Raw genomic sequence first — 278867 nt, 5'->3', positions numbered from 1 at the left:
TTTTTTTAAGCACAGTGGAGCAAATCTTGAAAATGGGATACTTAAGATGCTATACATTATTGGAAATAATAATGAGTAATCCCCAGTTCCCCACTCCCAATCCAATTAGATGCTCAAAATAATTTCCATTTATTCTTCAATGAATGCTGTCACGATTTGTCCCCTGTGTCACTGAGGCAGAGTCCTGAGCTACAGCACCGAGTGTCTGAACAGCCCGTGTCACCATGTTTCTGCTTTGTGTAAATGCTTCTAATATTGGTCCAGGCCTGGACTCCTTATTGGGACCCAGCAGTGCAGGTGATGCCTTGTATTTGTGGGGCTGGCTTTTTTATTTCTTCCCTGTGGAAAATGAGAACCACTTCTCAAAATGTTCTACTGTGTATTGTTGCTATGGGAGAAGAACAATCCCAGGGAAATGGCTTTGTGAAGGGACAGGAATTTGCCACAGTTCAGCAAACATTTCAGTTGAATAAACACTGATTGTGTGTGTTCTTGGGCATGCAAACCCACACTACAGAGCTTTTTATTTGTTATTTATTTTTAAAATTTTATTTTATTTATTTTTTTATATTCCTTTTTTTTTTTTTTGGCTGTGTTGGGTCTTCGTTGCTGTGCGCAGGCTTTTCTCTAGTTGCGATGAGCGGGGGCTACTCTTCGTTGCGGTGCGCGGGCTTCTCATTGTGGTGGCTTCTCTTGTTCTAGGCACGCAGGCTTCAGTAGTTGCAGCACGCGGGCTCAGTAGTTGCAGCACGTGGGCTCAGTAGTTGTGGCTTGTGGGCTCAGTAGTTGTGGCTTGTGGGCTCTAGAGCACAGGATCAGTAGTTGTGGCACATGGGTGTAGTTGCTCCTCGGCATGTGGGATCTTCGCGGACCAGGGCTCGAACCCGTGTCCCCTGCATTGGCAGGCGGATTCTTAACCATTGTGCCACCAGGCAAGTCCTACAGAGCTTTTTAGTAAAATATGGTTCCTACTCTAAGGGAGATGAAATTCTGGAGATGAAAGTATCTACTTATACATAATATCAGAGAGTATATGTTAACTGCTGTAATGGAAGTGACAAGTGTTTTGATTGTGCCCAGGACTTAATTTATAGAGGTGACTGAGTGATGACAGAGGAGTTCAATGCCATTGAAAGTTTTATTATGTGCAGTTTCCAAGAGGCCCATGCAGGGCCATATGGGGAAGCACTAAGGTTGGTCAGGAGGCAGAAGGTGTGAGGGGAGAGCATTGCCCAGAGCCTTTATTGTGGTTTCCACAGGAAGGAATGGGTGAGGCAAGGTAAGAGGTTGGGTTGACTAGTTTGAATAATTTCAACAGGGCTCTGGGCCATAGGAGTGGTCCCTAGTTTCTGGTACCTGGCCCTAGGGTGATTTAGGGTAGTGAGAGTATTGGTTTGGTGTATGAGAGTCCATAAAGGAGGTGGTTAGGGATACTGGTTTGGATTGGTTGGTTTGCATATGAAAGGTGTGCTTGAAGGCAGGTGGTTTTCTATCTCTAGGAATTAGCAAACCCTGAGAGGGGCAGTTCCATCCTGGTCTGCAAGGTCCCAAGATGTCAAAGCATCATAAAATAAAACAGAAAATTAAAACAAAACAAAACAAAACATGAGTAATACAACAACCAAGGCTAGTGTGCATAGGGTGGGACAAAGAAGCCACAGTTGTGGGGATCATGATGGTTTCTGGGTTACCCCATATGATGCTTTCTACTTCTCAGCTCTGCAAACACATTTCCAGCTGTTACAAGTGGCCATAGATAGGTTTTACTAACAGGATATGAACAAGTGTTATTCGATTCGAACCTGAGATTAATCCAAAACAGCATGGGTGCTCCTGAGGGAAATTGTGGAAAATAGTTGCCTGTAGAAAACGACTTGCCTTCATTCTGCGGGGGTACATCTTTGCTACAATCCTAGTCTATTTCTCAGGCTGGGTCATTTTTATTACAGTGTCTTCAGGGCTGCATTCATGGAAGCAGTGTCTTCAGGGGATGCCAAGTTTTAATAAAGTGACTTTCCAAGGACAGATTGAGGGTATAGTGGAGTTTGCTGATCATAGATTGGGATTTCCAGAGGATTTTGAGAGGAGGAGGATTAGACTGGATTCAAGTAGAGCTTCCCAACTTTTTCCATGTCATAGCCCACTTAAAAAATGAGCATATCTGTATGGCAAGTTAGAGTAAACAGATAAGACTGTTTCTTCTCATCACTCTAGTGGCAGTCTAGGGATTTCAACCATTTTAGGCCCTGCCAAGTTGCCTTGGGGAAGGAGGGGTGGATATTCAGAGCCACATGAGGTGCAACGGATGGCTATGATATTCTGGACCCGGATGATGTCTGAGGCAAGCAGGATGGGGATTAACCCCAATAATCTCTGAGAAAAAAAACAAGCAGTCAGTTAAAGCTGTGAGGTACTCAGCTTGACATCAACTGCTCCATTCTGCACCCATGACCTATGTGACCGTAGGTGAATTATTTCACATTTGTGAGTCTGCTTCTTCATCTGTAAATGAGAAAATGATACCCATCTTAAATGGTGGTTGTGAAGATTAACCAAAACAATCTCCATAAACTACTTAGCACGTTGCCTGGCACATAATAAATGGTAGTTGTTACCAGTTTATTCGGAAAGCTACATTTTCCTGGTAATTTAACAAATTGATACTACGTTTTAGTCTCCATCTTGGTGAAGACCCTATCACCTAAATCCTGCTTCTTTAAAAAAAATTTATTTATTTTATTTATTTATTTTTGGCTGTGTTGGGTCTTCATTGCTGCACGCGGGCTTTCTCTAGTTGCGGCGAGTGGGGGCTACCCCTTGTTGCAGTGTGCGGGCTTCTCATTTTGGTGGCCTCTCTTTGTCGTGGAGCACGGTCTTGTGGCTCGCAGGCTGTAGAGTGCAGGCTCAGTAGTTGTGGTGCATGGGCTTAGTTGCTCTGCGGCATGTGGGATCTTCCCAGACCAGGGCTCGAACCCGTGTCCCCTGCATTGGCAGGCGGATTCTTAACCACTGCACCACCAGGGAAGCCCCCTAAATCCTGCTTTTTTAGAACCAGTTTTAGATCCCACAATTCCTAGAACCAGTTTCAGTTAATAGTCTGTGCATCTGATTATGGATCAGAGTTATGTAGTCTAGTTTAATGTATCTAAGGAAATCTAGAGTGGCCTAAAATGATCGATGAAGTTCCACCATCTCTACTGAAGGATTGCCAAGAAATCTGTATAGATATTGAACTGGCATAGTAGTTTAAGTCACATGAAATCAACAGGATTTACTTAGGACCTACTACATTATGTGCCAGTGTCTTAGTCCATTTGGGCTGCTATAACAAAATACCATAGATTGAGTAGATTAAATAACAAACATTTATTTCTCATAGTTCTGGAGGCTGGAACGTCCAAGATTGAAGTGCTGGCAGCTCTGGTGTCTGGTGGGGACCTTCTTCCTGGTTCATAGATAGCCATCACCCTCCGTCCTCACATGGCAGAGAGGGTGAGGGAGCTCTCTTAGGGTCTCTTTTATAAGGGCACTAATCCTATTAATGAGGGTACCACCCTCATCACCTATTCACCTCCCAAAGGGCCCACCTCTTAATACCATCACAGTGGGGTTTAGGATTTCAGCATCTTAATTTTGGGAGGACACAAGCAGTCTGTTTCAGCCAGGCATTGTACTATACTCCCTCACCTACAGTACTTTAATGACTCCCCATCGCTTGCAGGACAAAGTTAAAATGTCCCACTGTGGTGTAAGAGGCCCATTATAGTCTGACTCTTTCCCTCTCCACTTCCTTCTTCTAATATTTTCCCAAGTGCCTTGTGCTCCACCCATATTGAAAGGACTTCAGCGCTGTGGTTTGTTCCCCGACTGGGGCATCTTTTCACACCTCTTTACCTTTACCTTTAATGCCCTTCCACCATATTACCTTGTCCATTTGACATACTTCTTGAAGTTTCACCTCAAATATCAGCCACAGTATTACTTAACTATACAGAAAAAAGTTGATAAAGCAGGACTGAGAGTGCTGTCCTTTGAAAGTCCTGCTTTCAAGGTTGGCCTTTGGCTAGCATCTGGGAATTTGGATTTCAGGAGGGTTCCTAACTACCCTAATATATAGGAGTGGATCACTGAGCCTAAACTGTGCTAGCAATATGGTTTATGCTAAACACCTGCTTCCCTTCTGGGAGTCTGAAATTTTGGTACATGGTAGGCAGAGAGTGCCTACACGACTAACCCCTGATAAAAACCCTGGATTCCTAGGCTCTGGCAAGTTTCCCTGGTAGACAACACTTCACAAGTGGTATTATAGTCATGCTGGAGGAATTAATTATATCCTGTGTGACTCCACTGGGAAGGGACTCTTGGATGTTTGTGCCTGGTTTCCTTTGGACTTTGCCCCATGCCCCCTTTCCCTTTGCTGATTTTTATTTGTATCTTTTGGCTATAATATATCATAGCTGTGAGTGCAATTATACTCTGAGGCCTGTGAGGCCTTCTAGTGAATCACTGAACCTGGGGACCCCTGACACACCTACTAGATGAAATTCTCCTTAACTTCTCCTCTCTTCTAGGAAGAAGTAAACAACTCATTTCTCCATGCTCCTATCACCCTTTCTACTGCTTTTTCCTTATTTAAAAAATATTTTAAGTTCATATTTAATACATATAAAACATTACATATAAATTATAAAGAATGAAAATATAATGAACACTCATGAAGTCATCATCCAGTCTGAGTTAGAACATTATCTATCACCCCATCTCTTCCTAACCATTATTTTGAATTTTGTATTTATAATTTCCTTGCTTTAAAAAAATTATAGGGACTTCCCTGGTGGTCCAGTGAGTAAGACTCCATGCTCCCAATACAGGGGGCCTGGGTTTGATCCCTGGTCGGGGAACTAGATCCCACCTGCATGCCGCAACGAAGAGTCTGCGTGCCGCAAAGAAGATCCCGCTTGCTGCAACTAAGACCCGGTGCAGCCAAAAATAAATAAATAAATAAATAAATAATTAAAAAAATTACGTATATGCCTAAACAACATATTGTTTAATTTTGTTTGTGTTTGAGCTTCATAAGCATGGTATCATACTGTTTGTATTTTTTTCTGTGATTTTCCTTTTTCATTCAACACTAAGTTTCTAAGATCTATGTTGTTGTAAGCAACTATGATTCATTCATTTTCACTGTGGGTTGATATTTTACTGTGTGGTTATACCACAATTGCCTTATCTTTTCTACTATTGATGGACATTTGAGATGTTTCCAGTTTTTACTATAGTGAGCAGAGCTACTATTAACATTCTTATAATTATCTCCTGGGGCACTTGGGTAGGAGCTTCTTAGGGTTCACACCTAGGAGTTGAATTGTCAGGTGGTAGGGTATGTGAATGTTATACTTTATAAGCTAATGCCAAATTGTTTTCTAAAGTGGTTGTATCAATTTATATTCTCATCAGCAAACTGTAAGAGTTTCCATTGATTTTCATTCTCTCCAGCACTTGGTACTGTCCGACTTCTTTAGCTTTTGCCAACCTAGTTGGTGTAAATGGTATTAGAAGTATGTTACACCTTCTCATTCTATCCTTCATTTTGCCCTACTTTTTTAATTCATTAAACATTTATTAAGCATCCTCCATGAAGTAGATATTTCTTAGGTACTAGGGAATTTAGTGTCTTTTTTTCTTTATATGCTTTTTTTTTTGTCCACATCACGCGGCTTGTGGGGATCTTAGTTCTCTGACCAGGGATTGAACCCAGGCCCCCTGCATTGGGAGCTCCGAGTGTTCCCACTGGACCACCAGGGAAGTCTCCTCTCTTGATTTCTTGTTAATTTCTTATTTAATTTATTGTGATCAGAGAACATACTGTATAAGACTTCAGTCTTTTGAAGACTGTTGAGATTTGTTTTACGGCCCAGCATGTGGTCGATTTGGTGAACATTTCATTTGTATTTGAAAAGAATGCGTATTTTGCAGTTGATGGGTATAGTGTTGTATAAATATTCAATTATGTCAATGTAATTGATACTGTATTCACATCTTCTATATCCTTACTGAGTTTTGACTAGTTCTATCAATTTCTGAGGGGCGTGTGTGTGTGTTCAAGTCTCTAACAATGATTGTGGATTTGTCTGCTTTTCTTTTTTTATATAAATTTATTTATTTTATTTATTTATATTTGGCTGTGCTGGGTCTTCGCAGCTGCGTGGTCTTTCTCTAGTTGCGGCGTGCGGGGGCCACTCCTTGCTGCGGTGCATGGTCTTATTGCAGTGGCCTCTCCCGTTGCAGAGCATGTGCTCTAGGCACACGAGCTTCAGTAGTTGTGGCACGTGGGCTCAGTAGTTGTGGCGCACGGGCTTAGCCGCTCCGCGGCATGTGGGATCCTCCCGGACCAGGGCTCGAACCCTTGTCCCCTGCATTGGCAAACGGACTCCCAACCACTGCGCCACCAGGGAAGCCCTACTTTTCTTTTTGGTTCTGTTATTTTTTGCTTCTTATATATTTTTTTAAAATTAATTATTTCTTATTTTTGGCTGCGTTGGGTCTTAGTTGTGGCGGGTGGGCTCCAGGGTGTGTGGGCTCTGTAGTTGTGGCAGGCGGGCTCCAGAGTGCATGGGCTCTGTGGTTTATGGCACATGGGCTCTCTAGTTGAGGTGCGTGGGCTTAGTTGCCCCGTGGCATGTGGGATCTTAGTTCCCTGACCAGGGATGGAACCCGCGTCCCCTGCATTGGAAGGCGGATTCTTTACCACTGGACCACCAGGGAAGTCCCTTGCTTCTTATATTTAATTTCTAAATATACTAATAGGAAAGTCATATTTTTCAGCTAGACAAACACTTTTATCAGTGTGTAATGCCTCTCCTTATCTCTAGTAATACTTCTTATGTTAAAGTCTGTTTTGTCTGATATTAATTTAGCTAAGCCAGCTCTCTTTTGTTTGTATTTGTACGGCACCTATTTTTTCATCCTGTTCTTTTGTGTTCTTTTAACCTTGATGACCTTATATTTATTTATTTATTTATCTATTTATTTATTTATTATTATTTTTTTTTCTTTTTTTTTTTAACATCTTTATTGGAGTATAATTGCTTTACAATGGTGTGTTAGTTTCTGCTTTATAACAAAGTGAATCAGTTATACATATACATATGTTCCCATATCTCTTCCCTCTTGCATCTCCCTCCCTCCCACCCTCCCTATCCCACACCTCTAGGTGGTCACAAAGCACAGAGCTGATCTCCCTGTGATGACCTTATATTTAAAGTGTGTCACTTGTAAATAGCATATAGTTGGATTTTTAAAATCCTGTCTGACAATCTTTGTTTTTTATTTAGTGTTTTAGTTCATTTTGATTTAATTTAATTACTGATACAGTGTGTTTATTTCTACCATTTTGCTATTTATTTTGTTTGTGCTTTCTGTTCTTTGTTCCTTCATTCCATTTTTTTGCCTTCTTTTGTATTGAACAATGATTTTTTATCATTCTAATTTTTATTCTTTTTTATTATTATTTATTTAGATATTTGATTATTATTTGATAACTCTTTTAGTGGTTACTCTAGGGATTATAATATGCATTCTTAACTCATTACAATCTACTCTAAATTAGTATTTTTCACACTTCCTGAACAATGCTAGAAACTTAAAATAGTTTAACTCTAACACTTTGTGCTTTCTGTGCTATTGTTGCTGTATGTTTTATTTCAGTGTATATTTTAAATTCCTCAAGACATTATTTTCTTTGTTGTTTTAAACTGTCAATATTTATTTCCAATATTCATTTGTATTTACCTACGTAGTCACCCTTTCAGGTGTTCTTCATTCTATTTTGCAGTTCCATGTCTCCCTCTGGCTTATTTTCCTTCAGACTAAAGAATTTCATTTAGTATTTCTTATAGTGCAGGTCGCTCATGATGAATTCTTTCAGCTTTTTAACATTTTTAAACAATTTAACTTGAACTATAGGTGATTTACAATATTATATTATTTTTAGGTGAACAGCATGGTGATTCAGTATTTTTATAGATTATACTCCACTTAAAGTTATTACAACATAATGGCTATAATTCCCTGTGCTGTACAATATATCCTTGTTGCTTATCTATTTTATACATAATAGTTTGTATTTCTTAATCCCATATCCCTACCTTGCCCCGCCTCACTTCCCTCTGTCCACTGGTATCCACTAATTTGTTTTCTGTATCTGTGAGTCTGTTTCTGTTTTGCTATATACATTTATTTGTTTTATTTTTTAGATTCCACATATAAGTGATGACATACAGTGTTTGTCTTTCTCTGTCTGACTTATTTCCCTAAACATAATACTCTCTAGGTGTATCCATGTTGTTGCAAATGGGAATTCTCTCAACTTTTATTGTCAGAAAATGTCCTCTTTTGCCTTTATTAATTATTTTTCATTCTGGTAAAGTATACAGACCATAAAGTTTACTATTTTAATCATTTTTAAGTGTACGGCTCAGTGGCATTAAGCACATTCATGTTGTGTACAACCATCACCACTATCCATCTCCAGAACTTTTTCATTATCCCAAACTGAAACTCTGTACCCATTTACCTCTCCATTATCCCCTACTCTCAGCCCTCGGTAATCACTATTCTACTTTCTGTCTTTATGAATTTGAGTATTCTAGGTATTTCATATAGGTAGAATCATACAATATCTGTTCTTCTGTGTTTGGCTTATTGCACTTAGCATAATTTTTTTTCGTTCTGTTTTTTTATTTTGGCTGCGTCAGGTCCTAGTTGTAGCACGCGGGATCTTCGTTGCGGTATGAGGGTTCTTTCCTTGCTGCGCGCGGGCTTCTCTCTTGTTGTGGCGTGAGGGCTTCAGAGCACACGGGCTCAGCAGTTGTGGTGCACAGGCTTAGTTGCCCCACAGCATGTGGGATCTTAGTTCCCGCCAGGGATCGAACCCATGTCCCCTGCATTTGAAGGCAGATTCTTAACCACTGGACCACCAGGGAAGTCCCGGCATGATGTTTTTAAGGTTCATTTATGTTGTGTCATGTATCACAATTTCCTTCCTTCTTAAGGCTGAATAATATTCCATTGTATGTATGTACCACATTTTGTTTATCCATCCGTTCATTCATCAATGGACACTGGGTTGCTTCTACCTTTTGGCTATTGTGAATAATGCTGCTGTGAACGTTGGTGTTCAAATATCTGTTTGAATCCATGCTTTCAATTCTCTTAAGTATATACCTAGAAGTGGAATTGCTGGATCATATAGAAATTCTATGTTTATCTTTTTGAAGAATGGCCATACTGTTTTCTACAGCAGGTATACCATTTTATATTCCCACAAGCAATACAAAGATGTGGAGACATTGGAACCCGTGTCCCCTGCATTGGCAGGCGGATTCTTAACCACTGTGCCACCAGGGAAGTCCCTTTTCCATCAATTTAAAGTGCTGTTTTTCATTCTGAAGCATTCCACTTCTGTTTTCCATTGTTCTGTTGAAATGTTAGTCATGAATCTTATTCTTGTTCCTTTGATCATAATATATCTTTTATATATGGCTGCTTTTAAGATTTTCTGTTTATCATTGCTTTTAGCAGTTTGGTATGATATGTCCTTGTATTTTATTATATTTATTTATTTTGTTGTATTTATCCTGATTGGGGTTCAGAGAACTCCTTGAATCTATGGTTTGATATCTTTTGTAGTATAGGAAAATTTTTGAAAAATATGTGAGTTCTTAAAGAAAATATTTAAATAAATCCAGTATTTCTTTAAATTTTATTTTTGTTCTATTGTCTCCTCTCCTCCTAGGACTCCTATTACTCATATATATTTGAACTTTTCACCATGTCCTGTAAGTCTCTTACATGCTAAGTATATTCCATAGTATTTTTCTCCTGTGCTTCTGTCTGGATATTTTCTACTGTCATTTCTTCTAGTTCAATAATCCTCTGTCCTACTATGTTTAATCTACATTAAGTCCACCTGTGGTATTTTTAGTTTTGGATATAGCGATTTTTAGTTTTAGAATTTCCAGTTTCTATTTTTAGACTCCTGATATCTGATGAAATTTCTCAACTTTTCTTCTATTTTCTTTCTTTTTATAACTGAGATATTGTTGACATACAGGCTGTACAAGTTTAAGGTGTATAGCATAATGATTTGACTTAAATATATCATGAAATAATTACCACAATAAGTCTAGTAAACATCCATCATCTCATATAGATAAAAATTTAAGATAAAGAAAACAATTTTTTTCCTTGTGTTGAGAACCCTTAGGATATACTCTTAACAACTTTCATTTGTAACATATAGTAGTGTTATATTTATCATATTGCACATTACATCCGTAGTACTTACTTATGTTATAACTGGAAGTTTGTACCTTTTGACTGCCTTCATCCAGTTCCTCCTCCCTGCATCCTCCACCTCTGGTAACCACAAAGCCAATCTCTTTTTCTCTGAGATTTAGAAAAAAAATTATTTTATTGAAGTATAGTTGATTTACAATGTTGTGTTAATTTCTACTGTACAGCAAAGTGATTCAGTTATACATATATATACATTCTTTTTCATGTTCTTTTCCATTATGTTTTATCACAGGATATTGAATACAGTTCCCTGTGCTATACAGTAGGACCTTGTTGTTTATCCATTCTCTATATAATAGTTTGCATCTGCTAATCCCATACTCCCAATCCGTCCCTCCCCACCTCCCCCTTGGCAACCACAAGTCTGTTCTTTATGTCTGTGAGTCTGTTTCTGTCTTGAAGATAAGTTCATTTGTGTCATATTTTAGATTCCACATATAGGTGATATCATATGGTATTTATCTTTCTCTTTCTGACTTACTTCACTTAGTATGATAATCTCTAGGTCTGTCTATCCATGTTGCTGCAAATGGCACTATTTCATTCATTTTTTATGGCTGATTAGTATTCCATTGTATATATGTACCATATCTTCTTTATCCATTCATCTATTGATGGACACTTAACTTGTTTCCATGTCTTGGCTATCATAAATAGTATATTTACGATAGCCAACACATGGCTATCGTAAGACATAGCCAATAGTATAATTGACCTATAGCACTATATTAGTTCCCAGTATATAACATAGTGATTTGATATTTGGTATATATTTCAGAATGATCACCATGATAAGTCTAGTTACCATCTGTCACCATTTCTTCTATTCTCTTGAACATTTTAATAATAGTTATTTTAAAGTCCCTTTCAGACAGTTCTCAATATCTGACTCACTTGGTGTTTGTTTGTTTTTGGTTGTACCGCTCGGCTTGCAGGATCTTAGTTCCCCGACCAGGGATTGAACCTGGGTCCTCGGCAGTGAAAGCATGGAGTCCTAGCCACTGGACTGCCTGGGAATTCCCTATCTGACTCACTTGTTGAATAGAAATGTATTTCTAGTGTTTGTTTTATTCTTTTTTTTTTAGCATGTCTCATAAGTTTTCATTGTACGGGACATTGTGGGGGAAAAAAATGTGAGATGTTTTTGTTTATATTATATTACTCCCAAGAGGGTTTAGGTTTTTTCCTGGCAAGAAGATAAGATATTGGCATGTTACCTTGATGCTGTGGATTCTTGGTTTTACTGTGTATTAGGACTGGTCTTCTTCAGTTTTGCCCTTTCTCCTAGGAAAATGCTGTTTAAAATATGGATTGGTAGGGACTTCCCTGGCAGTCCAGTGGTTAAGACTCCATGCTTCCAATGAAAAGGGCGTGGGTTTGATCCCTGGTTGGGGAACTAGGATCCCATATGCCGTGTGGCCAAAAAAAAAAAAAAACGATTGGTAATCTCTTTATTTTCTGCTCAATCCTTCAGTGAATCTAAACTGTTCTAAAAAACAGTCTATCTAAAAATATGGTTTGTGAGGGAGTTCCCTGGTGGTCTAGTGGTTAGGATTCTGCACTTTCACTGCTGTGGCCCGGGTTCAATCCCTGGTCAGGGAACTGAGATCCCACAAGCCAACGTGGTGCATGGGCCAAAAAAAAAAAAAAAAAAATCAATATATATGGTTTGTGGTCTGGTGATGGTCCATGAGCTCTTCTTAACAATCTATACTAAGGTAGTAAGTACAGAAATTGAGGGGAAGCATCTAGAAGTTTTTTTAGCAAATTTGCTGTTGCCACAGTATCCAGTGGCACAATCAGTGGGTTGTCAGGATATAGTCCATTTCACATGTTGTTGGACTTTTGTGGTGAAGTACATGTGGTACAAGCTGCATACTAGTCATGCACACTAAGACCAAGCTGTAAGGGTTGGAAATTAACAAACAAAACAAATCTTGTCCTCTGTCACAGATAGTTTGAGATGCATTGGTGGCTTTTTTGTGGTGATGTGTAGCTTTTATCTCTATTGGCTCTGTTTTCCTTTAACTGTAAGTTATATCTAAACAGCGTATTTAAGTTAAACATGCTGGCTAGACTACATCTTAGGAAATGTTGTATAATTCATGTTGAATCACATCTGAAAAATGTAATAACATAATATCTGGTTATTTCACCAATAGTGAAGCTAAGATTGACCACTGGATTATGGTGGTAGCAGTTTGATCTCTCCATTATGTACTTTTTTCCTCCCTTGTGATAAGAAAGTATCTTTGTGGTGTTTTTTGGCATTCAATGCTTATACAATTCTCTAGCAACCAACCATTCACATAATGGTTTAAACATCAGTTGATAAGCCTTGCCGAGTCAATAATTTAATTAGGATTTGTAAAGTTATATTTTATTCCTTCTGTGCTTTATTAGCTGGCATACTACTGTGTGGTAGAGCTTTCCTTCATGAACTGGGACTATTAAGTTACCCTGAAATGTATTTCCTACTGTGAAAGGGGTATAAATGCTTAACTCTTTACTTTTAATTACTAATTTTTAAAGTAAGAACTTCTTTAAACATCTACTTTGGGCAGAAATGGGTTTTTTTCTGTTTTTTGAAAAGTATTGTTAGGGAATAATTGATTATTTTCATTGATTCAAGGTGTTTTAATCGTTAGTTAACAGAATCCTTGATTTAATCCCCTCCCGCTTCTGATACAATCCGAAATGTGTAGGAAAGTTGTAAGCATGGTACAAAGAACTTTTCTTGAACCATTGAGAGGAGTTGCTGATCTGATGTCTCATCCTTCTCAAAACCTTGGTGGTATTTCATACAAACAAGGATATTCTCCCAAATAACCAAAATACAACCATCAGAATCAGGAAATTAGCTATTTGAATTTTGCCAAATGTCCTCATAATGTCCTTTGTAGCAAAAGGATCCAGTTTAGAATCATGTGTTGCTTTTAGTTGTCATATGTTTCATTTCTTTCCCTCTGAAACAGTTCCTTAGACTTTCATTATGTTTCATCACCCTGACACTTTTGAAGATTACAGGCCAGTTATTTTATGGAATGTTCTTCAGTTTTAGTTTGGTATTTTCTCAGATTATGCATCTCTGGTAGAAATATTAGAAAAGTGACGCTGTGTTATCATTGTATCCTTTCACATAGTATAAAACCTTGATATATCTTATTACTGATGATGCAAAATTAGTCTTGTAATTTATAATCAATAAGTGTATTGCTTGTAATCAATAAGTATATTGTGGGAAATTACTTCGAAGCCATGTATAAATATCCTGTTCTTCATCAAACTTTCCATTTATTCATTTATATGCAAATGGGCTCATGGTTTCCTATTTTATTCAGTGAGTTATAATCAGTTACTATTATTTATTTTGATGCTCAGATTTTCCCAGATTTGGCCAGTAGGAGTCCCTTTGAGCTGGCTCCTTTGTCCTTTTCACAGTTTCCTCATTATTTTTTGCTTTTTGGCATAACAAGATGCTTCAGGTTCATCTCATACCCTACCTGTTCCAGCCATATAATGGAATGCAGTCAGCCATTTCTCCAAAGAATCTTAGATCATTTTCGTGGAGAATGGTATTTAGTAGCCACAGACTGGGCACTGGGTGTGCTCATTGTCATTGGGGTGTTGGTGCTCCCTGGCCTTCTCAGTAAACAGAGCTAGGGCACTAATACATCCCATGTTGTATCACCTTTTCTTACCCTGCTGAGACTCTGTATCCCCAAATGGGCTGCCCCTCTTTGGGGGAAACTTCCTCACTCCAGTCAGGCTCTGACATCTCAAGCTGGGCTGGCCCCCTGTGTGGACAAACTGCTCATACTGGTCAGGCTCTGATACTTTGCTCTAGGCTGCTGTTCTGCCAGGATGTTCTTTTTACCCCATTATGGATTCTACTCTCCTCACCTGGCGACTCTCTCACATGGACGCTCTCCTTACCCCTTCAAAGGCTCCATCATTACATTCTTGGTTAGTGTAGCTCTTCCCATCCCAGGTACAAATGCCTATCTTGTTTTGTACCAACTAATTGCTTTAGAACTGAATTGTTCAGGAAAGGAGGGGAAAGATGGTGGATGGAATGGAAGAGGGTGAAGGGAAAAGCTATTATTCTTTTTGAGCCTCAAACATTCATAAATCTGGCCTCTGATTGATCATCATTCCAACAGTTTTTTTTTTCTTTTGCTCCAGATTCATCTTGTGCTTTTCCATGTACCAGACTTTGATTCAGACAATTTTTTAAGGAGCCCTGTGTTGTTTGTTTGTTTGTTCAGTTTTAGTGGGGAATGATATTAGACACCACAATCTGGATGATAGAAAACCTTTTGTTAATGTGGAGACATTGCTTCTAGTCCATTTTGGTGGATAGAATTTAAAGATACACATTAAAAATAATTAGTTCATATTGGTATTATCCATTCAATTTTAACATTAGGGTATTTTTATTTGGTTTCCTTATTTATTATTTTTAAAAATTTATTTATTTATTTATTTTTGGCTGCATTGGGTCTTTGTTGCTGTGTGCGGGCTTTCTCTCATTGCGGCAAGTGGGAGCTACTCTTCGTTGCGGTGTGCAGGCTTCTCATTGTGGTGGCTTCTCTTGTTGCGGAGCACAGGCTCTAGGCGTGCGGGCTTGGTGGTTGTGGCTCATGGGCTCTAGAGTGCAGGCTCAGTAGTTGTGGCACACAGGCTTAGTTCCTCCACAGCATGTGGGATCTTCCTGGACCAGGGCTCAAACCCATGTACCCTGCATTGGCAGGCGGATTCTTAACCACTCCGCCACCAGGGAAGTCCCTGATTTTTAAATTATATATATTACATATAATTTAAATAGTATATTTCTCTCATTGAAAATGTTGATTCCTAATATCATTAACATAATTATTTCTTTGTTTTAACCTACAATATAAAGACAGTCAAAAATGATAAATCTGAAATTACTACAAACAATAAAACTGCTGAGGGGAGTTTAAAATTTCTTTGTAGATCTTTTTGTTCTTGGATTGTGTCCCACTTAGGATGTGCAGTCAAAATACTGTGCTGTAAAGTCTTTGAAGTAATCCTTTCTTTATGTGGTTACCAATTTAAAACTCAGTTTATTTTATTAAATTTTATTTATTTTCAATTTAAGAAATTTTTAAAAATTAGGCTTTTTCCCCCAGGGGATGGAATTTTAAAAAATTGAGATATAGTTGATATACAATATTATATAAGTTACAGGTGTACAACATAGTGATTCACAATTTTTAAAGGTTATACTCCATTTATAGTTATTATAAAATATTGGCTATATTCCCTGTGTTGTACAATATATCCTTGTAGCTTATTTATTTATTTATTTCCCATTATGGTTTATTACAGGATATTGAATATAGTTCCCTGTGCTATACAGGAGGACCTTGTTGTTTATCTGTTTTATTTTTTAAAATTTTATTTATTTATTTAAGTAAATTAAATTAATTAATTAATTAATTTATTGGCTGAGTTGGGTCTTCGTTGCTGCGCGCAGGCTTTCTCTAGTTGCGGCGAGCGGGGGCTACTCTTCGTTGCAGCGCGCGGGCTTCTCATTGCTGTGGCTTCTCTTGTTGCAGAGCACAGGCTCTAGGCGCACAGGCTTCAGTAGTTATGGCATGCGGACTTCAGTAGTTGTGGCTCGCAAGCTCTAGAGCACAGGCTCAGTAGTTGTGGTACACGGGCTTAGTTGCTCCGTGGCATGTGGGATCTTCCCAGACCAGGGCTCGAACCCGAGTCCCCTACATTGGCAGGCAGATTCTTAACCACTGCACCACCAGGGCAGCCCCTGTTTATCTATTTTACACGTAGTAGTTTGTGTCTGTTAATCCCAAACTCCTAAAAAACCTAAGTTTTTCTTTGACTAGGTGAAGCGTATAAATAATGCAAAGGTCGAAACTGCCTTTTGTCCATTCCTGCCTCCTTCCAACCCCTTTGTCCTTATTCTTTAAATGTACTTTTGTTTATTTATCCTTTCATCATTTTTTGCAAATACAAGCAAACATATATATTCTAACTCTCTCCTACTTTTTCTTATATATAAAATGTAGCAAACTATGTATATCTGATCTTTTAAAAAAGCTTTACTGAGGCATAATTTACATACCATAACATTTACCATTTAAAGTATACACTTCAATGATTATTAGTATATTCACAGAATTGTGCAACCATCACTGCAGTATAATTTTAGAATATTTCTATCACCCCAAAAAGAAACCTTGCATACTTCTATGTCGCTCCCACTCCACTCCCAGCTCTAGGCAACCATGGATCTATTCTGTGTCTCTCTTGACTTGCATTTGGCCTTTTCTACTTAGCAGTATATCCTGGGAGGCCCCTATATATGTCTGTTTTAAAAAAATGTATACCTGTTTTATTCATTTAAGTAAATTTTTATCAAATTATGACATACATACAGAAAAGTGCACAAATCATAAATGTATGACGATTAATTTTCACAGAGTGAACACTCTTGTGTAACCAGAACCCAGATCCAGAAACAGAACATTACCAGCACGAAAGAAGCCCTTCTTGTGTCACCTTCTCATACTTCCCTCACCACCCTAGGGTAATGACCATCCTGATATCTAACGCCATAGATTAATTTTGCCTGTTTTGAACTTTATATAAATGGAATCATACAGTATGTTTGTATGTGTATGTCTGCTCTCTCTTTCCCAATATTATATTTGTGAGAATAATCAGTATTATTGCATACAGTTGTAGTTTGTTCATTCTCATTACTATATAGTATTCTGTTGTATAATATTCCACAAATAAATTACCCATTATACCACAAATGGATATTTGATTTGTTTCCAGTTTTTGGTTATTATGTATACTGCTCCTATGAATATTCTTGTATGTGTCTTTTGGTGAACTTTTGTGCTCATTCGCCTAGGAGTGGAATCACTGGGTCATATGGTATGCATATGTTCAACTTCAGTAGAAACTGCCAAATAGTCTCCCAAAGTAGTTCTTCCAATTTACAGTCTTAGCAGCAATTGTTCTACATCCCGATCAACACTTGATATTGTCTGTCTTTTTCATTTTAGTCATGATGGTGGGTATGTAATAAAATTACCTGTGGTGGAGTATTTGCATACATAGTGACTAATGCAGCTGACTACCCTTTCATAGGTTTATTTGCCATTTGGTATCCTGTTTTGTGAAGCACATGTTTAACTCTTTTGTCCATTTTTCTATTGGATTATCTGCCTTTTTCTTTCTCCCAAGGAGAAGGACACTGTGAACAAATACTTTGTGGGCGAATATATATATATATATTTTCACAGTAAAATATCTTTTCCCAGTCTGCTGCTTGACTTTTCACTGTCCTATTACGTATTTTGATGAATAGAAGTTTTTGTCTTCCAGCTTTGTTGAGATATAACTGACATGCAGCACTGTATTAGTTTAAGGTATGCAGCATAATGGTTTGACTTACATGCATCATGAAATGATTAGCACAGTAAGTTTTGTGAACATCTGTCATCTCATATAGATACAAAATTAAAGAAATAAAAAAAATTTTTTTTCCCTTGTATTGAGAACTCTTAGATTTTACTCTCTTAACAACTTTGACATATAACATCCAGCAGTGTTAATTCTATTTATCATGTTGTACATCACATCCCTACTACTTATTTGTCTTATAATTGGAAGTTTGTACCTTTTGACTGCCTTCATCCAGTTCCCCCTCTCCCAGCCCCCGCCTCTGGTAACCACAAATCTGATCTCTTTTTCTATAAGTTTGTTTGTTTGTTTTTGAAGTATAATTGACCTACAAATAAAAGTTCTTAATTTTAATATAGTCCATTTTTCTATTTTTTTATGGCTCTCGCTTTGTGTCCTATTTAAGAAATATTTGCTTACTCTGAAGTTTTGAAAATATTATCCTATGTTTTCTTCTAAAAATGTATTATTTTACCTTTCACAGATTAAAAACCACTTGGAATTGATTTTTGGGTATGGTGTGAGGTAGGAAGGAAGATTCACTTTTTTTCCCATGTGGATATTAATCTGATCCTGCACCATTTATTGAAAAGACTGTTCTTTCTCCACTGCATTGAGGTATCAACTTTGTCATATATCAGATGTCCATAGATGTGTGGGTATGTTTCCAGATTCTCTGTTCTGTACCAATATTCTGCTTGTCTACCTTTGTGCCGAAACCACACTGTCTTTTTTTTTTTTTTTTTTGGTCATGCCGCAAGGCTTGCGGGGATCTTAGTTTCCCAACCAGGGATTGAACTTGGGCCCTAGCAGTGAAAGCACTGAGTCCTAACCACTGGACTGCCAGGGAATTCCCCACACTGTCTTAATTATTATAGCTTTATAATACATCCTAATGTCTGGTAGCATATTTCCTAAAGCTTTGTTTTTCTTCTTCAAGATTGCCTTAGCAATTATATTCACCATATAAAATTGGAATCAGCTTGACAGTAATCTTATGCAAGGACTTGTGTATTGTTCATATTTTATTCTTACCACTTGACATAGTGCCTGACGGTGTATGCTCAATAGAAATTTGTTGAGTAAATGAATGAAGGAATTAGAATGTAATCAATGAAATACAAGCACTAGGAAGGCAGGGAATTTTGATTCTTGATCCTTGATATGTCCAAAGCATCTGGCCCATAGTAGACACTCAATATAATTAATTGGGTAAATGATGATGAGTAAGCACTGATCTTTGGCTCTAGGTTCCTGATTATCTTTCAGCTTAAAGCTTAAATATATTTCCTCAGGGAAACCTTCCCTAATAGCTTCTGACAAAGTTTTCTGCTTATATTCCATAGTTTCCCATAATTTGCCTTCATAGCATTTAACAGGCTTGTAATTTTTTTTTGTACTATTTTTTATTCCCTACTAGGCTGTCAGGGCCTGGGTCTGTCTTGTTTACTGTAACCTTAGTACCTTGTATTAGGGCACATAGTTGGCCTTCAATTATTATTGACTGACCGATGGAAGAAGCAACCAAATGTCTTAGAATGGAGAATCAGGGAGGTTCTGTAAGAGGAGGAAATGTTGATTCTGAGCTTTGGAGGATGATTAAGAATTCTTTATATGGAGGAGAGAAAGTTAATTTTAGATAATGGGAAAACTATGTGTAACAGATGGTAAGGCGTCAGTATGTGTGACACTGTGGAACGGCAGCTGGAGCCTAGTGTAGGGAGTGATAGGAGCTAAACCTGGAAAGTTATGCTGGGCAAACTTTGAGAGAGCTGTGCTTATTCTGTGGGCAATGATGAATTATTAAAGGTTTTTATGCAGAAAAATGATAGGATCGGATTAGTGTTTTGAACATAACGCTGGTGATAGTACATAAGCTATTGCAGTATTCCAAGTATGACAGGAGAGGGACCTGAACCAAGGCAGAGGCAAAGGAGGGAGTGGATCTAAGTGTCTTTCTAAAGTCAAGATTCTATGACCCATAGAATGTGCCCAGGGTGGTGGCCCAGGAGGCTTACAGTTTGAGGGAATAGGTAGATAGTATGTAAAGCCATTAACAGAGATAAGGAATATATTAGGAATATATTACAGGTTTAGTGGTGAAGACAATGAATTTTTGGTTTTTTCCCAACTTTTTTTTATTGTGGGAAAATACACAGAACATAAAATTTCCTATCTTAACCATTAAAAAAAAATATTTTCATTTATTTATTTTGGCCATGCCATGAGGCTTGTGGGATCTTAGTTCCCAACCAGGGATTGAACCTGGGCCCTTGGCAGTGAACATGGAGTCCTAACCACTGGACCGCCAGAGAATTCCCCTGTCTTTTTAAGTGTCCAGTTCAGTGGTATTGAGAACATTCATACTGTGTAATCATTATCACCATCATTTCTAGATCTTTTTTCATCTTGTAAAATTGAAACCCATTAAACAATAACCTCCCATTTTCCCCTCCCCCTAGCCCCTGGCAATCACCATTATACTTTCTGTGTTTATGATTTTGACTACTTTAAGTACCTCATATAAGTGGAATCATATAGTATTTGTCTTTTTGTACTTGGCTTATTTAACTCAGCATAATGTCCTCAAGGTTTATCCGTGTTGTGGCATATGTCAGGATTCCCTTCCTTTTTAAGGGTGAATAATATTCCATTGTATGTATACACTACATTTTACTTATCCATTCATCTGTCAATGGACACTTGGGTTGCTTTCATGTTTTAGCTATTGTAAATAATGCTGCCTATGAACATGGGTTTACAAATATCACTTTGAGACCTTGCTTTCAATTCTTTTGGGTATATACCTAGAAGTGGAATTGCTGGATCATATGGTAATACTATTTTTAATTTTTTAAGGAATCTTGATACTATTTTCCACAGTGGTTATACCATTTTACATTCCCATCAACAGTACACCAGGGCTCCAATATATCCACATCCTCACCAACACTTATCACTTGTCTTTTTGATAAGAGCCATTTTAACAGATGTGAGGTGATCTCTCATTGTGGGTTTGATTTACATTTCCCTGATGATTAGTGATATTGAGCACCTTTTCAAGTACTTGCTGGCCATATGTCTTCTTTGGAAAAATGTTTTTTCAGATATTCTGACCATTTTTTAAATTGGATTGTTTGCTTTTTTCCTACTGAGTTGTGTGAGTTCTTTATATATTTTGGATATCATGAGTCCCTGCGTTCAATTCTTTGGGTTATACACCAAGGAGTGGAATTGCTAGATTGTATGGTAATTCTGTGTTTGTCTTTTTGAGGGACTACCAAGCTGTTTTCCACAGCGGCTATACCATTTTACATTCCCACTAGCAATGTAGTAGGGCTCCAATTTCTCCACATATCCTGGATAACATTTGTTGTTTTCCATTTTTTTTTTTATAACAACCATCCTAATGGATGTGAAGTGGTATTTCACTGTGGTTTTGATTTGACTAGTAATGTTGAGCATGTTTCCATGTGCATATTAGGCATTTGTATATCATCTTTGGTGAAATGTCTATTCAAGACTTTCGTCTATTTTTGGATTGGGTTGTTTGTGTGTGTTGTTGTCGTTGAGATGTAAGAGCTTAAAATATATATGTATTCTGGACATTAATCCCTTATCAGATTGCAAAATTTTTTCCCCATTCTGTGGGTTGTTTTTTTACTCTTGATGGTGTCCTTTCATGCACAAAAGTTTTTAATTTTGATGAAGTCAGTTTATTTTTTGTTGCCTGTGCTTTCGATGTCATATTCAAGGTATCCTTGCCAAATCTAGGATCATGAAGATTCCCCCCTGTGTTGTCTTCCAAGAGTTTTATAGTTTTAGCTCTTAAGTTTGGATCTTTGATCAGTTTTGAGTTAATTTTTGTATATTGTGTGAAGTAAGTGTCCAACACCAGTTGTCCCTACACCATTTATTGAAAATACTGTTCTTTTCCCAGTGATCTTCTTTGGACCATCCAATTTTGGTCCCAAGGCTGGGTTGAAATAAATTGCAACTAAGCCCACATGCCACAACTACTGAGCTCGCCTGCCTCAATGAGAGAGCCCGCGTGCCGCAAACTACAGAGCCCACGTGCTCTGCAGCCTGTGCGCCACAACTAGAGAGAGAAAACCCGCATGCCACAACTAGAGAAGCCCAAGCACTGCAACGAAAAGACCGTGTGCCATAACAAAGATCCCTTGTGCCACAACTAAGACCTGATGCAGCCAAAAAAATAAGGAAAATAAATAAATACAATAAATAAATATTAAAAAAAATTACCAGAATCAGAAATAAAAGAAGGACATTACTATTGACCTTACAGAAATAAAAAAGGATCATAAAAGAATTCTATGGGGCTTCCCTGGTGGCGCAGTGGTTGAGAATCTGCCTGCCAATGCAGGGGACACGGGTTCAAGCCCTGGTCTGGGAAGATCCCACATGCCGCGGAGCAACTAGGCCCGTGAGCCACAACTACTGAGCCTGCGCGTCTGGAGCCTGTGCTCCGCAACAAGAGAGGCCGCGATGGTGAGAGGCCCGCGCACCACGATGAAGAGTGGCCCCCACTTGCCACAACTAGAGAAAGCCCTTGCACAGAAACGAAGACCCAACACAGCCAAAAATAAAAAATATTAAAAAATAAATAAATAAATAAATAAAAGAATTCTATGAACAACTGTAGGCCAAAATTTTGATAAATTAGATGAAATGGACAAATTCCTAGAAAGACACAAACTATCAAAACTGGCTCCAGAAGAAATACACAATCTGAGTTTATCTACAGTAAGTGAAGAGATTGAAATAGTAATCAAAAAACTTCCCAGAGAGAAAAGCCCAGTCCCAGATGGCTTCATCACTGAATTCTACCAAACATTTAAAGAATTCATAACAATTCTTCAAAAATTATTCTAAAAAACAGAACAAAAAAAGGGAGGGGGGGAATTCCCTGGCGATCCAGTGGTTAGGGTTCTGCGCTTCCACTGAAGGGGGCATGGGTTCAATCCCTGGTCAGGGAACTAAGATCCCGTGTGCTGCGTGGCACGGCCAAAAAATTTAAAAAATAAATAAAATAATTTTTTAAATTAAAAAAATTAAAAATGGAAAACGAGAGACTATTTTCCAAGTCATTTCATGGGGCCAATATAACGCTTATGCCAAAAACAAAGACATCATAAGAAAAGGAAACTACAAACCAATATCTCTTATGTATATGATTGCAATAATCCTCAACAAAATACTAGCAAACAAAATACAGCATTTTATAAAAAGATTTGTTCACCATTACCAACTGGGATTTATTATGTTAATGCAAGGTTGGTTTCATATCTGAAAACCAATTAATATAATACATCACATCAATAATATAATACACCACATCTGTTTCATGATAAAAAAAAAAACAACTCAACAAACTTGGAATATAAAGGAATTAACTCAACCTCATGAAGGACATTTATGAAAAGTCCACAGCTAACATCGTACTTAATAGTAAAAAACTAGATGCTTTCCCACTAAGATTTGGAACAAGACAAGAATGTTCACTCTTGCTACCTCTATTCAAAATTACATTGGAGGTTCTAGCCAAGACAATTAGAAAGAAATAAAAGGGACTTCCCTGGTAGTGCAGTGGTTAAGAATCTGCCTGCCAATGCAGGGGACACGGGTTCGAGCCTTGGTCCAGGAAGATCCCACATGCTGCAGAGTAGCTAAGCCAGTGCACCACAACTACTGAGCCTGTGTTCTACAGCCCGCGAGCCACAACTACTGAGCCCGCATGCCACAACTACTGAAGCCCGCGCGCCTAGAGCCTGTGCTCTGCAACAAGAGAAGCCACCTCACTGAGAAGCCCGCACACTGCAATGAAGAGTAGACCCCGCTTGCCGCAACTAGAGAAAGCCCATGCGCAGCAGTGAAGACCCAACGCAGCCAAAAATAAATAAATAAATTTATTTTAAAAAATGAAAAAGAAAAGAAAGAAAAGCTATCCAGATTGGAAAGGAAGAAGTAAAATGATCTCCATTTGCAGATGCAATGAACTTGAATATAGAAATTCCTAAGGGATCCACTAAAAATATATTAGAACTAATAAATAAGTTCAGCAAAGTTGTAAAAGTTCGGTAAACAAAAATAAACTATACTTCTGTACATTTGCAATGAACAATCTGAAAATGAAATTAAGAAAACAATTCCATTTACAATAGCATCATAAGGAATAAGATACTTAGGCATAACTTTAACAAAAGACATGTAGAACTTATACTCTGAAAACTGTAAAATGTTGTTGAAAGAAATTAAAGAAGATCTAAATAATTAGAAAAACATCCCATGTTCATGATCAGAAGACTTAACACTTAATATGGCAATACTCCTAAATTGATCTACAGATTCGACACCATCTCTATCAGAATCCCAGTGGACTTCTTTGTAGAAATTGACAAGCTAATGCTAAAATTCATATAGAGAACCAAAAATAGCCAAAACAACACACCTTCCTATTTCAAACTTATTACACAGCAATGATAATCAAGACAGTGTGGTACTGGGAAAAGAACAGACACACAGATCAATGGAATAGAATTGAGAAGCCAAAATTAAACCATGTATCTATGATCAATTTTTTTAAATAAATTTATTTACTTATTTATCTACTTTTGGCAGCGTTGGGTCTTTGTTGCTGCACGTGGGCTTTAGTTGCGGCAAGCAGGGGCTACTCTTCGTTGTGGTGTGCAGGCTTCTTATTGCGGTGGCTTCTTTTGTTACGAAGCACGGGCTCTAGGCACATGGGCTTCAGTAGCTGTGGCACGCAGGTTCAGTAGTTGTGGCGCACAGGCTTAGTTGCTCCGTGGCATGTGGGATCTTCCCGGACCAGGGCTTGAACCCGTGTCCCCTGCATTGGCAGGTGGATTCTTAACCACAGTGCCACCAAGGAAGCCCCATAGAATTCTTTTATGATCTTTTTTTATTTCTGTAAGGTCAATAGTAATGTCCTTCTTTTATTTCTGATTCTGGTAATTTTTTAAAAATATTTATTTATTGTATTTATTTATTTTCCTTATTTTTTTGGCTGCATCAGGTCTTAGTTGTGGCACAAGGGATCTTTGTTATGGCGCACGGTCTTTTCGTTGCAGTGCTTGGGCTTCTCTAGTTGTGGCATGCGGGTTTTCTCTCTCTAGTTGTGGCGCGCGGGCTGCAGAGCATGTGGGCTCTGTAGTTTGCAGCATGCGGGCTCTCTCATTGAGGCAGGTGAGCTCAGTAGTTGTGGCATGTGGGCTTAGTTGCCTCGCGGCATGTGGGATCTTAGTTCCCCGACCAGGGATCAAACCCAAGTCCCCAGCATTGGAAGGCGGATTCTTTACCACTGGACCACCAGGGAAGTCCCATGATTCTGGTAATTTAAGAATTTTTAAAAATCTTGATTAGTATTGCTAAATGTTTGTCAACTGTGTAGATCTTTTCAAAGAACAAGCATTTGGTTTTACTGCTTTTCTCTGTTGTTTTTATATCCTCTATTTTATTAATTTCTGCTGTATTCTTTATTATTTTCTTCTTTCTGCTTGCTCTAGGTTTACTGTACCCATCTTCTTCCAGTGTGTTGAGGTGGAAGTTTAGATTATTGATTTGTGATCTCTCTCCTTTCTTAATAGCACCATTAGAGCTGTAAGTTTCCCTCTAAGTACTGCTTTAGTTGCATATCATAAGTTTTGGTATTTTGTGTCTTGATTTTCATTCATCTCAAATTATTTCCTGATTCCCCTTTTGATTTCTTCTTTGACCCATTATTGTTTGGGAGTGCATTGCTTAATTTCTATGTATTTGTGAATTTCCCAAAGTTTTTCCTGCAGTTGATTTCTAATTTCTTTCCATTGTAGTGGAGAACATATTTTGAATTATTTCTAACCTTTTAAATTTATTGAGGTTTTTTTTTATGGCCTAGTATAAGATCTATCCTGGTGACTGTCCCTTGTTCCCTTGAGAAGGGCGTGTATTCCGTTGTTGTTGGGTGGAGTGTTTTATAGTTGTTTGTAAGGTCTAGTTGCCTTATAGTGTTGTTCAAGTCTTATTTTACGTCATCATATGAGTGTTGTTTTATCTGTTGTTGAAAGTGGGGTATTGGATTCTCCAAATTTGATTGTTTAGTTGTGTATTTCTCCTTTCATTTCTGTCAGGTTTTTTGCTTTATGTATTTTAGTGGTCTGTTATTAGATGCATTTATGTTTGTAACTGTTATCTTCTGATGTATTGATATTTTTATCATGATTAAATATCCCTCTGTGTCTCTAGTAACCTCTTTTTGTTTTAAAGTCTATTTTGTATGATATTATTATAGCCATTCCAGCTTTCTTGTAGTTGCTGTTTATATATGTCTTTTTACATCCTTTACTTTCAGTTTTTTTGTATGTTTGAATATAAAGTGTGTCTCCTAGAGTCAGCATATAGTTGAATAATGTTTTTTTATCCAGTCTGACAATCTCTGACTTTTGATTGGATTTTTTAGCCCATTCATATATAATATTATTGATTGTCATGTATTTTTTGTTCCTTTATTCTTCCTTTATTGCTTTTTTTGTTTTTAAGTATTTTCTAATGTAGCATTTTAATTTCTTTACTGATTTGCCACTATATTAAAAATTTTTTTTTCAATGATTGCTCTAGGGATTGCCATATACATCTTATCAGAATCAGCTTCACATTCTGATACTAGCTTATTCTAGTGATAATAAGCGTTATTATCTAGAAGCGTTATTCCTGTATAGCTCTATTCCCCTTTTCTCCTTTTTGTGGTGTTATTGTTATACATATTACACAATCAGTGTTGTAAACCCAACAATACATTGTTACTTTACCATATATAGTCATTTCCTTATCTCAATACAGCTTTCCTCCCACCCATTTTTTTGTGCTCTTATTAGCAAATATATAACATGTATATTACATTTCTATATGTTATAGTACCAACAGTACATTATATCATATTATACTATACAATATTTTTATATCAGTTAAGAAAAAGAAAGGAGAAAAAAGAGACATTTACAGGCATATCTTGGCAATATCTCAGGTTTGGTTCCAGACTACCGCAATAAAAGCAAATATTGCAATAATACAAGTCATACAAATTTTTTGGTTTCCCAGTGCATATAGAAGTTATGTTTACACTATACTGTAGTCTGTTAAGTGTGCAATAGCATATGTCTAAAAAAACAATGTATGTACCTTAATTAAAAAACACTGTTGCTAAAAAATGCTAATCATCATTTGAACCTTCGCACGCCATAGTCTTTTTGCTGGTGGAGGGTGTTGCCTCCATGTTGATGGCTGCTAACTGATCAGGGTGGTGGTTGCTGAAGGTAGTGGTGCCTGTGGCAATTGCTTAAAATAAGACAGCAATGAAGTTTGCTGCATCAATTGACTCTTCTTTTCACTTAAACACTTAGAGGCCATTGTAGGGTTATTAAATGGCCTATTTCAATATTGTTGTCTCTCAGGGAATAGGGAGGCTGGAAGAGAGGGAGAGAGACAGGGAAATCGCTGGTAGGTGGAGCAGTCAGAGCATACCCAGCATTTATTGATTAAGTTCACCGTCTTATATGGGTGTGGTTTGTGGCACTCCAAAACAATTACAATAGCAACATCAAAGATCACTGATCACAGATCACTATAACAAACATAATAATAATGAAAAAGTTTAAGATATTGTGAAAATTACCAAATGTGATACAGAAACACAAAGTGAGCAAATGCTATTGGAAAAATGGCACCAATAAACTTTCTCAACACAGGGTTGCCACAAACCTTCAATTTGTAAAAAATGCAGTATCTGTGAAGTGCAGTAAAGCAAAGAGCAATAAAATGAGGTATGCCTGTACACTGTCAAATAATTACATAATTGCCTTTACCAATTCTTTTTTCATGTAGTCTCACATTCCCATCTGGAGTCACTTACCTTCGGCCCGAACAACTTCCTTTAATATTTCCTGTAAGGTGGGTCTGCTAGCAACAGTTCTCTGTTTTGTTTATTTGTTTGTTTGTATTTTTTATCTGGGAAAGTCTTTATTTCACCTTCTTTGTTGGAAGATAGCTTTGCTGGGTATAAGATTTCTGGTTGACAGGTTTTTTTCTTTGTGTGCTTTGAATATGTTATCCCAGTGCCTTCTGGCTTCCATTGATTCTGCTGAGAAGTTGCCTGTTAATCTTATCAGGATTCCCATGTATGTAAAGCATCATTTTTTCTTGCTTTTTTCAAAAATTTTCTCTTTGACTTGCAGCATTTCTATTATGAAGTGTCTGTGGATCTTTTTGTGTTTATCTTACTTGGATTTGTTGTGCTTCCTGGTTGTATAGGTTATTATTTTTAAATAAATTTGGGATGTTTTCAGCCATTAATTTCTTCAAATACTTATTCCTTTCTTTTCTCTCCCTCCTCCCCTTCTGGTACTCTAATTATATGTTTGTTAGTGTGCTTAATGGTGTCCCACATTTCTCTCAGGTTCTGTTTATTTTTCTTCATTCTTTTTTTCTCCTTTTTCATTTTGAATAGTTTCTATTGCTCTATCTTCAAATTTGCTTATTCTTTCTTCTCATGATTCATATCTACTGTTGTGTCCCTCTAGGGAATTTTTAATTTCAGTTATTATATTTTTCAGCTCCAGAATTTCCAGCTGGTTCTTGTTTTATAATTTCTATCTCTTTTTTGCTATTCTCTATTTGATGGGACAGTGTCATCATATCTTCTTTTATTCTTTAATCGTTATCTTCTTTGGTTCTGTGAATATGTACATAATGGCTTCTTTAAAGTTTTTTTTTTTTATATATATCTGACATCTGGTTGTGCTCATAGTTTCTGTTGCCAGTTTTTATTGGTTGTATGGATCATACTCTCCTGTTTCTTTGCATGCCTTGTAATTTTTTTGTTGGAAACTGGATGTTTTAGATTATTTCTTATAGCAACTATTATGGTTAATTTTATGTGTCAACTTGACTGGGCCATGGAATGTTCAGATGTTCATCATACATTATTCTGAATGTTTCTGTGAGGGTGTTTTTATTTGAGATTAACATTTATTATTGGTAGACTGAGTAAAGCAGATTGCTCTTCCTAACATGATTTGACCTCATCCAGTCAGTTGAAGGCCTGAGTAGAACAAAAAGGCTGACTCTTCGTGAGCAAGAGGGAATTCTTCATATATGACTGTCATCAAACAGGGACATTGGCTTTTCTCCTGCGTTCAAACTCAAACCAAAACATTGGCTCTTCATGGATCTCAAGTCTGCTGGTCTTTGGATGAGAACTACACCATTGACTCTCCTGGTTCTCAGCCCTTTGGGCTCGACTTGGAACTAAGCCGTCAGCTCTCCTAGGTCTCCAGCTTGCTGACTCACCCTTGAGATCTTAGGACTTGTCTGCTTTCATAATTGTGTGAGCCAATTCCTTAAAATAAATGAATCTATCTATCTATCTATCTATTAGCTATCTATCTATCTATCCATCCATCTATCACCTATCTACACCTTATTGTAGATAGAAACTGAAGATAGAAACAATGGCAAGCTTCTCTCTGAGTGAACCCCCACTTTAGGATCTGAGGACTTGGTGTTGAGGGAGAACAGCAGCCTGAGGACCTCTTGGCTTACCTATACTGATGTGGAGTTACATGTCTGATCACTGCGGTGTGGGTGATCCAGGGCCTTAGTATTCTCAGTGTGATGTACCCAAAGTTAGAGCCTCAATTCCATGAGCAGGAGCTGGGTGAAAGAAGGGAGCCTCAACTTCTCAACTCTGTTTGCCTGGGACTTAGCCTCGGCAACAGGGGCAGAACGAGAAACACGGATGTCCTGTTTCTCATTGTAAGACAGCCCTTCAACTGGGAGCTGTGTTTTTGGCTGTAGCAGTCTGGAGGGGAATCTGTATCTCACTGAGCTGGGAGGGTGGGGAGAGGGAGTGGTCATGGTTCTAATACCATAGACTCTCACTTTTCTTACCTAATTTTTTTTTTTTCCACACCACGCAGCATTCAGGGATCTTAGTTCTCTGACTAGGGAATTGAACCTGTGCCCCCTGCAGTGGAAGTACGGAGTCTTAATCACTGGACCGCCAGGGAGGCCCCCTTTCTTACCTTATTTTTGTAGAATTTTTTGGAGTAGGTATTTCTTTCTTTATTCTTTGCCCTTTGGATTCTTTCCAGAGGCTTGAAATGGTTGCTTTTAAAATAATTTTCACCAGTTTTGCTGGGGGTGCAGGTCAGTGGAGCTCTTCACACTGTCTTGCTATGAGTTGATCCTCTAAGTAGGTGAATTTTATGAAGTTGTTAATTACATCTCAATGAAGTTGTTTTAAAAAAGAATGTGAAAACGTGACACAATGTTCTGTCAGAATTGAGGGATTGTAGTCACTGGCTTCTGGCCATGGTCACCCCTCCCGATTCTCCTTTACATGGGTTTCATTATATAATAAAAGTCATATTTTTTAAAAAAAGATTCCCCCACAAAAGATTTCAACTTCAAATCATCTACTAGTTATAAGTAGATGTTCCTTTGATACCTACATACAAATTTTCTAATAGCTGTCAGCACTGTGTATGGGTTTCTTGGGATTCCATTATGTTTAGCCTAACCTTACTTGACAGGGTATTTGCCTCATTTCTACAAGGTCCTATTGTTGCTATTTCTGGTGGTAATGTAATAATCTGTTATTGTATTGCTCTACCATGGCCCGTTTCAAGTTAGCCTTTCTCCCATGGGTGAGCATTTGTATTGTTTCTAGTTTTTAGCTGTAACATACTGTTTGACTATAATCATCTTTGTTCAAATCTGTTCTTCTCTCTTTTGAATCATCTCCTTGAGATGCATTTCCCAATGTGGTTGAGAGTATGATCATTTTTATGACTCTTGACAGTTATTGCCAAATTTCTCTCTGGAAAGATTATACTTGTTTATAGTGCATTCTCAGTGCAGAAATATACTTTTTTCCTCACAGTTCTGTTAGCATTGAGTTTTGTCTGTTTTATTTGTTTTTGCTAATTTAGCAAATGTGCTGTGGGACTTTTATTTTGTATTTGTTTAATTATTAGTGATGCTGTACTTTTTTTCCTAGCGCTTCTTTATTGTTAACATTTTTCTTATGGTTAACTCTGTGTGTTTGACAGTCCCAACATTGTTTATAACTGTGTGACTTTGGCAAGTCACTAGTCACCTTTCTTCCTTGTGATTCAGTTTCTCAAACAGTAAATTGGAAAAGTTGAGTAGATCAGTAGTAGAACTCTTTTTCAAACATGAACCTATATAGATTTCTAATGTTTGAAAGGGATAAAAGTGGTAACTTATTAATAACAGTTATTTTATAAGTTTAAAATTGTAACAGTTATTTATAAAGTCAATTAATTAGAATAATGAGGTAGTCTAGATAAAGGCAAAATTTTGAACTTGGGTATTATAGGTGGCAAATGAAGTCTTTTAATCAGAGTAATTATTTAGTATACTCCCATTCTTTTTTTTTTTGGCTGCATTGGGTCTTCGTTGATGTGCACAGGCTTTCTCTAGCTGCGGCGAGCTGGGACTACTCTTCGTTGCGGTGCGCGGGCGTCTTATTATGGTGGCTTCTCGTTGCGGAGCACGGGCTCTAGGTGTGCGGGCTTCAGTAGTTGCAGCACGCAGGCTCGGTAGTTGCAGCACTCGGACCCTAGAATGCACGGGCTTCAGTAGTTGTGGCACGCGGGCTCAGTAGTTGTGGCTTGTGGGCTCTAGAGTGCAAGCTCAGTAGTTGTGGTGCATGGGCTTAGTTGTGCCGTGGCATGTGGGATCTTCCTGGACCAGAGATCAAACCCTTGTCCCCTGCATTGGCTGATGGATTCTTAACCACTGGTGCCACCAGGGAAGTCCTACTCCCATTCTTTTAACTTCAGAGTTATAGAAAAGTTGATTGAATAGTACAAAGAATTTCCATATACTCTTCATCCAGATTTCCCAGATGTTAGCAGTTTACTATTTTACTTCTATCCTTTTCTCTACATTTGCTTTAGAACCATTTGAGATCAAGTTGCAGAAATGATGCCAGTTTACTCTACATCAGTGTAAAAACAAGGACATTTTCGTACATAATCACAGTACAGTTCTCATTAAAAATTACATTGACACAACAGTATTATCTAATCTATAAACCTTATTAAGATGTCACTAATTGTCCCAATAATTTCTTTTATAGCAAAAGAAAATTCCAGATCATAAGTTCCATTCAGTTGTCATGTCTCTTTAGTTTCCTTTAGTCTGGAAGAATACCTCAGCTTTTGTCTTTCATGCCATTGATATATTTGAAGAGTACAGACCAGTTATTTTGTAGAATGTCCCTCGGTTTCGGTTTATCTCTGTTTCTCCATGATTAGTTTCAAGTTTATGCATTTTTGGCAGTGTTACCATAGGCATCATATCAGGTTTACATGATGTTGATGTGTCTTACTACTAGTGATAGTATCTCTGATCACTCAGTTAAGGTGCTGCCCATCAGTTTTCTTCATTGTAAAGTTAGTTTTCCCTTTGTAATTAATAAATATCTTGTGAGGAAATTCTTTGAGAGTATATAAATATCCTGTTAGTCAACCTTGCAGCCACTAGTTCTAGCATTTATTGATGGCACTTGCCTTAATTATTACTCTGATGGTTGCCAAATGGTGCTTTTCTAATTTCATCATTCCTTCTACATTTAATAGTTACCATTCTGGGACTTCCCTGGTGGTCCAGTGGCTAAGACTCTGCACTCCTAATGCAGGGGGCCTGGGTTCAATCTCTGGTCAAGGAACTAGATCCCACATGCCGCAACTAAGAGTTCCCATGCCACAACTAAAGATCCCAGGCCGCAATGAAGACCTGGCGCAGCTAAATAAATAAATAAGTAAATACTTAAAAAAAAATAGTTACCATTCTACTTAATGGAAAAGCTGTTCCTTCTTATTTATTTATTTATAAATATAGACTCAAGAATTATTATTTTATTCAATGAGTTATAATCCATGGCTATCATTATTTATTTTGATGTTTATGTTGTCCCATATTTGACCCTTAAATTTGGCTTCTATGTATGTTTGAGATGTCCTCATCCTTCTTTGAATACTTCTTTACTTTCTTGCAGAATAAGATGATCTAGGGGGACTTCCCTGGTGGCGCGGTGGTTAAGAATCCGCCTGCCAATGCAGGGTTCACGGATTCGAGCCCTGGTCCGGGAATATCCCACATGCCACAGAGCAACTAAGCCTGTGTGCCACAACTACTGAGCCTGTGCTCTAGAGCCTGTGAGCCACATCTACTGAAGCCTGCGTGCCTAGAGCCCATGCTCCGCAACAAGAGAAGCCACCACAATGAGAAGCCCGCGCACCGCAATGAAGAGTAGCCCCCAGTCACTGCAGCTAGAAAAAGACCTTGTGCAGCAATGAAGGCCCAACGCAGCCAAAAAAAAAAATGATGATCCAGGTTCATCTTGTACTTTTCCTGGAGTCAGCCTTTTTTCTGAGGAGCCCTACTTCTACATAGTAGGAAATAGTTTTTTATTTTTGTTTTTATTTATTTATTTTTTGAAATTTTTATTGGAGTATAGTTGATTTACAACGTTGTGTTAGTTTCAGGTGTACAGCAAAGTGAATCAATTGTACATATACATATATCCACTCTTTTTTAGATTCTTTCCCGTATAGTCCATTACAGAGTATTGAGTAGAGTTCCCTGTGCTATACAGTAGGTCCTTATTAGTTATCTATTTTATATGTAGTAGTGTGTATATGTCAATCCCAGTCTCCCAATTTATCCCTCCCCCCCTTACCCCTGGCGACCATAAGTTTGTTACATCTGTAACCCTATTTCTGTTTTGTAAATAAGTTCGTTTGTACCCTTTTTTAGATTCCACATCTAAGTGATAGCATATGATATTTGTCTTTCTCTGTCTGACTTATTTCCTTCAGTATGACAATCTCTAGGTCGATCCATGTTGCTGCAAATGGCATTATTTTGTTCTTTTTTTATGGCTGAGTAATATTGAATTGTATAATATGTACCACATCTTCTTTTTTTTTTTTTAATCTTTTTTTACTCTTTTAATAAACTTTATTTTTTTAGAGCAGTTTTGGGTTCAAAGCAAAATTGAGCAAAAAGTTCTGAGAATTCCCAAATACCCCCATCCCCACAGATGCACAACCTTGCCAATGTTGACTTCCGACACCACAGTGATCTATTTGTTGCAACTGATGAAGCTAGATTGACACATCAGTATTACCCAAAGTCCATAGTTTACATTAGGGTTTACTCTTGGTATTGTACATTGACTGGGTTTTGACAAATGTATAATGACATGTATCCACCATTGTAGTTTCATACAGAATAATTTCATTGTCTTAAAAATCCTCTGTGCTCCAACTATTCATCTCACCCTTCATTCTAACTAGACTCAATTAATCATTTTACTGTCTCCGTAGTTTTGCCTTTTCCAGAATATCATATTTGGAATCACACAGTATGTAACCTTTTCAGACTGGCTTCTTCCACTTAGCTAGATATGTTTATGTTTCCTCCATGTTTTTTTTCCATGGCTTGGTAATTTATATCTTTTTAACACTGAATAATATTTCATTCTCTGGATGAACCACCATTTGTTTATCCACTCACCTACTGAAGGACATCTTGGTTGCTTCCAAGTTTTGGCAATTATGAATAAAGTTGCTATAAATACCCATATGCAGGTTTTTGGGTGGACTTAAGTTTTTAGCTCCTTTGGGTAAATACCAAGGAGCACAATTGCAGGGTTGTATAGTAAGAGTATGTTTAGTTTTATAAGAAACTGCCAAACTGTCTTTTAAAGTGGCTGTATCATTTTGTATTTCCATCAGCAATAAATGAGAGTTCCTGTTTCTCCACATTCTGCCAGTATTTAGTGTTGTCAGTGTTTTGGACTTTGGCCACACTAATAGATATGCAGTCGTATCTCATTTGTTTGTTTGTTTGTTTTTTGGTTTGGGTTTTTTTTTTAAATTGGAGTATAGTTGATTTACAAAGCTGTGTTAGTTTCAGGTATACAGCAAAGTGAATCAGCCATACATATACATGTATTAATAGCCAGGACATGGAAGCAACCCAAATGTCCATCAGCAGAGGAATGTGGTACATATATACAATGGAACACCACTCAGCCACAAAAAAGAACAAAATAATGCCATCTGCAGCAACATGGATGGACCCAGAGACCGTCACACTGAGCGAAGCAAGCCAGACACAGAAAGAATAACATCATATATCACTTATATGTAGAATCTAAATTAAGGGTACAAATGAACTTATTTACAAAACAGAGGCAGAGTCACAGATGTAGAAAACAAACCCATGGTCACCAGGGGATGGGGGGGCAAGGATAAACTGGGAGATTGGGACTGACATATACACACTACTATATATAAAATAGATAACTAATAAGAACCTGCCTTATAGCACAGGGAACTCTACTCAACACAGAGTCCTGTGTAAGAAGGGTGATTAGATGCTGGGAGACAAAAATTAATGTATCTATTACATTCATGAGCAAAAACAAGAACTTATTCAACATCATGTTAAACTATATTGTACCACTGCCTATGTAGTGCCTTTTCTCAAGTCTTTAAAGAAACTGAGTTAGCCATCTGGATTATTCCCTTTTGGGCAACATTTGCACAGGTAATCTGACTCAGGAACAATAAGACACAAACCCTGAGGTTTGAGGTTATATTTTCATTCAAAGAAACCGACTTTGAATGTCGGTTTAATATACATTGCTATTCTTTATCTGATGGCTTAAGAACAATTAACTGGCTGGAGGAGACAAAGAGAAGAAAGGATGAAGCCCCATGCTTCCTAAAGGTTATCAGCATGAAGCAGAGAAGGGCCCTGGTTTATGCTGAGTGTCAGAAACATTTGTCTCTGAAGCTGAAATGATCTCACTGACAGATACAAAATCTGATCATGGGGAGTTTGTAGAAGAACTTGAACAGCAAGGAAAATCAAAAGCAGTGAAAATCAAGCCAACAAAAGCCCAAAACCCTTTCAGAGCTGGTCATCACTTAAGAGTTATTCACAAAAGCTCTTTTGTCCTCTTAGAAGAACGAACCAACTCCATATTAAAAGATGTGGTTACAATCTCACTGGCAGCCATCAAGTCTGGAACTTTGCAAACAGCAGTCACCATGGAGATGTTTCAGGTGCTCTCACATGAGCCTGAATCATTTCAGTCCATTTTCCAAATGGATCTAAATTTTATCTTGCTGGGTAAATTGCCTTCTGTCTCACCTCTGTGTCTCTCCCTCTCCTTCACCCATACTTTCTGCCACAATATTTTTTTTTTTTTCACACACACACACACACACACACACTGTATTTTATTTTTACAAGAGATAAATAGACTGACACCAAGCATTTGTACCACATCTTCTTTATCCATTCCTCTGTTGATGGACATTTAGGTTGCTTCCATGTCCCGGCTATTGTAAATAGTGCTGCAGTGAACATTGGCGTGCATGTATTTTTTTTTTAATTAAAAAAAAAAATAATTTATTTATTTTTGGCTGCGTTGGGTCTTCGTTGCTGCGTGTGGGCTTTCGCTAGTTGTTGAGAGCGGGGGGCTACTCTTTGTTGCGGTGTGCGGGCATCTCATTGTGGTGGCTTCTCGTTGCGGAGCACGGGCTCTAGCTGCACGGGCTCCAGTAGTTGTGGCACGCGGGCTCAGTAGTTGTGGCGCAGGGGCTTAGTTGCTTCGCATCATGTGGGATCTTCCCAGACCAGGGCTTGAACCCGTGTCCCCTGCATTGGCAGGCAGATTCTTAACCACTGTGCCACCAGGGAAGCCCCTCACCCAAGATTTTAAAACCTAGCCATCCAATTCTATTGTTATGGAAATGTTCTCCAGCTATAAACCCAACTCTTCCATCCACGTCCGTCCTGCTATCTGCTTCTCCCGTGTGGATCCTTCTTCCTTCAGGTAGTGAGTTAGGGTTTGAGCACAAATAGGTAGCTGGAATTCTGGCTTAGGAGGGACCATTACAAAGTGCTGGGGTGCTTTAATGCCAATTCTTCATCCTCCCAGTTTGAGTTCACACTTTCCTTCTGTTGCTAAGGAGAGGGTTAGGCAAGAGACATTAGAATTTTCTTCAGTAGGAAAATGAACAATTCTGACTCTGTACATTACCGTGCTGCTGAGCCTTGGGTCTCTGGTAGAAAGCCATTTTCCATCAGGAACTTGGCTAAAATTCCTTATGGGATGGACAAAGGGGTTGCTATGGTCCATGATGGACTTAGCTTGGGGTAAATAAATCCAGCACTCTGTCAACTGAGTGGAGGAAGCAAGAGTTTGTGCAATGCGAGCCAGGGAGTTGTCTGTCCATCCTGTGGATAAGGGAAATAGGCATAGAAAAGCTAAGACAATTAGTAGCTTCATAGACGTACCAGTCAGGGTCATATTTAAATCACCCAGCATGGGCAGAGAAGTTCAGTGAATTCTGAAAGCAAGGGTGAGAGCAAAGAAGACAATAGTTATCAAAATCTACCAGAGCATATCAATTATTCTGTAAGTGGATTGGAGTGCTGGAAGGGAAAAGGAAGATAGTGGCTATGGGTACTTAGCCTAGGGTCTAAGAAATCTTTCTGTCCTTTTTGAATAAGAGCTTCAGGTCTTGGAGTGGCTCACTCATCCACCTGGAATTTTCAGGCTGTCCTGGGTCCTCTGGATCCTGTGGAGACTCTGAGGAAGGGGTGGATCCACAGGGATAGCTGGAATGTGGGTCTTCAGGTTCCTGTAACATATCGGTGGAGACAGGTTTAATCCTGGACAGATGAACCCAGCTGGTGACGCCCTGGAGTTTAACTGCCGTAGGAGTGCTCAGCAGGCCTTGGTAAGGACCCTTCCATTTCGGGAGTAGCTGGTCACCAGGGGACTCATTTTTCCAGGTCTTTAAAAGTACCCAGTCTCCAGGGTTTACAACATGGCGATTGGGACTGTCATCTGGAGAGGGCTGTACTCTGTTGCCATGCTCTTGTATAGCCTCTGGACCTGGCCTAGGTTTATAATGTATCTAAGATGAGCCTGGGTTTCTGGGTCAGTTAGCATGTCCACAGTAAGGAATGGCCTTCCATATGTCATTTCGAAAGGGTTTAACTTAGTGGTTGCTTTAGGGGCTGCTCTGACCCTTAAGAGGGCTATTGGCAACAGGCAATACCACGACTCTGACGTTTCCTGACTGAGTTTGCCCAAGGTTTTCTTTAGAGTATGATTAGCCTGTTCTACTTTTCCTGAGGACTGAGGTCCCCCAGATGAATGGAGGTAGTATTTAATTCCTGAAGCTTGTGAAAGCTGTTGTGTGACCTTTGCTACAAACGAAGGTCCATTGTCACTCTGAAGATGACGGGGCAACCCAAATCTAGGAATAATTTCCTTTAGGAGTGCCTCAGCTACTTCAGTTGCCTTCTCTGTTCTGGTAGGGAAGGCCTCTATCCATCCAGTAAAAGTATCTATAAAGACTAGTAAGTATTTGAAGCCCTGGAAAGAGAGCATCTGAGTGAACTCTATTTGCCAGTCCTCTCCTGGGTAAGTCCCACGTCGCTGGACTGGGCTAACGAGAGGGGGAGGCTTGAGGTTGCTTCCTGGATTATGAGTGGCACAAACAGCACAGGCTTGAGTAACTCTTTTAACTGTCTCCAGGAGCCCTTTTCCTGTAAAAAGTCGGAAAACAATTGTAGACATCGCGGGCTTCCCTGGTGGTGCAGTGGTTAAGAATCTGCCAGCCAATGCAGGGGACACGGGTTCATGCCCTGGTCCGGGAAGATCCCACGTGCCGCGGAGCAACTAAGCCCGTATGCCACAACTACTGAGCCTGCACTCTAGACCCCGTGAGCCACAATTACTGAAGCCTGTGCGCCTAGAGCCCGTGCTCCGCAACAAGAGAAGCAATCACAATGAGAAGCCTGTGCACCACAACAAAGAGTAGTCCCCACTCACCGCAACTAAAGAAAGCCCGTGCGCAGCAATGAAGACCCAACGCAGCCCAAAATAAATAAATAAATAAATAAATTTATTAAAAAAAAAAATTGTAGACATTGCATCTTTCCCCAGATGGAGAGAATCATATAGCCCTTTAATAATTTTCCATTGGTCAGAGAGAGGTATGAGCAATTTCTGATCTATGTGCCACCAGCCATCTGTTCCCTTAGTTCCCCCTCTGTCTCGTGCCCAGTTCTCTTCGGAAGTCGAGTACCTGGGTATAACGTTAGAAGGGGTAAGGGATGGGATTAATGCCATTTCTGTTATGGGCATCAGGGCTGCTTTCTTTGCTTCCCTATCTGCCCTGTTGTTTCCTTGGGAAATTTGAGGAGTTCCCTTTTGGTGCCCATGGCAGTGAATGACTGCTACCTGTTGCGGTTTTTTGAACTGCTACCATGAGATGTAAAATCTCAGCCCCATATTTTATAGGGGAGTTTCTTGCATTTAGAAGTCCTCTCTCTTTCCATATAGCTGTGTGGGCATGCAAAACAAGGAAGGCAACCTTGAGATCGAGTACAGTAAACGATTTGGCGTCCTCAGGGATTTGGGTTAATAGGTTATAAGGATGGCCATGAGGGGATGTATAGGGACCACTGTGTCGTTTACTGCTCTAAGGTCTTCTACATCCTATATTCCCCATTTGGCTTAACAACTGGCAGAACAGGAGCACTGCACGGAGACTGGCAGGACACCAAGAGACCATGCCTTAAGAATTTATCTATGAGGGGTTGTAAACCCTTATTCGCTTCCAGCTTTATGGTAGATTGTCTTTTGTTAGGATAGGCAATTTCTGGCCTAAGGCTAATTCTTACAGGTTGGGCATTATGGCCCTTCCAGGGATTCCTTTGTCCCATGCTGAAGGGTCCACTGCCTGTAGAATATGGCTGGGAATAGGACCTTGCTCTTCTGGCTGGTCCGTCTTAGAGTTAAGATAACGGGCGGCTCGGGGCCTCCTAATCGGAGTATGGCCCCAAGGGAGCTCAGAAGGTCTCTCCCCAGTAGTGGGGTTGGACACGCAGGTACAACTAAAAGGCATGTGAAATTAACAGCTGCCCAAATCGGCAAGTGAGAGGCCCAGTAAAGTAATGGGTGCGAGGCTTTCCGTCGACAACCAGTCACGGTACAGCTTTTGGAGGAAGGAGGTCCAGTGTGAGAAATTAAGACAGAGTAAGTGGCTCCCATATCAATTAAAAAATTGATTTTCTTACCTGCCACATCAAGGACTACCCGGGGCTCCCTGACAGAGATAGATATCTTGTTGGGGGGAGGTGCCAGAATCCCCGGGCTGCCTCAGTCGTCCAGCATGGCAATCTCAGGAGTGGGCCTTCCTCTTCGGGACTGAGGGCAGTCCCTCTTCCAATGACCTGTTTGTTTACACACTGGGCACGGCCCGGGGGGCTCTTTCTGGCAATCTCAGGCCCAGTGGCCAGTTGACTTGCATTTGTAGCACTCCCTCTTGTTGGTCTTACCCCCAGACCGATAGTTCGATTTTTCTTGGCCCCCTTGGGTTATCCTGAGGTCGCAAGCCATGGCTGACAGCAACAGCTATCAGTTTTGCATGAGCCCTGACCTGTCTTTTCTCATGTTGGGTTCTCTCTTCTTCCCCAGCTTGATCTCATTTATTAAGTACCCCAAAGGCCACATCTAGGAGTTGGGGCATGGGGGCTTGTGGGCCAAATTGTAACTTCTGGAGTTTCTGTCTAATATTAGGTGCGGACTGGCTGATGAAGTGTTGTCCCAGAAGGGACTGACATTCGGAAGTGGAGGAATCTATGTTGGTATACTTTTTTAAAAAAATTTATTTTATTTATTTATTTATTTATTTGGCTGTGTTGAGTCTTCGCTGCTGCACGTGAGCTTTCTCTAGCTGCAGCGAGCGGGGGCTACTCTTCGTTGCGGTGCACAGGCTTCTCATTGGGATGACCTCTCTTGTTGTGGAGCACTGGCTCTAGGTGCGTGGGTTTCAGTAGTTGTGGCATGTGGGCTCAGTAGTTGTGGCTCACGGGCTCTAGAGCACAGGCTCAGTAGTTGTAGAGCACGGGCTTAGTTGCTCCGCAGCATGTGGGATCCTCCCGGGCCAGGGCTCGAACCCGTGTCCCCTGCATTGGCCACTGTGCCACCAGGGAAGTCCCCAAATTTCCAATTCTTAAGGATACACTCCAGAGGTGTCTCTTCTGGCTTGGAGGGGGATCCTCCCATGCTGAGTAACCTGCAACCGAGAACACGAGAGTACTCCTAGAATGGAATCCGGTGTCCCAGAAACATTTACCAGGAGGCTTTAACCTGAAGGGGTTCAGGGCGTCCCCCAAATTCCCTTCGAACCTGATGGGGTTTCAAGCGACCTCTACTCTCCCATCAATTTTTGACCAGACGTCTCTGGCCTTCCTTTGTACCTTGTGCAAGGCATCTCCCCCAGCACGGCCAGAGAAGGGCTTTTGAATCAGTGCAGACCGGTTGCCAGGGCTTTCCTTAAGAGGGATCCCTTGTCTACAGAGCTTATGTCCTATGATAAGTCTTCCAACGCTGGGCTGTATTCCTCGCGACTGAGCATCTACAAAGTTTGTAATTCGGGCTTCTGGGTAGCGGCCAGCCCGATAGGCTGTCTGTAGCAGTGTGTAGGCTGTCAAGGCCTGGAGTGATGGGGCTGATAGATGCAAAGACAAACCCTTGGAAAAACTGGAGTTGGGCGCTGTGGAACATGGCATGGGTTTCAAGGCTCGAGGGCCGGGAGGTATAGAAATTCTCATAGTAAATCTCTGGGCATTGAGTGAGGTGAGAGACTAGACAACAGAAGAATCCAAAATCCTTTGCCCTATCTGTCTGGCAGCTAAGATAGAATTGGGAATTGTCTGACAATTTTGTCTGACACAGGCAGCACTGGGTTTGGCAGGGGCGGGGATGCAGTTTAGGAATAATATCCAGGAAATCCTTCTCTAAAAGGGCGCGGAGATACGAAGTGAGAAAGAGACCTTGTTGTGCGAGTAAGGTGGGAAGGAAAGGCGTAGTGGAGGGTTCCTTACGGGACAGAGAGAGGGAGAACAAGAGAGAGAGAGACCCCTGGGGCTCCTGCACGGTCGGAAATCATGTTTCCAGCACGTCCCAAAGGACAGTGTCACCTGTCACCCAAGCGTTATTTGAATCTGCATGGCCTGGGAAATTCCCCTGCCACCCCCTATGTTGTTGCGGGGAGCCATGAGGCTGTGAGCGGACAGAGCAAGAGTGAGTCAGGGGCCTCAAGCCATAGCTGGGCGAAGCCCGCGGTTTACCTCGACTTCCCGAATTCATGGGTTTCGGCACCAAATATGATCACGGGTGGCCTTGGCCAGCAGTGGCTTGAAGCAGAATTTCAGTTCCCGGCCAGTGATTGAGGTCGGGTCCCGGCAGTGAGAGCACCGGATTCTAGCCACTAGACCGGTGGTCAGTGACAAAGCCCTGGCCGTACGGCTTTGCAGAGAAAGAATCCCCACAAAGACGGAAAGTAGTGAAACAAGTAAAGTATTTATTAAGAGAAAAAAAGAGTACAGTATGTGTGGATAGACACATGGACGGGCTCAGAGAGAGAGTCGCACCCTCATGGCAGCTTGAATCACTTTTATGGGGCATTTCTTCCATGTTTCCTTTGACCAATCATTTTGATTTGCCTGGTTCAGAGTCCATATTTGGTGTATCTCAGGATTTTCCCATGTGTGCATGCACATCTCTTAGCCAAGATGGATTCTACTGAAGAGGCCTATGTGTAGTGAGCATTAGTTGCCATCACTTAGCATCACTCCCCTTTTGACCTCCAAGGAGCCTTTCTGTGCACGTATAGTTGGGGAGGTCTCCTGACTTCAAGAATGAGGAATATAGGGACTTCCCTGGTGGCACAGTGGTTTGGAGTCTGCCTGCCAATGCAGGAGACATGGGTTTGATCCCTGTTCCGGGAAGATCCCACATGCCGCGGAGCAACTAAGCCCGTGTGCCACAACTACTGAGCCTGTGTGCCACAACTACTGGAGCCCACGTGCCTAGAGCCTGTGCTCCGCAACAAGAGAAGCCACTGCAACGAGAAGCCCCCGCACCGCAACGAAGAGTAGCCCCCGCTCGCCGCAACTAGAGAAAGCCTGCGCGCAGCAACAAAGACCCAATGCAGCCAAAACTAACTAACTAAATAAATTTATTAAAAAAAAAAAAGAATGAGGAATATGTGCTCTCTTATTGTCTATCCCAGGAGGGCCTAGCCTCCTCTCTCAATTTTTCTGTTATTTCCGTCTCGGAGTATCGGTCCACAAGGAACGAACTCAAACCGTTTGCCCTGGGGGCCCATGTGTCTCCTGCCTCAAACTGGGGTTAGAGGAAGCAGAGGAAGAATTGACTGAGCTGGATTTTGGCGGATCAATTAGAGGTAGATGAGTTGAGGGAATAGGAAAAGGGCATTCCAGAATAAAATGTTACAAAAAAAGTACTAAGAATAATGTACCTATAGTTCAGCTACCCAACTGTTAACATTTTGTTTAGTTTTCTTCTTTTTTTAAAAGAAATCATGACAGACCTGTCAGAAGTGCTCTTTATTCCTCCTTTCCATTTATCCTGGCTTCCACCCCTCCCCACTCTCCTGCCGTCATATTATCACAGCGTGTATTCATATATTCATCTAGTTCATTTTCTATACTTTACACACATATATTTTCCATAATCAGTATGTACTGTCATTCTATGTATTTTAAAATTTACATAAATCATTTCACATGTACACGTAACAGAGCCACAAGGCTAAAACTAACGAATGATTTCTAAAACTGTTTTTCCCATTCTCTCCCTCCTTTGCTGGGAGCTAAAACTTAAATTCTTTGTTACTGTGCATTCTTTGTTACTGATTAACATGGGCGGGCATTCTTGCTGTTTTTGCTTGTTCCTCTGATCTTAACCCCAGCCCCAAGACTTTGCTTTAAATACACCAGCTTTCTCCCCAGAAGGCAGGTCATAGTTTTCAAGGTGCTAGTCTGCTACCCTCCTCATTTGCTGGCAAATCAATACATTTCTCTTTCCTTAATCCTCAAAACCTTGTCCTCATTATTCTCATTTGGCGAGGGGACAAGGACGGAATTTTCGGTAACATGTTCGTTGGCACGTTGCTATTTCAACAACTCTTGCGAGCTGTCAAATGTTGATACGTATAGGACTCATTTATTAGTTTTATCTGTTGTAATATTTTATTGTAGGAACATACCACATTTTATTCATTCATGTCTTATTGTACATTTCCTTTGTTTTCATTTTTCACAGGGAAGTGGGCTTGAACATGAACATTTCTTCTGCACACCTGTATACATGAAATTGCTGGGTCATAAAATGCACATTTTAAATTTCACCAAAAGTGGCTATTCTAATTTTATGCTTCCACCTGGCATCTCTAAGAGTTTCCGTTTCCCAGATTTCCTTCTTCCCCTGAAATGGTCAGACTTTAACATTTACCATCCGGAGATAGTTTTCAAGTGGTCTTATCAGATAATTTCAGTCTAACTTTATTTATTTATATAAATTTATTTATTTAGTTTTGTCAGCATTGGGTCTTCTTTGCTGTGCACAGGCTTTCTCTAGCTGCGGCGAGCCGGGACCACTCTTCATTGGGGTGCACGGGCTCTAGGCGCCCGCGGCCTTCAGTAGTTGTGGCACACAGGCTCAGTAGTTGTGGCTTGCGGGCTCTAGAACACAGGCTCAGTAGTTGTGGCACATGGGCTTAGTTTCTCTGCGACATGTGGCATCTTCCCGGACCAGGGCTTGAACCCGTGTGCCCTGCGTTGGCAGGCGGATTCTTAACCACTGCGCCACCAGGGAAGTCCTCAATCTAACTTTAGACACATGCAAAGACAGGGCCAGAGGAGGCTTGATGTGGCAGAGAAGCCTTTGAAGGTTTCACTGTAGGGTTTCGGGGACCCTGTTACTACTCTTTGGTTTCCCTCAAAGCACTAGCAAATGATAAAGCAAACGAACAAAGTGCGAGACCACCGGGAGGTGCCCAGTCTGCCCTTGGAGATGGAATCCACCTCGCGCTGATGGCGCCCCCCACCTCACACGGTTGGTATGTCCTGGCGGCAGTCTCCCCCCGCAGTGCGGGTTGGTTCCGTCCCCGGACGCCCGCGCATGCGCCTGCCCCGAGAGCTCGTCTCCCCGCGGTACCTCAACCTCGCGCGCGCTCGCCCGCCGCTAGTTCCCAACGTACTGCGGACGCTCGCGACCTGCGGCACCCGAGAGGAGGGGCTCAGCGAAGCGGCGGGGACCGGTCGGTGAGTACTTGCCGCTTCGGTACACCTCCCGCCCGCCTGCTTCCCACCTGCTTCTCACCCTCAGGAGGGCCGCGGCCCGCTCCTCTCCCGGATGGGCGCCTCTGACTTGGGGTTAGGGCCCTCTCGACGGTGAGGCGGGTCTCTCCGGACGCCGAGGTGGGCGCCTCCTGAAGGGACGGTCCTTTGGGACGGCGGGATAGGCCCCTTGGAAAACCGGGGATGGCCCCTCAGGGTACTGGGCGCCTCCCGACGCCGGGTGGGCCCTTGGTGACCCCGGATGGGCTTCCGCCCTCGGGTGCCCGGACCGCGCCCCTCCCACAGAGGGTGCGGCCTTCATTCTCCCCGGGGTCCCCCGGCGAAGGGCTCTGGTTCTCGCCAGCCCCTCGAAGGCGTCTTCCTCACGCTGAGCACCCCGCGAGCGGCCTCCGTCCGTGCCGCCTCTTTCCGCGGGGTCCCACAGCCGGGACTTCTCGTGGAGTCAGGGCGACTGGGCCCCTCCGCCCCTTTCTCCTCACGCTCCCTCCCTCCTGCAGGCTACTGTTTTGTTGGTGAGTGATCTAGTTTTTTTGCCCAGATATAAAGATGTTCCTTGGGAATCCTTACCATCATTTACCACTTTCCTCTCCAACAGAACTAGTATGTTTCCGCGCTGTACGGTGATAGTGTTTCAGGCCTTTTACATGTACACATTTGTTGAATCTTCACGACAATCTTGTGAGATAGGTACTCTTATCCTCCTCACTTTACATATTAGATAACTGAGGATCGAAGACACACATGGCGTAAGTCGTTGAGCTGGTTTTGAATCCAGCCAGACTGACTCCAATGTTCTTGTTCTTGTTCTTGTATTTAGTCACTGAGAATGATAACACCCAGGAAAAAGTGAAAGTTTATGCTACTGTCTTTATTTTTTCCTGTCAGAGGCAGTGCCTTTTCGTTGAATCCAAAAATGTGTCTCTTTGGAATCAGACACATCGCGCTTCAATTCCCAACTTGCCCATTTACGAACTTAAGAAATTACCAGCTGTTTGATTTTGAATGTTTCCTAAGGTGTAAAATCGTGATAAAAATAACGTAAAATAATGATGCCTACCACATAGTGTTATTGGGAGGAGTAATCTCTATAATGCATGTGAGGTACCTAAAATAGTGTCCAAGGACTCAGTAAATAACTGTAATTATTTCTCAGTGTGTTTGGATTCTGTTTTTACACACTTGTCCTAAACTGAGGCTGAGTATAAACTGGAATATAGAGCATCAGGTGTGTGTGTGTGTAGGTGTCCGTTTACCTTTTTTTAAATTGGAGAAACAGTCAAGCTGATCAGTTGATGAAGAGCTTGGTACCAAGTTTCTTGAATGGCGACTTATTTAGGCGTAAGAGTCAGTCATTCATAGAGGACTGTTAAGGTCGCTGTGCCCCCAAGCTTTCAGAGCAATTTTGACAGGTTTGGTAGGGAGAATGTCAAGATTTTAAATTATCTTGTCAGTGATTGTTCTTCAGATAGATCAAGATGGTGGAAGTGCTGAACAAAAAAGAAAAATAGTATCTTCCAAATTGGAGATTTTCAAGGACACTACCAACCTGTGATGTAACAAGTCTCATTTTTGGGTCACCTTTCCTGCTTGTGCATTCTTTAGAGACATTTTGTTTCTAACTGTCGTGATTAAGAAGAGACTGTTGGCATCTAGACACTGTTCCTTCTTTGCAGACACAGTGGTAATTCATTCTGTAGCCTCTGTTCAAGTAATTGAACATAAGCCATTATTTTAGTGATTTTTTTTTTTTTTTTTCATTTTGAAGGGTAGCAACTTAAATAGCAGTTGAACTATATGTTAGGTTGTTCGTTTAAATTGGCTGAGCAGTGACCTTTTTACTCTTAGAATTTCTGTGGAAATAGTGTGGCTAAATCTCATGAAGCACTGGAATTTTGAAATCTGTGGGGTGCCTCTACTTAACACTTCTTACTGATCCCTTATCTGCTGTGATTCTTTGAAAACCCATTTTGAGCCTGAAGGTGGTTCTGTGCTAGGGAGAAGAGTTTTTACTTATTTAAATATCTTTAAGGAATTACATGTATTTGGTGGTGTAGCTACCACTGGTTTAAATAACTAAATGTACAGGAAACACTTAAAAAGATGAAAACTATTCCTTACAAGATGTTTTCCTAGGACACTATGATTCCTCCAGGCTTCCCCCATACTTATCCCTACCTATTCATGATATTCTCTTAGATTCAAGGATCACCTTAAGTCTTATTATTCTCCATATAGCTTCCTACAGCCTATAATAATTTTAGCCTTCTGTGCCTTTATATAGCATTTAATAATTTAAATGTATATTTTATTGAATTATATTTAATAATTTAAATATATAAATTATATGCTATAATTTAAATATAAGCATAAAGTATAATTCATCTAATATTTATGTGTGCATACCTTACATTAGGCAGCAGTTCTAGTTGGAAGAAATCCAAAGATTAAGTCATGGAGTATTGGAGTCAGTATTGGAGTCGAGAGACAGATGTGCAAGTGCCTGCTTTGTGGCTTTGGGCAAGTTACTTTTCTGAACCTATGTTTCCTCATAATAATTATATATACTTCTTAGGTTTTTATGAGGATTAATTAAAATATTCATTCACTCACAAATATTTATTATTAAAAAAAGCCCTTCTTAAAAAAGTATTGTTGACATACAATGAAGTGAACTAACCTTAATTGTATAGCTCAGTACATACATCCATGTAACTGCCACCCAAATAAAGATATGGAACATTTCCAGCACCTCACTCAGAAGGGTCGCCTGTGCCCCTTCCCAGTCAGTACCCTCCAGAGATAACTAGTGTTTTGACTCGGTCACAGTAGGTTAATTTTTTTTAAACAGCTTTATTGAGATATAATTCATATACCATACAATTTACCCACTTAAATGTACAATTCAATGGCTTTTCGTATTTTCACAGAGTTGTGTAACCATCACAACAATGAATTTTAGAACATTTCTTCACCCCAAAGAGGAACTCTGTACCCCTAAGCCATCAGTACCAATCCCCCTGAGCCCTAAGCAATCACTGATCTACTCTCTGTCTATATAGATTTACCGATATGGATATTTCATGTAAATGGAGTCATACAGTATGTGGTCCTTCTGGCTTCTTTTTACTTAGCATGATGTTTTCAAGCTTTATGTATGCTGTTACATGTATCAGGCTTCATTCCTTTTTATTGCTGGATAATTTTCCGTTGTATGGATGTGACATTATTCCTTCATCTGTTGATGGACATTTGGGTTGTTTCCATTGTGGGGCTCTCATGAGTAATGCTGCTTTGTGAACATTTATGTACAAGATTTTGTGTGGACATAAATTTTAATTTCTTTTGGCTATTACCTAGGAGTGGAATTGCTGAGTCGTATGGTAACTCTAATTTTAACATTTTGAGGAACTGCTAGACTGTTTTCCAAAGAGGCTTCACTATTTTACATATCCACCAGAAGTGTATGAGGGTTCAATTTCTCCACATCCTTGCCTACATTTGTTATTGTATGTCTTTTTTAATTTTATTTTAAAATTTTTTATAAGTTTAAAAAAATGTTTTATTTATTTATTTTATTTTATTTTATTTTTATTTATTTTTGGCTGCGTTGGGTCTTCATTGCTGCGTGCGGGCTTTCTCTAGTTGCGGCGAGCAGGGGCTACTCTTCGTTGCGGTGCATGGGCTTCTCATTGCGGTGGCTTCTCTTGTTGCGGAGCATGGGGTCTAGTCGTGCGGGCTTCAGTAGTTGTGGCTCTTGGGCTCTAGAGCGCAGGCTCAGTAGTTGTGGTGCACGGGCTTAGTTGCTCCGTGGCATGTGGGATCTTCCCGGACCAGGGCTCAAACCCATGTCCCCTGCATTGGCAGGCGGATTCTTAACCACTGCGCCACCAGGGAAGCCTTATTGTATGTCTTTTTGATCATACACCCATTCTGGTGGGTGTAACGTGGTATCACATCGTGGTTTTGATTTGCATTTCCTTGATGGCTATTCGTATTGAGCATCTTTTCACGCATTTGCTTGCCATCTGTAAATAATCTTTGGAGAAATGTGTACTTCGATTCTTTGGCTAATTTTTTTTTTTTTTGATTGTGGAAATCGTCCACGTTTTATTCAGTATGAGAGAAAAAGCAACAGGAAAGAGATTACATTCATTGTGATTTTCAGCATCCTAGAAACACCATTATTTATGTAGAGCAGAGTTAAAGTTGTAAGCAGATAATGTGGCAATGGATTTCACCTTATTCTGGCACAACCTAATTTTGGCTGCCTTACCAGGTGAATCCAGTAAACAGAGACCCTCTTTTTAAACCAGTTTTAGGGGACGTGCTACCATTCTTACTACTGTTAGCCTCTTCTCATCAGGTCACCCTTTATTCCTGTAGCCCTATCTACTCACTAGTGTTTCAGTTTTCTGCTCTCTGAAGGTTCCAAAAGAGTCTGTCTATTGATTTCATCACCCAAAACCGAGGTATATGGATGAGTCAGTGTGTGTGTGTATGTGTGCATGTTCATGAAAGAGACAGAGATAGAGCAAAGACATAGCAGAGGGAGAGAGAAAGAGAGAGAGGGAAAGTTATAAAAATAATCCCTTTTACTTTTCCCCTTTTCCGGTTTTGTTTTTCAAGTATGGGACTATGTTTTTTTTTTTTTTTTTTTTAATTAATTAATTTTTTTTGGCTGCGTTGGGTCTTCATTGCTGCATGCGGGCTTTCTCTAGTTGTGGCAAGCGGGGGCTACTCTTCATTGTGGTGTGCGGGCTTCTCATTGCGGTGGCTTCTCGTTGCAGAGCATGGGCTCTAGGCGCGCGGGCTTCAGTAGTTGCAGCCCATGGGCTCAGTAGTTGTGGCACGTGGGCCCTAGAGCACGTGGGCTTCAGTAGTTGCCGTGCGTGGGCTCAGTAGTTGTAGCTCGCGGGCTCTAGAGCGCAGGCTCAGTAGTTACGGCGCACGGGCTTAGTTGCTGTGTGGCATGTGGGATCTTCCTGGACCAGGGATCGAACCCATGTTCCCTGCATTGGCAGGTGGTTTCTTAACCACTGCGCCACCAAGGGAGTCCCCGGGACTATGGTTTTGGATCAGCATAGTCTCTCTGGTTTTTTTCAACCAAAATATTTTCTAATAAAACTCCTCCAAATTTTGCATATTTGGCATGGGATCATTTCTCTAGTCGTTAGTGATGATTTGAAAATTTCTGTTTTTTTTAAAATTAATTTTTATTGAAGTATAGTTACTTTACCATGTTGTGTTAGTTTCTGCTGTACAGCAAAGTGAATCAGCTATACGTATACATATAGCCCCTCTTTTTTGGATTTCCTTCCCATTTAGGTCACCACAGAGCACTGAGTAGAGTTCCCTGTGCTGTACGGTAGGTTCTCATTAGTTATCTATTTTATACATAGTAGTGTATGTATGTCAGTCCCGGTCTCCCAATTCATCCCACTCCCTCCTTCCCCCCCTGGTATCCATACATCCATTCTCTACATCTGTGTCTCTATTTCAGCTTTGCAGATAAGTTCATCTGTATCATTTTTCTGGATTCCACATATAAGCGATATTATACGATATTTTTCTCTTTCTGATTTACTTCACTCTGTATGACAGTCTCTGGGTCCATCCACGTCTCTGCAGATTGCACAATTTCATTCCTTTTTATGGCTAATATTCTGCTGTATATATGTACCACATCTTCTTTATCCATTTTTCTGTCGATGGACATTTAGGTTTGCTCCATGTCCTGACTATTGTAAATAGTGCTGCAGTGAACATTGGGGTGCATGTATCTTTTTGAATTATGGTTTTCTCCAGGTATATGCCCAGGAGTGGGATTGCTGGGTCATATGGCAGTTCTGTTTTTAGTTTTTTAAGGAACCTCCATGCTGTTCTCCATAGTGTCTGTATCAATTTACATTCCCACCAACAGTGCAAGAGGGTTTCCTTTTCTCCACACCCTCTCCAGTATTTATTGTTTGTATATTTTTTTGATGATGGCCCTTCTGACCGGTGTGAGGTGATACCTCATTGTAGTTTTGATTTGCATTTCTCTAATAATCAGTGATGTTGGGCATCTTTTCATGTGTTTATTGGCCACCTGTATGTCTTCTTTGGAGAAATGTCTATTTAGGTCTTCCGTCCATGTTTTGATTGGGTTGTTTGTATTTTTGATATTGAGCTGCATGTGCTCTTTTTATATTTTGGAGATTAATCCCTTGTCAATTGCTTTGTTGGCAAATATTTTCTCTCATTCTGAGGGTTGGCTTTTCATTTTGTTATAGTTTCCTTTTATGTGCAAAAGCTTTTAAGTTTAATTAGGTCCCATTGTTTATTTTTGTTTTTATTTTCATTAGTCTAGGAGGTGGGTCTTTTAAAAAAGATCTTGCTGTGATTTATGTCAGAGATTGTTCTGCCTGTGTTTTCCTCTAAGAGCTTTATAGTGTCCAGCCTTACATTTAGGTCTTTAATCCATTTTGAGTTTTATTTTTGTGTATGGTGTTAAGGAGTGTTCTAATTTCATTCTTTTACATGTAGCTGTCCAGTTTTCCCAGCACCACTCTGGCTAATTTTTATTGCGTTATTTGTCTTTTTATTTTTGAGTTATAAAAGTTTAAAAAATATGTTCTAAGTACAAGTCCCTTATCACATATGTGATTTGTAAGAATTGTCTCCAGTTCTGGGGGCTGTCCCTTTGCTTTCTTGATAGTGTCTTGAAGCACAAAAGTTCTTAATTTTTGATGTCCAGTTTATCTAGTTTTTCTTTTGTTGCTTGTGCTTTTGATGTCATATCTAAGAAACCATTATCTAATTCAAGCTCATAAAAATTTATGCATATGTTTTCTTCTATGAGTTTTATAGTTCTAGCTCCTACAGTTAAGTCTTTGATCTATTTTGAGTTAATTTTTGTATAGTGTGAGGTAGGGGTCAAGTTTCATTCTTTTGCATCTGGCTGTACAGTTTTCCCAGCACCATGTGTTGGAAAGACGATTCTTTGCCTATTGAATGGTCTTGGCACTGTTGTTGAAAATCAGTTGACTGTAAACGTGACTATATACTTCTGGACTCTCAATTCTGTCCCATTGATCTATATGTTCATTCTTATGCCAGTGCCACACTATCTTGATTACTGTAGCTGTATAGTAGATTTTGAAATCAGGAAGTGTTAGTCCTCCAACTTTTTTTTTTCCAAGATAGTTTTGATTATTTTGGGACCCTTGGATTTCCATGTGAATTTTAGGATCAGCTTGTCAATTTTCACCAAAAAATCAACCAGGATTTTATTAGGGATTGCTTTGAATCTGTATGTCAATTTGAGGAGTATTGCCATTTTAATATTGTCTTTCGGTCCTTGAACATGGAATGTCTGTCCATTCATTTACTTATTAAAATATTTATTTATTTGGCTGTGCTGGGTCTTAGTTGCGGAATGTGGGATATTTAGTTGCAGCGTGCGAACTCTTAATTGTGGCATGTGGGATCTAGTTCCCTAAACCCGGGCCCCCTGCATTGGGAGTGCGGAGTCTTAGGCACTGGACCATGAAGGAAGTCCCTCTTTCCATTTATTTAGATCATCTTTATTTTCTCTCAAAAATGTTTTGTAGTTTTTAGAGTATAAGTTTTGCATGTCTTTTGTTTAAGTTATGTCTAAGTATTTTATTCCTTGTGATGCTTTCATAAATGGAATTTTAAAAAAATTTTATTTTCAGATTGTTCAGATGAATGTATAGAAATACAATTTATTTTTGCTTATTGATCTTGTATTCTGTAACCTTGCTGAACTTTATTAGTTTGATAGTTTTTTAGTGGATTCCTTAGAATTTTCTACTTAAAAGATCATTGCATCTTAAGATATAGTTTTACATCTTTCTTTCTAATCTGGTTGCCTTGTCTTTTTCTTGCCTAGTTGCCCTGACTAGAACCTCCAGCACAATGTTGAATAGAAGTGCTGAGAGTGGACATCCTTGTCTTGTACCTGATCTAAGGGGAGAACTTCCATTCTTTTACCATCAAGTCTAATATTAACTGTGGATTTTTTCTGTAGATACCTTTTATCAGGTTGAGGAAGTTCCCATCTATTCCTAGTTTATTGAGTGTTTTTATTATGAAATGGTGTTGAATTTTGTCAAATGCTCTTTCTGTGTATAAATTATGTGGTGTTTGTCCTTTAATCTGTTGATATGGTATAATTAATTGATTTTCAGATCTTAAACCAACCTTGCATTCTTTTGATGCATCTTACTTGGTCATGGAGTATGATCCTTGTTATACTGGTTTTGGTTTGCTAGTATTTTGTTGAGGATTTTTACATCTATATTCATATGAGATATTGGTTTCTTTTTTTTTTTTCAGTTGTCCATGTCTGGTTTTGGTATCAGGGTAGTACTGGTCACATAGAATGAACTGGAAAGTATTCCCCCTCTTCTATTTTTTTTGAAGAGTTTGTGAAAGATTGATAATTCTTCAAATGTTTAGTAGAATTTCACAGCAAATTAGAAATGGTAGGACTAGAGATGAGCTGAAAGGTGTAGGTGCAGTTGTACATCCTGTAGTCATTTGAATTGAGTTTGTAATTGAAAGCCCAAGAGTGAATGCCACTGCAAAGTGACAGAGTAGAGACAGAAAGAGATGAGTACAGAATACTGGTAAATACTTTTATTTAGGTGAGAGGAATGGAAAGAAGAGGCAGAAAAGGAAAGGTCAGAACTAGGAGGAAAACTCATTTGAGCAGTGTCACAAACACTAAGTTACAGTATCATAAAGAAGGGGTTCGCCAAAATCGCTAGTGGAATGAAAGCTGAGGAGAGGCATGTCGATTTGGTGGCGAGGAGATCTTTCATGATCTTAAAGGGAAAGCAGATTCAGAATATTATAGCATATGAAAGAGAGAAGAGGGTGATAAGTGAAGGCAGTGGATATGGAATATGCTCTTTAGAATTAATGTCAAAACTTCAAATTATTTCCAGAGTTTACAAGTTTGCTAAAGAAAAACAAAAGTAATATTTGCACATGGTTCAAAATCCAAACAGTAGAGAAAATCTCTTTCCCTATTCTGTCCTTCAAATTCCCTCTCACATTCTTGGCAGTTTCTTGTATATTCTACCAGATGAATTTTAAAGCAGAAAGCTGTGTGTGTGTGTTTTACTTTATACAAATAATATCATTCCAAACATGCGGTTCTGAATCTTGTTTTTTAAATTAATAATTGGTTTGGAAATTATTCTGTGTCAATGTATAGAGACCTGAATAAAAAATTTGATGATAAAGCAGAGTAGAGGTAATTTTATTGTTACTAAGATTGGTTATTTTTAGGCTTACGAAGTCTTGATAATGCTTGTAGCAAGGGAATAGAGTGGATCTTGAAAGAACTTAAATATTGATATAAGAATGTTTGGGAGGAGCTTATTGGGAAAGAGTTGAAGGCAGAAGTGCCTTAGAAAGGATCAGTGAAAAAGTAGTTGGCTTGATATTTGAGTTTCTCCAGGAATCTTATCTTTTAAAAATTAATTAATATTAAAATTTGAATTTATTTATTTTTTTCATTGAGGTGTGATTGATTTACAAAATTATATTACTTTCAGGTGTACAAAACAGTGATACAAAATTTTTGTAGATTATACTCCATTTACAGTTATTACAAACTATTGGCTGTATTCCCTGTGCTGTACAATATGTTCTTGTAACTTATTTATTTTCTAAATAGTAGTTTGTACCTCTTAATCCCCTACCCCTGTCTTGCCCCTCCCTCTTCCCTCTCCCCACTGGTAACCACTAGTTTGTTCACTGTCTGTGAGTCTGTTTCTTTTTTGTTATATTCACTAGTTTTATTTTTTAGATTCCACATATAAGTGATAACATGCAGTATTTGTCTTTCTCTGTCTGACTTACTTAACTTAGTATAATATTTTCCCAGGTCCATTCATGTTGTTGCAAATGTTAAAATTTCTTTTTTTTTTTTTATGGCTGAATAGTGTTCTATTGTATATGTATGCCACATCTTCTTTATACATTAGTCTGTCAGTGAACCTTTTAGGTTGCTTCCATATCTTGGCTATTGTAAATAATGCCGCTGTGAGCGTTGCAGTGCATGTATCTTTTTGAATTAGTGTTTTCGTTTTCTTCAGATATACATGCAGGAGTGGGATTGCTGGATCATATGGCGGTTCTATTTTTAGTTTTCTGAGAAACCTCCATACTGTTTTCCACAGTGGCTGCACCAATTTACAGCCTCATCAACAGTGTACGAGGGTTCCCTTTTCTCCACTTTCTTGCCAACATTTGTTATTTGTGGTCTTTTTGATGATAGCCATTCTGTCAGGTATGAGGTCAGGAATCTTACCATGATAGCTGGGAGCAAGAAGTACACAGCAAGTGTATTTTCCCAGGGTTAGGGGTTTTTAGAGATTCCCCTCGAAATGGCTGACTGTGGGACCCAGGAGAGGTAGCAAGTTATGAGAGACAAAATTGTGGTTTCTTCTTTAGTGTTGAGTACAATGCTGACTATCATTTGGTTTCCTTAATATAAATCCTGCTTCTTTTTCTTAAGGTGGAAAAGTATTTAGAAAAATTACTAAACCTTAAGCTACTTGAACAAATTACCTAAGAAAGACTTTTTAAATTCAGTTTTTTAGTTAACAGAAAATTTTTCCTAAAAATTACTTTTGGACTAGAGTCATGGTTGAAGGTTGTAAACTGAATTATTTCTATTTTTGATGGCCTGATAAAAATTTATCAATGCCATTTCTTTTTTTTTCTTTTACACAAAAGATATCATGCTTTATTTACTGTTCTGTTTCTTTTTTTCATTTATTGATATGTGTCTTGGAGATTTTTCAATGAGGGTATGTAAATATAAGCCTTTGCTTTAAAAAAAATTGTGATAAAATATACATAACAAAATTTACCATTTTAACCATTTTAAGTGTACAGTTCATTGGTATTAAGTACATTCACATTCTTGTGCAACCATTACCACCATCCATCTCCAGAACATTCTTCATCTTCCCAAAGTGAAATGCTGTACCATTAAACAATAACTCCCCCCATCTCTCTCTCTCCCAAGCCCCTGGCAACTCCATCTACTTAATTATTCTTGCCAGGACTTTAATGTTGAATAAAAGTGGTAAGAGTTGGCATCCTTGTCTTGGTCCTGATCTTAGAAGAAAAGCTTTCACGTTTTCACTGTTGAGTATGATGTTGGCTGTGGACTTGTCATATATGTTCTTTATTATGGTGAGATATGTTTCCTCATTACCTACTTTGTTGAGAGTTTTTATCATAAATGGATGTTGAATTTTGTCACATGCATTTTCTGCATCTTTCGAGATGATCATATGATTTTTATCCTTCATTTTGCTAATGTGGTTTATCACGTTGACTTGCAGATGTTGAATCATCCTTGCATGCCTGGACTAAACCCTATTTCATCATGGTGTATGATCCTTTCAGTGTATTGAATTCAGTTTGCTAATATTTGGTTGAAGATTTTTGCATCTATATTCATCAGGGATATAGGCCTGTAATTTTCTTTTCTTGTGGGATCCTTGTCTGGTTTTGTTATCAGGGTGATGCTGGCCTTGTAAAATGAGTTTGGAAGTGTTCTCTCCTCTTCTGTTTTTTGGAAGATGTTGAGAAGGATTGGTGTTGAGTTCCTCTTTAAATGTTTGGTAGGATTCACCAGTGAAGCCATCTATCTGGCCCTGGACTTTTGTTTGTTGGGAGGTTTTTGATTAGTGATTGAATTGCCTTACTAGTAATTGGTCTGTTCAGATTTTGTATATTTTTTTAATAAATACTTTTTCCTTTTCTTTTTTTAAATATTTTTAAATTTTATTTACTGTTTATTCTGGCTGTGCCGGGTCTTAGTTGTGGCACTTGGGATCTTCACTGCAGCGTGTTTAGCTTTGGCCTGCAGGATCTTTAACTGCGGCATGCAGGATCTTGGTTGTGGCATGTGAACTCTTAGTTGTGGCAGGCATGTGGGATCTAGTTCCCTGACCAGGGATCAAACCCAGGCCCCCTGCATTGGGAGCATGGAGTCTTACCCACTGGACCACCAGGGAAGTCCCTAGATTTTGTATTTCTTAATGATTCAATCTGGTATGTTGTATGTTTCTAGGAATTTATCCATTTCTTTGATGATGTCCAAGTTGTTGGCATATAGTTAGTTGTTCATAGCAGTCTTTTATGATCCTTTGTATTTCTGTGGTATCAGTTGTAATGTCTCCTCTATCATTTCTGATTTTATTTGAGCCCTCTCATTTTCTTAGTCTAGCTAAAAGTTTGTCAGTTTTGTTTATCTTTTAAAGAACCAGCTCTTACTTCCACTGATTTTTTTCCGTTGTGTTTTTAGTCCTTGCTTCATTTATTTCTGCTGTGAACTTTGTCTCTTATTACAGTCTTTGTCTTATAAAGTCTATTTTGTCTGCTATAACCATAGCTGCCCCAGCTTTCTTTTGGTTTCCATTTGCATGGAATATCTTTTTCTCCATACCTTCACTTTCAGTCTGTGGGTGTCCTTACATCTGAAGTGAATCTCTTGTAGGCAGTATATAGATGGGTCTTTTTTTTTTTTTTTTTTTTTAATCCATTCAACCACTCTCAGTCTTTTGATTGGATAAGTTAGTCCATTTACATTTAAAGTAATTATTGATAGCTGTGTACTTATGGCCATTTTGTTAGTTGTTTTCTGGCTGTTTTATAATTCCTCCGTTCCTTTCTTCTCTTGCTCTTTTCTTTTGTGATTTGATGATTTGCTATAGTGGTATGCTTAGATTCCCTTCTCTTTATTTTTTGTGTGTCTTCTATAGATTTTTGCTTTGTGGTTATCATGAGGCTTACATAAAATAACTTAGGGGAGTCTGTTTTAAGTTGATAACAACTTAAGTTTGAACACTTTATAAAGCTTTATATTTTTCCTCCTCCCCACAACATTTTATGTTTTGAGGTCACAATTTACATCTTTTAATCTTGTGCATCTTTTAACAAATTACTGTTTTTAAAAAAATTTATTTATTTATATTTTGGCTGTGTTGGGTCTTTGTCACTGTGTGTGGGCTTTCTCTAGTTGCAGCGAGCGGGGGCTACTCTTCCTTGCGGTTCACTGGCTTTTCATTGTGGTGGCTTCTCTTGTTGTGGAGCACAGGCTCTAGGTGCGTGGGCTTCATTAATTGTGGCACGTGGGCTCAGTAGTTGCAGCTCGCAGGCTCAGTAGTTGTGGTGCACGGGCTTAGTTGCTCCGCGGCCTGTGGGATCTTCCTGGACCAGGGCTCGAACCCGTGTCCCCTGCATTGGCAGGGAGATTCTTAACCACTGTGCCACCAGAGAAGTCCAGCCTACTTAATTTTTTTGGCTCTCAGTAGTTTAGGGTATGCCAAGACCTGTCAGTATCCCAAAGGGGAAGAATTCAGTCCCTAAGTTAAAGGCTGATTGGAAGCCAGACGCTTAGGCAGCGGCTTTTAAAGTATGCAGATAGATGCAGTCCTGTGGGACTCTGAGCATAAGCCTCGTTGGCCACCAGAGTCTGGCAATCTAGAGGTGTCCCCTGGTGGCAGCTGCAAAAATCAGGGCATCATATGAGGGTATAAACTCTATTCTGGGAGATACTGGCAAGCTGGAGCAAGGCAGAGGAAGAGTGCAAAGATGTCACCCGCCAGCCTTTGTCTTTGAGTAATATTTCAGCAGGCACTTAGATGTGTGTTAAGTTAGATCCCTGCCCTTCAGGCCAGTGCTTTATGATAAGCAAGTAAGCGTCTTTCACAGAAAGTCGTTTTGCAGTTGGCTGCTTCTTTGCTAAGTCCTTGGTGGTTAAGTCTGTGTGTGTGAGCCCTTTGAGAACTGTTTCTCATGAAACCTTGTGGGTTTCATGAATGCAAGCCCTGTTGGCTTTCAAAGCTAGATGTATTGGGGGTTGTCTCTCAGGTGCAAGTCTTAAAAGTTGGGCTGCCAGATGTGGGGTTTAAACCCTTCACTCCTCAGGGAGAAGATTGGGGTTTTGCGTTCCTTCCTGATTGTGGGTCGCTACACTGGGTGTGGGATTTATGGCGAGATTGTGTCCCGGCCTCTCCTGCCCACTTTGAAGTAAGTTTTCTCTTGTTTGCCTGATGTGTAGGAGTTGCTCAGCTATATATATATATATATATATATATATATATATATATATATTTTTTTTCCCCGAAGTAAATTGTTCTGTATGTAGCTGTAGATGTGGTGTGTCTATGGGAGGAGGTGAGTTTAGGATCCTGCTACATCACCGTCTTGAACTGGAATCCCAAAGTATCCCTTAATAACACAACCATGATACTGACATTGATATAACCCACTGATTGTTTAGATTTCCCCCATTTTACTTGTACTCATTTATGTGTTTCTGTGTGTTTGTATTAATTTTTACAATTTTATCACCTGTGTAGGTTCATGTATTGACCACCGTAGTCGAGAAACAGAACAGTTCCAGCACCACAGGATCCCTTTTCTAACCAAACCCACCTCCTTCCTGTATTTTCCCTCTCCTGTTCCTAACCCTTGGCAACCACTACCCTGTTTTCATTTCTAAAATTTTGTCATTTCAAAAATGTTTTATAAATGGAATAATACACATTTGGGGTTGGGCTTTTTTTGCTCAACACAATTCCCTTGAGAGTCAACCAAGTTGTTGCATATATCAGTAGTTCATTCCTTTTCATTGCTGATTATGTTTCATAGTATATATGTACCACAGTTTGTTTAGCCACTCACCTATTGAAGGACTTTGGACTGATTCCTGGGTTTGGTTATTACAAATAAAGCTGCTATGAACATTTGTGTACAAGGTTTTTTGTAAACATAAGTTTTTGTTTCTCTGGGATAAACACCCAGGGGTACAATTATTGGGTTATGTGATAGTTGAATGTTCAGTTTTAAAAGAAACTGCAGAACTCTTTGCAGAGCTGTTGTACCATTTTACATTCTCACCAGCATTGTAAAGGTAAAAGATTCAGTGTGTAGATTCGATTGGATGGGGGCAAGAGTAAAAGTAAGGGACCCAGGTAAGAGGCTGTTAAAATTGTGCATATGCGATTTGTTGGTAGCTTAGACTAGGGTGGTAGTGGAAATGGACAGAAGTGGATAGGTTAAAGAGAAATATAGGAGGTGAAATCAATAGGACATGAGGATGAATTGGATATGAAAATGAGGGAAAGGGAATCAAAGATGATGTCTTAGTTCTGTATAGGATGGAACATGAGTACTAGCTTTCAAGTTTACCCGAGCTTTTACTTTCCTCAAGGACTCTCAAATTTCTTCTCTGTGTGCACACCATCCTGCTTCCAGGGTTATGTAGGAAGCTTGGGTCTGCTGTGATCTCTGTGTGCATGTACACAGCCTTCCATTAATCTGGGATATTTGGAGAGTTTATGAATCCTCTTATGGCTGTCTCACTTCTTGGAATTTCCTGATAAAACTTTGACTCGTTCTTTGGTTTGTTGCTTGCCTCATATAGGACCCAGCCACAGGCTATTGACCAGTAAGAATGACTAAAAATGTTCCAACCTAGTGAGTTCCTTCCAACTGTGAGAGTGAAATTGTTGATAAGCATGTCCTGCCCTTCCTGGGTGCATAGATCTAGGGGAGGAGGGTATATGGGAGAAGCTCTTGGTATGAATTGCAGAGACTCATGGTATTCTTACCCAAAGTTAAACAGTTTTCGTGAATAAATATTTTTAATTTTGTTGTATGCTTTTGGTCAGTTTCCAAGCTGAAATAGTTGTTTTTGACTATTTTGTCAGCTTTTTAAGTTTATTCTTGAGAAAAGATTTATTAATCTCTTCATTTGTCATGACAAGTAATTGGAAGTCCATGGTTGAATTTTAGTCAAGGTATCCACCTGTGTAACCACCACCATAATCAAGATACAGAACACTTATCTCAGGAGGTACCCTTGTGCTTGTTGTCAGTCATTTCTCTCTCTCCCCCAGTCTGCCCTGAGGCAATTACTTGTTTGTTTTCTTTTCACTATTGATTATATTAGTCTTTTCTAGAATTTCATATACAGGCATACCTCAGATCTTGTGGTTCCTCACGCTGGTCAGAATGACTGTCAAAAAGTCTACAAATAACAAATGCTGGAGAGAGTGTGGAGAAAAGGGAACCCTTTTACACTGTTGGTGGGAATGTAAATTGATGCAGCCACTATGGAAAACAGTATGGAGGTTCCTTAAAAAAGTAAAAGTAGAGATATATGATCCAGTAATCCTACTCCTAGGCATATATCCAGAAAAGATGAAAACTCTAATTTGACCTGCTATATAAAACAAAAAACAAAAAACAAAACCTCTAAATTGAGAAGATACAGACACCCCAATGTCATAACAGCACTATTTACAATAGCCAAGACATGGAAACAACCTAGAAGCCCATCAATAGATGATTGGTTTAAGAAGATGTGTGTGTGTGTGTGTGTGTGTGTGTGTGTGTGTGTGTGTAAAATGGAATATTACTCAGCCATGAAAATGAATGAAATAATGCCATTTGCAGCAACATGGATGGCCCTAGAGATTATCATACTAAATGAAGTCAGACAGAAAGACAAGTATATTAATACTTATATGTGGAATCTAAAAAATAATACAAATGCATCTGTATATAAAACAGAAACAGGCTTACAGACATAGAAAACAAACTTACGGTTACCAATGGGGGAAGGGAAGGGTGGGGAGGGATAAATTAGGAGTAGGGGATTAAAAGATACAAACTACTATACATAAAATGGATAAGCAGCAAGGATTTACTGTATAACACAGGGAACAACAATATTTGGTATCTTATAATAACCTGTAAGGGAAAGTAATCTGAAGAAAAAAACTGAATCACCTTGCTGTACACCTGGAACCAACACACTATTGTAAATCATCTATATACTACAGTAAAAAATTTATCTATTAGCTTAATATTTTCTTCTTTTCTGTGTGATTTCTTATATTTCTTCAAGACTTAAGTCATTTAAAAATATGCATTAAGAATAGAAATTTGTTTGTGTTTAGCTTCCATTCTTATGATAGGGAATGATTTTGTGAATGACTCTGGATTGGAAGTGTTCGGGTGTACATTTTATTACCATCCTCCCTTAATACTAGGATTGTACAGACTTTTTTTGATAATAAGATGTAACATTTCCCTTAGGAGTAATTGCATGATTAAACAATTTGAGAAGTTTGTAACACAGTTAAGGTTGTTCTTTTTATTTATTTTTTTTAAAATTGCTTTGCCTTAAAAAAAATAATAATTAATTTGGTTGCGTTGGGTCTTAGTTGCGGCAGGCGGGCTCCTTAGCTGTGGCATGCGAACTCTTAGTTGCAGCATGCATGTGGGACCTAGTTCCCTGACCAGGGATCAAACCCGGGCCCGCTGCATTGGGAGCATGGAGTCATATCCACTACGTCACCAGGGAAGTCCCTAAGGTGGTTCTTTTTTTTTTAAAAAATAAATTTATTTATTTATTTATTTATTTATTGGCTGTGTTGGGTCTTCGTTGCTGTGCACAGGCTTTCTCTAGTTGTGGCGAGTGGGGGCAACTCTTTGTTGTGGTGCGTGGGCTTCTCATTGCAGTGGCTTCTCTTGTTGCGGAGCATGGGCTCTAGGCCCGCAGGCTTCAGTAGTTGTGGCACTCAGGCTCAGTAGTTGTGGCACACGGGCTTAGTTGCTCTGTGGCATGTGGGTCTTCCCGGACCAGGGCTCGAACCCGTGTCCCCTGCGTTGGCAGGTGGATTCTTAACCACTGCGCCACCAGGGAAGTCCTAAGGTTGTTCTTTTTAAATCAGTGACTATTTAAGTCATTGAGTCTCTGCTTTGGTTATAATGTAAAATCATCTGGGGAGGTTTTTTTTTTAATTTAGGTAGAATTCATAGAACATAAAATCCAACATTTTAGTCATTTTCAAGTGTAAATTTAATAGCTTTTCGCACATTCAAAATGTTGTGCAGCTATCATCACTTTCTAATTTTAAACATTTTCATCACCCCAAAAAGAAACCCTATAGTCATTAAGTAGTCACTCTATATTTCTCTCTCCTCCAACTTCTAGCAGTCTTAATCTGCTTTCTGTCTCTGTAGATTTGTCTATTCAGGATGTTTCATATAGACAGAATCATACAATATGTGGGCTTTTGTGTCTGGCTGCTTTCATTTAACATAATGTTTTCAAGGTTTACCCATGTTGTAGCATGTATCAGTACTTTATTCCTTTTTAAGGCTGACCAATATTCCATTTTATGGATGTCCCACATTTTGTGTATCCTTTCCTCATTTGGGTTATTTACAGTTTTTGGCTATTACGATTAAGGCTGTTATGAACATTTAAGTACAAGTTTTTTTTTGAATACTTTTTAATTTTCTTGGGTGTTTACCTGGGAGTAGAATTGCTAAGTGTATTTTAACTTTTTGAGGAATTGCCAAGCTATTTTCCACAGCAGCTGTAGAATTTTATATTCTCACAGTGGATGAAAGTTTTAATTTCTCTGCATCCTTGGGACTTCCCTGGTGGTGCAGTGGTTAAGAATATGCCTGCCAACGCAGGGGACACGGGTTCGAGCCCTGGTCCGGGAAGATCCCACATGCTGCGGAGCAACTAAGCCCATGTGCCACAACTACTGAGCCTGTGCTCTAGAGCCTGTGAGCCACAGCTCCCGAGCCCGTGTGCCACAACTACTGAAGCCCACATGCCTAGAGCCGGTGCTCCGCAACAAGAGAAGCCGCCACAATGAGAAGCGTGTGCACCGCAATGAAGAGTAGCCCCTGCTTGCTGCAACTAGAGAAAGCCCTCATGCAGCAACAAAGACCCAATGCAGCCAATAAATAAATAAATAAATAAATTTATAAAAATTTCTCCACATCCTTGACAACATTTGCTGTTTTCTTAAAATAAAAAAAAACCACAACTTTGAGATATGATTCACTTATCATATAATCCACCCACTTAAACTATACAATTGAAATTAAAAAACAGAACTGCCGTATGATCCAGCAATTTCACTTCCGAGTATTTCCCCGAAGAAAACAAAAACACTAATTTGAAAAGATATATGCACACCAGTGTTAATTGAAGCATTAGTTACAGTAACCAAAATATGGAAGCAACCTAAATGTCCATTGATAGGTTAGTGGATAAAGAAGAAGTCGTACACACACACACACACACACACACACACACACACAGTGAAATATTACTGAGCCATAAAAAAATGAAATGTTGCCATTTGGAATAGCATAGATAGATCTAGAGGGTATTATGCTAAGTGAAATAAGTCTGACAGAAAAAGACAAGTACAGATGTGTGATCTCATTTATATGTGGAATCTAAAAAACAAAACAGACTCATAGATACAGAGAATAAACTGGTGGTTGCCAAAGGGGAGGGGGATTGGAGATGGGGCAAAATGGATGAAAGGGATTGAGGTACAAATCTCTAGTTATAAAATAAATAAGCCATGAGGATGTAATAGCATAAGGAATATGGTCAGTAATATTTTAATAGTTTTGTATGGGGGCAGATGAGTTACTAGACTTACTATGGTGGTCATTTCATAATGTATGCAAATGTCAAATCACTATCTAATATACCTGAAAATAACATAATATTGTACATCAATTATATTTTCAATTAAAAAATATACAGTTGAAAAGTATAGAATTTTAAAACATTTTATCACCTCAAAAAAGAAATCTCTCTGCCCCTTAGTGGTTACTCTTCAACTCTTCCAATCCCCCCGTCCTTGACAACCAGTAATCTACTTTCTATGTTTATAGATTTGCTCTTCTGGATGTTTCATATAAGTGAAATCATATAATATGTGGGATTTTGTGACTGCCTTCTTTGACTAAACGTGTTTTCAAGGTTTATTCATGTTGTAGCCTGTATCAATACTTCATTCCTTCTTTTTTTCCCCCACAGTGACTGCACCATTTTACATTCCCATCAACAATATACTAGGATTCCAATTTCTCCGTATCCTCGTCAGCACTTGTTATTTTCCATTATTTTTTTTATAGCGATCATTAGTGGGCTTTGCATTTGCCTGATGACTAATTATGTTGACCACCTTTTCATGTGCTTACTGGTCATTTATATATCTTCTTTGGAGAAATGTGTGTTCATATTCTTTGCCCATTTTATAGTCGGTTTATTTGCCCTTTTACTGTTGAGTTGCAAGAGTTCTTTATATATTCTGTATACAGTTCCTTTATTACATAGATGTTTTGCAAATATTTTCCCCATTCTTTATTATTTTTTTAAACTTTTCTTAATATTATGGTTTGGAGCACAAAGGTTTTTTTTTTAAAAATTAATTAATTAATTTATTTTTGGCTGTGTTGGGTCTTCGTTTCTGTGTGAGGGCTTTCTCTAGTTGCGGCAAGTGGGGGCTGCTCTTCATTGCGGTGCGTGTGCTTCACTGCGATGGCATCTCTTTTGCAGAGCATGGGCTCTAGGCATGCAGACTTCAGTAGTTGTTGCACGTGCACTCAGTAGTTGTGGATCACGGGCTCTAGAGTGCAGGCTCAGTAGTTGTGGCGCATGGGCTTAGTTGCTGTGTGGCATGTGGGATCTTCCCGGACCAGGGCTTGAACCCATGTCCCGTGCATTGGCAGGTGGATTCTTAACCACTGCGCCACCAGGGAAGTCCCATTGTTGCTTATGCTTTTGATGTCAAATTTAACAAACTATTGCCTGTCCAAGATGACAAAGCTTTATGCATATGTTTTGCTTAAGAATTTTATAGGTTTTGCTCTTTCATTCAGGTCTTTGATCCATTTATTTCATGCAGTTCTTTATTATGTGAGGTAGAGGTCCAGTTTCATTCTTTTGCATTTGGATATCTGGTTGTCCCCGTACCATTTGTTGAAGAGACTTATACTTTGTCCATTGAATTATCTTGGTACTTTTGTCGAAAGCAATTGATAGCAAACGTGTGGGTGTTTTCTTGACTCTCACATAATGAATAGTTCTTCTATTCCATTTATCTTTATTTCTATTCTTGTGCCAGTGCCACATGGTCTTGATGATGTAGCTTTGTAGTAAGTTTTGAAATTGAGATGTGTGAGTCCTTTAGCTTTGTTCCTTTTTTTCAAGATTGTTTTGGCTATTCTGGGACCTCTGTTTTTCCATGTGGATTTTAAGATCAACTTGTCTTTGTCTACAGAAAAGCCAATAGGAGTTGTATTAGGGATTATGTTGTACCTGTAGAGCAATTTGGGGAATATTGCTGTCTTAACAATGTCAAGTCTTCCAATTCATGAACATGAGATGTCTTTGCATTTACTTAGAACTTTTATATCTTTCAACAATATCTTAAAGTTTTCAGTTGCAGGTCTTGCACTTTTGTTAAATTTTGTTAAGAATTTTATTATTATTATTTAAGAATTTTATTATTCTTGATGGTATTAAAAATGGAATTTAAAATTTTCATTTTTGGATTATTTATTGCTAGTAGATAGCAGTATAATTGATTTTTGTATATTTACCTTGTATCCAGCAATCTTGCTGAACTTGTTCATTAGTTATAACAGTTTTTTAGTGGATTTCTTAGTTCTTTTTTTTAAAATACAAGATCATGCCATCTACAAAAGGCAGTAGTTTTACTTCTTCCTTTCCTATTTAGATGTCTTTTATTTCTTCTTCTTGCTTAATTGACCTGTCTAGAGCCTCCAGTATAATGTTCAATAGAAATGATGAAAGCAGACATTCTTGTCTTGTTCCTGTCCTAAGAGGAAAGCATTTAGTCTTTCACCTTTAAGTATGATATTAGCAGTGGGTATTTTGAAGATGTCCTTTATTGGGTTGAGGCATTGGTATTAAAAAAAAAAACTTTTAAATAAATAATAGTATACAGTCAAGAGAACCAATTATTTAAGTTAATGTTTAAAGAACTAGGATAAATTATTGCATTTTTCCTATTGAAATATCGCTGAAGAGATGAGATTTATATATTTATATATATATTTTTTCCTTTATAGAAAAAATACAAATCTTTTTTTTTTTTTTTTTAATTATTAGCACCTTTAATTATTATTTATTTATTTATTTGGCTGTGTTGGGTCTTCGTTTCTGTGCGAGGGCTTCCTCCAGCCGCGGCAAGCGGGGGCCACTCTTCATCGCGGTGCGCGGGCCTCCCACCATCGCGGCCTCTCCCGTTGCGGAGCACAGGCTCCAGACGCGCAGGCTCAGTAGCTGTGGCCCACGGGCCTAGTTGCTCCGCGGCATGTGGGATCCCCCCAGACCAGGGCTCGAACCCGTGTCCCCTGCATCGGCAGGCAGACTCCCAACCACTGCGCCACCAGGGAAGCCCCGAAAAAATACAAATCTTAATGAGTAGTAGAAGAGTTCAGAAATCCAGTTTTACTTCTGTTAGATGCATATCTTTTTTTTTACATGACCAAATTACAAATAGCATCTAAAAAACTTATACTTTAAGTAAATTATTTTTTCTTGTATTTCAGACAAAAAGATGCCACGGAGAAGGAAAAAAGTTAAAGAAGTCTCTGAAGCTCAGAACCTGGAGAAGAAAGATATAGAAACTACCAGTTCTGTCAATGTGAAGAAGAAGCGTAGACTTGAGGATGCATTCATTGTGATATCTGATAGTGATGGAGAGGTCAGTATTATGAAGAGTAGAGCTCCAGGTCTCAAACTAGGCCTCCTTATCTATGACTAGTTTGTTTTGTGAGACTATACCTTAATGACACCATGCAGTTTTTTGTTTTTTTTTTTAATTTTAAAAAAATTTTTAAATTTTTTTTAAGGTTTTTTTTTTTTTTTGATGTGGACCATTTTAAAGTCTTTATTGGATTTGTTACAATATTGCTTCTGTTTTATGTTTTGGTTTCTTGGCTGTGAGGCATGTGGGATCTTAGCTCCCCGACCAGGGATCAAGCCCACACCCCCTGCATTGGAAAGCGAAGTTTTAACCACTGGACCGCCAGGGAAGTCCTGACCATGCAGTTTTTACTTAGCTTCATTTTGATTTGTAAATGGAATTAAGAATTACTTAAAAGAAAGAAATCATACTGTTTGGCTGAGGATGGATCATAGTTCCTCAGTTTTATATTAACTGAAGGTGATATTTTAAAACTATTTGAATAAATTAGATGTGAATCCTAATTTTCATATGTCTGGAAAATGAGAGAAAGACAATGGAAATGCCTTTTAAGTCTCTAGATGTACTCTGTCCAATGTGGTAGCAACTAGTCACCTGTAGCTATTTAAATTTAAATTAATTAAAATTAAATACAAGGAAAAATCAGTTCCTCTCTTGCACTAGTCACCTCTAGTACCTGCTGTGTTAGCGCAGGTATACAACATTTCCTTCATTGTAGAAAGCATTGTGGACAGTGCTGTAATAGATCTTAACATCTTTCCTTTGTTCCCTAATTCCATTTGTTAATTGGAGATTTGTACCTGTCTATAGGTCACATCCAGTAAGGCAGTGAAGTAAGACACAGTTTTTTCCTCTAAGTTTACCTCTCGCTCTTCTTTATCTTCTATCTCATTTGATGGTAGAACCACTCATTTACCTCAAGTTATAAAGCTCAGAATTATCCCTAACTCTTTCCTCTATCTCATGTTTTATACCTAATCATTCACCACAACCTTTAGCTTTTTTAATATGATTTTTCTTTTTTTTTTTATATTTAATTTATTTTTATTTTTGGCTGCATCGGGTCTTTGTTGTGGCATGCGGGATCTTCGTTGTGGCGCTCAGGCTTCTCTCTAGTTGTGGTGTGAGGGTTTTCTCTCTCTGATTGTGGCGCGTGGGCTCCAGAGCGTGTTGGTCTTTGTAGTTGTGGCTCTCGGGCTCCAGAGCACATGGGCTCTGTAGTTTGAGGCACACGGTTCTCTAGTTGAGGTGTGCAGGCTCAGTAGTTGCCCTGTGGCATGTGGGGTCTTAGTTCCCGGACCAGGGATTGAACCCGCATCCCCTGCATTGGGAGGCAGATTCTTTACCACTGGACCAGCAGGGAAGTCCCACATCCTTTAGCGTTTAACCTCTTAAATGACACTCAAATCTGTCCTTCCTGTTCCATTTTTCATTTCTTTTCTTGATCATTTGTTATTTGAGTTATAGCAGACTCTTAACTTGCTTCTCTGCCTTCAGTTTTTTCTCTCTAAATTTCACTTAGCTTACTCCAGCTTTCTTCTAAGAATTTAAATTTTAGATCTTTGTACTTACTTGCTTAGAAATCCTTGACTCCATAATCCCTACAAAATCAGTTTAGAATTTTAATGTGGTATACTCTATCAGAACCTTTACAGTCTGAATAGTCTCATTTATATTCTTATCAGCAGTGTGTTAATTTCCTTGTTCCCTGCAAAGACTATTATGACATTTTTTATTTTTCCCAACTTGATAATCAGAAGTATGTTTTTAATAATAAGCAAGATGGAACATTTTTTCATATTTCTGTTGGATATTTGTTTTTTTGGGGGGGAACTTTCTTGTAGTCTGATTTTTAATTAGGATTTTGTCTAAATAGTTCTTTTTTAAAATATAAAAGTATAAAGACGAGAACAATCCATTGATTCTACTATTTGGATAACTAAACTTAATATTGACAAGAATAAAATAGTTATACACATACAGATATATTAAAAAGTTATATACATACCTGTTAAAAAATCAAAACAGAATAAAAACAGTTCAAAAGTGTTTGAAAATAAAACAGTATAGGAAGGTGTAAAATGAGGCTGTACACCTGAGTCAGTGTACATTTAATGAAAGGTAACAGTTTCTTCTGTATTTTTCCAGAAAAAAAAATCTTTATATAGAATACCATCAATAAAAACTTTTACAGGAAAGGAATCATGTGACACATAATGTTTTGCTTTTTCACTTAATATTACTTGTAGATCTTTCTATAACAGCACATACAGATTTATCTCATTAAATTTTTAAAAATTGTCAAATATATTGTATGTACAGGAGAGTGCATAATATGTAAATGCATAGTCTAAAAAAAAGAATCTGAACACCTATATTCACCATATTTGAAGCCCTCTTGACTTAGTGTGGACCCTCCCCAAATGCATCTCTTTCCACACATACAGAGGTAACTACTATATTTATCTTTCCATTCTTTTCTTTACATTGCTACCACATTTACATGTATCTCTAAACAGTGTACATATATATTGAAAAACTTGAGTCTCAGTGGTTAGGCACTTCTACCAATGTTTTTCAGCAATCTATCCTTTCTCCAAAGATTTGAAATTTCACCTTTATTGTAAAAAATCTTGTCTGTAAATAGGTTAGTTTTTGGGTTTTCTATTTTGTTCCATTGATCTATAACATATTTTTGAAATAAATATTCAGTTGATTATCTTATGTTTTTTAGGTAGGCACTTATCTGCTAATAATGATAATTTTTCTCTTTTCCTTTCTAGTGTTTACAATTAACTTTTTTGCTTGTTTTATTGCATTGACTATAGACTCCACAATAATGTTGATTGATATCAGTGATAGAGTACATCTTTATCTTGATCTTGAATTTAATTGTGGAAGTATTCTGATGTTTTGCTATTCGTTTCATATTTCTGTTCTTTATTACGTTTCAGAAATATTCTTTAACTGCTTATTTACTATTAGTATTTTTAGAAATGTATGTTTAATCAAATGTTTAATCAAATTTCATTATTTAGCAAGATGATGATACAGTTTTTCTCCTATTATCAGTTAATATTATATATTAATACATTTTTAAATTTTGGAACATCTTCGCATTTCTGGAGTAAATCTTACTTGGTCATGATGTATTACATTAACATAATATTGAATTTTCTTTCTTGGTATGTCATTTATGAGTTTGCATCTGTATTCCTAGTGGCGTTTGTTTTATGTAATTGTCTTTTTTTGGTATTCTTTTCATCAGATTTTAGGATTAGGTTTATGGTATAAAATAGAGGAAGCTTTTCATTATTTTAATGTTCTACCAGTTTAAATAGTAAAGGAATTTTCTGTTCTTTAAGGTTTACTAGGATTTGTTCATAAAACTGGTCTACCAACTAATTTTTAATATTACTTTATGTTCTTTTAGTATCTTGGTATTTTTGTGCATTTTTAAAAAAGACTTTGTCTTACAATGCAAAAAAGTAGTTGGTAGAGTCATTCTTTTGGCCTGTGAGTTTAAAATTAGATGAATTACTTGATATTTCTTCTGCTCTTTGCACTGCTGACAGCACTAACTTTAATTTATTCTTCATCTTAGTTGTCAGTTTCTTTGGGGGGGGGTCCTTGCAGATCTTCCAAGACGGGTCAGTTGGCCATCTCTTGTGCTTTCATAGAACCTATATTTCTGTAGTATTGATTGTCACACTGTTTTGAAACTGCCTCTGTGTTTTTCTGCCTTTAACACTAGACCATGATTTCCTAGAGGTTAGGAATTTTGTATCTTAAATACCTAACAATAGTGCTTGGCTTATATTAGTAGACATTATCAAAAAATACCTGTATTAAGTTTTACTTGTTGGTGCTGCTGTTTTATTTATTTCAGTATTTCTTCAAGAAAACGTTCTAGTTCTCTGGTGCAAAAGAAGCCAGGAAATGTCTTACTTTTTTTCTTCCTTCCTTCCTTCCTTCCTTCCTTCCTCCCTCCCTCCCTCCCTCCCTTCCTTTCTTTTTTAAATTGAAGTATAATTGATTTACAATGTTGTGTTAATTACTGCCGTACAGAAAAGTGATTCAGTTTTTTATATATGTATGTATATATACATTCTTTTTAAAAAATATTCTTTTCCATTGTGGTTTATCATAGGATACCAGATATTGTTCTCTGTGCTATACAGTAGGAGCTTGTTGTTTATCCACTCTATATATAAAAGTTTACATCTGCTAACCCCAACCTCCCACTCCATCCCTCCCCCAACCCCCTCCCCCTTTGGCAACCACCAGTCTGTTCTCTATGTCCGTGATTTTGTTTCTGTTTCATAGATAGGTTCGTGTTGTATTTTAGATTCCATATGTAAGTGATATCATATGGTATTTGTCTTTCTCTTTCTGACTTACTTCACTCAGTATGATAATCTTTAGTTGCATCCACGTTGCTGCAAATGGCATTATTTCGTTCTTTTTTATGGCTGAGTAGTATTCCATTGTATATATGTATCACATCTCCTTTCTCCACTCATCTGTTGATGGACATTTAGGTTGTTTCCATGTCTTGGCTATTGTGAATAGGGCTGCTATGAACATAGGGGTGCGTGTATCTTTTTTTTAATAAATTTATTTATTTTATTTTTGTCTGCGTTGGGTCTTCGTTGCTTCACATGGGCTTTCTGTAGTTGCGGCGAGCGGGGGCTACTCTTCGTTGTGGTGTGCAGGCCTCTCATTGCGGTGGCTTCTCTTGTGGAGCACAGACTCTAGGTGCGTGGGCTTTAGTAGTTGTGGCACGTGGGCTCAGTAGTTGTGGCTCGCGGGCTCTAGAGCACAGGCTCAGTAGTTGTGGTGTATGGGCTTAGTTGCTCCGTGGCATGTGGGATCTTCCGGCCCAGGGATCGAACCCATGTCCCCTGCATTGGCAGGCGGATCCTTAACCACTGTGCCACCAGGGAAGTCCTCACAGGAATTTTGAGAGAAATTAAATGAGGTGATGTATTTAAAGTACCTGACACATAATAAGTCTGCAGTACATAGTAACTGTTTATTAAAAGCTTCTATTTTATGATATAAGCGGTAGACATATTGTAAGAAACACATTTATGTAAGAGAGTACAAAAAGCGTGCTATATCATGAAATCACTTCTTTGATACCAGTTGGATCATCTGCCTCACTGCCTGAAGAAAGATGCACATAAGGGTCAGTAACCAGTTGGATTCTGTTGGTCCCAAAACGATCCATGGGGCCAGTTAATGAATTGGATCTACAGTTGATCCTTGAACAACACAGGTTTGAACTGCATAAGTCCACTTATACATGGATTTTTTTCAATAGTAAATATTACTGTATTACAAGATCTGTGGTTGGTTGAACCTGCAGATGCAGAAACGCAGTTACGGAGGATTTGCAGATATGGAGGAACCGTGTATATAAAGGGTGCCACCTGTAAGTTATACACAGATTTTTGACTCTGCGGAGGGTCGGTACCCATAACCCCCTTCGTTGTTCAGGGTCCAACTGTATTTATTCTTGTCTTCTTCAGTCTTCAATTCCCCATTTTCAAGATTCTCAGTTGTAAATTTGAAGTATTTCAGTTGGATAAGTTTTAGCTTTCCTGGAAATGGAAAGATAAATTCCTGTCTGCCATTTTTTCTCCATCTTTTAGAGAATAGTTTTTTGAATCTCGTAGCATTTGTTTTGTTGTTAGTATCTGTTCAACCCTTTATGAAAGAGAGCTTAGGCATCACTATGTGCTCTAAAAGTAAAACCATCTGAGAGTTTTAATCAGGAATGGGTATTGGATTTTGTCAAATTTTTTTTTTTTAACATCTTTATTGGAGTATAATTGCTTTATAATGGTGTGTTAGTTTCTGCTTTATAACAGAGTGAATCAGCTATACATATACGTATATCCCCTCCCTCTTGCGTCTCCCTCCCACCCTCCCTATCCCACCCCTCTAGGTGGTCACAAAGCACCAAGCTGATCTCCCTGTGCTATGCGGCTGCTTCCCACTAGCTATCTATTTTACATTTGGTACTGTATATATGTCCATGGCACTCTCTCACTTCGTCCCAGCTTACCCTTCCCCCTCTCCGTGTCCTCAAGTCCATTCTCTATGTCTGCGTCTTTATTCCTGTCCTGCCCCTAGGTTCTTCAGAACCATTTTTTTATATTCCATATATATGTGTTAGCATACAGTATTTGTTTTTCAAATGTTTTTTCTTAGTGTATGACATGAAGTTATAATTTTTCTTTTTCAGTCTGGCAGAGTGGTGAATTACATTGATCTTTGAATATTAAATCAATCCAGCATTCTTGGGATAAACTTCCCTTGCTCCTGATGTTGGATTTGATTTGCTAAAATTTCATTTAGGATTTTTACACGTATCTTCATGAGGGTTATTGGTTTGTAGTTTTCTTATAATGTCTTTATCTGGTTTTGATGTCAGGGTAATTTTGGCTTTATAGAATGAGTTAGGAAATGTATCCTCTTCAGTTTTTTAGAAGAGTTTATATTATTTCTAACTTAAGTGTTTGATAGAATTTGCCAGTAAAATCATCTGGGCTTGAAGTTTTGTTTGTGGAAAGGATTTTAACTGCAATTTCAACTTCATTAATACATATAATGCTATTAAAGTTATCTCTTTTCTTGAGTAAGCTTTGATTGTATCTTTCAAGGAATTTGTCCATTTCAACTACATTGTTGAATTTCTTGTTATAAATAGTTGTTTATAATATTTCGTTGTTATACCTTTTGAAATCTGTAGAATGTATGGTGATAACACCTCTCTTATTCCTGATACAGCTCTTTCTTCTTCATCTTGATTGGCCTGGTTTATCACTTTTGCCTTCACTGATTTTCTGTTTAATTTTTCTGTTTTCAGTTTAATTGATTTCTACTTTGATCTTTATTTCCTTTCTTCTGCTTATTTTATTTTTAATTTTTATTATTTATTTATAAAAATATTTGTTTATTTTGGCTGTACCGGGTCTTAGTTGCAGCATGCGGGATCTTTAGTTGCAGCATGCGGGATCTTTAGTTGCGGCATGCGGACTCTTAGTTGCAGCATGCATGCGGGATCTAGTTCCCCGACCAGGGATCAAACCCGGGCCCCCTGCATTGGGAGCGCAGAGTCTTACCCACTGGACCACCAGGGAAGTCCCTCTTCTGCTTAGTTTAGTTTTCTCTTTTGATTCTACTTTCTAAAGTGGAAGCTAAGGTCAAGCTAAGCAAGAGACCTTCTTTTCTAATATAGGTGTTTAATGCTATAATTTTTGCTTAAGAACTACTAAAGCATCCCACAAATTCTTTACATGTTGTGTTTTCATTTTCATTTAATTCAAAATACTTTCTAATTTCCCTTTGATTTCTTCTTGATCCATGGGTTATTTAGAGGTGCAACATTTAGTTTTTAAATACTTGGAAATTTTTCTAGGTTTTTCTGTTAGTTATTTCTGATTTAATTACATTGGTCATATATACTTTGTACATTTGAATCCTTTTTAAATTGATTGAAACTTGTTTTATGACCTAGAATATCATTTATCTTGGTAAATATTCTGTGTGTACTTGAGAAGAATGTGTATTTTGGGTGATGTTTTCTATAAATGTCAATCTGGTCAAGTTGGTTGATAATGTTGTCAAATTTACTATATCCTTATTGTTTTTCTGCAAATATTCTACAAATATTTTGAGGGAAGTATTATAGCCTTTGACTATAATTGTGGATTTGCCTATTTCTCTTTCCAGTTCTGTCAATTTTTGTTTCATGTATTTTGAAGTTTTGTTATTAGGTGTGTGAACATTTAGGATTTTTCTCTCTTCTTGATTGAGCCCGTTATTGTTATGAAATAACCTTTTTTTTTTTTTTTTTTTTTATTCATTTTATTTGTGGCTGTGTTGGGTCTTCGTTTCTGTGCGAGGGCTTTCTCTAGTTGCGGCAAGCGGGGGCCACTCTTCATCGCCGTGCGCGGGCCTCTCACTACCGTGGCCTCTCTTGTTGCGGAGCACAGGCTCCAGACGCGCAGGCTCAGTAGTTGTGGCTCACGGACCCAGTTGCTCCGCGGCATGTGGGATCCTCCCAGACCAGGGCTCGAACCCGCGCCCCCCACGTCGGCAGGCAGACTCTCAACCACTGCGCCACCAGGGAAGCCCCAACAACCTTTTTTTAATCACTGGTGATAATCTTTGCTCTGATATTTACTTCTTATGACAGTAATATAGCTACTCCAGTTTTCTTTTCTTTTCTTTCTTTCTTTCTTTCTTTTTTTTTTTTTGGCTGTGCTGTGCGACTTGAGAGATTTTGCTTCCCCGATCAGGGATTGAATCCGTGTCCTCAGCAGTGGAAGCGTGGAGTCCTAACCACTGGACTGCTGGGGAGTTCCCTTCTTTTTATTGATAGGGTATTTTTTTTTTTTTTTTTGGCCGTGCCGTGCGGCATGCGGGATCTTAGTTCCCTGACCAGGGATTGAACCCATGCCCCCTGCAGTCGAAGCACAGAGTCTTAACCACTGGACTGCCAGGGAAGTCCCCATAGGAAAATTCTTTAATAAAAACAAGTTTACATGTTAACATTTGTGGCTTAGCTGGAATAAATCTGTCCAAATTAAAATTTTATTAAGGACCAAACATAGAATGACTGGTTTTTGTATAAAGTAATGGAATTCCCTCAAAACAATGGGTCTACTTCCATTTTAAGACCTCTGAAAAGCAAAATATCTAGTTATTAAAATAATTAAAACTTTTCACCTGTAGGTGAAAATAGTTGTTATCCATGAGGTTAAAGCATACAATGCATGTCACATGCAAATACCCTTTTTCTGGAACTTACAAACTGTGGGCCTAAAATTAAGCCATTTCCCCACATTTATTTAGTTTCAAAACATGAGAAGTATCTTTTAACTATAGAAAATTACCAAATGACCTAATGTTCAAAATAATATTTTAGAAATGCTATCTTGTGTTAACACTGGTTCATCTTGATGTGTAGTCCATATATGTTAATATTACAGACTATTAAATACTAGTCACTCTTTTACTTTTTCTGCTGCCTAGAAGAAATAAATATTTCCATTCTTTGCAATTCTGTCACATATATAATATAGGACTGAGAATAAAATTCCCTTCTAATATAGCCATGTTTTCAACTAGCTTAGTTTCTTTATATGGTATTTACCTAGATTTACTGTACAGGCATCATGGATTGATTTTTTCCAGTTTAAAAAATACTACTTCAGTGACTTCCTTAATGAGTGTTCCTTAAAAAAAAAAAAACCTTCAAAACTTGAGACATTTCTCAAAAATAAACTTTTATCGTTTAGTTTTGAATTTCGTCCATTAGTGCTTATATAGGATCTTAGATGGTTGACTTCAAGAAGGTTAATAACCCTAAAGCCAGATTCATTCCTATAGTCCATTCTGCCCACTGCATGAAAGTCATATGATTTTACAGAACTCCCCAAATTGAAATTGTCTTCAGAAATAAGACTTTTGTATTTTGTAGGATTGTCACTTCAACTTTAGTTGGTTATCTGGTTGTGATACAAAAAGGTATACAAACTACACGTTGTTACAGAGAAGCAGTATAATGTAACACAATGTAGGAGGTTAAGATGAACTTTTGATAAAAGGTAGAGAATCATTACTTCTATAGAAGCAACATTTTATCTGTCAAAATTCTTCAATTTCTGTAAAACCTATAATTTGTGAAAAGACAGTCTCTAAATCCAAGATTCTTAAAAACTATGCACAGGGACTTCCCTGGTGGCGCAGTGGTTAAGACTCCATGCTCCCAATTCAGGGGGCCCGGGTTTGATCCCTGGTCAGGGAACTAGATCCCACATGCATGCCGCAACTAAGAGTTCGCATGCCACAACTAAGGAGTGGCGAGCCGCAACTAAGGAGCCCGCCGGCTGCAATTAAGGAGCACATGTGCTGCAACTAAGGAGCCGGTGAGCCGCAACCAAGACCCAGTGCAACCAAATAAATAAAATAAATATTAAAAAAAAAACTATGCACAAAAACCATAGTATTTGGGAAAAATGTTTATATAAGTAGTTTTAAAAATGTAACTTCTGCTACTTTTGCTACTATGAATTACACATTAACTAATTGAAAATATGCCACAATGGTAATTCTGGAAAAACAATTTATCATTTTCTAAATGGATTTTCCCCACATTTACTGTGTGACGTAGCTGTTAATACTGCACAAGTACAATTAACAATAATGTTTAATTACTTGTAATGTTTAAGCAAAGTCAAGGGATTTTTCTCCCTTAAAATAAGTTTTAAACATCAAAACCTATGCCTATAAAATTTAAAACTTTCAACAGTCCCAACATTTTGAATGAAAACAATTATAAACCATTATAAACTTCTCAAATGTTCCTTATATTATAGGTGTGTCAACCTCGTTATCTAGTGTAGAATCCTTCAAAGGTTTCTCTGTCTCTTCACTGGGTGACTTTTTCTAAGTGCAGCTCATGCGTGTGTTTCCTTTGTTGTTATTTCCATTATGCTGTGGCCATCAAGCTTTCTTTTGACTTCTTTTACCGTAGTATTTCTGTTTTCATCCTCTTATTTTGAATCTTTTCGTATCTTTTTTTTTTTTTAAACATCTTTATTGAAGTATAATTGCTTTACAATGGTGTGTTAGCTTCTGCTTTATAACAAAGTGAAACAGTTATACATATACATATGTTCCCATATCTCTTCCCTCTTGCATCTCCCTCCCTCCCACCCTCCCTATCCCACCCCTCTAGGTGGTCACAAAGCACCGAGCTGATCTCCCTGTGCTATGCGGCTGCTTCCCACTAGCTATCTATTTTACATTTGGTAGTGTATATATGTCCATGACACTCTCTAACCCTGTCACATCTCACCCCTCCCCCTCCCCATATCCTCAAGTCCATTCTCTAGTAGGTCTGTGTCTTTATTCCCATCTTGCCACTAGGTTCTTCATGACCTTTTTTTTTTTTTTCCTTAGATTCCATATATATGTGTTAGCATACTGTATTTCTTTTTCTCTTTCTGACTTACTTCACTCTGTATGACAGGCTCTAACTCCATCCACCTCATTACAAATACCTCCATTTCATTTCTTTTTATGGCTGAGTAATATTCCATTGTATATATGTGCCACATCTTCTTTATCCATTCATCCGATGATGGACACCTAGGTTGCTTCCATGTCCTGGCTATTGTAAACAGAGCTGCAATGAATATTTTGGTACATGACTCTTTCTGAATTATGGTTTTCTCAGGGTATATGCCCAGTAGTGGGATTGCTGGGTCGTATGGTAGTTCTATTTTTAGTTTTTTAAGGAACCTCCATACTGTTCTCCATAGTGGCTGTATCAATTTACATTCCCACCAACAGTGCAAGAGTGTTCCCTTTTCTCCACACCCTCTCCAGCATTTATTGTTTCTAGATTTTTTTTTTTTTAAACATCTTTATTGAAGTATAATTGCTTTACAATGGTGTGCTAGCTTCTGCTTAACAACAAAGTGAATCAGTTACACATATACATATGTTGCCATATCTCTTCCCTCTTGCATCTCCCTCCCTCCCACCCTCCCTATCCCACCCCTCTAGGTGGTCACAAAGCACCGAGCTGATCTCTCTGTGCTATGCGGCTGCTTCCCACTAGTTATCTATTTTACATTTGGTAGTGTATATATGTCCATGACACTCTCTCACCCTGTCACATCTCACCCCTCCCCCTCCCCATATCCTCAAGTCCATTCTCTAGTAGGTCTGTGTCTTTATTCCCATCTTGCCACTAGGTTCTTCATGACCTCTTTTTTTTTTTTTTTTTTTTTCCCTTAGATTCCATATATATGTGTTAGCATACTGTATTTGTTTTTCTCTTTCTGACTTACTTCACTCTGTATGACAGACTCTAACTCCATCCACCTCATTACAAATACCTCCATTTCATTTCTTTTTATGGCTGAGTAATATTCCATTGTATATATGTGCCACATCTTCTTTATCCATTCATCCGATGATGGACACCTAGGTTGCTTCCATGTCCTGGCTATTGTAAACAGAGCTGCAATGAATATTTTGGTACATGACTCTTTCTGAATTATGGTTTTCTCAGGGTATATGCCCAGTAGTGGGATTGCTGGGTCATATGGTAGTTCTATTTTTAGTTTTTTAAGGAACCTCCATACTGTTCTCCATAGTGGCTGTATCAATTTACATTCCCACCAACAGTGCAAGAGTGTTCCCTTTTCTCCACACCCTCTCCAGCATTTATTGTTTCTAGATTTTTTGATGATGGCCATTCTGACCGGTGTGAGATGATACCTCATTGTAGTTTTGATTTGCATTTCTCTAATGATTAATGATGTTGAGCATTCTTTCATGTGTCTGTTGGCAATCTGTATCTCTTCTTTGGAGAAATGTCTATTTAGGTCTTCTGCCCATTTTTGGATTGGGTTGTTTGTTTTTTTGTTATTGAGCTGCATGAGCTGCTTGTAAATCTTGGAGATTAATCCTTTGTCAGTTGCTTCATTTGCAAATATTTTCTACCATTCTGAGGGTTGTCTTTTGGTCTTGTTTATGGTTTCCTTTGCTGTGCAAAAGCTTTTAAGTTTCATTAGGTCCCATTTGTTTATTTGTGTTTTTATTTCCATTTCTCTAGGACCTGGGTCAAAAAGGATCTTGCTGTGATTTATGTCATAGAGTGTTCTGCCTATGTTTTCCTCTAAGAGTTTGATAGTGTCTGGCCTTACACTTAGGTCTTTAATCCATTTTGAGTTTATTTTTGTGTATGGTGTCAGGGAGTGTTCTAATTTCATACTTTTACATGTACCTGTCCAATTTTCCCAGCACCACTTATTGAAGAGGCTGTCTTTTCTCCACTGTATATGCTTGCCTCCTTTATCAAAGATAAGGTGACCATATGTGCGTGGGCTTATCTCTGGGCTTTCTATCCTGTTCCATTGATCTATATTTCTGTTTTGGTGCCAGTACCAAACTGTCTTGATTACTGTAGCTTTGTAATATAGTCTGAAGTCAGGGAGCCTGATTCCTCCAGCTCCATTTTTCGTTCTCAAGATTGCTTTGGCTATTCAGGGTCTTTTGTGTTTCCATACAAATTGTGAAATTTTTTGTTCTAGTTCTGTGAAAAATGCCAGTGGTAGTTTGATAGGGATTGCATTGAATCTGTAGATTGCTTTGGGTAGCAGAGTCATTTTCACAATGTTGATTCTTCCAATCCAAGAACATGGTATATCTCTCCATCTATTTGTATCATCTTTAATTTCTTTCATCAGTGTCCTATAATTTTCTGCATACAGGTCTTTTGTCTCCTTAGGTAGGTTTATTCCTAGATATTTTATTCTTTTTGTTGCAATGGTAAACGGGAGTGTTTTCTTAATTTCACTTTCAGATTTTTCATCATTAGTATACGGGAATGCAAGAGATTTCTGTGCATTAATTTTGTATCCTGCTACTTTACCAAATTCATTGATTAGCTCTAGTAGTTTTCTGGTAGCATCTTTAGGATTCTCTATGTATAGTATCATGTCATCTGCAAACAGTGACAGCTTTACTTCTTCTTTTCCGATTTGGATTCCTTTTATTTCTTTTTCGTCTCTGATTGCTGTGGCTAACACTTCCAAAACTATGTTGAATAATCGTGGTGAGAGTGGGCAACCTTGTCTTGTTCCTGATCTTAGTGGAAATGGTTTCAGTTTTTCACCATTGAGGACAATGTTGGCTGTGGGTTTGTCATATACGGCCTTTATTATGTTGAGGAAAGTTCCCTCTATGCCTACTTTCTGCAGGACTTTTATCATAAATGGGTGTTGAATTTTGTCGAAAGCTTTCTCTGCATCTATTGAGATGATCATATGGTTTTTCTCCTTCAATTTGTTAATATGATGTATCACGTTGATTGATTTGCGTATATTGAAGAATCCTTGCATTCCTGGAATAAACCCCACTTGATCATGGTGTATGATCCTTTTAATGTGCTGTTGGATTCTGTTTGCTAGTATTTTGTTGAGGATTTTTGCATCTATGTTCATCAGTGATATTGGCCTGTAGTTTTCTTTCTTTGTGACATCTTTGTCTGGTTTTGGTATCAGGGTGATGGTGGCCTCGTAGAATGAGTTGGGGAGTGTTCCTCCCTCTGCAATATTTGGGAAGAGTTTGAGAAGGATAGGTGTTAGCTCTTCTCTAAATGTTTGATAGAATTCGCCTGTGAAGCCATCTGGTCCTGGGCTTTTGTGTGTTGGAAGATTTTTAATCACAGTTTCAATTTCAGTGCTTGTGATTGGTCTGTTCATATTTTCTATTTCTTCCTGGTTCAGTCTTGGCAGGTTGTGCATTTCTAAGAATCTGTCCATTTCTTCCAGGTTGTCCATTTTATTGGCATAGAGTTGCTTGTAGTAATCTCTCATGATCGTTTGTATTTCTGCAGTGTCAGTGGTTACTTCTCCTTTTTCATTTCTAATTCTATTAATTTGAGTCTTCTCCCTTTTTCTCTTGATGAGTCTGGCTAATGGTTTATCAATTTTGTTTATCTTCTCAAAGAACCAGCTTTTAGTTTCATTGATTTTTGCTATTGTTTCCTTCATTTCTTTTTCATTTATTTCTGATCTGATCTTTATGATTTCTTTCCTTCTGCTAGCTTTGGGGTTTTTTTGTTCTTCTTTCTCTAATTGCTTTAGGTGCAAGGTTAGGTTGTTTATTCGAGATGTTTCCTTTTTCTTGATGTAGGCTTGTATTGCTATAAACTTCCCTCTCAGAACTGCTTTTGCTGCATCCCATAGGTTTTGGGTCGTCGTGTCTCCATTGTCATTTGTTTCTAGGTATTTTTTGATTTCCCCTTTGATTTCTTCAGTGATCACTTCGTTATTAAGTAGTGTATTGTGTAGCCTCCATGTGTTTGTATTTTTTACAGATCTTTTCCTGTAATTGGTATCTAGTCTCATAGCGTTGTGGTCGGAAAAGATACTTGATACGATTTCAATTTTCTTAAATTTACCAAGGCTTGATTTGTGACCCAAGATATGATCTATCCTGGAGAATGTTCCATGAGCACTTGAGAAAAATGTGTATTCTGTTGTTTTTGGGTGGAATGTCCTATAAATATCAATTAAGTCCATCTTGTTTAATGTATCATTTAAAGCTTGTGTTTCCTTATTTATTTTCATTTTGGATGATCTGTCCATTGGTGAAAGTGGGGTGTTAAAGTCCCCTACTATGATTGTGTTACTGTCGATTTCCCCTTTTATGGCTGTTAGTATTTGCCTTATGTATTGAGGTGCTCCTATGTTGGGTGCATAAATATTTACAATTGTTATACCTTCCTCTTGGATCGATCCCTTGATCATTATATAGTGTCCTTCTTTGTCTCTTGTAATAGTCTTTATTTTAAAGTCTATTTTGTCTGATATGAGAATTGCTACTCCAGCTTTCTTTTGATTTCCATTTGCATGGAATATCTTTTTCCATCCCCTCACTTTCAGTCTGTATGTGTCTCTAGGTCTGAAGCGGGTCTCTTGTAGACAGCATATATATGGGTCTTGTTTTTGTATCCATTCAGCCAGTCTGTGTCTTTTGGTGGGAGCATTTAATCCATTTACATTTAAGGTAATTATCGATATGTATGTTCCTATTCCCATTTTCTTAAATGTTTTGGGTTTGTTATTGTAGGTGTTTTCCTTCTCTTGTGTTTCTTGCCTAGAGAAGTTCCTTTAGCATTTGTTGTAAAGCTGGTTTGGTGGTGCTGAACTCTCTCAGCTTTTGCTTGTCTGTAAAGGTTTTAATTTCTCCATCCAATCTGAATGAGATCCTTGCTGGGTAGAGTAATCTTGGTTGTAGGTTTTTCTCCTTCATCACTTTAAGTATATCCTGCCACTCCCTTCTGGCTTGCAGCGTTTCTGCTGAAAGATCAGCTGTTAACCTTATGGGGATGCCCTTGTGTGTTATCTGTTGTTTTTCCCTTGCTGCTTTTAATATGTTTTCTTTATATTTAATTTTTGATAGTTTGATTAATATGTGTCTTGGTGTGTTTCTCCTTGGATTTATCCTGTATGGGACTCTCTGTGCTTCCAGGACTTGATTAACTATTTCCTTTCCCATATTAGGGAAGTTTTCAACTATAATCTCTTCAAATATTTTCTCAGTCCCTTTCTTTTTCTCTTCTTCTTCTGGGACCCCTATAATTCGAATGTTGGTGCGTTTAATGTTGTCCCAGAGGTCTCTGAGACTGTCCTCAGTTCTTTTCATTCTTTTTTCTTTATTCTGCTCTGCAGTAGTTATTTCCACCATTTTATCTTCCAGGTCACTTATCCTTTCTTCTGCCTCAGTTATTCTGCTATTGATCCCATCTAGAGTATTTTTAATTTCATTTATTGTGCTTTTCATCGTTGCTTGGTTCCTCTTTAGTTCTTCTACGTCCTTGTTAAATGTTTCTTGCATTTTGTCTATTCTATTTCCAAGATTTTGGATCATCCTTACTATCATTATTCTGAATTCTTTTTCAGGTAGACTACCTATTTCCTCTTCATTTGTTAGGTCTGGTGTGTTTTGACCCTGCTCCTTCATCTGCTGTGTGTTTTTCTGTCTTCTCATTTTGCTTATCTTACTGTGTTTGGGGTCTCCTTTTCACAGGCTGCAGGTTCGTAGTTCCCGTTGTTTTTGGTATCTGTCCCCAGTGGCTAAGGTTGGTTCAGTGGGTTGTGTAGGTTTCCTGGTGGAGGGAACTAGTGCCTGTGTTCTGGTGGATGAGGCTGGATGTTGTCTTTCTGGTGGGCTCGTCCACGTCTGGTGGTGTGTTTTGGGGTGTCTGTGGCCTTATTATGATTTTAGGCAGCCTCTCTGTTAATGGATGGGGCTGTGCTCCTGTCTTGCTAGTTGTTTGGCATAGGGTGTCCAGCACTGTAGCTTGCTGGTCGTTGAGTGAAGCTGGGTCTTGATGTTGAGATGGAGATCTGTGAGAGATTTTCGCCGTTTGGTATTACGTGGAGCTGGGAGGTCTCTTGTGGACCAGTGTCCTGAAGTTGGCTCTCCCACCTCAGAGGCACAGCCCTGATGCCTGGCTGGAGCACCAAGAGCCTTTCATCCACACGGCTCAGCATAAAAGGGAGAAAAAATGGAAAGAAAGAAAGAGGATAAAATAAAATAAAATAAAGCAATTATAATAAAAAATAAGAAAAAAAATTATTAAGAATAATTTATTAAGAAAAAAAGTTTTTTTAAATTTTAAAAAATAGATTTATTAATTTTTTATACTAAAAATAAAAAAATTATTAAGAAAAAACTTATTAAGAAAAAAATTTTTTTAATTTTTTAAAATAAAAAATATGAAAAAACTTATTAAAAATTTTTTTTTAAATTTTTTAAAAATAGAAAATAAGAAAATTATTAAGAAAACATTTATTAGGGAAAAAAAATTTTTAAGTAAAAAAAAAAAACAAAAAAACAAACAAAAAAACGGACGGACCTAACCCTAGGACTAACGGTGAGAGCAAAGCTATACAGACAAAATCTCACCCAGAAGCATACACATATACACTCACAAAAAAAGGAAAAGGGGAAAAGTTAATATATCCTGCTCCCAAAGTCCACCTCCTAAATTTGGGATGATTCGTTGTCTATTCAGGTATTCAACAGATGCAGGCACATCAAGTTGTTTGTGGAGCTTTAATCCTCTGCTTCTGAGGCTGCTGGGAGAGATTTCCCTTTCTCTTCTTTGTTCGTACAGCTCCCGGGGTTCAGCTTTGGATTTGGACCCGCCTCTGCATGTAGGTCGCCTGAGGGCGTCTGTTCCCCGCCCAGACAGAACGGGGTTAAAGGAGCAGCTGATTCGGGGGCTCTGGCTCAGTCAGGCCGGGGGGAGGGAGCGGTACGGAGGAGGCGGGGCGAGCCTGCGGCGGCAGAAGCCGTCGTGACGTTGCAGCAGCCTGAGGCGCGCCGTGCGCTCTCCCGGGGAAGTTGTCCCCAGATTACGGGAGCCTGGCCGTGTCGGGCTGCACAGGCTCCCGGGAGGGGCAGTGTGGAGAATGACCTGTGCTCGCCCACAGGCTTTTTGGTGGCGGCAGCAGCAGCCTTAGCATCTCATGCCCGTCTCTGGGGTCCGCGCTGATAGCCGCGGCTCGTGCCTGTCTCTGGAGTTCGTTTAAGTGTCGCTCTGAATCCCCTCTCCTTGCACGCCGCGAAACAGAGAGGCAAGAAAAAGTCTCTTGCCTCTTCGGCAGCTGCAGACTTTTTCTCGGGCACCCTCCCGGCTAGTTGTGGTGCGCTAGCCCCTTGAGGCTGTGTTCACGCAGCCAACCCCAGTCCTCTCCCTGGGATCCAACCGAAGCCCGCGCCTCAGCTCCCAGCCCCCGCCCGCCCTGGTGGGTGAGCAGACAAGCCTCTCGGGCTGGTGAGTGCTGCTCGGCGCTGAGCCTCTGGGCGGGAATCTCTCCGTTTTTCCCTCTGCGTCCCTGTTGCTGTGGGATCCGCGCTGATAGCCGCGGCTCGCGCCCGTCTCTGGAGCTCGTTTAGGCGGCGCTCTGAATCCCCTCTCCTTGCGCGCCGCAAAACAAAGAGGCAAGAAAAAGTCTCTTGCCTCTTCGGCAGCTGCAGTCTTTTTCCCGGACTCCCTCCCGGCTAGCACCGAAGCCCGAGCCTCAGCTCCCAGGCCCCGCCCGCCCCGGCGGCTGAGCAGACAAGCCTCTCGGGCTGGTGAGTGCTGGTCGGCACCGCTCCTCTGTGCGGGAATCTCTCCGCTTTGCCCTCCGCACCACTGTGGCTGCGCTCTCCTCTGTGGCTCTGAAGCTTCCCCCCCTCTGCTACCCGCAGTCTCTGCCCACGAAGGGGCTTCCTAGTGTGTGGAAACCTTTCCTCCTTCACAGCTCCCTCCCACTGGTGCAGGTCCCGTCCCTATTCTTTTGTCTCTGTTATTTCTTTTTTCTTTTGCCCTACCCAAGTACGTGGGGATTTTCTTGCCTTTTGGGAGGTCTGACGTCTTCTGCCAGCGTTCAGTGGGTGTTCTGTAGGAGCAGTTCCACGTGTAGATGTATTTCTCATGTATCTGTGGGGAGGAAGGTGATCTCCGCATCTTACTCTTCCGCCATCTTGCCCCTCCTCTCCTCTTTTCGTATCTTTACATTTAAATGTAATTAAAATTTTTCTCTTAAATTACATTTAATTTTAATTTAAGGATCTCATTTAAATGTAAAAGAAATGTGAATTTCTTGTGGGCAGCACATATAGTTGAGTCTTTATTACCATTCTGACAGTCTCTGTCTTTAATTTGGGTATTTAGACCATTCAAGTTTTATGTGATTGTTGATATAGTTAGATTTGAATATATTGTCTTGATGTTTGTTTTTAATTTGTGCCATCTTTATGTCCTTTTTTGATTTTGGGGGACACCTTTTTTGGGTCACTCAAGTTTTTTTTTTTTTTTTTTTAATTTTTTATTGAAGTGTAGTTGGTTTACAATGTTGTATTAGTTTCCGGTGTACAGCAAAGTGATTCAGATATGTATATATATATTCTTTTTCAGATTCTTTTCCATTATAGGTTATTACAAGATATTGAATATAGTTCCCTGTGCTATACAGTAGGACCTTGTTGTTTATCTGTTTTATATATAATAGTGTGTAACTGTTAACCCCAGCTCCTAATTTATCTCTCCCCACCCTTTTTCCCTTTGGTAACCATAAGTTTGTTTTCTATGTCTGTGAGTCTGTTTGTTTTATTTATTTTATTTTTTTATTGAAGTATAGTTGATATACAGTGTTCTGTTAGTTTCTGGTGTACAGCAAAGTGATTCATTTATATACATACGTATTCTTTCTCATATCTTTTCCATTATGGTTTATTACAGGATACTCAGTATAGTTCCCTGTCCTATACAATAGGATCTTGTTGTTTATCCATTCTGTATATAATAGTTTGCATCTGCTAGTCCCAAACTCCAAATCCAACCCTCCTCTATCCCCCACCCTGGCAACCACAAGTCTGTTTCTGTTTCATAGATAAGTTCATTTGTGTCATATGTGAGATGACACATATAAGTGATATCATATGGTATTTGTCTTTCCCTCTTTTTTTAAAAATATTTATTCTTGGCTGCGTCAGGTCTCAGTTGCAGCACTCGGGGTCTTTGTTGCGGCATGCAGGATCTTTCATTGTGGCGTGCAGGCTTCTCTCTAGTTGTGGCACGTGGGCTCAGTAGTTGCAGCGTGGGGGCTGCAGAGTGCGTGGGCTCTGTAGTTGCAGAACACGGGCTTTCTAGTTGTGGCTCACATGCTCAGTGGTTGTGGCGTGCAGGCTTAGTTGCCCTGCGGCATGTTGGATCTTAGTTCCCTGACCAGGGATCTAACCCGCATCCCCTGCATTGGAAGGCAGATTCTTTTTTTAAAAAAAATATTTATTTATTTTTGGCTGCGTTGGGTCTTAGTTGTGGTGTGGCATGCGGGCTCTCTAGTGTGGCACGCGGGCTTAGTTGCCCCGTGGCATGTGGGATCTTAGTTCCCTGACCAGGGATTGAACCTGTGTCCCATGCATTGGAAGGCGTATTCTTAACCACTGGACCACCAGGGAAATCCCTTTTTCTTTCTGACTTACTTCACTTAGTATGATAATCTCTAGGTCCATCCATGTAGCTGCAAATGGCATTATTTCATTTTTTTTATGGCTGAGTAATATTTCATTGTATACATATATATACCACAGCTTCTTTAACCATTTATCTGTCGATGGGTATTTAGGTTGCCTTCATGTCTTGGCTGTTGTAAATAGTGCTGCTATGAACATTGGGGTGCATGTATCTTTTCAAATTATAGTCTTGTCTGGATATATGCCCAGGAGTGGGATTGCTGGATCATATGGCAACTCTATTTTTAGTTTTTTGGGGAACCTCCATGCTGTTCTCCATAGTGGCTGCACCAATTTACATTCCCACCGACAGTGTAGGAGGGTTCCCTTTTCTCTACACTCTCTCCAGCATTTATTGTTTGTAGACTTTTTGATGATGGCTATTTTGACTGGTGTGTCTGTTTAGGTACTCTGCCCACTTTTCGTCCATCAAGTATTTTTTTTTTTTTGCTGAGCCGCGCAGCTTGTGGAATCCTAGTTCCCCGACCAGGGATTGAACCCAGGCCACGGCAGTGAAAGCACCATGTCCTAACCACTGGACTGCCAGGGAATTCCCTATGATCGCATTTTATCTCCCTTTTTGACTTGCTGGTTGTAATGCTTTTTTATTTTAGTGGTTATTTTTAGTACGCATATTTAGCCTATCACAGTCTACCTTCAAGTGATGCCATACCCCTTCGTGTATAATATAATCATCTTACAATAGTTTACTGTTATTATCCCCCCCCAACTTTGTTACTGTTGTCATGCCTTTTACTTGTACATGTATTGTAAACCCCATAATACATTATTATTATTTTGTTAAATAGTTATTGTTTGAAGATAAAGAGAAACAGTCATGTAGTTATTCATGTAGTTTCCATTTTTGGTGCTTTTCATTTCTTTGTGTAACTCCGTATTTACATCTGGTGTCATGTTTTTCTTATGCCATAGACTAGGTAGCTTAAACATGTAAATTTACTTCGTAACAGTTCTGGAGACGTCCAAGATCAAAGTGCCAGAAGGGTCAGTGTCTGGTAAGAACTCTCTCCTTGAGTTTCAGATGGCTACTTTCTCACCATGTACTCATATGGCTTTTCTTTTCTGCATGTACTGGGAGAAAGACAGCAAGCTCTCTGGTGTTTCCTCTTATAAGGGCATTAATTCCATCATGAGGGTCCCACCTTAATGACTTCATCTAGTCATAATTACCTCCCAAAGGAGGCAACTCTAAATACCATCACATTAGGGGTTAGGGCTTGAACATATGAATTAAACGGAGGGAGGCCCACAATCCAGTCCTGCTGCCTGAAGGACTTTGTTTTTTGTTTGTGGGTCTGCTGGCAATTAATTCTTTCAGTGTTAGTATATCTGAAAAGTCTCTGTTTTGTCTTTTTTTTTTCAATAAAATTTTTAGTTTGGAATAATTTAGATTTGTTAAAATGTTGGAAAGATAGTACACAGGTTTCTTTATACCATTCACTCACTTTCTTCTAACGTTAACATCTTTTTAACATTATAACCATGGTGCATTTTTCAGAACTAAGACATTAACACTATTGCATCAGTTAAACTCTAGACTTCATTCAGATTCACCAGATTTTCCACTACTGACCTATTTCTGTTCCAGGATCTAATCCAGGATATCATATTACATTTAGTAGCCTTCATTTTTTTTTTTTTAACCTTTAAATTTTTATTTATTTATTTTTATTGAAGTATACTTGATTTACAATATCGTGTTAGTTTCAGGGGTACAGCAGAGTGATTCAGTTATATATATTCAGTTATATACGTATATATATTCTATATATATTCCTTTTCAGATTCTTTTCCCTTGTAGTTTATTGCAAAATATAGTTCCCTGTGCTATATAGTAGGCCCTTGTTGGTTATCTGTTTTGTATATAGTAGTGTGTATATGTTAATCGCAACCTTCTAATTTATCCCTCTCCCCAGCCCCCTTTCCCCTTTTGTAACCATAAATTTGTTTTCTATGTCTGTGAGTCTCAGCCTTCATTTTTGAAAGATTTTGCTGGTAGGTTTAAGAATTTTAGGTAAGTTAACTTTCTTCTTTCAGTATTTTAAAAGATTTTGCTCCCCTGTCTTCTTGCTTATATTGTTTCCAAGAAATCTGGTATAATCTTTATTTTTTCTCTGTGTTCATTTTTTTCCTCTGGCTTTAAGATTTTTCCTTTATCACTGTTTTTTGTGTTTGTTTTTTTTTTTCATCTTTTTTTTTTGGCTGCTCCATGCGGTTCCAGAGATCAAACCCATGCCCTCTGCAGTGGAAGTGGGGAGTCTTACTACCAGGAAAGTCCCTATCACACCGGTTTTTAACAGTTGATTATGATATGCTTTTTTATTTATTATTTATTTATTTTTGTATTCTTTTATACATATTCTGACTAGAAATTCTGTGAGGTATGACAGCTCTGTCAGAGTGACTTGCCTTTTCACTCTTTTTTAATTTTAATATTTATTTATTTATTTATTTATGGCTGTGTCTTAGTTGCAGCATTTGGAATCTTTCATTGCGTGTGGGCTCCAGAGTGTGGGGGCTCTGTAGTTGTGGCTTGTGGGCTCAGTTGCCCCACAGCATGTGGGATCTTAGTCTCCCGACCGGGTATTGAACCTGTGTCCCCTGCATTGGAGGGCAGATTCTTAACCACTGGACCACCAGGGAAGTCCCACTATGCTTTTTTAAAAAGATGCTTCTTGTGCCTGTGGGTTTTAGAACTTATTGGATCTGTGGATTTATAGTTTTCATCAAGTTTGGAATGTTCTCAGTCATTATTTCTTCAAATGTTATTTTGTTCCTTGCCCTGTACAAGGACTGTAGTTACCTGTGTATTAGGTCACTTGAAATAGTCCCACAGTTCACTGATATTCTTTTCATTTTTGTGAATGCCATATGAGTCACATTTCAAGTGCTCAGTAGGCACTAGTGGCTACCATGTTTGATCCTGCTGATATAGAACATTTCTGTCATGGCATTGGCTAGTACTGCTCCTTTAAAAGATAACCAGGACTGGGGACTTCCCTGGTGGCACAGTGGTTAAGAATCCACCTGCCAGTGCACGGGACACGGGTTCGAGCCCTGGTCCGGGAAGATCCCACATGCCGCGGAGCAACTAAGCCCGTGTGCCACAACTACTGCACCCTTGCGCCACAACTACTGAAGCCCATGCACCTAGAGCCCGTGTTCCACAACAAGAGAAGCCACCTCAGTGAGAAGCCCGCGCACCGCAGCAAAGAGTAGCCCCCGCTCGCCACAACTAGAGAAAGCCTGCATGCAGCAATGAAGACCCAACGCTGCCAAAAATAAATAAATAAATAAATAAAATAAAATTACTTCAATCAATGTCTCATTAAAAAAAAAAGTTTAAAAAAAAGATAACCTGGACTAATCCTATCTTGCCTTAAATCTGCTTACCTTGGACACCCCCAAGAAATTCAAGCTTCCCATAGCTTCTCTCATCACCTAGATTCTCATCCCATGACTCTAATCCGTCATCTGGGGGCACTTTTCTAATATGACCCAGTCTCCCACTCCTGCTCTCAAAATGACTCTGCCCTCTGGAATTTGGGTCAGTGATCAAAAAAATCCTCGACCTTCTTAACCCTCTCTGTGGAAGTTCTCTTCATCTTCTTGCTCGAACTGAAAGATGGCTGTCCTCTGAGCGTACTGCTTCTCCTTGTACCTTCTCAGGTACTGGCTGTTTCTTCTTCCTTACAACACAGTACCACTGACCTGGAGGTGGGGTAAGTATCCTCTTACTCCTCGTTGTTGCTTCCAGACTACTGGAAAACCTAGTTTGAAGCACAAACCATTCTGCTATGCCTGCTACTCCACCTTGAAGAAGTCATCTACTATCCTCCTGGTCACCCACCCCACCCCCTTTCCTTGCCATTCGTTGAAAATTTTAACATATCACTTGCTGTCTTTCTTTTTGCCAGTCTTGCCATCATTCTTGGTGATTTTAATACGTACATATTAGACTGAAGAATATGAAAGTTGCAGTTTCTGTAGTTCAACCTAAGCTGTGATTCATTCAGTATCTGTCCTCTCACTTCCTTTACCTTTTGGCTATCAGCTCCCATGGATCATACCATCTCAGCCTTTCTCAAGTGGGATTTCTGAGAGAGAAGTAAGCCTAATGTCCTCAGGCATCCATTGTATGTAATGCATTAGCCTCTGTCCTCCGCATCTAGAATAGTACCAACCAGTTATGTACCATCCTTGGGAGAAGTAAGGAAAACATTCGATTCATTTTTTGTGTTCTGTGGTTCCAGTGAGGAACCCTGATTGAGCCTGTCAATAATAATCATGCCACTTCCAAGATCACCACCACCTATCTTTTCCAACTCACTCCTTCTAATACCCTAACTCCAATAATCCTTCAGCCCCACTAGGACGTCTAATTCCAGGCTATCACCTTCTCATTGTCCATCATCCTGTCATGTCCTCACTTTCCTTCTTACCTAACCTAGGTCTCATGGTTATAATAACTATTCACTTGAATATTCTTTCAACTTCTTTTTTTTTTTTTTTAATTTTTAACTGAAGTATAGTTGATTTACAGTATTGTGTAAGTTTCAGGTGTATAGCACAGCAATTCAGTTATAAATTATTACAAAATATGGAGAATAGTCCCCTGTGCTCTGCAGTAGGTCCTTGTTGGTTATATATTTTATGCATAGTATTGTGTATATGTTAATCCCAGGCTCCTAATTTATCCCTCCTCCACCACCCTTTCCCTTTTGGTTTTCTGTGTTTGTGAGCCTCTTTCTGTTTTGGAAATAAGTTCACTTGTGTCTTTTTTTTTTTTTTAGATTGCACATATAAGCAATATCCTATGATATTTGTCTTTGTCTGGCTTATTTCACTTAGTATGATAATCTCTAGGTCCATCCATGTTGCTGAAAATGGCATTATTTCATTCTTTTTTTATGGCTGAGTAATATTCCATTGTATATATATATATATATATATATATATATACCACATCTCTTTATCCATTCATCTGTTGATGGACATTTAGGTTGCTTTCATGTCTTGGCTATTGTAAATAGTGCTGCAGTGAACATTTTGGTGCATGAATCTTTTAGAAATAATGGTTTTCTCTGGGTATATGTCTAGGAGTGGGATTGCAGGATCATATGGTAGCTCTATTTTTAGTTTTTTAAGGAACCTCCAAACTGTTCTCCATAGTGGCTGTACCAATTTACATTCTCACCAGCAGTGTAGGAGGGTTCCTTTTTCTCCACACCCTTTCCAGCATTTATTTGTAGACTTTTTGATGATGGCCATTTTGACTGGTGTGAGTTGATACCTCACTGTCCTTTTTTTTTTTTTTTTTTTTGATTTGTTTGGCTGCATCGGGCCTTATTGTGGCACGTGGGATCTTCATGGTGGCATGCAAGATCTTTCTTTGCAGCACACGGGCTTCTCTCTAGTTGTGGCGCGCAGGCTCAGTAGTTGTGGCACAAGGGCTCTCTGGTTGTGACGTGTGGGCTGTAGAGCACTGGGCTCAGTAGTAGTTGCAGTGTGTGGGCTTAAGTTGCCCCACGGCATGTGGGATCTTGTTTCCCCGACCAGGGGTAGAACCTGGATCTCCTGCATTGCAAGGCAGATTCTTAACGACTGGACCACCAGGAAAGTCCCCTCATTGTACTTTTGATTTGCATTTCTCTAATAATTAGTGATGTTGACCATCTTTTCATCTGCCTTTTGGCCATCTGTATGTCTTCTTTGGAGAAATGTCTATTTAGGTCTTCTGCTCATTTTTTGACTGGGTTGTTTGTTTTTTTGATATTGAGCTATATGAGCTGTTTGTATATTTTGGAAATTAATCTCTTGTTGGTTGCATTGTTTGCAAATATTTTCTCCCTTTCTGTAGGTTGTCTTTTCGTTTTGTTATAGTTTCCTTTGCTGTGCAAAAGCTTTTAAGTTTAATTAGGTCCCATTTGTTTATTTTTATTTTCATTACTCAAGGAGATGGATCCAAAAAGATATTGCTGCGATTTATGTTAAAGAGCATCTTGCCTATGTTTTACTCTAGGAGTTTTATGGTATCTGGTCCTATGTTTAGGTTTTTATTCCATTTTTTTTTTTTAAGGAATTCCTTTATTTTTATTATTTATTTATTTATTTATTTATTTTTGGCTGTGTTGGGTCTTCGTTTCTGTGCGAGGGCTTTCTCTAGTTGCAGCAAGCGGGGGCCACTCTTCATCGCGGTGCGCGGGCCTCTCACTATCGCGGCCTTTCTTGTTGTGGAGCACAGGCTCCAGACGCGCAGGCTCAGTAGTTGTGGCTCACGGGCCCAGTTGCTCCGCGGCATGTGGGATCTTCCCAGACCAGGGCTCGAACCTGTGTCCCCTGCATTGGCAGGCAGACTCTTAACCACTGTGCCACCAGGGAAGCCCCTGATTCTAGGTTTTTCTTAACCTGGAGATGATTCTTTCAAATTTGTTTGGAATGTGTTAATTTCTTTTTCTGGGTTGGTGATTAGAGGAGAATGTTCATAAACTGAAATGTTTTTATTTGCATTTTCTGTTTTTGTTTTATAGTTGCTTAGTTTGGAATTTCTTCTTTTATTCTTATCATTTCCTGGACAAAAGTTTCCCTTTTGTCACTTTAGTGTACTTCAGTATAGTGAAGTACAGTTTCTTTTATGGATGGTATTGTTGATATTAGTGTACTGGGAGGGTGGGGAGGAGACGTTGGCATGTTTCAGTTTTTTTCTTCAGGACCCTTCATTATTTTTCCTCCTTTCTTTTTCTTCCATGAATCTGAGGGGTACCACCTCTTCTTTGTGTATCTCCCTCTTTTCCAGTAGCAGTGCATCTCTGTGGTTGCCACTATTGTTCCTCTCACTTTCAAGCCCTTTAAAATGTAGCTGTCTGTGTGAAGTACCACATCTTGGACCAGTGTTTGGCCTTAGTGTGGGACATTCTAATTCTGAAGGTGATTTTGTCTGTGCTTTAAGTTTTTCATCTCTTTTTCTTATTTTTCATGGAGTCTCTTAAGCCTTCCCTTTCTCTGTTCTGTGTACTCACAGACTGGCAGCAGCAGTGGGAGCTCTGTTAGAATTGGTTGTTTATTTCTCTGCTCGCTGGTTATTTGAAGTTTGTGGTATGTTTTGTCTCCTAATAATGCTGAAGGCATTGGTCATAGATGGTGTTATTTTTGATCCTTGTTGGTCTTGTGGTTTTTTCTGGGATGATATGTGGAGAGATTCAGATTTAGGTGATTACCATTATCTTCTAGACCTTTCATTTTCAGCCATTCTGGATCACTTTATTATAACACAGTCTCATATATAGCTTTGAGTTGAATTATCTTAGATTCTGTTATATTCGCTATATTTCTTTTTCTATATTCTTTGATTTTTGGTGCTCTGCTTTTGGCGTATTTTTTGGTATATGTTTTTTGTTTTATTTATTTATTTTTAGGAAAAATAATTCAATTTCAAGCAGATGAATAAAACATCAAAGTGTCACACTGGATGCAAATCACCAAACACAGTTGATAGAGTTTTCCAATTGATGATATATATCAAGAGGGCTCAGAGCAAGTGAAGTAGGGCAGAAAATTAATATTGTTGGATAATGTTGCTTTATATTAATGCATGTTCCCTTATGTAAAACTCCATATTAAAAAATGCATTTTCCATGATTTTTTCAAGAATCTTCATACAGGTGTTTGCCCTTTATTGAAATATGAATTATTTTAACATGTTTATGAAACTTAGATTAAGTTGGCTTTAACATATTGGAAAGTATAATTTTACATCTTTGCACAATATTTAAAAATAAAATTTCTTCCCATCTCCTTCACCTCCCTCCCTCCCTCACCCCCCACTGGTAACAGATATTCACTTCCATGTTACAGGAATTATTCTTCCTATAATTTTGTTTTTTGTTTTAGAGTTTATCTTTTTTTTCTTTTAATTTATTTATTTATTTATCTTTGACTGCGTTGGGTCTTCGTTGCTGTGCATGGGCTTTCTCTGGTTGCGGCGAGTGGGGGCTACTCTTTGTTGCGGTGCGCGGGCTTCTCATTGCGGTGGCTTCTCTTGTTGCAGAGCACGGGCTCTAGGTGCGTGGGCTTCAGTAGTTGTGGTGCATGGGCTCAGTAGTTGTGGCTCGCGGGCTCTAGAGCACAGGCTCAGTAGTTGTGGTGCACGGGCTTAGTTGCTCCGTGGCATGTGGGATCTTCCCGGACCAGGGTTCGAACCTATGTCCCCTGCATTGGCAGGCGGATTCTTAATCACTGAGCCACCAGGGAAGCCCAGAGTTTATATTAATGACTTTTATAGCTCCTTTCTTCCTTATTTTTAAAAATTTAGCTTTCTATGATCTGGCTTGTCAGTTATAAATAGTATCCTTTGACTTTCACTTATAGTGCATGCAATAGTCAATGAACTTATTCTGTTTTCCACTTCTGTCTTCTCTCATTTATTAGTTGCATCATTTCTACATATAATATTTACATGCTTTTTTCTGTTCTCACCTGTAGTTTTAGGCTTAGTTCTAAAATTTAATATATTAAATATTCACTATCAGTTCTTTTGCCAAGTTTCTCTAATCATTTTTTAGTTGAATAGTGCTTGTTTTTAATTAGATTTGACAAGTAGGCCTTGTGAGTATAATATTTCCTGAGTTCTTATGTGTTTGATACTGTTTTTCTATAGTCTTGATATCTGAAAGACTGCTTGTTGGAATCCAAAATCCTTGGTTTAAAAATATATTTTTTCCCTTGAATTTCTTTAAAATGCTGCCTTCTTGTTTTTTTGCTTCGTATGTTGCATTTAATAAGTCCAGTTTATTTTCCTTTTTTTGGTAAGTGATTAGGCCTTTTTGTTAGTCTGCATGCTTTAAGAATTTTTCTTGGGTGAGATAGGTATATTAGTATATGTCTGGAAATTGACTGTTCAGGGTCCATTTTCCCAGGTAAATCGTATATACTTTCAGTTTGTAGATTCAGGTGTTTTCTCCCTTATAAATTATTTTTGATTATAGTGTTTATGTTAGTCTTTTTCATTGTTTTGTTTTCTTCTTCAGAGACCCCAATTATACACTTATTGGATCACCTTTGCCTGTATTCTTTTTTTCATTTTTAATGACGTTTGTTTTCTTCCTCATTTTACAAGCAATACTTGTTAATTGCAGGCAATTAGAAATACATAGAAACCTAAACTAAAACATGATAATCACCCATAATCCCCACCCTCTAGACATAACCACCATTAGCATTTTTAAATTATTATTATTTTTTAAAGATTTATTTATTATTTATTTATTTAATTTATTTTTGGCTGCGTCGGGTCTTAGTTGCGGCACGCAGGATCTTTTGTTGAGGCACACGGGATCTTTTGTTGTGGTGTGTGGCCTCTTCATTGTGGTGCGTGGGCTTCTCTCTAGTTGTGGCGTGCAGGTTTTCTCTTCTCTAGTTGTGGCACGCGGGTTCCAGAGCGCGTGGGCTCTGTAGTTTGCAGCACATGGGCTGTAGTTGAGGCACGTGATCCCAGTAGTTGTGGCACATGGGCTTAGCTGCCCCACGGCACGTGGGATCTTAGTTCCCTGACCAGGGATTGAACCTACGTCCCCTGCATTGCAAGGCAGATTCTTTACCACTGGACCACCAAGGAGGTCCCACCATTAGCATTTTTTTTTAAATTAATTTATTTATTTTTATATTTATTTTCGGCTGTGTCGGGTCTTCGTTTCTGTGCGAGGGCTTTCTCTAGTTGCGGCAAGCGGGGGCCACTCTTCATAGTGGTGCGCGGGCCTCTCACTATCGCGGCCTCTCTTGTTGCGGAGCACAGGCTCCAGACGCGCAGGCTCAGTAGTTGTGGCTCACGGGCCTAGTCGCTCCGCGGCATGTGGGATCCTCCCAGAGCAGGGCTGGAACCCATGTCCCCTGCATTGGCAGGCAGACTCTCAACCACTGCACCACCAGGGAAGCCCACCATTAGCATTTTGATGCATTTCCTCCCAGTGTTGACACACACAAACACACACACACACACACACACACACACACAGTAATTGAAGTATAATTTACCTACAATGCTGTATTAGTTCCAGGTGCACAAAATAATGATTTGCATCCATTGTATTCCATCAGTGGTATGACAGTACTTGTTACCCCACAATAAGTGTTTTATAAAACATTTTCACTTTTACTATTAGTATAGGTTTAAAAAAGTATCTATATAATTATGATTTGCATACTTATGAGCCCCTGTGTATGTTTTTCTATGAAGTGTTTTATCATATTCCTTGCCTATGGGAGGAGGTTAAATATTGGTCTCTGTATTGATTTATAAGAGCTCTATATATAAGGAAAATTAGCCCTTTGTCTGATAAATATGTTGCATGCTTTTCCTCAGTTGTTCTGTTGCTTTTAAAAGTACTGATTTAAAATAAGTGACTATGCACTGAGTTTAAACTTTATTATTGATTTTTAAACCTTGCATCAAGCTTTCTCTGAACTTGGGTGCGTACTTGCTGGTATTTTGCAGATGGACCAATTTTACATGAGCTTCTATATGACAGATAATTACGTCAGTATATTATGATTTTTAATTTTTATTGGTTCTGAGTCTACATTTTCCTTTTTCTACCATAAGAATCTTTTTCTGATGTCTTCTGTGAACATTTACAACCACCACTGATTCTTCAGAGGCTCAGTGGCCTCTGTTGGCTGTAGAGGAGGTAGAAAGAGTACTACTTTTAATGGCAGTCACCCTGATCATATTTCTTGTTTTGCAACAGGAACCAAAGGAGGAGAATGGATTGCAGAAAATGAAGACAAAACAGTCGAATAGAGCAAAGTGTTTGGCTAAAAGAAAAATTGCACGTATGTTTTCATTTTTGTGTTGAGAATGGTTTGGAAATTACAACAATCATAGACTTGACACTGGTTTCTTCATTAGGAAGAGGTTTCTCTGAATAAGGTTGTGTGTGCTTCCTGTTAATTCTGGGTTCCATTAAAATTTGTAGGGATCACAGTTAACCTATAGCATATACAACTGACTTATTAAAGACAATGTTGAAATTAAAAATATGACTTTCAGAGTTAGGCACACTTGGATTTGAATCCTTGCTTCACCTTACTATGTGGACTTTAGGCAAGCCACTACTTTCAGCCTACCTCTGTTTCCTCATCAATAACATGCAGATAACACTTAGAAAGTCACTTAGTGGCTCCAATAATGGTGTGCTTTACTCTTGTTCATTAAAATTTTTAGGGAAAAACTCTTCTGTGTGTTTCCTGTATTCTTAACACTTCACTCTGGTCATCAAATGTGTAGGGTTTTTTTTTCCCCCACACCAAACGGTTCTCCAGCTCTGTGGCAGACACTGGGTGCCCTACAATTTAAGGAAATCTGACACTCTCAGATCCCACAAGTTAAGAGCTTAATTCTGCAGGACTACCCCTTCTTTTAGACGGCAGTTGCAAGTCCAGGTTGTTACCTGTGCTTCTGACTGACTTGCTAAAAATCAGAGGTTCCCATGACCCCTTTCTTGGGTTTGATTAATTTGCTAAAATGGCTCTCAAAATTCAGGGAAACAGTTTACTTATTAGATGACTGGTTTGTTATAAAGGGTATAACTCAGGAACAGCTAGATGGAAGAGATACATAGGGCAAGGTATAGGAAAAGGGGTGCGGATCTCCATGTCCTCTCCAGGTATGTCACCCTCCCAGTACACACACATATTTACCAACCTCAAAGCTCACCGAACATTGTAGTTCAGGTATTTTTATGGAGGCTTCATTATGCAGGTATGGTTGATTAAATCATTGGCCATTGGTGATTGGTTCAACTTCCAGCCAGCCCCTCTCCCTTCCCTGGACGTTGGGAAGTTGGAATGAAAGTTCTAATCCTCTAGTACCTTGGTTGGTTCCCCTGTCGACCAGCCCCCATCCTTAGGGTCTTTCCAAAAGTAAGTTCATTAACATAGTCTCTGGTGTGCCGAAGAGGGGATTGTTACATGAATAACAAAAGACACCTTTATTGCTCTTTTCATTGAGGAAATTCCAAGGGTATTAGGAGCTCTGTGCCAGGGCCAGGGGCAAAGATTAGGTATATATTTATTATTATAAATCACAATATCAGAGAAATCCTTTGTTGGAAGTTTTTTCTCTTCTGACTTTGTTACTCAATTGTGAAGTCGTTTAATAATTACTATATTTTTGCATTTTAATGTCATGTGAGATGTTTAAGGATTTCAGTGAAGTTTTCAAAAACTATGATAACTAGCTGAAATTATTACAACAATTGATTGAAGATAAAGAAGGATTTTTTTCACTGTTAATTTGAATTTTGGTGATTTAAGGTATAATTCTCAGCCTTATAAAATTAACCATAATTTTTGTTGTTGTTGCTAAATCATTGTGTTATATCTAGAGGTGGCTGTCACTATGGTTAGATCTGTTGAATGTACTCAAGTTATTTTCAGTCTTGAGAATTATTGATAATAGTTACTTTTTGAGGTGCAATAATCTTTATCAGTTGATAGTTAGGTTTTTGTCACCATTGGTAGACTCTTGATAGTTGTTTGCTTGCTGTCTGTGTTTCACGTTTTTGTATAATTGTGTCATGCTTTTTTTCCCAGTCTTACAATCTTTTTAATTTTTTTTAAAATTCAGCCTGACAATTTCAGTCTTTTTAATTGTCCTTTACGTTTATATTTAATGTAATTATTGATGTAGTTGGATTGAAAGCTATTTATTTGTTCCAATTGTTCTTTGTTTTTTCTTTTTCTGTTCTTTTTTTGTATTTGTTGAGTATTATTTTATGATTCCATTTAATTTCTACTATTTACTTACCTTATATCTCTTTTTAAAAATATTTAGTGGTTGCTCTAGAGTTTACAGTATACATGTTTAATTAATCACAGTTACCTTCAAATAATGTCATATTGTTTCACACGTAGTATAAAGATTCCCTAGTGTAAAGACTCCCGATTCCTTTCTACCCTCCTTTGTGTTATTTTTACCATACGTTTTACTTTTGCATATATTATAACACACAATACATCGATACTAATTTGCTTTAGATAGTTAAATGACTTTTAGAGCAATGGAAATAAAAAATAAAGAATTCTATATTTTCCTTTATTTGTGCCATCAAGGGCTTTTTATTTCTTTGTGTAGGTCCCAGTTTCTGTCCAGTATCATGTTTTTTCTGCTGGAAGAGCTTCCTTTATCACTTAATTTAATGTAGACCAATTAATTCTCTATTTTATTTTTGTCTGAAAATGTGTTTCTCCATTTTTATGGTAATTGCTTTACTGAGATGTAACTCACATACTCAATTTATTCATCATATAATACTTTCATCATTGAAAGTATACAGTGGGTTTTAGTATATTAACAGAGTTGTGTAACCATCACCACAGTCTAATTCTAGAATGCTCTCATCACTCCAGAAAGAAACCCTATACACTTAACCAGTAACCCAAAGCCCTCATCCCACCCAACCCTAAGCAACTATTAATTTACTTTCTGTCTTTATAGATTTACGTATTCTGGGCATTCCATATAAATGGAATCATGTAATATGTAGTCTTTCATGACTGGTTTTTTTACTTAATTTTTTCAGGTTCATCTATGTTTTGGCATGTATTAGTACTTCATTCCTTTGTTGCCAGATATTATTCCACTATATCGCTGTACCATGTTTTGTTTATATAGTCATCATTTGATGGATATTTGAGTTGTTTCTCCTCTTTGGTTATCGACTAAAGTTGCTGTGAACATTCAAGTACTCGTTTTTCTGTGGCTGTATGTTTCCATTTCTCTTGAGTAATATAGCTAGGACTGGAATTCCTGGGTCATATGGTAACTCAATATTTAATTGTTTGAGAAACTGCAAGATTGCTTTCTGAAATGGCTGCACCATTTTACATTTCCACCAGCATTGTATGAGAGTTCCAGTTTCTCCATATCCTTGCCAACAGTTATTTTCCTTTTTCTTTTTTTCCCCATTACAGCCATCCTAGAGGGTGTGAAATGGTATCTCATTGTGGTTTTGATTTGCATTTCTCTAATGACTAATGATGTTGAGCATCTTTTCATGTGCTTATTGGTCGTTTCTTTGCTTATTAAAAATATTTTTATTGTAAAATACACGTAACATAAAATATACTACTTTAGCCATTTATAACCATTTAAAAATGTTTTTATCATGAAGCGGTGTTGTATTTTGTCAAAGGCTTTTTCTGTGTCTATTGAGATGATCATATGGGTTTTGTCTTTTGTCAATTTGGTGTATTAATTGATTTTCATATGTTAAGTCAACCTTCCATTTCTGGGATGAATTCTACTCTGTCATAGTGTGTAATCTTTTTATATTATTTCTAGATTTGGTATGCTAACATTATGTTGAGAATTTTTGCATTTACATTCATAAGAGATATTGTTCTGTAGTTTTCTTGTGATGTCTTTGTCTGGATTTGGTATCAGGCTAATACTGGCCTCACAGAATGAGTTGAACATTGTTCCCTCCTGTTCTATATTTGGAAAAGATTGTGAAGATTTAGTATTATTTTTCTTTAATTGTTGGACAGAATTCACCAGTGAAGCCATCTGGGCCTAGGCTTTTCTTGGTAGATAGTTTTTGATTACTAATTCAATTTTTTTTTAAATGTATTTATTTATATTTGGCTGCACTGGGTCTTCATTGCTGTGTGCGGGCTTTCTCTAGTTGTGGTGAGCAGGGTCTACTCTTCGTTGCGGTGCGCGGGCTTCTCATTACAGTGGCTTCTCATGTTGTGGAGCACAGGCTCTAGGCGCGTGGGCTTTAGTAGTTGTGGCGTGTGGGCTCTAGAGTGCAGGCTTAGTAGTTGTGGCACACAGGCTTAGTTGCTCTGAGGCATGTGGGATCTTCCTGGACCAGGGCTCGAACCCGTGTCCCCTGCATTGGCAGGCGGATTCTTAACTACTGCACCACCAGGGAAGTCCTCAGTTTCTTATCTTTTGTAGTTCTGTTCAGATTTTATATTTTTTCTCAAGTCAGCTTTGGCAGTTTGTCTTTTATTTTTGTATTTGTTAGTAATGTCTCCACTGCCATTCTGCTTTTAGTTATTTGAGTCTTCTTTTTTCCCCCTGCTCAAATCTAACTGAAAGTTTGTCAATTTTTTTAGTTTTCAAAAAACCAACTTTTCATCTCATTGATTTTTCTTGTTTTACTATTTTTTATTAATTTCTCCTCTATTTATTATTTTGTTTTTTTTCTGTTTTCTTTAGGTTTAGTTTGCTCTTTTTTTTTCTGTGTCTAGTGGAAGTTTAGGTTATTTGTTTGAGATCTTTCTTTTTTAATATAGGCATTAGATAGATGTAAATTTCCCTTTAAGTATTGCTTTAGCTAAATCGTTTAAGTTTTTAAGACATATTTTCATTTTCATTCATCTCAAAGTATTTTCTACTTTCCCATTGTAATTTTTTCTTTCACCCATTGGTTATTTAGGAGTGTTTTGTTTAATTTCCACGTATTTGTCCACTCCCCAAATTTCTTCCTTCTGTTATTTACAATTTCACTCATTATGTTGGAAAACATACTTTGTATGTTTTTTATCTTTCTGTGTTTGTTGAGGCTTGTTTTATCACCATCATATGTTCTGTCCTGGAGAATACTTCTTGTGCACTTGAGGAAAATGTTTATTCTGCTACTTTTGGACAGAGTGTTCTGTAGATATCTATTTGGTCTGGTTGGATTATAATGTTGTTTGTCTTCTATTTACTTGATGTTCTGCTTAGTTCTCCTTTTTACTGAAAGTGGTAGATTGAATCTCCTTCATTTTTGAGAAATACTTCCCTGGCTATAGGATATGGTTTGACAGTTTTTTCTTTCATCATTTTTAAGATGTCACTTTATTATTTTCTGGCTGCAGAGTTTTTCATGAGAAGTTGGCTTTAATCCTCATCTTTGTTCTTTTGAATGTAACATGTTTTTCTCTCTGGCTTCCTTCAATATAGTCTGTATCTTTGTTTTTTTTTACCAATTTGAATATGATGTTTAGGTATGAGTTTTTTGTGGGGTCATGGAATGTATTTTTCTTGATAGTCTTTTTGGATCTGTGATTTGAGGTCTGATTTGAGATCTCTATTTACTTTGGAAAATTCTCAGCCTGTATGTGTTTGTGTGTATAACTTTCATTAAGACTTTATTTTATTAGAGCTGTTTTAGGTTACAGCAAAACTGAGGACAAGGTACAGAGATTTCTTACATACCCTCTGACCTCACACATACATAGCCTCCTCCATTATCAACTTCTCCTATCAAAGTGATAGATTTGTTACAATTGATGTACCTACATTGACATATTATAATCACCCTAAGTCTGTAGTTTACACTAGGGTTCACTCTTGGTGTTATACATTCGATGGGTTTTGAGAAATATATAATGACATGTATCCATTATTATGGTATCAAACAGTATTTTCACTGCCTTAAAAATTCTCTGTGCTCCACCTATTCATCCCTACCCTACTTCCCCTGCCAGTCTGTGACAACAACTGATCTTTTTACTGTCTTCATAGTTTTGCCTTTTCCAGAATGTCACATAGTTGGAGTCATACGGTATATAACCTTTTCAGATTGGCTTCTTTCACTTAGTAATATGCATTTAAGTTTCCTCTGTGTCTTTTCATGCTTTGGTAGATCTTTTTTTTTTTTAGCACTGAATAATATTCCACTGTCTGACTCTACCATAGTTTATTTATCTCTTCACCTACTGAAAGACATTTGGTTGCTTCCAAGTTTTGGCAATTAAAAATAAAGCTGGAATAAACATCTCTGTGCAGGTTTTGGGGTGGACATGAGTTTTTAACTCCTTTGGGTAAATACCAAGGAACATGATTGCTGAGTACGCTAAGAGTATATTTAGTTTTGTAAGAAAGCACCAATCTCTCTTCCAAAGTGGCTATACCATTTTACATTCCCACCAGCAATGAATGAGAGTTCCTGTTACTCCATATCCTCACCAGCATTTGGTGTTGTCAGTGTTCCAGAACTTGACCATTCTAGTAGTTGTGCAGTGATATCTCCTTTTTTCAATTTGCATTTTGCTGATGATATATGATGTGGAATATCTTTTTGTATGCTTGTTTGCTCTGTATATCATCTTGGTGAGTTGTCTGTTAAAGTCTTTGGCCCACTTTTTAGTTGTGTTTATTTTCTTACAGTTGAGTTTTAAGAGTTCTTTGTATATCTTGGATAACAGTCCTTTATCAGATATGTCTTTTGCAAATATTTTCACCCAGTCTGTGGCTTGTTTTCTTATTCTTACAACATTGTCTTTTGCAGAGCAGGAGTTTTTAATTTTAATGACATCCAGCTTATTTACTTCTTTCATGGATCATGCCTTTAGATATAATCTAAAAAGTCATTGCCATACCTAATGTCATCTAGGTTTTCTGTGTTATTTTCCAGGAGTTTTATAGTTTTGTGTTTCACATATCAGTTTATGATCCAGTGAGTTAATTTTGGGAATGGTGTTAGATCTTTGTCTAGATTCAGTTTTTGGTATATGAAATGTCCAGTTGTTCCAGCAACATTTGTTGAAGATAATCCCTTTGCTTCATTGTATTGTCTTTGCTCCTTTGTAAAAATCAGGCGACTATATTTATGTGGGTCTATTTCTGGGCTCTCTCTTCTGTTCCATTGATCTATTTGTTCTTTCGCCAATTCCACACTGTTTTGATTACTGTAGCTTTATGTAGTAGGTTTTTTGTTTTTTTAAATTAATTAATTTATTTTTATTTTTGGCTGTGTTGGGTCTTCGTTTCTGTGCGAGGGCTTTCTCTAGTTGCGGCAAGCAGGGGCCATTCTTCATCGCGGTGCGCGGGCCTCTCACTATCGCGGCCTCTCTTGTTGCGGAGCACAGGCTTCAGACGCGCAGGCTCAGTAGTTGTGGCTCATGGGCCCATTTGCTCCGCGGCATGTGGGATCTTCCCAGACCAGGGCTCGAACCCGTGTCCCCTGCATTGGCAGGCAGATTCTCAACCACTGCGCCACCAGGGAAGCCCTATGTAGTAGGTTTTAAAGTCAGGTAGCATCAGCCCTCCAACTTCGTTCTTTTCCTTCAATATTGTGTTGACTATTCTGGATCTTTTGCCCTCTCCATATAAAGTTTAGAATAAGTTTGTTGGTATCCACAAAATTACTTGTTGGAATTTTGATTTGGAATGTATTGAATCTACAGATCAGTTTGCGAAAAACTGATATCTTGACATTACTGAGTCTTTCTATCCATGAACATGGAATATCCCTTTATTTAGTTAATTCTTATTTGACTTTGTTCATTAGAGTTCTCTAGTTTTCCTCTTATAGATCTTGTGCATTATTTCATTAGCAATGTAAATGCTATTGTGTTTTAAATTTCAAATCACACTTGTTCATTGCTGGTATATGGAATGTGATTGGCTATTTTATATTAACCTGTATACCATAACCTTACTATAATTACTTAATAGTTCCAGGAATTGTTTTGTAGATTCTATTGGATTTTCTACTTAGATGATAGTGTCATTTGTGAACAAAGACAGTTTTATTTTTCTCTTTCCTAGTCTGTATATTGTTTATTTCCTTTTCTTGTCTTATTGCATTAGCTGGTATGTCCAGTACAGTGTTGAAAAGGAGTGATAAGAAGGGACATCCTAGCCTTTTTCCCGTTCTTAGTGGGAAAGCTTTGAGTTTTCACCATTTAGTATGATGTTGGCTGTAGCGTTTTTATAGATATTCTCTATCAAGTTGAGAATGTTCTCTATTCCTAGTTTATGGAAAATTTTTATCGTGAATTAGTGTTTGGTTTTGTCCAGTGCTTTTTCTGAATCTATTGAATATGATCATGTGATTTTTCTTTTTTGTCCTGTTTATGTGTTGCACTACATTAATTAATTTTTGAGTGTTGAACTAGCATGCACATCTGGGATAAATCCCACTTGGTCATGGTGTATAATTCTTTTTATACATTGTTAGATTTAATTTGCTACTATTTGTTGAGGATTTTTGTATCTGTGTTCATGCAAGATACTGGTCTAGTTTTCTTATAATGTTTTTGTCTAGTTTTAGTGTTAGGTTTAATGATGGTCACGTAGAATGACTTAGGAAGTATTCCCTCTGCTTCTGTCCTCTGAAAGAGATTGTATAGAATTTGTATAATTTCTTCCTTAAATGTTTGGTAGATTTCATTAGTGACTCTGTTTGGGCCTGTTGCTTTTAGTTGTGGAAGGCTAATTATGGATTCTGTTTCTTTAATAGATATAGGTGTATTCAGACTGCCTATTTCTTCTCATGTGAGTGTTGGCAGATTGTGTCTTTCAAAGGGAATTGGTCTGTTGCATCTAGGTTATCAGATTTGTGGGCATAGAGTTGTTCATAGTATTCCTTTATTATTTTTTTAATGTCCATGAGATCTGTAGCGATGTCCACTTTTTTATTTCTGGTACTAGTAATTTGTGCCCTCTCTTTTTTTAGTCAGCCTAGCTAGTAGTTTATCAATTTTATTGATTTTTTTTTCTTTTTTTTAAAGAACCAGCTTTTGGTTTGGTTCATTTTCTCTACTTATTTCTTGATTTCAATTTCATTGATTTCTGCTGTAATTCTTATTTTTTTTTCTGCTTACTTTGTATTTAATGTACTTTTTTTTTTTCTGGTTCCCTAAGGCAGCAGTCCCTAATCTTGTTAGCACCAGGGACCAGTTTCCTGGAAGACAGTTTTTACATGGACTGGGGAGCAGGGGGGTATGGTTCAGGCAGTAATGCGAGTGATGGGGAGCAGCAGATGAAGCTTCGCTCACTTGCCTGCCGGTCACCTCCTGCTGTGCGGCCCGGTTTGTAACAGGCCGTGGACTGGTCTGCGGCCCAGGGTTTGGGGACCCCTGCCCTAAGGTATAGACGTAGACGATTGATTTTAGATCATCTTTCCCAGTCTATGCAGTTAATGCTGTAACTCTCCTCTAGGCACTGCTTTTGCTGCATCCTGCAAATTTTGATAAGATGCATTTTTCATTTTCATTTGATTCGAAGTATTTTTATATTGCTCTTGAGATTTCTTCTTTGACCCATGAGTTATTTAGAAGTATGTTGTTTAATCTTCATGTATTTTGGCATGTTCCTGTTTTCTTTCTGTTATTGATTTTTAGTTTAATTCCACTGTGGTCTGAGTATAGACATTGCATGATTTCTCTTGCTTTAAATTTAAGGTGTGTTTTATGGCCCAGAACATGGTTTGTCTTGGTGAATGTTCTGTGTGAGCTTGAGAAGAATGTGTGTTCTGTTGTTCTTGATTGGAGTAGTCTGTAGATGTCTATTGTATTCAATTGATTGATGGTGTTGTTGAGTTAAACTATATCCTTACTGATTTTCTACCTGCTGGATGTGTCCATTTGTGTTAGAGGGGGGTTGATATTTCCAACTGTGATAGTGGGTCATCTATTTCTCCTTGCAGTTCTATCATTTTTTGCCTCACCAATGACACTCTTTTGTTAGGCACATACACATTAAGGATTGTTATGTCTTCTAGGAGAATTAATCTCTTTATTATTATGTAATGCCTTTCTTTATTCCTGATAACTTTTCTTGCTTAGAAGTCTGCTCTGTCTGAAACTAATAGAGTTACTCTTGCTTTCTTTTGATTAGTGTTAGCATGGTATATTTTTCCATCCATTTACTTTTTAAAATTTTATTTATTTATTTATTTATTTGGGCGCGTCGGGTCTTAGTTGCGGCACACGGGATCTTTTAGTTGCAGCATGTGGAATCTTCAGTTGAGGCATGTGGGATCTAGTTCCCTGACCAGGGATCAAACCCTTGCCCCCTGCATTGGGAGCATGGAGTCTTAGCCACTGGACCACCAGGGAAATCCGCATCCATTTACTTTTTTTTTTTTTGGTTGTGTTGGGTCTTCGTTGCTTTGCATGGGCTTTCTCTAGTTGTGGCGAGCGGGGGCTACTGTTTGTTGCAGTGTGCAGTCTTCTCATTGCGGTGGCTTCTCTGGTTGCAGAGCCCGGGCTCCAGGCATGTGGGCTTCAGTAGTTGTGGCACGCTGGCTCAGTAGTTGTGGCTCGTGGGCTCTAGAGGGCAGGTTCAGTAGTTGTGGCGCACAGGCTTAGTTGCCCCGCGGCATGTGGGATCTTCCTGGACCAGGGCTTGAATCCATGTCCCCTGCATTGGCAGGTGGATTCTTAACCACTGCGCCACCAAGGAAGCCCCATCCATTTACTTTTAATCTATATTTCTCTTTATATTTAAAGTGGGTTTCTGGGACTTCCCTGGTGGTCCAGTGGTTAAGAATCCGTCTTCCAATGCAGGGGACATGGGTTCGAGCCCTGGTTGGGGAGCTAGGATCCCACATGCCGCGGGGCAACTAAGCCCACACGTTCTGGAGTCCGCACGCCACAACCAGAGAAGCCTGTGCACTGCAACGAAGAGCCCAAGTTCCACAGTGAAAGATCCCACGTGCCACAATGAAGATCCTGCGTGCCACAACTAAAGACCTGAGGCAGCCAAATAAATAAAAAATAAATAAATAAATAGTGTTTCTTTCTTTCCTTCTTTCTTTTTTTTTTAAACATATTAGCTTTATTAATTTTTCCGAAGAATCAACATTTGTCTTTATCAATTTTCTCAATTTTTTTTTTTTTTGGCTGCGCCATGTGGCGTGTAGGATCTTAGTTCCCCAACCAGGGATCGAACCTGTGCCCCCTGCATTGGGAGCACAGAGTCTTAACCACTGGACTGCCAGGGAAGTCCTTAAAGTGGGTTTCTTGTAGACAACATATAGTTGAGTCTTATTTTTTGATCTAGTCTTTGTCTTTTAATTGATACATTTAATCCATTGACATTCAAAGTGATTACAGGCATGCCTTGTTTAATTTTGCTTCACTTTATTGAGGTTTGTAGATAATTATTTTTTTTTTTTAACACAAATTGAGGGTTTGTGACAACCCGGTGTCAAGTCTGCTGGGTGCCATTTTTCCAACAGCACTTGCTCACTTCATGCCTCTGTGTCACATTTTGGTAATTCTTGCAATATTTCAACCCCTCCACGATCAAAAAGATTAAAACTTTTTGAAGGTTCAGATGCTGGTTAGTACTTTTTAGCAATGAAGTAATTTTTTTCAGTAACATTTTTTTTTTAACATCTTTATTGGAGTATAATTGCTTTACAATGGTGTGTTAGTTTATGCTTTATAACAAAGTGAATCACTTATACATATACATATGTTCCCATATCTCTTCCCTCTTGCATCTCCCTCCCTCCCACCCTCCCTATCCCACCCTTCTAGGTGGTCACAAAGCACCGAGCTGATCTCCCTGTGCTATGCGGCTGCTTCCCACTAGCTATCTATTTTACGTTTGGTAGTGTATATATGTCCATGCCACTCTCTCACTTTGTCCCAGCTTACCCTTCCCCCTCCCCATATCCTCAAGTCCATTCTCTAGTAGGTCTGTGTCTTTATTCCAGTCTTGCCACTAGGTTCTTCATGACCTTTTTTTTTTTTTTTCTTCCTTAGATTCCATATATATGTGTTAGCATACTGTATTTGTTTTTTTCTTTCTGACTTCACTCTGTATGACAGACTCTAACTCCATCCACCTCACTACAAATAACTCCATTTCATTTCTTTTTATGGCTGAGTAATATTCCATTGTATATATGTGCCACATCTTCTTTATCCATTCATCCGATGATGGACACTTAGGTTGCTTCCATGTCCTGGCTATTGTAAATAGAGCTGCAATGAACATTTTGGTACATGACTCTTTTTGAATTATGGTTTTCTCAGGGTATATGCCCAGTAGTGGGATTGCTGGGTCATATGGTAGTTCTATTTTTAGTTTTTTAAGGAACCTCCATACTGTTCTCCATAGTGGCTGTATCAATTTACATTCCCACCAACAGTGCAAGAGGGTTCCCTTTTCTCCACACCCTCTCCAGCATTTATTGTTTCTAGATTTTTTGATGATGGCCATTCTGACCGGTGTGAGATGATATCTCATTGTAGTTTTGATTTGCATTTCTCTAATGATTAATGATGTTGAGCATTCTTTCATGTGTCTGTTGGCAATCTGTATCTCTTCTTTGGAGAAATGTCTGTGTAGGTCTTCTGCCCATTTTTGGACTGGGTTGTTTGTTTTTTTGTTATTGAGCTGCATGAGCTGCTTGTAAATTTTGGAGATTAACCCTTTGTCAGTTGCTTCATTTGCAAATATTTTCTCCCATTCTGAGGGTTGTCTTTTGGTCTTGCTTATGGTTTCCTTTGCTGTGCAAAAGCTTTTAAGTTTCATTAGGTCCCATTTGTTTATTTTTGTTTTTATTTCCATTTCTCTAGGAGGTGGATCAAAAAGGATCTTGCTGTCATATATGTCAAAGAGTGTTTCTCCTATGTTTTCCTCTAAGAGTTTTATACTGTCTGGCCTTACATTTAAGTCTTTAATCCATTTTGAGTTTATTTTTGTGTATGGTGTTAGGAAGTGTTCTAATTTCATTCGTTTACACGTAGCTGTGCAGTTTTCCCAGCACCACTTATTGAAGAGGGTGTCTTTTCTCCATTGTATATTCTTGCCTCCTTTATTAAAGATAAGGTGACCATATGTGCGTGGGTTTATCTCTGGACTTTCTATCCTGTTCCATTGATCTATATTTCTGTTTTTGTGCCAGTACCCTACTGTCTTGATTACTGTAGCTTTGTAGTATAGTCTGAAGTCAGGGAGTCTGATTCTTCCAGCTCCGTTTTTCTTTCTCAGGACTGCTTTGGCTATTCGGGGTCTTTTGTGTTTCCATACAAATTGTGCAATTTTTTGTTCTAGTTCTGTGAAAAATGGCATTGATAGTTTGATAGGGATTGCATTGAATCTGTAGATTGCTTTGGGTAGTATAGTCATTTTCACAATGTTGATTCTTCCAATCCAAGAACATAGTATATCTCTGCCATCTGTTTGAATCATTTTTAATTTCTTTCATCAGTGTCTTATAGTTTTCTTCATACAGGTCTTTTGTCTCCTTAGGTAGGTTTATTCCTAGGTATTTTTTTCTTTTTGTTGCAGTGGTAAATGGGAGTGTTTCCTTAATTTCTCTTTCAGATTTTTCATCATTAGTGTATAGGAATGCAAGAGATTTCTGTGCATTAATTTTGTATCCTGCTACTTTACCGAATTCATTGATTAGCTCTAGTAGTTTTCTGGTAGCATCTTCAGGATTCTTTATGTATAGTATGTCATCTGCAAACAGTGACAGTTTTACTTCTTCTTTTCTGATTTGGATTCCTTTTATTTCTTTTTCTTCTCTGATTGCTGTGACTAAAACTTCCAAAACTATGTTGAATAATAGTGGTGAGAGTGGGCAACCTTGTCTTGTTCCTGATCTTAGAGGAAATGGTTTCAGTTTTTCACCATTGAGAACAATGTTGGCTGTGGGTTTGTCATATATGGCCTTCATTATGTTGAGGTAGGTTCCCTCTCTGCCCACTTTCTGGAGAGTTTTTATCATAAATGGGTGTTGAATTTTGTCAAAAGCTTTTTCTGCATCTCTTGAGATGATCATACAGGTTTTCTCCTTGAATTTGTTAATATGGTTTATCACATTGATTGATTTGCATACATTGAAGAATCCTTGCATTCCTGGGGTAAACCCCACTTGGTCATGGTGTATGATCCTTTTAATGTGCTGTTGGATTCTGTTTGCTAGTATTTTGTTGAGGAGTTTTGCATCTGTGTTCATCAGAGATATTGGGCTGTAGTTTTCTTTTTTTGTGACATCTTTGTCTTGTTTTGGTATCAGGGTGATGGTGGCCTTATAGAATGAGTTTGGGAGTGTTCCTCCCTCTGCTGTATTTTGGAAGAGTTTGAGAAGAATAGGTGTTAGCTCTTCTCTAAATGTTTGGTAGAATTGGCCTGTGAAGCCATCTGGTCCTGGGCTTTTGTTTGTTGGAAGATTTTTAATCACAGTTTCGATTTCAGTGCTTGTGATTGGTCTGTTATTTTCTATTTCTTCTTGGTTCAGTCTCGGAAGGTTGTGCTTTTCTAAGAATTTGTCCATTTCTTCCAGGTTGTCCATGTTATTGGCATAGAGTTGCTTGTAGTAGTCTCTCATGATCCTTTGTATTTCTGCTGTGTCAGTTGTTACTTCTCCTTTTTCATTTCTAATTCTGTTGATGTGAGTCTTCTCCCTTTTTTCTTGATGAGTCTGGCTAATGGTTTATCAATGTTGTTCATCTTCTCAAAGAACTAGCTTTTAGTTTTATTGATCTTTGCAATTGTTTCCTTCATTTCTTTTTAATTTCTTTCTGATCTGATCTTTATGATTTCTTTCCTTCTGCTAACTTCGGGGTTTTTTTTTGTTCTTCTTTCTCTAATTGCTTTAGGTATAGGATTAGGTTGTTTATTTGAGATTTTTCTTGTTTCTTGAGGTAGGATTGTATTGCTATAAACTTCCCTCTTAGAACTGCTTTTGCTGCATCCCATAGGTTTTGTGTCGTCATGTTTTCATTGTCATTTGTTTCTAGGTATTTTTTGATTTCCTCTTTGATTTTTTCAGTGATCTATTGGTTATTTAATAGCATATTGTTTAGCCTCCGTGTGTTTGTATTTTTTACAGATTTTTTCATGTAATTGATATCTAGTCTCATAGCATTGTAGTTGGAAAAGATACTTCATACGATTTCAATTTTCTTAAATTTGCCAAGGCTTGATTTGTGACCCAAGATATGATCTATCCTGGAGAATGTTCCATGAGCAGTTGGGAATAAAGTGTATTCTGTTGTTTTTGGATGGAACGTCCTATAAATATCAATTAAGTTCATCTTGCTTTTTTTTTTAGTATATATATTTTTAAAATTTATTTAAATTTTTAAAATTATTTAAATTTTTAAATTTATTTTTGGCTGCATTGGGTCTTTGTTTCTGTGCGTGGGCTTTCTCTAGTTGCGGTGAGGGGGGGGCTACTCTTCATTGCGGTGCCCGGGCTTCTCATTGCGGTGGCTTCTCTTGTTGCAGAGCATGGGGTCTAGACGCCTGGGCTTCAGGAGTTGTGGCGCGCGGGCCCTGGAGCACAGGCTCAGTAGTTGTGGCACACGGGCTTAGTTGCTCCATGGCATGTGGGATCTTCCCAGACCAGGGCTTGAACCCGTGTCCCCTGCATTGGCAGGCAGATTCTTAACCACTGCGCCACCAGGGAAGCCCTAGTTCATCTTGTTTAATCTGTCATTTAAAGCTTGTGTTTCCTTATTTATTTTCATTTTTGGATGATCTGTCCATTGGTGAAAGTGGGGTGTTACAGTCCATTACTATTATTGTGTTAGTCGATTTCCCCTTTATGGCTGTCAGCATTTGCCTTAGGTATTGAGGTGCTCGTATGTTGGGTGTATAAATATTTACAGTTGTTATATCTTCTTCTTGGATTGATCCCTTGATCATTATGTAGTGTTTTTCTTTGTCTCTTCTAATAGTCTATATTTTAAAATCTATTTTGTCTGATATGAGAATTGCTACTCCAGCTTTCTTTTGATTTCCATTTGCATGGAATATCTTTTTCCATCCCCTCACTTGCAGTCTGTATGTGTCCCTAGGTCTGAATTGGGTCTCTTGTAGACAGCATATGTACTGGTCTTGTTTTTGTAGCCATTCAGCCAGTCTATGTCTTTTGGTTGGAGCATTTAAGCCATTTACATTTAAGGTAATTATCGATATATATGTTCCTGTTCTGTTACCATTTTTGTAATTGTTTTGGGTTTGTTTCTGTAGGTCTTTTCTTTCTCTTGTATTACCTGCCTAGAGAAGTTCCTTTAGCATTTGTTGTAAAGCTGGTTTGGTGGTGCTGAATTCTCTTAACTTTTGCTTATCTGTAAAGGTTTTAATTTCTCCATCAAATCTGAATGAGATCCTTGCTGGGTAGAGTAGTCTTGGTTGTAGGTTTTTCCTTTTCATCACTTTAAATATGTCCTCCCACTCCCTTCTGGCTTGCAGAGTTTCTGCTGAAAAATCAGCTGTTAACTTTATGGGGATTCAGTTGTATGTTACTTGTTGCTTTTCCCTTGCTGCTTTTAATAGTTTTTCTTTTTAACTAATTTTTGATAGTTTAATTAATATGTCTTAGCATGCTTCTCTTTAGATTTATCCTGTATGGTACTCTCTGTGCTTCCTGGACTTGATTGACTATTTCCTTTCCCATGTTAGAGAAGTTTTTGACTATACTCTCTTCAAATACTTTCTCAGATCCTTTCTTTTTCTCTTCTTCTTCTGGGACCCCTATAATTCGAATGTTGGTGTGTTTAATGTTGTCCCAGAGGTCTCTGAAACTGTCCTCAATTATTTTCATTCTTTTTCCTTTATTCTGCTCCCTGGCAGTTATTTCCACCATTTTATCTTCTAGCTCACTTATCCGTTCTTCTGCCTCAGTTATTCTGTTATTGATTCCTTCTAGAGTATTTTTAATTTCAGTAATTGTGTTGTTCATCTCTGTTTGTTTGCTCTTTAGTTCTTCTAGGTCCTTGTTAAATGTTTCTTGTATTTTCTCCATTCTGTTTCTGAGATTTTGGATCATCTTTACTATCATTACTCTGAATTCTTTTTCAGGTAGGTTGCCTATTTCATCTCCATTTATTTGGTCTTGTAGGTTTTTACCTTGCTCCTTCGTCTGTAACATATTTTTTTTGTCGTTTCTTTTTTTATTTCTTTTTTGATGGGTGGTGCTGTATTCCTGTCTTACTGGTTGTTTGGCCTGAGACGTCCAGCACTGGAGTTTGCAGGCAGTTTGATAGAGCTGGGTCTTGGTGCTGAGATGAGGAACTCTGGGAGGCATCACTCGGATTGATATTCCTTGGGGTCTGAGGTTCTCTGTTAGTCCAGTGGTTTGCACTCGGAGCTCACACCATAGGAGCTTGTGCCCGACCTCCAGCCTGGGAACCAAGATACTGCAAGCTTCGTGGTGCAATAAAAAAAGAAAAAAAAAAGGAAGAAAGAAAGAAACAAAAGGAGCAGTACAATATCAAAGAGTAAAAAACAAAATAAAATCAGAAAGATAAAAAATATATTAGGAAAAATAAAACTATAATTGAAACAACTGCAACAAGATGAAATAAAACCACAGCAAAAAAAAGAAAAGAAAAAGGGGGGGTGGGGCAGCGAGCCAAAAGGACAGATCACTAGCGAAGTATAAAGAATAAAAGTTAGAAAAATAAAAGATTTATTAGGAAAAATAAAAATATAAGAGTCAACAATGGATCAGCAAGGTAAAACAGAATCTCAACGTAAGAGAGGAATAAAGAAAAGAAAAAGAAAGGGGGGGGGAAAAAGCCTAGGCTATGGGGACGGAGTTTAGGTAGGGGGTGGAACTTAGGTGGGGGCAGGGTTTAGGGTGGGGTGGGTCCTAGGCGGGTGGGGGGTGATGTTTGAGCGTGGGGCGGGGCCTAGATGGGGCTACATTTAGGTGTGGGTCGGGGCCTCTGCTTAGGATCTGCACAGAAGAGGAGAGGCAGCACCTTGAGAGGAGGGCCTCTGGAGTGTGGGGCTCCGGAGTTTGGAGGTAGGGCCCTGAGTGAGGGTGTGTGAGTGGGGTTTAGGCCCAGCTCTTTGGAGGGAGTCTCCGAGTCTAGAGGTAGGGCCCTGGGCAGCGGTGTAAGGGTGGGGTTTGGGCTCTGCCCAGCAGAAGGGAGGCTCCGAGGGCAGAGGATTAGGCCTGGGAGCCCAACAGGCTTCCTGTGCCGAAGTGGACAGGGAAAGCACTGGCCTGGTTCCCTTCCGTTCCTTCATGCCCCTCCCCCACTGTCTCCCCCAGGGTCTCCCCTGTTACCCCTCACCTCCTAACCGTGGGTGGGTCCTGCTGGGTGTAGGAACTCCTTCCCTCCCCCAGCCACCCCTTGGGGTGCCGTCCCGGAGGTCCGGCCTTTACTTTTGCTCCCTCTTACCTCCTTCCCACTCCCTCAGGACCCACCCGGCTGGAGGGGACCTAGGTGGGCAGAGGATCAGGCCCGGGATCTCAACAGATTCCTGGGGGGTCCAAGTGCGCAGGGGAAACCTGGCCACGCTCCCTTTTGATCCTCTGCCCTCCCAATGGTTTCCCAGTTTATCCCTTCCCCTCCCCCAGCTGCCCCTCAGGGGCGCCATTCCTGTCTGGCCTCCACTTCTCCTCCCCCTTCACTCCCCCAAGCCTCACGTCCTACCCGATCACTGGGGTTTCCTCCTGTCGCCTTAGGTGTCTGTGGTCCCGCACGGGTGCCAGGTAGGTGCCCTAGTTGTGAGGAGATGTGAATTATGCTGCCTCCTAGTACGCCATCTTGACTCTGCCCCACCAGACTTTATCATTTTTATATGTCTTCATGATTAGTATTTTGATAACAACATCTGAGTTTCTTGAGTTAACATGCCACAGTGTACTTAACCATGGCCTTGTCTTTAGGTATCTAAGTAAGTCATCTTATAGGTTATAGGGTAATGAACATCTTTTTGTGTAACACTTTTCTTCTTTTCAGTGATTGTTCAGGATAAATTCCCAGAAGTGGTGTCACTTTGTTTAAGAAAGCACATCTGTACGGGTTATGACACAGTGCCTTGATTATTTCAAAAGTGTTTTATAAATTTACATTGTAACTGGCCATATATAGATATATCAGCTTTACCATAGTTGCAGAGCTGTATCTGTTTTGGAAAAGGAAGTTCTTAGGAAAAGATTAGGGCAGGAAAATAATTTATCTTTTGTTGTTGTTGTTTCATGAAATGTTCTCTTTCAGCCATTTTGAACAACTGCAAATTATTCAGGTTCTCTCTATCTAGTTTTGTGTTCTGGATTGTTTGGATTGTTAACAGCCTGTTTGCACATCTCAGTGGGAGGCTAACCTGAATGTTGGGAGATGTTAATCATCATAAATTATGACCAGCATAATCAGCTTCACACAAATTGTGTAGTACTTTGTGTTTAGAATCAGCAGAATCATTTGATAAGCTGAGTCAAGCCAGTTCAGTTAGAGAGTGTAAGGTTGACATCTGCTGACATTTTCCTTTAAGGAGCATGCCTCCTGGGTGGTATTCCAGTTTGTTTCTCCCTTTCTTCTAATGGTTGGGTTCTTATTACAGTAGAGAGGTCAGGTAAAATGTGTCCTAGTCAGCAGTGATGTTTATTGGACTTTAGTCTCAGATCATGGTTATATAAAAAATAAGAGATAGTAACTAGTGAGTAAGAGTGTCCTTTTTAAAAAAAATATATTTATTTAATTTTATTTATTTATTTTTGGCTGTGTTGGGTCTTCGTTGCTGTGTGGGCTTTTCTCTGGTTGTGGCAAGTGGGGGCTACTCTTTGTTGCGGTGTGCAGGCTTCTCATTGTGGTGGCTTCTCTTGTTGCGGAGCACGGGCTCTAGGCGCATGGGTTTCAGTAGTTGTGGCTCGTGGGCTCTAGAGCGCAGGCTCAGTAGTTGTGGCACACAGGCTTAGTTGCTCTGTGGCATGTGGGATCTTCCTGGACCAGGGCTCCAACTCATGTCACCTGCATCAGCAGGCGGATTCTTACCACTGCACCACCAGGGAAGTCCCAGGTCCTTTAAAAAAAAATTTTTTTTTTCTCTCTGGGTCTTGTCTAAGAAATACTTGACTACCCCACAGTTACAAAGGTTTTTCACCTATGTTTTCTTCTAGGACTTTTATAGTTTTAGCTTTTACATTTAGATATATATTCCATTTTGAGTTAATTTTTTGTGTATAGTATGAGATAAGAGTTAAGGTTCATTTTTTTTCCTTATGGATTACCAGTTCTAGTACCATTTGCTGAAAAGGATTGTTGATGAAAATCAATTGAAAAGTTGATTTGTGGATCTATTTCTGAATTTTCTATTATGTTCCATTAAATGAGCTTGTTGGGATTTTTATTGGGATTGTGTTGAATCTATAAATCAAGTTGGGGAGACTTGATATCTTACTTTCTGAATTATGTTGCTATTATTTTTTTCTTTATTCTTAGTTAGAATTCACCAGTGATGAATGTCAGATGGCCTTGGATTTTCTTTATGGAGGGGTTTTTAATTGGAAATTCAAATTGTTTAATAGATGTAAGGCTATTCAGATTTTCTGTTTCTTCTTGTGTCAGTTTTCATAATTTATGTTTTTCAGTGATTTTTTGTTTTGTTTGTTTCAGTTAAGTCAGTGTTTCTCAGTCCTTTTTTCATTACTGTTCCCTGAAGGATCCTTTTTAGACTTTGTTTTCCTAGCCACCACTGTCCCCATGAAATTTTAATACCACAGATAATGCTATATATCCTGTTTATGTACTGACTTATATATCCATTTTTTATATGTAAAGAGAGTAAGATTTTTTTGGACTTCCAAGAACCAGTTTTTGTCCACTTGGGGATGATATCATGCCTATTGAGAATGAATGATCCAGTTTGTCAAATTTATTGGCATAAAATTGTCCACAGTATTCCCTTATTATTCTTTTCATAAGTGTAGTATCTGTAGTGGTACATCCCCTCTTTTATTCCTGTGTTGTTAACTTACATGTTTTCTTTTTCTCCATCAGTTTAATTAGAGTTTTATAAATTTTATTGACCTTTTCATGGAATCAATTTTTGGTATTAATTTCTTTTTTTTTTAACCTGAAGCTGTTTTTTTTTTTTTAAATAAATTTATTTATTTATTTACTTAATTTTGGCTGCATTGGGTCTTCTTTTTTGTGTGCGGGCTTTGTCTAGTTGTGGTGAGCGGGGGCTACTCTTCACTGTGGTGTGCGGGCATCTCATTGCGGTGGCTTCTCGTTGCAGAGCATGGGCTCTAGGCATGCGGGCTTCAGTAGTTGTGGTGAGCGGGTTCAGTAGTTGTGGCTCGTGTGCTCTCGAGCACAGGCTTAGTAGCTGTGGCGCACGGGTTTCAGTGCTCCGCGGCATGTGGGATCTTCCCGGAGCAGGGCTTGAACCCGTGTCCTCTGCATTGGCAGGTGGAATCTTAACCACTGCACTGCCAGGGAAATCCCTAAATTTTTTTTCTTTTTTTTTTTTAATTTATTTTTGGCTGCATTGGGTCTTCCTTGCTGCGCCCGAGCTTTCTCTAGTTGGGGTGAGCAGGGGCTACTCTTCATTGTGGTGCGCGGGCTACTCATTGTGGTGGCTTCTCTTGTTGCGGAGCACGGGCTCTAGGCGCACGGGCTTCAGTAGTTGCAGCGTGGGGGCTCAGTAGTTGTGGTGTGCGGGCTCAGTAGTTGCAGCTTGTGGGCTCTAGAGCGCAGTCTCGGTGGTTGTGGTGCACGGGCTTAGTTGCTCCGTGGCATGTGGAATCTTCCCAGCCCAGGGATTGTACTGGTGTCCCCTGCATTGTCAGGTGGATTCTTAATCACTGTGCCACCAGGGAAGTCCCTTTTTTTTCTTTATTGTACGTTATCTTCTATTTCATTGATTTCTGCTCTTTATATTTCTTTCTTTTTTCTTACTCTGGGTGAATTTCACTCTTCATTTTTTGGCTTTTTAAAGAGGAAAGCTTGGATCTCTGATTTTAAACTTTTCTTCTTTTCTAATATGATCATGTAAAGCTATACATTTCCCTGTAAACATTGTGTTAGGTACCTTCCACAGATTTTGATATGTTATGTTTTCATTCTCATTAAGGTCACTTCCGATTCATTTGGGTGCATTTTGTATGTTGAGATTCAATTTTAGGGATCCCTCATCCTTACTGATTTTATTTTACTTTTTAAAAATAGGTTTAACCTTTACCTGATTGAATCAAGGATATACAAAAAGGTATATGCAAAGAAATGTCACTCCCTCCCTTACCCCTTCCACTTTTTGCCCAACTACCTGTATATAACCACTTGCATTAGTTTCTAATTTTTCCTTCTTGTGTCAGTCTTTGCAAAAAGTGGCATACTGTATACTCTTTTGTGTTTTTTTTTTTTTAACTTAATACCGTATCTTTGAAATCATTCTGTTCCCAGACCATAGATACCTTCCTTATTCTTCTTTACAGTTTTATGTATGTATACCAGAGTTTATTCAAGCGATGTCCTAGTGTAGTCATTATGTGGACTCTAGTGTTTTGCAAATTCAAACAATGTTGCAATGAAAAATATAGTGCATATTTACTTTTTTAAAAAATTGGAAATATATCATTAGAGTAAGTTGCTAGAATTGGGATTGCTGTTTCATATATAGTTTGTTAGATATTGCCAAAATCCTCTCCACAGGGATTATACAAAATGGCAATATTCTTATTTTTTTTATATTGGAGTAAAATTGCTTTATAATGTTGTGTTAGTTTCTGCTGTACAATGAAGTGAATCAGCTATATGTATACATATATCCCCTCCCCCTTGGACCTCCCTCCCACCCCCACCCCCCACCCCACCCATCTAGGTTGTCACAGAGCACCGAGCTGAGCTCCCTGTGCTATACAGCAGGTTCCCACTAGCTATGTATTTTACACATGGTAGTGTATTTATGTCAAACCTAAACTCTCAATTCGTTCCCCTGTCTCCTACCCCCCGTGTCCACATGTCCATTCTCTACATCTACATCTCTATTCCTGCCCTGCAAATAGGTTCATCTGTACCGTTTTTATAGATTGCACATACATGCGTTAATATACGATATTTGTTTTTCTCTTTCTGGCTTACTTCACTCTGTATGACAGACTCTAAAATGGCAATATTCTAATTCTATCATTTCTATTATATTTATTAGCTGGAATACTTCTTTAAAGAGAAACTTCTCTTCATCTGGTTGGTTACCCAGTAGTATAGCTTGTGTTGGAAGAGTAGAACAAAAGCTTGATTCTCTATCCTTTTATTTACCAGTTTTCAGAATAGTTGATTCACTAATATTCTTCAACAGTGACCAGTTAGTTGTGTTTTTTTTTTAAGTACTATTATGTGAACTCATAGATTTAAACATATTTAGTGTGTTTTAATTCATTGCATTCATTATCCTTATTGATGTTCCAGTGGTCCCATTTTTGGCCATTGAGAACCTTTTTAAGTTGGCTCGTAAGTTCTTTTGATACGACCCTAGTTATATCGGATAGATTCATTGCTCACAGATATGATAGATATTCTAGTTCATCTTCTACATTTCATGCTGCAGACTTGGAATCAACTATTTCTCTCCGAGGTAACCCAATTGCTTTTAATGGGAAATGGTGTTTGGAGATGTCATTCTGGTCATTAGAAATGTTCTTTTCTACTGGGTAAATCAGAGGATTCTGAAGAGTAAAATTATTCTGGTTAAATGTTGAGCTTGAAGCAAATATGTATAAAGTGATATGTAACAAAAAGCCCTGGAGTGGAAGTTAGTTCCTCTTATTTATTCATTCACCAGATATTTATTGAGTATCTACCAGGTGCCGGGTACTCTTTTCTTGTGCTGGAGATACAACAGTGAACAAAAATAGGCAGAAACTCTGCCTTCATAGGAGTTCACAGTCTAGTTAACCCAGGATTCTTGTAACTGCTGCTACTGATCTTTGCCAGCACCTTACCTTTTGGGGCTTTCCTCATTTGTAAAATTATAAAATTGTACTAAATGGTCTGTAGTGTCTTTGCTTGAAAAGTTTAATAATTCTGTTTCTTGTCTACGTGCTGATTCAATGTTTGTGGTGTTCCTCTCTCTCTTTTCCCGATCTTCTTACAGAAATGACAGAAGAAGAACAGTTTGCTCTGGCTGTCAAAATGAGTGAACAGGAAGCTAGGGAGGTGAACAGCCAAGAGGAGGAAGAAGAGGAGCTCTTGAGGAAAGCCATTGCTGAAAGCCTGAATGTAAATATGCTATGTTGAAAAAGTTTGTGAGGATTGATCAGCAGTAGTTTTTTATTTCTGCAGTGTTATGGCTGCATTAGGAACCAGTTATAGTAGTTCATATGGTTTTCAAGTAACAGATATTTCCCATAATAATTTTTAAGTCTGTGTTGAATTGTTGATGAACTCAATTTGAAGTGTTTTGTTAATTCTGTATGAAAGTTTTCCACCTCACAGATTTTCAGTCCATGGCTTAAGAGAACCGTAGTAGTTGGCAGCTTCTGAAAAGAGTTATTGAGTGTCAAGAAACCAAAAGGGAGCAAGATAAGGTGCTTTACTTCCCCTGTTTTGTGGGGAGAGCAAAGGGAATGAGAACCAGAGGTGGGTTATGGAGAGAAAAAACGAGCAGTCTTAAAATTTTTCAAATAATATTGTGATTTGAATATGTGTAATTGAAATTATTTTAAATGTGAAAGATATTTGCCAGTGGCAGGTCGTGAGCCATCCTTTATGCCATTCACCTCTCTATATTAGAAAAGGGTTTAGTATAGTGATCTAGTATAGCACTTTGCACATAGCAGGCATGCAGTACATGTTGTAGAATTCATTTGAATTGAGCATCTACGTTTTGGAGAGGAGAATCTCTTAGGGATGGTGGACTCCCCTTTTTGTCCTTTCCTGTGACCCTTCCTGTATAGCTATCTTAATAATAAACCTGGTCTGGTGTGGGATCACTTGTTTCAGAGTTGCCGGCCTTCTGATGCTTCTGCTACCAGATCTCGACCTCTGGCCGCTGGACCATCTTCACAGTCCCACCAAGAGAAAACCACAGACTCTGGGACCACTGAAGGCATGTCTCCCTGTTCTGGCTCCTTCTCATCAAGTATAACCATATCACAGGGATATCATGCTGAGAGTAGATATAGAGAAATGTCCAGAATCCCTTTGGTGGTATTAAAGAGGTTAAATCAGAAAGTAGTTGAGATCTCACTAATATCCAGCATACTTTTATCTCCAAGGAAAAGCCAACTTTTGGTTAAACCCAAAGAAGAGCCTTTTTTTACCCACATTATGTAATTCTTGATAACTTACCAAGCCCTCTTAATAAAAAATGGTTTGTCCTTAGCCCTACTTTTTCTCAAATACCTACAGGCATATGGCAGCTGGTACCTCCATCACTGTTTAAAGGCTCACATATCAGTCAGGGAAACGAGTCTGAGGAAAGAGAGGAGCCTTGGGACCGCACTGAAAACACTGAAGAGGAGCCGGTCTCTGGCAGCTCAGGAAGCTGGGACCAGTCAAGCCAGCCAGTGTTTGAGAATGAGAACGTTAAATGTTTTGACAGATGTACTGGCCACTTGGCTGAGCGCACACAGTGTGGGAAGCCACAGGAAAGTACTGGGAGGGGTTGTGCTTTTCACAAAGCTGCCCAGGGTAGGGGGGACACATCTAGGCACTGTCTGCCTACCCCAGCAGATGCCAAAGGTCTCCAGGACATTGGGGGCACTGTGCACTACTTCTGGGGTATTCCATTCTGCCCTGCTGGAGTAGACCCTAACCAATATACCAAGGTCATTCTCTGCCAGTTGGAGGTTTATCAAAAGAGCCTGAAAATGGCTCAGAGGCAGCTCTTAAAAAAAAAAGGGTTTGGGGAGCCAGTGTTACCTAGACCTCCTTCTCTGATCCAGAATGAATGTGGCCGAGGAGATCAGGCTAGTGAAAAAAATGAACGCATCTCAGAAGATATGGGAGATGAAGACAAAGAGGAGAGGCAGGAGTTTAGGGCATCTGTCTGGCACTCAAAAACCAAGGATTTCCAAGAAAGCCCAATTAAAAGCTTGAAAGAGAAACTTTTGTTGGAGGAAGAACCAACAACCAGTCATGGTCAGGTAAGGGTCAGTGATGCTGTAATTAAGGATGATTAAACAAAGGATTATTTTAGCTATCTGTTCTTTCTGTGTTTTTGCCCCCCTGATTTTTAAAGTAGCATATGCTCACTGCGGAAAATTAGGAAAGTACAGAAGAGTGTAAAGGAGAAAAAATTGCCCATAATCCCAGCACTAAGAGGCAATCATTATTATTTCTGTGCATATAAAAATATTTTTTTCTTTTTAATTTTTCAACAAAATGAAGACTCTTCTGTGTAAACTTTGTTCCTTTCCCCTATTTAATAGCTTATCTTAGATCTTTTCCTATTATGTATACTTGAAAACATTATTCTATCAGATGGATATATCATAAATTTATTTTTTGTTTTAAAATATGTATTTCTAAAAAGTTAAGTTTTTGAATAGGTAATAATGTTCAACTGGCTCAAAATTCAAAAAGATATAAATAAAAAGTTTGTCTCCTATCCCCATCCCCAGCCAACCAGCTCCCCTCCCTGGAGTCAACATTTATTACTAGTTTCTAGTGCATCCTTCCAAGATATTTCATGTAGTACAAGCAAATGTGTATACATATTCTTTTCCTCACTTTTTACACAGCTGATAGCATATTCCACATTATTCTGCACATTGCTTTTTTCATTTACTATCTCTATGAGATCATTCTATAACAGTACCTAAAAATTTTCTTCTTTTTGGGTGGGGGTGAGGGGAATGTGTAATATGTCATGTATGGATGAGTTTATCTAGTGCCCCTATTGGTGGACATTTAGGTCGTTTCCAAAATAATAGTTACAAACACTACTGCAGTGATTATCACTCTTTTTTTCTTTTCTTTTTTTAATTGAAAGAGGATTATTACTCTTGTGCAGAAGATGTTTCATCTACATGGGAGATTTTGTAAGATAGCTTCTTGTTGATGTAATTGGTGGACCAAAGTATATATACATTTACAATTTTGTTAGCTGTTCCTAAATTGCCTTCTGTAGAGGTTGTATGAGTACCAGCTTCCCCATACCCATACCAGTACAGTATTATCAGGACTTCTTGATCTTTGCCAGTCTGAGACATGAAACATAGTATCACAATGCAGTCTCTTTTTTTTTGGCTGTGTTGGGTCTTCATTGCTGCGCACGGGCTTTCTCTAGTTGCAGCGAGCGGGGGCTACTCTTCGTTGTGGTGCGTGGGCTTCTCACTGCGGTGGCTTCTCATGTTGTGGAGCACGGGCTCTAGGAGCACGGGCTCAGTAGTTGCGGCACGTGGGCCCTAGAGCACGCGGGCTTCAGTAGTTGTGGCGCGCGGGCTCAGTAGTTGTGGCTCGCGGGCTCTAGAGTACAGGCTCAGTAGTTGCGGTGCATGGGCTTAGTTGCTCCGTGGCATGTGGGATCTTCCCAGAGGGATCGAACCCATGTCCCCCGCATTGGCAGGTGGATTCTTAACCACTGCTCCACCAGGGAAGTCCCACAATGCAGTCTTAATTTACACTTTTCTCCTGTGTAGTTGAGACCCATTTGTATTTCCTCTTCTGTCTGTTTAGATCTTATGGTCATTTTTCTTTTACGATAGTCTTTTTCTTAGTGGTTTGTAGGCACCCTTTATGTATTAGGGGAGGTGGTCCTTTGTGATAGGAAATGCAGATAGTTTTCCAGTTTATTTTTTCCCTCACATAACGGTGTGTTTCTGATTTTGCTTGTGGTGATTTTCAGTAATTTACTGAAAACAATTCCCTGTTTGGGGACATTTAGGTTGCCTTTTAAGTCTTTTTCTGAGATTCCTAGATAATATTATATAGATATATAGGTTGTATATGTAATAGAGTAAGCTTATATTCTATTTTTTCTATTTTTCTCTAAGTATTATAAAAACAATCATATAATTATGAATTCTTTATAAACTATAATTTTCAAGAGTATTCTGTTTTATTACTTTACTATTTTTTGTCACTGTTTCTGTTATTGGACTCTTGAGTTTTTGGTTTTGTTTTGCTATTATCCTGTTCTGTCTCTTTTATGATAAGGGTTCAAGAAGTGGTAGCTGTGAGAAATTTCATAGCATTGTGTAGAGAGCATGGATTTGGAGTTTGAATTTTGACTTTAGTGTTTTAGTGACTCTGCCTTTGAGAAAGCCATTTAGCCTCTGAATCTCAGTTTAAAAACATCTGTAAACATCTGTAAAATGGGAGTAGTAATTCATATATTTCAGTAGTTTTAATGATTAAAGTGAATTATGTAAATGTCTAGTATAATGCTTAGGAGATTATAGCCACTCAGTAAATGGTAGTTTTCTCTAAGGGACCAGAAGGTTATTCATTGAGAATATGTATGGGAATTATTCTTCCCTAACAACCTTTTTCATTCACATTCTAGAAACATAGCTGTGTGGGAAGAGAAAGCATTTTTCTTAACAGTTCTTCTAGTGACTTGCCTCTTTTCCAAAGGAAAGTTAGGTTATGCTTATGGTAACATTTTGCTTATTCATTGTGATTCAGAGATACTTCCTCTTAAAAGAATAAATTAACTCCACAGAGTGAACACTTAATGATTTACTGTAATTCAAGTCATTAGCTTGAAAGATCCCAGGGGCCAGAGTTCTAGAGCATAGACTTGTGTCAGGTTCTGAGGTTTGAAAGCAGTGCCTTTAGAATAGGCTGGAAGTGGTTAGAACCTAGTGGCTGGCCTTATTAGGTTGAAGTTCTCTAACTTCATGAACAGGCCACCAAATACTACACATGGTATTATTAATTGGTACTGTTTGGCTATAACAAACTAAATCAAGCTAGCTTAATTAAAAAGAGGACTTCATCATAAGGAAATAGGGTGCCTCATAAATTCTAAAACAGAATGGTAAACCAAGCCTGGATAAGACACTAGGTCTGGAAAATTCATCTGTATCTCATAGTTATATTGTGTCTGCTTCATTTTCCTCCCTGGAAGCTGGCTTCCTTTGCTGCTCTGTTTCACATGGTAGGTGAAAGATATTGATCCTACAGTTCCCAAAGGTAAATACAGGTTACAGGAGATTTATTCTTTCCCAGTTCCAACTTCAAACTTCTAGGAAATGACTTATGGCCCATTTAGAGTTAGTAGCCGTCCCCAGCCCAGTTGTCTGTGGCCCAAAGGCGGTATGTTCCAAATTGTACAAATGGCTGTGAGCCCACTGCTGGTCCTGCAGTGCGAGGGGTGAGGAACAGTCCTCGGTAAAAGGAGACCAGGTAGACAACCTAGTAAATATTCAGTTTAGTCATTAACATTATTTTTAGAAATCACTTAGAACTATTGAAAAATGCAAAAAAGTGTAAAGAACAAAGTTGAAAGTATCCACAGTCCTAACCATCCTACCATCCAGTGATGTATTCCTTCATCTTTTTTTCTATACCTATTTTTTGTATGGTTTATATCATATTACTGTATTTTTATATTTTTAAGTTAACATTATGTAAACTTTCTTGCAATGTTAAAATTATAGATCTCATTTTTAATTACTATAATATTTTGGCTTATAAGTTTATGATAATATTTAAATCGTTTTCCTATTGCTGGGTATTTCAGTTGTGATAAACATCTTTCTAAGTAAAACTTTTATTTATTTAAGATTAGTGTCTTTAGAGATAGGGAGCCAGAAAAATGCTGGGTTAACGAGTTAGGAACATAAAAAAAAAGACCTGCTATTTACTGCTAAATTGCTTTTAAGAAAGGTTGTTCAAATTTGTACTCTTTCCTTCCAGCAATGTATGAGAATGCCTAGTTCACTGCAGCCTTGCCGATGTAGAATAGCATCTTTAAAAAAAACAAAACAAAGAGAAATCAACTAATTTTATAGGCAAATAATGAAAGTCTTGCAACTGTAATTTCTTGTCTTATCTTGGTCTTTTGCTTTCAGGAACTGTGGGTAGAAAGAGTTTATGTGTTTGTTAAACATTTTCTATTGATTATGGCTTTGCTGGAACTGCCCACATTTGAGACTCCTTGGTTGATAGAGATAGCAAGAGAGTCCCAGAAATAGGGACTCAGATTCACCCTGGGGCAAATTGCTTAGGTTATAAAAACTTCACATAGACTAAACAGTTTGGATCAGATGATAACTGGTTTCTGGCATCACTGCAGTTATAGGGAAGTTGTTAATGAAGATGGAGAGGTCATCTTGATGGCTGTACAGCAGGGAGAGGAGGGTTAGTATATTGATGTGGTCACTACTTTTTAGGGTCTGATCCTTAATTTTTCAGTCCAGGTACTGGGATTTCTTTCTCAGAAACGACCAGTTTCTGTGGGAATGTGAGAACTGACTTTGATTAACCAAATTTCAAGCTGGTATGTATACCAAATGTCAGTTTGTTAATTTATTATGGAAGAGAGACATTTTCATTAACCAGAAGACTCCAGCCCACCATCATACCTTTTTCTAAGATGAAGGAATCTGGAAGGCTGAAGTAATAATCAGAAAGTGGAAGTTTTAAGGGGTGATTGAACTAGTCTTTGGAAAGACCTGATAAGCTACTAGTGCCTGCAGCAGAGGACATTTCTGTGGTGATCAGATGATGTGTCTGTTAACTTTCACTTCCAGACCATGGTGTTGAAGACACTGCTTGATTCTGGGTCTTTGGATTTTTCTTTTCTGGATTTGTTGCAAACTATCCCTTTCCATTAACATATTTGTTCAGGCAGAGTGCAATGTCTTGATTAGGCCACAGCTTCCTTAGTGAAAGTTACATTCCTGTCATGCTTCTCTGTTCACCTTGATTAGACTTGGATATTCTAATCAAATTTTGTCTGCTTGTTTTGCTCTGTTATTTTCATATTCTGGAAGAACCTTACTTTACCCGTGTTTAGATTACTGCCATTGAGGTATAAGTTTAGGAGTTAAAAATGACTTATGGAAATGAAGACAGTCTTGGGATTCTATGTTGAAATGGTTAGGAAGAAAACTATTTGACTAAACAACATAACTGTAGTGGTTAGAGCATGGATTTTGGAGTCAGAAAGGTCCAGGCTCCACTTTGAACAGCTCTATGATTTTGGGAAGATTATTTAACCTGTCAAAGTTTCACTTTCCTTATTTCTAAAATAATTTAATAGCTTCTACCTCAGAAGGTTCTTGTGAAGATTAAAGGAGATAATACATGTAAAGTGATTAGCATAGGTCTGGCACATAATAGGTGTAAAATAATTTTTTCAAAAAATTACACTGGGAAAGGAAGAGATATGTTTAGCCTGAGGTAGAGGTGGAGGTATCTCATAACTTATTAATTAGTACCTTGTTTGCCTCTGAAGCCAAAGGCTTAGTTGGCTAGTCATTCTAACAAGGTAAAATTCTGTTAAACGGACACCAGGTGTCAGTATTTACCTTTTTTTTTTTTTTTGAGGTAGAAATAAAAGTGTTTTGTCACCACTGAGTTCAGTCAGGTGAAGTATTTATTTCTGTTGTATTTTAGTCCTTTTGACAGTTTTGTTCAGCCCTCATTTTTCATAATGACTACATTCCCAATCATTGTACAGCTTTATTCTTCCGTTTGACTGAAGGCTCATCTAGGCTATTCCTGTTTTTAGTATATTTCATCATTTACCTGAGTGGTATAGAGGTGCCTAACTTGTTTAGGTTATTTATATCCTGTTAGGAGACCCTGAAAATTTCAGCCAGTAGCTTTACATCTATTGGAAGAAGCCTCACAGCCCAGGCACTTCCTCAGAAGTACCCCTAAGGCAGCAGTAGCTACTTTTTCCACACTCTGCTGTGCACCTACATTTAATGAGTTAACATTTGCACCAACTCTACTATTAATCAAAGAAAATAATTTTTTTCTTAGCCAGTCCCTATTTGTTATGTTTCTTAAAAGATATCTTTGTGGCCACATATTAAAACCATAGTGGCAGATTTTTAGCAAAAGGAATCTTTATAACCCTTTCTTTTGGATAGCCTATGTTATGGCTTGGTTGTGCAAGAGAGACTTCTTTCCACTGAGAACTGAACTTTTCTCTATATCTCTTCCTTCCACAACAAAAGCTTCATAATTGCTTTTCTGAAATCATAATTCATTTGACTCACCAATTAATATTTATATGTCTTGCATTTTACACAGTACATCATATATATTATCTTGTTTAATTCTCACAATAACACTCTGTGAGGCAATTGTTAATACTATTTTAAGATGAGGAAGCAGATTCAGGTGTGACTTACCCAAGATTACAAAGTTAACAGGTGGTTCACCCATGATTTAAATTCCAGTGTTCTGACTCCACAGGATATGTTCTTTTAAACTCACTGACTTATGTAAAATGTTTTATTCTTATTACTAATTGCTGAGTGATAATGTTGAACAATTAAATTTTTTTTTAAAAGGAAGAGAAACCAGTTTATCTGTGCCTATATATTTAGGATGTTACATATTTCTTTGCAGTCTTCCCAAGGGCTGTTTGTCCAAGAAACTTCTGAAGAAGGAAATTCTGTACCTGCCTCACAGAGGTAAAATTATATGTCATTATGGGTCTGAATTCTCCTCTGATAGTACCAGAATAAAAGAGATGAGCCACATGAGTGACACTGTATAGGAACAGCTTGCCCAGGGACCTTTTGGCTCTTTTATACACACAGCCTAGGAGAAATCATTATCTCCCAGTTCTCAAATATGCATCTTATAGAAGTCTAGAATATTAGGGTGGAAGAGATCTTAGAGGTTTACTTGTCTAATCCAACCATCTTGGCACAAATTCCATCTGTACTATTCCTGAAAAGTGGTTACATCCTGCTACTCTTTTAACTAACTATACTAGCTTCCTATGCCAATAAGAAGGCTCTAGACTGATTTCTTCATGGTCCTTCTAGTACTTTCTCCCCTTTCTCCCTTTGTTCCCTCTGCTTATGCTTATTTTATCTGCATATCTAAACCATACACATCTTTTAAGTCTGCTCTTAAGGTTTACATTCTCTTTGAAGCTTTTATATTTTTCAGGCCACACAGAACCTGTATCACCCTCGCTCCCTGTCCTATGCCACTTTTAATCTGATTTTGTCTCATCTTTCCTTAAATGGTTGTATTTGTATTACCTCCTCAGTTACTCTTGATGGTTTGATTGATGGGGTTACCTTCTTAAATCTTCTCACTTTAATAATATGTAGAGGTTGATTGGTTACAAACTACACTTATTAACTAGATCAGGCTTCCAATTACTTTTCCCTTTTATTGGTAGTTGACCTTTGAGGATTACTCAAGGGCTTAATTTTGTGTTAACTGACCTTCATCTCCCAAACAGAAGTTGAGACCCAATTGCCATTTGTCATTTTGTAATTTAGTTGGTGTTCTTAGGCTTTTGGTTAAGTTGATAGTACTAGGCATTTCTTCCTGAGCTAAAGAATATGGCTTTGGTTTGATTCTCCTGCTGTTAAGACAGTTTTGGAAGTGGTTTTAACCAGAGTAGGCCTTCTGCTTCCTGCAGGCCACTCTGCTTTGTTGTGGTGAGCCTTCTGCAGAGCAGATGTAGGTTTTAATAAATGATTATACGCTTTGTCACCAGGAGAGAGTTGGAATTGCAGGCAATGCGGTTTGACTTCAAATTGATTAGCCCATTTTATAAATGTCAGCAAATTGTTTTGTGACGGACCCTTTGAATAGAGCTCTAATGTTACGTGCCGAATAAACTGTCTCTGGTTTAGGTTTATAACAAATGCTCTGAGGTGTTTTATTTAGAGGGAGAAATCACTTGTGGTTTCCTATCAGGATTTAGTTGTTTATCATGTATCAGTGGTGGTTATTCTCTCTTCTTCGTGGTTCTTGGTTGATGTGAGGATTTGTGATTTTAAGTGTTCTCTTGCATACTTGATCAAACTAATCGTAAAGCTCTGTGAAGCATGACGGGGCTAGCTCAGATACTCAGATCTCTCAGCCATGTGTTCCTATGTCAGGAAGAGATTGCACTCCATGAACAGGCAGGGTAAACCAGAAGGTTGCATGAGGGGAGCCATTCATAATTATGTTTTTCTCAGAAGAGATATTCAACTTGGTTGGGCAGATTTTTGTTGTAGGGCAGTTTGGAATTGTATCTTATTTTTGTTGCTTGGAGAGCCATATCTTGAGATAAAGAGGAAATTTAACTGCAAGGTGAGGGGAAAGCTATTGTGTTGTCAGAAGAATCTTCATATCTTCTCTTATGAGTTTACAAATCTCTAGCTTTCAGAAGGCTGAGATGGAAGCTATGAAACACTTTTGACATCCTTATATTAGAGTGGATTTTTTTGTCTGATAGTCCTTACCCTTCAACCTTCCTTTGTGAAGACTTCAAAAGGGGGTTCTTTTCATTCAGTGATTTCACTGGAACCAAAGTTGTAAGCATATTTATTTTCCCTGTTTTTGGCTTGGAGTTTTCACTACTGATTCCTTGCTTCCCTGTTGTGCTTTTGTGGTATTGGACAGCAGGTATCAGATTACCTGTGGCTTTGTGAATGACTAACCATTGCTTTTGGCCCCATGTTCTGATTTATTTTACTGGGAATTCACTGGGGGTTTGGTTCTCTTTTCAGCATTGCTGCTTTGAACAGTAAGAGAAGCTCAGTCCTTATGCCAGAGAGTTCTGCAGAGGAAATCACTGTGTGTCCTGGTAAGTACCCCACTGTGATTTTACTAGTTTCTGATCCCTAGCTATCTACCTTTTTGTGCCTTTTAATTTTTCTGACTTTTCCAACCCACTCTCAGGAGGTTTATGAGTGATTGATTTGTGTGTATGTCTCTCCACACACATACATATATATACACACACACACACACACATTTTTGATGGACATTGGCTCTGCTTCTCACCTTTTCTCTTCTTAGAGATAGTTTAGTTTGAAATTAACATGGCTCTTTTGTTTGCTTGTTTGCTTACTAGCCTCATCAGAGATGGCAGCAAAGCATTAGGAATAGCATTTAACTCTACATTGAGAGCCAAGAGGACTTTATGTTTTGGTTTATGAGTTCTCAAAGTGGGTTGTCCTCAAATCTGCCTGTCATTAAGCAGTTTTTTTCCCTGAGGCTTTTACTAGTTAGTTTTACATTGCCATTCATGGTGTCTATTGCATAGGGAGTCCAGAAATTGAATTTTGTGCACAGTTCTGTCACTGACTTATTTTTAATCTCAGAACAGATACTTAACCTGGTTAAGTATCATACTTTGCTTTTTGTTAACAGTGATGATGAGAAGACACATGTATCAATACTTTGTTTAAGGTACGAGAGAGATGTTCATTGAAAGTTGCACATGAATAGGTTTTGATACACAAAATAATTTAAAATGAACTAAAATATCCGTTATCTAAGAGAACTCTTGAGTTGAATCATTGTATAATATGAAGAATTATTTTGTGATTATGAACCACTACTTTCTAAGGAATTTGTTTTAGCCTCTATATATATATTTGGCTTTTCTTAAAAGTGGGGCCTAATATATTATCAGTAACCTTATTCATGTGAGATTAAGGAACTTCCTCTTAATGTTTAAACTCTTTGGGCAGCAAGTGTTGGACAAATGTTACCGTAAGTCATATCTAGTTTTCCCTTAGGTTGCGTATAACCTGTCGGGGTCAGAGAGACTCGTAGTTTTCTTGTTTTGGTTTCTTTCAAGTTTTTTTTTTCCACAGAGACTCATTTAGTTTACACATTAGTCTAGGAAAGTCCTGTAACTATTTTTAAACAATTGGCAGCATATTATAAAGGTCTTTCTGTACTTACTTTTAAAGTTTAACTATGCTGTTTTTATTGAAAGTGGTTTCTTAATTCATTTGAAATTTATTTGGATTGCTGCCTAATGATACCCACTAAGAGACCCCTCTACCAATTGCTATGATTTTGGCAGGAGCTGTCAGGAATGCTGTGTTATTTTTGGGAAAAGATAGCATTACTCCCTCTCCATCTGGGACTGCTGACTTATGCCATCCTGCTGGGAAGTCACCCAGTAAGTTTAGGATGATGGCATGTGACATCACCCTGGGATCTTGCAGGAGGAACCTGCAAATACAGTTGAAATCCCTAATGAGAGAAAAGTTAATGAAAAGCAAGCCCTTCATCACTGCGGTTAGATAGCTTTTGTGATCGTGACTTGCTGTCATTAGCCTGCTAATTAAGTCCAACTCTTTGCTGATATAAACCACTTCTAAATGAGATCACAAAAGGTTTCCCTAACATTACTGTTCCTTTTGCTAAGAAAGTGTAACTACTTCTCCATGGAGTCAGACTCCTCAGTCTCTTTAATTTAGTGGCTTAAAGACTTAAACATAAGACATGACACCATAAAACTCCTAGAAGAGATCATAGGCGAAACATTCTCTGACATAAATTGTACCAATGCTTTATTAGGTCAGTCTCCCAAGGCAATAGAAATAAAAACAAAACTAAACAAATGGGACCTAATCAAACTTACAAGCTCTTGCACAGCAAAGGAAACCATAAACAAAACAAAAAAACAGCCAACGGAATGGGAGAAAATATTTGCAAACAATACAACCAACAAGGACTTAATTTCCAAAATATGCAAACAACTCATACAACTCAACAACAAGAAAACAAACCCAATCGAAAAATGGGCAGAAGACCTAAATAGACATTTCTCCAAAGAAGAAATACAGATGGCCAATAGGCACATGAAAAGATGCTCAACATTGCTAATTATTAGAGAAATGCAAATCAAAACTACAATGAGGTACCACCTCACACTGGTCAGAATGGCCATCATTAAAAAGTCTACAAATAACAAATGCTGGAGAGGGTGCGGAGAAAAGGGAACCCTCCTACACTGTTGCTGGTAATGTAAGTTGGTGCAGTCACGATGGAAAACAGTTATGGAGTTTCCTCAAAAAACTAAAAATTAGAATTACCATATGATCCAGCAATCCCACTCTTAAGCGTATATCTAGACAAAACTATAATTCAAAAAGATGCGTGCACTCCTGTGTTTATAGCAACACTATTCATAGTAGCCAAGACATGGAAGCAACCTAAATGTCCATCAACAGATGACAGGAGAAAGAAGATGTGGTACATATGTACAATGGAATACTACTCAGCCACAAAAAAGAACGAAATAATGCCATCTGCAGCAACATGGATGGAACTAGAGATTATCATACTAAGTGAAGTAAGAAAGAGAAAGATAAATACTATATGATATCATTTATATGTGGAATCTAAAATATGACACAAATGAAGCTACCTACGAAACAGAAACAGACTCACGGACATAGAGAACAGACCTGTGGTTGCCAAGGGGGAAGGGGGTGGGGGAGGGATTGAGCAGGAGGTTTGGGTTAGCAGATGCAAACTATTATATATAGAATGGATAAACAACAGGGTCCTATTGTATGGCACATGGAACTAAATTCAATATCCTGTGATAAACCATAATGGAAAAGAATGTAAAAAAGAATGTATATGTATGTATAACTGAATCACTTTGCTGTACAGCAGAAATTAACAAAACATTGTAAATCAAGTATACTTCAATAAAAAATAAAATATATAATTTAGAAGCTGTGTATAAAAATTTGTCCTAAATGGGTGAAACACAGATTGAGTATAGTAGTCCATCTTACCTATTTTGTTTTGTCTCATATTTCTGGCAGTTCCAGGGGTCTGTTATTCAAAATTATAACATCATATTAGTGAAGAAGCAGGATTACAGCCTTATGCCCATGTTGTGCGTGATGCTAGCATTATTTACTTCTATGAAACTAATGTCCTCTTAATTTGTCTCTATAGTTGAACATTTCAGCCAGAGAAAGCTTAATTAAAGACTTTTTATTGTTACAGTAGTACAAGCAGTGAGCAACTCTTATTTTCTAACAGACTAAATGTCTTTTTTGGTTATATCTCTGAGGGAAGCTTGACAAAGAAGATTTTGAGGTTTATGCACTATAAGTCTTTTTCCAACAAGGTGGTAAAATCTGTGTGTGCATCCAGTTTTCAAAATATTATGATGTATTAAAATACAGTTGACACTAGAAATGTATATAATGATTCTTTGATGATTGAGAAGATACCTCAGTACCTTTCAGGTATACTATTTGCCCAGCATTGGCCACTCATTGTATTTGTGAAGCACAGAAATATAATACCAGTTAGATGTATAGTGTGTATAGTGTAGATAACAGAGAACTTACTGGATTGTGTTCTCAGATAAATATCTAGATTTATTGTCATTTTTTGAAATATTGTTAGTGTTCTTTTGTTATATCAAGTGATAGATGTCTAGACCAGAAGTCGGCAAACTTTTTCTATAAAAAACTAGATAATAAATATTTTAGGCTTTGTGGGCCATACAATCTGTTGAAACTACTCAGCTCTGCTATTTTAACTCAAAAGTAACCATAGACAGTATAAAGAAGAATGAATGTGGCTGTGTTCCAATAAAACTTTATTTTCAAAAACAGGCAACTGGCTCTATTTGGACCATGAGCTATAGTTTGCTGACCCCTGAATGAGACCATGAGAGACCTCATCTTACATCTCCATATTGCTAGTAGCCTGTACAGTACCTGGAACTTCTTCCATAAATATTTGTTGCATTAATGTTGAATGAATAAATGCTGCTTAAAGAATAATTAAAGAAAGGCATATCTTTGTTGAGAATGTATTTTTATTTCTGCTCCCAATTTTTGTCTTCTCTAATCATCCCTTTAACCTCAGAATTAGCATCAGCAGTGTTTTGTTTTCTGTCAAAATAAATATACTTTATGCTGGAAAGAAGCCAAATGCTGGAAAGAAGCCAAATGGATTAACTGATGAATGGATAAACAAATTATAATATATCCATACAATGGAGTACTACTCAGCAGTAAAAAAGAATGAACTACTGATATATGTAACAACATGGATGCTTCTCAGACACATTATGCTAAATGAAAGAAGTCAGACACGAAAGATGACACACTGTGTTATTTCATTTATATGACATTCTAGAAAAGGCAAAACTCTAGGAACATAAAGTAGGTTGGTCATTGCAGAGAGCCAAGTAGGAGGAGGATTGACTGCAGAGGGGTACACGAGAACTTTTGGGGTTGTTAGAAATATTTTATATCTTGATTATGGTGGTGGTGATGTGATATAAATGATACCATGTATACATTGTAAACAGTTGTCGAAACTCACCATACTTTATACTGAAAATTGGTGAATTCTGTTGTATGTAAATTATGCCTCAGTAAAGCTTTAAGAAGAAACAAACTTGATCTGTATTGCCACTGCAGAATTATCATACCCTAAGCTTAAGGAAACAGGTGTTTGTTTTCTTTAACTATGAAAATACAAAATGAAAATTAATGAAGTTTTAATTTTTTAAATTACAGAGACACAGCTAAGTTCCCCTGAAACTTTTGACCTTGAAAAAGAAGACTTTCCAGGTAGCAGAGAGACCATGGATGAAGTAAGAATAATGGCAGATAAGGAGATGAATATTACTTATAATTTTTCTCAGTGTTTTCTTTCTACTGGTAGTCCTCTCTCTGATGCAATATTAACCTTGGATGAAAAGATTTAGGTGACAGAGGGTTAGGCTTTTATCTCAGATTCTTAAAAATGAGTTCAGCACTATTTCTAAATATAACAGTAGTTACCAATTCTTCAGTATTTTAATATGTTTTATTATTTCTGGTACAGATGGGGAAATGGAGGTTTAGGATGTTTGCTCAATTTGCTCAAATTCAAACTGCTAATAATGGTAGAACCAGAATTTGAACACAGATTTGTCTCCAAAGTCCTGGAGTATTTTCCATTATATACTGAAAAGTAACAGAGATGAACAGTCTTGGAAAAAGTCACTACATTTATATTACGACCTAACTTTCAGCCCTAATTTTGAGACGTGATCAGAAATGCAAAATCAGGATAGCAGCGTGATAAAATAGGCAAATTTCTATTTGCACTATTACCTTTCCTAACTTCACATATCTGACATTAACCATAAAGCTGATTGACACAAGTTCATACTTCTGATTAAGATTCAGTGTATATTTTTTCATATTGAGTCTGACAAAACAACTTAAATACCAAGAACTCTTTTTAAAAATTCAAAATCTTTAAAATTTGTTGTTGTGAAAAGCAGCCTGAGAATTAAACTAGTTTTTCTGTGAAAATAAATTTTTTGGTTACATATGTTTATACTATTTTATCCTGAGCAATTTAAAAAAGCTTCATTCTGTTATTCCTTTTTATACTCTAGGGTTTTTTTGAAAACAGTTTTTACAGTGGAAGTTAGATCCCCTTCCTAGTTTCTGCACTGCAGGTAACTGGGTAGAAATTCTGCTTTCATGAATCATGCACACTGTTTGGTTCCCTGGAACCTGATCTGTCACAGCTGACAGACCAAGATTCCCTGATGCCAGTGGTGTTAGGAAAGATGAGGACGCTCCCTGCATCAGAGCTACTGAGGATAGATCCTGCTAGATAATGTCAAAATGGCCTCTGGTTCTTTTCCTAGGGAGGGACCAGAACCTTCTAAATGGGGATAGGGGAACAGAGTGTTATTAACATAGTTATCCTAACATGCATAGGAAGTCCTGCAAGCCCTTAGTTAATTGAGGCTGATTTCTTACCCATCCGTGACTGCAAAGGAAACTATTCTTTGTTTGGGGCAAAGAGCATGAACCCTATTTAGAAGTTATATATGTCTGCAGCACTACACATCAAATGGATGGAATTGTATGGTCTTTTTCACATTGAATGTCCTCTTTTTGGTGTTGCTGTTTGCTGATATCTGTGGATACTCTAAATAGTCTTAGAAGTTTCCATTAAAAGAAGTTAGATACTGTAGTTTTTGAGTCATTGCACAATCACTAGTTACAAGTCACTTATTAGAAAGATAGAATCTGGGCATTTTATGTGTGCACAGTGATAGTATCATAATGGGTATGGACTCTTGCCCTTGGAATCTGTGTATCGGGTCATCTGCCCTAAAATTTCTTGTTTATTGGAAGGTGGTATGGTGTAGTGCAAGGAGCTTGAGCATTGGAATTAGAAGACATGGCTTTGAATCCCAACCCCGGCACCTTGGGCAGGTTAGTTAATTGTTTTATTCATTTATTTGGCAGATATTATAGTGTGTCAGTCATTGTTTTAGAGTCTTGACATATAAGGTAAATAAGAAAAAAACAATCTCTGCCCTCAGAGGGACACATAAACAGATAATTATAATGTGATCTGACAAATGTAATGTTAGAGAGATGCCTAGGGTATTAGGGGAACATAGGAGAGGAATGCTTCTTCATTTATAAAATGGAGACAAAAATAGCCTATTTTATTGGGTTGCTCTGAAGATTAAATTAGATAAAGAATATAAAACACATAGCAGGAGTTGGCACAAGTAGAAATATGCATGTGGAACTGCTTTGTAATGTATTGTGGCTGTTCAGTGATATTAGCTTACTAATGACAGAGAACTGCTTGACAGTATTTGAGGTATTTGGAATATCTTTGCCGGAACGGTAGTCCCTCTTGATTTGATTTTCTGCAATGGTCAGATTCCTTTGGAAATAATATTTTTGAAATAGCTTGCCTGAGAGTTTCCCTTAGTTGGTGTCTCAGATATTCTGTACTCAGAAGGGTTAATAGACTTTATTCAGACTCAAATACATTTGACCCTTGAACAACGAGGGGGTAAGGGATGGCGACTGTTCATGCAGTTGAAAATCCATGTATAACTTATAGTGGGCCCTTGGTATCTGTATTTTCCCCCTATCTGTGGTTCCACATCCAAGAATTCAGCCAACCGCAGATCATTTAGTACTGTAGTATTTACTGTTGAAAAACATTTGTATATAAGTGGACCTGTGCAACTGTAGTCAGTTTAGTCAGTTGGTTTTTAAGTTAACGGTGTTAAGTAAACTGTCTATGGTAAGAGGGGAAGATCTAAACAGTTTTCTAAGCTACAAATAAACCTGGTGGGGAATGGGTGGGGGAGTTGGTGACGATAGGACATCCTCTCATTTTCATTGGGTCCATTTCTTGAGATGAGGTTTCTTTTCAGGCCAGAAAGTAAAGGCCAGCCTTTAAGAGATCATGATTTGGTGTCCAAGTACTTCTTTTGAGAAATATATGTATAGTATTTTAAAAGAAGTAGAAGCAGCTCTGCAGAGACCCAGTCCCTAACTACATAGTCCTCATAAGAGCTTCTTTGCTTGTATTTTTTCCTCTTGAGGCTTCTCCATTGTAGCTAATATTTAAATAGACCTTTTTAATGGTGCTGGGAAAAAACTTAGGTTAATATAAAAATGTTCAGAAACCTTCTGGGTTGCCTATGAATGTGATTGGAAGTGGGCTTGTATTCACAATAAAACAAAAATAGATTGATTCCTTCCTCTTGAATACTACATTAATAGTTGGAGGTACCTTCTCTGCATTTTATAGAGCTGGTAATGAATACAAAAGGGTGTAGTACTGGGTGTGAGCACCAGTGACATTCATGTCATACAACATTTCTGTGCTTAGTGAACTTCAGAATGCCAAGTAACTGCTTAACTGCCACTAACTTTCAGTAACTCAAGACTACTTGCAAATTATAGGGTATATTGATTTTTCTCCCCTCTGCTCAGATGGCTTTGCATTCACAAGACAACTTTTTCTTGTAAAATTTGTGAACAGAGGAACCTGGGTTTGTAAGAATCTCAGTGACTAAGCTTGGAATAAAAAAACACCTAGAACTTCCAGACGCACTGGACTTGCCCCACATACTAGAGAAGAATAATAGAACCAGAGAGTCTCCCAATACCTGGCAGAGCCAGCTTCCAGAAACAAAGTGGAGAGGAGGGGTGGTTTTTGTTTTTGCCACACCATGGTGGAATACTGAGAGTTCTGATGCCACAAAGGCCTGGGTTTGAGTCTACATTGTCCAGTTACTCACTTTGTGATCAGCAGGTTACTTTGCCTTTCCAAACCTCAATTTCCTCTTCTATAATACTGGAGCTAGTGATACCTGTGCCAGTTGGGTTGTTGTGAAGGATAGTTACGGAAAATGCTTGGCCAAGCCTGGCATAGTATAGGAACCCAACCACTCTTAGTTCCTTTCTCATCTTTCTTTTTCCCCTTCCTTTTAAAGTAAAAGGCAGGTATGTGTTGAAAACAACGTTTTCTGGCAGTTGTAGAAATCGTTTTACTTGGTATTTATTTAGATGACCTGTTTCCCTCTCTGCTGGATTACATTCACAGGTGGTAAATTTTAGGGATGGCCTAAACTTAGAGACTAAAAGAAAAAAAAAAAAAACCACCCCAGTTGGCTCAGAGCTCAAATTATCTAACCTACTGCAGTTTTGGTCCTATTTTGTTCTTGTATCAGAAGAGGGTTTATTTTTTTTCCCGTAGTAAGGCATAATGAGTGCTCCTCACCCGTAGTAAGCCCGGGTGCTCCTTGCTCTTAAATGGAAGCAGTGACTATGCAGGACAGTTTCACATTGATTGGCTAGGACATGCTGTCCTTTGAATCAAGTGTTAGGCAGTAGTGCTGCAGTGCTCACACATACTATAGAATTAATCACTGCAGAGTTCTTGACTCTGACCTGTAAAGGTAAAATAAAACTGCCTCTGAGAGACTGGGAACTGTAGGAAAAATGATGACTACAAAACACTGAGAAGGGAGTAAGAATGACTTTGTCAGAATTGTCTTAATGATTTCTTCAGGCCTTCTTAAATATTTGGGTCTTAGTTGTGTTTCCTCTTTCAACCCAAAAGTCACAAATAAAACACAAGAAGTGGTTTGTTTTACTGGTATAAGCTGAGACCTAGGTTCTTAACATAAATTTTAGTTGTGTTGCTTTTGCTTAGAGCTTTTTTTTTCCCCCCTAACTCTTGATATCCGAAATCACTTACAGTGACCACAGTTCTGTGTGTGTGGAATTAATTCCTTTTTGTCTTTCAGTTTTATTGTGATATAATTTACATACAGCACTGTGTAAGTTTAAGGGGTACAGCATAATGATTTGACTTACATGCATCGTTAAATGATTTTCACAATAAGTTTAGTGAACATCCATAATCTCATATAGATACAAAATTAAAGAAATAGAAAAAAGTTTGTTTTTCCTTGTGATGAGAACTCTTTAGGATTTACTCTCAACTATCTAATATATAACATACAGCAGTGTTAATTATATTATCACACTGTACATGACAGCCCTAGTACTTACTTATGTTACAGTTAGGAGTTTGTACCTTTTGACTGCCTTCACAGTTCTTTTGTGAGATTGAAAAAGTGTCTTTTTAAAAAAATTTTATTTATTTATTGTATTTACTTTTGGCTGCATTGGGTCTTTGTTGCTGTGCGCGGGCTTTCTCTTAAGTTGCGGCGAGCGGGGGCTACTCTTCATTGTGGTGCGCGGGCTTCTCATTGCGGTGGCTTCTCTTGTTGCGGAGCACAGGCTCTAGGCGTGCAGGCTTCAGTAGCTGTGGCACGTGGGCTCAGTATTTGTGACTCGCGGGCTTAGTTGCTCTGTGGCATGTGGGATCTTCCTGGACCAGGGCTCAAACCTGTGTCCCCTGCACTGGCAGGCGGATTCTTAACCACTGTGCCACCAGGGAAGTCCCTGAAAAAGTGTCTTTAAGATGCTGTTGATAATACAAACTGAAACACAGCAGACACAGCATACTGACCCAACGAGGACAACACCTTGCAGTGTGATAGAGAGGAATGCTGTCAGGTTTTGGAGCCAAATAGTCCTTGGTTTGAATTTCAGCTCTGCCACTTATTTATTCTGTAACTTTGGGCACGTTACTTTACTGTTTTGGACAACACTTTTCTCAAGTGTAAAAAGAGTGTGTTCGTACCTTTGTAAGATTATCATGAGGTTTAAATGAGTATTACATGCAGAGTGCTTAGCACATAGTAGGCAGGCACTGAATAAGTATTATTCAGTATAATAAGTAAATATTAACTATATTAGTGTATCTCCCAATCTGCTGTCCTGAATTTGGCAAACTGATTGGTATCGCCTCATTGAAAGTAAGTGGAATATAGGATGGAGTCTTGCAGTTCTTCTTGGGAAAAAATACTTTATAAAGTAAAGCTAATACAATTGCCATTTGTCATGTTCTTCAGGTTCTTCAGGTTGATAACAGGGAAGATGCTGAGAAGGAAATACCTACTACTACCTTCTCATCTAATACCCAGGTATCCTGCCCACTATGTGACCAAGGCTTCCCACCCACAAAGATCGAGCGACATGCCATGTACTGCAATGGGCTGATGGGTCAAGATACAGGTAAAGCCAGATTCCTTTCTTCAACTGTGTGGTGTTTTTGTAATCCTATACGATACAGTGCAACAGACAACTCTTCTTCAATGTTAAAGTTTGTTTTTTTTTTAATCTAGCTAATTATCTAGTGCTTTTCACGTTCTTTATTACTTTATACTATTTTGTTGCACATACCTCAGGACAAGGGGAAGGGAAAAATCTTTCATCTTTCAATGTTTCACACTTATTCTTTGCTATAGGCAGGCCAGAGATCATTGTTATCCCATGGACCTTGAATTTCAATTTATATATTCAAATATTGAAACTCCTATGGAACTTGAGGAACTAAGTTCTAGAGTTGCCCGTTTTTCATTCAAAATAAGTCCCGTGTGTGTGTGTGTGTGTATAAATTTTACCTAAAGATAGTTAACAGCTGAAAAATATCCCTAATTTCCATTCATGTCCTACATGTCTCTGCTGCATCACCCTGGAGGTGTTGGTTCTCTCTCGAAGAGTGCACAAAAGGCCTTGGTTTTGGTGCAGTGTGACATATTGGGCAAGAGAATCTGCTTGTTCATCACAGCCCTTGAAATACCACCCCTGATCTTGCCTTTCTGTTTATGACTTTAAACTCTAAATAGAATCTGCACAACTCTGTGGTCTAACATGTTGAATGTAACCATAACTTAGATGATTAGAAGTGTTGCAACATTTTTCTCAGTGCTACTTGGTTCCCATAACTTAGAGATATTTAATCTGAAATTGTATTATTGTGAGGTGTTTTATACGTTAAGATTTCCAGGAAAGAAAGGCACATGTTATTTAATTTTTCTGAAGTTATACACTTCTTATTAATTAAATAAGGAAGTACCTAAACTTATAATTTAAATAAATTTGTTGATTTTTCTGATTGTAAAGTAGTACTTGTTCATTGTAGTATGAATAATAATAATGGCTTACATTTATTGAGTACTTGAAATGAGTCAGGAATTATTTACATAAATGAGACCATGCCACACGTGTGTAATTCTGCAATTTGCCTTTTTTTATTTATCAGTAAATTTAGATCTTTCTATGTGCAGGTATATTTTTTACGTAGTTGAGAGCTGACTGTATGTAAAATTCTGTTTTGTTTTTTTCTACTTACAGCATAAAAATTTCCCCATGTCACTAAAAATTATGTGTAAAAATATTTTTAACGCTTATATAATATTCTGTAATCCAGATTGCCTCCATTTATTTAATTGTTGTGTGTTTAGAATGCTTCAAGTTGCCATGTTATATGACAGTGAGCTTTTTATGCCTAAAATTATTGCTGTATTTTGGGGTTATTTTCTAAGGATGTATTTTTAGTTTGGGTGATAGTAAAAAAAGATGGGCTCTGGAGTCCAATCAGTCTGAGATTGAGTCCCACCTCTGTCACTTACTAGTCTGTGACCCTGCGCTAGTTTCCAGGCTTCCCTTCATGCATCTGTCAAACTATAGAAATGACCTTATTTGGTTTTTGTGAGGTCGAAGGAGATATTTTAAGTAAAGTGTTCAGCACAACATAGTAAGTACTTAAGAACTTTCATCTGTGGAATTCCCAGTAGTGGAATTACTAGGTCAAAGATTTTGTCATCATTTTTAAGGGTTTTTATGAATAGCATTGTAGTCTTTTAAATACAATGAAAGTTGAAGACCTAAATCTGGTCAACTCCTTTAATAGAAGAGCACTGTAGGTCTAGGATTTTAGATGCAGTTTTACCTTGACATAGCTCTTTAGTTTGATTTTTAGTGGAGAGTTCCAGTGACTGAAAGAATTCTAGGGCTGGGCCTTTGGTGACCAGAGAAGGGAGAGACCATTTTGTCTATCTCACCAAACACCTTACCCAACTGGTATTAGTTACTGAGTCAACAATGCACTCAGCACTGAGGTCCAGAAATAAATGAGTTTGAGAAACTGAATCCCCATTGAGCTCTAGGAATAGATGACCTTCTTCCAGTCAGAATCAAAAGGTAAAGAGTAGTATAGAGTAGCTCCTACTGATATCTCCCAGACTGAACGCTGATAGTTTGTGCTTAAACAGGAAGCTTTGGTATTCATCTCTGTCAGACATCTTTCAGCTATATGTTATTTGCTTTTAAGCTTGTTCTTCCTTACAGGGGTGCGGTGGGGCAACTCACAGCCCCAAATACTTGATTCAGGCTTGTTTCTGAGTTTTCTCACACCTAATGCAGACTTATACCACCAGAACCAGGTTTTTCTCATTGAACTTGTTGAGAGGCTGACACCATCAGGAGGGCAAAGTAGACTGAGACTTGCATTGTTATCCATTCAGGACAAGCCTTTCAAGTTCTCTTTAATCCGTTAGGCCAAGTGTCAGTGATCCTGTGTGATGCTGCTCAGTTGGATTTACACTCTGGGTCTTGAGGACTCTTTAAAATATTATAGATACAAGTGTGCTTTTCTGATATAATTGGAAGCCCTTATTTTCTTGGCACTGTATGTCTTGTAGCCCTGATCCAAATGTCTCAGACCTCCATCCAAAGATGTCTGCTGTATCCTGAATGACAGTCACACTTTATTTTTTATGAGGAAATTTGTTTTAAAAATTAGTTCAGGGACTTCCCTGGTGGTCCAGTGGTTAAGACTCCGTGCTTCCATTGCAGAGGGCACGGGTTCGATCCCTGATCCCTGGGGATCCTGCATGCCGCTGTCCCCAGAGAAGGGTGGGCTTAGCCTGAGCTGGATAGGTTTGGACAAACCCATAGGAAAGTAGGGGGCCCTTTATCCTCTTATGGGTTAGATAAGATAGGAAGCAAGGGAAACAGCCACTAAATGACAGCTTCCTCTTAATCTTCCTAATAGTGTTAGCTTACCTAAATTACCCTTTCTGAGAATGTGACATTTTAGGCCTTATGTAAAAGTTTGGAGCAGGGAGTCCTCACTGGAACTGTCCCACTCTCTGCTTACTCCTCTACTTTCCTGCGGACAAAGCTTGGGGCTCTAGGTGGGGTGGGGGAAGTATTGATAGTTAGATGAATTATGTGAAACACCTACTAGTGTGCCTGGCATATAGTGGGTTTTTGGTAAATTTGCTGTCTTTATTTGGTTTCTCCACCAGTTTCCTGCCCCATCTTCCTTGCCAGGGATAGTAGTGATTGTTCTGGTTCCTCTCAGCTTTATGACTGAAGACAGAGGGCCGTCCACAACCTAATATTGTAATCTTTGGTAAAAGGAAGCCTCTCCTACAATGGAGGGGAAAGAGTTACACATAACCCAGGCTGGGAGACCATTAGCCCAATGCCTAAGGGGATGGAATAAGAGGGAGGACTTCCCTCCCAGAGCTAAGTATTCAGCTTTCCCCTCCTTCCTGTTTTCCCTTGAATCTGATCCTAGACATGCTTGTTTGGCTGTGTAAAAGAAATAGTAATTAGAGTCATTTACATGAAGTGTCTACCATTTATGCCTAGTTACCGTGCAGCACAATAACAATTATGCATATCATTAAATGTGTCTGATTAACTTTGCTGTAAGTTTTATTTTATTATAATACTACACTCTGGTTAAGTTGGCTCAGTCTGCTCAGTTTGTTGCTCAATGACTTGGCTATCTGTTCACAACTATGGAAAAATTAGAGGGAGTGTCCTTTAAAGGCATTGTTTGAAGGGAGATGATTTGCTAAAGTAATCTAGACTGGGACAAAAGCAGGTTGCCTTTGCATTTGCTTTTTGGAAAATGTCTTTGAGACCATTTTCATTTAAACACCTAGGAAGAATAAAGGTCTTCATTTACTCATCCAGTAAATACTTATTAAATGCCTACTACATGCCAGATATAGTGAACAGAGTATACAGAGTCCGTGTTCTCAGAGAGCTTATATTCTAGTAGTGGGATACTGTTACAATAAACAAGTAAACATATAATATGTCATGTTGATAAGTATTTTAGAGGAAAAAAAATCAGAGGAAGAGGGGAATAGGGAGTGTTGAGGTCAGGAGGTGGCAGTTTAAAATAGGTGGTGTGGTGCTTCCCTGGTGGCGCAGTGGTTGAGAATCTGCCTGCCAATGCAGGGGACACGGGTTCGGGCCCTGGTCTGGGAAGATCCCACATGCCGCGGAGCAACTAGGCCCGTGAGCCACAACTACTGGGCCTGCGCGTCTGGAACCTGTGCTCCCAACAAGAGAGGCCGCGATAGTGAGAGGCCCGCGCACCACGATGAAGAGTGGCCCCCGCTTGCCACAACTAGAGAAAGCCCTCGCACAGAAACGAAGACCCAACACAGCCAAAAATAAATAAATAAGTTAATTAATTAAAAAAAAAAAATAGGTGGTGTGGAAGTTTCCATTGAGAAGGTGACATTTGAACAGAGACCTAAAGGAAGTGAAGGAATAAGCTAAGAGAATTTCGAGTGGAGAGGAGAGTGTTACAGGCAGAGGGAACAGTAAGTTCAAAGACCCTGAGCTGTGAGCATGCTTGGTGTATATGGGGAATGACAAAGAAACCAGTGCAGCTGCAGTAGTGTAAGTGAGGGAGAGATTAACAATGAGACCAGAGAGGTAATTGGGGAGGGGACAGGTAGACATATCACATAGGGCTCTTAGGCCATTATTAGTGAGGACTTTAGCTTTTAAAGGAGGAAACATTGGAGGGGTTTGAGCAAAAAATGAATTAATATTTGAACAAGGGATCACTCTGGCTGCTGTGTGAATAGATTGTTGGGTGACAAGGGTGGAAGCTGGGAGAACAGCCAGCGTTTTATTTTTGGTTAATAAGATAGAGTGGGAGAAACATGGGCTTTGGAACTAGGTAGATCTGAACTTAAATTTCAGCTGTAATACTTGTCAGCTGGGTAATGCTTGACACATTATCTTACTCTTTGAGGATCAGGTGCCTCATTTGTAAAATTAGTCTAACATCATTAGGATTGTCATGGGAATCAGAGATAAAGCACCCAGCACTGTGTCTAGATTGTTTTAGATATTCAATAAATGGTAGCTACTGTTATTATTGAATATTTTTCTTGCCTGTGTAGTCTTTTTGAAGTCTGTGTTTCTGTGTGCTAATACAATACATAAAGGATAAGCCACCAGCCAGCTAGAGCTAAGGGAAAGATGAAAGGCAAGGAAAGGCATTAGAGTCAAAGTGCTAAGAATAAGTTTAGTGAGAAATAGATCATAGGAGAGTTAGGAAAGCTGAAGGCATTAACTGTATACACTTTGGGCCTAGATACAGAGGTGTGGATATTGCCAGGAGTGGATTTTCTCTCCATGGATATTTCTTGGAAACATAACGGTGGGTAAGTAGGTGGCTAGAGGTATCAAATCTCTTGATAGAGATTTGCCTGAGAGCTATCAGAGAAAGACTGAGACCTAGAATAGGCTTGACTTGGGTGAGTCAGCAAAAATCAGAAGACCCAATCATCTCTTAGTAACAAATTTCTTAAATTAGAGTTGACTTTTTCTGTTTTATATATCTGTATTTGCCTACCTGAATGTAATTTGTATCCCATTCAGTCTTCTTACTTGTATTAATGTGGCTTTTGTGGTACCCAGGAGGATTAAGTATATCACTATTGACACCTAACTACTGAGGTATTAACAATTGGGAAGTAGCATAGGTTTAGTAGAAATAACATGGATTATGGAGACAGACTGACCTGTGGGAAGATACACAAATCCAAACAAAGTGCGATTACAATGCAATTGATAAGACATACACATGAATAACTGTAATGCAAGGTCAAAACTACTAAGGGGCATAAAGATAAATTCCTGTGGTGTTTCAGAAGAAACGTGATTAGAGATTTAGAAGGAAGGGCATTAATGTAAAATAGCAGTAGGCAAAACTCACATAAATAGAAAAACATGAAGGGTCTACAAGAAAGAGCATGCCATTCAGTGTGGGTGTAGTATGGGCGTTATGAAAATAAATAGTGGGCAATTGGAGAATGACAAACATAACTTGAGTTATATGGGTTAATACAGGGCAAAGTTTTTTTCAACCTGTAAAATAATTATTTATGTGTTTACTCCAGTAGTATGTAGGACTCTTTTGGGTGCAGGTATTGGAAAAACAGTTCAAGTAATCTGAAGCAAAAAAGAGAGGTTAGTTTTCATAATAATTGGGAAGCCTGGGATAGGCTTTAGGCAGAGCCGGATCTAGGAGCTGAGATGGTGTGTCTCTCCATCTTTCGGCTCCATTTGTCTCTATTCAATAGATAGGCTTTTTTTTTTTTTTAAGGGGCAAGCAAAGTGTCTGCCAGCAGCCATAGGCTTTTAGCCTTTAATGGAAAGAAGGAGTTCTTTCTCCTGAGACCACAAGTCAGTCTAGAGAAAGACTCTGATTGTCTTTATTTAAGTGTCCACCCCTGCTTTAGTCACTCTTACCAAGTGGATGGTTATGTATCATTTATAAGTCAGAACAAATAATGGAAAACCCTATTAGCATCTATCAGAAAATTCTATCATTCCTAATAACAGAAAACACCGTATTAATTAATGTAATTAATTATTAAATGGGTTTAACGTGTAAGGTTTCTTTTTCTCACATATCTAGAGTGAGGCAGTGGCTCAGTTATGTAATGAGAACCTAAGCTTTTCTCTTTTGGCTCTACAGTCCTGTACTTGTAGCTTCTTGACTTATGGTTTCGAGATGGCTGTTAACATCTCTAGACCTTACATCTGTGTTCCAGGCAGGAAGAAGAACAAAGAATAAAGGGGTATGGCTGTAGATTGTGACTGCTGCAATCTAATAACTCATTCCTATAATCTCATGGAATTGAGTTTATTCCAAATTGTGGTAGAATTAGGTCAGTTATAAATTTAGGGTTCATGTCTTTATGTGTATAAAATTTAACATCTTTGAAGTCATTGATTAATTTGCTTCGTACAGTGATTCAACTTAAAAATTTTCATGTCCTGCTGTTAATGAAGTATTGTATTAGGTGCTGGGAGTGCTCACAAGGTAATAAGGTATATGATACAGAGCTGAATGGGACCCCAAATTTGTATTCAGGGAATTCACAGTCCAGTGAGACAAACAGACTTGGGAATGACTAAATATGATACAAATCATATTTATAGTGCTAAAATAGAGGCACTAAGCACTCACAGAGATGGAAGGGATTATTACTGATTGGTGAGAAAAAGGACAGATTCTTATTTAAATGTTCCCCTAGTATCAGGTATGGTTTTTTAACCCTTTTTCCTCCCTTTATTGAAGATATGCATCTAAAATAGCAAGAAGCCTTGTAAGGTATAAATTGTCTGAATTTCTGACTTTTTTTCTTTAAACCGGATTACAAAAAGTGAAATTACTGGATTATATGTATAAAGTTTTAAGATTGCTTTCTGGAAAGGTTATACTCATTTAAATTCTCACTGGTAGCACGTGAGAGTGTTCCTTTCACCACACCATTACAAATACTGAGGAATATTACTTTTTCTTTTTTTGTTTTTAAAGCATGTATATTCGATAGATAATCAGTGATATTTCATTATATTTTATATTTCTTTGACTAGTAAAGTTGAGTTTTTTTCTTTTTTTTTTAATTAATTAATTAATTTATTTATTTTGGCTGTGTTGGGTCTTCGTTTCTGTGCGAGGGCTTTCTCTAGTTGCGGCAAGCGGGGGCCACTCTTCATCGCGGTGTGCGGGCCTTTCATTGTCGCGGGCTCTCTTGTTGCGGGGCACAGGCTCCAGACGCACAGGCTCAGTAATTGTGGCTCACGGGCCTAGTTGCTCCGCGGCATGTGGGATCTTCCCAGACCAGGGCTCGAACCCGTGTCCCCTGCATTGGCAGGCAGACCCTCAACCACTGCGCCACCAGGGAAGCCCGAGTTTTTTTCTTTTTTAAAAAAGCCAATTTGTATTTCTTTTTTGAGAAATTGTTCTCTGAACTTGCCCAAGTATCTATTGGGTTCTTAGTATTTTTCTTATCAATTTATATAAGTTCTTCACAAATTATATTTTCCCTTTGCTTCAAAGGCTTCAAAGGTGCTTTCCAGGTTTTTTCCACCCACCCATCAGTTCTTACCAAGGTTCCAGTTTTATGCAGCCTGGCACAGCAAGCCCATTCTTGTGTTTGAACAGTCAAAGCTTTCATTTCTTAAAGCAGAAGCAGTGCTGATCCTGCAGAAGGATCTAATCAGTGTGAATAGCAGTGGCACTGATATGGGGAAAAAAGTATTGGAATCCATGCAGAACTGGGGAGGAGAGGAGGGTGGGTGGGCAGCAAGGAGAAAGGATAAAGAATTCATTGCTGTTGATAATGGGAGGAGGAAGCTAAGAGGTGGGAAGAGGTGGTGGCCTGGTACAGGGGTCAGCAGGAGCTGGATGCCCAAAGTGGTATATCTAAAGTGGATTCTTCTTTGATAGACTTGACCCCAGACTGTTTGGTGTTTCTGTAGAGGCCATCATCTTATTTGAATGCCTACTGACGTAGAAATATATCATAACTCTTAGCCACTGGATGAACTTTTAGACCAAGTACCTCCACTCCAGACTTGTGATGTTCCACTGCTTGTAACTCTCTCCTCTTGTATTAATAATGTAGCAGAACTGTGTGGTCCTGTCCCATCCCTCCACCCCTGTCATCTGAGTTGTCTTCTAATAATTTTTGTTTAGCCTTTCTGTGGAACATTTCCTTGTATTAGCTCCACTATGATGGATTAATAAGGTTACTGTATGATATGGCATGTGAAAATGGCAGTCTGACTGCAGTCCATGTCTACTTGAGTCCTCAGTGTCTTCACTCTTCCCATTTTGTTCCTCTTAACCTTGACTTTGTTTTACCTACCCCTAATCGTTATGCCTTGCTGCTAAAGAGCCAGGCCTCGGGATTTCTTTTAGCAGGTTTTTTTCCTGCTAGGTGTGCTTATTCCTTCCTTGAAAAAATAAAATAGCTCTTATTAACACTGGAATAATAACCAAAGCATTATGTGTTGAAGGAATATTAACAGCTAAAAACTACTTAAGAGAAGTTCTCTCACTTCATGATTTAGTCACATGTTTTAATCGAGGCATCTAGAGCATTTTAAGAAAGACGAAAGTTCAAGGAATTAATATTAGATCAGTCATCTCCATTATAACTATCACAGAGCCACAGTCAGGACTATAAGTATCTTAGAGGATAAGTGTTATTGTTATCTCCATTTTATCCATGGAGAATCTGGCATCAGAGAGGTTTAGTACTTGGGCAGCATCAGATAGTTAAGCAGCAGAGCCAGGGCCCAAGCCCAAGTCTGCCTGACTCCAGAGTCAGTCATTTTTCTTCATTGCTTTGTTCTGTCTGCCTTCCCGTGGACAGAGATAGGGACACACACAGTCGGGGAAATTATGAGGAGACTATATAAGCCTCAGTCAGTTTTAGGAAGGCAGAGTACTAATAATCCTTCACCCCTGAATGCAGACATGAAATCTGATCTCATCAGAATTGACCTTGTCAGCTTTTCAGTTACCTAGAAGAAAACAGTTTGATGGATTCACACTATTTCCTGGTGAACAAGAGTTGATGTGACCGACATAAGTCATCTCTGTGAAAACGTGTGCAAAGTCAAAGGATCAGACGATGATCAGAATTACTTCCGGTGGTGGCGGTGAAGACTGACCATTCACAGACTTGTTACTAAGGAGTTTTCTAATGGCCTAATATAAAGGAAGCACTTGATAGCAAGATGGATTTTTTTTCCCATTAAGTAAAAGGATTTAATTTGCCAAATCTTTATAAATCATACCTAGTATAGCTACCATTTATGAGCACCTACTATATACCAGGAACTGTACTTTTTGTATATTCTTTTTTTTTTTTAAACATCTTTATTGGAGTATAATTGCTTTACAATGGTGTGTTAGTTTCTGCTTTATAACAAAATGAATCAGTTATACATATACATATGTTCCCATATCTCTTCCCTCTTGCATCTCCCTCCCTCCCACCCTCCCTATCCCACCCCTCTAGGTGGTCACAAAGCACCGAGCTGATCTCCCTGTGCTATGCGGCTGCTTCCCACTAGCTGTCTATTTTACATTTGGTAGTGTATATATGTCTATGCCACTCTCTCACCCTGTCACATCTTACCCCTCCCCCTCCCCATATCCTCAAGTCCATTCTCTAGTAGGTCTGTGTCTTTATTCCAGTCTTGCCACTAGGTTCTTCATGACCTTTATTTTCCCTTAGATTCCATATATATGTGTTAGCATACTGTATTTGTTTTTCTCTTTCTGACTTACTTCACTCTGTATGACAGACTCTAACTCCATCCACCTCACTACAGATACCTCCATTTCATTTCTTTTTATGGCTGAGTAATATTCCATTGTATATATGTGCCACATTTTCTTTATCCATTCATCCGATGATGGACACTTAGGTTGCTTCCATGTCCTGGCTATTGTAAACAGAGCTGCAATGAACATTTTGGTACATGACTCTTTTTGAATTATGGTTTTCTCAGGGTATATGCCCAGTAGTGGGATTGCTGGGTCATATGGTAGTTCTATTTTTAGTTTTTTAAGGAACCTCCATACTGTTCTCCATAGTGGCTGTATCAATTTACATTCCCACCAACAGTGCAAGAGGGTTCCCTTTTCTCCACACCCTCTCCAGCATTTATTGTTTCTAGATTTTTTGATGATGGCCATTCTGACCGGTGTGAGATGATATCTCATTGTAGTTTTGATTTGCATTTCTCTAATGATTAATGATGTTGAGCATTCTTTCATGTGTCTGTTGGCAATCTGTATATCTTCTTTGGAGAAATGTCTGTTTAGGTCTTCTGCCCATTTTTGGATTGGGTTGTTTGTTTTTTTGTTATTGAGCTGCATGAGCTGCTTGTAAATCTTGGAGATTAATCCTTTGTCAGTTGCTTCATTTGCAAATATTTTCTCCCATTCTGAGGGTTGTCTTTTGGTCTTGTTTATGGTTTCCTTTGCTGTGCAAAAGCTTTTAAGTTTCATTAGGTCCCATTTGTTTATTTGTGTTTTTATTTCCATTTCTCTAGGAGCTGGGTCATAAAGGATCTTGCTGTGATTTATGTCATAGAGTGTTCTGCCTATGTTTTCCTCTAAGAGTTTGATAGTGTCTGGCCTTACACTTAGGTCTTTAATCCATTTTGAGTTTATTTTTGTGTATGGTGTCAGGGAGTGTTCTAATTTCATACTTTTACATGTACCCGTCCAATTTTCCCAGCACCACTTATTGAAGAGGCTGTCTTTTCTCCACTGTATATGCTTGCCTCCTTTATCAAAGATAAGGTGACCATATGTGCGTGGGTTTATCTCTGGGCTTTCTATCCTGTTCCATTGATCTATGTTTCTGTTTTTGTGCCAGTACCAAACTGTCTTGATTACTGTAGCTTTGTAATATAGTCTGAAGTCAGGGAGCCTGATTCCTCCAGCTCCATTTTTCGTTCTCAAGATTGCTTTGGCTATTCAGGGTCTTTTGTGTTTCCATACAAATTGTGAAATTTTTTGTTCTAGTTCTGTGAAAAATGCCAGTGGTAGTTTGATAGGGATTGCATTGAATCTGTAGATTGCTTTGGGTAGTAGAGTCATTTTCACAATGTTGATTCTTCCAATCCAAGAACATGGTATATCTCTCCATCTATTTGTATCATCTTTAATTTCTTTCATCAGTGTCTTATAATTTTCTGCATACAGGTCTTTTGTCTCCTTAGGTAGGTTTATTCCTAGATATTTTATTCTTTTTGTTGCAATGGTAAACGGGAGTGTTTTCTTAATTTCACTTTCAGATTTTTCGTCATTAGTGTATAGAAATGCAAGAGATTTCTGTGCATTAATTTTGTATCCTGCTACTTTACCAAATTCATTGATTAGCTCTAGTAGTTTTCTGGTAGCATCTTTAGGATTCTCTATGTATAGTATCATGTCATCTGCAAACAGTGACAGCTTTACTTCTTCTTTTCCGATTTGGATTCCTTTTATTTCTTTTTCTTCTCTGATGTATATTCTGTTTTAATTCTCACAACAGTCTTTTGAAGTAGGAAACTGAGGCTTGACGGGAAAATAATTTCCCCAAGGTCACATACCTAATAAGTGGCAAGAGCTCACAACCAGCTACACAACCAGCTTTAATTCAAAAGCTTGTACTCCAAAGAATCATCCATGAAATATTGAGATTTAAAAAAAAGTTTCAGAATACTGAATACAATATGGTAGTCAATGTATTGTTTTAAGAATTTGTAGTAAAACTATGGTTTTATATAATAACAAAGTAATGATAATTTTGAGAATAAAAGCTTCTTGGTGGGGGTGGGTGGAGGCAGAGGATGGGATCAGGAAGAAGCACAGTTAGCTACTCAGTTTTGGTAATAGTCTACTTTTTAAGTTGGATGATTGATTTGCATATATATTCTTTTGTACATATTATAAAACATTTTAAAGAGCTTGTATGTTTCTGTTATGCTCCACTGTCATCCATTTCACTTTCATAGGAACCTTGATAAAGCAGCAACTAGTAAAATTCAGAGAAATTTAGTTTTTTTCTGCATATGGAACTCATTGAGTATTATCTTAATTTAGGCTGTGATGATAATATGTGACCACTGGATTTGATTGTCATTAATAGTCTTTAGAAGCCTCTTGGGGTTTTTTCCAGGTCCTTTTATCTGTGCCACCTGTCTTTCGTACCAGTTTCTTCAAAAGACTATGGCCAATTTAACTTTGATTATTGTCTTGCAAAAGGACTTTGTGTGAGTTTATTTTAATTACAAGGACATTTCAGACATAAAAATTGAAGGAATATTAGTGCCTTGAAACCCCCATGTGCCACCCAGTTATCAACTCATGGTCACTGTTGTTTCATCTGTATTCCATTCATAACTCCCACTCCCTGGATTATTTCAAATCAGATCCTAGATACCATTTCATTATTTTCCTTGGTATCCCTGAAAGATAAGGTCTTTTTTTTAATAAAACCCTAACTATAATACTATCATACTGAAAAAATTAATATCATCAAATATCTGGTCTGTTTAAATCTCCTTGAGTCTCATAATTGGTTTTTACAGTTGGTTTGTTACAGTCAGGATCCAAACAAGGTTCACACATTGCAGAGCATTTATAATGCTAATATCTCAGGCTCTCTTAATTATAGGAGAGTCAAACCCAAAAGTGTTCCTTTTTTTTTTTTTTCCCATATTTTTTGGCTGCACCGCGCGGCATGCGGGAATCTTAGTTCCCAACCAGGGATCGAACCCGTGCCCCCTGCAGTGGAAGCGCAGTGTCTTAACCACTGGACCACCTGGGAAGTTCTAAGTGTTCCTTTTTAAGACTGAAACATTCATGATTAATACCTGTAAGCTCAGTAACAGTAACTGTGTTACAGTTGTTTTTATTCTCTCCATAACATCTTAACATAGTGCTATGCAGGTAGGTCCTTCGAAAATGTACTCCTTTAAAGCAAAAGTTGACAGACTTTTTTAAAGAGACAGCTAGTAAATATTTTAGGCTTTGCAGGCCTTAGGGTCTCTGTCACAGCTACTTGGCTGTTACAGTACAAAAGCAGCCATAGACAATATGTAAGTGAATGAGATGGCTTTGTTCCAATAAAAATTTATTTATAAAAACAGGTGGTCAGCCCATAACAATGACTACTATTACTACTGCTTTGTGCTAGGCCCTGTGTACTTATGTACTTATCCTTATCTCACCTGATCTTTGCAGCAGCCTTGCAATTTAGAGTATATCATCCCCAGGGAGAAGTAAGTGACTTTGTCAAAATCACTAAGCTAGTAAATTGGGTTGTTTGACTTTTTATTATCCAGATAGGAGTTTTCCATATGTCCTAAATACCAGTCATTTGTCAAATAGTATGTTGTACAGATATTTTCTTCTAGTCTGTGACTTGCCTGTTCATTTTCTTATAGGTGTGTGTCTTGAATGAGCAGTTTTAATTTTCAAGATGGAGTCTAATTTATTAATTTTTTTCTTTTATTATTGTTTTCTGTTCAGGTTTATGATATGTCTTGAATTGATTTTTGTATATGGTGTGAGGTAAGGGTTGAGGTTTATTTCTTCCATATGGATATCTAGTTATTCCAGCACTGTTTGTTGAAAAGACTTCCCTTTCTCATTGGATTGTTTGGTGCTTTTGTAGAAGATCAAATGACTATGTAAGTGAGGACTTGTGTTTGGGTTCTCTATTATGGTTCGTTGATCTATTTGTTTATCCTTATGCCAGTACCCCGGATATCTTGATTACAGTAGCTTCATACAAAGTCTTGATGTCAGATAGCAAAAGTTCGCTTTGTTCTTTTTAAAAATTACTGTGGATATTCTAGTCTTTTGCATTTCCATATAAATTTTAGAGCCAACTTGTAAGTATGTTGTTTAGTTTCCAACTTTGTTTCTGGTAATATTCTTTTTCTTGAAGTGTATTTTATCAGATAGAACAACTAGACCTAGTTCTAGCCATTTCAGCTCTTTATGCCTACTGCTTGTCTGGTATATCTTTTTCCATACATTCACTTTTAACATATTTGTGTTTTTATTTTGAAGTGTGTGTCTTGTAGACAACATACTGTTGAGTCATGCTTTTTACCCATTCTGACAATCTCTAATTTTTAATTGGAAAATTTAGTTAATCATTTAATTATTGATGTGATTGGGTTTAGGTCTACCATTTAATTTTTAAATTTTTGTCCCTTTTGTTTTTGTCTTGTTTTTTCTTTTCTGATTTCTTTTGATTATTTGAATATGCTATAGAATTGCCTTTTTTGCCCTTTATTTTTTGAAGCTATACTTCTTTCTATTTTTAGTGGCTACTATTGGGGCAAGGTAGGCTTTTACAGTCTACTTAGAGTTAATACCACTTTATGAGAAGTATAGAAATCTTACAACTGTATAGGTGCATTTACTACCTTCCTCTTTCTTTTATGCTGTAGTTGTCATATGTCACATGTACATCTACGTATATTATAAATCCCATAAAATAATGTTATAGTTTTGCTTTAAATAGTTGCTGTGGATTGTAAAGAAATTAAGAGGAAAATGTTCTTTACTAGATATTTACCATTTTTGATACTCTTCAGTTCTTCCTGATGATCTGAGTCTGTGTAGTGTCATCCCCTTCAGCCTGAAGAATTGCCTTTAGCATTTCTTACAGGGTGGGTCTGCTGGTAACAAACTTCCTTAATAATTTTATTATCTGAAAAATGTCTTGATTTCATCATCATTCTTTTTTTTAAAGTTTACATGCAAATTTTATTTGTCTGTTTTTTTATTTTAGTTTTAAATTTTTGTTATTTTTTTTAACATCTTTATTGTGTCTGGTTTTTAAATCTTTCACATTTCTTAATCTTTGCCTTAACCATTCCATGGTTAAGATAAATGAATTAAGCAAATGCTATTTTATAACTAGTATGAAATTAAAAATGTGACTTTTTTCCAAAAGTTAATTGCTGAGCTTGGTTTTCAAAGAGAACCAATCAGATCAGATTTCATATTTTACCTCCTTATCTAGCTCTTCTTTTTGATTTTCTTAGTTCTGTTAATATTATATTGGTTTTGTCAGTCATTCAAGTTCAACTTCTTAGGATCAATATCTTCTGAATTATCAAATGCTGCTGTATTTTTTTCAAAAACTACACCTCTGTCATCCATTTAGTCTCCATCTGCATTTCTGAAATCCTGTTCATTGTGCACTGTTCTGTTCAAGTATCATTAATTGGGTTCTGTGCAATTTAATTCCAAAACACTCAATCCAACAAACATGTATTGAGTACCTCATCATCATTCTTGAAGGATATTTTCACTGAATATAGAATTTTGGGTTGATAGGTTTTTCCCTTTTAGCAATTTAAAGATTTTGTTCCACTATCTTCTGACCTCCATAGTTTCTGATAAGAAATCTGCAGTCATTCAAATTGTTGTACCCCTATAAATTGAAAACAGGTCACATTTTCCTTATTCTCTTTGTATGTTAAGTAATTTTGGATTGTATCCTGGACATTGTGAATGTTATATTGTGGGTATTCTAGTGTGTGTTTATTCCTCAGAAAAATATTATATTTTGGGCTTCCCTGGTGGCACAGTGGTTATGAATCTGCCTGCCAATGCAGAGGACACAGGTTTGAGCCCTGGTCCGGGAAGATCCCACATGCCACGGAGCAACTAAGCCCGTGCGCCACAACTACTGAACCTGCGCTCTAGGGCCTGTGAGCCACAACTACTGAGCCCATGTGCCACAACTACTGAAGCCCGCGCACCTAGAGCCCGTGCTCCGCAACAAGAGAAGCCACCGCAATGAGAAGCCTGCACACTGCAACGAAGAGTAGCTCCCGCTCGCGGCAAGTAGAGAAAGCCCATGAGCAGCAACGAAGAAGACCCAAATGCAGCCAAAAATAAATAAATTAATTAATTAAAAAAAAAAAAAGAAAAATATTATATTTTGTTTCATCAGACAGTTAACTGGGTTGGAATCAAACTACACACTCTTGTTTAGGGAAGTAGTTCAAATCTCAGTTTGGTTCTTTATCTTTAACTGGAGTCTGTCTGGTGCAAGAGTGGTTCTGGAGTCAGCCAGAGACCTGGGCAGAGTTTATTCACAGAATATGGGGTTTTTCCTCTCTGGTTTTTCCTCCCAGAATATTAGTCACTTTGGATTTGTCTGATGTTTTCCTATGGTTAGATTTAGGTCAAAACATTTTTGGCAGGAAATAATAACAAAGAGAGTGTTGTATTCTAAATGCATCATGCCTTTGTCAGTTTGGACTGCTCTAACGAAGTACCATAGATTGAGTGGCTTATAAACAACGGAAATTTATTTCTCACAGTTTTGGAGTCTGGAAGTCTGTGATCAGGATGCCAGCATGGTTGGGTTCTGGTGATAGCCCTCTTCTGGGTTGCAGACTTCTGACATCTTGCTGTGTCCTCATGTAGTGGAAGGAGAGAGCTCTGGCCTCTTCAGTCTCTTATAATGGCACTAATCCCATTCACGAAGGCAGACCCTCTCGACCTAATCACTACCCGAAGGCCCCATATTCTAATACCATCACACTGGAGGTTAGGATTTCAACATATGAGTGTTGGGGGAACACAGATATTCAATCCGTAACACATCACATCAGGGGGCAAATGATATCAGTTTGTGCTATTGGGGTTGTTAAATTTGATCGTCTCTCTAAGGTAATGTCTACCAGATTTCCTTCTGCAAATGTACCTTTCCCCTTTGTAATCAGTATGTCATCTGTGAGGTAATACTTTAAGGCTGTATGAACATCCTGTTCCCAAACAGGCATTCACCCATGGTTTTAGCATCCATCGGTCAGTCTTGCTTAAATTAATTGTTATTATAGTAGTAAATGGTGATTTTTGTATTCCTGCCATTCTTCTGCATTAATTAGCTGACATTCTTGTGTAGAAAGAAACTTTTCCCTTTCCCATTAATTTTTTTAATGTGGTATGGATTCATTTTTTAAAATTTAATGTGTCATAATTCATTCTTTCTAGTAGTCATTTTGTTGTCCAAATTGTTCCAGATTTGACCGGTGAAAGTCCCTTCAGGTGTCTTCTGTAACTTTTTGTCATGTGCCTGTCAGTTTTTTGAGCACTTCCTTACTTTTTAGTACAAGAAGTTGTGAGGTTGCTGTGACTTTTCCTGCTTCAGTCCTGGAATTTTACCATTTATCCACAGGTTCCACTCTTAATCATTATGCTATTTTGCCTTCTAACAATTTTTTTTTGAGCAGTACATCTTCATTATAGAAGATTTAAGTGGGAAAAAAATTTTTTAATTGAGGTAACATTGGTTTATAACATTGGAAAATTTTACTCAGAAAAAACTCATCCATGATTTGTTCCAGTTCAAGCCACTGTTAACAGTTTGATGTGTATCTTTTCCTTACTTTTTTGTTTTTATTTACAGGCATACCTTGTTTCATTGCACTATGTTTTATTGTGTTTTTTTACAAATTAAATATGTGTGGTAATCCTTTGTCGAGCAAGTCTATCAGCACCATTTTTCCAACAGCCTTTGCTCACTTCATGTCTCTGTTTCACATTTTGGTAGTTCTTGGCAATATTTCAAATTTTTTCATTCTTGTATTTGTTATGGTGATCTGTGATCAGTGATCTTTGATGTTACTACTATAACTCACTGAAGACTGAGATGATGGTTAGCATTTTTCAGCAATAAAGTATTTTTAATTAAGGTATGTACATTTTTTTTTAGACATAATGCTATTGCATGCTTAAAAGACTATAGTATACTAAGAGCCTACTGTATAGCACAGGGAACTCTACTCAGTACTCTGTAATGGCCTATATGGGAAAAGAATCTAAAAAAAAAGTGGATATATGTATAACTGATTCACTTTGCTGTACACCTGAAACTAACACAACACTGTAAATCAACTATACACCAATATAAATTTTAAAAAAAAGATTACAGTATAGTGTAGATATAACCTTCATATGCATTGAGAAACCAGAAAATTTGTGTGGCTCACTTTATCACGATATTTGCTTCATTGCACTTGTTTGGAACTGAACCCACAATATCTGTGATGTTGCCTGTAGTTAGCTTTGAACAGCAGGTTTATTTTGAGACTGTTTTTTATTTTTATTGTTTAACAGTATAGTGAATCCCTATGAACCTGTTTTCCAGCTTCAGCAATTACCAACATATGACCAATCTTTTTTTATGTATAACATTCCTCACATCCACCTCCCACTAGATTTTTTGAAGCAATTTTCAGGCATATTATTAAATATTATAATATTAAAAGATAAGGACTATTTTTAAAAAAATACAGCCACAGTACCATTGTCACACCAGTCAGCATCTCTCTTTCCCCAGTCATATCATAATTTCTTTTTTAATGGTTTGTTCAAATCAGGGTCCAAACAAGGTTCATGTGTTACATTTGGTTGAAGTCTTTCAAGTTTCTTTTAATCTGTTATCCTCCTCTCTTTGTTTTCTTTATAGTTTATTTGTTAAAAGATTGGCTTTTTGTCTTTCAGAATTTCCCTCCTGAATTTTGCTGATTGTATCCCTATTCTATCTTTAGCGTGGTCTTCTGTTCTTTTTTTTTTTTTTTTTTGGTGTATAATTGCTTTACAATGTTGTGTTTGTTTCTGCTGTACAATGAAGTGAATCAGCTATGTGTATACATATATCCCCTCCCTCTTGAACCTCCCTCCCACCCACCCCCCTCAATCCCACCCATCTAGGTCATCATACAGCACTGAGCTGAGCTCCCTGCGCTATAACACAGGTTCCCACTAGCTATCTATTTTACACATGGTAGTGTATTTATGTCAAACCTAATCTCCCAGTTCATCCCACCCTCCCCTTCCCTCCAACCCTGTGTCCACACATCCGTTCTCTACATCTGCGTCTCTATTCCTGCCCTGCAAATAGGTTCATCTGTACTGTTTTTCTAGATTCCACATATATGAGTTAATATATGATATTTGTTTTTCTCTTTCTGACTTAACTTCATTCTGTATGACAGACTCTAGGTCCATCCATATCTCTACAAATGACCCAATTTCATTCCTTTTTATGGCTGAGTAATATTGCATTGTATATATGTACCACATCTTCTTTATCTATTCATCTGTTGATGGACATTTAGGTTTGTTCCATATCCTGGCTATTGTAAATGGTGCTGCAGTGAACATTGGGATACATGTGTCTTTTTTTTTTTTAATTTATTTTATTTATTTATATTTGGCTGTGTTTGGGTCTTCGTTGCGGCACGTGGGTTTTCTCTAGTTGCGGCGAGTGGGGGCTACTCTTCGTTGCAGTATGCGGGCTTCTCATTGTGGTGGCTTCTCTTGTTGTGGAGCACAGGCTCTAGGCACGCAGGCTCAGTAGTTGTGGCTCGCCGGCTGTAGAGCACGGACTCTAGAGCACAGGCTCAGTAGTTGTGGTGCACGGGCTTAGTTGCTCCGCGGCACGTGGGATCTTCCCAGACCAGGACTCAAACCCGTGTCCCCTGCATTGGCAGGTGGATCTTAACCACTGCACCACCAGGGAAGCCCCTACAGGTGTCTCTTTGAATTACGGTTTTCTGAGGGTATATGTCCAGGAGTGGGATTGCTGGGTCATATGGTAGTTCTATTTTTAGTTTTTTAAGGAACCTCCCTACTGCTCTTCATAGTGGCTGTATCAGTTTACATTCCCGCCAACAGCATAAGAGGGTTCCCTTTTCTCCACACCCTCTCCAGTATTTATTGTTTGTAGATTTTCTGTTGATGGCCACTCTGACCGGTGTGAAGTGATACCTCATTGTAGTTTTGATTTGCATTTCTCTAATAATTAGGGATGTTGAACATCTTTTCATGTATTTGTTGGCCACCTGTATGTCTTCTTTGGAGAAATGTCTATTTAGGTCTTCCGCCCATTTTTTGATTGGGTTCTTTGCTTTTTTTTGATATTGAGCTGCATGAGTTGTTTGTATAGCTTGGAGATTAATCCTTTGTCCGTTGCTTTGTTTGCAAATATTTTCTCCCGTTCTTAGGGTTGTCTTTTTTGTCTTGTTTATGGTTTCCTTTGCTGTGCAAAAGCTTTTAAGTTTAATTAGGTCCCATTTGTTTATTTTTGTTTTTATTTTCGTTACTCTAGGAGGTGGGTCAAAAAAGATCTTGTGATTTATGTCAAAGAGTGTTTCTCATATGTTTTCCTCTAAGAGTTTTATAGTGTCTGGGCTTGCATTTAGGTCTTCAGTCCATTTTGAGTTTACTTTTCTGTATGGTGTTAGGGTGTGTTCTAACTTCATTCTTTTGCATGTAGCTGTCTAGTTTTCCCAACACCACTTATTGAAGAGACTGTCTTTTCTCCACTGTATATTCTTTTTTTTAAAATATTTTTTAAAAATTAATTCATTTATTTATTTATTTTTGGTGTGTTGGGTATTTGTTGCTGCGCGCAGGCTTTCTCTACTCTTCATTGCTGTGCGCGGGCTTCTTACTGCGGTGTCATCTCTTGTTGTGGAGCACGGGCTCTAGGTGTGTGGGCTTCGGTAGTTGTGGCTCACAGGCTCAGTAGTTGTGGTTCGCAGGCTCTAGAGCACAGGCTCAGTAGTTGTGGCTCACAGGCTTAGTTGCTCCACGGCATGTGGGATCTTCGCAGACCAGGGATCACACCCGTGTCCCCTGCATTCACAGGTGGATTCTTAACCACTGCCCCACCAAGGAAGTCCCTCCACTGGATATTCTTGCCTCCTTTTTCATAGATTTGGTGACCATGGGTCTGTAGGTTTATCTCTGGGCTTTCTATCCTGTACCATTGATCTATATTTCTGTTTTTGTGCTAGTAGCATACTGTCTTGATTACTGTAGCTTTGTAGCATAGTCTGAAGTCGGGGAGCCTGATTCCTCCAGCTCTGTTTTTCTTTCTGAAGATTGCTTTGGCTATTCGGGGCCTTTTGTGGTTCCGTACAAATTGTAAAATTTTTTGTTCTAATTCTGTGAAAAATGCCATTGGTAATTTGATAGGGATTGCATTGAATCTGTAGATTGCTTTGGGTAGTATAGTCATTTTCATAATATTGATTCTTCCAATCCAAGAACATGGTATATCTCTCCATCTGTTTGTGTCATCTTTGATTTCTTTTATCAGTGTTTTATAGTTTTCTGAGTATAGGTCTTTTGTCTCCTTAGGTGGGTTTATTCCTAGGTGTTTTATTCTTTTTGTTGCATTGGTAAATGGGATTGTTTCCTTAATTTCTCCTTCTGATCTTTCATTGTTAGTGTATAGGAATGCAAGAGATTTCTGTGCATTAATTTTGTATCCTACAACTTTACCAAATTCAGTGATTTGGTAGTTTTCTAGTGGCATCTTTAGGATTTTCTATGTATAGTATCATGTCATCTGCAAACAGTGACAGTTTTACTTCTTTTCCAATTTGGATTCTTTTTATTTCTTTTTCTTCTCTGATTGCCTTGACTAGGACTTCCAGTACTATGTTGAATAATGCGGTGAGAGTGGACATCCTTGTCTTGTTCCTGATCTTAGAGGAAATGCTTTCAGTTTTTCACCATTGAGAATGATGCTTGCTATGTGTTCGTCGTATATGGCTTTTATTATGTTGAGGTAGGTTCTCTCTGTGCCCACTTTCTGGAGAGTTTTTATCATAAATGGGTATTGAATTTTGTCAAAAGCTTTTTCTGCATCTATTGGGATGATCATATGGGTTTTCTCCTTCAATTCGTTAATATGGTTTATCACATTGATTGATTTGTGTATATTGAAGAATCCTTGCCTTCCTGGGGTGAACCCCACTTGATCATGGTGTGTGATCCTTTTAATGCACTGTTGGATTCTGTTTGCTAATATTTTGTTCAGGATTTTTGCATCTGTGTTTATCAGTGATACTGGTCTGTAATTTTCTTGTGATATCTTTGTCTGGTTTTGGTAACAGGGTGATGGTGGCCTCGTAGAATGTGTTTGGGAGTGTTCCTCCCTCTGCAATTTTTTTGGAAGAGTTTGAGAAGGATAGGTGTTAGCTCTTCTCTAAATGTTTGATAGAATTTGCCTGTGAAGCCATCTGGTCCTGGACTTTTGTTTGCTGGAAAATTTTTAATTACAGTTTCAATTTCATTACTTGTGATTGGTCTGTTTATATTTTCTAATTCTTCTTGGTTTAGTCTTGGAAAGTTGTACCTTTCCAAGAATGTGTCTGTTTCTTCCAGGTTGTCCATTTTTATTGGCATATAGTTGCTTTTAGTAGTCTCTTATGATCCTTTGTACTTCTGCGGTATCAGTTGTAACGTGTCCTTTTTCATTTCTAATTTTATTGATTTGAGTCCTCTCCCTTTTTTCTTGATGAGTCTGGCTAAAGGTTTATCAATTTTATCTTCTCAAAGAACCAATTTTATTGATCTTTGCTATTGTTTTCTTCGTTTCTATTTTATTTATTTCCCCTCTGACCTTTATGATTTCTTTCCTTCTACTAACTTTGGGTTTTTTTGTTCTTCTTTCTCTAGTTGCTTTAGGTATAAGGTTAGATTGTTTATTTGAGATTTTTCTTGTTTCTTGAGGTGAGATTGAATTGCTATAAACTTCCCTCTTAGAACTGCTTTTGCTGTGTCCCATAGGTTTAGGGTTGTTGTGTTTTTGTTGTCATTTATTGCTATGTGTTTTTTGATTTCCTCTTTGATTTCTTCAGTGATACCTTGGTTGTTTATTAGCGTATTGTTTAGCCTCCATGTGTTTATGGTTTTTATAGTGTTTTTCCTGTAATTGATTTTTCTTTTAAATGCCCTTGGTATTGTTTTTTTTTAAACTTATTTATTTTAATTTATTTATATTTGGCTGTATTGAGTCTTTGTTGCTGCATGCGGGCTTTCTTTAGTTGCCGTGAGCGGGGGGCTACTCTTCTTTGTGGTGCGCAGGCTTCTCATTGTGGTGGCTTCTCTTGTTGCGGAGCACGGGCTCTAGGCACACGGGCTTCAGTAGTTGTGGCATGCAGGCTCTAGAGTGCAGGCTCAGTAGTTGTGGCACATGGGCTTAGTTGCTCCACAGCATGTGGGATCTTCCTGGACCAGGGCTTGAACCCGTGTCCCCTGCATTGGCAGGTGGATTCCCAACCACTGTGCCACCAGGGAAGCCCTCCTGTAATTGATTTCTAATCTCATAGCCTTGTGGTTGGAAAAGATGCTTGATACAATTTCAGTTTTCTTAAATTTTCCAAGGCTGGATTTGTGACCTAAGATGTGATCTGTCCTGGAGAATGTTCCACGTGCACTTGAGAAGAAAGTGTATTCTCCCGTTTGCGGGTGGAATGTCCTATAAATATCAATTAAATCTATCTGGACTATTGTGTCATTTAAAGCTTGTGTTTCCTTATTTATTTTCTGTCTGGATGATCTATCCATTGGTGTAAGTGGGGTGTTAAAGTCCCCCACTATTATTGTGTTACTATTGATTTCCCCTTTTACGGCTGTTAGCTTCTGCTGTATGTATTGAGGTGCTCCTATGTTGGGTGCATAAATCTTTATAATTGTTACATCTTCTTCTGATTGATCCCTTGATCATTATGTAGTGTCCTTCCTTATTTCTTGTAACAGTCTTTATTTTAAAGTCTATTTTATCTGGTATGAGTATTGCTACTCCAGCTTTCTTTTGATGTCCATTTGCATGGAATATCTTTTTCAACCCTTCACTTGCAGTCTGTATGTGTCCCTATGTCTGAAGTGGGTCTCTTGTAGACAGCATACATATGGGTGTTGTTTTTGTGTCCATTCAGCGAGCCTGTGTCTTGGTTGGAGCATTTAATCCATTTACATTCAGGATAATTATCTAGCTGTATGTTTCTGTTACCATTTTCTTAATTGTTTGGGGTTTGTTTTTGTGGGTCTTTTTCTTCTCTTGTGCTTCCCACCTAGAGAAGTTCCTTTAGCATTTGTTGTAAAGCTGATTTGGTGGTGCTGAATTCTCTTAGCTTTTGTTTGTCTGTAAAGCTTTTTATTTCTCCATCAAATCTGAATGAGATCCTTGCTGGGTAGAGTAATGTTGGTATTTGGTTGTAGGTTTTTTCCTTTCATCACTTTAAATATATCCTGCCACTCCCTTGTGGCCCTCAGAGTTTCTGCTGAAAAATCAGCTGATAACTTTATGGTTATTTCCTTGTATGTTAATTGTTGCTTTTTCCTTGCTGCTTTTAATATTTTTTCTTTGAACTTAATTTTTGTTAGTTTGATTAATATGTGTCTTGGTGTTTTTCTCCTTGGGTTTATCCTGTTTGGGGCTCTCTGCACTTCCTGGACTTGGGTGACTATTTCTTTTCCCATGATAGGGAAGTTTTCAACTATAATCTCTTCAAATATTTTCTCAGACCTTTTCTCTTTCTCTTCGGCTTCTGGTACCCTATAGTTCGAATGTTGGTGTGTTTAATGTTGTCCCAGAGGTCTCTGAGACTGTCCTCATTTCTTTTCATTGTTTTTTGTTTATTCTGCTCCTCGGCAGTTATTTCCACCATTCTATCTTCAGCTCACTTATTTGTTCTTCTGTTTCAGTTATTCTTCTATCGGTTCCTTCTAGTGTATTTTCCATTTCAGTTACTGTGTTGTTCATCACTGTTTGTTCTTTTTAAATTCATTTATTTTTTTATTTATTTATTTTTCGCTGTGTTGGGTCTTCGTTGCTGCGCATGGGCTTCCTCTAGTTGTGGCGAGCGGGGGCTATTCTTTGTTGTGGTGCGCAGGCTTCTCATTGTGGTGGCTTCTCTTGTTGCGGAGCACGGGCTCTAGGCGTGCGGGCTTCAGTAGTGGTGGCTCACGGGCTCCAGAGCTCAGGCTCAGTAGTTGTGGTGCATGAGCTTAGTTGCTCTGTGGCATGTGGGATCTTCCCATACCAGGGCTCGAACTCGTGTCCCCTGCGTTGGCAGGTGAAGTCCCAACCACTGCGCCACCAGGGAAGTCCCCATCACTGTTTGTTCTTTATTTCTTCTAGGTTCTTGTTAAACATTTCTTGTGTTTTCTTGATCCATGCCTCCATTCTATTTCTGAGATTTTGGATCATCTTTACTATCATGACTCTTAATTCTTTTTCAGGTAGGTTGAGTATTTCCTCTTCATTTATTTGGTCTTGTAGGTTTTTACCTTATTCCTTCATCTGTAACATATTTTTTTGTTGTCTCTTTCTTTTTTATTTTTGATGGGCGTGGCTGTGTTCCTGTCTTGCTGGTTGTTTGGCCTGAGGCGTCCAGGACTGGAGTTTGCAGGCAGTTGGGTAGAGCCGGGTCTTGGTGCCGAGATGAGGAACTCCAGGAGACCTCACACCGATTAATATTCCCTGGGTTCTGAGGTTCTCTGTTAGTCCAGCAGTTGGACTTGGTGCTCCCACCACAGAAGCTCAGGCCTGACCCCTGGCCTGGGAACCAGGATCCTGCAAGCTGCATGGCGCAGCAGGGAAAAAAAAACAAAGGCAACAAACAAAAAGGAGCAGAACAATAACAAAGAATAAAAAATAAAGTAAAACTAGAAAAATAAAAAATATATTAGAAAAAGTAAAAATATAAATGAAACAACAATAACAAGGCATAACAGAACCACAACAGCAAAAAAAAAAAAAAAAGCCAGAAAAGGCCTTGGCATTGGGGATGGGGGGGCGCTTAGGCTCAGGACCTGTGCAGCCAGAAAAGGCCTTGGCGGGGGATGCGGGGCCTAGGCTCAGGACCTGCACAACTGGAAAAGGCCCTGGGGGGTGGGGGGGACAGGGCTTAGGCCCAGCGTGGCCGGAGGGGGCCCCAGGGGGCAGAGGTTCAGGCCTGGGATCCCAGCAGGCTCGCTGGGGCCTGAGCGGGCAGGGGAAACGCTGGCTGAGTTCCCCTCCGATACCCCGAAGGTCTCTCCCTGTCCCTGCTGTTCCCCTCGCATGAGTGGGCTCCTCTGGACACGGGAACCCCTCCCCTCCCCCAGCTGCCCCTCAGGAACGCCAGCCCCGTCCGACCTCCACTTCTACCCCCTCTCCCTACCACATCCTACCTGGTCACACAGGGGTTCCTCCCGTCCTCTTAGGTGTCCAGGGTCCCCCACCAGCACCTGGTAGGTGCCCTAGTTGTGAGGAGACATGAACTCTGCGTCCTCCTACTCCGCCATCTCGACTCCGCTGCCCATGGTCTCCTGTTCTAAACTATAATTTCTGGAAACTTCTATTTTGATTTGAGGCTTGATCAGATTCAGTTTAGATTTTTTTTTTGACAAGACTAGTTCATAGGTGGTATTATATATTTAATACTGCATCAGATTGTGAGAAACATACTGTCTGGTTGTCTTTCTTTTATGATGTTAAGATTGACTAGTGGGATCAGCCTAATCCATCCATTAGAAAGCCCAGCTTTCAGCTAATAGTCATTGATGATCATTGCCCAGATCTGTTATTTGATTAAGGGTGTCTCTCAATATTAAAACAATTTTTTAAATTGTAAGAGTAGTCTATGCTCATTGAAAAAAATTTGCAACATAGAAAGATAACCATCCAAAAATAACCACCCCCCTAATTCCCGTACCCCAATTACAGTTAATATTTTGGTGTATTTCCTTTCAGTCTTTATTTTGAATTTCTGCATAGTATTTCATTCTGTATTTGAACACTGGGTTGTTTAAAATTTTCATTATTATAAATAATGCTTTGATAAAATATCTTTGTCTTATGATCTTGTCTAAATGCAGATGATTCCGTCAGAGTAGATTCCCAAATTTTAGTTCATGGGTCAGAAAATATGAATTATTTAAAAATTCTATATATATATTGTCAAACTGCTTAAATAAAAATGCCAGCTGTTAAAGAAAAAGATTGTGCTATAAATATTATGCACAAGTATTAGTAGGAGCTAGACAAGTGACTGTTTTTCTAAGGTCTCTAAATTATTCAGTACCTCATAGATTGAGGAATTTTGTTCATAAAAATATAATGGTTGTAGACCCTTTATTTCTATATCCTAAGTAGGAGTTTATGGTTTAAGGATTTTTCTCAGTATTAATTCTTTCCTTGAAGTCTCAGGGTGGTGGGGGCACTGCCAAGCTTCTTTTTTTTTTTTTTTTTAATTTATTTATTTTTGGCTATGTTGGGTCTTCGTTGCTGAACGCGGGCTTTCTCTAGTTGCAGCGAGCAGGGGCTGCTCTTCATTGCAGTGCGTGGGCTTCTTATTGCTGTGGCTTCTCTTGTTGTGGAGCATGGGCTCTAGGCACGCGGGCTTCAGTAGTTGCAGCAGGCGGGCTCAGTAGTTGTGGTGCACGGGCTTAGTTGCTCCACGGCATGTGGGATCTTTCCGGACCAGGGCTCGAACCTGTGTCCCCTGCATTGGCAGGCAGATTCTTAACCACTGTGCCATCAGGGAAGCTCCAAGCATATTTTTATATAAGTACTTTTGCCTTCTATGGAAAAGTGTTGAGGAAACCAGGCTAACACTTCAAATGCAGGGGTCAGCTACAGCAGCAGTAAAGACTAAGGTCAGGAGCTCAACATTCAAGTGTACCTTCTTGAGAAAGCAAGCTTATCTCTAAACTTGAAAGGAAATTGCTACAACTTGAGCAGGGACAGGGCGCTTGTGTGGCTTCTCTGCAACAAAGAGGGCAGTTTGGTATTGTGGTACTGGCTTTGGAGTCTAACAGACTTGGAATCATATCTTAGCCCAGGTATTTACAGGATTGAAGCCTCTGAGCCTTTATTTGTTCATCTGTTTATTGGACCTAGTGATGCCTGCCTTTTTTAGGGTTGCTTATACTTAGGAAGTATCAACATAGCCATTATGATTTTTTAGTTAGAAGCTATCACTAGTAGAATAAGGTTATTAAGTCTAGTACCTGAGAGAATAAGAATTTGTTTATTGAATGGAATGAGGCATATAGGGTCTTTTTATTTCAAGAGTATTTCAAATCAAGCTGAAGAGACATTTTCATCTAAGTTATAAAAATATTCTATTGTTCTTAAAGCCAAGAAAAGATTCCACCGAACTTGTGAATAAGAAACTACAAATTGATTCATTAAATATACATTTAAGGGCTTCCCTGGTTGCTCAGTGGTTGGGAATCCGCCTGCCAGTGCAGGGGACACGGGTTCGAGCCCTGGTCCGGGAAGATCCCACATGCTGCGGAGCAACTAAGCCTGTGTGCCACAACTACTGAGCCTGAGCTCTGGAGCCCACGAGCCACAACTGGAGCCTGTGCGCCACAACTACTGAAGCCCACGTGCCCTAGAGCCCGTGCTCCGCAACAAGAGAAGCCACCACAATCAGAAGCCCATGCACTGCAAGGAAGCCCCCACTTGCCACAACTAGAGAAAGCCCACACGCAGCAACGAAGGCCCAACACAGCCAAAAATAAATTAAAAATAATAATAATAAAAATTATTTTAAAAATATACATTTATATCGAGTGTCAATTTTATGCCAGGAATATGGAATACTGAAGTGATTAAGAAACAGTATGCTGTGGGAAATAAATAGGTAAAGCAATAATTAAAATGTTGTGTGAGAAATACTGTGATGTATGCATGTAGAGTCCTGTTCAGGTGTAGAGATTGGGGCCTTCTTGGATCAGGGAAGGCTTCCTGGCTACTGCCAACTGGTAATGGTGGGCCTAAGTTATTCTTGGATCAGTATGGTAGACAGACTAGAGGGATTGAGATTAGAAATAAGGAGACAAGTAATGAAACAGTGTCATGGGAGTGGACAGATTTGAGAATCTTCTGGTGAAAGAATCAATCAAACTTTGTGACTGAGGGTCGGGATGAATAAAGGCAACTTTGACTTAGGTTTCTGCCTAAGCCCACTTAGCACTTACAATTCAGTGGGGGAAAATATGTCTTTTCAAGAAATGGTGCTTAATATCCACATGCAAAAGAAGAAATTGAACACCTACCTCACACCATATACAAAAAATGTATTGAAGACCTAAATGTAAGTACTAAAACTATAAAACTCCCTTAGGGGTAAATTTTTTTTTTTTTTAATTCCTTTTTGAATTTTATTTATTTATTTATTTGGCCACACCGTGCGGCATGTGGGATCTTAGTTTCCTGACCCGGGATCGAAGCCGCATCCCTTGCATTGGAAGCAGAGAGTATTAACTGCTGGACCGCCAGGGAAGTCCCTAGGGGTAAATTTTCATGACCTTAGATTTGGCAGTGGATTCTTAGATATGACACCAAAAGCACAAGCAACAAAAGAAAAAAATAGTTAAATTGGACTCCATCAGAATTTAAACTGTTGTGCATCAAAGGACACTATCAAGAAAGTGAAAAGAAAACCTACAGAATGGGAGAAAATATTTATAAATCATATATCTGATAAAAGTCTAGATTTCAGAACATATACAAAATTCTTACCACTCAACAACAAAAAGGACTCAGTTAAATCAAAACACTTGCATAGACATTTTCCCTAAGAATATATACAAATTGCCAGCAAGCACATGAAAAGATGATCAACATAGTTAATCATTAAGGAAATGTGAGTCAAAACTATGAGATGCTACTTCATCCCCACTAGAATGGCTATTAAAAAAATGAAAATAAATGTTGGTAAAAATGTGGAGAAATTGGAACCCGGGTACACTGTTGGTGGGAATGTAAAATGGTGCAGCTGCTATGAGAAAAAAAAGAATGAAGTACTGTTACATGCTACGATATAGATGAAAACATATGTTAAGTGAAAGAAGTCAGTCACAAAAGCCCACATATTGTGTGATTCCATTTATAAGACACACCCAGAATAGGCAAATACATAGAGACAGAAAGCAGATTAGTGGTTGCCTAGGGCTGGGATCCTGGGGGGAAAGGGAGAATGACTGCTAATGGGAACCGGTTTCTTTTTCAGTTAATGAAAATGTTATAAAATTAGTAGTGGTGATAGTTGCACAACTCTGTGAATATACTAAGAATAAACTAAGAGCCATGAACTGTAATTCAGTGAATTATATAATATGTAACTTTATCTCAATAAAGGTATTATATTGAAACAAAAAAGAATAGTGACAGCAGAGTCAGGATGAATATTGAAAGTTTGAAGATAGCAGAGAAGATGTGAAACAATCTCTGGGAGAGTAGAATAACAATAAACAATAAACTGACTATGGAGACATATTAGGATTGCTAGGCTGTATTGAGGGGCCACTTGAGGTTTTTGGTCTTAAATATAATGTGAGCACCGTCAGCACTATTGTGCTGCTTAGGTAGGGACACATAATAGATGGAGAATTGGATTTAACCAAAATTGGGGTTTGCTAGGGAGTACAATAGAAATTAGAAATAAGTTGAGAAAATATTCAGGGGAATGGTTGGTAGAATAACCATGAGATCTAAGTTAAGTAAGAAGGAAAGTGAGGACATGACAGGATGATGGACAGTGAAAAGGTGATAGCCTGTAATTAGACATCCTAGTGGGGCTGAAGGATTATTGGAGTTAGGGTATTAGAAGGAGTGAGTTGGAAAAGATAGGTGGTGGTGATCTTGGATGTGGTATGATTATTATTGACAAGCTCAGTCAGGGTTCCTCATTGGGAACACAGAAAATGAATTGAATGTTTTCCTTACTACTCCCAAGGATGGTACATAACTGGTTGGTACTATTCTAGATGCAGAGGACAGAGGTTAATGTATTACATACAATGGATGCCTGAGGACATTAGGCTTACTTCTCTCTCAGAAATCCCACTTGAGAAAGGCTGAGATGGTATGATCCATGGGAGCTGATAGCCAAAAGGTAAAGGAAGTGAGAGGACAGATAATGAATCACAGCTTAGGTTGAACTACAGAAACTGCAACTTTCATATTCTTCAGTCTAATATGTACGTATTAAAATCACCAAGAATGATGGCAAGACTGGCAAAAAGAAAGACAGCAAGTGATATGTTAAAATTTTCAACGAATGGCAAGGAAAGGGGGTGGGGTGGGTGACCAGGAGGATAGTAGATGACTTCTTCAAGGTGGAGTAGCAGGCATAGCAGAATGGTTTGTGCTTCAAACTAGGTTTTCCAGTAGTCTGGAAGCAACAACGAGGAGTAAGAGGATACTTACCCCACCTCCAGGTCAGTGGTACTGTGTTGTAAGGAAGAAGAAACAGCCAGTACCTGAGAAGGTACAAGGAGAAGCAGTACGCTCAGAGGACAGCCATCTTTCAGTTCGAGCAAGAAGATGAAGAGAACTTCCACAGAGAGGGTTAAGAAGGTCGAGGATTTTTTTGATCACTGACCCAAATTCCAGAGGGCAGAGTCATTTTGAGAGCAGGAGTGGGAGACTGGGTCATATTAGAAAAGTGCCCCCAGATGACGGATTAGAGTCATGGGATGAGAATCTAGGTGATGAGAGAAGCTATGGGAAGCTTGAATTTCTTGGGGGTGTCCAAGGTAAACAGATTTAAGGCAAGATAGAATTAGTCCTGTTTATCTCCACAGTGCTAGTCAGTGGAACTGTCTGCAGTGACAGAAATGTTCTTTATTAGTAGACTCAAACATGGTAGCCACTAGTCACATGTGGCTATTGAACGCTTGAAATGTATAACTCATGTGATGAAGAGCTGAATTTTAAATTACATTTAGGGGGCTTCTCTGGTGGTGCAGTGGTTAAGAATCCACCTGCCAGTGCAGGGGACACGGGTTCGAGCCCTAGTCCGGGAAGATCCCACATGCCACGGAGCAACTAAGCCTGTGCACCACAACTACTGAGCCTGCACTCTAGAACCCGTGAGCCACAACTACTGAAGCCTGTGCACCTAGAGCCCGTGCTCTGCAACAAGAGAAGCCACCGCAATGAGAAGCCCGTGCACCGCAATGAAGAGTAGCCCCCACTCATCACAAGTAGAGAAAGCCTGCGTGCAGCAACGAAGACCCAATGCAGCCAAAAATAAAATAAATAAAATAAATTTATTAAAAAAAGAAAAATAAGTAAATTACATTTAATTCTAATTAAGTTTTAAATTTAAATAGCCACATGTCTCAGAATGGTAGATAATGGTTAGTTCTATTGATAGCCTTTTTGTTGGGACTACTCTCGTAGGGAAGGCTGGCAGCGTTGAGGCAGCAACATGCAGGTGGAGCAGGCCTTCCCTTTTTCCTCTAACATCCTACTGAGAAAGTGCTAAGTTGGAGGATTGGCGGTCTTAGCAGGAACATAAACAACTCTGTGGCCTCCCATTATTTTCTGCTGATGTGGTTTTGAGGTTGAGGGAGACAAACTGAGAGTAACCACTGTCATTCTGCCAAATCTCTCTTCTTTGTATATATAATTTTCACTTAACTCAGGGAGCCATTGTCTTCACTGTTTACAGTTCAAGGCCATATGTTTTTATTTTTGATTGCTTGTCTACTTAGGGTTTTGGAAATAAGTGTGCTGATGTTTACATAGTACTGGTAATTGTTCTGTAATGCTTTGGTTATTTACTTGTTCATTTTGTTTGTACAAATTAGTATGGGAACCACTTAAGACTAAGACCTAACGCAAATTATAGACAGGCTTGTAGGTGTGTTCTAAAGATGGGCCTAAATCTTTGGCTCAGACTAAGAAATAAATTTGGAAGACTAATAATGAGAATTATATAATAATAAACAACTAATGATAATCTGAGTGCTTTCTGTGGGCTGAACACTCTTACAACTTATTTGGATTATTTGATGTGATCCTTACCAAAACCCATAAAGATAGATGCTATTATCATGTCATTTTGTGGGTAAGTCACCTGATACTCAGCTTAATTAACTTGCCTAAGCAAGCTAGTCGAGTCCTAGCTTGGAGACCATTTTGTCCAACTCTAAAGTTGGTGCACATTATTCCACTGTGTGCCACTGCTTCTTTGTATCTTAACAGTGCCAAAGCAAGTCCCAAGTGCAGTTCCTTAGGGCGTTTTCCATCCAGTGGTATATAAAGGCCTGAGTTAATGGTCGTAGGTTTATAGGTGGCTCTCTCAGCTCTCAGTCATGTTCCTCCTTTCTGTTTTGCATACCTTGCCCAGGTAGTTGCTTTCCTGGTAGTTGTCTTCAGACTCCATCGTTCCCTTTTGAAATCTTTGGCTGTTGTCACCAGCAACTAAGTTTTTGGATTTAAGTTTCATACTAAATTCTCTGCCTGCAGCTTAGTTAAAATGGCTCTCTCAACACTCATAAACCGGAGTAGCAGACTCCTTTAAAGCAACTTACACCTTTCTTCTTTGTAAGGGCAGTAGTTTTTAAAGGAAAAATGTAGCAGCAAGGGCCAGTCCAGTCTGCTCTGATCATAACATTTAATAATAGAATTAGCATATAAGTCTCAGCCATCTGCCAAGTCTCTTTTCCACCTGCCCACTTACCACTTATCACTTCCTCTTTTCCCTCTTACCCTCTTTTTCTCTTTCCCTTTACCCTCTCATTTCCCAGGAGAGCAGCCTGTTCTTCTAGAAGAACATATATTTCTTTAAAGTAAAGCTCATATTGCATTTCTGGTGCCATATTTCTTTGTTATTTTAGCTTTGTGATCTTGGTCTGTTTATTTCATCATCTATAAAAGAGAGTTAGCGATATATGCCTTGCAGGACCGTTGTAAGGGTTAGAGATTATGTTTTTTAAGTCCCTGGCACAGAGAAGATTCTCATAAAACAAGAGCCCCTTTTTCCTGTGAATCCATTGCTATGATTTAAATTGACAAGTATTTATTAGCATCTAGTCTATGCTAGACTCTGCTGGGGATGGTGAAGAGATCAAGACAAAACCCAGAATCTCTGAATTCAGAAGGTTGTGTGATGTAGAAAGGAGACTGACATATAAACAAGTAACAGAAATGTGCTAGGTACAGAGGTATATATAAAGTGCTATAAGCAATTAATTCCTTTTCCAGCCCTGTCTGTGGAGTGGTTTCCAAGTATTTCTTTTGGGAAAAATACTTGGTAGTCAAGATGGGTAATAAATAGAAAGAGAGAGAGAGGGAAAAAAAAAACAACCCTTAGAGGTTTCTGTAATCAGAGATGCAAACATTTTAAGAATTGATTTCAGCAAGGCACTTGATAAAATCTCTCATGAAGTCCTTGTACATAAGATGGAGAAATGTGGGCTGGCTGATAGAATAGGAGGTGGATTTTGAAGGTGGTTATACAACTATGTCCAGGATGTTTTTCTCCTGCAGTACTTTATTTTTATTTATAAAATCTCTGGGTTGGAGGGAACCTTAGAAATAGATCATCTACTCTAACTTGTGCCTAAGACCTTGCTGTAACCTGATCTCTTTTTCTCCCTTTGAATTTTTTTTTTTTCATACCCGTGATTCATTTATTTTGTAACTGGAAGTTTGTGCTTCTTAATCTCCCTCACCTATCTTTCTCCTCCCCCCACAGCCCCCACCCCCCACCTCCCTGGCAACTACCTGTTTGTTCTCTGTATTTACAACTCTGTTTCTGTTTTGTTATGTTTGTTCATTTGTTTCGCTTTTTATATTCCACATATAAGTGAAATCATATAGTATTTGTCTTTGTCTGACTTATTTCACTTTGTATAATACCCTCTGGGTCCATCTATGTTGTTGCAAATGGCAAGATTTCTTTTTTTTTTATGCCTGAGTAATATTCCATTGTGTGTGTGTGCGTGTGTGTGTGTGTGTGTGTGTGTGTATGTGTATATATATATATATATATGTCACCTCTTCTTTATCCATTCATCTGTTGATGGATACTTAGGTTGCTTCCATATCTTGGCTATTGTAAATAATGCTGCAATGAACTTGTGGCGCATATATCTTTTCGAATTAGCGTTTTTATTTTCTTCAGGTAAATACTAGCCCTTTTAATTTTTAATTCAATAGTACAGAAAACTATATAGTGAAAAATATGCCTGCCTCCTCTTCCAGTCCCCAGGTGTCCCTGTCATCCTCCCTAGAGATAAGACACTATTAATAGTTGCTTCTGTGTATGATCATGTTTTATTATATGTATCTCTTTACACCTTGTATTATAGTTATTTGAATGTATGTGCTGTCTCCCTTAGTAAATTGTAAGCTCCTTAAGAGCAAGAACCATGCCTCATAATTTCCTATATCTCCCCAAACTCACACATTGAAGAGTCTCAATAAATACTTGCTTGATTAAGTATTTAAAGGAAATTTGGACTAGGGGAAGACAGGCTTCTCTGGTAACATGCCACAGTTTTCTGTGTCCTTGGCCGTATCATTAACAGTCATTTTTCCCCAGTGACTTGGATGAACATAATAGAAAGCATGCTTGTCATATATGCAGATGACACAAACCTGGAAGAGAGAGCTAATAACATCAGAAGACAGAATCAAGACTTCAGATGATCTCAGCTGACCGGAATGTTCAACTGAAAAGAATAGTGATAAATATAAAGTCCTGTTAAAGGGGAAACATACCCAACAACTTAGTTACCCAAGTAAAGAATTAGGAGACCTGTCTTGATAACATTTTTGAAGATGATTTGGGAGGATAGGGGATAGATCTTAATTGCCTTTACGCTCAATTTAAGCCAGTAGAATACCAGGATTGTCAATAAAGTAAACACAGCCTTGGCTGAATTAGTAGAATATGAGTCCAGACAAAGCAGCTTGTGGTTCTTGTGTTCTCTTTACTGGTCAGACTGTTTGTTGGAATATTGGGTCCATTTTGGGGTGCCACACATAAAAGACTGACAAATTGGGGTGTATGTAGAGGAGGTTAACTAGGAAGGTAAAACATGGGTATAGGAATCAGACAGATCTAGACTCTGTTCTGGGTTCTTCTTACTAGTTGTGATAGCTTGGCAAAGTCAGTTCCTTTGAGTTTGTTTTCATACGTTTAAAATAGGGCAGAATAATAATACCAATCTCCAGAGGATCATTAAAAGGATTAGAGCTACCCTAGGCCCTCAAAGGTTCTGCAGTCCAAGTCTTATTAGTGATTGGCTTAATGACTAGATATAGTATCTGTTTTGAAGGTGGTTACATTTTAGTGGGTCAGACATCTGAGTAAAACCAAGATTGTAATGCAGCTTGTTAAGTGTTCAAAGAGCTGACTTGTGGAAAAGGGGGTAAACTTATTCATACAGCCCCCAGTAAATGCAGATTAAGCCAGAATTGTTGTGTAGCAGTAGAATGGGTTTCCCTAGGAGGAAGTGAATTCTCCTCAGTGAATGGATATAGTCGAGACTGTATAATCACTTGTCAGGGATGCTTATAGAGGCATTTATATTAGTGGGAGGTTGGACTAGAAGGATAGGTAAACTATGGCCAGCCAGGAGTCAAATGTAGTCAGACATCTGATTTTATAAAGTTTTATTGGAACATACCACATCCAGTTATTTATAATGTTGTCTATGGCTGCCTTCCTGCTATAATTCAGAGTTGAGTAGTTATGACAGAGACCATATCGCCTTCCAAGCCTAAAATATTTACTCTCTGGTCCTGTACAGAAAAATTTTGCTAACCCCTGGTCTAGGTAAATGCTTCACAACCTAAATTATTTTGTGGACTGATAAGCTTTCTAAATTCTCTGTCATGGGGATGTCAAGTGTCAGGAGGGACAAAGGCAATATTTGAAGTGAGATGGTCACAGTTCTTCTTGTTAACTCCAAGGAATGAAGACTGGAAAACCGTTGGTTAATTAACTTCCAAGACGCTTTAAGAGAGTATGACTTTATAAACAGACACCTTTTGCTATGAGAAAAGTATTTGTATGCCACTTGGGCTAAAGTTGTCTATACCCACTAGAATTAGGAGGTGGTCCTAGTGTAGTGGAAAAGACTGGTTGTGTTAACTGTTCTGAGCTCTCATTTTCTCACTTGTAAATGGAACACTTTTCAGAGTTTTGTAAAGATTGGAGCTAATGTGGACACTCAGATGTAGCTGTCATTGCTATATATCATAAAGCATCTAATTGGAGTATATGTGTCACAAAGACAGAGTTTTCAATGGGAAAGTATAAATCCTTCCCCCTAGTGCTGCAAGTTAGGATACTACACAAAAACCTTTCTTGGTGTGGACTAGATCTTTAGATCTAATGGCAAATAGAGGAAAAATAGATCTCATTAGCAAATATGGGAATATCTTGCTGCTGGCAGTTTCAGTCCATATTACGCAAGTAATATTCTCTGTACTAGAAAGGCGGAGGTTTCCCAGACAGTCACCTCTCCCAGTGGAATAGGATTTTAAACTTTTCTTCTTCAAGTACATTTTGTCTTTTATATTTAGAGTCTACTGCCAACTAACAGTTTTTCTTTTTTTGTTTTGTTTCTTCTTTTTTTGTTGAAAGTGTTGACTCAGAGACAAAAAGAGGCTAAGAGAAAGAGCAAGAGTGACAGTGGGACAGCTGCTCAGATTTCCCTAGACATTGACAAGTAAGTAGGTATACTGTGTTTATGGAGCTCTTGCTTATTAACACATACCATCACTTAGACTGAATAAGAGACCAATTTCTCTCTTACCCTGGGTTTCTTTGTTCTGGCAATCACTTTGTTGCTTTAATGCCTGTATTTCTTTTTTGTATTCCCAGTTTATGTCAGCATAGGTGGGTGGCCTCTGTATCCCTTTTTGTTACTCTGAAAAGACCCTGCCACCCACTCCACTTCCACATTGCCCTTAGCTTTCTGTTTTCTTTGAATTTGCATATTGGTGTTTGGTGCTTTGGGGAAGCAGTGAGCTATTTTGCAATGTAATGGTGCAGAAGTTGAGTTGCAAGAAGTTGGGCAATATTGAAGACTTCCTTGGGTTGTGGGTTGCAGCTTGACTAAGAAAACACGTTCATTACAAAGGGAGGCAGGGGCAAGGGGTGGGTCAGGTCTAAGTGCTGCCTGCTGAAAGTAAAGACATCACCAACAATACATTAGAGCAGTTAGTCATTAGAAACATTTATCTTTGAAACACAGATCTTATCTTAGGCCCTAAATTTCATGGCTGCCTTCCCTAATCCAGTTGAGCAGAGCTCCACCTGCTCCTTTTGGAATCCTGCTGTCATGCAGTCATTTTTCTAGGACTGTATTCATCACACTATTGCAGTAATTTTTTTCCTTTCGTTTTTGACATTTCTGTCTCCGTGGCTAGTCTGTGAGTTACTTGAAGGCAGATACTTGCCTTCATTCATGTTTATATCCCCGGCATCTAATAAAATGTGTGTGAGACAGCAATAACAATAATACCTGTTTGTTGAGCTCTTAATATTTTGTGCCAGCCGCTGTGCTGGGTGCTTTATTTACTTTGTAACTATCACAATAGCTGATAAGGTAGTATTCTTTCTTTTTTAAAAATAGATATAGAAACCGAAGAGAAATTATACGTAACTGGTTAAGATCATGTGGCCAGAATTGGCAAAGTCTACCTGACTCAAAAACTTCTTTTACAGTGCTGCTGTCTCTCATGTAGTAGGGGCTTAATAAATGCTTCTTACATAAATTAATAAACCTTGAAAGGTACACTAGTCTAGCTTTTCTCATAAGTCAGAGTTTTATTTGTATTCTCTCTAATGATTAATTACTTGAGAGACTTATTTCTCCTATTTTAAAGACCCCCCCCCCAGAGAAATTTTTCCTTAAAGGCAATCTAAATCTTTCTGTAGTAACCGAATAGCAACGGCCAGAAGGAGAAGCTTTGGAAAGTTTTCTTTAGCTTCTTAAAACTAAGATGACTTTATAAGTCAGGCAGACCTGGCTTCTGACAGTTATTAGCTATAGGACTTTGAGGAGAATAGTACCTTCCTAATAGGGCCCACCAATTAATTGAGAAATTGTGTTTAAAGGGCCTTGCACCAGTTCTCACCACAGAGAAAATACTTCATAAATGTTCATTTTCTTCCTTTGTCTCCAGTGATTCCATTTTTACTGATGCCTAATAAACCTTACCTCAGGGACACAACTTCCTCTCTTTCCACAAACTCTACGATTATAAAAAGATAAAAATAACTGTATGTATGAAGTTATGCAAAAGCCTCTGGCAGAACCACATGGTTTTAGTAACTTCCTAGTGGATGTTGCAGGTTGTAGAATTAAGGAAGTCAGCATATAGACAGACTTGATTTACTAATCCGACAAGTTCATCTACCATGGTAAAAATGTCATTTTGATTTAATGCTCTTGGTGTTCCCTTTTCTGTCTAAATTTTAACTTCCCTTTGAAGAAAACAATTACACTTAATTTGAGAAGAGTTTGACTGAAGTCTGGAGAGCAATTAGCATTGTTTGAGATAGTTAGAACAGCTGATTTCATTATCATCCCACTGCCACAACAGCAGGGTAAGAGAAACAGCCAGGGAAAACCACTAATCACTCAGTCCTTTTGATTGGCATTGGGTTAGTTTTATTGGCGATCCTGCTGAGCGAATCTGCTTTGGTTGACATGTCTTCTTCACGGAATAACTTTAACACATAAAAACTCAATTTGAGACGTATCTAGGAGCACAGAGGCAAAAGCAAATCTTAAAACTGCCTTTTCTCTCTTTCTTCTGATTGGCTAGGAATGAGAAGTGTTATCTCTGTAAATCCCTAGTCCCACTCAGAGAGTATCAGTGTCATGTAGAGTCCTGTCTCCAGCTTGCAAGAGGTGACCAAGGAGATGGGCCTGAAGAGAGTGATAGAGTATGCTCAGCTGTGGAGGGGAAGCGTCCACAACGGCTGAGGAACCCAAAGGTATGTGTGGAGTGTTTTAGGAAAGGTTACCTAACCCTCCACAGTTCTGTTCTGGGCTTTTTTCCTCCCTCCTTCCTTCTTCTGTTTATCTTGAAACAGGATTTGTGCTTTTTTAAATTATTTTTTCTTTTAATTAAAAAGTAATATATACTCATTGTAGAAAATATGGGAAGGTCAAAAAAAAGTATGAAGAATCGGGAAATTATCATCCATAAGTTAGTTACTCAAAGATGACATCTTCTAGTATTTTGGCCTATTTTTTTCTAGTCTTTTTTTTAATGCATTTTAATGTAATTGACACCATACTATATATGTACATATATACATATGTGTACATATGTATACTTGTATGTGCATATGTATATATACACTTACCATTGTAACATAAACACCTTCCTGGGTTTATTTTTAAATTGTTTTTTAAATTACTCTTAATGTTTGTATCACACAGTCAGTTAACCATTCTCATATTATTGGACATTCAGATTGTTTCCAGTTCTTCTGTATTATAATGCTGTGTTTAAAACATTAATCAGTCTTTGTACCACTGATTATTTCCTTAGAATAGATTTCCTGAAGTGGAGCTCTTAGGGCAATGGGTATAAACATTTTAAAATCTCTTGAAACATACTGCCAAATTACTTTCCAGAAAGTATATCCAGTTGTATACCCACTGCCAGGAACATACAGTCAACTTTGTTGAACACCTCATGTGCCTAGCCTTATTAGGAAACTGTAGGATCTGGTCCTGGTCACTGGGAAGATGTGCTTTCTGGGCTTTGTGATTAGAGATCAGGAAGAGCAAGTCTTGGCTTAGAGATCAAAGATAAAGCAGCAGCTCCATATCCTAGGCTTACTGACATAGCAATCACTGAACACTAAGATGGAGAAGCCATTATCTGTCATGATGAAAAAAAAATATGAAGAAAAGTAGGAAGAATCAGGGGAAATTATCTTTTCCTTATATGAATGGGGTGATGTTTAGGTGGTAATTTGGAGTTAGGGCTTACGGGTATGTGCTTATACCATAGAGCTAGTTTTTTCTCTGTCTTCGCTGCCACTAGAAGCTAACTTGAAACTGTTATTTTCTATTTTAAATCTCTCCAAATCTATCATAGGTCAAAGGTTACTGTTCTCTAATATGATCTTGGTGGAATAATTTGCCTTGACTCTGGTATCCATTCTTAGATATATTCTTGGCATAAAGATGTATTCTTTTAATCATATTTGCTTTTTTACTGTGTACCCTCGTTTATTAGAAAGCAAAAGACTTCCCTACAGCTGTGCCCCTACACCTCTTCTCTCCTGGAGATAGGTGTGATCTGGGCTAAGGAAGTTGTATTTTTGACTCTCTGTGTAACCCTTTCATCTATTTTTCTCTGTCACAGGAAAAAGGCTTCAGTGAAGGCCGACTCCTCAGTCTCTTGGAACAGTCTGAGTACAAGACCACAGGTGAGGATCTCAGGACCAGTTTTCTGAGCTTCTGTCTGAGGCCATCTAGTAAAAATAGCCACTACCAACTCCCCTGACTTTTTGCTAGAGTTATGTGGGTGCACATTTGACCCAGTCAGCCAGCCTTTGAGAATTGGTCTAGATCATCTCTCCCTAAGGAAGATGAAATACTCTGTCTTATTTATCATGTGTTTTGTTTCAGCCTCTATAAACCTTGAACTTTCTACTGCCTTTTGAACTGGGGAAAACACATTTCCAAATCAGAGGGGAATGTGGTACAAGCCCTAAGTACCTCCTAAAGGAATAGGCATTGAAAACTAGTCATTACTGTCCTCTCCTAATGTTTTGTGCATCATTCATGTTACCTTTAGCATAGTGTCTCAACCTATGCTCCTGAGGGACTGTAGGAAGTAATTCTGTCTCTGTGCCTAATATTTAAGGAGGAGTAGAGTGGATTGTTTAAGAGCATTGCATAGAGTTAGTAATGACCAACTTCATAGATTGAAAGGATTATATCTAGTAAAGCTCCACACATACTCCCTGACGTACGTAGGCTCTTGATAGATGTTAGCTGCTATTATTACTGTTGTTGTTGTTAATAGTTGCTATTGTTAAAATTTACTAGATGTAGGTGGAAGAGGAACTTTTGTTTAGGTCTGGTGAGATTTGCTTCCTGTCTAGTTCTAGTAGTTCATTCCCAACAAGCCAATCTGTTGTGCCTTCTGATGACTATAAAAAGGCAGCCTCTCTGAGCCCCATAGCCTGCTGCCTTTAGGTCAGCAGGTTGTGAATCTCTTCAGGTAGCAGATTTCACTTGGCAACTCCTTGTTGCTCAAGTCCAGATTTGAAGTAGATTTATTCAGTGGTTATTCAAAAGTGTTCACCTCTGTACTTTTGCAGCTAAGCCTGTTGGATGCTAATGCTCACTCACATTCCATTGGTCTGGGGATTGGGGATCTGAGCTACTTGGGTAAGCCTGATGAAGAGCAGTGCCCAGGACATAGGAAGCACACGATCAGTGAAAAGTGTTATGATTACAACACCACTAACAACATTATTACTTTTTCTGTCCTATCACAGATGCGGAGATAAAGACCAAGTTTTCAGAAACAGGAGCCTTCAGGTGAATTGGGGTGTGCATTGAAGTGTGGCTGTCAGCAGTTCTAGAAAAGTACAGCCCTGGTCCTGTGTTCTGTGTATAGTGTGATATTCAAGCTGTTGAAGTAGAAAACTGTGGAACTGTGTGACTGCTCTTTGTATAACTCTGTGCCTGCCATATATCTGGGCTGAAAATTGGATAACTACCTCAGTTCATTCATGGTGTCAAAACAAGCAGAGGAAAAGCTGTCTTACTCCTCTTTGCCTCTCTATCCCCACCCAACCCTCGTCTTCTGACTTAAAATTCAAGCAGCTTGGGGATTTGGGTCTGAATCCTCATTTCCTTACTGCCCAACTGTGTGGCTTTGGGTATATGATTTACCCAGTGTCCTCATCTGTGAAAGGGAAATGATAGTACTTATCTGATTGGATTATTCCAAAGATTACATGAACTAATAGTATATGTAAATACCCCTGGTACACATACTTAGTGCTTATTAGTAGGTGTATATTGAATTCTGATTTTTTTCTCCTTCTCTCTAGGGTGCCTTCACCAGGGGTAGAAGAGGCAGGTTGCAGCAGAGAGATGCAGAGTTCCCCTGCACATCTTGACTTAAATGAGTCTCCCATCAAGTCTTTTGTTTCCATTTCAGAAACCACAGATTGCTTAGTGGACTTTAAAAAGCAGCTTACTGTCCGGTCAAGTAACCGGACACGGACCAAAGCAGGCAGAGGAAGAAGGAGGAAATCCTGAATTTCTAGGGTCCAAAGGTTGACAAAACCATTAGCAATAGGGGTGGGCCATGTTCATTAAGCCTTAGTGGTCTCCAGTTCATTGTTACGCAAGTTTTGGCTCTGCAGTTTCTACCACCAGCACCCATTCAATGTTCTGGTTTTTATGTTTTCTATGAGCTATACAGACAACTGTGTGTAGTATTCTGTTTTATAACAGTCTGTTTGAATTCACTTATGGTTAAAAAGAAAATTTAAATATATTTATCTATGTTTGTATGAAATCTTATTTCAATAAGATGGAGATTTTCCTTTTTTTTCTCTGGGCTTAGGGGAGGGATATTTTAATTATGGAGCTAGTTCTCAGACTCATAAATTGCATATTTCGGAATGAATTCCATTACTGGTCTCTGACATACTGCCTATATTCACAGAATGTGTAGTGCACAGTTCTGAACACTGTGTGGTTACTCTTTTGACTTTCTCTGACATCATTCTGGAAGATGCCAGGGCATTGAATTCTACTTCTATTCTGCTGTCCTTACCATTCAGTGACTTGTCATTTCATCTTGCTGCCTCACCCAGTTAAGAATGCTCAGCCAGAGCATAGGACCTTTGAGGGATATGTCTGACCATTCTTGCCAGGAATTTGTAAGTGAACTCTCAGTTATTAGTTCCTATACAATTACTTTTTCTTCCCTAGATTAACCAGTGGGGATGCCTTGCGTATTCATCTGCTAAAACTGAGATTGGTTCTCTTGCCATCAGAGGTCATAGCAGCAACAGGAAATAACTTCTGTTTCAGTTCATTAGTAGAGGAGTACACATTCTCGACCACATTACCCAGGAGCTTCCAGTGAAGAGCAGAGATGTGGTCTATCCTCAGTGCACAGGCAGACTCCAAAGATGAGAGGATGTTGAATGGCAGAAGCAACTGCCTGAGGGAGATGACCAAACAAGGATGTTGAGAAAGCTAGCTTTGGCCCAAGTTGATTTGAAGATGTAGTGGGAGATGGTATGAGGTGGCTGCCGACCAGGAAAGGATCCTGGGACAAGATAAACGGGGCACCACTCACACTCTCCTAACTTCTGATTTACCAAGTCCAAAATTTTCTTTTCCTTTATTTTAAAACAAACATGAAGTGTGTGTTAGACTGGGGAGTTCAGAGATAGCTAGATGTAAGGCACAGCACAGGCCTTTAATGCATTGTTTCCTGCCTAGCTGCCTTTGCACACAAGCTCTTTGAGTTAGAAGAAGGCAGGATGGCAGGCTCACTCTCTATTCCTTCCATGTCTTGGTGTTGGATGGCACTGACGTTGTGGCCAGCATCACATTAATATTGCTGTTATTTTTTGAGCAATTGCTATGGTTCAGGCAATGTGTGTAGCTTCATTTAATCCTCACAGCAACCTTATGAGGTAGGTATTATTCTCCCCAATTTTCAGATGAGGAAACAAAGGTTCAGAGTAACAAATAAAACCACTTTTTGTCCATGGAAGTGAGACCACAGTGCCCTGCCTCATCAATCCTAATGAAAATGCTGTATTTTGACTCTAGTATTGATTATTTTCCTGTTTTCCTTCTGAGAAATAATTTGTCCCATCAGCTTAACTCTCACTAGTTTTCTCTCAGTAAATGGCAATTTATTGGAGGTAAAGTTCCATAAACAGGGATGTTTATCTCTCTGCCTGAAGATAAGAAAAAATAAAGGGCTGATTCTAGAAAGTGAATTATTTAACTTAAAATTGAGCAGTCTCCCTAGAACATGGATCAGTGGCAAATTGTTGGAGGAGGGTGTGGATCAGCAGGACTAGTACTGGTCGGCTTATTTATTAACTAATGTGGAGTCAGGGGGAAACAGCCATCTCCCCAGGCCCTCCCACCTCTGTCTTTGGTAAAAGCTGCTCATTTGTCTCATTCTCCCAATACCAGTGGTTTTGTGGGAGGGGCCTTAGTAAGGCAATGAAGAGACAAAGTCAGTGGAAAGAGTATGACATCAACCTGAGTCTGAACCCCTGCTTCTGATACAAGTTAACCTCTGTGAGACCTAGTTTCCTTTTCTATAAAATGGGAAAAATCTTACAGGGTTCTAAGGAGTAAGATAATGTGGGTAAAAGCACAATATCTATCTCATAGAAGGTGAGTGAATGGCAGCAGTCGTTACTCAATGTAATGCCAGTTTTGTATGTCGTAAGTAGTGTTACAGTGAGAGGTGGAAAAGCCAGAGAGAGGTGAAGAGCAGATGTGAGAGGATACAGTTCGACTACCTTAGTTCCATCAAGCACCAGCCTTCCACAGCAAGCTCGGGTGTTTAGAGCTTGCCTAGGACCCCTGGGTTTTTGGGTTTTGTTTCTTGTTTTTGTTTTGCTTCTTCCGAAAGATGGGAAGCAGCTGTTCTGATGGTGTTGTCAACTCATGAAGAGCTGGGAAGCTCCAAGAACTTCAAAAGCTATTGTGATAAATTGGGAAAGAGAAGGTAACGTCTATGTTAGGCACTGTGGTTGTGTTATTTCATTTCATCCTTATAACAACCCTCTAGCAGAGGCTGTGCCTTGCCCATTTCCCCGGGCACTCACTGTTCTATTACATACCCGCAGGATCCTATTGCAAGAACCTGTAACTCTCTGCCTTAGCACTTCTCTAGGCCAGTGTGTGGCACAGGCTGGGAGTGCCAGGGAGTGAGGGCCCCTGAGGCAGCCATCAGCCAGTAAAAGATGGAAGTTGGAGGATAAATTCTCCAGCTTCCTCACCTCAGGTGGATGCATTCTGCCTGTTTCCCAGAGTTCCCCTGTGGGATTGAGCCTCAGTGGCTCCCAGCAGCAACTTAATTATGTATGCTCTATTGGCTTCCTTCCCTTCCTATCTCACTTCCAACTCCCCTGTCAGTGCTTCCTGGATCAGGCTGGGACTAGGGTGAGGGGCCCTCACTCTTGGGTTCATGTAAAGGCAGCGTTGACACTTGTGTGAACCTAAGGGATTCTCTGCATTTTATAGCTAGGCACTTCACATGCATTGCCCTAATCCTAATCCTGGCCTGATTGCTTCCCAATTAAACCTTTTGCACTCAAATTAGGTCTGCTTCTGTAGGAGCCCAACCTAAGGCATTAGTCTCCATGTTTTATACATGGAAAACAGGCTCAGAGAAGTGAAGAAATTCACCTAGGTCATACAACTGGTAACTGAGATGGGATCCAAACCCAAGTCTGTCTGACACCAGTGCTGATTCTCTCTACTATACCACACTACCTCCTACTTCCCACTTGAGTCACAAAACTCAATGGAAATTTTAAGTTTGGGTGGGCTCATTCTCACCTGTGAGGCAGAGAAGCTGTGGCCTTAAGTTGATTTAGAAGATGGGAATTGGGGTGAGGGGAAGGCAGGTAAGTAAGTAGATGGTAGTACCAAGTGGGAAGATGGAAGAATGTGTAAACCCAGAGTGGAAAGGCTGCTGAAGCCATATGTACCAGGAAGGCAGGAAGAGGTTACTTATTTCCTCTCAGTTTCAAAAACCCTGGACTATTGAGGTTGTGGGAGAGCTCTTCAATTTAACAAAAATTAACTGATACCTATCCCACGTTAGATCTAGAACTGGGCCCCGGGACTCCAAAGATAAATAAGAATCATTCTTTGGGAGCCCATAGTACAGTGGGGGGAGACAAACAGATTCTTTTAATAGACTGTAGTCTATGCAATGATACAAGGAGATCAAGACACTATGGGATCAATAGGCTGCTACTTGGCTGGGATTAGGGCCAGGAGGAGCTTGTCTGGGAAGGCTCCCAGCGGTGGCGATGTCTGAGGTGTAATTTAAAGGATGAGGAAAAGTTAGGTGAAAAGGCTGGAGAGCACAAAGGGAGAGTCATTCCAGACAGATCAGCGTAAACAAAAAACTAACAGTAAGAAGCAGCTTGATGGGTATAGGAGAGCTGCAAGGCACATTGGAGTAAAAGGGCATGGAGGGAATAGCAGGAAGCTTATTGGGGCCTGTGTGCCTGGCCATGGGGCACTGTCAGCTGTGAGAAGCAAGCCTGTGAGCAGATCGGAGCAGGGAGGGCCTGACTGTCTTCCCAGCCGTGGTACCTGGGCTACAGCCCACCTTTCCCCCAGTTAACTGCCTCTCCCCATTCCTTAGTTCCTCCTGGACAGCTGGAGATTGGCACTAAGGGGCTATGAGGAGCCTTGTGAGGACTTGTCCTTCCCTTTTTTGGTCCGTGGCCGTCTGGTGTCTGAAGAGAGCTGCTCATCCTTGCGGTGCCTCTGCTACAGTTACGGCTGTCATAGTTGTTCACAGATCTCAAGCCCAGACTGCCTCCTCCCTCCATAGGCCCTGACACAGACCTTCCCTGACACTCTGCCTAGGGTGCTGGGACCCCTGCTGCTGGGGAAATAGACATAGCTTTCTAGAAACACAGACAAAGAGCCCTGGCATTGCTTGTCAGGGGTGTATCCTCACCCTGGCTCAGGAGACTGCAAACTGACTGTCAGCATGAATCACATTCACATTTAGTTCCATATTGTCTCCCCACTAAGAAGTTGAGAGAGACTGGAGCCCCAGGCTAGGCAGGATGCTATGTTGTGAATGATGGCCAGTCTATCCTCCCCACCCCCATTCCCAATCTCAGAGCCTACATGCCTGATTGCTACACAGTGAACTGTGCAGAAGGGCTGATGTGTGGCATGTTTCCAGGCCCAGTTATGCCAAAACTGACTCAACAGCCATCATCCCTGGTCTCCATCCTGGTGTCATGTGGAGGCAGAGTACTGTTTATGGTTAACGGTAGGGTTACTGTTGATGAGATAGCCTGGAGTTTTAAAGTATCTGCTCACCAATTTCCCTGGAATGAAAATTGGTGCAGTGTGTCTAGTCTCCTACCACGGCGAGTATCTTAGTCCATTTGGGCTGCAATTAAAAAGTACCACAGACTGAGTGGCTTATAAACAATAGAAATGTATTTCTCACAGTTATGGAGGCTGGACGTCTGAGGTCAGGGCGCCAGCCTGGCCAGATGGTCAGATGAAGGCCCTCTTCCACGTTGCAGACCACGAACTTCTTGTATCCTCACATGGCAGAAGAGGCAAGGGAGCCATCTGATGAGGGTACTAATCCCATTCATTAGGGCTCCACCCTTATGACCTAATCACCTCCCAAAGACCCCACTTCTTAATACCGTCACCTTGGGCATTAGGTTTTCAACATAAGAATTAGGTGGGAGGGGAACAAAAGTATTTAGACCACAGCAGTGGGCACAGTGATACCCCAACTTTCTGTACATTCCAGAAGACTAGTTCAGGGAAACCAGCTTGGTGGCCAACAGCCCCACTGCAGCTGAGATTCCTCTTCCCTTTCTAGTAGAGAAGCCCATGGTGTGAACCTACTCTTCCTCCTTGGCCTGTAGACTAAAGGCTGAACTCCACAGCCTGGCTGCCTCCTCTCCCACCATGTGTCCTCACCTACATGTATCCTCTTGAGGTCCTTGGAGCTGCACCACAATTCTGTACATGCAAGGACATACTGCCACTCTTCCTTCAGGGCTCAGCTTCCTCAACTTCTTCTGCCCACTCTGGGGCAGAGTTAGCCTCTTCCTCTTGTGCTCCCACATCACCTCTTGTTCATTTAGTAAGTCCTTACACATTTTGGAAAATTGTCCATTGGACTACATATTTCCCAGGCTGTGTTCTTCTAGCTCCTTTCCAGGGGTGAACCACTGCGGACTCTGAGTGTTTGTAAAATGGATGGAGCTCCCAGCATTGCAGAGGGGATATCCTGGGCTCCTTGACCCAACTCAGGACTCCCAACTTCCTGTGGTGATCTTGCTTATGTTTGCACCATGGCCCTGCCTAACCTGGCCTTCTCTTAGGGCAGACTCAGAGGGGAGTGCACCTTCCTGAATTAGCTGGTGTCTAGTGAGAGGGTGGGGCTTGGTGACATTATAAGTCAGATTACTCGTGAGTTTCACTTTTGAGTGCAAAGCAGTTCAGTGGGACGTCTCATATTGAGAGAGAAGAGCCCAGGTCTGAGGAGAGTGACCAACTGCTGCTTCTACCAGGTAAGATTCTCCTCTAATTCCTGCCTGCCTCAGCTCTAGCCCCTTCCTTACCCTCATCTCTCCTGCTTAGTCCATCCTGGATGAGTGGAGGCTGGAAAGACTAAGCTGGTTGGTCCTCGATAGTGGTTCCTATCCTCGGCAGAGGTCCTGGGATACCTTTCAGAAGGAAGGCTCGTTCCGTGTAGCTGATTCAGCTGAATTGAGCCAAGAGGGCCACAGTTATTCAAACATGTGTAGACCCTGGGCTGGGTTCTGGGGATCTAGTGATATGGGAGACATGTCCCTCCCCACAGGAACTCTTAGCTGGAAGAGACAGAAATGAATATTTACTGGGAGTGTAAATACTGGGGTTACTTGGGGGAAGCTTCACAGTCTCTGGTATGTAGAAGTGCTGAATAAATGTTGAATAGAAGAAGAAATGAATAAGAGAGTGAATGAATGAGTGATTGAGCTAGCTGGGCCTCGATAGGAGAGTGAAATCTCACCATGTGTGTAGCCCTAGGCCCTTCCCAAAGGTAATTGCCTCAGTTACCCCATTTTATCCTCAAAACAGACCTCTAACATATATGGAACATATGTTTGACAGATTTGACAGAAACTGAGTGTAGGTATATGTGACTTTGGGGAGATTTTTTGGAAACTGATTTCTTGGTTCTCTGAATAAGAACTCCCCACCTCTCAATTTTTCAAAGCTGTACTAGCACCTACCTATGCCAAGCCCTGTGCTGGGCATTGAAGAAGCAGAGATGACTCAGCAATTCCAGGGAAGGCTGTGAATGAAGGCTGGACAGCAGGAGACAAGATGAAGCTCATAGTCAATGTGGCTGGAATATGAAGGGGAGTAGCAAGAGAGGAAGCTTGGGTTGAGGACAGTGTGAGGGGGTTGCAAAGTCACAAAGCGTTTGACACTTTTTTTTTTTCTGCAGTAGAAGCCATCACAGTGTGACGGCTTACTTCACATTGTGGGGAATGACATGATAAAACCTATTTTTGCACAGTCACTCTGGTAACATGTTTGGTGTGGGTAAGGTGGCGAGATGGACACATGGGAGCACGAATATCAATTAGGAGGCTGTTGGAATAATCAGATGGGTGGAAGGTCTAGGACAGTGGCTGTGGGAACTGGGAGGTGGAGACACACGGGAGCTCTTTCCGCTCTCAGCTCTTTCAGCCTGAGAACTTATTGCGTAGAGGAAGTGAGGGTCAGGGATGTATAGCGGCAACATGAATGCCTCCAGCCAAGGTGAAGGACAAGAGAAGAATTTCGTGGGGAAAAGTGAAGGAGGAAATGAATGTGGCTTTGACCGTTGTGTTTGAGGAGCCTTCTCCAGCATCCAGAAATGCTAACAGACCATTGGAATTTGGGATTTGTCTCAGGACAGGGGTAGATTTGGGAACCTTCACACAGGTTTTAATCAAACCTTGGGGATGAGTGAGATAAAGAGGGAGTGTGGAGAAGAAGACTATGGCCAGAAACTTGGGAGCCCCATTGTTTAAGAGGAGAGGGACGAAGACTTGACGAAGACTATGAGAGACTCAGGAAGGAGGCCCAGGGAAGACTGACTGTCGCAGCCAAGGGAGAAGAGAATTTGGCAGTGAAGAGAATTCTCATGGCTTTGCATGCCTGAGAGAGGGTGAAAGCATGGGGACTGAAGAAAAGGCTGGTATTGGGCAGTCAGGAGATCATAGGTGACCATGGGGAGGGCAAATTCATGGACATGAGGGGAGTGGCAGGTGGGGAGGGGTTGCAGAGGTGGGAAGGTAGCTTTCCTGAAGTTTTGCTGTTAAAGGAGGAGAGGTGGAATAATTCAGTAGCCAGATGCCTTCTGCCCATCTTGGGCCCTCCACTGCATTTCCCTTTTCTTCCACCCCTGCAGGGCACCTGAATCACTGAAGGCTCCTTTGTAAACTTCCTGGTCCCCATTTTATTTATATGTAGATGAAAATAAAGTAGGCCTTGAGATGGAGAGACCTGGTGTGGCTGCTTTGTGAGGAGCTGCATCCTCAACTATGAGCACAGGGCTCTTTCAGCTCAGCATCACCCCACCTTCCAAAACTCACCCTGACGTTTATGTTGCACATTACAGTTCCCAAAGCATTTTCCCTGTTGTTACTCTATTTAATTCTGATGACAACCTTGTGAAGGTAGATATTATCTTCTCCTGTTTTTTACAGATGAAGAAACTGAAATGCAAAGAAATCATAAATGATTTGCCCAAAGTCATGGCATTAGTGGAACCCCTTTCTGAAGCACAGATCCACCCCTGTCCACTTCTCTCTTCAGCATGAAATTTGCACACCTTAACTTGGCATGAAGGTGCCAAGCCAGCCTGCTTGCTTCTCCAGCAGGTCTTTGGCCCCTCCTTACCTCACACCCTTTGCTCCAAACCTTTAGCACATCCCTGAACTCCCAAGTACAGCAGCAAGTCCATCTCTGTCACTGCCTGTGTCAGTCATACTGTGATTATTGGTAAAGCTGTGAGGTCCCTGAGGGTGTGGCCTAGGTCTGCTTTGTCTGTACCCTAGCATGTGGCACATTAGGCATTAGGGACTGATAAATGTGAATGAATGACAGAATGAATGAATGGCATTGGGATTAGAAATCAGCCTTCCCAGTGCTCTTTTGTTGTACATGCTCTGGAAAATGAGGGCTTTCTGGTTGTTTACTAAAGGATTTTGATGGTCAGAGATTCTGACCTCTGTCCACATCTTCCTTCCTGGTCCCCTTCAGAAGGAAGAAAGTTAAGGGTCTGCATCACAGCCTCCGAGGTTCATCACAACCTGTGGAGTACGTGGTTCACCCGGGAACCCTTTTCCCCCATAGGAGGTCACCCCCCACCGTGGAACCACATGGACTCCATTGGGTCTCTAGGGTTGCAGCAACGGGAAGAAGCCCCCAGCTGCCCCCAAGAAGGCTTGCCCTGCCCCTCAAACAGCTCTGAGCTGGTAAGTTCAGCACTGGGTTCCTGTCTCATGCCTATTCAAGACTGTCAAGAGCAGGAGCAGCAGAAGATGCCATGCGGCCACTGGCTCACACCCATGCAGCCCTTTCCTGTTTGCTGAGCCTTTCATGTCTGATCTAGTAGCTTTCTCCTTCAAGGCTCCACACCACTGCAAGGTGGGGGTTATCTCCTCATTTTACAGCCGAGGAAGGGGGCTTAGAGAGGTGACGTACCTTGAGTTTAAGGCACGACAGGAGCTTGAGCTGAGGTATTTCATCTCCAAAGTCTAGAAAGGACCCTCCAGGGTTTTTCTTGTAGAAAGCTGTGTTCTTAAAGCCCTTCCTTTTCCCACTTCTCAAGTCATTCCTGCACATCTTTCACCCCTCAACACGGCCACTGAAGTCAGGCACACAGAGAGGATTTCAGTGCTGAACTCAACTTGGAGGTTGTGCAGCAAGGTTATTGTGCCTCAGGTTAGCTCAGAGTGAGTTTCTCTTTTTTCTGTCGTCTTGACCAAGATTTAGAAGCCCTTGTCTACCACACCCTCTAGCAGGAAACACTTGGGTAAGTCAATTCATATCTCTTCGTCTCTGTTTCCTCATCAGTGAAATGGAGGAAAATAACGTCTAATCCTCCCACTCCTGGAGGATTAAGCGAGCTAATGGAGATACAGGACCTGCACAGAGGAGGCATCCATGAAAGGGTTCTTGAATCGTTCCCTGTAGTTTCTTTAGTTTTCCAGCCCATTCTGAAACCTGCTTGATTTGGCTTGTTGCCCAAACTAGAGGGGCGTCACCCCTCACTGCATTTCATACTCCCACTTTACCCTTGTCCAACGTCTGCTCCAGACCCTGTAAACATTTCTTCTGTGCACAACCCCTAGCTGGGCCACAGAAGGGTGCAATGACTGTGCCGCGGTGCCTGCCCTGCCAGGGCTTGCTCTAGGGCCTGCCACCATCACCTCTTTCACTTTACGCCACTCTCTCGAGACTCTGGCGCTGGTCCCACACCCACCCTGCTGGCTCTATTGCACACACCTGCAGTTTAAAGACAATTCTCTTCAGCTTTGGGGGAACTTCACATGGATGCCAAATTTCCTGTGGCCTTGGGCCCCCACTCAGCACTGCAGGCTTCTACCTCAGCTCCCCTTCCCATGATGATCTAAGAACCACGTGTGGTCGGAGCCCAGTCCCATCTGAGTCCCTTCCTGGTGCCTTCTGCCAGGACTCTTTTTGTCACCAGAGGGGACATGGAGTCAGGCTCCCCAGGCTGGTTTTACCTTGTGCTCTGAGGAAAGGGAACCCATGTCCTATAGGGCAGCCACTGTCTCACCCCTTCACATCTACTGTCTTCTCAGTCCTCACAACATCGCTAAGAAGTGGGTGCTATTTTTGTTCCTGCTTGACAGAGGAGAAAACCTGCTCAGAGAGATGAGGTGGGCCCTGACTGACCGATACAGCAAATTGGTCAAAGGATCCAGCATTGAAGCCACATCGAATCCACCCTCTCTCTAATGCTTTGCTCCTCACTCTCCTGGCTGAGGTCTCTCCCCACTCTTCTTGGGGGAGGTTGAGGCGAGACTCCAGTAGCTTCTCCTGGCTGCTGTGCGCCCACCAGCGTCAGCCAGCGAAGTCCTCCTGTGTTTCTTGAGGCTTCTGCCATCTCCTAGTCACTCCTCTTGCACCTCTCACTGCAGCCGGGAGGAAAAGGAAGAAAAACATCGATCTACCCAAGCCATTGACTTCTCCATAACTCTGCTGTTGTCATTAAGCAATAATACAACACCCCTCACATCTGAACAGCACTTTACACTTTCACATACATTATCCCCTTTCTTATGCCACCACAACCACTTAGTCAACAAATCCTGAGAGCCAGCCACTCCTTGTGGCTCTGAGATACAGCCATGAACAAGACATGGCTCCTGGGTGCTTTTGAGTATTGTTATTCTCTTGTAAGTCTTACCATGTCAGAGAGAAGTTTAACTTGCCCAGGGCCACATAGCCAGGAAGTGGCAGGGCAAGGACTCAGATGTAAGTTTTCTCGTCCCACATCCTATGGGGTTTCTTTGCTGCAAACTTCATCAGCTTTGGGTTCTTTTCAGGTGTTTTTATTAGTTTTTATAAGGCTTCGCATTTATGTGGAAACATCTCTGCAGTCAGATCTGGGTTCAAGTCCCACTCTGCCCCTTAATAGCTGCTTGGATTAGGAAGATGACTATACCTCTCTGAGCCTCAGTTTCCTCCTTTGTGACTCAGGAATAGCTCCTCCTAGCATGCATGGCTACTGGAAGCAGTAATGTGAATATGGAACTGAACATCTGGACTCCAGTTAGGATCATTTGCCTCCTTAGGGATCTGTTTCCCATTCTCTTCCTAAAGCAGGGGTGGGACTGAGTTGCCCCCATCTCCCTCAGTTGGCAGCCTCTCCTCCCTGGCTCTCCCTGCCTCCTTATCCAGGTGCCTAAGTGGTACTTTACAGATATGGGCCCAGTGTGGGGTAGCGGGTCATAGGAATGGAATTCCTATGAGACAGGCAGTGGGGACCTGGGAAAGGCTAAGACTGGGAGAATGGAGTCGGGGGCTGGGACCCTCCGACAAACCCAGGGAGGCTGCTGAGGCCTCTTTGAAGGACAGGCCAGAGGGTTGTCCCAGGGAGGTTTCCACACAGAAGTGAGATACTGGAGCTTTTCTTAAGCTCCCCCAACTCAAGCTTCTGCTGGAAAAGAACCTGGTGTCCCATCCTCTGCTTTCCCTGTCTGCCCGCCACTCCCTTCACTCTGATCTGCCCCTGGCCAGCCTTCGCCAAAATCCATCCCCTTGCTCTGAAGAAAAACCCTTTGTGCTCTTCCCCCATATCTTCAAATGGCTCATTCCCTTCCTTCATTTAGGTCACCTCCACAGGGAGACCTTCCCTGACCAATATCCAAAAATACCTCTTCCTCCTCTCGTCACTCCTGAACTTCTATTTCTGCCTTTCTTTTCTACCAGTACTACCAGAACCATATTACATGTTTCTGTGCTTATTTTCTGCCCCCTACACTGGAATTGAGTTCCACAAGAGCAGACTCAGCTGGCTGTGCAGTGTACGGTGCTTAGAATAGTTCTGGGTACATATTAGGGGCTCAGTCAATGTCTGTGTGAAGGGTGGCCAACTGTGGGAGGACTGTCCTCCACGGTGTGGCCCCCAAACTCTCCTGGCTGGGCTTGCTTGGGCTCCAGAGTGGAGTGTATCGGAAGAGGGAAGCCCCTGAACCTGAAGTTCATCCACACATTTGTTCATTCATTTGCTCATCTAACAACAATTCACTGAGCAGCTCGGCTCTGGGTCCTGGGGAAACAGAGCAAATCACTGGTGGGGTGACAGGGGAGAGGTCTTGCCAGCCCTGAATTCAAAGAAGTAGAGGGGGTTGGAGGGAACTGAAAGGATCCACAAGGGAATGGAGCAGGAGGAAGTGGGTGGGTCTTCCCACCAGAAAGGAGCTTTCTGAGGGTGCAGGAGCTGGTGTAGGCTGTGAGCAGCAAGAAAGCCACAGTGTGTGAAGAGGCGAGGAGTGGGGCTGGGCAGGTGCTGGGGAGCACAGCAAGGCTCACAGTAGGCTCAAGCAGGGCTCAGGCCAGCCCCTGGGGAAGCTGAGGGAGGGGTGCTGGTCTGGGCTAGGGAAGGGAGGTATGAACTGGGCCAGGCTGGCCTCTGTCCTGGTTGGAGTGGGGGAACTTCGCTAGGCCAACAGGGCTCCTGCCCAGATGTCGGCCTGTTTCTCCTCAGGTACAGGAATGCCTGCAGCAGTTCAAGGTGACAGGGGCACAGCTGCGGCAGATCCAAACCAGCCTCCTGGACTCCATGGAGCAAGCCCTTAAGGGGCAGGCCAGCCCTGCCCCTGCTGTCCGGATGCTGCCCACATATGTGGGGTCTACCCCACATGGCACTGGTGGGTTGTATAGACTAACATGGGTGGCCAGGACTGGTAAGAGGGTTCTGATCTGGGGGAGGGGGGAGTTCCTTACCCCTTTCTCCATCTCTAAGGTCCCCATCTCTAAGGTCCCTTGATGAGACTTCACAGGCCTTGGGAATGTTTCTGGGAAGAAGAGGGCTTGGTCTCACCAGCTGCGTGCCTTTCTGTGACCTGCTTTCCCACAGAGCAAGGAGACTTCGTGGTGCTGGAGCTGGGAGCCACAGGGGCCTCACTGCGTGTTCTGTGGGTGACCCTGATGGGTATTGAGGGGCACAAGATGGAGCCCCGAAGCCAGGAGTTTGTGATCCCCCAAGAGGTGATGCTGGGTCCTGGTCAGCAGGTGAGCACTCACTGCACAGGCTCTGGGCCCGGGGGCAGCTGGGGCTCCAGTGGGAAGAGCTAAGCCCCCAACCCACCCCACAGCTCTTTGACTTTGCCGCCCGCTGCCTATCTGAGTTCCTGGATGCGCTCCCCGTGGGCAATCAGGGTCTGCAGCTTGGGTTCAGCTTCTCCTTCCCTTGTCACCAGACAGGGCTGGACAAGGTGAGGCAGAGTGGCTACAGGGACAGTGGGTGGAGGGGCTGCAGCCCCATGAAGGTCGTTGGAGGATTGACCTGAATTTTCTGCCTCCAGAGCACCCTCATTTCCTGGACCAAAGGTTTTAGGTGCAGTGGTGTGGAAGGCCAGGATGTGGTCCAGTTGCTACGAGACGCCATCCAGAGGCAGGGAGTGAGTAGAGGCAGGGGAGCAGGGAGGGATGCCCATGTGGCCTGGGCCTGGGCCTGGGCCCAGCACATGTAGGCTGTGCCTATGCTTCTGGGAGGGCCTTCTTTCCTTTCCTGTTTATACCCTTTATCCATGTAACCTTTGGGTAAATGCCGCTACCATTCTCATTTTATAGGTAAGGAGACTGAAGCTAAGAAAGGTCAAATAAACGTTCAGGACTGTAGGGGGAAACAAAGATGAAAAGACTTGACCCTGTCCTCAGGGACCTCACAAGTCTAGTGGGAAAACATTCCAATAAAAGATTGTCCCTGTTGAGAATGTGGTTCCGATGACTGTGGGAGCACAGGGAAGGGTGTACTACGACTTGAGCAGAGACTTGAAGGAGAAGTTTGCCAGGTGCATAAGCTGGGGCTGGGGAGGAAGGTCTAATTTCAGAGAAGGGCATATTCAAAAGTCTGGATGCCTGAGAAAGGCCCCTCTGGATCTGTGCGGACTAACCACCACGGTGCTGTGTGAGTAGCTGGAAGTCAGGGCTGAGAGGAGCAGGCTTGGGGAGCCAGGCCAGGACCAGGGTGAGCAAGCGAGGTGTCTACAGCGCAGCCTTCAAGGTGACATGTTTGCTCACCCTTGTCCTGGTCCTGTGGGGAGCACTGGTGTTCTGGAAGTGATGGCTGAGGCTGAGAGCCCCTGAGACCTCCAGGGCCTGAGCTGGGAGCAGAGGAGCCAAAGGGCAGGGGTGGGATGGGAGGAAAATCCTCTATAGGGTGGGAAGGCCTAGAGCATATGTGACGCAAATGTGTGGGGCATGCGGACACACATTTCAGGGACTCTGTGTGTCTCCATCAAAGCCAGGGCCCCAGCCCTGCCCATCCCCCAGGTTCCCTGACCTCTGTCCTCTCTGTTGTCCAGACCTACAGCATCGATGTGGTTGCCGTGGTGAATGACACAGTGGGCACCATGATGGGCTGCGAGCCAGGGGTTGGGCCATGCGAAGTTGGGCTGGTTGTAGGTGAGCCACGGGCATTTGTGATGGTGGATGGAGGGCCTGGAGGCCTGGTGGACAGGCCCTGATGGGGTGTCCCTGCCAGACACTGGCACCAATGCGTGTTACATGGAAGAGGCACGGCATGTGGCAGTGCTAGACGAGGACCGGGGCCGAGTCTGCATCAACGTCGAGTGGGGCTCCTTCAGTGATGATGGGGCCCTGGGGCCAGTGCTGACCATCTTCGACCGCACCCTGGACCACGAGTCCCTGAATCTGGGTGCCCAGAGGTGGCCTAACCTTCTGCTCTAGCCCCTATCACTGCTTTGTTCCCCTCCCGCTCTGTTGTCCCTGTACTCCAGCCCTTAGGCCCCTCCCTCTCGTTTGCTCCTAGGCTCTCCGGGTTGCATCCTGGGGGGCCCTGGCCAGGCTCAAAGAAGGAATGAGTTCTAGAACGAAGAGTTTTTAACTCTTGGCCCTCCCTTATGCCTGACTCTGGCCAGCCCTGGCAGGGGTTGGGGGTTGGGAGTAGCCAAGCAAAGAGTCTCCTACACTCCTTGGGTCCTTCCACCCTCCAGGAGTCCCCATGAACCTAATCTAAGCCAGAGGGGGCAGTGGGGTCTGGGTAAACACCCAACTGTCTCCTAGGAGGCCATTTGCTTCTGGACCCTTCAGCAGGGACCGCAAAGCAAATGACCCCTCTTTGGGAGTTCTTGGAGGTGGGGCCAGGTGGGCTGAGGGCTTAGGAAAGGCTCTGTCCAGCCACCCTTCCTGCCTGTAGGTTTGAGAAGATGATTGGGAGCCTGTACCTGGGTGAGCTGGTGCGGCTGGTGCTGGCTCACCTGGCCCGGTGCGGGGTCCTCTTTGGCGGCTACACCTCCCCTGCCCTGCTAAGGCAAGGCAGCATCCTCCTGGAACATGTGGCTGAGATGGAGGAGTGAGTGCGGGAGGCGAGTGGGCTGCGACAGAGGGGGTCTTGACTTGGGAATGGGGAGGATGCTCTTTCCCTGAGGTAGCCATGGAGCTTTGGTGGGGGCAGGGAGCTTTGGGGCTACTTCAGCCCCAAAGTAGCACCCTGTCCCCGCCAGTCCCTCTGCTGGGGCAGCCCGTGTGCACGCTATCCTGCAGGACTTGGGCCTGAACCCGAGGGCCTCAGATGCCGAGTTCGTGCAGCACATATGTGCGGCTGTGTGCACGCGGGCTGCCCAGCTCTGTGCAGCTGCCCTGGCTGCCGTTCTCTCCCGTCTCCAGCACAGCCGGGAGCAGCAGACACTTCAGATCGCTGTGGCCACTGGAGGCCGAGTGTTTGAGCGACACCCCAGGTATTGGGAATACAGATGATCCTGTGTTAGCAGGTAGCAGGAACAAGTGTGTGTTTGTGATACACACACAGAGGGCACTCTGGTACCACTGGTGCAAGCCGATGGGTATGAATGGCACCCAAGCAAGGTGAGGACAGGCAGGGGCTGGGGAGGCCAGAAGAGGTCAGAGGAGAGAAAGAGGCTTCTCTTGGGTGTGCAAGGGAGGGTGTTACTGGGGGCACTGGGCGTATGGTTGGTGCATAGATGGGTTTAGAATTGAATTGATTTGAAGTGAGGGAGCCCAGGGCTTCTGCAAGCCCTGGGGGTCAGGGCCAGGTGCCAAGCCAGGGTGCACCTGATGTGTGTCTGTGTAGGTTCCTCAGCATCCTGCAGGAGACAGTGATGCTCCTGGCCCCCGAATGTGATGTCTCCTTCATACCCTCTGTGGACGGGGGTGGCCAGGGTGTGGCAATGGTGACTGCTGTGGCTGCCCGCCTGGCTGCCCACCGGTGCCTGCTGGAGGAGACCCTGGCACCATTCCGGTTGACCCGTGAGCAGCTGGCAGCAGTGCAGGCACAGATGCGAGAGGCCATGGCCAAGGGACTCCAGGGGGAAGCCTCCTCCCTCCGCATGCTGCCCACTTACGTCCGGGCCACGCCTGATGGCAGTGGTAAGGACTTGGCCTGAATGTGGGGCTGGGACATGAGCTTCTGGGGGTCACAGCATGTGTGGGGGTGGAGCTTCCAGCTCTGACCTGGCACTGAGGGTCTCTGCCCCACAGAGCGTGGGGACTTCCTGGCCCTGGACCTGGGGGGCACCAACTTCCGGGTCCTCCTGGTACGTGTGGCCACTGGAGGTGTGCAAATCACCAGCCAGGTCTACTCCATCCCGGAGTGCGTGGCCCAGGGCTCTGGACAGCAGGTACCCACAACCTGGAGCTGATGTCAGGGGGCGGGACAGGGCCAAGTAGCCCGCTCCCTGACTTGCTCCACCCCTCAGCTCTTTGACCACATTGTGGACTGCATCGTGGACTTCCAGCAGAAGCAGGGCCTGAGTGGGCAGAGCCTCCCCCTGGGTTTCACCTTCTCCTTCCCGTGTAGGCAGGTCGGCCTGGACCAGGTGAGAGAGGGAGGGCTGGGGGAAGCCGTCCTCAGGGGCTTTCCACCAACATACTCTTCTTGGAGTGGGCAGGAGGCCTGGAGAGGGCTTCCTGGGCTAGGGAGAGGGCTGGGTGGAGGAACTGCAGGGCTGGGCCTGCACCCAGCCTCAGTTTCCCCAGATGTGATGTGCCCAGGTGGATGGGATGCGGTGAAATGGCCTGGAATCCAGGGCCATGAAAAGGCGTGGGATGGAGTGGCCTGGAATCCAGGGCCATGAAAAGGCGTGGGATGGAGAAGGACATGGTAACCCCTGGGGGCTGCCAGTGGGCAGGAGAGTGGAGCCAGCATTAGGTCTGGGCACTTGGGAGCAGTGCAGGCCAAGGTTGGGACTGACCGGAGGACACACTGGCTGTCTCACCCACAGCACTGTTGTAATGCCGAGGGTATCTGCAGGGAGCAGAGTTTGTTCTGTCTCTCAAAGGGGCTTGTGGTTGCATGGTTCCTTTGCCCTCTCTCCTATTCCCAGCCTTGCTGGTATCCTACTCAGGGCCTGGTTGGGGTTGGCAGAGGGGCAGGCACAGGTCTAGACACAACACCCACTCAGCACACACCCCTGCATCCTTCATCAGGAATGCTAGACTTTTCATGCACACACCTAAGGCCTGCCATGGAGATGGCTCCTCCCAGACCTCTGATCCAGGCTCCCAGGAAGCTCCTCCTCAACACCCCCAACTTCTGCTGAAAAGCTCCTGTGATGAGGAGCTTGCTGGCCCTGAAGGTGCCTACCAGGTTCTTCCACACCTGTGGTCTCTGGGAAGCTCTGCCTCCTCTACTCCAACCAGCCTTCCTATCATTTTCGCCTACCCTCTGCTCCTGCTCTGACCTCTCAGATACGGGCCTCTGTGCTCTGCTTTCCTTTGGATCATGCAGTCAGCAGTGTCTCTTTGCTTGTCTGCTCCCTCCAGCCTGAGTTATTCTGGCACCTTTTGATTATTCCTTGTAAGGTGTGAGAAGCAGGTGGGACTGTGCAAAATCAGGCATGCAGGAAACACGGTCCTATTAACAGAATTTAATTTCTATGTTGAGCCCACATTCTTTTCAGGAGTGAAAACTTAATGGTAATGAATTCAGGGACCCCCCCCTTATCCAGGTAGGGGCCCCTCCTTTGCTGTATAGAATGTGCAGACAAGCTGGGACGTGGGGGAAACGTCCAGGCCCCAGCCATTTGGACTCTGCCTCTTGCTCTCTTGGGTCTTGACAACTCCCTTGATACCTTACCTTCCCCTCCGTGGGGAAGGAGGGCAGAGGCTGCCTCTGTTCTCAGATTATCCAAATCCCTTCTGTTTCCTCCCCTTCCCCACAGGGGCATGCCCAGGGTGGAGGGCCTAGGACATCTTTCTCAGGAAGCCATCCGGAACCTGGTTCTAACTCCTGCCCACCTCACCTTCTCCAAACCAGGGGGTCTTTCTCTCATTTGGGAGTGGGGAAACTTTGCTGTTACTCATGATCTGGTTCTCCCTCTCATTCACTCTCACTCTCTCTGGTTTCTGTTTTTGAGACAATGAGCACAGAATACTCTATCTTGTGGTTTTATGGGGAAAGGAATAAAAGGAAATATTACTGGGGGAAATGTCATTTAATATGTCTAAAATCTCCTGCCCCAAAGATTCCCAGACCTGCTCTCCATGCGTCTACTTTGGGCAGAGCAGTCATTTTCTCCTAATGGTGGGTGGAATAGTTCCCCTGCCCCTTCCCTCAGAGGAAGCACAATAAGAAAAGAACAGCTAGGCCCCCATTACTAAGTTCACAATTTAAGGCCAGTTTCTCACAGTAAATTGTCTTGTCCCCTCCTGTCTTGCCCAGGTGTCTGGTTTCTGGCTTTTCCATTCATCCTTCACTCGTATCTGGAACATGCATGTGAATCTCCCATTGACACGGCTCCGTCCCAACTCTGAGAATTCCTTCCTTTCAAGTGACTCTTGCTAGCTCTTTCTGGAAGAGCAGACTCTGCTGTCATTTGGACCTCTGAGCCTTCTCTGTCCTTCCCTTTCTCACACACAGCACTCATTTTACAGATCTGTTCATTCCTAACCCAATTACAAAGGGCCATTCCTTCTGGGCAGATGTCTTAAAATGGCCAGACCCTCAAACTATCTGAGCATTCTGGCACTAAAAGTAGAAGACGTAGGTTGGATGGTTATTAATAGGTTTCTTCACACTGGAATCCTCCTGGGGAATTGGGAGGGGGCAGAGGGCAAGGCCCTTAATCGTATGACAGAGTAGGCACAGAATCCTACCTGGGGAGGGAATCATATACTGCATTTTGATGGGATGCAGGCTTTGGAGAGGCAAAGTGAGATTCCAAGGGACCTCTAGCTTCCTGCTTCCTCATTGTCCCACCCCAGGGCATCCTCCTGAACTGGACAAAGGGTTTCAATGCATCTGACTGTGAGGGCCAAGATGTTGTGTGTCTGCTGCGGGAAGCCATCGGGCGCCGACAGGTAAGTGGCCTGCCTGCAGGGGTGCTTTGGTGCAACAGGCCTTGAAGGGAGCAAAGGGTCTCCCGCTGCCTGATGTGGGGGGCCCTCTGTAGTAGAGACCTCTGGGTCCAGTGCTAGTTGCTGTGACGACCACGTTGCCCAGCAACTAGCAGCATCCTTTTGTGTGCAGGCAGTGGAACTGAATGTGGTTGCCATTGTCAATGACACGGTGGGGACCATGATGTCCTGTGGCTACGAGGACCCCCATTGCGAGGTCGGCCTCATCGTCGGTGAGGAGGGCCCTGCTCTTTTGTGCCCCTACTGCCTGTTGCTAATTTACTGCCTCCTGTTGATTAGGATATTCCCCTGGCCTTGGGGATGTGGCATCATTCCTACCTGACTGAATGGGGCCCTGGAACACTCTATTGGGCTGAGGGTCTGGAGCTTCGGTGTCTAGCCCAGCTTAGCTACTGACTCACAGTCATTTAAGCTCTCTGAACCTCAGTTTGCCCATCTGTTAAATGAATGTGAGCTTTGGAGTCATACAGATTTGGGTGGAAATACTAGCTCTGCCACTTCCACCGGTATGACCTTGGGCAAATCACCAGAGCCTCAGTTTCCTCATCTCTAAGGTGGAGATAATAATAATGCCTGTCTTAAGGGGTTATGAGGATGAAATGGGAGGGGACAAAGTGTAGCATTATGCCTGGCTCATGGCCTACAGAGTATTTGGAATTGGGTGGGACCCCAGTGATGGGGGTGTGTGTGCAGAGAATGAGTTGAGATGGTTCTTTGAATAGTCCAAGATTCTAAGTCTTTTTTTTTTTTTTAATATTTATTTACTTATTTGGCTGCGCTGGGTCTTAGCTGTGGCACGTGGGATCTTTAGTTGCGGCACGCGGGATCTATTTAGTTGCAGCATGAGGGATCTTAGTTGTGGCATGCAGGATCTAGTTCCCTGATCAGGGATCGAACCCAGGCCCCCTGCATTGGGAGCACGGAGTCTTAACCACTGGACCGCCAGGGAAGTCCCCAAGATTCTAAGATTTTATTAAGCACTTTTCCTGTGGCCAGTTGGGGGCTGGATGAAGGGACAGGAAGACACATAAAGAAGGGGAAAATATCTGCCTTCTCGGAACTGACTGTTTAGTGAGGGTTGAATCCAGAAGAGCATGTGGCCATCAGAGAGAGCTGAATCTGACTCTAAATGCCAGGGCAACAAGCCAAGATCAGAAAGGAAGGGGTCCCGACATGAGTGAGACTTGAAAAGGAAGCCTTGAAAAAAGGAATTTGGCTAGATGGGGGAGGAGGGGTCCCATAGCTCCTTGGACATCCGTCTCTTAGAGCAGGAGGTATGTGGCAGCCTCGAAGGAGACTGGGAGCTTCTTGAACATAGTGTCTGGCACTGGGAGGTGCTCGAGAGAGGCAGGCCCAGATTGCTGTGTGAATAAACAACTGGATGGAGTAATTCCAGGGTCCAACACACCTGCTTAGAGCTGATCGTGTGTTGGGGAGAAGAAGGAAAAGCCTTTACCCAGGGTATGCCTTCTGTCTAAGCTTCTTGGCTTCAAGGTCAAATCCAAATGTCACTTCCTTCTGTAGCTTTTCCTGACTTTCTAGGCAGGAAGACTCACCTGTGCTTGGGCATTCCATGATGCTTTTCTTTGCACTTCTATTTGGGCACACACAGGAAGTATCAGAGTTGGCTGCTCATTGCCCAGCCTCTGGCCACTGTGGAGCTCCTTGTGTCTCATTTTTATGTCCCCGGTTCCTGGCCCAGCACCTGCTGTTTTGACTAAAGACCTGGAAGGCCAGTCCAGGAAGGCTTGGGCCTCTCACCCGTGTGACAGCAGGGGCTGTCACACATCTCTCAGGGGAATGATGTGAATGACGGGCATTTTGGGAGCACCCTGGCGTAGCATGGGAGATGCGCTGATGGTGGTGCTGGTAGGGGAAGTAGTGGAGTCCCGGGGGGCTTGATGGTGGCAGGGTCTGAAAAAGGGATGAGAGGAAGGAAGGAGGACCAGGCCCTGGGCAGGCCAATGAGCATGGGGAGATGGAGAGGTAGGAAATGAGCCCAGATTTTGCTATCTCGGTGGGAAGGGCTCAGAGGGATCTTGTCTGCATCAGTAAATGGCTCCCACCCCATCTGGCCTCTCTGAAGGAACTGGCACCAATGCCTGCTACATGGAGGAGCTCCGGAATGTGGCAAGTGTGGCTGGGGACTCAGGCCACATGTGCATCAACATGGAGTGGGGTGCCTTTGGGGATGATGGCTCTCTCAGCATGCTCAGTACCCGTTTTGATGCAAGTGTGGACCAGGCATCCATCAACCCTGGCAAGCAGAGGTGAGGGTTGGGCTGGGCAGGTGTGACTGGTGGTGGCTGGCACTAGTGATGTGGCTGGTGGCTGGTGGTGGCACGGGGCTGGGGCCTCCTGCCCTGTGTGCACACACACTTTCATGCAGGTTTGAGAAGATGATCAGTGGCATGTACCTGGGGGAGATCGTCCGCCACACCCTCTTGCATTTGACCAGCCTTGGAGTTCTTTTCCGGGGCCAGCAGACCCAGCGCCTTCAGACCAGGGACATCTTCAAGACCAAGTTTCTCTCTGAGATTGAAAGGTGCTGAGGCCTACATTATCTCCTTCCACCTCCCAAAGGACTCTATCATTGGGTGGAATGCTGGTTGGAGGGAGGTGCACCCAGAGGACGGAAAAGCCATGAGAGGGGGTCGCTCATGCAGGATCCTGCCTCTCTGTGCTCTATTCCCTCCTGTCTCCAGTGATAGCCTGGCCCTGAGGCAGGTCCGAGCCATCCTGGAGGATCTGGGGCTGTCCCTGACCTCAGATGATGCCCTGATGGTCCTGGAGGTGTGCCAGGCCGTGTCCCAGAGGGCCGCCCAGCTTTGTGGGGCAGGTGTGGCTGCTGTGGTGGAGAAGATCCGTGAGAACCGGGGCCTGGAAGAGCTGACTGTGTCCGTGGGGGTGGATGGAACCCTCTACAAGTTGCACCCTCAGTGAGTCTGGGTGCCAGGCTGGGCAGGGAGGCATGGCTGGGTGGGGCCCGGCTGACCTGGCCTCACCTCGGCCTCTCCCCCTCACAGCTTCTCCAGCCTGGTGGCAGCCACAGTGCGGGAGCTGGCCCCTCGCTGTGTGGTCACCTTCCTGCAATCAGAGGACGGGTCCGGCAAAGGTGCAGCCCTGGTCACCGCTGTTGCCTGCCGCCTTGCCCAGATGACCTGTGTCTGAAGAAGTCTCCAGCAACCAGCTTTGTTGGACCAGGGCTGGGACCCCATCTGTCCCCCAGCCAGGTCCAGACACCCAGGACTTCCAAAACAGCCATGTATGACCCCTCCATGGCCAATGGCCTGGACCCCTAGCTCTCCCCGAGAGAAGTAGCACTTGGGTTAGCAATATATATATATAATTTATTTACATTCACGTCCGCTAAAATCCCTACGCGCCCTGGCGGCCGGGCAAGGCTGTGTACATAAGGCCAAGTGTAAGTGCACGAATGCACTTAAAACAGAGTCAGGGCACAAGCTTCACATGACAGGCCCCGCACGGGGGCACCGGCCAGCCCCAGGAACGGGCACGCCACGGCACGCACACTCGCCATTGTCCAGCCCGGGACTCCCGTTGCATATTCACACGCCCCGTCGGGCAGGGCTCCTCGTGGCTGGGGGCAGGGGGGGATCGGGGAGGAGGAGCCGTTGGGTGTCCCTGGGTGGGTGGGAGAAGGGCAGCATGTGAGAGGCAGATGTGGACTGACACCGGGCGTGAGAGACGTGAGCAGCCTCCAGGTGTACAGCATGAGATGCATGTGTGGGGGGATGCACGTGACAGGAGCACACGGGACATGCATGGGCACATGCCCGTGTGGTAGTTGTGTGCCTGAATCCAGGGGCCGCCCCCTGTTCAGCTGTGGCCCTCAGTCCCACAGGCTTGGAGCCAGGCCTCTCGGATGTGCCCCTACCCAGCAGGCACAGAAATGTTTGCATAAGGTCCAGCTCAGGCAGGAGCTCCGGGGGCCACATCCCGAGCCCATCGTGTGCATGTATGCCTGTGTGTATGCGGCCCCCTGGCTGGGGCAGGAGGAGAGGTAGCATCACACGCACATACACACACACAGATGGGCTGGGCCCAGCCCGGGCTCCAGGCACTGTCCACCCTGGGCCCCGGGCAGAGTCGGAGCAGGTGGCAGTGCCAGCCCGGCCAGGCAGGCCATGGAGGGGAAGGAGTGCGGGCAGGGTCTGAAGGGCCAGTGTTAGGGGACAGCGTCTGCCAGGAGTGGGCCTGTCCACGCGGCTCTCCCCGGTGGTGGCTTCTGCCTGTCCCTGGCGGGTGCCAAAGCTGGTGAGAGTGTAGGCTTTGTGGGCCTCGCCGGCCTCAGCATTCGGCCTCTGACACTGTGAAGAGGCCAGCATCTGGCTGGCCAAGTCCGGCCACTGCTGCAGCCAGCTGGCTGAGGTTGCCGTTGGGGAAGTGCCGTGCCTCCCACAGGTTGAGGATCATGGCTGTGGGGCTGGGCTTGGAGGCAAAGAAGCTGAGATGGCTGCAGAAGGGAGGGGAGCCCATCAGTGGCCTGGCTTCCCTCAGGCTGCTGCCTCTACCCTCCTAGACCACCCAAGGACAGGGCCTCCCCTCACTCAGCCAAAGGGATGCCCCAGCTGCTGGTGGCTGGGGCACAGGCCCCGGAGTGTGTCTTGTCCACCCGCCCCCCATTCCTCTCCACCCAGGCTGGACTGCAGGTGGCCTTCACAGCCCCTCCGTGCCCATCTCCCACCCACCTGTCCAGGTGGAGTTTCTGGGCCAGAGTCCGCCAGTCGGCACCACGGCTACAGGGTGGGTCTAGGCTGGTAATGATCTTCTGCCGAATGAGGAAGGGGATCTTGAAGGCACTGGGGCCCACTAGGGCTGGGACCCCCCCTTCACTCTCCAGGGCCAGCAGCTCAGCGAATCTCGTGTCCTGGGAGTGGGGAGGGGTGGAGGTACCCATTAGAACTTGCCCAGACCAGCCCACTGCTACCCCACCCTGGGGGAATGCGTGGACCACCTCAGGGCATGGGGACAGCGTGGGCACTGTTGCTTCCCAGTGGGCCAGGGCCCTGCTCACTGGAGCACTGAGGTGCAGTGACCTGCCCACAGTCACACAGCCAGTGAGCAGAGGAGCCTTCTGACCTCATTCTCCTTCCCACCCCATCACTCCTCCCTAGGTCACCTCTGCCACCCTCTGCTGACCAGCAAAACTCTGCTGATCACTCAGAACTCACTGCTGTCCTCTCACTGCCTCTGCCCTCCACACTCAGTTCCCTCATTGCTGCCTGTCTAACTCTTACTCATCCTTCCAGGCCCAGTAAAAGTCCCTCCTCAGGGAAGTCCTCTGAGGCCCCCAGGCCAGCTCCATCTCCCCCTCCTCTCCCTGCTGCTCCCATCTCCTCCTCCCTGAGTCCAACAACATCTGTCTGCATCTGTCTACGTGTGCATCTGCACCTCCCTCCCTGGGAGACTTGGAGGGAGCTGCCAAGCGGTTTCTAGGAGGTGGGCTTGGTGGCAGGGTAGGCGCAGTGGGGGAGCACATTATGGCAATGCTGCCCACCTTGGTGATGTTGAAGTTGATGTTGAAGCTCTGCCCGTCGCCCTCCACCTGCCATACCCACACCTTGCAGGCCAGGTCGCTGGTGCTGGGGCTGACGCGCTCCAAGGTGAAGGTACAGTGCAGGTACTGCTGTGTGCCATTCCAGATGTGATAAAAGGGGATCTCCTGGGGGTGGGGGGTGACAGAGAGGTGGCATCAGGTGTGCCCAGCTCAGGTGTGCCCAGCTCCAAGCACCTTGAGCGCCGCACCTGGTAGCTGACAAGGAGCTTGCTCTTCCACAGGGAGCTGGGCACGTCATGGATGGACAGGCGCAGGTTGTGGTAACTGTCCTTGAAGTGCAGGATGCGAGGCTCCTGGATCAGCTGTCCTCCCAGCTGCTTCTCCAGCTGCACCACCTCCTGCAGTGCCCCAGGTGTCAGCCAGGCCTGGGGGCTGGGAGCACCCCTCTCTACTGCCCCCTCCCTAGGGCCAGGGGTGGTCAGCCGTCAGAGCTGGACTCCCTGTGGCAGGGTGGGACTGGAAGGTACCTTGAGTGCATCGTGGGTGTCATGCAGGCAGTAGACTCGGATGTTGTACTCGAGGGAGGTGCAGGCCACGGGGGCAAACAGAAGCAGCTTGAGGCGCTTGGCCGCGGCCACGCTGAGAGCCTCTCCCACCAGGGCGAATCGGCCCAACTGCTCCGTGAAGACATAGCAGGCGCCGGCCTCCAGCTGGCAGTAGTAGAGGTGGGAGGGCGCCTCCTCGCCGAGGTGCAGCACGTCCTGCAGGCAGGGCCCGGTGGGTCAGCTCGCAGCCAACCACAGCTCTGAAGAGTGGCCGGAGACTGGGGAGGGGGGGCGTGGCTCAAGGGCCAGGCAGGAAGCCAGACACCACTCTGAGATCCGGGGGTGGGGTGGGGGTGTGGGGAGGAGGCTTGGGGCTCACCTCCCAGCTGCCTTCGCAGGACTGCTTTTTGAGGTGCAGGCTCCAGCTCTCGGGGCTGGGCTCCCCACAGTGGTCCATGGCAAGGATGACGGGCCGGGTGAGCAGGACTCCAGGGGGCCCACAGCTAACGATGGGACTCAGCAGGGTCTGACAGCCAGCTAGGGGCAACCTCAAGTGGGGAAATACGGGTGGGAAGGGAAGGGCGTCAGTGGGCCACCCTGGGACCCTGGGGTTAGGGGCTGTGGAGCTGGGTGGAGCTTAGGAGCCCCTCTTCCCCTGCCCTCCCTTGGGCCAGGCCAGACCAGGCCCAACAGTGGGGTGGGCGGGGCCGTCACGGTGACAGCAGGCAAGGACAGAACCCGCCCAGTCCCAGCAGCAGGGCCCATGCCCACACCTCACATCCTCCGGCTTGTGCAGTGTGAGGTAGATCTCGTAGATCTTTCCTCGGGGTATGGCGTCTGGGGGGATGAGGAGGCTGATGCCTGTGACAGAGCAGGGGGACAGCCGGGGCTTACCAGGGCTGCAAAGACACCGAACACCTCACTCTGCCAGTCCCTCCCTGAGCCTCCCTCTGAGGACTGACTGGCGCCAGCCTGGCCTGGCAACAGAAGTGCCACTGGGACTGCCAGGCTGGCCAACCACCCGCACGGGCATGAAGCTGAGTCAGGGAGACCCCAAGAGTGGCTGAGGGAACTCAGGTGGGAAATGCGTGCCTAGTTAGCCTGGGCACAGAAAACTCTGGAACCCCCAGGTACGCTGTACCTACCTGCCCCATCACCCACTTAAAACCTTCCCTGCCTCCAGGGTAAAGTCCAGCTCCTTGGCCGGATATCTAAGGCCCTTGGCCTGTGGACCTAGCTTGTGCTGCGTACTTGGCTGTTCTGGAGCCACCACCCTAAGTGTGCCTCTGAGTGCTCCACCCTCCTGGCCTGCTCAAGTTCCTCCTCTCTCCCTCGGCTTGGCCACCTCTGGGTGGGCACCCCACCTCTGGTGACTTTGCTCCCTGTTGGGCAGTGGCCCCCTGCAGGTGGGGCCGGGGCCTTTAACAACCTTGCGCACTTTGGTAGCCCTCCCTAGTCTGGGTGCCATTGCACACACGTCCTGTCTGGCTGATTCGCCTTTGTCCCAGCGTCTTGCAGGGGCAGCATCAGAAAGCATCTGCTGGGGGAGAGGTGGTTCCAGGGGAGAGGCAGGGGGCAGGACATGGTGAGGCCAGGGGCTGGGGAGTCACTCTGGGGATGGCAAGGAGCGGTCCTGCCCCACCTTCCTGCCCTTTTAGGACAGGGAGCCCCGACATCAGGAGGGGCCTCAGAGGCTCATGACAGGGAGAGGGGAAGAAATTCTATGGCTATCCCACCAAGTCCAAAAGCATATGCATGCTCTCCAGAGTGGGCAGCTCTGAGGTGGGGTGGCTGGAATATCACTACTTCCCAGCAAGTGAAGCCCAGGAGAGAGAGGGAAGCCAGTGGTGGCGTATTTGCAGCTACTGCTCCCTTCATTATCCTGTGCTGCCTCCTGGTACCGGCTGCCAGGGTTGGTGATAGTCTTGGTGATCCACGTGTGAATGCTCTCTGTGGCGGGGGTACCCTCACTCAAATACTCATTCAGTGAATGCTAATGCTGAGTACTCAGGAAGGTGGGGAAAACCATGAGCCCTGCTCTCATGAAGCATTCAGTCCGCGGAGAGACAGATAAGTGGACGGCAGCAAAGGATGCTGGGTGTTGGGGGAGAGCAGGGTGGAGCACAGCCCACCTGGCCACTTGCCCCACCAGGGGAGTGAAGGGTGGATGGTCACTGAGCGCCCACTGTGCGCCTGCCTTTTTCTAAGAGCTTGACATGGACCATCTCACCTCATCATCCTAGCAGCCACATGAGGGGGACATGAGGCACAGAGGGAGAGCTACCAGACCCGAAGGAGAAGTAGCAGTTAAGCTAGTGGATGGGGGCAGAGAGACAGCGTGTACAAAGGGCAGCCCAGTGTATTTGGGTTCATGAGAGCCCACCGTGGCTGCCAAGTGCAGGAGAAATGTGCATGGGAGGGGAGGCCACTGCAGCTGGCCACAGGGGATGAGTCCTTGTGGTTTTGTCATGTGGGCTTTGAAGGGAAAAGTGGAAGCTCCAGAAAGGGACATGATCAAGTGTGGCTCTAGTGAGTAAATGCTTGGAGCTGTGAATCAGACGAGAGGTGGGTGTGGTGGCCTAGCCCAGGAGAGGCAGCAGGAAAGACAAGCAGGAGGATGCAGGAGCATTTGAGGAGAAAGAATGATGGGATCAGTGTGTGAATGAAGCTGGTGTGGAGGTGAGGGGGGAAAGTGAAGAAGGGCAGGAGGCCAAGGTGACCCCTAGTTTCTGTCTTGAGCAACTCAACTGTGCCATCCCTGAGGAAGAGAAAACTGGGAAGGAGGTTCTGGGGGAAGGTGGGAGACGGTGCTGTTTTAGGCATGAGGAATGTGAGGTGCTGTGAGACATCCAGATGGAGCTGTCCAGGAGGCAGCTGGGTGTACGATTCTGTCACCCAGGAGAACTGTGGCTGGGGATGGAGGAATGGGAGTGATCTGCACAGACATGGCGATTAAAGCCATGGAGTGGGTGAGATCACTTGGGAAGAGGGCGCCAGGGTCGGGGGCGGGGGGGGGCGTGCTCTGAGGAACACCTACATTTAGGGAGCAGGCACCAGGAGCAGCTGGAGAGGAACAAGGAAGTCAGGGCCATGTGGGGTCACCTAAACTGAGGAAACAGAATTTCAGGGTGGGAGAGGGGAGTCACACCAGAGGCTGTGGCGCTTTCCCAAAAGATGACCATGGAAAGGGTCTGTGGATTCTCTATGAAGGTGTCTCTGAGACCCTGTCCCAGGGGTTTCAGTGAGGTGGTAGGTGGAGGAGCCCCTGTCTCGGCGTTTTTCCTCTGCTGTCTCTCCACTAGTTCCCCAGCTCCCTGGGGCCTAGAGCCCGGCACACACAGGCTGGTTGGCTGTGTAAATGAATGGACAGTAGTCCTGTGTCCTTGGGCAACAGAAGGGAGATAGCTCTGGCCTCAGCCTTAGTGCCAGCCCCACTGCCAGCCAAGACTGGATCCTCTCCAAAACTCTATCCTCTTTCCTTGCTGGGCTGGCTCAGCCCTCGGGGTAAGGCTGAGAGGCATAGGAGGAACATCAAGGCTGTCCCATCCTCCTCCAGGAGAGACACATGCTAGTCTTGTCTCTTAGAGCTCCCTGGGGCACTCTAGGGTCCTTCCCACCTGTATTAGGGATCATCAGCCGGCCCCCAAGGAAGTTGAAGGTCCCATAGGCCATGTTGCTGGAGCCGCGGGGCAGGGAGCGGAAGTAATTCTGGGTGGAGAGGCGGGAGACGAAGTCCTCAGCCTCGGAGGTGGGTGAGCTGTGGTGCAGCGTGTGGCGGCCGCCACCCAGCGGGCTGAGCAGGTGCCCATTGGTGAGCTGGAACTTGGGGCTGGGCCCATCTTGCCGGGGACACAGACTGCCCTGGTAGGTGGTGGTGGTGGTGCTGAGGTCTGGCTGGATGGTGAGCAGATGGGGATTGTCTGCAAGGATCAGACAGACTTAGAGAGTGGCATGGGGGGCAGCCCTGTCTGGGCGGCCCTTGGCATGGGGGCCCGGCACAAGTGCTGGGGACAGGGGCACCCCACCTGCTTTGCTGGGCTTGATGCTGACGGGCTGGAAGCCTGAGGTGAGAATGGATGAGTCGGCCACATCCGAGTCCAGTCCCTCCTTCTTGTGGCAGTACACAAGAATGAGGACGAGCAGCAGCAGGAGGAGGCACACGGCCACGGCTATGAGGCCCACGTAGAGGGCCACGTCCTCGGGGCCAGAAGCAGCTGTGGGAGAGAGTGCAGGCTTGGGAGGGGTAGGGTGCAGGAGGCCGGGAAGGAGAGGTCAGCGGTCTACACCCCAGGAGGATGAGGCCGCCACTTCTCAGGCATCAGCACCAGTGGAGCAGCAGACGCTGGCAGCAGGGGGGGGGGGGCATGGAATCGGCACACATGCATCCCAGCCCTGCATCTGCCACCACCTTGCTGTGTCTCTCTGAGCAAACTGCAACCCTCATGAGCTCAATTCATGTTGAAGTTGCTGCTGATGGAGAATGGAGGAGGCGAAGAGCCACTTTCCTGGGTGGCCTGGAACCAGGCTGCTAGGCTGAACCTGCTCTTCTGGGGCCCAGGGCAGCTGAGACTGAGGGTGAGCTCCTAGGATCCCCAAAGCAGGGGATCTGCTTTCTGGGGAGGGGGGGCGGTCTGCCATTCTGGTTCCTGGCCAGTCCCTGGGCCAGGAGCAGGGGTGCTAGGGCTTTTCTCCTTGTCTGCTTCCCCCAGGCCTGGGGCAGGGCTGAGGAGAGAGTGAGTGACTGCCTGGAGGAAGCTATATTGATTTTAGAAGGGCTTTGCATAATGGAAGAAATGTCCATCAGAAAGGAATTGACACAGATAATTAGGTTTTTAATTGAAAGAATGGGGGAGGGTGTGTTCTAGAGACAAAATCCAACAGAGATCTTTAATTGTTAGTTATGGCCTTGTAATTAACAGGCCTCACAAGTCTGGTGTCCCCACAGGACTTGTGTGTGCACTTGGGGGACGGGGCGGAGGTAAAACTGCAGGAGAAGACAGGAAGGGGGTTGGGAGATGATCCCAGAGGCCGGGTGTGCACAGTAAAACCTCCAAATGTATACATGTCTCAGGGCAGGTATGGGAGGTATTGGGGTATATGTGGGCACATGTTGGGTGTGTTAGGGATGGGGTTCCCCAAGGGTCCTGAGCTTTGAATAGGGGGTGCAGCCTGTGGCAGGGGACTGATCCCTTAGCTACCACCTCCCCGGGGCGGGGTCGGGCCAATCCTGGCAAACTCAAGAGGATTCCCGGGTGGAGAGGACTCACTGTGCACGCAGAGGTCACTGGTACAATTGCGGGTGTCCAGGTCAGTGCCTCGGCACTCCTCACCTCCGTTGCGGGGTGCTGGGTCAGAGCACTCGCGGCTCCGCCAGTGGGTGCAGTCGAGCCCACAGGCCGACCACTTGCTCCACGGGCTCCAGCTGCCATCCACTAGATGCGAGACAGACATGGACAGAGAAGAGATGGCGTGGTCAGCCCAGGGAGCCAGTCCAGGCCGTCTGCCAGTGTGGCCCCGCTGGGCGTCCGGACCTGGTGCAATGTCAGGGCCAGGGCCAAGCCTGCCAGGCTGCAAGCCCTCTGGTGTCCAGCGGGCCTGGATGATGCATGCTAATGACAAGAGGCACGATGACGCTGGGCCTGCTTGGTTCTACCCACACCGGGGGGCCATCCTGGCCCTGGGGCAGTGAGGGCACTTGGTCGCACAATGACCCTCTGATCCCAGGCGCAGGTGGTTCTGCAGCACCAGGCTGGGGCCTGCCCCACACTGACTGTACCTGTCCTGACTGCACCTTAGACTCTGTGACTCAGCCCCTCTGCTGAGGCTGAGCCTGGACACAGACTGAGCCCTGCCTCCGATCACACTGAACCCCATCCTGGCCTCAGACTGTGAGCCTGGCCCTGCGTGCGGGCGGGTGGGATGGAGCCATGGGGAGCAGGCTGGTGGGCACGATGGAGCCAGGGCACGGAGATGGCGTGGTGAAGAGCGATGCGGGAGGTGGCAGCCGCTGGTACCTGGGCACAGGGTGGCGCAGGCTGTTTTCTGGACATTCTGCCCCTCACAGAAGGCGCCCCCGTTGAGAGGCGCCGGGTTGGTGCAGCTCCGGCTCCTTTTCTGCCAGCCGCGCCCACAGCTGGCGCTGCAGACGGACCACTCGGTCCACGTCGACCACCCACCGTTCACTGGCCGGACAGAGAAGGACTGGGGTCAGGGAGCGGGGGCTTCCTCAGACACACTGGCCCAGGGGCCGGGGCAGGAGGACAGAGGGGCTGTGAGCTGGAAACGGGCAGGCTGCAGCTGTGTTGAGAGAGAGGTCCTGGAGGGGAGACCATGCTTCTGCCCATTGCCCCCAGGGCCTGGCAGCACCCGCTCCACAGCCCCTTCTCCCCGTGGGCACCAGCCCTAGCTGCAACTCCCATGCTCCTCCAACCCAAACAGCAGCCTTTCACGGAGGTTACTCCCGCACCCCTCCCTCTGTCTGCTCCTGGGGATGCCCAGGTCACTCTACTTCCTACCCCGGGGACACAGGAGCACAGGCTGTGGTCTGTCACTTTCCTAGACTCCCATCCTGTCCACTCATCTCCTTCTGCACAATGGCCTCCTGCCCACAAGTAAGCCAAGGGATGGTCCAGCCACAGATGACCACCAACCTGCCCCCCATCTCCACCCAGATATGCCCCTTGGCTCCCTGACAGCCACAGTAAGCCCTCTCCCTGTCCTTCCCAGTCAGGCCACGGTTTGGCTTGCCTGGTCCTGGCTCTGCAGGGAGCCAGCCACATGTGGTTGCCCTGAAGGCAGCCCCAGTGCCTCTCCTATGCCCGGAGCCCTTCTGCCCCACCAGCACCGGGGCCCACCGTAGACGATGACAGCAGCGGAGGCGCTGCGGCGACGAGCTACGATGTTCTTGGCCACGCAGGTGTAGTTGGCCGTGTCGGCCAGGCGGGCCTGTCGCACCACCAGGCTATGCTCCCGCGTGATGTACACATTGGGGTCCAGGGATGGGTCCACCAGGTCCTCGTTCCGGAGCCACTCCACCTGGGGGAGGGAGCCATGCCACTGCACTACCTGACTATGCTGTCCCTGCCCGGAGCGAGAGTGGCCCCTGGGGTGGGGGATCAGCCTGGAGGGGTGGGCAGGCGGGACCCGAGACCTGGGAGCACTGCCCACCTGTGGAGTGGCACTGGAGCCCCGCTCACCTCAGCTGGGGGGATGCCCTCTGGCGGGCGGCAGGGCAGCACGATGCCCTGCTCCAGGGACACCTCCTTGGCCAGCGGCTCCTGCTCAAAGTTCTTGCGCAAATCTGGGGGAAGAACAAGAGTGTCCTCCAGGCTGAGTGCCTCACGCCAGGTCAGCCTGGCTGACCCTGTCACCTGGTCCTGCAGGGGCCATGGCACATGCCAGAAGGAAGTGTCAAGTGCCCAGGGGGACATGGGGGTGGCTGGGCAGCGTCCATAGGCACTCCCTCCACCCATCAAGGCAGGATCTGAGGATTTCTGATGAGACCTCCTCCCCCAGTGACACCCTAGGGCCACCTCCGCCCTAGACTCACAGGCAATGCGGATGTAGGCCTTCTGACTCTTGGTGGTGCCCGAGGAGCTCCACGCCACGCACTGGCACCAGTACTCCTCCAGCCCAAACACCTTCTCCACCTGCTGCCTCGAGACATTGATGCGGACCTCCATGGCAGGCAGTCCTGAGGGTGGAGGGGTGGGTAGCAAGGGCCGGGGCCATGCCTAGCCCCCAGGCCTCTCTGTCCAGTCCCCTGCCGGGCCCCTGCGCCACCATAGTCCTCCCTCTGCTCAGCAGGAGAGTGGATGGACACTGGGGGCAACGCTCTGCCTGGAGGGAACACTGGGGGGCTCAGGGGGAGTCCCTTTATATCACCTGAAGGTCAAGAGTGGGTGCTTAGCACTTCCATTCATTATACTTTGTTACCCAAGGCCTGTCTCCCTGGAGTACTTACAAAAATATCACTACAGGGGCTTCCTGTTGTTTCAGAGACAAGGGCACAGAGGAGCTTTGGGCAGCAGGGGCTGGCAGAGGAGGGGGGGCAGATAGGCTAGCCCTGGGACCTTTGTGGGTAAAAAAAAGGGTAAGGAGCGATCTGGCTCACCTCCTGGGGTTAGTAGGTAGATCCTGATGCGTGATAATATAATAACAGCTATTAACAAGATAATTACAGTGATTATGTTGTATGATAATAGACCCCTGGGGCTTAGCAAGTGTTTCCCACGTGCTGGCTTATCTTTTTCAATCTGCTCCCTTGGAGGTATTGCTCCCACTCCATGGATGAGGAAACAGAGGCTCAGAGAGGCAGTGACTTGCCATAGGCGTCCAGGGCTGTCTGCTGTCTGAATCCAGAGTACGTTCAGAGTGCTCAGAATCCAAGGCGTGCTCAGGGTTCACCGGAGGAGGGTGCTGGGGGTGCCCATCCCACAGGGAGAAATGTGGGCGAGGGGGAGGGGGCAGCTCACAGAGGGGAAGCTGGCCTGTGATGGGTGGCCGCGACCCTCTGTACCCTGAATGGACTGGGCTGGAGGAAACACCTCTCAAGGATGGACACATTCCCCCCATGTCTGCCACACCCAGAACCAGGTGTGGGGCGTCTGGGGAGGGTCCAGACTTCTGAGGACCCAGAAGGGGGGATACCAGTCCTCCTCCAGGCCCCTGGCCCTCAGACAAAACCAGTGTCCCCAGGAGTAAGAAAAGACTATTTGTTTCCAATTTCTCCTCCTCCTGACCCCAATTTCCCATGGGTCATTGGCTTATCAGAAAGAGGGAGAGAGGCTGGTGTTTCCATTGTTAACAGAGAAATTCAATTAGGGCTGCATTGCAGGAGGAGCCGTGGCCCAGCTGAGCAGGCAAGCCAGGAGGCTGTTTTCTGTCTTAATTTCTCTAACGTGTCTTTCCCTGACCCCTGCCCAGACCCCTCCTCATGAGTCTCTCTGGCTCCCACACTGGGCTCCCAGATTTTCCTATCCCTCACCCCTGCCCCCTCGTGAGTTCTCACAGGAGATGGGGTGTGTGTATCACCTCTGGCTGAGGTCACAATCACTGGGCTAGATCCCTCCGTTCTGGGCACTGCCTACCCCATCCTCGAAGGCGCTGGATGTGTACGTTGTAGTGGTGTGGGATGAGGGCTGAGAAGCGAGAAGGGGTCCCTTACAGGGTCTGTGCATAGGAGAGGGGCCCTGGGCACCAGCCAGCTGTCAAGCACACAGATTCTTGGAGCATCTGAGAAGGAGCTGTGCACATACTTGGGGGTAGAGACAGGGTCCTCCCTCTCAGCCTTTGGGGTTAGTGGTGGGAGACCTCCAGAACATTCTGAACTGGAAACTTTTCCTCTCTTGGGTGGACAGGTCTATGGATGGACTGCTCCATCCCCCATGGTGGTGGGGGGAGCTCACGCACCACCCAGGCAGCTCAGCTCAGGGAGAACAGCACTAAATTTAAGTGCTCCTGGGACCTCCTTGATGGTCCAGTGGTTAAGACTCTGTCTTCCAATGCAGGGGACGCGGGTTCCATCCCTGGTTGGGGAACAAAGATCCCACATGTCTTGGGGCAACTAAGCCTGTGCGCCGCAACTACTGAGCCTGCGTGCTGCAACAAAAGATCCTGAGTGCTGCTACGAAGATCCTGCATGCTGCAACTATTTGGCTGCAACAGCCAAATAAATAAATATTAGGAAAAAAATCTTAAAAAAAAAATTTAAGTGCTCCTATTTCTTTTTCCCTGTCTCCTCCCCACTTCTGTCCTGCCATCTCATCTCCTTCTTGCTGCCACGAATAAGGGCCAAGTTTGTCCATGAGGTCTAGATCCAGGCAGTGCCCTTGAGCCCCACAGGCTCTGGGAGGTGGGGAGACCCAGAGCCTGCCCTGCTGGTCCTTGAAATGAGGGGCTGTGCCCTCCCTGCTGCAGATCAATGAGCAGCCTGGCTCCTGGGAGCAGTTTCTGGGCACGGCTGTGTCCGCACCTGCCTGGTAAATGTGAGCAGATGCTAGCCTTGGGGAGGGACGGGAGGATGGAGGGGTCCCTGCTGGCCCAGGCCCAGGAGCGTGTCGGGTGTGTGCAGGTGTGTGAGTGCTGTGGGCGTGTGGGAAGGCCCTGGTGTGGGCATGCTGAGGGTTTCTGGGAGGTGGAGGGGTGGGGGTAGGGGGCTCTGAGGGCAAGCGAGGGCTTAGGGTACCTTCTTACCAAACTGCTTCTAATAACCAGTCGGTTTGTTTAATTCATGATAAATTACACTCCCAGACCAGACTCCAATGCTTGGTTTTGCAAATTTCCAGCTTTTACACTATCAGTGGGTTTGGGATCAAGAGATTTCAGGCTTTGGTCCCCTCCCCCTGGCCTTCTGGATGGAGAATGGGGGCGAGCAAAGGGGAGATCAGGTGCTCTCTCCTGGGGTGTCCACCCTGCCATCCCCACCCCCATGCAGAAATGGGTGGGGCTGCAGATTGGGGCTGACCTCTGACCCCGCCATACCTGCCTGACCACAGAGCATTCCTGGCTCAGGGTCTTGGGTCTGTGTGTAGCATGGTGGTGCCGCCCATGGCCTGGGCATCTGTTTGTGGGTAAGTGAGAAGCCTATCTCTTTGCCTCAAAGCACTCAATGGCTTTGGGTTGAGAAGTCAATAAGATCAATGAAAATTCAGATGTGCAGGCCATGGGAGGCCTGAGGTTGGATGCTCAGAGCAGGAGGGGGCCCTGGTGGCTATGGGTAGGACGTGTCCCCGTGAGCTCTGCTCTCTGCCTGGCTTTGAAGGGAGTAAGGCCAGGAGAGCCTGGTGGGGAATGTGGGCTGAGGGCTGGCCTGGCCTATGACTGCTATGTAGGCAAGAGCCTGGGTCTCAGCCAAGCCATGGATTCCAGACCTCGTGATGGCAGGAGACAAGGAGGGGTGTATGTGGGAAGCCAGGAAGGGGAGGTGTGAGCAGTTTGGGGCTGGCCTGGCACCTTCCAAGAGGTTCCAGGACAGGCTCTCAAGGCTGTGGGGAGACAGGTCTCTGGCTGTGGCTTGCTCTTCCTCACCTGTCCTTTCCTTGGGGGACCTACCTCAGCAGCAGGAGGACTCATAATGCTGCAAAGTGGTGCTGGGCCCTAGGCGTGGGGTAGGGAGAGAGGAAAGACCTGGGGCTGGGCTCCACCTGGGTGTGAGAGATCTCACAGCTTCCCCCACCAACCTGCAAGGAGGCCATCCTCATCCCCATTTTACAGATGAGGAAACTGAGGCCCAGGGAGGGAAGGGGGGCTTGCCGCAGGGGGCACCAACCCCATGCATTCCCCTCCTGAGAGTGGGAGGCAGAGCTGGATCACCTGCACCAAGAGCCTTGTGAGCTAAATTCGTAGCACCTCACCCAGGCCTGGCACAGAGCAGGTGCTCAGTTAAGACCTGAGGACTGCAAGGAGGACGCTGCCAGCAGCAGGTGTGTGTAAGGCCAGGACAATGCAGGGCTCAAGGACCTGGGCAGGAATCACTCACTAGGGGGCTGACACTTGGAGGGAAGAAGACCAGCCCCTGGTGACCCTGGCAGAGGAGGATGCGGCGTGACTTCTGTGGACCAGAACGCCTGGTTGGAGCCCTGGACGAGTCAGAGCCATCTGTAATAGGACAGGCTGGCTCTGAGGACTAAATCACACGCTGACGAAACTCAGGGCTCATCTGCTCACATCTGGGTTCTCGTGAGAGCTTCCGAGTTCACCAGGGCAGGGCCCCCTCCTCCAGTCTCCCTCTGCCTGGCACCAGCTTCCCACAGTGCAAGTGTGGCTGCAGCTTCCTCGTCTCACCGACCACCCCCTTGACCCCGACTTCTGCCACTCCAAACCTGGGCCTCTGGCCAGCCTGCCGTTCCCTGCATTTGTCCTTTGGCCTGATAAACAGTCATTCCAGCTGGTTTTAAGACTGAGGTTGGATGTTACCACCCCACACCACCCCCACTCCAGGAATCCTTCCTGGGCTGCCCAGTCCCTCCCACCAGGAGCATGGGCCACCCCTCTGGGCCTGTGGTCCTCTGCCTGCCCTTGGCATCAGTGTGAGCTGTTCTGGGTGCCACCTGCTTGCCCCTGTGACTCAGGCCTCACTCAAGTGGCCGTACCCGGCACAGGGTCTGTGCACTGTGTGTCTCAGGCTAGCTGAGCCTCGGTGGGAAGGGGCTCAGGACTTAACCTGAGGGCTCATCATGTGTGGGCTCCACAAAGCATCAAGGCAAAGGGGTAGGAAAATGAGCTTAACTGGGGTCCACTTAGCGAGGAGGAGAGGCTGTTAGCTCTGCCGGGCCTGCTCTCGGGGAGCATGGGAACCCAAACAATGGCTCTCTGCCCCCATCCCCATTGCCTACTGCCTAAGGCCAGGGCTGGAGGTGGGGAATGAGGTGTCCCACAGAAGGGGCACTTCTTGGGTCTGCCTCCCCTGTCAGCCCCCCACACTGGCCCCGAGTGTCACCCATAGCTCTGGTCATGTCACTCGGTAGCTTGAAATCCCACAGGACTGTGACCTCACTCCAGAGCCGGACGGGTGAGGCTCCTGGATGCACCACTGCCCGCTGCACACACTCCACACCCTCCCTGCTAAGCCCCGACCCGCACGCCGGCCCATCTGCCTCCAGGGCTTTGCTTGTGCTGTGTCCCTTTCTGGGGGCGCCTGGGACACCCTTCTCCTCTTCTCGCCCTGACCAGGTTTACATATCACCTTCCCCGAGGAGCCTCCCTGGGCAGCCACAGATCCCAGAACTCAATGAGAGGTCACTGTGCTGCCCCCATCTCCATGGGGCTGTGTCTCCAGCTCAACGGTGGGTGCTCAGGGAACGTGCCAACGAACGGACCAACGAATGAACCAACAGATGCACAAAGAAAACAATCACGGAATGTGAGGTCCGTGAGCTCTTCCATCATCTGGGATCCACTCTTTTCAAACCTTTCTCTGCTGGCACCACTTGCCAGGCTGCCTCTGGGTCTGCCTGGGCTCAGATGCAGCGTCAGGGTCCTGCCCCCCCAAACCCACAGAGCACCCTGGGGCATTTTGGGGGGGCTTCCCTTTTACTCACTCCCCCACCAAGTGATGAAGTCTGGTGAGGGTGGGCCTCCCAGGGAAGGCCTTGGTGTGTACACAGTGGGTCCTAGGTGTGGGAGTCCTGCCTCTCCTGGGGACCTGGGGTGGTGCACACAGAGTGGTTAGTTTCACCCTGGCCTCGGCTCACAGGCATGCAGCAGGGGCAACGGCAGGCCCCTCTCTGGGCCTCCATTGCCTCTGAGGCTGAGACTCGCTCCCCCTTCGAGTGACCCCGCCTGGCGCCCCAGCCTGGTCTCACCGCTGCTCCCATCCGTGCTGCGCTCGATCACGTGGTCCACCTGGCGCACCCACTCCCCGTTGCACTTGAAGAAGATTTGCGTGGCGGGCATGGCCTTGCACACCAGCAGCACCGGCTTGTTCTTGACGATGTACACGTCCTCGGGCTCCACCAGGAAGTCGGGAAGCAGGTCTGGGTTAGAGCCGGGCACTGGGTTGGCCACCGTGGCACTCTGCTGGGCCCCTGCAGCAGAAGCAAAGGGGGCAGGTGAGCTGGGGCCTCTGCTGGACTTGTGGGGTCCTCCCGGGGTTACCTGCCTGTTCAGGGGCTGGGACTGAGCCAAGAGGAGGCAGCCAGTGGGGCCAGGCTCTGCCGCTTCCAGCCCAGCAGGCTGGATCCCCTTCAGTAAAATAGGGGAAGAAGCAGCCCCCTGTGGAGACAAATACGGAAGTGCCAGCACACAGCAGCGGTCAGGGCTCATTACCACCCTGGTAGAAAGAAGTTCAGGTATCTGGTGAGGCAGCCCACTGCCCTGGAAGGCCCCGGGGGGAGAGAGGGAGGGAGGGAGAGGGCCCTGGGCAGCCTGGGGCTAGGGAGGGCAGGAGTCCCTTCCTCTGGTGCCCTGGCTGCCTCGGGGGCTACTTCCGGGTTGCTCCCCATTCCTGGCCCCTGCATGTAGTAGGTGCTGAGAAAATACCAAGTGAATGAAGGAGGGGAGGAGGCTCTGGCGAGTGCACATGTGAGGGGTGTTGGTGGCAGTGCTACAGGAGAGGCCCCCAGGAGGGGTGACTTGGGGTGAGCCTGGGCTGCTGGGTGGGTCCCGGGGAGGGTGGGAGCCAGGAGGGTGTGTCTGGGGGCCTCAGGGGCCCCGGCCATGTCCCACCCTTCAAGGAGACCAGAATATGGGTTTCCTTCTAATTTTAACTGCAAACCACAGCCATCCCACAAGTCATTTGTTGCTAATTACACAGGTAATTGGCTCTGAGGCTTTGGTGGAGGTAACCCTCCACAGCAGTCTAACAGTCTGCTCGACCAGCAGGACCCTTGAGAGGGTGGGGAGGGGCGGGGGGGGGGAGTGGGAGGATGGAGGGTGGGGGCACCCTCAGCCTCCACACCCACCAAACAGGCCCCTGACGGCCTGGCCTCTCTCAGGGCTGCAGTGATTTCCCCCAACACACACTCACAACCAACAAGGGGCTCTGGGCATAAAGAGGGAAAAACTTGGGCTTCAGAGACCCATCTGCTCCCTGCTACTGGTGACCTTAGGCGGGTTACCCATTTTGTTGTCTATGACATCTATGGAGGTCCTGTCTGCCCCGTGGGGGAGTCTGGAGCTGCCTCACGCAGTCGGCCTCCTGGCTCCACTACCTCCTTACGGGCAGCCCAAAACCCATGGAGGGCTTCTAACAGGGAGGCCTGGCTCCTCAGGCCCAGGGGGCATCCACGCTGCCCCTTCTCTCTTGCTTGCACAGGGACCCTCTCTTTCCAATGTGGGAGTCTGCCCTCTCCACCCCGAGACTGTGATTTTGGGGAGGGGATCTGTGCCTGGTCCTGTAGGCGCTGGGTGGGTGAGCTGGGAATGTCTGCAGAGGCTGAGAAACCTGGTGTGACTTCAGGTAACCCCTGCTTGTTTCCTTGCCTGCAAAATGGGGGATGGTACCCAATTCTTAGGGCTATCATGAGGATGAAGTGAAAAAAGGCACAGTGCTCGGTAAATGTTGGCTGCTATCCGTACCCAGTGCTTTTGCACCGACAGTGGCAAAGGGCTCCATCTCCTTCAGTAACTCTCCTAGCAATCTCTTCAGGGATGGGGACTGATGAGGAAACTGAGGCACAGAACCAGCAGGTGTCTTGCCCTCAGTGTCTGCAGCAGTGGGCTCATCCACCCCTCCTCCTCCACATCCACCCCTCCTCCTCCCGCCCTGGCCTCTCCCCAGCCTGTCTCCCCCCTACCCCCTCCACTTTCTGCTGCTCCGTAATGAAGGCTAAGCTGCCAGGGAACCACGCTTGCAGTTGGGAAGACAAGCTCCCCTTGTCCCGCCCTGCCCCATCCTGAACCACCTCCATGGGGCTCTGCCACTCCTTGGGCCTCTGTTTTAGGTCTTGTGTTTTAGGCCACGGCATCTTTGCAGACCCCAGGGCTGCACAGAGGAGGGCTAAGCTTGACCCCTGAGCAGGGCCCACAGGGGGCTGGGGGCAGGCATCACAGGCTCCACAAGGGCATGCGAGACCTCAGTGTCAGCTTCCAGGCCTACCCACGCCTCGCCTCACAGAGGCTCAGTGTGATGGCCTGTGTCTGCCTACTGGCTGGGAGCTGGGAAGGCAGGGGTCCCAGCTGGGGGTATGGGCAGGGAAAGGGCACATGGCCCCCCCCCCCGACTTCCCTATCGATCACCGCGCCAAGCACTGCTCGTGTCAGCCGCCCGCTGAACCCAGCACAATCCCTCATGTCTGCATTTAACTGCTAATGAAAAATAAATGTACTGTGACCAATAAGGGACATAGCTCACTTCTCCTGGGCCTCCGCCACGCCACGCTGGCATGGTCTCCCCTCCCCATCCCCCTGGGGGGGCATTTATTGGGTGGACCCAGGGGCCCCCTCCAGGCTGCAGTTATGCCCGCTGGCAAGGACACTCTAAGGCCATGGGTGGGGGTAAATTCAGCCCCTCTTGGGGCTGCTGGAAGCTTCCTGGGTGGCCAGAGCTGGCTTCCCCTCCCTCTGGCCCCTTTGCCCACTACATGACCTCCACCCTTGTGGTCGGCACCTGCAATCTGCCCACCCCCCTCACCGTCCCAGTTAGGTCTCTCACTTGGACTAAAGCACAGTGAGAGCCTTGGGTCTCTCCCTCTCCACGTCGCAGGCCACTAGCATGAGCTATCTTTCCCTTTGACATGAAACACTGTACTTGTCTATCAAAGATAACACCAAGCAGTGCATGCTCAGTGTCAAATGATATATGATGTTTTCAAAAGGGCACGGACTCTAGTTCACTGCAGTCACCACCACTCCCTAATGCCCCCTTTCTCCCTGCCGGCACTTTCCTACCTTCTCCTCAGGGCCCAGTTCTATCGTCACTTCTTCTGAAAGAGGACTCCCCCACCTCACTCTCTCAGGAAACCACACATGCCATTTTGCCCCCTCTGCATCTAGGACCTGTCCTCACTGGTTCTGTAGCTCTTATCACAGGTGAAGCAAGCGTGTGGCTGAGGCCTGCCCAGCCCGAGGCTGCCTAGCGCTGGTGTTGGTGAATGGGGACTTGGATTTGGGTGCCTACTTCTGCTCCCTTCTGGCTGTGAGGTGATGAGCATGGGAGGAAGGCTTTGCAAAGCAGATGCACTGGGGCTGCGGGAGAGCAGGCAGGGGCAGGGCCCGCTGGCCACACAGGCCCTGCTGTATCCCGAACTCCACCCCCCAGATCGCCAGAAGCTCCGTCCGCCACACCCTCGCCAAGTCTCCCTTACTTGCCCAGCCGCCCCTTTGGAATTCAGTTAGAAGACTTCTTTCATTTACTAGCAGATCCCTGAGAACTTGGTCACTGAGAACTGCCGATGGGGCTGTATGGACGCTCAGGGCTTGAAGTGGGAACCCCGTTACCAGTGAGCCTTGGGGCTGGCCAGCTGGCTCCCACTTGTCTCAGGAGGGCACTGGCTGCCCGATCAGCCCCAGCCGGCACCCCTGCTCTGGCTGCCCCATGAAGGGTGGGAGCCCCAATCCTAGCAGTCCCCACCTACAGTGTCTTCTTAGGGATAGCAAGGGAGACCACGTCGTGTGTGAGAGGGTGTGTGTGTGTGTGTGTGTGTGTGTGTGTGTAGGGAGGCTGGGGGCCAAAGGGGGATAAGAGACCCCTGGGTAATGGGTCTTGGCCAGAGCTGAGCCGGGGACAAATGCTACCTTCTCCCTCCCCTCCCATGGTGCTCTTATGACCTGAAATGTATTCATTCATTCATTCTTGCATTCATTCAGTGAATACTTATTGAGTGCCAGGAACTGTTCTGGGATTTTGCAGTGAGCAAGACAGACACATCCTCTGCTCTCAGACGCTTTCATTCAAAATGGAGAAGCAAAAGAAAATAGAGGATTCAGAAGTTGCCTAGGGATCTGAAGCAGGTAAAAAGGGGTGCTATTTCGTAAAGGGTGTGGGTGCAAGGGCTCTAGAGGGGAAGAGGGCTTGGGGTAGGTTCCTCTGTGGAGGTGATGTCTAAGTGGACCCCTGAGGGCCAAGGCCAGGAGGAAAAGTGCTTTAGGAGAAGGGAACAGCAGAGGCTGTCAGACAGGAAGGAGCTGGGTTTGTTGTGAGGACAGCGAGGAGGGTGGCCAGGGCAGAGGGAGTGCAGGGGAGACAAGTAGGGGGTGAATCAGAGAGGGAGCAGTGGCCTGAATTGGAGTTTTATTGGGAAGGGGTGAGGAGCCTCTGGGGGGCTGTGTGCAGGGGAATGCTGAGATCTCCCTGCATGAGGAATGGGTGGAGGGAGGCAGGGGTGGCAGTGGAGAGTTGGATGGGGAGGCATTCTGTGGAGTGGACCATGGTAGGCCCGTCCCATGAGGTCTATCTGGGAACTCCCACCCAGACGTCCAGTCTCAGCCAACAAGTCACCTCCTCCAGGAGGCCTTCTTGGATCCATACTCTTTGTCACTTTGCCCCTGTGCCCACACTGTCCCCTAAGCCTCCCTCCAGGGTACATGCCATATTCAGGACTGGGCATGCTGCCTCCTCCACTAGACCGTGACCTCGCTCGGAGCAGGAGCCCAGGTCTGACCTGGATACTGATGGAGTGTTTGTTGAGTGACTGAATGACCGCCCCCTTTTTTCCCTTGAACTTCAGGTTTGCCTAAGGGTGGCCCCCTTCACTCTTGTCCTGCAGGGAGACCCAGAGAGAGCTCAGAGCGGCCCACAGGCAGAGTTGTGGGCAGGGAGAGGCTCTGTGCTCCAGCCTGCCCTCTGCCATCCCCCAACATGCTGCTGCTCTGAGGTTGAGCCCCCCTTTTCTCACCAGCAGCCTGGGATGATAAGGCCTACTCGTGTAACTCTGAGGCCCAGGGTGGGTATGAAAGTGCTTTCAAATGTTTTATTTTTCAAAGCACCATGAAAATATGAGGTGTGATTAATCAAGCTATTAATGAACTCGTGTTTTCTGAGTGAGGACTCAGTCTCACGGAGCAGGGTAGGAGGGCTGGGGGCAGGGTGTCATCTGGCCTCACTCAGCTGGGAGTAGAGAGCACTGCTTCTCAAGAACAGCCCTGCTGAGCCCCTGTCCATAACTTGACAGGGGCTCCTTTTTATCCCTCCAACAGCCCCGGTCTGTGTCAATGGCAAAGGGGAGGGGCGGCAAGCCCCTGCTTTCGCTACTTCCCTGAGAAATGTTCTGGATTTGAAGTGGGGTGGAGGAGGGAGAGGGGGCTGAGGGCCTGGCAGCCTCCGTCTTTCTCTTCCTGGCTGTCCACCCAGCATTGCACCCCCTCACCCCTGGGCACCTATGCTCCCAGTCTCCCTGGCTCCCTGGCCTGGAGATATGCATTTGGTCTGTCCGCTTGGGGCCTGGGTGTCCTGCTCCACAGGCCCAGGCGGGGAGAGGAGAGTCCACAGGATGGCCCACCACGCCCTTCACCTGGCATTCGAGGCTCTACTGGCCCAGGGCCTGAGCTGTCATACCTGGCCTTGACTTTAGGGCCTCCCTTCAAGTATGTAGGATGGCATCTAGACTACTTGCAATTCTGCAAAGGCTTGTGCATACTCTGTTTGGGACCCTGCCTCCCTCCCCTGTCTGCCTAACAGTACCCGCTTTTCTGCAGGGAATGCCTGGCCCTCACCCTACTCAGTCCATACAGTCATTTGGTCCCGGTGGGCTGGCCCCATCTCTGGCCCCAGAGGTGGGTATACTACACTGACTAGTTCCCAGACAGGAAGGTCACCCCATCCCCATAGATGGGCCTTCAGGATTTGGGTTGGGCTGCTGGGAAGAGAGAACCTCTCTTTCTGCTGGGCCAGTCCTGCAGGCTTTGCAGGCCATAGGAGGCCAAGTGAAAGGGGAGGCCATCCACGGGTCTGAAGCAGGAGCTTGGAGAATGGAGACAACCAGGGAAGAAAGAGCTTGACTCCTCGCTGTGTTGAAAGCCTGGGATCCCAAGAAGCCAGAAGGCAGAGCTACCCCTGGATTCCTTTCTTTGCCTAAAGCTAGCTGGAATGAGGATCCTTTCATTGCGTTGATCTACCCCCCTTCTGCTCTCTGCCTGGGTGACTTCTACTCGTCCTTCAAGGCCTGCTCAAACATCCCCTCCCCCAAGAAGCCTTCCCTGACCCCCAGACAGAGCTGGCTACACCTCCCCTGAGCTCCCACAGCCCCTGGCCGAACTCGCCTCAGTACCTCCCACATCATATGGTCACCACTTATGAATCTGTCTCCCCATGCAAACTGTCAGTGCCTTGAGGGCAGGGATTGAATGGTGACGTCTCTCCCAACCCTTGAGCATACCCAGAGCCTAGCCAGGGACTGACACATAGTGAGTGCCCAGCGAGTGTTTGTTGAATGAATGTTGAATATCATTACCTTGACTGGGACCAGAGCCCAGAAAGGAGGGCTGAAAGAGGGGGACACACACTCAAATTTGGCTGGGAGCCAGCTCTGTTTACCTTCCAATCAATCAATCAATCAATTCTAGAAACACCCGTGCTGGACTGTGGGGAGGTGGACCAAGGGGACTGTGGAGAGGCTCATGTGCAGGGTCCAGGGGAGACAGAGGGGGCTGGGAGCCATGGCCACAGTGGTGGGGGACAGAGGGGGTGCAGACACACAGAGGAATGGGGATTTGTGCCCTCCTGCACATCTACACCCCTGTGGCCTGAGACGGCTTCGTTATTATTTTTTAAATGTGGGCCTTCCCTGGTGGCGCAGTGGTTAAGAATCTGCCTGCCAATGCAGGGGACACGGGTTCGAGCCCCGGTTGGGGAAGATCCCACATGCCGCGTAGCAACTAAGCCCTTGCGCCACAACTACTGGGCCTGCGCTCTAGATCCTGCGAGCCACAACTCCTGAAGTCTGTGCACCTAGAGCCCGTGCTCTGCAACAAGAGAAGCCATTGCAATGAGAAGCCCACGCACCGCAACAAAGAGTAGCACCCACTCGCCGCAACTAGAGAAAGCCCGCGCGCAGCAACGAAGACCCAGTGCAGCCAAAAAAAAAAATGATGAGGGAGCTTCACTAGGAGGCTCTGATAAGCAGGGTTGAAATCTGCATTTGCTGTTGGAGACACACAGACAGCAGCGGGGTGGAGGAATGGTGGGCAGGAGGCCCCAAGACGACAGATCTGGGGGGCACACGAAGAACCCTGAGGTTCCAGGTGGCAACTCAGAGGCGTGGACCTGCCTGGAGGTGACGACAGGGTGCCATGAGGTGAGAGCAAGCTGAGGGGTGCGGCCCAGAATTCTTCCAAATCCATCATGTAAAAATCTCTGCTCTGCCCACCAGCTGCTTCCAAGGCTCACCGACTGCTGCAGACCCCTATGCCGCCCCCTGTTTCTTGAGCCTCAGTTTCCTCATTTGGGGCAAATAGCACTGACCCAGCCCCAGGACGAGGTGGATCAGGAACGACATCCTGCCCAGGGCCTCTAGGCGTCCACCAGTGCTTCTCTTCTTTCGCTTCCCGGCCCCATGGTCCATCCCTCAGTCATCTGTCTCCCTGGCTGTGGCTCCAAACGTCTCAGGACTTCCGGGAGGGAAGGGACAGGTCTGAGTGCAGGCTCTTCCGCCCCAGCGCACAGTCAGTGAACAAGGGAAAGGACGACTGCAGGCCCTCCTGTCGGGGAGCACGCAGGAGGTGGAGGTGGCAAGGTGGGGTGACAGCCCCTCACGGTGTCCCTTGGAAGGGAGGGCTGCTCCCCTGACCCGTGCTCACACACAGGCGTGAGCGGCACTCCAGTTTCTATGGTAACGTGTGCACGAAATTGTCACAGAAGCGGCAGCCACCTTCCCCAAGATCGGAGGAAAGTCACCCTCTTCCCCAGTGGGCTCCAGGGGCCTGGTCACAAGGACAGACACAGGCGTCACGAGGAGGACATGCAGACAGGCTGAACTGCAAAGAACAAGGCGGCTGGGGCTGGGCACACTGCCACCTTACCCGTGTGGCTTGTCCTCTGGCATCTGCACTCAGGTGACTTCTACCCGCCCCTCATTTCACAGACAAGGAACATGAAACTCACGACTTGCCTAAGGTCACACAGACACAGAGGGCAGGTGCGCTCTCCATGCCTCCTGGCCCAGGCCAGCCTAGGGCAGGAGTTATGGGCCTTTCCTGGACCAAGGTCTGGCCCCACCCACCACACCACCCCTTGCTCACTTGGCTTACCCGCTGACCCTTCTCTGCTTCTTAAACCCTCCGAGCTCATCCCACCCTACGGCCTTTGCACTTGCTCTTTCCTCTGCCTGCAACACGCTGCCCCCTGCTCTTCCACAGCTGGCCCCCTCTAAACCCTCAGGTCTCAGCTTCAACTTTATTTCCTCCAACAGGCCCTCCTTGACTGCCGTGTCTGAAGTAGGCCCTTCTTTTGTGTTGTTTTTTTTTTTTGACCGTGCCAAGCGGCTTGCGGGATCTTATTTCCCCTACCAAGGATCAAACCCACGCCCCCTGCAGTGGAAGTGTGGAGTCTTAACCACTGGACCGCCAGGGAAGTCCCTGAAGTAGGCCCTTCTAACCCAGCAACGCCCCCCTTTCCCAGTCTATTTTCCTCATAGCACTCACCGCTGTCTGAAGTCATCTTGTTTGTGTACTTGTTTGCTGGTTATTGTCTAGGTCCCCTTCCCCTGAAACGTGTCATGACAGCAGGGACCGCGTTTGTCTTGTTCACAGCTATAGTCCCAGGCCTGGCACATAGTAGGTGTTTGATAAACATGTGCTGAATTCATGAATGAACAAACTCGGTCTTCCAACTCTACGCCCAGAGCCCACACTGGGCGCCACACTCCTGCCACTGCTAAAAGCCCCTAAACCCACCAGTGAAGGGGACTTGGAAACTATCAGGATAGCCAGGGAGAGAGTGCTTGATGGGGGGGACAGGCCTCCAGGGAACCCCTTCCAGGGCCCCTTCTGGCCACAGGGCCTTGCTTTGGACCAGAGAAATAGTTAATAAAGCTGAGGCTTAAATAAGCATTTGATTAACAAATGATAAAATAGCTATTGTGTCCCCAAATTAAGCTGTAATTGTGGCTGATAATTGGCTGGTTAGAATTTAATAAGCTGCAATTAAATAGAATGGAATCCAGGGTAATTATGTGGTCGCACAGCCCAGAGAGAACCAGGGAAGGAAAGCTTTTTCCTGCTTTGGAATCTTCTGCTGGTGCAGTGTGTGTGCTGTGGGTGTTTCTGGTGGTGGTGTGTGTGCACGGCAGGCCTCCTCCACTTTTCACCTGGAAGAGGCGGGCAGGTGGGTGCTGGCCCAGCCCCCTCACCACTGCTCGGCAGGAGATCGTCACGCAGGCTCTGAGCCCTGCCAGGGCCTGTGGCAGCTCCAGCTGAAAGAGACATAAAAGGATCCCTGGCACAGTTCCCTGCAGGGTGGGAGGCCGTGGGAGGGTGGCCAGAAGGGCACTGGGAACATGGCGGGGGGGGGCAGGCAGGTGGGGAGAGGGTCTGCCTTTCTTCCTAATGAGAAAACTGGGGCTCAGAGAGGGAAAGAACTTGCTCAAGGTCACACAGCGATCAGCGGCCGGGCTGGGCCAGATTTTCAGGTTGCCTTGTATCGAGGGTAATTCCGAGTGGCCAGGAGGCTGGAGGACACTCCCTTCTCCCCACCGCCCCTTGCCAGCTCCCGAGGCACCCCTCCCCATTTCCATCCGTGTCCTTCACCAGGTAAACACACAGGCTAAGTAAGGATGGTTCAACTGTTCCACACATGCACCCTTAAGACAAGCTGCCCCCCATGCTCCCATTTCCCTCTCCCGTGGCCGGCCTGCCCGCCGGAGGCCCTGGTGGCTGCAGAGCTCCCTGGTGCCTCAGCCTGGCACAGCTAACCCTGCTCCCAGCCCAGGTGTGGCCCCCACAAGTCCAAGGGGATGACGAACAGCACTGCTCAGGCACCATTTATGACCCCATCAGCATTTTTACAATGTTGCCAGCAATTAATTTAATTAAGGACCCTGTCCTGGATATGCTGGCATTTCATATCTCACTGGTTTAATGTGAGCCCGGCCTGAGCAGGGGCCAGGGGTGGTCCAGGAGCAGCAGCTCTGCTCCCTGGCTGGGCTCAGCTCAGGGTGCACAGGGCAAGGCAGTTGCACCCCTCCCCCCCACCCCGGGATGGAGCCCAGAGACAAAAGGGGGGCCACCCAGAGGGAGGCCACCCAGTGATCTGCCCTCGGCCGGTGGGAGACACTGCCCACAACCCCACCCAGCACGAGCACGGGCACACAGGCTCACACACACACACACACACACACACACACATGTGCACGTGTGCACACATGCTCACACATGCATATACCCATACACAGTCATACCATGATAATAGTGGCGAACTTTACATGGATTGTCTCATTTGACCCTCATGACAATTCTAGGAGCCAAACTATTTTAAACCTCCAACTTCCAGGCGAAGAAACTGAGGTGGGGAGAAGTGAAGTAAGTGGTGAGTGATGGATTCCTACCCAGGCTGGCTACTGTGTCCCATGCCCTTAACCAGGTCACACTGCTTCAGCAAATGTGCTGGGCACGAGCCACAGAGCAGTGCCCAAGCCAGACTCATGTCCCTGCCCTATGGAGCGTCCAGTGGCCACAGCCCCACCTGGGAAGTCCTGGGCACAGTGTCCCAGAATTACGTTTGCCACGCCAGTGCTCGGGCATTTGTGGGCACACACACCAAGCCCCCTGGGAACACACATGTGCACACCAGCACTGCCCACTGTCCTCCGGGCTAAATCTGGCCAGGGCGGCTGATGCCCTCACTAGGATGGTGACCCTGTAGCCACAGGTCACCTACAGAACCTACAGGAAAACCCCGTACCAGATCCAGCTCCTACCAGCAGTGGCGGCGGCCGGGAGCAACCGCAGCTCCTCCTCTGTCCCTTGTCCATGCAGCAGCTTGGCTGTGCTCTGCCCTCTCCTGGGGCCCCTGTTTCCATAGCTCCTCACCCTCCCACAAGCTCCTGCTCTCCAGCTGGGGCCCCTCATCCCCGCTCGCAGCTGAGCTGCACCTGACATTTTCCCTGCCTCTGGATGCCCCACAACCTCACCCCGGGCACTTCCCAGGCTGGGCTCGGGGGCTCCCCCAAACTTCCTGCTCCCAGAGCTTGCACTCAGCCAGCAGGGCCACGCCCCCAAGGAGCCTCAGCGGGAGTCTCAGAGCTGCTGGGCCTTCTCACCTCCTCACCGTCCACTATTCTAGCCCCCCCCCCAGCCTCTCTCCCACCCACTCCCTCCTCTCTTGCACTTTGGGGGTTACTCCCCACCTCCAGCCCCCAAAACTTGTCCTCCTGATACCACCTCCCGGCTTTGGTACCATCAACAATGCCACCACAGTGCTATTTCTAGAAAGAAAATCTGATCCCACCCTTCATGCCCTGCAACGGTTCCCACTGACCGCAGGGTAAGGGTCGGTTCCCCATACACCCCACATCCCCCAGCACCCCCGATGCAGCAGCCTCATCTCTTGGCACCAACCCATACCCAGCAGTCAGCTCAGCGCATCCACTAATCCCCTCTCCCAGCACGCCCAGACCCCGCCCCTCACCCCAACTTTCCCCTGCACCTGCAGGGCACCCCAGACACCCCAACGTCCCCCAGCCCTGTTAATTGATAACTCAAGGTGTCACCTCCTCCGGACACCCTCCCCAGCTCCTCTCTGCATAGGGGCTGCACTGCCCCTCCTCCAGCTCCCCGGCTGAGAGAGCATTACCCACTGATGTAGGCCGTTGGTCGGTGGCTGCCTCCAACACACCGTGCACCCTCAAGGGCATGCAGCAGGCCCGAGCCACCTCTTCTCAGCAGTGTCCAGCTCAGGTACTGACAAGTTGGGGGTCTGGTACAGTTGAAATCTCCCCCGTCACTTGACAGCTCCTGGGCTGGGCACTGGGCTGTGCCTGCCAGTGACAGGTCCAGGGCACGGACTCGCTGAGGGCAGAAGCAGAGCCTTTGGCTGGGCATCAGGGGACTTGGTCTCCAGTCCCCACTCTGCGTCTACCTGGCTGTGTGGCCTTGAGTAAGTCATTGCCCTCTCTGGGCCCCAGAAGGGATGGGACTGCATCAGGGGTGGTGAACTCAGGTGTCTTCAGGGGCTGATGAAGCCCAGGAGAAGTGGAGAGTGAAGATGCCCGTCCAAGGGGCCAGCTCAGCTCAGCCAACCGCTGCCAGGTGGCAGGCCAGCCAGGAGGTGCTGGAGTTTTTTTCTTCCAAGAGAAGCTAGAAATCATTTTTATTTGAAATTTCCTATTTTAAAATGTTGACAACTAATTTAAACATTTAAACACCGTGTGGGCCAAACAAGTTGGCAGGCCAAAGCCAGACTGGACAATGTCCAAGGTCTCCTCTGACTGTACAGATCTAAGAACTGGGGTCACGGCAGGGCGAGGGGGAGCCCCCCTCTCCGTCACTGCTCTGCTCTCCTGGTTTCCTCCCCTCCCTCACTCTTCCCACCCTGGCCAGCACCCACTCCATCATCCTGTCTTCTCCTTGGGACCCCTCTTCATCATGGTCTCCTGAAGGAGGTCCCCTGGGGCCTGGCAGAGGCTGGAGGGGTCATCTGTCCATCACCCCAGGTGACTTGGATTTAACTGTCATCGCAAGAGTCCACCCTCAGCTGAGGCCTGAGGGCATTGCCCGTTTCCCAGAGGCTGAGGGTCTGAGAACCGGCAGTGAGCTGCTCCCGGCTCTGGATAGTGGTGGGGGCAGACAGCAGGCTTAGGGCTGCTCTGCCTTTCCTGCCTTTGCTCTGGGCCTCAGATCTTGAGCCGGGGAGCAGGGAGAACGCTGCTGGAGACGCAGGCAGGTCAGGGGTGGGCACTCCATAGAGGAAATCCTCTACTACGATCCCCTCAAATCTGGGCCGGCAGGAGCTCAGGCCTGGCTGCGACCTTACAGCTGGGAAGAGGGTGTCTGACCACGCCCGCCCATCATACCCCAACAAGACAGTAATGAGCCCTCACCCCATTTTAATTACCTGCTGTCCAAATAATTACCAGCTTGTTTATTTCACTTAATGGCAGCCGTACTTTTTCCTCCTGATATTGATTTCATGTTTTCCTGGTTTGTTCATTATCTTTCCTGCCCCTTTAATGGGCTCGGAGGTCTTGCGGGTGGAGGAGAGGGGGCTGGAGGAAGCAGGAGTATGAGGGAACATGGAGGAAGGAGAGATGACCTGGGCCTTGCTGTGCAGCCTGAGGTGAGCCGCTGCCCTCTCTGGGCCTTGAGTCCCAGAATCCCAGACCCCTGCACACCCTCTTGTCCTTGACGTAATTAGGGTGGAACATTTTAAAATGAAAGAAAGGAGGGAGAGGGCAGCAGGGGAGAGAGAAGCTGATGTACTTCCTCCCAAGGGCCCCTAACGGAACGGGCAGAGACTCAGACAAGCATGAAGGTAGGAGGGGTACTGAAAAGGGTGGGGTGGAGTGACACTAAGGCCAGAACGAGGTGGGCAGGGGGTGCTCCTGGAGACCAGCCTGGAGGAGGCTGCAGTGTGGATGCCATTGGCCAGTGGGGGTGCAGAGGGGGCCAGTGGGTGGCCTCCTCATCCCTGTGTCCCCCAGGTCTGATGGAGGAAGGAACAGGAGCCTCTACCTTCAAGAAACCCAGCCCCTCCCTAGGCCTGACCTCTATCCTTGGCCTTCGCCTCACCTGCCTGCCATTGCCATGGAAACATCGGTGATGCTGTGATGTCATCCAGGCTGCGAAAGAGCAGCTCATTTCTCTGATTTGGGTTGGGGTCGGGGGGCAGCAGTAAGGAGAGATGGGGGTGAAGGGGGAGGGGAAGGCCAGGGCTTCTTTGGGTGAAGATTTAGAGAGCCTCTTGAAGGGGTCATTAGCTCCTAATAAATCACTAATAATTGCAAGAATATTTAAATCTTAATAAAAAAAATACAGTAGGCCCAGTGAGTTTGCCTGTGTGGGTATTTATTGCTATCAGTCTGGAATATGTAAAAGTTAGTATTGGTCTAACTGAACTGCTGTTATCGCCACAGCTAAATGGGTAATTGGGAGTGAGAGACGCTATCAGCAGATATAAATTACATACAGTAAACTGAGGGCATTAAACGAGGGTTTATTATCAATTATCTCTGCGCTTGTTCCCCTTAAAACAAACTTTAAGAATATTAATGAGAAAACTTACAGGTCTTAATGAATTGAGGGAAGCGAGAGGGTGCAGAGGGCCCCCCATTTCGGCCCCCATATGGTGCTGTCTCTGGGACCCTCTGGCTCTCTCTGGAACAGTGGCCTGTTCCTAGGGGGCGGTCCTCCCCCCAAGGGAAGCCCTGGAAGGAGGGCTCTTGGGTCAGCCGGCCAGGTCACAGACACCTGCTTTCCTGCTGGGACCAGCGGGGAGAGCCGGTCAGTCCCCGAGGCCGGCCCTGTCTCTCTCCAAACCCCCATCCCAGAGAGGGGCGCTGGGTGGGAATGGGGTGGCTTCATCCAGGCAGCCTTTCTTCCAACAAAGACCCCGCCAGGGCCTGATCCTGGCTCTTGGATGTGGAGAATCAGCTGGGGCCTGACTTCAGCTGGATATGGATGAGGCAGACCTTCATCTGCCCCCAAACCAGGACGTGGGCGTCGCCATCAGAGCAACCCAAATGGAGTGTGAGGGGGGTGGGAGGTGGAGAGGGAATGTGAGTCTGGGTGGGGCTGGGGGTGCCCCTGTGGAAGCTCCGCGGGCAGAGTATCTGTGTAGCATCTGTGTCCACCCGGATCCGGAGCACGTCTGCCCCCTGCTGAAATGCTGGCTTACTTCAAGGTCGGCACGACCTCCTGGGCCAATTCACCACCCAGCAGCCTCGGCTCTCTCCAGGCCTCCCCGCCAGGGCTGTGCCGCTTTCCCTGGCATCCTCGGCCTCTCCCACCAGGCCCTGGGTAACGACCTGGATTTTCCATGAAGGACAAAATCAGGCCCCTCTCTCAGGAGCTTACTCATGGGAGACGGACACTGGCTAGGTGTCAGGGCCATAAGTCCAAGGTTACAACCCATAAGTCAGAGTTCTGTCAGAGAAGCACTGGTGGCATGAGAGCACATAACTGGGCAGGGCGGGGCGGGGCGGCCAGTGCTGATCTGAGGTGTCCAACAGGGCTTCCTGGAGCTGGTGTCACTGAGCTATGTAAAATGCCTGGATGACCAAAGGGTGTCCAAGGATGCTCAACTCCTCTCCATCAAAGACAAGAAAACCATTTGTTTAACTCTTTTGCCCCTTTCCAGCACAGGTCCCTTCTCTCTTTTCCCCTCTGGGCTCCCGTTCTGCTCTCCCTCACCCTGTTCCTGACTCAGCCCCTACAGTCGGGCTTTCACCTCCACTTCTCCCATCTGCCAAGGAACCCTTCTGTCTGACTTAAGAGCTCCTCCTGGCCTCTTCCTTGAGGGCTCTGCCCAGGCTCCTCCCTCCCTCCTGTTCCTCTCATCTGCTTTCTCCTCGTTCCCGGAGAACAGCAGTCTTCAACGAGGACGTCAGAGCAGAAGACTCCAAAATCCCCACTGTAGGACCTTCAGGCCCAACTCTGCAGGATGTTTCCTCTCAGCCATCCTGTGTGGCCCCCCGTAAACAGTCAGCTCCCCATGCAAACAGCACTGTCACTGTCCTGGCTGGAAACCTGCTGGCTCTGCCTCTTCTCTCTGTTTCCCGTCCCTTCAGATGTCACAGGCCACTGTCCTCTCAACTCACCAACACCCGGCCTTTCATCTGTTCTTCTGCCCCTTCGGGCTCAGTCCTGCCTCAGAGCCACTGTGCCTGCTGTTCCCTCTCCCCTACAGCTGAGGGGGCTGTAGCTCACTTCCTCTTCATTGTCCTGGTCTCGGCTCATGGCACCTCCTCAGAGAGCCTTTCTCTGAGCGCCCCATCCATCCAAGAGAGCGCGCCTGTCATCCTCTAGTGCCCACCGCCTCTGATGGGTTCCCTAGTTGACTTGTTTCTTTGTTGTCTGTTTGCCTGGAACCAGAGGCCCTGTCACTACATATTTCTGAGTGAAGGAATGATTATGTTTCTGGAGAACCTGCTCTGTGCCAGGCCCTGAGCTCTGGGCTGCAGAGGGTCTTTGGGGCGCACACCATCTGGCCGGGGTAGGCACAGAATGCAGTGTGCATGCCCTGCTGCAGGGTGGGTGGGCAAGGGAGGGGAAAAGGCAGCGGCCTGGAGGGAGCAGTAGGGAAAGGCATCCTAGGCTGGGGGAACAACAGGAGCAAGGAATTTGAGGCAGGACATAGCTAGTGGCAGCATGGATTGGATTAGAAAGGGTTTGAATCTGTGCCAGGACACTGAGCATGGAAAAGCAGGGAAGGTTCTGGAGCAGGGCCGATGGGATCAGAGAGCTGTAGAGAGATGGCTCGTTGGGGAGGGAAAGGAGAGTGAAGGCCGTCACCACAGTACAAGGAGCTGTCTGACCCTGAACCGGCCTCTGGAGAGGAGGAGGATGTTAAAAGCCTCTCAGTGGGGCTGGGGGCAGGGTAAGGAGAGTCACCATCCCGGCTGGGAGGAAGGCAGGCGGGGAGCAGAAGACGACTCGGTCATTTCCTGCCTGGTTGACTGGGTAGATGGCGGTGCAGCCAGGCGTAAATACCTGGAAAAGCCTTGGCGCACTGCTCACACACGCGGGAGGGCAAGATCGCTGCCCTCTGGACAAGCTGAGAGCCACAAACCCGCCCTGCCGCAGACACAGGTGTGCGATGGCTGCTGTCTGTTGGGGGCACGGGGTGGGGGTCCGTGGCTGGACCGAGCCCTGCTCACTGTGAGCAGGGCCAGCCGAGGGCTGAGTTGCTGAGCCTCAGCGCTGTTTGGGCCTCTGTCTTCCAGTTGGAACAATGGGAAGCCAGGCTGGCTTTTAGAGGCTGCAAACCGCTGGCCACAGGCCCCTAGGTGTGTCTTGTAGGTTTAAATCAACTTTTAGAGACTAGGAAGTTTCACATCAACGTTGGTATCTACCGCCATTGAAGAATCGGAAGCTAGGGCCACACCAGGCCTTTGCGTCCGTGAGCCACCATTGGCAACACTCTTCGGGCGTGGCACAGTTCACTGTGTCCCCTCTGGGCCTTCCCTGCCTGGCCTGCTAGAACCAGTGGGCGCCCACAATTGGCTCAGGTCATCCCCAGCATCCCTTCTAGCTCAGTCTGGACACCGCTGTCACCTCACACACACCTCACCCAGAGAAGCCTGGTGGCCTGTGGGATCCCGGTCCATCTCAAGGACATCATAAGGCCTGGGGCCTCTGATCTGTCTACTGAGACTTCCATCAGCTTGGACCTGCGTTTAGTTATGGCTTTTATTAAAAAAGTGCTTCTACTCCCCCCAAACACCGCCCCATTTGTTTCACTCTCTCCAGCCCTCCACTTGTTTCCACGCCTCCGGGCCCCTCTCCCTCCCTGCTGCCTCCTGCCTCTGTAAATAATCCTCTCCTCTGTGCCTATAATTAGCCCCAAGTAGAATAATTCATAACAAACTTTATTTCTTGTGGCACCTTTCTTGCTAACGTGTCATGGAGCACCTCCCAGGATCAGCAGGAGGGAAACCAGACTTCGGTTTCTGAACAGCTGAGCACCCTCCCTGAGCTCCCCACCCGGCTGTCTGCACCCATGGGAGCTGGGTCAGCAGGGAAGACCCAGTACGTCCTCGTCTGCCAACCTGAGCAGGAAGGCGGGGCAGGGCTAGGGTGGATCCAGGGTGTGGACGACCAATCTAGAGACTCTTCCCAGGGTAATCATAATTGTAACAGTAATAATAATAATAATAATAATAATAATAATGGCAGATAACAGTTATATAGCATTTACTATGCCCCTGGCTCTGCTTTTTAAAGAGCGGTGTTGTCTTTTTATTTTGACATATAAAGTAAAATTCACCCCCTCTAAATCTATAGTCTGGTGAGTTCTGACAAACGTATCCAACACCACAATCAAGATAGAGAACAGTTTCATCCCCCCAAAATTTTCCCTGTGTCCCTTTGCTATCAATCCCTCTGCCAACCTCAACAACCACTGATCTGCTTTTTGTCGCAATAGTTTTGCCTTTTCTAGAATCTCATAGAAATAGAACTATACAGTATGCAGTCTTTTGTGTCTGGCTTCTTTCACTTAGCACAATGCCTTTGATGTTCATCAACGTTGTCGCCTGAATCGGTAGTTGGTTCCTTTGGATTGCTGAGCAGTATTCCATTGTATGAATGGACTGCAGCTTGTTTATCCATTCACCGGTACTGTTTCTAGATTTTGGTGATGACAAAGCTGCCTTTGGTGGACACGTCTTCATTTCTCATGGGAGTGGGATTGAGAAGGCAAATGGTAAGCATGTGTTTAACTTGATAAGAAATTCTCTCTTTGTTTCATATACTATACATATTTATATATAGCATCTCACTTAATTCTCTCAACAACTTTATGAGTTAGGTACTATCATTATCCCCATTTTACAGGTGACAAACGGAGGCTCAGAGAGGTGAAGTAACTTGCCCAAGGGCACACTGCTAGACATGGCAGAGCCAGAAGTCTGGTTGCAGAGTCTGTGCCCTAAGGTCCCTGCTGTACTGCCGCTCACAGCTCTTCTGGGTTCAGCCCTGGGAAAGGCCCGGGGTGGTGGGCAGAGCTCTAACCTGGGAGCTGAAAACCAGAATCTGAGCCCCAGCTCCACCTCTGGCTAGTAGTGCGCCCACGGGAGTCCCTCTGCCTCTGGTGCATCCCTATCTGCAAGTGGCACCCACAACTGCCTACGTCACTGAGTACTCTGCGGTTGAAGGAAATAAATTGGAGCAGACATTTGGTGCCCCTCCAACTTCAGCTCTGTGATAATAACCAGCCTGTCCTGACCCCAGGACCTTACAAGTTTAGCAGAAGGGACAGGAACGGTTCCTGACACACCCACTGCCTCCTATGGCTTTCGACACATGACCAAGTCACACTGCATCCATTCAATGCCTAGTTGTTCATCCTCCTCTGCTATAGACTGAAAGTTTGTGTCCCCTCAAAATTAATATATTGAAATCCTAACCCCCAGCAGGGTGGTATTAGTAGGTGGGCCTTTGGGAGGAGATTAGGTCATTAGTGTGGAGCCCTCATGAATCGGATTAGTGCCCTTGTAAAAGAGACCCCACAGAGCTCCCTCACCCCTTCCACCATGTGAGGACACCGAAAGAAGATGGTGTCTACGAAACAGGAAGCAGGCTCTCACCAGACACCAAATCTGCCAGTGCCTTGATCTTGGACTTCCCAGCCTCCAGAGGTATGAGAAATAAACTTCTGTTTACAAGCCATCCAGTGTGTGGTATTTTGTTATAGCAGCCCAAATGGACTGAGATGCCCTCCATCTGGTGGATGGAGTTTTCCAGTGAGGAAACCAAAGCCCATATACCCAGAGTGAGGGAGTCAGCGGGCAGCAGCCCTCCCGTCCTCAGCCCTCAAGGGTAGTGGGGGCACCCAAGAAGAGGGCAAAAGTGGAGAGGCAGGAAGCTCTCCCCAGCCCCATCCCCACCTGCCTTTTCAAGGCTGTCAATGTGGGGTCACCTAGGCAGGTCTCTCCAACATCTGGTCCCGTTTGTCCCACTGAAGAATGAGATTTCTCTGAAGTTGGCTTGGATGTAATACCTCCCCTTGGTTAGTGATTTAGAAGATGATCGACAGGGAGGCCTGGGACAAGAAGCCTCTCTCTTGTCCTGCCCCCTAGATGTCTCTAGGAAGTGCTCATGGGTCTCACAGGGGACAGAGAATCCCCACTAGTCCCTCACACGAGCCCTTGGCTACCCTGAGCTCTGCTCCAGACCAGCAGCCCCTGGACAGGGTGAGGATCCCCATCAAATGGGGAAAGAGATCAGGAGATGCAGCCAGCCCCTTGCTGAGCCCAACTTGTTATTAAAACAAGAGCACGGAAAGGAAAAGTGCTGATGTGAGTGTCACATCATTGAGGGAAGCTGTAAGGCTCAGCAGTGGGAATGAATAGTGGCTCTGGCCCCTCCCTAGACTCACAGCCCAGCCCCTGTCACTGCACCCCCTCAGATTTACCCACCCCACCCCGTGCCTCTGAGTTTCTTCCCTACCCCCTCCGACACTCAGCTCCAGTCTCCTCTCTTTTAAACCAGCAGGCGCCTTACAAGTCCTTCCTCTCTCCCAACAAGTCCCTCACCCCTGGCCAATGCCAGAGACGCCTGAAGAAGGTTAACACTTTGAAGAGGAAGCAGTGTAGCCACAGTGGGAAAAGGAATCCAGGGTGCTGCCAGCATCCTAGTGTCTGCTCTCTCGGGACCCCACTGACCATCCCCCAAGTGCCACTACTCTCAGGCAAGGCCACCTCCTCCATGCACATCTTCTGCCTTCTTGTCACATTTGGACTGGCCCTGCCAAGGCAGCTTCAGTGGCTAAGACTCTACCCACAGATCGGGCAAGTCCAAGCTTTCACTGGGGGTGACGACAGGGGACAGCCCAGGCTGTGTGGACCTGGGCACCAGGGACAGCCCAGGCTGCCCAGCCAACCAGCTCTCCTGGCCTGTCTGTGGCTCAGCGGTGCTGTTATCTCACCCCACTGAGCCAATGTGACAGCCGCCATCCATCACCCAGCTCCAGCACACGTGCCCTGGGATGCACGTCCACTCCCCTCACTGCCTGCGGATCAGGGAATGGTGAGCAGATAGAAGGGAGAAGTAAGCACAATGCTGGGAGGGATCATAAGAGTCAGAGACAGGAGTGGTGTCGGGAAGGCAGGAGCCCTTGAGAAGAGCCTTGAAGGTGGCACAGGGTATCAGTAGGTGGATTAAACAGGTGAAAAATCACAGAATCAGAAAAAAAACCAGCACACTCAATAACTGGACACCTGTTAACTGCCCTTCCAGCCTCCATCTTTCCCATTTCCCCAATAGCAGCTCCATTTCTTTGGGGATCCCCTGCTGTTCCATATTCAGTCATGTGGTTTGGGTGGAAATGACCCCCACCCCACTTCCCAGCTCCAGAAGTGGGCCCTGATTGGCATAAACCAATTGTCTTTCCTGCCCTGGCTGTGAGGAATGGTTTGGGAGAGGCATGGGAGCCAGTCAATGAGGTCCTTGGAGACATTTGCTCCCCTAAGTGGTGTGGGGCAAGGATGTAGGGACTAGGCTGCTGCAGTCATTCTGTTACCAAGACAGGGAGGCTACGGAGTCGCTGGGGGCAGCCCTGAGGAGGCAGAGGATGTAGCTGACACCAGAGAAGGCAGAGCAGAGAAACGGAGAGAGTAGTTCCAGAGTGACATTGCTTGAGCCAGTGGATCAAACCTTGCCCGAGGTCAGCCATACCTTTGGGCTTTCCAGTTACAAGAGTCAATAACATCCACTTACTGTTTAGGTCTGTTTGAGTTGAGTTTTCTGTCATATTGCAACCAAAAGATTCTTTGAGAATCCAGTTTGGCTAGAGTGTAGGAAGCAGAAGAAGAGAGTAAGAAGATAGAACTGGCAATATGGATCAGGAACATTTTACCAAGGTCTTGAATGACAGGTTGGGGAACTGCTATTTATTTCCATAGGCACCGGGGACTCATGGGGCATGAGTGGATCACACTGGGTTCCTAGAATCCTAAAATACCCTCTGAACTGGCCTCACCAATCCCTATTTCCTACCTCTCCAGCTCCCTTCCACCAGAGTTAAGCTGCAGAATCAGGTTTGCAGGAAGGCATAATCTGTTCACCCTCCATGGCCACTTTGCCTGGAACAAGCTCTGGGAATGTCAGTGGAAGCCTATGGGGTGGGAGTCTGTCCACACCTGGGAGAATGGAAGCTCCACAGGGCAAGTGTTCGCTTCATTCCATAAAGTGCTGCCAGCATCTAAAACAGTGACTGGCACACCATAGGTAGGTGCCCAATAATCTTGGCGAATGGATAAATGATTTCTCTGGAGATGGTGGCGGAGGTAGGTAGCAGAGGTCGGAGAGGCTCAGCTCCAAGGCACCGCGTTGGGCTGTCCATGGTGCTGAAATCCCTGTGGCGCCCAAGACCGCTATCCGTGGTGCTAAAACAGAGCTCACAGCTAGCTACACGGCCCATCCGTGGTGACCTGGAAAGGTCTCAAAGCATCTTAGGAATCACGGTGGGCAAGCAGACTCCATAACCTTGCCTCCCCTGCTAATCCCAGTCCCCCAAGATCTTCTGCACAAGACAGATAAACTGGCACAGACCCAAGCAAGCCTGTTTCCTGATGGTGACCCTTTCCCCAGTGCGGATATCAGTTCATCCTAACGTGCCCAAGCTCTCCAGGGTTGTGGGTCCCTGAAGGGCTTGAACATCAGCCTCTATTCAGCCAGCCTCTGCTGCGGACCCTGGGAGAGGCAGCCAGGCAGAGATGGACTCTGGGCAAGCAGCCGGAGAGAGAAGCTGCATGCCAACAGCATTAACTGGAGGGCCTGGCAGGAGATTCCGGTCCTCACCAGCTCATGCACACTGCCAGGCAAGGCGCCTGTGCTAGAAGACAGTACACGGGGGGGTGGGGGGGGTGGTGGCTGCTCTGTGATGAGAGGTGAGATGGCAGGGACAAGCTGCAGACAAAGGTTAGCACTGAGAGTGAAATTCTGGGAGTTGGGCTAGGGAACTCATGGAATGGAGTTTAAGGGGGATGTGGGAGCAGCAATGAGAGTGATGGACTGGGGAGGAAGTAAAGGGAGGTGGACTGGTGAGAGGGGAGCTATCCCCATCAGATAGGAACAAGCTAGTCCTAAACACAGACTCACACACACACACACACACACGCAGGGACAGCGCTGTTAGGTCTGGCCCAGGCGTTTGGCTCTGCTGGGGACTTCCTCTCTGACATCATCCCCACAGGGCAGAGGCCTCCTAACACGCTAATTCTGTCCAAGAACCACTCTGATTCTGATATCCATGAACTTATCTAAACCTTTCTGGAAGCAATTCCAGCCTGTATCACCTCTAGGGGAAATGATTTTCAAAGTTTATTCCCTGCTGAGTGCAGCAGGATTTCTGGTTATTGGTTTTAAACTTCCCTCTCCTGAGTTTTGGTGGTGGCCAGGAGTGGGGAGGGGTTCATTCTGTCAGGCTGGGATTTAGTGAAGGAGCCGTGTTCCCTTCTCTATGCCTTTTCTGATTTTATAGATTTCTACCATATTCCCTCTTAGCCTCTCTCTGTACAGTGAAGTTGTCCCAGGTGGGCTAGAATGACTTTATATGACAGTTTCCTTCTCATCACAACTCTCTAGATAACATCCACTCACAGCTGCACTGAACTTTACAGTTACCTACACATTGTCATCTGAGTGAGATCTCAGTCTCTGCCTCTCTGTGAAGCAGGTCCCCAGGGATCATTACCTCCATTTCACAGATGTACAAACTGAGGGTCAAGGAAGGGAAATGAATTACCCAGATCATGTGAGTCTGTAATAAAACTCAGGTTTCCCCAGTCTTGGGCTGGTGCTCCCCTAAGGAGACATGACCACAAGCATGCCAGAGTGTTGGATGCAGGTATACCTCACTCGTGTGTTGGGAGGAGAATATTTTTGGCTCACTTCAAACTCCCTTCCCAACCATGCCCAGCCTTCGATTGCCCTTCTGGGTCCCTCTTTAGGAAAGAAGCTCCAAACACCCTCCCCGAGACACCATGCACATCACTTCCCCCGAACTGAAACTTGCTGGCCATTCTCTGCCCAGCCCATTGCCTGTCAAGATAAAGAGTTTCCTAAAGCTTATCCCTCACCAGCCTGGCATTTTACTACCACCCAGGAGAGTTTAGATTTAAATGCAAACTTGGTGATTTCACTATACACATTCTCTTCTAGATCTTTTATTTAAATGTTAAAAAATAAAAAATAAAAAAGATAAGCTCCAATTCTTGGCCGAGCTCACATCTTACACTTCTCTACCCAGAAGACTGTTTATTCATTCAGACCTTTTGTTTCCTTTCTTTGTCAGCTCCTTATCAATGATAAAACAGTTGCTACAAATTCCAGATGAATCCATTTCTAAGACATACTTATACATGGAACCCACACCCCAGAACACTTAGGATACACCCAGAGGACACACACACACACACACACACACACACACACAGAGACATACACCCTTTATCAAGGCACGTATTTATATTGGTGCTGGTGCCTCTATGCCCATGCTCAGGCACACAAGTGTCTGTCTACCCCCCACCCCTGCCACACTTCCCTCCACACTCACTCACACACCTGCACGTTGAGGAGGAACTTGGCGCTGTTCTTTGAGGAATCCAGTGATTTCATATGTTTGACAGGAGGGAAGGGGATGGAGCCAGGCAGGGAAATGCCAGCACATGAGAGAAATGGATCAGAGGCTCTGGAGCATCTGGAACTGTTGGGAGGGGATCAGGGAATTTCCTGAAATTTGGACCAGGGTGGTTAGAGAATCCTGGATGAGGACCTCTCTCAGCCATGGGCAGGGCGCCCAGCTGCCTCCACCTGGGAGCATTCATGTGAGTCTCATACACTGAGCACACATCAGACCAGGCAGGCAGCCTCTGTTCACATTTAGAAGAGCAGGTGGCCCTAAGCTCCCAGGGGCTGGCCTTGTGGGGCAGTCATCCCTGCTTTCCAAGCATGCAGTGAGGTCACCTTCACCCACGAGCACATACTTCCTGGGTCACATCAATACTGATGTCTACCTCCAGGTGTACAAGCCAGTCCCTGACCAGAGGCCCCATTCCCAGGCTCATGTGATGCATGAGAACATCCGCCACACCACCAAGCCACCCTGAGACCACCTCTCTCCCTGGCCATGCTGCCTGCTGAGTGCAGGGGTTGCCCACAGTGCCAGGCGGGGACCTGGAACTACCCAATGTTTTCATGAGAAGCAGCTGCCGCCCGAAATCCCAAACGGGTGATGACTTCCAGCCTAGACAGTCATATGAGCACCAACCAGGGCCCAGAGCACTGCCATCGACCTCTCACACTCCTTTCTGTCTTGGGGCTGCCACCTGGCAGAGGGTGGGCCCAGCCTGCCAGCCACTCTGGCTCAGCTACAGGAATGGAGCACAGCAAGGCTGGCCCGCACCGGAGCCCTCACAGCGCTCATGTGGCTCCTCAGAGAACTGGCAGAGACGAGGGAGAGACACCGGCAAATTGAATTGTCATTAGGGAACCATCTCCCAGCACCTGGGGACAGCTTCTCCCCGGGAAGGCAGGGTGGCAGAGCTCAGACTCCTGCAGGGCCGCAGGCAGAGGGTGAGAGGGAGGGTAGGAGGCACTTACACCGCGGGATAGATAGTTCTCTGAGCAAGCAGGGCCCTGCTCCCTTCTGCATCTGTTCTGCTGCTTGGGAGTTCTGAAATCAGATCTCCCTTGTTCTCTTTTTCGTCCTCTCCTGGCATTTTTCTTCCCCTCAGGGTCCTCAGAGGAGAAGACTCCATAGAAAGATCTTTAAATGAATGGCCCCTCCTGGGCCCTGGGGAATATATTAGAGTTCTGAAGTGATGGCCAAAATGGGGGAAGTAATCCAGGGAAGACAGGGAGACGAATAGGGCAGGCCAGGCTGCTAATGCCAACGATGTATCTTGGCAGGGCTGGGGAGCTGTGGGCACTTCTCATAGGCAGATAGGACAGGGCCCGAGAGGAGGAGGGAGGAAGGGGGACCCATCTCATCTCCTTCTTTGTTCTCCTCTGCACTCCCGACAACATGCAATTATTTCATTTCTTCATTTGTTCACTGGCTCGTTGCCCGTCTCCTCCACTAGAACATCAGCTCTGGGAGCGTGTGTGTACCGCTCCGTACTACTCCCTGGCATACTCAGGGTCCAGCTCAGACCCGTCCCCACCCCCCAGTAGAGATGGTGCTCAACAATTATTTGTTGAAGACATGAGTTGAGAAATGAACAAATGAGTGGGTGAGTGAATGAATGAATGAGCAAATCCACCCAGGGCAGACTCACAGCCTGCACCTGAGCCCACCCAGAGACAAAGCCAGGCCCCTGAGGTCACTCAGAGAAGCCCCACCCAAGTCCCTGGCAATGGCCTGAAGATTCTCTCAAGTTGGGCTCCTCCCTACTCAGACGTGGCCCCAGCCCCAGATGTTTCCACTGCTCCCTGGGCTTTAGCCAATTACCCATGTCCTGGAGGCAGGAGCAGCCACCACTTGTGCTGGCCCCGTGCTTGGCACCAGGCAGGGAAGATCTAAAAAAGCATGAGTCTCCACAGAGGCCAGCCCTGTGCAGACCCTTGACGCTCCTCTCACTCCTCCTCTGTCCAAGTCATGACAAGCCCTGCCTGTTCACCTTCACCACGGCTGGAACTGTCTCTGCACAGTTGGGGTGCAGGCCTCGTCAGCCCTCATCTGGATCATTTTGGTACTGAGCTTTGCTCCCTCACCCATCGATCTGCCACTGGGCCACCATGATCCTTCTAAAACCCAGATCTGATCACATGGCTTTCTGGATTTAAAATCTTCAGCAGCTTCCCCACTATCTCTGGAATGGCTTGAAACTCCTTGATGTGGCATTAAGGGCCTTGCATAATGTGGACTCAACTTCTCTTCACAGCCTTAACTTCCACCACTATTACCATGGAAACAGCAAGGACTGCAGCTAACGGGTCCAAGCTCTCACCATGCACCCTGCCCTGAGCCGCGCACGTGGCTTATTTGATCCTCTCATGCTATAGGATAGGCGATGGCTGTCCCCATTGTACAGATGAGGAAAGTGAGATGTAACTAAAGCAGCGAAGTGATTTGCTCCAGGTTGAACAGCAATAACAAGAATTATTATTAGAGCTAAAATGTTTGGGGCATGAACTCTATTCCTGGCACTGTTCCAAACATTTCACAGCTGTTACTTCATGTAGTCTTCAGACCAGCCCTCTGAAATCAGACTGCCAGCCGAACGCTTGACTTTTCCATGCCTTGGTTTCCATGTCTGTAAAATGGGGAGCATGATGACAGCACCTCCTCAAAGCTCTGTTGTGAAGCTTCAATGAGATAATGTGTGAAAGAGCTTAGCACAAAACAGGCTGGTTCCTGAGCGGGTGTGTGCCATGATGGGCTTTGGGAAGATGCAGGCACAGCAGTGGGGTTGGGTTGGTTGAGGGCAGGACAGGTGAGGACATCTGCCAGGAGGTGGCATTCAGGCTCTGAGAGGTATTGGGGGGCAGAGGAGGAGGAGACAGGTGCGAGGTTACAGGGCTTGTGGGGAGGGCTGGCTCTGGGAAGTGCAGAAGTCCAAGATGGCAGCCAGGGTGCTGATCCTGTGTGGCTGGAGGATGGGGGGGCCACAGCAGAGCAGGGTCGTGGGGAGAGGGCTTATTTAGAGAGACAGGCCCACCCACGTGCCAGCCCCAGCCCAACACCGGCATGGCTTCTGTGGAGTGGAAAGAGGGGCTGATCCAAGTTTCACCCTGCAGGGGATGCAGCCTCTAGGACACTCCTTGGTATGTGCTGTCTTGAGCACTCCTGGGCTCTGAGGCAAGGACCCCTGCTGTGTCACAGTAGAAGGTGATGGACAATGCCCCCTGGCATTGGAGACCTGGCCCCAGGGACGAGGAGAGGGGCCCAGGGGGCTCCATACCAGCTGATTGGAGTTGCCAGCTGCAGTCCCATAAATCGCACCCTGGCCCAAGCTGGCAGTCCATTAACATGAAAGATTTTATCGCACTTTACAACCTCCCTGTCTTGTACGGCGACAGCAGGTAATTAAAACAATAATTGTTTTCTGATGTTGCTTCTGCTGAACGATAAAAGCTTTATTTTCCTTTCGCTGGGGTAGGTGGGGGAGGGGTCTGATCTTGGGGTGCGGGGTGGGGTGCAGGGCCACAGAAGTTTGGGAGGCGCAGAGGGTGACGCAGGGCCTCCTGTGTGACCCCCACGGAGCGAGGCCTGAAGGAGCCTGATTTCCAATTGGCCAAGCTCTGAGCACGTCCTGTCACACACACATGCCAGTGCACATCATACGTGTCCCCTGCACGCCCGTCCTTCATGCCCAGACCTCAGCTGTCCTGGAGAGGGCCACCCTGCTTGGGAGCCCCCGGGAAGGAAGGAGAGGGTCCCTGGCTAAGAAGGCTGGCAGCGGCTGGGTCCTGGAGGAGCTGGTCTGTCCAGCGCCCTAGGGAACCCTCAATGGCTCCCATCCACTCGGACAGGCAGGCACGGATAGGCTCTAAAGAGTGGGAGTGATGAGGAAGAGTGCGGGGGTCGGAGGCTTGTGAGTACCAGCCCTAGTGCTAATGAACTTGTACTTCCCAGGTGCCTGGAAGCCTGGTACAGCAGAGGTGGCTTGCCTGAGAGGGCTGGTGCCCCTCAAGTCCCAGAGAGAGCTTGACTCAAGGATAACAGGATTCACGGTACAGCGAGGGGTCTTCTGTGCCCCCTGAACAATCATCTATCCTCCCCACTCCCATCCATCCACACACCCACCTACCCGTCCACCCACCCATTTACCCACTCATCCATCCAGCTACCCATCTATCCACTCTCCCGCCTGTCTGCCCATCTAGCCAACAAATCCTGAGCTTCTACTTACTGCCAGGTATTGTTCTAGGCTCAGGGGACACAGTGAGCAGTGAGCAGTGAGCAGGCCACAGCCCCTCAAGAACCTTATGTCCTAATGTGGAGGGAAGTAGAAAATAAGTACACAAGTCAATAAAGAAGGTCATCTCTGATGCTGATAAGTGCCACAAAGAAGCTAAGACAGAGTGACAGGCTGCTACTTGAGGTTAGGGGGGAGTCTCCACCTCTTGGCCCTGAGACTTGCCCACTCTTTGCCACCTCCAGCCTCATACCCAGGAAGCCCGAGGTGGGCACGGGTGCGTGAGGGATGGTGACTGCTGTGATCTCTGCTCATGCTGGTACCTACAAATGACATCACACCTGGGGGCTCCTCCACCCCCTCCACAGCCCCCTAGGCCTGCAGTAAATCATCCTGATGCTTTAAAACAAATACTTCTTAATCACTAAAAATTGAAATGATTTCATGTGAAAATGTTAATGTATTCGGAATCACAGCCGCGCATTGCGTCTGACAAATTAGCACCCAGCCCGCCGCATTGTTTGTAGCTACATTTATCCTGGTGACGAGACACACACACAAAACGGAGCAGAGGGGCGGCGAGGGCAGTTCCTGCCTGGGGGCGTGTGCGGAGGAAGAAGGGAGGGGTTGAGGGAAACAGAGTTCCAGAGGGCAGAAAGAGGCCTGACCTTTCCTGACAGCCAGCCTGACCCACTGCAGGGCCACGTGCCCCCAGCTGCCCCTGTGCCCCCAACCTGCCCTTTGATGCCAATCCTGGGCCATGTAACCCACACCAGGCAGGGCTGGCTGGCCTAGTGGTGGCCTCCACATGAACTCAGGCACTAGCAAAGCTGGAGCACCAACAGAGGAAAAAAACAATTTTTGCAAGAATTTAATGATTTCAAAAATAAGCATGAGGATGTGGAAAACTGGAACCCTCACACATTGCTGGTGGGAACATAAAATGGTGCAGTTGCCGAGGAAAACAGTCTGGTGATTTCTCAAGAAATTAGACCTAGAATTACCATATCACCCAGCAATTCCACTCCTGGGTAACAAACACTTGCACACAAATGTTCAGAGCAGCATTATTTACAATAGCCCCAACACTGGAAACAACCAATTGTCCATCAACCAATGATAACAGATAAACCAAATGTGGTCTACCCATACAACAGAACATTACTTGGCCATAAAAAGGAACGAAGCACTGATATGTGCTACAACATGGATGGACCTCGAAAACATGCTAAGTCAGAGAAGCCAGACGCTAAAGGTCACACACTGTATGATTCCATTCACATGAAATACCCAGAATAGACAAATCCGTAGCGACAGAAAGCAGGCTGGTGTTTGCCAGGGGCTGGGGAGATGGGGGGGATTGGGGAGTGACAGCTAATGGGGTCTCCTTTGGGGCTGATGAAAGTGCTTTGGAACTAGATAGAGGTGATGGTTGCACAACATTGTGAACGTACTAAATGCCACTAAATTGTGCACTTTAACATGGTTAATTTTAGGGTATATGAATTTCACCTCAATTATATATATAATAACATACTTGAGAAGGGTGTGAATCTCAGCTGCATTGGACTCCCCTAGCTCATTTTACAGGGTCATACCTGATACTGGGAGGAGGAGGTGGGGACAACAGGCACTGAGACTGCAGGCTGGTGCTGAAGGGGCCTGTCTTGGTTTCTCCCCACACCCTCCCTTCTCCCCGCCCTTAGCCCGTCCCTTTCCATTCTAAGGCCTCAGGACCAGCGCCATGACAGCCCAGGCCCTGGTCATCCTCTCCATTTCTCAAATGAGGCAGAGGAGTGTGTCTGGTCTGGGGCCACCCTCTGAACTCAGTGCAGGCCTGGGACCCAGGGCTCCTGACCCCCAGTCCAGGGTGACATGCAACCACCCCAGGCCTGGGCTCTCTTGCGCAGTACCCACACCTCTGAGCCACCTTCCTCACCCCTGTGAATCCTATCGGATCTGCCTTCAGAGGGACTTCTAATCACTCAGCTCCTCTGACTGTGCCTTTCAGGAAGCTGAGGGGCACATAGCATACATGAACACAGAGACAAATCACGCTTTCTCTCCACCCAACTCTACACTTCCCTGCGCCCAGACCACGGTGGACCTCCACGAACCATGCTCCTTCCCACCCCCAGGCCGCTGCCCCCACAGCTGGCTCCTTCCTGTCATTCGGGTCTCAGCTCACATGGCACCTCCTCAGAGAGGCCTGACCATCCAGGCTAACGTGCCAGCCAACACGCCTGCATCTGCTCACCCGGGGTCACAGGTCACGCGTCCCTCTCTGCCTGCCTTCCAAGTCCTGAAGAGCATTCCTCATTATCTGAATCTGTCTGCTTGTTCACGGTCATCTCCCCCCACCAGAATGTGAGTTCCTCAAGGGTGGGGACGGTGCTGGCCTTGCTCACTGTGTATCCGCAGTGCCTAATGCAGGGCCGGGCACACAGCAGGTCCTCATCAACGCTTATTTAATGACTGATGTGTCCCCATCTTCACTCGGCTTTCTCCCCCAGTCCATCCTTTTGGCTTCCCTCAAAAGCTCACTGGGGCCCTGGGCCTTCTGCCCCACCCCCTTGCACAGACCTGTGCTCAGAGGGGCTGGGCCTGGGACCTGGCCTGCAGTGGCCGCCGTTTGACTCGGGAAGTCACTTCCCCTCTGAGGCTGCCTGCAGAGAGCTGTGTGCAAGGGCTTTGCAAGCACCAAGCAATCACACCTGTCCTGCCCCTGCTCCCTTTGTGCGGGCTTCTGCTCTGAAGCCCTCAAGGATCCCTTTCTGGCTCTAATATCCTTCCCTCACAGCACTTCAAATTCCGAGTGGCCCCTACGCCCTGCCCACTCGCTTCATCCCCGATCTCTAAGACTGGTTTCATGCTGCCGAGCACAGGCTCTCAGGTGGCAATTCCTGGTCCCGTCCCAGCACGTGCACCCTCCAGGCCTCGTCGGCGGGGCCTTTCCCTGCAGCCCTCCTGTGGCTGCCTCCCTGTCCTTCTCAAAACTTTAAACTCCTCCCCAGGCTCCCATGCTCTCTCTTTGGCCTCCTTCTGGCTTCCTCGGAATCACTCCCCAAATCCTCCTTTTCCATCCCGGCCGCAGCCATCCCCCAGTCACCCCTTAAAACGGGACTTGAGCTCACAGTGCCCATGACCAGCTCCTTCTGACTGGGCCTCTCATCTCTACTTCCCGCCCTCCCTGCCCCTCAAAGTGCCAGTCCCAGGTTTCCAGTAAGCTTTCAGACTTTCCACCTGACTAGCTGTTGCCACCTCAACTGAACAGGTGAAATCTAAGGCCCCAAATGCAGTCTCTAGAGCCGGAAGGGAGGGGAGAAAAGGCTTCCATACAAGTTCTCAGTGTTGTGCTGGGGTTAGAATGCAGCCTCAGTGTGCCTGGGCAGTGGGGGTGTATGGGAGACGGGTGTACGCTTGCCAAGGTGGCAGCCAGGTCCCAGCCCCTACCTGCCCAGGAAAACAGGCTCTCAGTGCCCAGATCTAACTTTTCAAGGGAAGCCCCAAATCTGGACTTTTACCTGAACTCTCTATTGTCTAGAATGTTCTGTCTGCCACCTGGGGGTTGCATGCCCTGCACACTGCCACCCAGCCACCTCTGGGTGGGTGCTTTACCCATATCGTCATATCTTCCTCCTGAGATCCTGCGCCAGGCCCCGTTCAGGTGCAGGGCACTGAAATCCAACCAAACTGGCATAAGCCTAAAGCGGGATGTTCTTGGCTCAAGTGCCAGGAAGGCTAGGGGACAGCCCACAGGATTGAGAGAAAAGCTGCGGGCTCCTGAGTCTCCAGGGCCTCGGGGCCACCAGACATCTCCCCCTTCTGCTTGTCTCTGTGTGTTGGCCTCACTCCCCTCTGCAGCCAGGCTCTCTCCATACAAGGGGGAAATGGCTGCCACTGGCCCAACATCTCTGCCTGCATCTTCATAGCTGCCAACCCCAGGGGCAGAGAGGGCAACTCCTCCACCTCCAGGTGGTAAAAGCCATGGGAAGGATCCTGATTGGCTCAGCCCAGGTCACGTGGCCACCCTGGACCAATCACTGTGCCTAAGATCTCCACTAGGATTTGCCAGCCTGGTCAGGTGTTTTCTAGGGGCAGGATGGGGCCCCATGATTGACCACATGGTATTGGAGAGGACGTCACCTAAGGAAGAGTGCTGTGCTGGTGAGAACGTGTGTTGAGTAGTCAAAGCAACAAGCACTAAAGAAACTACATAATCCCACGAGATGGGAGCCCTCCAGAGAGCCCAGTTCCCAATGGGTAAGAAACTTCTCAAGGCCAACCAGTAAGAGTGGGGCTGAGAGTGGAGCCGAAGTCATTTCCAAAGCTCCATCCTTTCCCCTTTATCATGGAGCCTCACCAAGGCCACCTGCCACCAGTCCACAGTCTCCCTGACAGGTCCTGACAGGGTCTGTTTCAATAGCCCCACAGACGGGGAGCTCCCTGCCTGCCAAGGCCACCGGTGTCACTGCTTGTTAGGAAGGTCTTTCTCAGCCTCCGGTGTCTCTGACCTGCTGGTCCTGACCCTATCCTCTAAGGCTACACAGAACAAAGCAAATCCACTTTCCCCTCCTGCCTTCGGTGCCTTGAATTACATAGGACAGCCCCATCGTCACACTGACCTTTTGAGAACGTCTCTCCTAGGACATGACTTTGCCTGTCCCTTGGTTACCCACTGAACCTGACCACCCTTGTTACATTCCCTTGGCTTCACTTGACCAGAGCCAGTTTCTGCTACTTGTGGCCGAAGTGCCTGACTGATGTCCACACTCTAGGTAGGACCTGGCAGGGTGAAGCTCCCTGGGTGAAGCGCACAGCTCTTGGAGCCCTGTTGCTCTTTAAGCTTCTTCCCCGCTGAGGCTCCCCGTCCATTTTCTGTTTCTGACATCACTTCCCCAGGCTTGAAAGCTCTGAATCATGTTTGCCTCTTTCCCATCCCTCGCCCCCCACATGCAACATCCAGAGGCTCCTCCCTTCAAATGTCTCCCACATCCATCTCTCTGACTCCATCCCCGCTGCCTGCTCCCTGAGAAGGGAGGCCTCGTCATTTCTTGCCTGGATGACCGCTGCAGCCTCCTGGCTGCTCTCCTTGCCTCCAGCCTCTCCCTGCGCTCATCCATCCTCCACGCGCTGCCAGATTAATCTTCCTTAAATACCACTCACTGCCTGTCACTCCCCAGCTCAACGATGTAGCCAGCGCTGTCGCTCACTGGTCCCCCACAGGCACTGTCTGCTTCAGCCGGGCTGTGCCTCCCAGCTCCCCTGTACACACGCTGTCACCAGGGAATGCCTGTGTGCTCTTCCCCTTCCCTTCACTGTCTGGCCAATGCCACCACATGCTAAGGTCCTAGGCAGAGTCCCTCTCCTCCTCTGGCCTTGGGACACCCAGAGTTGGGAGTAGAAGAAGAGCGGTGGCCAGGGACCAGCCCTGAAGCCACGATCCAGTCTGCAGGTCAGCAGATGGATTGTCCTTGCCTGGCCTGTCTGGGCTCTTGAATGTTGCTGTGACCCCTGTCACCTCTCTACTCTGCATGTCCTGGGAACCCACCCCAGCTTCCAGGCTGTCAGGAGTCATACCTGGTCAAGTCCTCTGGATGAGTCATCTTTCACTACATCAACCTTCCTTCTCAAGCCCTCTCATGAATGCTCATCACCCCAGCATGAGCACCTTCCCAAGATTCTAGATCTGCAGGGTCCTGCCTTGATGCTCTCTGCCAGTGCTGTCAACCAAGAACCCTGCTCCCCCCACCACTTCAGGGGGTGTCACAGAGGGAGGCCAAGCGTGAGCATCCCCACTGCTGTCCACACAGCATCTGCAGCAGTCCCATTTATGGAGCGTTCACCCTGGGTTTGGCATTGGGCTAAGTGTTCCACACAGAGTAACTCATTTAATCCTCACAATCTTACGAGGTAGGAGCCTTTCATTATCCAGATTTTCTGGATGAGGAAATCAAGGCACAGAGAGCTGAAATCACCTGTCTTAGGTCACCCAGCTTAGGATTCTAACTGTTCCAGGGCCCCGACTCTTAACCACAATCCTCTAGTGCCTGACTCCCCACCCCATAGCTCACCAAAGAGCTGGGGAGGTCAGTGGGTCCTGCAGGGAGAGGCCTAAGGAGACTTTGTCACTCACTTCCTGTGACCACTTCTTCAGAGGGCTGGGGTGACCAGGGAACAGCGATGTGCTGCAGCCAGCTCATCCTGGCTTAGGAGAGCCTGTTGTTAAAATTTCTGGAATTTTGCAAGCTGGTCAACATCACACTGGTAGCTTGAAATAGGCCATCGTGGGAGTATTTACACCATGGAAATCGGCAAATCTGTCCTGCAGCTCTCCCAGAGAGCCAACTGTTAAACATTTACCAGCACATCACTGCTGGGGAGGGGATGCTGACCACCCTCAGAAGGGCGTCCTAGCCTATGGGTGCCAGGCTTCAGGCAACTCACACTAAAGACAAGCTCCCCAATGGAGCCAGGAGTCTTAAAAGAAAGGGGTCTTGAGAGGATCGGGTGGGTCTCAAAGATGGACCTCTGGCTGTGTGATCCCAAAAGATCTGGAGGAAAAAGGACTCTCAAAAATTGTCAGGGCAGGGCTTCCCTGGTGGCGCAGTGGTTGAGAATCCGCCTGCCAATGCAGGGGACACGGGTTCGAGCCCTGGTCTGGGAAAATCCCACATGCCGCGGAGCAACTGGGCCCGTGAGCCACAACTACTGAGCCTGCGCGTCTGGAGCCTGTGCTCCGCAACAAGAGAGGCCGCGATAGTGAGAGGCCCGTGCACCGCGATGAAGAGTGGCTCCCACTTGCCGCAACTAGAGAAAGCCCTCGCACAGAAACGAAGACCCAACACAGCCAAAAATAAATTAATTAATTAATTAAGAATGCAAATGACCCAAGGATCAGGTGTTTCAATTAAAAAAAAAAAAGTCAGGTTTATGGATATATAAGTTACATACAGTAAAATTCATCATTAAAAAAAAAAAAAATTGTCAGGGCAGCTGCAAGACATCTAGGTAGGCTCATATTCTAACCAGACATGCCCAACGTGGAAAGATGGCCCCAAACCAAGGACAAAGCCACCGATGAGAGGCATGGACTGGAGAACCATGCAGGGAAGGGTAAGCTCAGGTCCAGCTGAAGCTTGTGGGAAATGCCAAAGTAACATGGGGCAGGAGGGGCTTGGAGGAGGAGGACCAGGAAAGGGTGGGCCTTCTGACTGGTTGGGGGGAGGGCAGGTACTGGAAAGCTGGCCTCCCCACCCCACCATTTTACACCTGAGAATATTGAAGTGGAGAGGCAGGACAAACACTAGTAAGAAAGCACTGAAGGCCAGGCGAGATCAGGACAGGCCGAGTGTTTGTTGCGAATGAGTTCAGGTCTCTTGGTCCTAATAAATTACACCTCAGGTCCTTGCACAGGGACCTGCTGAACCCTGCTGCTGACCTCTGAGAAAGGAGGGGGAGCAGTCTTGGGGCAGGAGATGTGTGAGCTGTGGCCTAATTTTCAAAAAAGGAAGAAAGTTGTATTTGGTGAATGCATCAGTTAAGTTCTTTGAGTGCAAGCAACAGAAAATGATTCTCACACATTTAAGCAAAAAGGGGGAAGTACTGGCGAGAAATTGGGTTGCTGAGAGAAGGGAAAAGAGGCTTAAAAAGCAAGCTCTGAAGCAGGAAAGGAACCAGGATAGGGAAATTACTAACCTGTCACACTTGGGCCCTGCTGCCAAGATGAAGGGGCCTGTCGAACACTGACTAAGGCTATACCAGGGGAGAAGTCAGGGAGTTCTGATGGGACTGGGAATGGAAGCTGGACAGATACAAAGCCCAACAAATGTCCACTGGAAAAACCACAACCTGGTGAACCCGATGCAGACCCCAGGAACGATTATGGTAGTGCTTCTCAGTCAGCTGCAGATGACCAAGGGGAGCAGGGACACCGAGAGACATGCTGGGACCCCCAAGGACCTGTCACACCAGACCAGCTTCCCTTATCATAAGGTTACTGTTCTGATAGGTCAGGGCCGGACTGGAAACGGACTGGAAACGGTGTGTCTGGATTTAATATCTCAAGATCAGCAAATGAAGATATACGAACCAGGTGACAGCACATTTAAGGGAAGGCAAAACCTTCTGAATGGCCAGCATTGTTTTCTTTTTTTTTTTCTTTTTGGCTGCATTGGGTCTTCACTGCTGCGCATGGGCTTTCTCTGGTTGCGGCGAGCGGGGGCTGCTCTTCGTTGTGGTGCACGGGCTTCTCATTGCGGTGGCTTCTCTTGTTGCGGAGCTCGGCTCTAGGCGCGCGGGCTTCAGTAGTTGTGGCACTCCTCGGGCTCAGTATTGTGGCTCGTGGGCTCTAGAGCGCAGGCTCAGTAGTTGTAGCGCATGGGCTTAGTTGTTCCACAGCATGTGGGATCTTCCCGGACCAGGGCTCGAACCTGTGTCCCCTGTATTGGCAGGCGGATTCTTAACCACTGCACCACCAAGGACGTCTGGCCAGCATTGATGTTTTCAACATCAATTGGCTAATGTTGATCCAGACGTGGGTCTTTACCTTTCAGCCTCAGGCTGTGTCCTTGGTGCTAGTCAGCATTTTTATTAAATACTTGGGTAAAATGTACTGATGACATACTGGTTAAATCTGAGGATCATGTGCCCATCCCTTCTCCATGAACAAGAAAGCTGTAAGTGGTGGCAAACAGCCTGGGTAACAGGACAGTGACATAGGTGGCTTGGGCCCAGCTAACCTGTACAACCATAACCCCTGGCTGTGGGGACTGGCTCAGACAGCACTTGAATTGGATCAATGAGGAAAGACCAGGACATTTTTTGGATGGCTAAGGGAAGAGAGATTCTCTCTTTCCCCCTGGATTGGGCCTGCAAGGATGTAGCCCTAGTAACTCTGGCAGCTACCTTGGTATTGTGAGGGGAAAGGCTGTTGGAAAGTGGCACCAACACCCCCCATCCCCTGCCAGAGCAGAGATGAGGGATGTATCCTGGTCACACTGTTCTCCCTGGATCCAACCATGCCTGAAGCCAGAGCTACCCCTGGCCTTTCAGTTACACATGGCAATAAATCTCCTTCTTTTTTTTTTTTTTTGCTTAAGCCAGTTTGGGTTGGGTTTTCCAATATTTGCAACAGACACACTTAGTATCCTATGCTAGTCCACACCAGGGCACTGTGTCACAGTGGGATGCCCTCCTGGGACTGACATCCAGAGGCAGCTAACAAAGATGTTGGGGATAGAGAAGGGGGCTTGGAACCTGCTACATGAGGAACACCTGAGTGGATGGGAGGTGCCTGGCCTGGCAAAGGGCAGATAGGGCCCTGTCTTAAATAACTGAAAAGAGAAAAGCTACCCTTATGTGGCCCCAGAAGGAAAAGCCAAGAACTATCTGGGGGAGCTTACTGGGAAAGATTCCACCTCCCATAAGAAAGTTGCTCTGAACAGCCCGAGCCACCTGAAGATGTGTGGCCCTGGAAAAGTTGGAAAGCAGACCCCCGGGGGTTTTATAATCAAAATCCTGTGGCCTGGACATCCCAGCCCAGGATTAGAAAGTACCTGCACCCTGGTGGCGGGGTGGTGTGAAGAGGCAGGATACAGGAGGGAAATGGGCTCTGGGAGATGAGGGGATTAGCCCAAGATCACGCCGAGGAGCAAGGTCCCCTGACTCTCTCCAGTGGGCTTTCAAGTCCATGGGACACCAGACAAGGTCCTGACAGTAAATGGACACATGGGGCTTGGTTCTGCTCCCCGCTGGTGTGGGTGGGGGAGGTGAGGCTGAGCAGTAACAAGGTCCCAGCTCTGCCACTTCTCTGAGCCTCAGTGTCCTCATCTAATAAATGGGACTAACCTCACCTACCTCCTGGGTTGTCCTGAGGTTCTGATCAGATGATGCAGGTAGCGCCCAGCACCGGCCACGGTTCCTACCATCACCAAGGTAATTAAGAATATAAGGTACAACAGTTTCAGCCACCGAAGCCTCCTCCTTTCCCCGCCGCAGGCTTCAATCCTCTTAGCAGAGGAGAATGAGTTTGGATGTCAAAGACCTGGGTTGGAACCCCAGGCTTGCTTACAATGCCCATGCGGGACCTCGGGAAGCCATGCCCTCCCATATCTGTAAAATGGGACGGACCACAGCGGCGCACTGGAAGCCTACAGAAGGTGCCCCAGAAATCTCCTCCTTTCCGCCGCGAGCTCAGCCTGGGAGTTGGAACCGCTACACACACCAGACCGCCAGAGGGGCCCACCGCCCAGCCACGTCTCCGGGGTCTGAGGGAAGGCGGCGCCAGTGGGGGCTGCAGCCGGGCGGGCGCGGGAACCGAAGAGCGGCGGAGGCCGCCGAGCCGCCGTGCCCGGAGGCTGGACGCCTGCTCCCCCCGCGGCAGCCGAGCGCTCAGCCAGCAACTTGTTAACAGGCCCCGAACAAAGAGCCGCTAATCCAGCGGGCGGCCGCGGGCGGCCGCGGGCGGGCTGGCGGGCGGAGGGATCCTGCCCCTCTTCCGCGCGGCCTCCGAGTTTACTGCGCGCTCATTACCCGGCGCCGGGCGGGGGCGGGGGCGTGGGCGTGGGCGGGGGCGCGGGCCAGGACGCGCAGCGCCCCTTCTCCTTGGACGGCCCCGGGGCGCGCCCCTCCCTAGAGCCCCGGCGGGCGGGCGCAGCGGCTAATTGCTAATCCCCTGGGCTCGGGCTCCCATGGGCTCGGGCACCTGCCGCCCCACGGCTGCTCACGTGCTCTGCAGCTCGCCCGCAGGAGGCTTGCCTCTAGCCCGCGACCCCCACCCGCCAAGCTACCCGGACAACGTGGTGGGGATGTTCTGGGGAGAGGGGAAGGCTCCGGTCACGCCTGTCACGCCGGGACCATAAGGAATCACTCCTACCTGCCAGTGGCTGGCATCCTTTTTTTTTTTTTCTTTTTTTGTTGGGGGGGGCGAGAAGGGCTGGAAAGATGCAGATACGGGAAAAGGCAGAAGCCCCTCAACTCCATCTGGTCTCTGCTCCAATAAGGAGGGGGTAGGGTCTAAATCGGGGTGTACCTCCCTGCAGGCTCTGAGCTGGACACGCTGGGGTGGGGCACGGGGAGTCCCACCTGCCACCCTGGCTGGGGAGGTATACTGCAGAGGTGGGATACAGGAACCAGAGCTCCCTCTCCAAGGATCAATCTAGACTGACTCCCCCTCCCCAAACCTCAGCCATGTATTTGCCTGGAGCTCAAGGTGACCCTGAGCCTTCTAGAGGGACACAGCTCTGACACCCAGGCGTGGGGAGGGGCCTGAATCTGGGGGACTCACCCATCAGGGCATTGGCCCTTGGTGCTCTCACCATGGCCCACTCATAGGTGGGGAGTTCAGGGTCCCCTCCCCCATCTAAGCGGGACCTAAAATTTGCCCTTTGTGGCCTACTCTGGGGAGCAGCTGCCACTTAGGCCTCTCCTGATGGCTATGAATCTCCCTGTCTCCATCTCAAACAGGGCTGGGATGGCGCAGCCAACAACCACACCTGGAGAGCAAGAGGGGCAGGGGACTTCTATATGCCCTGCCCCTGGGTGTCAAAGCGGGCAGAGAAAAGACACAAGGCCTGTCCTCCATCCCCAAATGGAGACCTCCCCTCAGGCCTCTGCCCTTTTGCCTGGACCCCTGGCTGCACCCTCTCCCACAAAGAGGGCACCAAGGACTCCCCCACTCCCCATAGGAGAGGATGGAACAGTGCCCTCTGCCATATCCCTCACCAGCAATTGCTAACATTTATTGAGTGCCTACTGTGTGCCAAGATTGACATGCCATCAGTCTGCCTAATCCACACATCAACACTGTGAGTTAGGTCCTCTTATGACTATTTTAGAGACAAGGAAATAAAGAAGTACAGGGAGGAGCTGGATCCACAGCCAGGACGAGGGTGAGGCAGGGGGTGCCAAGGGTACAAAATGTAAGGAGGCACTCACTCTCAGGGGCTGACCCTGTACTAGCAGACTTAAAGTTTGCGCCCTAGGCCCCTCCCTTGCCTCACCCTAGTCGGAGCCCTGGTCCAAACCCTGACCCCAGAGCCTGCCAACTCAACCATCCTACCACCTCCACGTGCCTGGGGTTCTGGCTCCCAGGGGACCAAAGACTGCCTGCGGCATCTGACATCAGTCCCTGGGAAGAGGGTGGGCCTTAGGCACTGGCACTCTGACCTTCTGGGGGTCCGGAGAAGGCCTGTTTTTGCCACTGGGGGAGTTCACCAGCTAAAGCATGACCCTGCTTCCTTGCCTGGGCTCTGGGACTCACAACTCCCACCTCTGTCTCACAGTCACCTTCGGCCCTGCTGCAACAGCCACATAGCTCCAAGGCAACACAGGCAGCTGCTGCCAGTGTGGTTGGTGGCTTTGGCAGGTGCTGGGCAGGTGTGAACAGTTCCTGGGGGAACCTGCTGCTGAGTGCACAGTCTACCCCAGGCTCACAAGGCAGTCTCTCTGGGCACAGCCTCCAGTAGTCATCAAGCCCAACCCTTTAGTATACAAAGAGGAAAACAGCCCAGAGAGGTTAAGTGATTTGTCCAAGATCACACAGCAATCAAACAGCAGAGCCCGAACCAGAATTGATTCCATCCAGGGCCCCTACCCCTGCTTTGCTGCCATGTTCTGTGTGTGAGAGCTGATCATCAGCACACAGTTCCAGGACAAGCTGAGCCCAAATCATCATGTTCACAGAACCCCCAAACAAAGCTCTTTGCACACTGCAGCAACCGGTGTCTGAATCAGGCCCTGCAGGGGGTGATGTGTGTACAGATGGGGGGTGAGTAGGGGGCTTCTTCCAATTAGAAGCAATGATTCCTCCTGAGGGCTCCTGCCCGGGGCTGGAGCAACAAGAGGTGAAGCAGCTTATACAGAGACCATCTTCTCTCCTATATATGAGCTTGGGGCCTGATGCATCTTAAGACCCCACCCTGTCCTAACTCATGTCCCTTCAAGAGCCAGGGAAAATGGAGGAAGGAGGCAAACGCGTGCCTGCTCCATGTCGGGGTCCACCCTGGGTGCTCATGTTGCCCATCAACTCGTAACTATAACCTCAGGAAGCAGACGTGACCCCATTCTACAAAGGTGGAAACAGGCTGGGGAGTAAAAGTTACTCATCCTACGTCAGGTGGCTTAGACTGAAACCGGGCCTGTCTGCCTCTTAAGCCCTGCACTTTCTACTAGACCTGACAGGAGGAGGAGGCCAAGGTTCCCCAGAAGGCAGGAGGACACTTCAATGCCACTCTCATGGGAGCAGACAAGAGGAACGGAGGGCTGAGCCAGCAGAATTGACTGCAGGAAGCTGGGCGTCCATCTGGGTGGTGAGGATGGTCGGGGCCCAGGGGCTGGGCTCCGCTGGGGCTGAGCCTCAGGAGCTAGGAGCCCTGCGTAGGTGCCCACAGAGCCGCCGGTCTTGGTGTCAACTCTGGCCCTGAGGATGGGGGTGGGGCCCGAGGAAGGGCCACACAGACTGTCAGGGTCAGGATGGGTAATGCCACAGCTGGGTGCCCCTCAGCCCTACCTTCCAGGGGCTTCGGTCTGCAGGTCTGGGGGCCAGAATGACATTATTTGCATGAGAAGACACCCACCTGGGAACATCTATGCCTGGGAGGGCTGGGGGTGGGCAGAGAGGTTCCTATTCCACATACATGGGCAAAACTGTGTGAGGGACTCACAGACCCACAGGCTCCCGTGAGCTGGTTTGCCATCTGTGTGTGGGGCATCAGCTAGCTGGTCCCCGCCCTGGACAGGAGCCATCTCCAGCCTCCCTGGAGCAGGGCAGTCTGTGTACAGGCACAAGGATGAGGAGGGATGAGGAGGGCTGCGGAGGGGACAGAGCAAACTTCTCTCCCCCTCCCCAGCCGCAGCAGCCCTCCCTGCCTAGCCAGAGAACCCGAAATAAAGAGAAAAAATAAGCACTTGACTGGCTGTGACATGGAGCACGCTGGGGGCTGAGAACCGGGTCGCAGTGCCGTAGACAGTGGCAATATTTGTGGGAAGCACTGCCGTGAATGAGGAGGTGGCTTGGGCCAGATGCCTCTGGCAGCTGCCCCAGGCCCCACGTGCCTCCCCAGGGCTGAAGAATCAGTACCTCTGTCCTGTAGCCCACTCAGAGCTCATCAGTGTGCCGTGGCCCCTGCATGGGTCTTAGGAGGAGCTGGGGAGGCCTCTTGGAGGGGGCTGGATTGAAGCTGGGTGCTGAGATAAGCAGAACAGTGGGGACTGGAGGCAGCAGGGGGGCTTGGACTGGATCTGGACAGAGCTGAGGATGTTGGGGTATAGGATGGGGAGCGTGGCTGGCTGGCTGGGGGGCACCAGGTTCTGCAAAGCAAGGGAAGTACAGTGTGTGGAAGCAAGAGCTTGTCTCGGGGTGTGGATGCCCAGCCCACCGGCAGTCAGAGCCAGGGAGGATGCCCAACCTGCCAACACATCAGCCCAGGGATGTGTGGTGATGCAGGTGTTTCCCTAAGGGCTTCTGGACTCAGGGTTCAGATTTTACCTGCTGGCACTGGGGCGCCACAGAAGGCTTTCTAGTGCGTTCTAGCCTGGGTACCAGGGGCATTAGTCTAAGTGGAGGAGGCACAGGAGGGGGATGAGTGGCGGGTGGCCACTGCACTGGTCCAGGTGAGAAAGGTGAGGAAGAAAGGGCTGGGGGAGAAGGGGACAAAGGAGGAGTGGGACATGAGCAAAGTCACAAGTAGGGCTGAGCTGGAGGACTTGGTGACAGATTAGACATGAAGCGTGAAGGAGAAGATTAGAGCCAAGAGAGACTCTAAGGTTTCCAGCCCCAGGCTGGGGGAAAAGGGGGAGGGGGGACGGCAGGGCCCCTGGGAGGAGGGGACTGCAAGAGAGGGTTGGCCTGGAATGAGCAGGTCTGGGTACGTTCATGAGACAGTGCGCACGTGAGCACGTGTGCACGCCTGTGTGTGTGTGTGTGTGTGTATACATGTGTGGCACCCAAGCCCAGCATTGGGGCCTTTACCTGGAAAAGTCCTCCAGCCCTGGCTGAGGGCAGCTTCTGCCTCTGAGACTTCATGGCTTGAGTCTGCAGCTCTGGGGCCCAGAGCAGCACGAGGAAGGAGTAAGGGATATAAGACAGGGGGTCCTGGCCCCTGGCTGAGGCCAAAGTTGGCTGCTCAGGAACCAGGAACCAGGCCAGGCAGTGCCTCTTGGCTGGGGGGGGTCTGGTACCTGGATCAATGCCAATCCCAGGCTCCTAAGGGAAGCCCCTCCCAGCACAGGCAAGGAGAGGCAGGCGGGCCAGAGGGCCAGCCCTCTTCTGGGGTGCCTGGGGGGACCCCAAAGAGCAGACCCCCATCCCAAGGCAAGGTGAGTGAGAGCAGTGTATCTCTTAGCCTTGAAGAATTAAGACACCCTCCCAGCAACCAACTGCTCCAGCCTGGGGGTCAGGGGTGGAAAGAGGGGTCCAGAATCAGCCCTGAAGGTGGGGGAGGGGCCTGAGGAGGCGGCCACCAGCACAGACAGTTGGGGTCAGGATGGGCAATGCCACGACTCAGTGATGCCCCTCAGCCCCACCTTCCAGGAGATCCAGCTCCCCGTGGGCCCCGCCCCCTCAGGAGCGCAGAGATCTGAGACAGGGAAACACAGGTGTGTGCAGCTCACAGGGGCGGGGAGGCAGGTGCCAGCTGTGTGACTGGGTATGAATGGGAAAAGCCTGTGAGACACGTGGGTCCCTGTGTGCGCGGGCACAGAGAGGGCCCACCCAGGTAAGTGTGCTGAAGGGACAGGCTTTTGTGTGATATCAGGAGACAGAGGGTGGGCACTTGGCCTGGAGAGCAGGAGGCTTCAGAAGTGCTGGCCCCCGGCGCCCCCTGCCGCCTCGCCAGCCGTCCCTCCCTCAGCCACTCACAGACACATTTCACTGGTTGCTGTTGCCAAGGAGCTAAATGGGCGGTGTGGGAGGAGCCGGGGTCAGCACAGGGCCAGCCTGCTGGGCACATGTGCCCGGAGCCTGTGGGGGCCAGCAGTAAGGGGCCCCAGATGACAAGAAGGGCCCCATGCCCTTCAGCAGCCCCTCACATGGGCCTGAGAGTTGATGCCCAGAGGCAGGCTCTGCTCCAGGGCAGCCCCGTGGCACGGGTGCCCACCGGCCAGCTCCCTGGGCAACCTTGCACGAGGCCCCAAAAGGTGCCTCGAGACCCAGGGATGCGGTTCCCCCACTCTACAGCCTCCCAAGGAATCCACGCAGCACCCCCGGGGCTGTGGCACCCTGACTCACCAGTACCCATCACCGTCTCATCTACACACCCTCACCTGTGCCACTGCTCACAACCGTCACACACGTGCGGTAGGCCTACCGTCACACACGCTCATCTGGCCACACGCATACCAAGGCTGCACACACTGCCAACCCCCGTCATCGCCAGGGCACACATGGCAACCCATGGCCCTCACACGTGCTCACATGGGCAACATGCAGATATGACCACACAGCCCTCTCGCATGCATCTGACTCAGTAAACGTGTCCTGGCCTCTACTGGGTATCTAGCAACACCTCCCTTGTGTGTGAAGCTTGAACACTCCCAGCTCACCACGGTCAGTGGTGCAACCCATACCCCTAAAGCGATGCACACACTCCTAACACACACACGTGTGCAATATGAAGACGCACCCAGTGGCAGTGCAGCCTCCCAGCTCAGTCCGGATGAGGAGGGGAGGTCATGGGGCAGAGGGGTTTGGTAAAGTGAGGGTTTGGTGGGGGGATGATGGGGTGATGGAAAGGGAGAGAGAGTGGATGGGATGAGGTGGAGGGAGAACTGAGGGGGGCAGGATGCAGAGGGTGGCCAGGCAGTGGTGGATGCAGGATGCACTATGCAGAAACAGCCATCAGCCTCAATCATCAGGCTGGTTTCTGAGCTTTCACTCATTCATCTCCAGTCAGTCTGGCTTCCCATCTCAGGAAACCCAATGCTCCCTTCTGACACACCTGGGATTAACAATGGCCTGGCCAGGCTCAGCGGCACCCCCCAGGGTCTCAGGGGAGCAAGAATCAAGAATTGCTAGGGCAAACTCCATGCCCCCTTGATCACACGAATGACACCCTCCCCCGCCCCCCGCCATACACATAGACACTCAGCTCTGCTAAGTGCATGGGGGTCGGGCACAGACCAGGAGGCCCCCCCAAAACTCAGCCTAGGTGGAAGCTCAGGGAGAGCAAACAAAGGATGCAGGGGGACTCCCCCCACCCCCAGGAGGTGGGCTGAAGGCTGAGTTATGGGGCAGGAGAGTGTGGCCAAAGGGACACGAAGGGAGGGAGAGTGTTGTTCAGAAAAAGGGAGGGGAGGACGCGGTAGTAGATCCACAGCAGACACCTCTGGCCCCCACACACCAGGAAGGCCAAGAGCCACAGCGCGGGCCAAGGCCCCTGGCGCTCTGATTGTGCCGGCTACAGGAGCTGGGGGGCTAGTGTATGCGCCTCCACGCCTGGGTGTGTGCGTGTGCGAGCGTGTGTGGCGAGGACAGAGGAGGACACTGTGTTCCGGACGTGGGCAGAGGCCAGGTGCCAAGCTGGGAATTGAGTAGCTGTTTGGGGCAGATGCTGCCGGGAAGAGGTATCTTAACCCCATTCCTCAATTTCCTGGGTACTTGGGATGTGGTCAAAACCCTCTAATCTGCTAACCGGCAAAGTCAGACTCCCCGGGGCGTTGATCTAAACCCCCGACCCTGCTCTGGGGTCGGGCAACCAGCAAACTTCCCCCGCCTGCAGGCGTGGGGCGTCTACACTCGCCAGCCCCACGCGCTGACAGCTGCTCCTGTACTTGGCAGAACCCAGGCTTCCGGGCAAGCGCGCGGGGAAGCTGCGCAGGAGCAAGAGGCGGCCCCCGCGTCCCGCCTCGCAAAGTTTGGCCCCAGGGGGCTCCCGACCCGGTCAGGCAGCGCGGGTCAGGGACCCCCAGAGCAGCGAGCGTTCGCGCGCACGGTCCCCCGCAAGCCTCCCCAGAGCGCGCGCGTGACTCACCCGAGCCGCGGAGCCAGGCGGCGAGGACTATGCCCAGGAACGCTGGCCACAGGCCGGACCGGACGGCCATGGCCACGGGCGGGCAGGCGGGTGGGCGGGCCGGGCGCGGGGCCCCGCGGACGAGAGGGCGCCTTTCAGCGCCTCAGCCCAGAGCCCCAGCCCCGGGCACCCCCGGGGCCCATGCCAGCGGTCTGCGCTGCCTCCGGGCGGCCGGCTGCGGGGCGCACGCGGCGCGTGGCTCCCCTGGGCACCGGGAGCGCAGCAATGCAGCCGGGGCGGAGCGCAGCGCCAGCCCCGCCGCGCACCGAGCCAGCCGCCGCGCGGAGCCCGCAGCCGGGGAGCCGGCCGGCGGGCGCCGCAAAATCCGGACTGGAGCACCGGAGCGGGGCGGCAGCAGGGCGGGGCGGGGGAAGGAAGGAGGGGCCCCGCCACGCCGCGCCGCGCAAGCGGGCCACCCTCCAGCTCCGGGGATCCCTCCAGGCGATGCCCGAGGCTCCCCCGGGGAGGGGCTGGGGTGGTGGGCGGGGAGGCCTCCCACCGCCCCACGCGATCTCCAGGGACCAGCCAGGAGTCTGAAACCCGGAGCGGATCGGTTCTCCGGATCCGGGCTCTCCCGGGCCCGCCAGCCTGCGCACAGGTGGCCCGGGAGGGGCTCAGGGCTGCGGCGATCCCGGCCCGGCGCCAGGCTGCAGACAGAGGCCCGGGGCAGGGGTGCCCGGGGTAGGTTCCGCTGCAGTTCTCTACCCCCAGCCCACCCCAGTCCCCGCCTCCCGGCCGCGCTCCGAGGCTGTCAGCATGCCGCGGTACGCCACCCAGCCCGTAGCTTGGATAGGGGACTGCGGGAGAGCTCCCGAGCCCTGGCCCGCTAGCAGAGGTACGCGGGTAGGCTAGACTAGGCGCCACCCGCAGTCCCAGCCACGTAGTCTGGTGGACCTTAGAGTGACCCCAGGTTTCTCTAACCCCAAGGCACCGTTCACCTAAGGAAAACAATCCTAGGACGCAGCGCAACCGACAGGGCGCGCGGTGTTTGCGCCCGGAGTGCGCACCGCGCCGGAGACGTGGGCATGAAGGAACCAACTGGGCTTTGGGAGCTAGAGACATCTAGGGTAGGGTCTAGGAGCCTCCGCCTTCTAGCTCTGTGACATTGGGCAAGTCATGTTGTCTCCCGGAGCCTCCAGCAACGACCGCTGCAGGAGCCTCCTGTTCCCCACCCCCCATTCCCTAATCTGGTTAAAATAAACAGAGGGTTGCCTTGAAGGAGAAAAGAAATGACAAACACGCACCATGTGCACGGGGAGAGTGGTTAGAAAAAGAAAGGTTCCTACTCTGGGTCGGCAGAAAAATGAGAAGGGTGAGGGCACGGCCGCAAACTAAAATGTCTACAGGGGCCAGTCGATAATATAAATTGAGGCTGCATGCTGGGCGATATAAGAAGGGTCTTCGCTTCCACAAAGAGATATGAGCTCTCCTATATTTCTTGAAACACGAGGCCCTCTCTCGGTCTGTCTTTTGTTTCCCACTTTTGATAGAGAAGGGTTGTGAGAAATGTTTTGCTTTCCTCTTACCTCTACTGTGAAAAACACCTGCCAATGTCCAGATACATATCTATAGATGCTGGGCTTCAGTGCCAAGGAGGCAATGGCAGCGCTGGGGACTGGGCACAGGGTCCCATCTCCTGGCACAGCTGGCTCTTCTCCAGGTGCCAGTTTGGGGGTGGGGGTGAGGTGGGGCCCAGTAGGGCCACATCTTCCAAATTTTCAATAGAAGCCATTGTATCAGTATATGAAATTTTCTGATTTAAAATTTTTAACTAAAAAAAAATTTTTTTTAAATTAACTTCATGTGAGCCCAGATGAAGATGTCCACAAATATCCACCAGCTCTGGGTTTTGAACTCTGCTTTGGGGATTGCTTGTGCATAGACAGTGTCAAGGGGCCCTGATCTACCCAACAAGAGAGTGTGTGTGTGTGTGTGTGCGTGCGTGCACGCGTGCACGTATGTGTGTGTTGGGGGGAGCAGTGTACCTAGGCTGCTCCCTCTGACATTATGCCCCACCCCACTCCCAGGAAAGAGGTGGGTGAGAGAGGTGAAACAGTAGCAGGACCTGCCTTTGGGGCCTCCAATATGGGGGAGATGATTAGGAACTGGGATTTGGGCACTGGAGGGAAGTAGTTGAGGATGAAAGACTGGGAATGGGGCTGGGGTATAAGATGATATCATAATGCTTTGTCCTGGACTCTGCTGTCTGCCTACATTTATAATTTGGTTTGATACTCACAGGAAATCCTGTTAAATAAACATTATTATCTCCATTTTATCAGTGAGGTAACTGAGGCTTGGGGAAGGAAAGTACCTTATGCCCAGGGCCCACCTTATTCAATGATTGCAAGGTTAGTTGAGATGACTCTGTGCAAGGTTTGATTTCAATGTCCATGCTCCGTACATTTTCCCCTGCAGTTTTTGCTCTGGGATTAGAATTTGGGAATGAGGTTTGGGGTACGGGAAAGAAAAGGTTCTCCTCTGTTCAGTTTGGTTGCTTTGGTCCTTTCTCTGGCCCTCTCTCTTCAGCCAGAATAAGACGGTTTGTGTAGCAGTCAAGATAGACTAGATTATGTTGTGGTAACAGTCCCCAAGTCTCTGTGGCTTAAATAAACAAAAATTTATTTCTCATTTATCCATCATGGGTCTACTGCTCCAGATCTTTGTCACTCGAGTACAAAGCAGCCACTCTCAGGTGGGGGAGAGGAAACGGGAGCTCTGGAAGTACACCCACCAGCAATCAATGGCTCATCCCAGAAATGACACTTCCACTCACAATTCAATGGCCATAACTGGCCCTACGGGCCCACCCAAGAGGACAAGAAAGTGTATTCCTACCACATGCCTGGAAGGCAGCCACTGAAATATGTGGAAAGCAGCAGTGGTGATGACCACAGCCTCTAGGCCCAGCATGACCTGCCCCCTACCTACTCTGCAACTCTGCTTGTGCCCTAGCCGTGGTGGTTTCCCTTCTGTTCCTTCAGCATCCAGATTCATCCTCACCTCCAGGCCTTCCTGTTTGCTTTCCTGTCCCCAGATCTTCACATGGATGATTCCTTTTAGTCACTCAGGTCTCAGGTTAGCTGTCCCCTTCCAAGTGGTACTCAGGGCCATGTCAGGAAAAAGAGCAGGGTTACCTTGTGGAGACAGGGGAGTAGACGTCTCACCTGAATTCTGCTTAAGAATCCAGGTTGGAGGGCTGCCAGGAAGGGCTTATCTCAGACCCAAAGGTTGATGGCCAGATAGGAGGGCTCCTGACATCTCCAACCTCCTTTGCTCTTGAGCCCCAGACTCAAGGGGAAGGAGGAGCCAGATCCTGCCTAGGGGGGACCCTCCTGCAAGTGTCTGTAGCCCCCTTGCAATATCCCAGTGACAGAGCACAGGTTTCACCACCAACTGCTCTGCTGGCTGGAAATGTCTCCTCTCAAGGGAGCAGGAATCTGCCCCTCATTGAGTTCATCTTCTGGGGCCACATCAAGCATGTCTGCCCCCTCTTTTCTTCTGTTATTTTAGAAGAGTTTCATTTCTTTTACTTCAGAACACAAAGTCTGGGTCTACCCTGGATTTTCTCCCTCCAGTGCTACTGTTGCTGGCACCCTTGACACACTGGCCCCCACTGTGGGAGCTCTCCAACAGGACCACTCCTCTGAAGGCATCTCCTGAAGGGAGCTGGCACATTTCTTGCCCACATGGCCTTGTGCACTGCATGAGCAGAGGCCCAGTCAGCTGTTGATCAGTGACATCGTACTGTTAATGCCCACCAGACTGAGGGACCTCAGAGCTCGTGGTGAGGCCTTTGCTGACTTGGAGATGTGCCAGAAGCTCCTGTGATGATGATTAAAATGCAAATCTCCAGGCCCTGCCCTATCCTGGTTCTGATTCAGTATGTCTGGGGAGGTGTCTAGGAATCTGTGCTTTTACCAAACCCCTACCATCCCCTACTAGCTATTTTTACTGGTGCCGGTGGTCTGAAAACCTCGCTTTGAGGAACACTGCCTTAGGTCTTTGCCATGGGTGCTGCCAACAACAGGGTGTTACCCATCTACCCTGGGTCACTGGCTTTCTGAATTTAAATTCAGAGACTTCAATTCATCCCAGTTCCATTCCACTGTATTACATCTAATCCCGCTTTCCCATATGGAGCCATCTCAGGATGTGGAGGCTGTCAGGCAGGGGACTTGATATTTTCTTCAGCTTCCTGTCATTCCCAGATGAGAGCGGGAAGTCATATATACTTTCAATCAAGTCCTTACGAAACAGGTGGCTCAGAGCAGAACCAAGGACAGATATCAGTGGCTCCCCACTCTACACTACCTGCAAGTTGCACTGGGACAATAAGTCAGCTTCTCTTTCATCCACTTGGGAAGCCTCTGATCACACCATCCTTCAGCTCACATATACCTGCCGCGTCCACAAAAATAAATGGAAGTACCCTGCAGAACCCCAGACTCATGAGCCTCCTGCTTTGCTTTGATCTACCAGGCCAATAACCAATCAAAGGAAATTAGTTCGGCAGGAACGACTTGTTCTTGGTGATCCCAGATTGGCTCTTGATGATCCCTGCCATGATTCCAGCATTCATATCTGCCCACTGCTCAGCATCTAGTTTCTGCCTTCTGAAAGCAGCATCTCCCCATCTTTCCTTTGAGGGATCACCCCTCCCCACCATCAGTGCATGAGATTCATGTGGGGCCACCCCACCCCAGTTCCAGAGGATGGCACAATGCTTCAGGACCCAAAGCATCCACTATTTCCTGAACAATGTGATTCATTTGAGGATGCACATATGACCCAAGCCAAGCCACTGAGGCTCAATTCTAGGACTTTTGTTGGAACTAAGGTGAGAAAGAATTTTTTCCTTACTGGACTTGAAGAAGGAAAGAGATGATCCTGGGACTGCCATCATGTGAGGAGCACATGCCTGAGACTAAATCTTGGGCAGAGAAGAGCAGAGCCTGGAGAAGGGAGAAGGGCTGAATCCTGGTTCTTCGTTCAAGCCCCCTGGATCCAGCTGCTCCTGAAGCTACCAGATACACCCCTGGTTTTTCAGTTACATGAGCCCTTTTTTGTTGTTGCTGTTTAAGCCCATTTGGGTTTCTGTCATTTTCATTTGAAAGAATGGTACAGAATCATCCTTTATAAAAATCTGTTCTAGAGCCTTACATAGGATAGGGCAAGCATTTATTAGTGCCTAGTGTTTGCAAGTCTCAATGTTGCCCATTGGGGGAAACTGCAGCCTATGGGAGAAGACATAAATATCCTGCTAGTTGTACATTAGAGTGTAATGAGAGCCCAGTTATAAGACAAGTGAAGAATGTGTAGGGGTTGAGAGGGGAAAGAGAACTAGAAACACATCCCTTCACAGGACCCCCAGCAATATCTGGACCAGTCCCTTCCACACACAGAATACCAACATCCACCCATGCCTTGAATCCAACACAGACACACAGACACAGACACACACACACACACACACACCATGCAAACATCCACTCACTCTCTGCTCCTAACACAAATACACTTCCCACACCCAACTCAAATCACACAGAGGCACACAATAATACAATCAATCAATACTGCATCAATATTGGGCACAGTCAATAAAAACACATACTTTCTCTGTATATATTTACATACATATAAAAACACTTCCAGATATCCCCACTTCTTTCCTGCACAGACTGTTTTCGTGTCCATTCTCCATGCAGCCCCATGCTACTGAGAATTTTGTGCCTGGGACTCTCCTGTGCCTCAGCGCATGCAATGAGATCTTTTCACTGTGGAGCCTTCAGGACCAAGGACAGCACCTGGAATTTCTTGAGACTCACCACGTGCCCAGCACAGGACTAAGCTCCTTA

At 44.1% G+C, this 278867-nt stretch overlaps 3 protein-coding genes across 3 annotated transcripts; 2 read left to right on the top strand and 1 right to left on the bottom strand.

Annotated features, from left to right (window-relative positions):
* The first annotated feature begins 44979 nt into the window (after positions 1–44979).
* Positions 44980–187716, top strand: UIMC1 (ubiquitin interaction motif containing 1). The gene is made up of 16 exons (XM_061188509.1): positions 44980–45105; positions 67597–67751; positions 99128–99212; positions 122968–123092; positions 123816–123921; positions 124224–124960; positions 131352–131416; positions 133469–133545; positions 138263–138339; positions 139889–139969; positions 143998–144160; positions 181787–181871; positions 183979–184150; positions 185539–185602; positions 186683–186725; positions 187244–187716. The coding sequence occupies exons 2-16, from the start codon at positions 67605–67607 to the stop codon at positions 187452–187454; spliced, it is 2238 nt and encodes a 745-aa protein (XP_061044492.1). The 5' UTR covers positions 44980–45105; positions 67597–67604; the 3' UTR covers positions 187455–187716.
* A 5692-nt stretch (positions 187717–193408) lies between these two features.
* On the top strand, positions 193409–210227 carry HK3 (hexokinase 3). Its single transcript, XM_061188508.1, has 19 exons — positions 193409–193480; positions 196305–196426; positions 200191–200353; positions 200563–200717; positions 200801–200920; positions 201011–201106; positions 202013–202112; positions 202192–202375; positions 202867–203022; positions 203174–203407; positions 203761–204056; positions 204168–204307; positions 204386–204505; positions 206892–206987; positions 207157–207256; positions 209131–209314; positions 209434–209589; positions 209750–209983; positions 210071–210227. The coding sequence occupies exons 2-19, from the start codon at positions 196331–196333 to the stop codon at positions 210213–210215; spliced, it is 2775 nt and encodes a 924-aa protein (XP_061044491.1). The 5' UTR covers positions 193409–193480; positions 196305–196330; the 3' UTR covers positions 210216–210227.
* Positions 210228–211355: 1128 nt separating this feature from the next.
* UNC5A (unc-5 netrin receptor A) lies at positions 211356–273040 on the bottom strand. Its single transcript, XM_061188506.1, has 15 exons — positions 272971–273040; positions 226415–226636; positions 220660–220803; positions 220307–220410; positions 219965–220145; positions 218378–218542; positions 217136–217324; positions 216728–217030; positions 213884–213971; positions 213490–213658; positions 213093–213326; positions 212814–212963; positions 212566–212730; positions 211757–211935; positions 211356–211521 (listed from the first exon to the last, which is right to left on the bottom strand). The coding sequence occupies exons 1-15, from the start codon at positions 273038–273040 to the stop codon at positions 211356–211358; spliced, it is 2529 nt and encodes an 842-aa protein (XP_061044489.1).
* Positions 273041–278867: the final 5827 nt, after the last annotated feature.

The sequence above is a fragment of the Eubalaena glacialis genome, chromosome 4 (assembly GCF_028564815.1).
Source record: "Eubalaena glacialis isolate mEubGla1 chromosome 4, mEubGla1.1.hap2.+ XY, whole genome shotgun sequence".
Lineage (NCBI taxonomy): Eukaryota > Metazoa > Chordata > Mammalia > Artiodactyla > Balaenidae > Eubalaena > Eubalaena glacialis.
Note: the sequence above shows the minus strand (reverse complement) of the source record. Positions and strands in the feature narration are given on the sequence as shown.

What these genes read in the sequence shown, in the direction of transcription:
- HK3 (XM_061188508.1), top strand. Translation starts at nt 196,331, where the DNA reads ATGGACTCCATTGGGTCTCTAGGGTTGCAGCAACGGGAAGAAGCCCCC. An exon ending in TGCTGGGTCCTGGTCAGCAG is followed by an intron (nt 200,718 to 200,800) that starts GTGAGCACTCAC and finishes CCCACCCCACAG; the next exon opens with CTCTTTGACTTTGCCGCCCG. An exon ending in CCCAGGGCTCTGGACAGCAG is followed by an intron (nt 204,308 to 204,385) that starts GTACCCACAACC and finishes TCCACCCCTCAG; the next exon opens with CTCTTTGACCACATTGTGGA.
- UIMC1 (XM_061188509.1), top strand. Translation starts at nt 67,605, where the DNA reads ATGCCACGGAGAAGGAAAAAAGTTAAAGAAGTCTCTGAAGCTCAGAAC. An exon ending in CCATTGCTGAAAGCCTGAAT is followed by an intron (nt 123,093 to 123,815) that starts GTAAATATGCTA and finishes CACTTGTTTCAG; the next exon opens with AGTTGCCGGCCTTCTGATGC. An exon ending in GCTGATGGGTCAAGATACAG is followed by an intron (nt 144,161 to 181,786) that starts GTAAAGCCAGAT and finishes TTTTGTTGAAAG; the next exon opens with TGTTGACTCAGAGACAAAAA.
- UNC5A (XM_061188506.1), bottom strand. Translation starts at nt 273,040, where the DNA reads ATGGCCGTCCGGTCCGGCCTGTGGCCAGCGTTCCTGGGCATAGTCCTC. An exon ending in CAGCACGGATGGGAGCAGCG is followed by an intron (nt 220,804 to 226,414) that starts GTGAGACCAGGC and finishes CTCCACCCTCAG; the next exon opens with GACTGCCTGCCATGGAGGTC. An exon ending in TCAACTTCAACATCACCAAG is followed by an intron (nt 211,936 to 212,565) that starts GTGGGCAGCATT and finishes CCCCACTCCCAG; the next exon opens with GACACGAGATTCGCTGAGCT.